At 36.1% G+C, this 288,358-nt stretch overlaps 1 protein-coding gene across 1 annotated transcript; it reads right to left on the bottom strand.

The window, feature by feature from the left end:
* Positions 1-102,790: 102,790 nt before the first annotated feature.
* Positions 102,791-105,207, bottom strand: Pom121l12 (POM121 transmembrane nucleoporin like 12). The gene has a single exon (XM_069997224.1). It carries the CDS (start codon positions 105,097-105,099, stop codon positions 104,251-104,253), a length of 849 nt encoding a protein of 282 aa, XP_069853325.1. The 5' UTR covers positions 105,100-105,207; the 3' UTR covers positions 102,791-104,250.
* Positions 105,208-288,358: the final 183,151 nt, after the last annotated feature.

Genomic DNA, 288,358 nt, shown 5'->3' with positions numbered 1-288,358 from the left:
TGTTTCCTATGAGATAATAAATTACATAGTGATGATTAAGATATATGACCAGGAAGAAACATTTCCTCCCACAAATTTATTATCCGCTGAATTCACATGTGTTCTCTCATTCTATTACAGTCACCTCTAACTTGTGTCATTCCAGCACAATAAATAGCATTCTAAGTACAGTAAGCTCACCTTGTTCACACATTTATTAAACATGGTTTGACAAATAAAATGAATAAAATTTTAAAAAGCAAAGGTATTTCAAAAACCAAAAATTCCCAATTCCTGCACAGCTCAGTGGAGTCAGAGAATCTCTCAGTCAGTTCCACATTATTGTCATTTGTATTTAAATTATTGTGTGATTTTTGTACTTAATTTGGTGAACCTATCCCTTCACCCTCCAAACAAAGAACGTCTCAAAAATAAAGTGAAAATATGAGGTCATGAAAATTAGATTGACAGGGGACATACTTTAATGGAAGTTGAGGAGTGTTTGAGGAAATTGAATCAAGCCTCAAAAGTAAAGTGTTGAACTCTGTGCTTTCTGAATATGTATGTTTTTTTCCTCAACCATGCACCCTTGAATATAAGTGTCTACTATGTGTACATTTCATCACTGGATTTATCATTGCTTCACTACTGAGAGAATATCTTCCCTAAAACATTTCTAGCTTCACAAAGCCTTTAGGATATGATATGGCTGAGTATTATAAGATCATAATCTTCCCTAGCATTGCACATTATTCTTTCATTGTTCTATTCTTATACCTAACAGGATAATTTGTTTCGAAATGAGTATCTTGTCACTTTTCCTTTTATCATCAGTAAATGGTAATAGAACTTAAAATCAGGTTATGTATCTGTTTCTAGACCAAGAATGTATGATGGAAATCATATTCAGAAACAAAGTCAACTAGTCAATTACAAAGATAGTAATTGTAGCTTTTATTTTTAAATGATTTAATTATAAATTTTAAACATAACATATGGCCTACTGAGAAAATTACAATTTCCTTTTAATTTGTATCATCTGTGCATTTCTACGTAGAAATCAGTGGGATCTTATTTTCTATATTTTTGAATCAAATGGAATATTGCACAAAATAATGCAAAAGGATTGACCTTTATGTTAAAGGGCATTGAGAAAATAAATAAATTACATCCATGGGAGAAGACAGAAAACTTAGTATAATCAATTAGTTAAATGTGTTGGTTGAAGCCTGTGGATACTCAACTGCAAACCATATTTAATTATGCAGACAAAGGCACTAGAGAGAAAAAATGTCTCAGAGAAAATCTGTGCTATGTTTCTAATTCAATTATAGCTTATTGGAAAAACAGAAACTTACAGAATCTTTTTTTTGTAGAAAATTCTTTTTATTTTATTTTATTTTATTTTATTTTATTTTATTTGTGAACATACTGTACAGAGGGGTTACAATTACATGGGCAGGATAATGTGTACATTTCTTACCAAGCATTGCAGCCTCCTCCTTTTGTTTACCCTTCACGTCCCTTCCCAGCCTCCCCCCTCTCCCCCAATCCCAATCCTTCTCCTTCCCCCCCATTCCCCCCCCCATAAGATATCAAATAAAAGAGAATGTCAGGTATGAGATGATAATCAGAAATGGTTGTTAACACAATATATCAATTCAGCATCCAAACTGACTTTTGAGTTGTAAGGATAAATAGATCTAGTCTTTAGTCTTTAATGGATTAATCTTATTATGCTGAGATATCTTTTCCCCTGTTTTTCCAAAGATTACAAATTTGCAAACCTCAGCTGCTTTTATTTTATGCCCTTGCTAAGCCAGAAGGTGTTCAGCTCATCAATCAATGTCTCTAAGTGCTTGCTCACTAGTTATATGCAATTTTGTTGTTAAAGCTGTCTTTCCACTTTCCTGCACCTCCATTTACTCTTGCTTTCTTTCTAACTTCCTTATTGGCTATTCAATGAATATTATAGGTAAACCCTTCTCTATTACTAATCACTTTATTCTAATTTCACCAATATTTATCTTTGAATAGCATGTAATGTTTAAAGACTATATAAATCTAAGTATATACAGGTTACTATTTCTACTTACATTATTTTGGCATCAATTTTCATGACTCTCTTAGTCATGGAATGATCTATACTTATATCCTTGTTTCCAAACATCAAAAGAAGAAGAAAGGAAGGTTTTACTGTTTACATACATGCTAAGAGCTGAGGATCTAGCTCAGTGGTAGAGACAGGCTTATCATGCAAAAATTCCTGAGTTCAATGTTAAATATCAAAGCGGAAAATAATGGCAATTAAAAACAGTGGCAAATTATATTAATATTAAATCTTACAGACTGATGTGTAAGAAATTATCACTGACTTGGTACCCTTTTAAGGTGAATGATTTTATTATCTTATAGTTCTGAGAGCACAAAACCTGAAATCGGATTCACAGAACTAAAATCTGGTTGTCAGCAGTGCTTTATTCCATCCTTCAACAGGCCGATAAGAGATAATCTCTGTGATTGATTTCAGCATCTGGTGGTCACTTTCATTTCTTGGATCATGATTCTATCCTTCCACTGTAGAAGTCAGTAATTTTGTCTCTCTGGTTCTCTCTCCTGCTTCACTACACCTACAAGAAACTGAAGATGACATGGACTCTACCTATTAGTGATAAATCTCCCCACATTAAGGTCATTTGATTAGCCAACTTCCCATTGCCCTAGAACCTAACATGTTTAGAAGTTCTGTTCATTAAGATGGAAAGATTTAGAGGATAGCATTATTTTGCCTACCTTAGTTAGACAAGTAAGTGTGTGGTGTGCCAAGTGATATGTAGTGTGTGAAGCCATGAGGTCAAGGAATGTATAGTTAACTAGCAAGAAAGTGCAATTACTTTTTATGTTTAGATGTCTTGTTGGTGAACATTGTTTTTCATGTGTGCTGTATCCTTACAAGTTTATGTCTCCTTCTGCTTAATACTAAGATGAAGATGTTAAATTCTCAAATATACTTTTGCTGTCCTCATCTTACCTCACATATTTAAGTTTGTTTTTGTTAGGTAAACTTTACAAGAAACTTTATGATTATATTATTCATGTTATAACCTTCCTGTATCAAAATAGTTTGATCAACAGCTTTCATTAGGATGTTTATATCTTTTATAGAAATTGACACATTTTTCATATGTAATACCTTTCATTCATGACAATATTCTTCTTGTTTAGCTAAATGTTTATATAACCTTTTCAATTTATTTTTCGTGTGGTATAGCCATATCTTTTACTTTTCACGTATATACACCTTTATATTCAGGGGCGAAGTTACAAGTATAGGGGTAATTAAATTGGAGAGATGTAATGTTTTTTTGCGTGGGCTGCCCACCGCCTAATACATAAAGTCAAGGGTCTATCTAATCATGGATGAAACTTCCCAAACTGTGAGCTAAATTAAGCTTTTCTCCTGATCAGTTGATTACCATAGGTATCTGTTACAGTAATAGAAAGAAACTACTCAATAGTAGTTCCTTCATTGTACTTCCACAGCCCCATTTTCATGAATTTTCAGGATTTCTTTGCTGGTGGCAATGCATACTGTCCTAGACTTCAAATAAAGTTTTTCTTCCTCATAAAATACCTTGTGTATTTTATTTCATTTGAAGCCCATTTACAAGGATGAACCATAAATGCCTCATTTCTCTCATACATTTTTAGTTTTCTTTAGTGGAATATTCATTTGATTTATCTCATCCTCATCAAATGTATAGGAGAGTTTATACAAATGTTATCAAATTTTTATTTGTGAAATAAGGTATTCATTTTTACAAATATGTTAATGCTCAAATTGAGAATATCAGCACAAAACAATAGAAATGACATAAGTATTTCCCCTGCCGCATTTTTTGCAATAAAAATTAAAAATATACAATTAACTAACACATGACAGTGAAGATCAACAATTTTATAGACAATGAAAACATGGTAAGGATTAATCATTCATTATACCTACTATAATTAGATAGGAAATAATAGGAATATTTAAAAGAAGAACTAAAAGAAGCTAACGAACCATATGATGAAAGAGTTTCCTAGTGATGAAGGAGAAACTGAAATGTATATGAGTTAAGGCTTTTTGTAAAAAATGAAAAATTAAGAACATTGCTCAAGGATGTAGCCCAGCAAATAGCAAATCAGATTGAGAGAGAGAAATTGTGGGTGCAAAACTCCATTGAAAAATGTATGCTTAACAGGTGTTTTAGAACTATCCTATTGTCTTGAATAACATAAATAACATAAAGCTACATTAGATAATTTCACCTGAGGGTAAAATGACCATGTTTAAGTTTCAAAGTTATTTTTCTGACTCACTCAGGACAGGCAATTAATTGGGTATCTTCATTCTATTTAGTTTTCTGTACCCTTTGTCTTATATATAAGCTTATCTGATCCCTGAAAGGGAAAAGGAATCACAGAAACAGTAAGACAAAGGATGGACTACTGCAACAAAGATACTCACTAGACACTATGTTGGAAATGAACTTTAGGTAAGTGGGCAAAAATGAGGGAGAGTGTAGCAGTGTTTTTAAAAATGTACTCATTACCTTATTTATATACTGTAACCCTCGTGTTCATCACTTTTACAATAAGTTTTTTTTTTAATTATCATGTGTTCCAAGGGTAGGTAGAACTTCAGGCAATAAATTAGGAGTCTAGGAATCCAGAGTGCAATGTCAATAACTACTGAGAGAGGGTGATGAGAAGTGTGTGGCTGTAGAGTTAGATGTGAGAAGCAGGAGATCAGAGAATGTGAGGATGACCCCTGCCTTGGAAGGGGACCTTTGTCAGCCAGAAGAATGATCATGACTCAGTTATTAAGAGGGAATATGGAGACTTGGCAGGTACATTGTACAGGTAGTGTACAGAGAAGATACAATTACACACTTCTTGGTGAACATTGCTACCCTCTCCCTCATTTTCTCTTGATTTTCCTCCCCCACCTCAGTCCCCTGACTCCCCTACACAGCAAGTTGTAAAGTTCATTTCCGACATAGTGTCTAGTGAGTATCCCTGTTGCATTGGTTTACCCTTTGTCCTTTGTCTCAACATTTCTGATTCCCCTTTCTTTCCCCAAATCAGATAAGCTCATGTACAAGACAAAGGGTATGGCAATCAAGTACAGAGGCCACAGGGGCTAAACCCAGGGGAAAAACAAACAAAAATGAAAGAAGAAAGAAATAACTGCATGGGACACATACACACACACACACACACACACACACACACACACACACACACACACACACACACACACACACACACACACACACACACACACCAAGAAACCAAAAACCTTTTGTCCACATCTTGTAGTTTCAGTTCAATTAGCATCATTTTATAAGGTCCTATGTACATAGCTAGTGAGCTATTGTGATCCTTTGCTAGAACATATACTAATTATTACAAATGAGGGAAACCACGGAGCCTAAGTTTCTTTGGGTCTGGCTTACTTCACTTAATATGATTGTTTTCTTTGTGTTTCCATTTACTTACAAATGTCATTCTTTTTGATGGAAGCATAGAATTCCATTGTGTATACATACCACATTTTCTTGATCCATTCATCCACTGAGGGACATCTGGGTTGATTCCATATCTTGTCTATACTAAGTATAGACTGCGGTGAACATGAAGTGAACGTGGTTCTGCTGGTAGCGTTAGTATGGCATTGATTGTGGTCATTTGGGCAAATACCCAGGAGTGAGATTGCTGAATCATAGAGGAGCTTTATGTTTAGTCTTTTGAGGAACCTCCATACTGCTTTCAGAATGTTTGAACAAGTTTACATTCCCACCAACAGTGTAGTAGTGTTCCCTTTTGGCCACATCCCTGCCCCAGGAATATTAGTTTTGTTGATAGTGGCCATTCTAACTGTGGTGAGATGGAAGTTCAATTTTGTTTTGATTTGCATTTCTTTTATGGCCAGAGATGTTGAACATCTCTTCATGTTCTCAGCCATTCTTATTTCCTTTTCAAAGAAATCTCTCTTTAAGTCTTTAGCCCATTTGTTACTGATGTGGTTCTTTCTTTGAGGTTTAGTTTTAGAGAGGTGTAAGTTTTTGAGCTCCAAGTTAAATTTGAGGCCCTTGTTGGTTGTATAGCTAATGAAGATCTTTTTCCAATCTATGGGCTTTTTATTTATCTTACTAGCTATGTCCTTTGTCTTGCAGAAGCTCAGCAATTTAATGTAATCAGACAGCCTTTTCTATAAGTGTTGCTGGCAGAATTGGCAACACACATGCAGAAAGTTGAACTTGGATCCTTATATGTCACTCTGCACCAAAATCAACTCCAAATGGTTCAAAAAGAATAGATACCCTAAAATATTACAGGAAGGAATATGGGAAACATTAGGGCTCCTTGACACAAATCTTTCTTAATAAGGAGAGAGAAACAAAACAAATCAAAGAAAGGCTGGATAAATGGGATTGCATAATTTGTTTTAAGAAATCAAAACTTATGATGTGAGACCTGAGGGCAAAGTTTCTTTGCAGAATCAGTGATTTGTGGATCAGGAAACTAATGTCCTAGTCTCTGGCATCCTGGATAGACAGCCTCAAACACTAACATATGAGAGCAGAACCAAATCACCATGTGACTAGAAACAACAACAGCATTCCTATTTCACTGGAAAGCTAGGATTAAACCTAAACAACAAGGTGAAGATTCTTTATAATATAAATGATAAAGTCTTAAAGAAATAAGTCCACGATATATGAGAAGATGGGAAGACCTCCCATGTTCTTGCATTGGTTTTATCAATAATCTGAAAATATCTACATTGCCAAAGGAAATCTACTAATGGATTCAGATTCTTATCAAAATCCCACTAGCAAGTGTCACTTAGGTAGAAGACACAATCTTAAAATTCATGTGGAAATACAAGACTCCCCAAAGCTAAGACAATTCTCATCAAAAAACTAAAAACCAATACAATGACAACAAAAATCATGCTCATGGTAGTGGTATCACAGACTGTACTGCAAAGCCAATACAAAGCCAGGTTGGAAGTGGCACACTCCTCAAAACAAATTTTTAAAAAATCTAGAAGAAGTAAGTCCATACAATGATAGCTAACTACTATTCGATGATGAAGCCCAACATATAAGTTGGAGAAAGGATCCTCTTTTCAACAAAAGAACTAGATCTCCACTTGTAGAAGACAGAAATTCAACCTTAATCTCTCATCCTGTGCCAAATTAATTGAAAGTGGATCAAAATTTCTAACATCATCCCAGAATCTCCTAGCTACTCAGGAGGCTGATATTTAAGGATCATGGCACTAAGCCAGTCAGGGTGGAAAGTCTGTGAGATTCCTATCACAAAGTAACCGCAGAATACTGCAAGTGGAGCTGTGTCACGAGTGGTAGAGCACTAGTCTTGAGCACAAAAGCTCAGAGACAGTGCCCAGGCCCACAGTTCAAACCCCAGAACTGGCAACACACACACACACACACACACACACACACACACACACACACACACACACACACACACACACACACACATGCTCACAAAACAAAACAACAAGAAAACCCCATCTAACACTGAAACCTTAAAGTTTATGAATAATACAGGAAGGCATAAGAAAACCCTATAAGTTGATGGCAGAGGCAGGGGTTTTCTGAATAAAATTTTAGGGGCTCAGCAAATAGGAGAGGGAAGTGACAGATGAGATTGCATTAAGCTAAAATTGTCTGCAAAGAGAAGGATATTATCACAAACTAAAAGATAGCTGACAGAATGGAAGAATGTTGTAAGCAACACATTTGACAAGGGTCTAATAAAAATAGACCATGCAAAGAATTTAAATACTTAAAACCTCAAACACTCAATACTTCAGACAACAAATTGGCAAAGCAGTTGAATAAATACTTCTCAGGAAAAGAAGTTCAAATAGCCAATAAATACATGAAGAAATGCTCAACATTCCTGACCTTAAAGGAAACACAAATCAAACCAACACTGAGATTCCATCACACTCTAGTCAGAACAGCCAGTGTCATGAATACAAACAGTAACAAATATTGGAGAGGATGCAGGAAAGGCATGATGCTAATATACTTTTGATGGGAATGTAAATTTGCACAACTATTATAGCAATCAGTATGGATATTCCTCAAAAAATCATTGAAATAGAGCTAAGGTATGATGCAGCATTACCACTCCTGGACATTTATCTTTAAGTTCGTAACAGCATAGTTCATAATTTCCAGGTTATAGAAACAGTCCAGATGCCCTACAGTGGAAGAGTGGATCAAGAAAGTATGATTCAATAGATAGATGAAAGATAGACAGACAAAATTTAATTATTTTATTCAGCCATCAGAAACAAGAAAAAACTAATTTTGTCATCTTCAGGGAAATGAATGGACCTGGAGGAAAATCATACTGAAAAAAGATAGGCTCAGGAAGCCATTAATAATTATTATTGAAACCAAAATAAAATGAAAATTGTTTTCTAACAAAATGACTATCAGGAAGCTAAAACATGTTTGTAATGAAGAAGGCTGAAAGGAGGGGGATGATGAGAGGGAAGGGAAATGGTGGAAAAATACAGTTTTAATATTCAAGGCATATATGCAAAAAAACGAGATAGAAAAGTTGGTTTCCCTAGTTGGGAAAAGAGTTAGCTGGGAGGGGGAGATTGATGGAAGGGATGATTGAAAAAGATCCACTGTACACATAAATGGACATGTTAAAATGTAAGGCCCTTATTCAATCATTCACTGATTACTTTCTTTTTCTCTCTGTAACTGTTTGTTACCAAGATTATTCAAAGTGATTGTAGCTATGAGTCTCTAAAGGATAGAGCTCTAGCATGAGTCATCTGATTAGTTATACTTGAAGACAGGGAGGATCTACATATGATTTAGTAAGCAATAGATCATTTGGATCGGTATGTTTCTAGAAAACACAGGTGTGGGTCCAAGCTGCCCAGCTTGGGCTCTTGTCATTGTACTGTGTGTATGCCTGGAAAAATACAAGAACCATGGGGTATAAACATCTTCAATCTTCCCTGAAGATGATAAAATGAAGAAAAGACAAAATGAACACTCAACGAACCTCTGAGCCTTTGCATTCTTCACTGAGAGAATCATTAGAGAACCAGATTTTCTCTTCCACTCCTAAAAGTACATCTGTTCCTATTATAAGTAGACAAAAACTACATATCAGAGAGGGAGAAAGAGAGAGAGATTGATCTTGATAGATGAATTATAATAGGTATTCTCTTATTCCATGTACATGAAAAATTAGGACTTTTTTCAGAACAAATGACTTTTTGAAACTTTGAAATTATTTGAAACTTTTTGAAACTTTGAGATTATTTAACCCTAAATTGTATAGTCCCTGGATACCATTGTTCCCACAATGGGCACCCTGGGGTAAGATAAGCCTGCTCTGTGGGAGAACTGTATATATCTGTTATAAGTATACAACTATTTTTCTCATGCACTGTCTCTGATCACTGAATAATATTGGTCACTAGCATATTCAACCATGAATTCAAGAGGGTCAATTAAAATCAATTCTGGAACGAAAGGATGTTAGCAAAGTAAGTATACTTTTGTAGTTAATATTAACAAAATCTGGAGAGATCAGGGAATGGAGTTCAAGTATTTTCTACATTGAACTGGGACCATGGTTTTTAAGTCAAAGGCTGGAGCAACAGTTCCCTAGGTAGGGAATAATCTCCAGTGTCACAGCACAGGAGTGTCTACATTAGTATTTTAAAGTGTGCAGGCATGATGGCTCTGTAGCAGTCACAATAAATTCCTTTATTTGTTCTGTCCAGAGAAGAAAGAGAGGCTATCGGGAAATCACAATGAATTCTCAGAATAAAATTGGTAGTACTTCTAATCCGTACCCCAGATTCATTCCTTTGACTGGTACTAATTAACTTTGACTCTAGCAATCCATAATCAGTTTTGATATGATTGTGATTTTTTTAAAATCTGAACCTGCATTGCTCAATGTCATAAATAATGCTGAATTCGATGACTAAAATATCAATTAATGGCAATAAAATATTATTTGATCAGTCACTGATGATCTCATTGTAAAAAACATTTTTTTTGTCAATCATGGGTCTAGAACTCAGGGCTTGGGCATTGTCCTTGTGCTCTTCAGCCCAAGGTGAGCTCTCTACCACTTGAGCCACAGCACCACTTCCTGTTTTCTAGTGGTTTATTGGAGATAAAAGTCTCACAGACTTTCCTGCCTGGGCTGGCTTTGAACCTCGAAGCTCAGATCTCAGCCTCCTGAGTAGGTAGGATTACAGGCATGAGCCACCGGCACCTGGCTTATTGTAAAAAACTTTTAAGGATAGTTTGTATAAGTCAAGGTTTACTCTCTAAAATCACCAGGTAGTAACTTATACCATGAATACTGAAATTGTGGTTAATCTTTGACAACTTGTGTGAAAAAGTACATTTATGACCTCTGGTTGAACTAAATATCCCAGGGATTATTTTGAATTCTTACTGGAAATCTATATGACTTTTTGAAACATTTGATTTCCTGGATTAAAATCCAAACCATCCTGATGTCTTAGGATAAGCTAACAGAAAACTCTAAAACACAACAAAACAAAACAGAAAACAAGCCAAACAAGGGGGTTGGGAATTCAGCTCAGTGGAAGAGCACTTGCCTGGCAAGTACAAGGCCCTGTGTTTGGTCCTCTCAACTCTGCAGGAGAAAAAAAAAACAAAACAACAACAAAAAAAAAAACCACCCACAAAACCAACCAACCAACGAACAAACAACGGAAGTAAAATTATCCTCATCATCTCTTAGAGAAAACCTGGGATTAATATTAAGGATCATCCTTTCCCTCATCCTCTAGCTAATCAGTTTTTAATTCTTTCATTCTATGTCTGTTTTCTTGTCCCTTGTTTTCTATGTTTCAACTTCACATGCACACCTAAGTAAGTATTTCTGGCTCCGGGTTGTCCTCTGGGCACACATGTTGTCTGCACACCTGCACAATGTGCATATACAACAAGTAAATATGAATGCATCAGTCCTTTCAAATAAACCCCATATTAGTCAACACCATTGAGATAAAATGGAGGCTTGACATACCAGCCGACCATCTAACAGTCTATTCATTCATTCCACTGCATCCTGGCCTGTCACACCCACCAGCTCCACCAATACCAAATTGCACATTATCTATTCTATTTTCATTGCTTTTTAAAAAAAAGTTAGTTGGTAGTGGTCCTAGAGGTACCTGGCACATCCATTGCAATGGCTAGCACTAACATGGTTGGAAATCCAGCCTGTGGGTTAGTGACAGATCAGTGTCTTCCTAAATATGACTTATAGCCACGCAGGCTCTCTGAACACCTGTTCTCCAAGGCAAGGTGCCACACAAAGACCCATTGCCATTAAAAATACTTAAACATCAAGCATTGTATCCTCTGTACAGTATTTTTTTGGGGGGGTCCGGTCGTGGGGCCTGAACTCTGGGCCTGGGCGCTGTCCCTCAGCTCTTCAGCTCAAGGCTAGTGCTCTACCACTTGAGCCACAGCGCCACTTCCAACTTTTTTCTTTTTGCTTATGTGGTGCTGAGGAATTGAACCCAGGGCCTCAAGCATTCAAGGCAAGTGCTCTACCACTGAGCCACCTTCCCAGCCCCTCTGTACAGTATTTTTACAATAAGAAGCATATTAAAATTAAAACATACTTAAAAATGTTAGCCACAGTAATAAACAGATTAATGAGAAATAGCCCCTACTAGAATGATTATAGTAGCTTCCAAGCATTTGCAAACTGTCATTTATGCACGGATCTATACACTTGTGATTCAGTCTGGCCAAAATCTCAGAAGCTGCTTCAGGCATGAGGTGGTCTGTTAATTGTTCTCCTCTTGCTACAGGCAGGAATTGTTTGGTCAAATAATAACATACATATATAATTTATGAATTTATGTTTCCTTCATGTAACTTATTTTCCTACATCCACTCTGGCAAAATTATGACTTGTGATTTTTATTTGATTTTCACATCATGTCTATTCTGTTCAAATTGTCAAAATGATAAAAACATATAGGTGGGATAAAGAGTAAACTAATGCAGCAGTGTTACTCACTTCACACTAAGTTGAAAATGAATCCTACAACTTGTAGAGGAGGGTCCTGAGGGAAATATTAGGAGAAAATGAGGGAAGAGGTGACCCCATTCAAAAAGAAATGAACTCATTACCTGACTTTTATATATCTTTAACTGCTCTATACATCACCTTTACAATATTTTTTAAATGAAACCATATAGATGCATTCAGGATGGCTTTCTTCTCTACTCAGGAGGCTGGAACTCAGAAGACTGAAGTTTAAAATCAGCCCCGACAAAAGAGTCTAAGAGACTGTATCTTCAGTTAACCAGCAAAGAGTAGGGCTGGAACATGGCTCAAGTGGTAGAGCCCCAATAACCACACATGAAGCCTTGAGAAAATATACAAAATTTAGAGATGCAATTAAAATTACAAATGTTAAACACAGACATTTTAGTTATTTTTTTCATAATTTGATTGCATGCCATGAAATGTCTACATGTCAAATTGTGTTAGGTTTATGCCAGTTCTATGTCCCTTTGAACATATTGTGGATGGGGCCTCATTTGTCATACTGTCATTATCTCATTTTCCAAAACATTCCCATGTACACCTTTTACAAGGAGCACAGGAATTTCTGAGCATCTCAAGATGAAGAACTGGATAAAGATGGATGGTCCTCCCAAATCAGAAGTAGTCTCCCCATATATATCAATCTGTTTGCTTTTGAAAATAGTTTGACATATTAAATAACAGATCTGTCTTCTTCATAGAAGCATCTGCCACTCAACCCGCGCTAAATTTATCTCATCATCTACTAAAGTAACATGGGCATATACAAAAGTTGTCCAAAATGAGAATTTGTCTCTGTACAGAACTTCAGAAGTTCTGTACATAGTTGGAATCACAGACATGCTTCATCATTCCCACCTTACTATTTGAGATGTGTTTCTCACTAATTATTTCCATGGGCTGCCCTCAAACTATAGCTCTCCTAATCATCGCCTTCCAAGTTTCTGGGATTATAGATGTGAGCTATCAAGGCATATGCTATGCAAGAGTTTTCACGACACTCGGTCATGTAAGAGATATTGAACTTGTGCCTAGGAACTAATAGTGATATCAAGCCACAAGTACCTAGTGGTATAGATTTTGTTCAACAGGCCTAAGCTCCTGAATTTCTGTATTATTTATTTCATGAATTCATCTGCTCCTTGATTAGTCAGGAGAGACCCAAAGCAGAGAATTTTTTGCTTGGTTCGAAGAGTTGTATTGCTAATCTAAAAAATTGTCTGTCTTCCAAAAATAATGATTCTGAAGACTCTCAGCTATTGAGGAGGATGAGATCCAGAGATCACAATTTAAAGGCAGCTTGATCAGAATAGTCTATGAGACTCTTTCTCCAAAATAACTAGGAAAATCAGGGTTGAAGATGTGTCTCAAGTGGTAAAGATCAAGACATGCTATCATGAAATAAAGCCTAATAGAAGTACTCATTTTGTACTAGGAAGATCATGAAGCATTTCAAAAAGATATCTCTTATAGAACAATTATCGTGACCACTCAGAAGCAGTCTGGAAATCACCAGGAGCCAGTTAAATTACAATACTTACAGCTTGTGTTTGGTGATTTCATTGTCATCCAGCTTCTAAGTCCAGAACTCTGATACCCAGGCCACAGGCTCCGAGTCCATCAAGTCCCAGGCCAGTTTTGGGTTCTCTCAGCTTCCTGTAAAGCAGACTCCTCCCTGGCTAGAGACTTCTTGCCCACCATTTCCTCAACCCTGGTGACAGAATAAATGCTTTATTGTCCTTCAAATAGATTCATTGCACTTTTCAAGTATGAGAATGCAATCACCACTTTTTCTCCATATATCAAGAGTTGTGATTGAGATACATGCAGCCATACATATTCTAGTCATGTGAAGGAATGCTCATTTAATTGTTAGAATCGTTTTCTAGAATTACAAAGAAATGATGATCAGTATTGATCATTGCCGTGGGCTCTCTAGTTTAGAAAATGATCCAGTTTTCTCTCCAAATGAGTCCTTTGGAAAGTTATACTCTGGCAAGTAAATGAAAAATATAGAATTTTAACAAAGAATACAAAGTCTCAGACTGTAGATTTGGTTAAACTCTTATTTACAAAAACAAAAGAAAGCAAAACAAAAAAATCGGAATTTCAGCAGTATTTTCTTTGGCTTTATTTTACTGCATTTTTTCCCCTGTTTTCTGAGACAAAGTCTTGCTAAACAGATTAGGCTGGCCATGAACTGGGATTCCTGCCTCCCTCTGGCAGGTAGGATCATCAACATTTACATAGAAACACTTTGCAGAGCTCTCTGTCTCCCAAGGCCTGCTCTCCTCTTTCCAGAGCAGGGAGGGCTATCTTTATCCCCTTCACCTGTGCCCTGCTCTGCCACTGTGAGACTGCTAGGGTATTACCACAGAATCAGAGTCCAGAGGAAATGAATTCTTTCCCTGGTGCTGCTGCATAAGCACTGATAAATATCATTACTCTGAAAATGAATTTATTTACACATAGCAGGATCTGCCAGCCGAATGTTTGTGTAAAGTTTTGAGCCTTTGAGGAGCATAAAGATTTTAGGTTATTTTTACTGATTTGACAGATAATGTCCACCATGAAATTTGAGTTTCAATCAGTCAATCTTCTCTGAGATTCCTGAGATTCATTTATGCAGATCTTTTTTTTTTTTTTGTCTCTTGTTTTCATCCTATAAACCCTTCTGAAGCCTGCTCAGCATCTGGGATTATTTCAGTACACTACATTTTGCACAAAATATTCTGCCTATCATTGCTTTGTTTGGTTTGGGTTCTTGTTTCTAAGACAGAGTACTACTATGTAACTCAAGTTGGCCACCAACTATGGTAGACCTGACTCTGAAGGGTTTAGATTACAGGTGTGTACTATAATACCTGGTAAAGTTTTCCTAGAGAATACACTTGACTTTATCTTGTAAAGTACATATAATTCATTCTTGTGTAAATAGAATGGGAACAAGTTTGTTTGCCTTTAGAAAAAGAGAACTATCCAATTTCAGAAAGCCTACTTTAATTTCCTTTATTTTAAATGTAACATATTATGTTCATTTGTATATATACTAATATACACTTATGTGTATGCACACACAGTTATATTATGAATATATATGTGATAATCATGGGTTAATTTTGGTATTGATAAGTGACAATAATGTGCACATGATTATGTGATATATAGTACTGTAGGTATATGACATATATTAGTTTCATATAGAATATACTACATTATTTATACATACAAAACACATAAATACAGTAGATATATACTATTTACATAAAATATATATACACATATATATCTAATGTTATAGACTATATATATAATGTGTATGTATATAATATGCATATATATACACACATCCAGTATCCAGTGTTATAGTGGATGTATGGTAGTATAAACACACAATTATTGCCAAACACTCAGTAGCCTATAAAAAGATTTAATATTCTAATTTATATAACTTTTTACGTAAATATTTTGCAAGGAAAAAATGACAAATATATGTAAAGCCTGTGCCATTTTAATATCCTATCTCATTTTATTCCTACTCTCAATCTTCCCTGAGTAAGTTAAATTTGAGATCATTAACAATCCCTTATAGAATTTCATAGTACATTATTACGTGGCTATGTAAGAACATAATTGCTATATTTTCAAAAAGTGGAACACCATGCTGTGTGAATGTAAAGAGGTTTTTAGTGATACCACCATATACCTTCTTCAGTAAACATTCAATAAATGATCATTACCATTTCAGAGCATACAGTGCAACCTAGTCTCTAGCTCATTGCTATAATCCTGTGTACATGGGAGTCTGAGATCCAGAGAAATGGAGAAATGAAATCCACCAGACTTATCTCCAATGAACCAGTAACAAAGCTGGAACTAGAGGAATGAATCACTTCTGCTAAGAGCATAAGTAAAAAATGTCTAGCTGCATATAATGAAAAAGATTGGTTTTAATTCATTTGTTACATAGTTCTCCTAATTTTAAAATTATATTTTATTATCTTTAAGTAGTTGTACAAAGGAATTATCACTCAACAAATTATCACTCAACAGTTTGTGAATACAATGTCATTTTATCTTTCTTTATTCTCTCGCATCTCACCCAACCCAACTCCTCCCCTCAAATTTTTAATTTCATAGGATATGCATTGAACATAACTAGCAGTTCGTTTCTTGAAAGTGAGGTCCCTGGCATGCATTGTTGCACTCTTATTTGCCCAAGTTCTGCACATACAAAAGACAAGGGCTTAATTATCATAAATAGTACAGGCTTAGATAGCCTTACTAGGAGAACAGAGCAAATGCTGGACCATTTGCTGTTCTACTTAAAGAACATTGTTTCTTCCTACTTTGTTTGATGTTCCATGTATTGAAGCTCCAGTCCTGGATATCCATCCAGGACTGTGAATCTGTGAAGGTCTGGAAGCAGGCCTCATTATACTTGTGAGTAAAGTAAGTAAGTTGGGAGAAACATAGCATTCAACACTAAGCAAAGAGCCTGCTTCCCTGGTTGAGCAGAATAAGGCTCCCCTAGCAGCACACTGCCTTGGGTTTGATCTCACTGCCTCACCTCCACATATGTATTTATACACGTTGACAACTCACACACACACACACATTTGTATATACATGCATCTGCACATTTACACATATATACCAAATACACAGATATTCACATGCAGAGACATCACAGACATATACACACATATGCATACATTCATATAAACACTCATCCACACACATATGCCACCTATATGCATGCTTGTGTAAATATATACAAACTCGTATACATAGACATATACATACATGTATAAACATGTACACATTCATAGTCATTCATATACACACATTCATGCACAGATGCTTCTACATATACTAATAGGCACGCATTCATATACAGATACACATGCATAACAGGCATACATATATTCACTCATCTTACCCATTGATACACCACACACACACACATACACACTCACATTCATATCTCTCATCCTCACACATATACACAATCACACAAAATTTTCAAACAAAAAGTTTGAATTTCTATTCATACTTAAAAACATTCTTAATTTTGTAATTGGTGCACATCCTACGAATAAAAGTTTGCTTTCCTCAGAGAACAAACTCATCTATACAAAATAACTTTTGCAATTAATTTCATCTTATTTTCATCATCTGGCAATGTTGAAAATATTGATATAGTCATTATCAGTAAAATAATTAAAGAAAAAAGACATACACTGCTGAGTTCAGATGATGGCTTAGAAGAATAAGGTCCACATTTTTAATTAATTAATTAATTTTGTCTGTCATGAGGCTTGAACTCTGGGCCTGGGCACTGTCCCTCAGCTCTTCAGTTCAAGTCTAGTGCTCTACCACTTGATTGACAGTGTCACTTCCAGTTTTCTGAGTGGTTTATTGGAGAAAAGAGTCTCAGGGACTTTCCAACTCTGTCTGGTTTTGAATTGTGATCCTCAGATCTCAGCCTCCTGAGTAGTTAGGATTACAGTCATGAACCATTGGCGCCAGGCAGAGGCCAACATTTCTTTTTTTTTTTTAATAAGTTTTTTATTGTGAAAATACTGTACAAAGGGGTTACAGTTACATGAATAAGGTAATGAATACATTTCTTAACAAGCATTGTGGCCTCCTCCTTTGTTTTTCCCCTACCACACATTCCCTCCCACCTCCACAACTACACTCCCACCCCTCCCCACCTAAATTGTAAAAGTTCATTGTTCAACATTGTCTTGTACATCTCATTGTTGCAATGTGTCCACCTGTATCTCTATTTAGACATTTTGTTTTTTCCTTTCCCCTCCACAAATTATACCGACATCAAATACAATGAAAACAGGGGTTATACCATGGGGGAGGGACATACGAAGCAACAAAAAAATCACATGGTACCTTATTAATACATTAGAAACAGTAGCAAGAAAGAAAAAAAAACACTCGTGTCCCTATCTTGGGGTTCATTTCGCTTAACATCAGGCCCACATTTCTTAACAAATGTTCACACTTCTGTAAATGTTATATTCCTGTACTACTACTGCATATGACTTAGATTTTATCTTCCTACAATGTTGCAAAGTGATAATATTTTCAAAAAGATAAGAATTCACAATTCTCATATAAGCATTTAATAAATCCACATAAGAATTACTTTGGCTTTTAAAAAAATTTTATATATTAAAAGATATTAAAAGAATAAAAGGAATTAAAATACATATATATGAAACTGAAAAGATGAAAAGCTGGGCACCCAGGGCTCACGCCTGTAATCCTAGCTACTCTGGAGACTGAGATCTGAGGATCTCGGTTCAAAGCAAGCCTGGGCAGGAAAGTCAGTAAGACTCTTATCTCCAATAAACCACTAGAAAACCGGAAGTGGCTTTGTGGCTCAAGTGGTAGACCACTGGCGGCAACAATGCTTTATAAGATATATACTCATTCCCTTGCTCATGTAAATGTAACCCCTCTGTACAGTATTTTCACAATAAAAAACTTATTTTAAAAAAAGAGCTGACGGACAGTGCCCAAGCCCAGAGTTCAAGCCCCACGACCAACAACAACAACAAAAAAAGTAAGAATATTAGCAGAGAATTTCAAATTACCAATCAGTTCAAAAGAAAGGAAGAGGCTTCCTAGTATAATCAGAGATTATACTATGAAAGCCATGCTAATAATAATAATCTGGAAATTAATCATATTAAAATATATTTCTCTTGATATATATATCTTCTTTTTAATTAACCTTGTTATTCATTTTAAAGATTACTGTTGAAAATTTGAAACTATCCACCTGTATTGTCTGAAAATTATATCTGAGTCTAAAATACATTCTTGAAAGTTAGCTTAAAATAGCAGCTACACACACTGTCCTCGGGGCACTGTGTTGCTCTTTATTGAATACAGAATATTCTGGTCCATCCCTTATAGCAGAGAGAAACATGGGCAAGTATCAGAAAAACAAACAAAAACTGAGTTTATTCTGCTGGCACCTAAGTACAGGTGTTTAATTCAATACTGAAAGTTAAAACAGTAGAGCAAAAAAAATACATTCTATCAAAGCATCATGATTTTATGACAGTTTTGATCAGTGTGTATCTCAGTGTGTTGCAGATGATGAGAACATTGGAAAACACCTAGGGACAATATACAATTGCCTCTCCTTCCTCTTTCTCCTCCCCCTAGTCCTCCTTATCTTCCTTTCTCCCCCCTTCTTTGGGCTTGTCTTGTGCTCAGAGCCTTGAGCACTATCCCTGAAGATTTTAGCTCCAAGCTGGCACTCTATCTTTTGAGCTACAGCTGAACTTCAGGCTTTTTTGGTAATTTACCAATATAAGAGGCTTATGGACTACCCTGCTTGGGCTGACTCCAAACTATGATCCTCAACTCTCAGCTACCTCAGTAGATATGATTACAGGTGTGAGCTACTGGCACCCAGCTAAAATATACTTTTTCTTAAATGTTTATTTTTTAATTTAGTTTTTTATTGTGAAAATACTGTACAGAGGGGTTACAATTACATGAGCAAGGTAATGAGTACATTTCTTATCCAGCATTGTTGCCTCCTCCTTTGTTTTTCCCCTACCATTCCTTCCCTCCCACCCCCTTAGCTACAGCTATCCCCTACCCCCCCAACCCCCACCCCGCCTAAATCGAAAAGTTTATTTTTTGACATAGCATCTTGTACATCTCATTGTTGCAATGAGTGAATCTGTATCCCTATTTAAACAATTTGTTTTAGAATTCATCCCTTCTTCACAATGTGGCCATTCTAGAGATCTTTTATAGCCATAACATATTAAAAACACCTCTCCCCCTTATTTCTAAGATTTATCTTCTTTTTATTTTCTGTGATTAAAGAAGAAATATTTGTAATTTTTTTCAGGGATCTTCCAGGGAATCTCAAAGTAGTTTTCAGGTAAACTGAACTGTTATTCTTTTGTTATTAGATGATTGATTATTAGCAAATGAACCATCAAAGGCTTCAGTCAGATGTGCTCAGTTGACTAAGCAAAACCAACTGAGGACTGGAGACAGAAATTACTGTGACTAGTGTTTAATCAATGTCACAATCAATATTAAAAACAAGAGAGTATGGGGATGTAGACCACCATACTGGTACTCTGCAGAATTGACAGATATTTTTGTTATTACCTCTATTTCAGATGCTCTCAAAATAAAAAGTAAGATGAGAGATTTACAGTAATTTCTAAATGAAGAATGGGAAATGATGTAGATTTAGGGTCAATATTTTTCAATATCTAAAATAATAATATTTGTAAAATGAGTATTTCTCTTCTTACTAGTGCTATTCAATGAAAATAAAATGTGATATGCCCATGTAATTTTTTTTTGGGGGGGGGGTCCGGTCATGGGGCCTGAACTGTGGGCCTGGGCACTGTCCCTCAGCTCTTCAGCTCAAGACTAGTGCTGTAGCCCTTGAGGCACAGGGCCCCTTCCAGCTTTTTTCTTTTTGCTTATGTGGTGCTGAGGAATTGAACCCAGGGCCTCAAGCATGCAAGACAAGCACTTTACCACTGAGCCACCTTCCCAGCCCTGCCCATGTAATTTTAAAGTCTGCTCTGTTTCTGTGTCTCTATTATCTCTCTCAATCTTACTTTCTCGGTCTCTTTTTTTCTCTCAACATGGGGTCTTGCATGTGCTAGGCAAGTGCTGTACTACTTTTGCCAGCCCTGCTCCCCCTTATTTCTATAGTTTATTTTGAGATCAGGGCACAATCTTTGTTTGGGCTGATTTGGAACTCCTATTCCTCCTTTCTCCACCACCCTTGCAGGCCTGACTATGTTGTCCTATAAGGGCATTCAGAAAAGTAAAATGAAGAAGTTCATATTTAGTCATCTTAAAAAAAATATTCTATTACAGGCAAAACTGCCTCAAGACTTCACAAGATTTAAAGTTAAAAAAGGGAGATTAATGCATTCAATTTCCCCAAAAACATTTAGTAGGTTTTGTAGTAAGTGACTGGAGCATAACTTTATAATTTAAAATAATTAAAAGTTACAGTAACGCAATACCTTGATCACACAAGCCCTACTGCAAATGCTCCATGGCCACCTGTGCTGCAAGCCATGAACTGCACAGTGCAGAGTGCTTAGGTCTCCCCTGTCTTTCCCCCCTCTCTCTTCTTCTCCAGATGAAGTTAGGAAGGAGCCAGGCACCATCAACCAATTAGAAAAATGTTGAGAGTATGGTAGTCCTCTGTGAGGATGAGAAGAAGAGAAAAAGGAGAAGGAGAAAAAGAGAAACAAAAGAAAATTGCTATGTAAGTAATGGTGCAATAAACATAGTTGTTCTCTAGCATTAGTATGGTCTTGTTTGTGATCATTTGGGTAAATGCCCAGAAGTCTGATTGTGGGTCACAGGGGAGCTCTATGTGGAGTCTTTTGAGGAACCTCCATGACCCATTGTAACAATGAGATGTACAAGACACTATGTTGAAAAACGAACTTTACAATTTGGAGGGGGGAGTGGAGTTGTGGAGTTGTAGAGGGAAGGGATGGTAGGAGAAAAACAAAGCAATGCTTGATAGGAAATGTATTCATTACCTTACTTGTGTAACTGTAACCCCTCTGTGCAGTATTTTTACAATAAAAACATATTTAGAAAAGAAAATCGCTTAATACATGTTAGAAAAAAACTAAATCCCAAAGAGTTAAGAACGGTGGGCAGGTTTGCAGTGTGAGTGTAAGAGATTTGCACACAAGTGCCATCATCACTCCTGTCAGTGTCCTTGAAGGTGCCCAGCAGCTGGATGCAGCTTTCTATATGAGAATGGCTACACTTGAACTTGATCCTGACTTGTCTGTCTGACCTTGGGGAAGTTCATTGCATGACCTTCTGTGGTGTCAGCTATAAACAGAGATCAACAGTATTGTATAAATTCGCCTTTTATCCCTAAAATAACATGCAGGCTCCAGTTTTGAAACAAAGAGGTTTACTTAGCTGAAAGCTTTGGAGGCTCAAACACAGCCCAAACATCATTCCACAGGCACAGATGAGGGGCCCAGGGCAGATGACAGAGGGACATGTGTAGAAATGGAAATTACACGTTTACCAGGGGGTGGGAGGAGGAAGGGGGGAGGGGGGAGGTGGGAGGTGGGAGGGGCATCATGTGTCATGTTTGCTCTGCCTTTATAATAACTCTCTGGGCTACACAGAACTTAATAAGAATGTAACTTGAAGAAATATTCGAATTGACAAACACCTCCAGTTATTCTGAGTGTCTTGCACTAGGCCTTCTCTCTTAAAGGTCCCTCATGATGTTAGTACTCCCTGAATATCCAAACCTTTTTAACTTCAATACATGAATTGGGAGGGGAGGGGTGACATTTAAAGCATAATCAATACCCTAGTTCTTTCTGACAATGTAGTTATGAAGTGACATAACTCTGTAAAATGAAAATTCCCAAACACTGTGTTAATATCCTAGTTATTACTTGCTTCTACACTAGCACCCCTTCTTTGTGAGCGGACAGCCTGGAGTCAGAGGTCTCCGTTCTCCACAGCGTTTACATTGATCTCCCGTCTTGCTCAGCTTAGCAAGATTAAAGTCTCCAATTGGCAATTCACCCCTTCAGGAAATATACACAATTTCATCATACTTCAGAGGCACAGAAGCCAGAGGGGAAATTCTACAACTCTTAATTGTTTTTGTTTTCAGTTAACAGCTAATGGGGCTCCCAAAATATCTCTCCAAGCTTTAAGTGCCTCTTAGAAAGCAAGCTCTTAGCTATTTTTACAAAGAGGTAGGGCAGAAAGAACATAGTAAGAATTGGGAAAACCAAGTCCTTGTTGCTTTTGGTCATAATTTACCTTGTCCTTTCACTCAAATCACTTTACCTCTTGGAGTTGAAGTATTTGTTGCTGGTGGCGGTTGTGTTTCATTTTCATATTAAGATCAGTAACAGCAGTTCTCTAGAACTCTTAAATATAGAAGTAAGATCAGGTGGCTGTTCTGAAAATATATTGCCTAGTTTAAAGCCAGTTGTGGGGAATATGTCTTGCTTTCTTTCTTCATATTTTTGCTTCTGATTATGATATCATGTTCCAAAACAGCATTTCTATGGCTCAGTAGAGTAATGAGCAGAAAGTGCATTCTTCAAAATAGATCAGACCTGGGCACTAGTTGGTCATTCCTATAATCTTGGCTACTCAGGTGACTGAGGCAAGAAGAACTTCAAATCACAGAGGCAAGCCAGCAATGACAGTAAAAACTCTTGAGATTGCAATCTCCAATTAACAGCACCAAGCCAGAAGTGGTGATGTGGATCCACTAATAGGGAAAAAACTAAGGGGCCATGCCCAAGCCCTGAGTGCAAGCCTTAGTACTGACACATAAATACACAGACAAAGACACAGATACAGAAACACAGATACAGACACAGACAGACAGACACACAGACAGACGGACGGACAGGCAGACAGACAGACAGACACACACACACACACACACACACACACACACACACACACACACAGACGGACGGACAGACAGACACACACACACACACACACACACACACACACACACACAGTGTCATCAACCATTACAACAACAAAACAACAACTGTTTAAAAGACATAGCCAGCACATTATTCTCTTAATGCTCAAGGCCTGTTCTCACTTGGTAGATCCTAATCCACGTGCTTTCTTGGAAATAGTTTACTGAATGAACGAAAAACAGTTTGCTTCCATCCACAATGCAATGCTTTGATGCATTTTTTTTCAGATGCAAAATGCTACCTACCAAACATCTTTTATGAAAGTTTATCACTGAAGATCATTATGGTCTCCTCCACTGAACTGTTAAATTACACCACAGAGATTATTTTAAATATTTCCTTTGATTACATGGTGAAGGCTGTGACTTGTGGCCCTATTGAAATAGCAGAATTGACATTTACTTCCTTATCTTTTTTAATACATTCAGATAAGGATAATTACATTTGTTCCTGTCTAAATGATGTTTCAGACCTGGGCTCCAGAGTAAAGGAAGTGATTGGTTTGTTTGTTCATTTATAATAAACTACACAATTTAGATATTTACCTAGACAAATTAAATTAAATACAGTATTTAGAAAAAAGATCCGAAATTAGTCATTATGAACAACATAAAACTCCTTATCTTGTTTGAAAAGACCAACATACATGTTTGAAAGAAGAAAAATGAGCTCTTGTCAATCTCTAGCAAGTTAACCACTAAATGTCAATTACATGCTGGCTTTTCTCTTTAGATGTTTGCTTCATTATCTGCATAATCAATTATTTATTCTGTAGCTTAAACTAATTACCCTTTCCATAAGAAAAAACTCTCTTGAAGTTGTAATAGTCTTCTAATATTAATGTGACTATATCAAAACAAATCAAACCCTCAATTCTGGTTTTCATTCAATGATGGACAATTAAAAGTTAGTTATCAAATTGCTGTGACACATTAAAGCAAGAAGTATGGTTTGCCTTTGATGGCTTATAAAATGAAAAGTTGAAAAATTATTCAATGTCTTTTGCTGGGTTTTGAATGGATGAATTTAGCTACTCAATGAGGAGACATACAGAATTCCACTTTGTATCCAAAAGCTTTCAATTGAATATGTTTAGCTATAAAAATTTGTATTTGAAACTAAATGCCATGAAATACTTTATATTTGTAAAATATGAGTATTTTTTTTTTTTTTTTGTCGGTCGTGGGGCTTGAACTCTGGGCCTGGGCACTGTCCCTCAGCTCTTCAGCTCAAGGCGAGCACTCTACCACTTGAGCTACAGCGCCACTTCCGGTTTTCTGGTGGTTTATTGGAGATAGGAGTCTCCCGGTCTCTCCTGCCCAGGCTGGCTTTGAACCGCGATCCTCAGATCTCAGCCTCCTGAGTAGCTAGGATTACAGGCGTGAGCCACCAGCGCCCGGCTATGAGTATTTATTTTTAAATCTGCAAAAGAAGCATGATTCGTACCACCCATCCTAAATAAAAAATGACAGAAACATGTTAAATGGAGGAACTAAAACAGTTAAGAAAATATATAAATGTTTATACAAATCTAAAATAAAATGTTACTTTTATGGTGGGCCAATCTTGGGTCTTGAAAGTAGGCCCTCTGTGCTGTTGCTGAGCATATTTTTCTCTCTCAAGGTTGGCACACTTACCTCTACTCCTACCACAGCTTCCCTTGGGCTTTTTGGTGGTTAATTGGAGAGAAGAGTCTCACAACTATCCTGCCCAGGCTGGCTTTGAACCTTGGTCCTCAGATGTCAGCTCTCTGAGTAGTTAGGATTATAGATGGAAGTCATTGGCATCAGGCTGGAATAGCTCTTTTAAAAATTTCATTTCTGTTTACATTACAAAAAATTAATCGAAAAGAATTATAGGCATATATTTTTCAGTACAACACAAGATCCTCAGAGGCCACACTGGAAAGCATGTTTGCTTGAGTTAGGTTTTCAGGTACTAGTGATTCTTCTATAAGTTTTACTTGTGTGCCAATTGTTTCGCTTTATGTGCTATTTGTTCCACTGTTTCTCACCTTGTAGTTGGAAAGCTTCATCCTGTATTATGGGGAAAGAGCTTGTCATGAACTGCCAAGTGAAGATACACTCTATAAATTTTATCACTGTACACAGAAAATCAGTGAGTCTGGGGGTCTTTACACACAATAAGTTTAGGTAACTTCTTTCTTTCCCCAGTTTCAACAATACCAAAGCTACCACAGTAGGTTCATACTGATAATCAATCCACCCAAAGATGTATTGTTCTGAAGTGCCATTTACATTTAATTTCTCTAAGATGATAAACTTATCTGTGAGATAGAAGATTAAAAGCCATTTAACAGGCTTTATAGCTACAAAACATAAACCTTGAAAGCATCATCAAATAAACCACTTGAAACAGTCTGTGAGACTAAATGCTAAAGTCCATCATTCTGTTTCCTGCCTGAAAACTAAGCCATAAAAGGTCATCATCAAACTGATGATGTGATGCTTATTATATATTTAAATATTATGCTTTTATGTTTTATTACATATTATATTTATGTATTTTTGATTTTACATATATTCATATATTATTATATATGGATATTGTTATTTATTTATTTTTCCTAGATAGCATCCTTACCTACAGTGGTTAGTGAAAGACAGTTCCTCAGAGGAACTGGTACCCATGGCTCAATACAGGGTCCTGAGGACCATCGGTGTGGGGGGCTTTGGCCAAGTCACACTGGCCGAATACCTCCCCATGGACACCGTGGAAGTCCTAGAGAAGAGGAACGAGCTCTTCTTCACTGGTGAAGTGGACATATGGAATTCATGGAGCACTGTTTCAGGTGCGGCCATAGGAGATGGAGAGGCCAGGCAGAGGAGACCTGGTGGACAACTCGATGAGGGAGGCAGAGTGGGGCTGGGGGAGGCCGGCTTCTCTCAAGGCCGATAGTGAGTGCCACATGCCACTGCCACAAGAGTGCCATTGACACGGGGCCTGAGGCCGGAGGCCATCCTGCCACTCCAAGGGCCATGCCCAGCCTGCAACTAGGGCTCAGCGCGAGGTTCACACCCAGGAGGAGCCGGAAGGTGAGTGTTGCGCTTTAGCCTTTGGGGCCCCAGACCTTCTTCAGCACCAAACATACGATGGAGCCCCGGAGGACATTTGGAGGCTGGGCGTGGTGCTGCGCTGTATGATGGTGGGCGAGGGGCTGCATAGAGGGGAGATCCAGCAGGAACCCTTTGACGAGGCAGGTCCTGAACCACAGGCGCAGGATTAGGAAATACTCCGAAGAGATAGGAAGCTTCCCTGCTTACTTCATGATTGCTGCTCCTGAGCAGAGGCCCTCACAGGGGTAAGTGCGTGCCCAGGCACCCCTAGCACGAGTTCCCCCAAAACAACTGGACCCCACCATCCTGGACATAAGATGCCAACCTGGTCTATGACCCAGGGGAGGTGCAGGCAGCCCTGTCAGGCAGGAACTTTAATTCTGCCATGGACACTTGATTACTTACATAGGAAAACCTATCAGAAAAATTACTACCATTATCTCAATAGAAACTATTAAAACAAGGGGGGGGGGTAGAGGGTCTTAGAAAAGTGTATTTCAAGCACGCAGATATCCAACTTCCAACCCAGGATATGATACCCAGCGAAGCTTTTATTCAAAATGGAAGGAAAAGAAATACATTCCATGACAAATTAAAACTAAAATAATATATGATCACTAAAGCAGCATTACTAAAGAATTACAAAAATATCCTGAACATAGAAAGTAGGCATGAACATGAAAATGTGAAGAAAACATATAATTCCTGATGCATACATACATAAACATATGGGAAACTAAATTTAGGCAGGAAACTGAGAATAACTGGAATTACTAGTTAATTCTCAATTCTCACTCACAATTTTAATTGACACAGTTTATTTACATTAAAAGATATAAATAGTGAGTGCGATCAAAAGTCATGACCAACCGTCATTGTTTACAAGAAACACATTTATCTGTCAGAAATAAATACTGGCTTAGAGTACAAGTATGTAAACATCTGAAACTAGTATGTAGACACCCAAAACAGAAAGGTATAGCAATAATTACATCTGTGAAAATAAATTTCAAATGAAAAGTAGTCAGAAAAGAAGAACAATTCATGTTAAAAAGAGAACTTATCATTAGGAAGGAATGAAACTGGCAGGTTTTTCTTTGTTGTTGTTTTCAATGTACTGTGTGAAATTATTATTTTTTCTTTCAATTTTTTCCCCTTTGGGTTATCCCCTTTTGTCACTGTCTTTCACTTTGGTACCCTGTATGTATATGTGTATATATACATATACATATATACACATATACATATATATGTATATATACATATATGTATGTAATATGTATATATACACACACACACACATGTGTGTGTGTGTGTGTGTGTGTGTGTGTGTGTGTGTGTTTATCTGATTTGGGGAAGGGAAGGGGAACAACAAAATGTGAGTCAAAGGACAAAGGTTGAACTCATACAACAGTGAAACAGATACTATGTTGGAAATAAACTTTACAACATGGGGGGATATGAGGAGGAAGAAATGGGAGAAAAATGAGGGGGGGTCACAATGTTTGACAAGAAATGTACTGGTTACCTTACATATGTAGCTGTAACTGGCTCTGTATATCACCTTTCAAATAAAAAATAAAGGGCTGGGCACCAGTGGCTCATGCGCACAATCCTAGAAACTCAGGAGGCTCAGATCTGAGGATCAGGGTTCAAAGCCAGTCCGGGCAGGAAAGTCCTTGAGACTCTTATCTCCAATAAACCACCAGAAAATCAAAAGTGGCGCTGTAACTCAAGTGGTAGAGTGCTAGCCTTGAGCTGAAGAGCTGAAAGACAGCACTCAGGCCCAGAGTTCAAGCCCCATGATAGACCAAAAAATAAAATAAATAAAGGAAGACATAATAAGTCAACATTTATGGATCAATTGTCAGTGCAGCCAACTTTGAAGAGCAAACAATATTGGATTTAAAAACACATAAAGTGTGATGGTTGGAGATTTCAACACCCCATTCTCACCAATGGATCAGGAAAACACAAAGAATGCTCAGACCTAGAGCACTGAAACCCAACAGATATCTATACTGCATTTCCTCTACATGCTGCAAAATACACATTTTTTATCAACAGGAACCCATGGAATGTTTAAAAGAAATCATAGTAGTCTAAGTCACAAAGTGAGTCTCAGCATATATAAGAAAATTGAAGTAGCTCTTATATTCTGTCAGACCATAATGGAAAGCAGTTTGAGGTTAACAGGAAAAGAAACCACAGAAAATATTCAAACACCTGCACATTGAACATTGCTGAATGCTGACTAAGTCACTGAATGGAGCCAAAGGGAAATAAATCCTAGAATTCAGTAAAAATGAGAATAAAACCTGCAAGAACATTTGAGAAGGCAATGAGGACTTACATCAAAATATCTCAAATTAATACCCCAATTATGTTCTTAAATCTCTTATAACATCGAGAAAATTGCAGACCCCAAACTGATAGATATATAGGAAGTAAAAATAAAAATTAGGACAGAAACCACAAAGTAAAAACTTAAAATCATCTCCATGAATCAACAAAACTGAATGTTGGCTCTTCAAAATGATATACAAAGCTTTTACATCCCTTGACAAATCTGACCAAAAGAAGAGAAATCACACAACATAATAGAATACAGAATGATGAAGAGGACATCACAACGCAGGTGTATGTGAGGATATAACTCTGAAAAATTTTCTAGACCTTTACTCAAATAAACTGGAAAATCTAGTAGAAATGCAATAATTACTACATTCACTCTATGAGAATTGAGTCAAAACAACAAAACCAGTTAAAATAGATCTATAACAATTAATGACATTTAATTGGCAATAAAGTATCTCCCCAGTAAAGAAAAGCAGGCCCTGATGAGTTTATAGCTAGTATCTCCAATTCATTGAAAGAAGAACCGGCATGACTACTCCTCAATTTTTTTTCCCATGAAATAGCAATTGAAGGATCACTACCAAACTTCTTCTATGATGCCACCATTACATGCATCCAAAATCCACAGACAGACTCAGAAACAACAACCACGACAACATAAAAACTTCATCCAGAGCAAATGTACAATTGTTTTGATGAACATCCAGATCTATTTGATAAAAAATTTGCAACTAAATTTAACAACTAATTAAAATATTGTCAGTTGGTCACAACTAGTCATCCAGAAGCTTGAAACTTGAGGATTCTAATTCAGAGCCAGTCTGAGCAGAAATGTCTACTAGAAGTGGAGATGGGGGTCAAGTGGTAGAGCACCAGCCTTGAGCACAAAAGCTATGGCAGAGTACTATGGCCTGCATTCAAGCCACACTGTGAGTATACACACACACACACACACACACACACACACACACACACACACACACACACACACACACACACAGTACACAATGGTTAAGTTGCATTTATACTAAGGATGTAAGGCTGATTCATAGGATGTTTATCAATAGACATAATATAGCACATAAATGAAATCCAAGGCAAAAATCATGTGATCATGTCAATAGATGCAGAAGGAGTCTTTGACAAAACTGAACATTCTGTTATAACTTCTTCGGGATACTAGAAATTGATGGATTGTGCCTTAATAAAATAAAGACTTCATGGGAAAACTCCTGTATTTAACATCAACCAAAATAAGAAAAAGCTAAAACCATTTCCACCAAAATTAGGAACGAGACAAGAATGCCCACTTCCTTTAATTAAACAATACAAGAATGTCTAGCCAAAGCAAAATGACAAGGGAAAGATAGTATAGTGATTCAAATGGGGAAGATACAAGTCAGTTGATCTTTATTTTCAGATGATATGATCCTACATCCAAAAGACCCTAAAACTCTTCTTCTAAATTCCTTTGGCAATATAACAAAAGTTAAGAACAGTTCACAATAAGTAGCTTTTCTGTACATCAACAATTAGTAAAGGGAGAGGAAAATTGGAAGACAAACTCCATTTTCAACTGCTTCAAAAAATACTGAATAAAAAGTCCAAACAAGGAGATAGAGGCTGTTGACAATGAAAGCTATAAAATGTTGAAGAGTTGGAAGCCAATGTTCATGCATGTGGTTTTTACTATTCAGGAGATTAAATCTAAGGCTTATGTTCAAAAGCCAGTGCGGGCAAAAAAGTCTACAAGTTCCTTATCTCCAATTAATCACCAAAAGCCTGGAAGTGGAGCAGTAGCTACAGCACTAATGTCACAAAAAAACCCTTAGGAACTGTGCCTGGGCCCTTAGTTCAAATCCCAGGACCAGCATGGAGAGAGAGAGAGACAGAGACAGAGACAGAGACAAACAGAGGCAGACAGAGGCAGACAGAGACAGACAGAGACAGACAGACAGACAGACAGACAGACAGCCAGACAGACAGGTAGACAGAGAGAGAGAGAGAGAGAGAGAGAGAGAGAGAGAGAGAGAGAGAGAGAGAGAGAGAGAGAGAGAGAGAGAGAGAGAGAGAGAGAGAGAGAGAGAGAGAGAGAGAGAGATTTGGAAGAAGGAAATTAGACACCAGAAGGCAAAAACATCTCCAACATTTCTGGCTTGACAGAATTAATTTCTGGAAAATGACCACACAACTGAAAACAATCTGCAAATTCAATACAATATCCACCAAAATACCAATGTCATTCTTCTTACAGACTGAGAGAAAAATCCTTAACACCCTTTGGGCCTGAAGAGGTCGCTGTGTGGTATAATATTTTCCTTTTGTTTGTGCCAGTGGGACTTGAACTCAGGATCTTGTGCTTTCTCTTGGCTTTTGTTGCTCAGTACTGGCACTCATCATTTGAGCCTCATCCTCACTTCCAAGCCTTTTTGCAGAATTGGAGATGTGACTGTCACAAATTGGCCTGGCTTAAAAACTTAGTCCTTGGATCCCAGCTTCTCAAGTACCCAGATTTACAGGAATGAGTCACCAGTGCCTATCTGTAAAAGGTTTTGCTACCTTGCATGAGGTGATGGATTTGAAGACTTCCTTGAGTTGTTGCTTACATAAAATTTGATAATTGAAAGTCTACAGGTCAATAAAGCAAGTGAAACTAGAGTTGTGAGCATATTTAAGTATCTGTTACTATACTGGACTTTACAATGACATTGCAGGCATCCAGAACAGACATGGACCTGGGGGGGCGGTGCTGTCCTCTTTCTCTTCATACCTGCCCTTTATGCCGGTGATACAGAGGATGCAATGGGCAGAGGGAGACTTGGTGTATTTCCTGACCCCATCGAACCCCTTGCCATTCATGCTCAGAGGGCAGTCAGGTGTAAGGATGACAAGCAGGATTGTTTGTCTTTGGTAGAACAGGTAGGGATGCAAGGTGCAGGCACCCAGCAGGTGAAGTTGCATCCTTGGATAACATCAAGCACAGAAGTCAAGGAAATCTGAAAGAGAAATAAATACCAATCCTGTTGCAGCAGAAGGACCACAGATGCAACCTCATCTGCCAGGAGTTTCTGGCAGGGTCTTAAAAAGATTACCGAGGTTAGGCAGGGACTTGCACAAATGGAATTTATATTCAAAATGAAGTTCCTGAGCACCATTTTGTTTTTATAATTTTACACATACAACTCACCAATCCTACTGGTTAAAAAGCTCTGTATTGATAGAAGAAGACAAATATGCATAGGATTTGAGGGCCATGTATAAAATGTGTCAGGATACCACTCAATGGTGCCCAACCCATTTATTTACCCTTTCACTAATTTGGACTGAGGACTGTGGATAGAAGACTAAAAGGACACGTTTTGTCGGGGGGGAGGGGTTCCTTTGAAGGAAAGTCTTAATTATTATTTTTACCTGAATTTAAGATTGATGAAGTTAGAAAGCCTTAGAATAAGGATCTAAAACGCTCAACAACTCCATTTAATGGAAGTCTAGCAAAAGACTTGCATGACTAATTATTAGATCCAACCGTCTTGTTGGAAATGTGAAAGATCATGTCCAGGAAATTTCCAACTTGTCACATAAAAAGGCCAGAATTAGCCAACATTGACTTGCCTTTCTATCTAAGTTCTAAAAGATTTGAACAACCATGAGTCTCATACCTCACCAGAAATAGGACATTTTTAACTTATATACTCCAAGGAACAAGAGACCATTATTTGAGAAGCAGAAAATCCAGTGTACATACGGTATTCTGAGACCTATTAAAGCTGCAGGATTAGCTTAAGAAGTGTCTATTTTTTGCATTCCCATGTACTAAGAATTCAAAAACTTTCAGCACACAAGAGACTATCTTTTCAATAGGGCAATCAAGTGGACTGTCAAATGGATTACCTTAATACCACAATGAAACTGATATCAGTATGAGCCTCAATACATTTAGGATGATGAGAAATAAGCTAAGAATGGGAATTTCATAAATGGCACCCCATTTGAAAGTGGTAACCAAATTCTTATGGACTTGCATTTTAGTTTAGCCTATAATGTAATACCTAACTATAATAACACACTCTTAAAATGTAATACCTAACTAAAATAACACACTCTTTTCAAGACACATTTGCATTATTTCCACATTGCACATTATACTTTCAAGATCCCAAGGATAACAGTGAAAGAAAAAGTCATTCAACTCTATTCCTTATGCACTTTGAAAGAAGAGAGAAAGAAAAAATAAACTAAGACATAAATAAACTTATGGGGAAGAGAACACAATCCATAGAAGAATATGAGTGGCAATGGATTCCTCTCAAAGCAATATACCACTGGTAACTTTACATGCTTGTTATTGTGAGTTTATATGCTTCCAGATGTCTTGAGGTCTGGATCATCCAAACTGAAAAAAGAAAAAAAAAACATCAAGAATGGCAGAGATTTTTGTGGAAAGAACTCATGCCTATTTGCCAGCAGTAAGTTCCCATCTCCAATTCAGAATGAAAACATGAAAGGAGGCATCCAAAATCACATAGTCTTGGCCATTGTATGGCAGCTCCATAGGCCACAGAGATATTATTCTACCCAAAATGGTAGAAATAGTGAAACACATACTCAGACATTTGAGTTGGAGATCCAGTAAGAGGGCAAAGGTTGAATATGATAAGGTATGCATGTATGAAAATAGAATATGAAAGCTACTAAAAATTGTGGAAACAAAGAGAATAGTTAGGGGAGATAAGAAAGTCTAATAGGAGCCGGGCACTTGTGGCTCATGCCTGCAAACCTAGCTACTCAGGAGGGTGAGATTTGAGGATCATGTTTTGAAGTCAGGTTGGGCAATAAAGTTCTTGAGACTCTTGTCTCAAATTTGCTACCAGAAAAACAGAAGTGGTGCTCAGTGTGGCTCAGAGTGCTATCTTTGAACAAAGGAGCCCCAGGGACAGTGTCTAGTCCCTGAATTCAAGTACCATGACTGACAAAGTGAAGGAAAGAAAGAAAGAAAGAAAGAAAGAAAGAAAGAAAGAAAGAAAGAAAGAAAGAAAGAAAGAAAGAAAGAAAGAAAGAAAGAAAGAAAGAGGAAGGAAGGAAGGAAGGAAGGAAGGAAGGAAGGAAGGAAGGAAGAAAGAAAGAAAAAGGAAGAAAGAAAGAAAGAAAGAAACTCAGACAATGAAAGGTTAATAGAGCAGTAAATTTAGTGCATGTTTCATGAATGTATGATGATATTAAAATTAATTCATTCTTTACAATTAATACACACTGATAAATAAAAAGCAAGTGAGACAAAGATATAGAAGATATGTGCTGCTCCAAACCTATGAAATGGGGTATAGGAATGTTACACTGGCATTTCTTGTTGCAGCCAAGAAAGACAGCTGGCCTTTGTCTCTTTAGGGATGTAGATGGAAGTATTTTCTGCTGCCTGTAATCTCTACAACACTCCATTGTGTTGTGTTGTCCCTGAGGATTCCTTCACTCCCTGTCTTGGCAGTTGTTAATGCCAAATTCAAGCATGTGCTTAATTTGTCTTAGGGAACTCTATGCTCTAGCACAGATTCATGCCAAGAGCTGGTTGGCAGAGATCCTTCACCTAGGCAAATCTTTTATATGGTCACAAATAAACACCTACGTGCTAGCTACAGCACCAGAGTTTGGGGTAATAACATGAGCTAATTTCCTCTTCGCATTGAGTTTGGATTGACACATGTACATTTGCATAGCTTTTGTCCATATTGTTTTTTCTCAATGGAAATGTTATCAGGGAGTTTGCCTGCCTTCTCAAATTTACTTCAGATATAAAGTACAATGTGGAGTTCATCAAGTTATAGAACATTTTTTCAGATATTTTTGTTAGCATCTATATTATTAATTAATAAACTAAGTCATTTAAAAGTCAGGACTGATTTATTAACTTTCTCATTTTTTTTTTTTTTTTGGTCCAGTCATGGGGCCTGAACTCTGGGCCTGGGCGCTGTCCCTCAGCTCTTCAGCTCAAGGCTAGCGCTCTACCACTTGAGCCACAGCACCACTTCTGGCTTTTTTCTTTTTGCTTATGTGGTGCTGAGGAATCGAACCCAGGGCCTCAGGCATGCAAGGCAAGCGCTCTACCACTGAGCCAACTTCCCAGCCCCAACTTTCTCATTTTTATGTGAGGAGATTCTCTCAGGGAAAGTTAAGGAAGTAACCAAATATTAGCAATGGGTTTGAACTCAGCAGTATAAAACCATGCATTTAATGGGGGCTCTAGGAGTGACTGAGCCATTGAGCAAATACTTCCTTCATTTCCCTGCTCCTCTTCACAATTTCTTTCTTGCAAGACACTTTTCTATATTCTCTTTCTCACTGTTTTTATTTCTCATATATTTTTATTCCTCTATTTTTTTTTGCAAGTTACCTCACTGTACCTAGGGAAAGCATACAAGACTGGATTAAAAATAGGGCATACTATACTCAATAGAAGTACAGAGAATGTTGCAAGTTGATTTAGGATTAGCACTATGTTCAGGTTTTCTCAGGTCTCTCTTGCTACGAAGGAGTACTTTGACTGGGTAAATGAACCTCAGGAGGAGCCTCTGGGAAGAGTTGGGGATGGGCATTATGAGAAAAATACAATTTTTTTAAAATATCTGGATAAAATGATTTTTATGGACTGGAAGCAGATTAGCTATTGCTATAGGTCACATAAACAAGTAATGTTTTCTCCACTCTCCAGCAGAGAGTCTTAAGGAAATGTGGTCAGACTGTACATAGGTTCTCAGGTCACCATTTAAAGCATTTTCCCTTTAATATGTTCTTTGAGTAATACTGGAGGGAAATAGAGACTATCATTTTTGTGGGGGTGAGTATGGAGCTTGAAATCAGGGCCTGGGCACTGTCCCTGATTATTTTCACTCAAGGCTAGTGCTCTAACACTTGGAGCCACAGCACCATTTCTGATTTCTGGTGGTTAATTGGAGATAAGAATCTCACACACTTTCCTGCCTGGGCTGGCTTTGAACCACAATTCTCAGATCTCAGCCTCCTGAGTAACAAAGATTATAGGTATGAGCTACCAATGCCTAGCTCAGGCCTTCTCAGAGAGACAAAATTATGTAATGTTAATTTTGAACCCTAAACAATGAAATGGAATTTCTAACAGTGCTCTTCTTGCCAGGGGATATATTCAAGGAAACTCACCCATTTAACTTCTTTACTCTATTTGATTTTAGGTTTGTTTATATTTGGGATGAAATGTCATTTTATTGTCAGACTGTCCTGGGCTCAAGTGATTCTCTCACCTGAGTTTCCCTAGTAGCTTGGGACTACAGGCATGAGCTGAACTGAGCATCCCCATTTATTACCAAGTAAAGTAACAATTTGTACTGTAAAATAAGTTAATAATTTTCTCTGATTAAAACATTTCCTATTTTTAACTTTAGTTGTTTGCTAACTCTTAGTCTAACAGGAAGTGAAGTGATATGCATATTTTGTTTTGTTTTACTTATCTGTAATTGAACAAAGGGCTTACAGTTCAACATATGAGTTTATGAGTATAATATTTAATGCATTCTCTCTTTGCTCATATATTCCAACTCATACCCTCATGTGAGCATTTTTTAAAGGGAAAGTATGGCAGTAATGACCTTTTTAAAATTTGTCATGAACTATCTCAACATTCCCCTTTTATTTGACTGTTTTTTTCAATAAAGAATTCATAGTTGGTTGTTTCTTCAGCACTTAAATGTGTGATTTGACAGTTGTCTTGACTGGAATGAGTCTTCTAAGAAATCCTTTGATAACCATATTGAAGCTCCCTGATGTGTTATCAACCATTTTTCTCTTATTGCTTCGAATATTTCCTTCCTGTAATTTTCCTACTTGATTTTGTAGAGCACCTTATACATTTGCTATTTACATGTTATTCCTCAAATACAGTAAAAAAATGCAGCTTCTTTATCTTCAAGCAATCCTTTTCTCTCACATCACCTTTCAGGGTCCAGGTAAATATAAATTGGTGCACTTGATAGTTGATAAATGTCTTAAAATTTTTAGATTTTATCATTTTTGTTTAGATTTCATCATTTTTTATTTTTATCTCTTGCATATCCAAACTGTTCTAGAACATTTTTCCATGGATTTCACACAGCTGTTTCCATTTCTGATCATAAAAGCCTATGCAAAAAGTGATTACCAGAACCTCAGGTAGCTGTACATAGAGAAATTATTGTTTTTGGTCAAACATTGCAGCTGCTACCAGAATGTGACTCCGCAGGAAGAAGATAAATAAATATACAGCCAGAACTCTTTCCCCAGCTGACCTTCCATCAATGGACAGTATGTACCATTGGTGGATCCAAGCTTAAGCCAGAGGCAAAACAGCCTCTTGGTGCAGGCCATCCATACCAACCTCCAGATGGGGGAAAAAGACTGGAGAATAGACAGATTCAAGCTCATAATAGATATCAAAATAACATGAACAATAATTCCGCCCCCAAATATCTGTACTCGTGCATTGTAGAAACTGTGATCTACAGTTTCAATTTGCTATTATGCTATCCATTTTATGAAATAAATAAAATCTGAGCTCACTGTCAGAAGAGGAACAGAGACTATTAGTAGCCATGGATGTGTATCTAGGGTGCAATATCTATGGAATTGTATGCATCAAGAATGCAGATGGTAATTTATTTTAATATGCTCACAGTGTGAATTAATATCCACATTCGATAGGTTATGCTTCAGCTCTCTTTACCTTCCAGATGTATGTTTCTTCCATCAGTAATTATCTCCTTTATATCATATTAAAAGTTTACACTTGGAAAAAATGGCAACAACATTTCTATTCTTCAGAAAAAAAATTTGATAAAAATATATTATTTTGAGGTAACACAATTTAGTTTCTTTTTCACATAAAATTAAAATTTTCGTAATTATGTCATCAAAATAAAGAATGGTTAATTTTGGGGAGACACATCTTTGTGGTTCATTCAGAGCATTGGCTCCCCTTTGTTCTTGAATATCCTTCAAGAATGATTGAAAATCTTGCGAGAGCAGATGGTAGACATGTTTAGTATCTGTGATAATGGAGTAGACATATTCATCCAAACGGGAGGACAGACTTAGTAAGTTCCCAATGGGAAAGTGTTAGTTGGTTCTCTCAGCGAACAAACTACCATACACAAAAGTGTCATCTTGTTTCCAGCAAATTGTTCCTTCCTAATGTGTGTCAGACTAATTTGTTGTCTTGAAATTAAAATGAAACTTTAGAAACTTTATGATTTTTGACAGTCATGAGGATAAAGTAGGGGTATAGACAAAGACAGAGGTTTTTGCAGAAGGAAGATAAGAATTTCATGGATTTATCAAAAAGGTTTAAAGGCAGTCCATGAGGATTTCCTTAAATATTTTCACTGAAGGGAGAAATCAAAGGTCCATCTTATTGAAGTTTTATATATATATATATATATATATATATATATATATATATATATATATATATATATATATATATATTAATGAGGGTACTAGGGCTTCAACTCAAGGTTTCATGCTTGATAGGCTAGCTCTCTACCACTAAACATCCACCAAACCTCCAACCCAGTATTTATTTATTTATTTTTATTTTGTGTTATTCTTGTTTTGCTTTCCTAGTTATTTTTAAGGTGGGTTCTCCTGAACACTACCCGTCTGGTCCTGAATCCAGATTAGGATTAAAGATAGGAGCTTCGTGCTCCCAGGCTGACTGTCTTTCAATAAGGAAAATTTGAGGAAATGGTTGCAGTTAAGTGAAAGAAAATGAGTACAAAGGCTGAACTTTGTCTTAATTATTCAATCATTCCCAGTGGGTAGACTTTATTACCAACCTGCCAGGCAGACTGAAAATGTAGCATTCACCACCACAGCTGTGGAGTTTTGCAATGGGTCCTGCTGCTGCAAAGGAGCTTTGGCTCCTCCAAGCAGAGTCCTGGTACAGACCTACTGCTGTGGTTAACTAAGATAAGGCACACACGCTAGTAGTAATCAGGCCTAAGAGCCCTGGTTTGACACAGCTTTCAAATTTTTGGCAAGCACAGTATGTGGTACATTACATTTAAAAAAATTCAAACTAAGTATCAGAGTAGTAGAAGTGCTGTTGGAAGGAGAATTGGATTTCTTCTGTGGAGGAAATAACTTTGGAATGAGTGTGCAGTTGAATGAATTAAGAGACATATATTTAAATCTTTACCTCTTGTCTTCAACATCCAATTTTCCTATAGAAAGGTTTTTGGTTATAGCTTTTTGACTTCCCATTTCGAATCTGATTCCAGTGTTGTGTGCCACTCACTGACTTCTTTGAAATTGCTTAGTCTCTGATTTTCAGGATTTTTGTTATGTTGTTGTTTTGTTTCTTTGTTTCATTTTTTAGTGGAAATAGTTGTATAAAAATTAAAATTTAGCCAGGTACTGATGGCGCATGCCTGTTATCCTAACTACTCAGGAGGCTGAAGATCACAGTTCAAAGCCAGCCCTGGTAGGAAAGTCCTGGAGACGCTTATCTCCAATTAACCACCAGAAAACCAGAAGTGGCACTGTGGTTCAAGTGGTAAAGCACTAGCCTTGAGCTGAAGAGCTGAGGGACAGCATTCAGACCCAGTGTTCAAGCCCCGCGACCACAAAAGAAAAACAAAAAAAAAAAAAAAAAAAAAGAATTAAAATGTACATGTAACTTAAAGCACAAATTGTTGATTTTAATCTCTAACATCTACAATAGTGATGTAATTGTGAGATTTTAGTTCAAATTTACCTCTCTGCTTCATGAACATGATGAGAAGAAAAATAATAAATTATTTAAAAATTTTCATTAAATTACAGTGCAGACAAATGTGGGGCTTGCTCCCCTCCACATCATTTGACTTCCACACAGAGAAGGAATGGGATTGCTAGACATTTGGATTTTTTGGATTACTTTGAATTTTAGTTCAGACTTCTATGGCAATCTTTATATCAATATGGCTTCAACTATTTATTGGAAAATCACAACAATATTTATTAGAAAATCACAACAAAATAAGCCTAATGAACTGCTGAAATGTTCCCTTAAATAATGGGAGAGTAAAGCTAATGACAGAAGGCTAGAAAGACTTGAATATGTTTCTTGACTAGTTTACCAGGTATGATGCCAAGTACCAATTAAACCTTATGACACCAGCATAAGGCACCTCCTTCCTCTAGATTGTAGTAGTTCTGTTGTAAGGTAAAAAAAAAAAAAACAGAGAAGCTACCTTTTGAGAGGTGGAGTTGGAATCTTTATTTTAAAAAAGGGGAGGGCGAATTTCAATTGCATGGTGGACTCCTGTCTCAAAGACCAGTAGTCAGCAATTACAGTTAACATTGTTAGAAAATTGAATCATGAAGACTAGAGAAGAGAGAAAGTACAAAAACAATGCCAACAAACCAATTCAGTTCCAATGGAGAGCTGAATTGGGACACTATGGTGATCACAGAAGAGCCAGGAGACGGGAGATAGGACATGAATACGGAAATATGGGGCCTGGCCTAATTGTGCTTGAGCTGGTTCGGGCCTAAATAGGGTCAGGTCAAGGACAGGCTCAGTACAAGACACTAGAATAACAGGTTTAATAACCTGTCACCCAGGTCCCATCCTTCCTCAAGGGATTCAGACAGCACATCACCTGGGAAGCAGGGGCTCCACCTTCCCCCACCATGAAGACAAATTGCCAGACTCTGCCATTCACCATGTGGCCAAGATGTCACTGAACTCCTATTTCAGTTCTAGTGACAATGAAGTTACCAGAGAATAATTGTCCTTGCCCAGTGTGGATTTGAGCTCCAGTTCTGCTTACAGTTTGCCACTCTTCTCCTCACATTGGAAGAACATTGTCTTTATCTCCTTTCCGTCATTGGAGATGCTCCAAGGTTTACCTCTGAAATAAATCAGAGCAAGAGAAAGCTCTACACATGCTGCTTTTTCATAAAATTTTACATGCAGAAAAAAATAAAACATTACTCCCAAGTCATAAACATGTCTGGCTTAAAAACGAATTTTCTTAACGCAAGTGTCACTTTTGCTGTTTAATGGCTATATCATGGAGCCAAGAACCAGGTATTTATTTGTCCCAATGAAGTAATATTCTCCATTTGGCCAAAAAGTGTCTGATAGTAATGATTTATTTTATAATTACCTATTAATTCTAAGCAAGATTAATTTCCAAGTTGTAAAGCATTAGGTACTTTGCAACATAAATTGAATTGGAAAATATCCTCTGTGACTTGAAAATATGTTTCTTTTTCTAAGGATATATGTGTACATGTGGAAGTTTGCATGTGATTTCGTCAGTCAAGATGCTCATTTCAAAACATACTAACTGATGACACCATAAGGACATAGAGTAGTGTGTGTTTATTAATAACTTATAAATAACTAGATGTGCCATCATCCATGTAAGTACAGACTTTAAAGCACGCTCATCAAAATTTGACATGTTGACAAACATATGACTTATGTTTTGGCATGTCTCACATCAAGGTATTATGCACAAGATGAGATCACACATAAAAAGATGAAATGATTTTTAATGTCTTGCATTTGGGAAGAGATGAGTAATATGAACAAAGATATTTCAAATATGAATGGGCATAGTAGTTTCAAGAATAAGAACCCAGAGGACACCAGCAACTAGCCCTGCTTCTGTTCTTCAAAGTGCCCAGTTCAGTACCTGCAAGGCAGGCAGGGTCATTTGATGCTGCCTTCTGGACAACATGAAGGTTGCCCGCTACATATACAAGTGCAACTCTCATATAGGCTTCTTGGCAAATAGCCAACATATTCCTAGTTCAGCTCCACACCTAAATACAGAACAGCAGCTCATTTTCACATGACAACTTTCATTCCTTCAGCATCAGCAATTCTTTCAACTGTGGAATTCTAATGAAGGTTCCTTTTCCACCTCTGAGGGCCAGAGAGAAAAAATTTGGAGTAAAGAAGCTGTATCCCGCCTCTTTTCAACTTCCATGTCTATGTCTACACTTATGTCTACATCCATGCATATCTTGATTCTTTAACCAATGGATTTGAAGGTTTACAAATAAAAGAAACAAAACATGAAGGTCTCATACTCTGGCTTGGCTTTCACATTCAAAGCTGGTGCTCTATAACTTGAGTCACAGCTCCACTTCCAGCATTTGGCTTGTTATTTGGCAATAAGTCTCATGAACTTTTCTTCCTGGGCTGGCTTTGAAACCATTCTCCTAGCTAAGCTTCCTGAGTAACTAACCAGTTTAAGGTGAAACATTTAGAGTAAGGAAAACACAGTTGGGAAAGCAAATAGTACTTTGTAATAATTTCTGATTCATATGTTTTTGACAGAGTCTCATCATAGCTCCTATTTCCACAAATGTCACACTGAACCAAAGATGACACAAAGAGGCTTCTCCTTCAGCACTGTTTGCCTGGAAATGTGTAGCTTCTCTATGTTTTGTCCTGAATAATCTAACTTTGGAAAGTTTAATGAAAGATATTGATAGGAAAAAAATAATTTGTCCCTGTACATTCTAGACTTGGAGTATATCCAATGTAACCAAATTAGACAAACACACAAATATTTGTCTGGGTATTCTAAATGAAGAATTAGATTAGATGAAAATTTATGCAGACATATTTCATGGAAAGTTAAGAAATGTAATTTATAAATATTTGTTTTAGAGATATAAATAGTCAAAACTATATACATAAAGCTTACAAACTTGTGAAATCTAGGCATGCATTTGTAATATAGGTAGATATATACCCATATATGTTTATATACATATATACACACATTCACACACAACTGTATTAGAGATTAAAAAGATTGTTAACCCCAGTTTTCACTGTATTTGATGTTGGTATGATTTGGGGAGGGGAAGAGAAAAAACAAATTGTTTAAATAGGGATACAGACTGAACCATTGCAACAATGAAATGTATAAGACACTCTATCAAAAAACGAACTTTACAATTTAGGACGAGGGGTAAAGGGGTTGTGGGGTATAGCTGAGGAGGTGGGAGGGAAGGGATGGGAGGGGAAAAACAAAGGAGGAGGCAACAATGCTGGATAAAAAATATACTCATTACCTTGCTCATGTGACTGTAACCCCTCTGTACAGTATTTTCACAATAAAAAACTTAATTAAAAAAAGATTATTCATCAAAATTTTAACTCTTGATAACAAATCACAAGTGATTACAAATATGTTTATTAATATACTTACAGACGATTAAAATTACAAGAATGTATTAGTTTTATAGTCAATTATTTCAGAGCTGTTTTCATTTATTAGATACATTTTAACAGTTAAAAGCTAGGTATATCACTGAGAATAAACTTTTAATCTTTTTAGTGAAAGGCATCATATTTTTCTTTCAGTAATGATTAAATCACTTGAATATTCGGTAGATGTCTGTGAAATCTAGTTGATCTATACAGTTGTTTTGAAATAACATATGAGATTTTTCAATATCCAGAATTTGTAGAAACAGTGGGCATTGAGACTTACGAAATCTCTTTTAGAATGACCAGTCTCTTCCTCCTTCTTCAATGAATAAGGACATATAAGTTTATCTAGCTTATTCTGTACAAATTATACCTGTAAGAAACTCTTTTAAGTTCCTTAAAGAAAGTATGTCTGAATTTGTTTGTAGTTGACCATATCTTCCCATCTCTATGAACACAGAGGATCATGTAGTTAGAAGCATGCTTCAAGAAATCAAAGGAAAGATCCAGAAAGGATAAGAAACTTTCAGAATGGCAATTGCAATTTGGAATAAGCTACAAAAGACCAACATATTGATATTTGAGGAAACATCAATTTTATTGAGAAATACATTCATTGGATTAGATGTATAACAATGTTTAGAAATTCAATGATGAAAGCTTCTCATAAATATATGATTCTTTCTAGATAAAGATGAGAAGTTAATATTATATCAAAATTACAGAAGGCAGTTATATTTAAAATTTTACCTTTTAATAAAATTCTGTCTTAGATTTTCCTTAACATCTAAAAAATAATTATTTCAGAAGACTAATGAAATATCATTGAAAAACCCTTACCTGTGGTCATGTTTGCAATTCAATATTCACTTTTTAGATGCACAAAGCAGAACAGGTGCAAGTATTGTAGAATAGAATGTCAAATGAGCAAGTGGTGATAGTGTACATGATACATTGTCTTTGCTAATGTTTTCATTAGTTTTGTAAAATAAATCTCTGCAGTATTCACTCTAGAAGAAGAGATCCTCTAACTGTAGTGGATATGAGAAGCAACAAGGGAACATATTCAAGTGCTGTTTTTTTCCCCTAGAGCTTTATAATGTGAGATATTGCAGTTATCAATTTGGAAACGACCCTGGAATCTTCAATTGTTGAGAAGAAAGAATTCTGAAGTAGATACTTGGAAACCAAAGTTTGAGAGACGATGTTTTAGAAATTCATATTGATTTATTTTCTTCACTGTAGCCACAAAATAGTTTATTGAAGAAACAAAGTAGCGTGCTATTTTTTGTTCTCAAGTTTTATTATCATTTTGTTTCATTTCCTTTCTTTCTGCTGTTTGTAGGTACATTTTTATAATAAAGATATAGTGTAAATACTGAGGAAATAGATAGAAAAAAAGATCTGGTCCTCTAGGAACAAATACAACTGCCAGATTGGTGTATACAATAAAAATTTACAGATAAAATGAATTAGGAAATCAATGTGACCAAAACTTAAAGGTTAAGTCCACATGATGAAAAATACTGTTTCCATATTGAAGGAATATCTCTGAAAAATACAGTATAGATAGACTACATTTTATTGAAGATGAAAATAAAATAAAGAATAGGGAGAGAGAAATTTCAGGAGAATGTAACACTAGCTAGTCTATTATATTAAAGTGCATAGGCAACAGAGGTATTCACAGGACCCTATATTAGAAATGAACTTTACAACCTGGGGGGGGAGGTTTTGGAGAAGAGGGAAAGTGGGAGAAAATGAGGGAGGGGGTAAAAATGATTGACAAGAAATGTACTCATTATCATACCTATGTAACTGTAACCCCTATGTACATTACCTTGACAATAATTTTTTAAATGCATTTGGAGAGTGGGCTTTCTGAGTGTGTGATTTCTGACAAGAATCTCAAGAAATGTCAGCGTAAGATCCAAGTATGTAGTAGACTTTGTATTTCAGAAATGTATAAATACCAGATATGACAGGGCAATGTTGTGTTTTAGGAGAAAATGTTCCATGGGCATCTATAGGGTAGGTTAGAAAATGAAAAGTCTAGAGACCTCAGTGCATAGAACTTATGGTGACAATAAGTATAAGAGCCTGACCGTAAAATTAAGAGTGGGCACTTGGTTCTGAGGTGGATTTGAAGGAATCTTGGCATGTAGTGTGAAAATATGAAACGGGAAAGCAGAAATGTACTCTGGAATTCCTATCCTGGATTTTAGCAAAGTTGTGCATTAATTCAAGTAGAGAACAGTAAGAGACATGATGCCCAGTGGGAAAGGCCACACCACACTCTGACCTTCGACACTCTGCATCCTGTGCAATTAAAGAACATTATTCAAGGTTCAAACCAAATATCATCCCATATGGGAATTCGTTTTTCTTACACTCCTGGATCACAAGGCTGGATAGTAGTTGAATCAACATAACAGAAATGAATTTTATGATAAACTTTATTAGAGAGAATACCATTCAAGAATACCATGAAAGAACCATCTTTTGTACAATTTACCTCTTATTTTTTTCAAAATTCTATAACAGACAACAGGTATAATGATTTTCTCTTCAAAATATATTCTCCAAATTAGAAAGGCACAAATTACCCATGTGACATAGTGCTACTGAAGAATACTGTTAAATTCCTATTTTCTGAAATGTATGAAAATGGCTATGAAGATATTTTTGATTTGTAGAACTCTTATATTGCTGGGACTTTGATGATCATATTCAATAAAAATCACCTACTGGTGACTGTGATATGAAAACCTGGTTGTTCTTGAACATTAAACAAGGGATGGTGGTAATTTTATGACAATTTTGTTTTAGTTTTTCATATCAAAACAATGGTAATCAAATCTCATGCTTGAGAAGTTTAGCTGATTGTCGTGGGGAAAAAGATCCTGCCAACAAGGCCATAATTACAGTGGAGCATGTATGGAATTATTCACTTTCTTATGAAGGGTACAACTAAATCATTGTAGCTGATGTAATGCAGCTATGGGCTGAGGATCTGAAGTAGCTGATCAAATTTTGTGCACAGATATATTTGTCATTATGTTCCATTTAAACATTACACATTATAATTCTGCTACAATTCCATGTTTAAAGGAATGAGTTAATACTCCCATCTGCTACAGAGAAGATAACTCTTCTGAGAATAGAAAAGGATGAAATACTCTTGTTTGCCACTTCTGAGTGTCACTCCTTTATGTAAGATTCTAAGTAGGATTTCTGCTTTCATTACTTTTCCTTCTTCTCATCCTGCTTGAGTCTGTATTGCAGGAGAAGAGGGACATTTTCTTGCCTTGAAAACGGATTAAAGCCGAAAGACTCAACAAAGAGGTGTAAAAAAATAATGAAGAACTATATGATTGAGACAGTACCACTGAATTTATCTTTATATGCATCTAAAAATACACTAGACAAGGAAACATTTTCTAATGTTTGGTTCCCATAAATAACAGCAATCATGGTTTCTGTAGAATGAAAAGTGGAACTGCACCTAAGTAAGAATATTTTTTATTGTTTGTTTTCCTGTGGCTTGGCCTCAGGGCCGCACATTTTCCCTTTGCTTACGCATTCAAGGCTGGCACTCTACCACTTGAACCATACTTCCAATACTGGCTTTTTTGCTGGAGAATTGGAGATAAGAGACTTAGATTTATGTGCCGGGATTAATATTGAAACTGTGATCCAAGGAGCTAGGAACATGAGCCACCAGTGCCTGGTTTTCATTGCATGTGTGTGTTTGTGTGTGTGTGTGTGTGTGTGTGTGTGTGTGTGTGTCTGTTCTGGGTCTTGAACCAAGGGTCTGGACATTGTCCCTGAGCTGTTTTTGTTCAAAGATAGTGGTTTACCATTTGAACCACAGCTCCACTTCTGGCTTTTTGAACGGGCTTTGTGTTCTGAGTTGCTAAGAATACAGCCATGAGCCACTGGTGCCCAGCACATAGCATTTTTTGTTCTGGTTCCAGGGTTTGAACTTTGGGCCTGGGCACTATCACTGAGCTTCTTTTGCTCAAAGTGAGCACTCTAACACTAGAGCCACAATGCCATTTCCATTTTTTAGTAGTTTATTGGAGATAAGAGTCTCATGAAGTTTCTTGCCCTGGCTGGCTTTGAACCTTGATCCTCAAATATCATCTCCTCATAGGCATCAGCCAACAATACCCAGCCACATTGTGTTTTAAAAGGATTTTTTTCCAGGCAACTTTTCAATCTTGGAATATAAAGAATGTACAATGAGTACAATATTTAATTTTTTATTTTATAGAGGTAAATTATATTATTTATTTTTATTATAATTAAATATATATACAAAGAAATGACTATCAACACATAACTATGTACACTGTACCTCTAATCTACCATACATTGTGAACTAGAAAAGTTTTAATGGAAAAGTTAAAATGGGAAAGTTTTAAAAAGTGTTTAAAGTGGAAAAATAAAATGAAGCGCAGGCATAGACATGTGTTGAAAAAATCTTTGGACAGGCTTCAATGAGTGAACAAATGCAAAAGCACCTTTGTTTTTCTTTTATTATTATTATTATTATTATTGTGAAAATACCATACAAAGGGGTTACAATTACGTGGGCAAGATAGTGAGTATATTTCTTATCAAGCATTGTTGCCTCCTCCTTTGTCTCCCCTTCCCATCTCTTCCCCTCTCCACCCCCTACTCACATATCCCCCTACCACCACCCTCCCACCCCCACACCCCCCCACCCTGCCAAAGTTGTAAAGTTCGTTTTTCAACATAACGTCTTGTCATATCATTGTTGTAATGGGTCCACCTGTAACCCTATTTAAACAGTTTGTTTTTTCCCTTCCCCTCCACAAATTATATCAACATCAAATACAGTGAAAGCAGGGCTTATACCCTGGGGGAGGTACATACAAAGCAACAAAGAAATAACAACAAATCAAAGAAAGGTTGAACAAATGGGATTGGATGAAATTGCAGAGCTTCTGCATGGCAAAGGATATAGCTAGCAAGATCAATAGAAAGCCCACCGATTGGGAGAAGATCTTCACTCGCCATACACAGGACAAGGGGCTCATATCTTAAATACAGCTGGAACTCAAAAAATTAAATCCCTCAAAAACAAATCTTCAAAGAAACAACTGCCCAATAAATAAGTGGGCTAAAGAATTAAAGAGAAACTTCTCTGAAGAGGAAAGGATGGCCAATAGACATATGAAGAAATGCTCAACCTCCCTAGCCATAAAAGAAATGCAAATCAAAACAACATTGAAATACCACCTCACCCCAGTTAGAATGGCTATAATCTGGAACTCTAATAACAACAGATGCTGGAGGGGATGTGGACAGAAGGGAATCTTACTGCATTGTTGGTGGGAGTGTAAACTTGTTCAACCACTTTGGAAAGTAGTATGGAGGTTCCTCAAAAGACTACACATAGAGCTCCACTATGACCCAGTAGCCCCACTTATGGGCATTTACCCAAATGACCACAAACAAGACCATACTAAAGCTACCAGCATGACTATGTTTATTGAAGCATTATTTACCATAGCTAAGATATGGAACCAACCCAGATGCCCCTCAGTAGATGAATGGATCAAGAAAATGTGGTATATATACACAATGGAATTCTATGCCTCCATCAGAAAGAATGACATTGCCCCATTTGTTAGGAAATGGAAAGACTTGGAAAAATTATATTAAATGAAGTAAGCCAGGCCCAAAGAAACATAGGTCCCATGATTTCCTTTATTTGCAATACCTAATATATGGCTGAGACAAACAGAAACTGTCAGAAAAGTTGATGTTGGGCGAAATGAACCCCAAGATAAGGATTCAAATGTTTTTTTTTCTTTCTTGAGATTGTGTTCTTTGTTTTTCTTTACCTTTCTCCCATAAATTATTTATGAACCAGCATACAAAAGGAGATGAGAATGTTGCTCTTCAGTAGTGTTTAATCACATGCAATCCCCACCTTCCTATTATTTTGGTTCAGGCAGAAAGGGGCAATCATTAGAAAGAAACCCAACCTTCCTGAGTTCTAACTTTAGAGGAAGAATTAAGAAAAATAAATACAAACTATGTTTGTTATACCTGTCCATTTAAAATAGGTAAGCTTTTAAAATAGGTGGGTGTCCTGAACACATACATGCGAGGTGTAATTTCTATTCATTTTCTCATTGAATAAAGCAATTCTGTGTCACAGTTACTCTTTGTCCCATTTATAATGTAGACGCTGAATGTTAAGTGATTTGTTAAAGTTTACTTCATCAGTGTTAGGCTACACATGTGTTAGGGATGGAGTGCATACAAACATTTGTGGATGGAAAACCCACTAACAAACCACTCTCAAATAATATACCTTAATGGGTGTAGGATTTGTCAGTTTTCCTACTGTAAACATTCCCAACGTGATCAATTTTGAAATTACAATGTGACATTACTGAGTACAAAATAAGGTAACACTTCATTAAAGCAGCTTCCAAAAACTAGCGTCAGCCAGCTCCAATAAATGGGTTATTAGGGAATCAGGTTATTATATCAATTATAAACAATAAAAAGGAGAGAAAATAAAATAAAAAGAAGTAGCAAAGGGAAAATGTGATCTTAGGAATATCATGGGGTATTGCTTTCACTAATACTTGTTTCCTGCTCAGACTTTAAGCTGAAAGTACATTGTATAAGACAGAGATTTTTCTAGTAGAATTGAGATGTGTAGTATATATATGTATCTTAAAAGTAATCTTAAAAGTATATAAAACAAATGTGCCCATTAATTAAACATAAAAATTTCCCTGGTTGAGTATCAGCACATTAGTGAGGTCAAATTCATTTTTGCTGTTTACCTTAAAGACAGTATATTCACAAAGTGTCATCTGGGTGATGGGAAATTAAGTATTTAGTGACTAAATATTGAAAAGAATGGTGGAAAACCATAAAAAAATGCAGAGCACTTTGAACAATCAGAGAAAATTCTTTGATGTGGAAAATGGAGAAGGTACCTTTTATTTAGGCTAGGATGATGATGGTGATGATGATGATGATGATGATGATGATGATGATGATGATGATGATGATGATGATGATGATGATGATTGCTGGAATGGAGATTTGAATAGAAGGCCTGGTACTTGCATGGCTTACTTCACTGGAAGTGGTGGCTACTAGAGCCATGCCTCCAGCCCAAAAATGTTTTTCTAAACTCTTTATTGAAAACTGAAGAAAATTAGAGAAGGGGACCTTTTATGCTTGCCATAAATTTATTTTAGGAGTGTTGGTTAGAGGATCAGAAAGTTTAAGCATGAAGATTAGAAAAAACCAAGTATACAAAGTTGAAGGACACATTCTTTTGAAGTCCCATTAACTGTGGAGAAAAAGATGAGGTTCCCATCTAAAATCTGAATTCTGTTGACGTTTATTTGCTTGTCAGACATAGTGAATGTGAATGCTTTATGTGAAAATAATATAGCAAGTATCTGAATGCAATGGATTTTCTTTTTCTTTCCCAAGACTTTCTTTTCTGAAGCCCATGATGAATTACTGTCATTCTCAGAGAAGCTCTGTCTGGGGATCAGGCTGCCCTTTCTGCTTTTGAGATGCAAAACACAGGCCTGAGAAATGAAATCTGCAGTAGTTATTTGGATTGTGACTGACAAAATGAGAGTATGGACATGAACAGCTGATATATAACTGAACACAGTGTCACATTCTTATTTCTCTTTCCATTGTTTCAAATTTGACTCAAGTACTTTAGTTGTGTGTCTGCAGTGGTGGGTAAATAGGAGGTCCCTCAAAACCTTGAATGACACCATCCTCATCCTTTCCCCACTCTTGATGGCCCTGAAAATGTCTGTTGCTGAAGTAAGCTTTCCACAACTTTATATTAGGCCACTGGTGTCTACACTCAGACATTAACCATTGCATATGTTTTCCAGATGATACCACAAATGCTACCAAAACATACTATCTAGGCACAATGATCTCTATGAGAAAACTACTGTCCTGGGTCCTCATTACTCGGGGTGAGAAAACGTTAAATTTCAGGTCACAAACCCATGTGTGCCCTTCTAGGCCTGACACTAGGCACTGGTTAGCAGGGCCAATGAGGAAGTTGATGTCTCCTAGAAAACATGATATGTACATCATTTATAGTTTTAAGGTATGTGGAATCAAGAGCTAAGGCCCAGTCCAGTTCTGTCACCAACAGATCTCACTGCCAGCTCAGACATCTTCATTGCAAGCATTGTGCATGTCTTACCTACCTTTCCTTTTTGATGATCAGATACAAGGCAATTTCCCCTCCTCACTTCTCTTCTTTCTCTTGTTTCCCCAAACATTAAAAAGTAGGGCATAGAATTCCATGCCTCCATCAGAAAGAATGACATTGCCCCATTTGTTAGGAAATGGAAAGACTTGAAAAAATTAAGTGAAGTAAACCAGGCCTAAAGAAACATAGGTCCCATGGTTTCCCTTATTTGCAATAACTAGTATATGTCTGAGTCAAGCAGAAAAGGCCAGATAAGTTGATGTTAGTGAAATGAACCCTAAGATATGTATTCAAATATTTTTTCTTTTATGTGATTGTTTCAAACACATTTATAAGATGATTTCTTTGTTGCTTTGTATGTCCCTCCGGCACAGTAGAACCCCTGCTTTCACTGTATTTGATGTTGTTATAATTTGTGGAGGGGAAAGGAAAAAAATGGGTTAAATAGGGATACAGGTGGACCCATTGTAACAATGAGATGTACAAGTCTTATGTCGAAAATAAACTTTACAACTTTGGTGGTGGGGGGAGGTTTTGTGGGGAAGTGGGGGAAAGATGGGATGGGAAGGGGAAACAAAGGAGGAGGCTACAATGCTTGATAAGAAATGTTCTCATTATCTTGCCTATGTAATTGTAACCCCTCTGTACAGTATTTTCAAAATAAAAAATAAAATAAAATAAATTAAATTAAATTAAAAAGCAGGGGTCTAAACTGGGAGACAGTGGCTCATGACTATTATCCTAGCTACACAGCAGGCTGAGATCAGAGGATTGTAGTTAAAAGCCTGAACAGGAAAGTCCATGAGGCTCTTAACTCCAATTAAGCACAAAAATAACCAAAGTGGAGCTATGGGTCAAGTGGAGTGTTACCCATAAGCAAAAAAATTCTCAGGAACAATGTCTAAACCCTGAATTCAAGGCCCAGGATGAGCACTTAATGAATAAACAAAAAACGAATAAAGCAGGGGTCTGTTTTTTTAAATTTAATTTAATATTATTATAAAGATGCTGTTCAGAGGGGTTACAGCTACATGAGTAAGGAATGAGTACATTTCTTGTCAAGCATTGTTACCCGCTCCCTTGTTGTTCTCCCACTGTCCCTTCCCTCCCCCACCTGCCTTACTTACCCTACCCCACCTGAAGTTGTAAACTTCATTTCCAATATACTATCTGTGAGTATCAAGCTATGTAAATATGACCATATATGATGATGCTGAATGAAATGAACCCAATGATATGGACAATAGAGATCTTTCTTTGTTGTTGTTGTTTTAAATATACTATGTTTTTTTTGTTTCCTTTGTATATTGTTCCCCATATGGTATATCCCCTGTTGTCACTGTACTTGATTTTGGTGCCCTGAATCTTGTATATAGTTATCTAATTTGGGGAGGGGAAGGGGAATAACAAAACACTGAAACAAGAACACAGGATGACCCATTGCAACAATGATAACCACAAGACAGGGGTCTGTTTTTGCGGACACCTTCAACCCTTATTGTAGCCAATGTCATCTGATACTCTGCAGAACTGTTCATGGAAAAACAAAAACTGGATTGTAGTTTCCAGTTTCACTTATGCTAATGAAGCACCTGGCCGCTGAGTTGTTCTACAAGTGATAACACTTTGCCACCAACTGACCTGAATTGAAGTAATACCCTGACATCTCCCATGGGATGTTGGTACCTGTCATCTTCAAAGCATTTGATATGAAGGCTTTTGAAAGGCTTTTTATCTCAGTATCTTAAGAAAGCGAGAAAAAGTACTTTGTACTTTCCTGTCTCCTACTCTCTTCTTTGTTTTTTTTTTTTTTCTTTTATTTTGTCAGTCGTGAGGCCTGAGCTCTGGGCCTGGGCGCTGTCCCTCAGCTGTTCAGCTCAAGGCTAGCCCCTCTACCACTTGAGCCACAGTGTTACTTCTGGCTTTTTCTGCTTATGTGGTGCTGAGGAATCGAACTCAGGGCCTCATGCATGCAAGGCAAGCACTCTACCACGGAACCACCTTCCCAGCCCATCCTACCCTCTTCTTTACCCTTAGACCCAAAGGACTTGAGGCTGGGGTAGATGCGAATTTGCTTGCAGACTCACATGTGTTTTGAGCCAGCCCATCACTTCTGGCTCCTTTTGATTTCTTTTCTTGTATTTTTATATACTGTGTATATTTTATTCCCTTTGGAAAAATTCTCATCAAGAGTTTAATAGAAAATTTGTGCAAGTAAATTTCTGACTCATTTGGATGAACCAGTTGGTTTCAGACATGTCTAAATCCATTGGGAGTCATGGGTGGGGAAAATGTGTGTCTCCATTAATTAAGTACTCAAAAAAAATCATTAAGAATGCTTGAAAAACTTTGTTTCTTATTCCACTTATAAAGCTGTTTTTATGTTTTTAATTGCAAAAATATTATACAGAAGGGTTACAGTTACATGAGTAGGGTAATGAGTACATTTCTTATCAAGAATTGTTGCCTTCTCCTTTGTTTGTCTCCTACCATCCCTTCAATCACCACCATTCCAACTCCTCTCTCCCTCATCCCTGAAATTTTAAAGTTCATTTTCTACATAATGCCTTGTACATCTCATTGTTACAATGGGTCAATCCGTATTTCAGGATATTGTTATTTCCCTTCCCCTCCACAAATTATAAAAATGTATATACAAGATGCAGGACACCAGAATGAAATACAGTGAAAACCAGGGTTATATCGTGGGGAAGAACATGCAAAAGAAACAAACGAATCACATAGTACATTATATGTGCATTAAATCAATAGCAAGAAAAAAACAAAAAACAACAACAACAAAAAACGCTTGTGTCCCTGTCTTGGGGTTCATTTTGCATAACATCATCTTATATGGTCATATGTACATGGCTTTTGACCTTTTCTGCTTGTCCTAGACATGTACTAGTTATTAAAAATAAGGGAAACCATGAGACCTATGTTTCTTTGGGCCTGGTTTTCTTCACTTAATGTAACTTTTTCCAAGTCTTTCCATTTCCTAACAAATAGAGCGATGTCATTCTTCCTGATAGAGGCATAGAATTCCAACACACACACACACACACACACACACACACACACACACACACACACACACACAAATATATATGTACTGAGGGGCATCTGGGTTGCTTCCATAGCTTAGCTATGGTGAATAATGATAAACATGGTATGATTTGTATGTTTGTGATCATTTGGGTAAATGCTTAAAAGTGGGATTGCTGAGTCATAGTGGAGCACCATGTGGAGTCATTTGAAGAACCTCCACACTACTTTCCAAAGTGTTTGAACAAGTTTGCACTCCCACCAACAATGCAGTATGGTTCTAATTTGGCCACATCCCCTCCAGCATCTGTTGTTACTAGATTTCTGGTTTATAGCCATTCTAACTGGGGTGAAGTGAAATTTCAATGATGTGTTGATTTGTATTTCTTTTATGTCTAGACAATCTGAGCATTACTTCATGTGTCTATTGGCCATTCTTATTTCCTCTTCAGAGATGTCTCTCTTAAATCTTTAGCCCACTTATTAATTGAGCAGTTGTTTCTTTGAGGATTTGTTGTGGGGGATTTAATTTTTTTGATTTCTAAGTATATTTTAGATATGAGACCCTTGTTCGTTGTATGGATAGTGAAGATCTTCTCTCAGTTGGTGAGCTTTCTATTGATCTTGCTAGTTATGTCCTTTGCCATGCAGAAGCTCTGCAGTTTCATGCAATCCCATTTGTCCAACCTTTCTTTGATTTGTTGTGTTTTGGGGTCTTTATTAAGAAAATTTCGGAAAAATTTGTAAAGCTGTTTGTAAAGCTGTTTTTCAAATGATTTTCTTTTTAAATTTTGTAATAACTGACAAACTATAGAGAAAAATGCTCTTTTCTAAATTTCAGGTAATAGAAAACAGGCTTTATGGTATTTAACATCTTTCATACACCCTTAGAGTTTGTTAAAATGAACTGTTAATTTGACTTGTCATTAAAAACAACACCCATATTTAGTCAACTAATCTATGTTATGCTGTCTACAAACTATGATATGCTGTCTTCAGAAGTAAATAACTACAAATCCTGACATGAGCAACTGAACTGATTTTATAGGATACACAAATGAGATCTGGTAGAACAGTCTGTGTTAAATAATATATGTACTTTCTAGGTTGAGCCTCTGCACAGAACACTAGGTAGAGCTGTGCATCTAGGAAAAGATAAAATTTCAGGAGTTACTTATGGCTTGCTGGTAGAGAATGCACTTTCTATAAGCAAAGCCTTAGGTTTTGTACCAACCACCACATCAAAAGAAGGAGGAAGAGAAAAAAACAGGAGGAGGGCATAAGGAAAGAAAGGTAGATGTGTGGGGCTGGGAAGGTGGCTCAGTGGTAGAGCACTTGCCTTGCATGCATGAGGCCTTGGGTTCGATTCCTCAGCACCACATAAGCAAAAAAAGAAAAAAGCTGGAAGTGGTGTTGTGGCTCAAGTGGTAGAGTGCTAGCCTTGAGCTGAAGAGCTGAGGGACAGCACCCAGACCCAGAGTTCAGGCCCCACAACCGCCCCCCCAATAAAAAAGGTAGAGATGTGATCATTTTTCATATTGAATGTAACAGAATTTTGAAAGCAAAAATGATTGGAAGTAAAACAATAGGAATTCATCAGTTATAACTGTACCGTTGATCATTCGGTAAAGGTTGATGCAGGTTGTACCTAAGGCCCATTAGATGGGAGGATATATTTTATAACTTACATTCTTTTCCAGTTTATGTAGCCCAAAATATCACTCAATAGATATTGTGAGTACCATACTTGATTACTTCTTCCATGGTAAGTCTTAATGTATTTCTCTGATGTTTCTTAGGTTTCTTAGTCAGTTTAGTTTCCCCATATATTGTTCTCAATAATTTTAATGTTAAATCATCCATTAAATTGACTAATTATTTTGTTACTCATCAAAATGCAAAAGAGATCATATAAAAAGTATTTACACGCAATGCCTATGTTCAAAATGTCTGCATATTTAAAAAATATATCTGTTAAAACACCTTATCAAAAATAGAAAACCACTCTCTTTTTCCAGTTTTTTGACAACTATCTTTTCTTATTGTTATTTTAAAGAAAATGTGTAGAGAGATTACAGTTACATAAATCAAGGAATGAATATATTTCTTTTGAGCAATATCATACTATCCCTGGCTTGCTCCCAGTTTTTCCCTCCCATTCCCTCCAGAAATTGTGTAGCTCATTTTCAACATTGTGTGTAGTATCACTGTTGCATTTGTTCACCCTTTGATCCACCATTTCTGTTCTTCCCCTTATGCTCCCCCAAATAGATAAACTTACAAACAAGAAAATGGGTACAGAAAACAAAAACGAGCAACAAAGGAAAAAATCAAAACAAACATCCCTCTTGTTTCCATTTCTTGGCATTCATTTCCATAAACACCATTTTATATGATCATATGCACATAGCTATTGAGCCTTTGTGATCCTCTCCTAAGAATAGCCTCCTTTGGTCTCACTGTGTAAATGTCTAGAGACCTGTATAATTTATTATGTCCAAGTATTTTTTTGTCAATTACCATCCATTGTGTTCACTTGTAGTGTAAATTTCTAGGAATATTGTAGTTATGACAAATGAGGGAAACCATGCGACGTATGTTTCTTTGAGTCTGGCTTACTTCACTTATTATAATTTTTTTCTAAGATTTTCCATTTCCTCATGCATATCATTCTTTCTGATGGATGCAGAAAGAATCCATTTTCTTGATCCATTCATCCATTTAGAGGCATTGGGGTTGATTCCATATCTTGGCTATGGCAAACAATACTGAAGTGAACATGGTTCGGCTGATTGCTTTAGTGTGGCTTTTTTTTGTGGTCTTTGGATAAATGTCCAGAAGTAGAATTGCTGGATCATAGGGAAGCTCTCTATTTAGTCTTTTGAGGAATCTCCATCCTGCTTTCCAGAATGGCTGAACAAGTTAACATTCCCACCAACAATGTAGTAGAGTTCTCTTTTAACCATGTCCCCTCCAACATTTGTTACTGATATTTTCTTGATAATGGTTTTTCTAACTTGGGTGACGGAATCTCAATGCTGTTTTGATTTGCATTTCTTTTCTGGCCAAAGATGTTGAATATTTCTTCATATCTTTTTGGCCATTCTTACTTCTTCTGAGATGACTCTCTTTAAGTCTTTAGTCCATTTATAAATTGTATTTTTGTTTGTTAAGGATGTATTTTGGGGAGCTTAATTTTTTTGTCCTATATATTTTAGATATAAGGCCCTTGATGGACACATAGATAGTAAAAAAAACTTCTCCCACTCCACAGGCATTCTATTTATCTTGGTAATTATGTCCTTTGCCATACAGAAAGGAAATGGAAAACAAGATTGGAAGAACTAACATCATGAAATTGGCAATATTTCCCTAAACTACTTACAAATTCAATGTATTACCCATCAAAATCCTAATGACATTCTTCAATAATATAAAGAAAGCAACTGCAAAAATTCTTCTGGAATAATAGAAGACCCTGAGTAGCAAAAACAATCCTTAGCAGGAAGAATTGTGCTGGAGGTATATCAATACTAAACTTCAAACTCTATTACAAAGACATAGTATGAAAAACAGCTTGGTACTGGTACAAGACTAGGCTTCAGGACCAATGAAACAGACCCAGAAATGAACCCACAGATGTATAGCTACCTAATTTTTGATAAGGGAGCCAAAAATGCAGGATATTGCTGGCAAAATTGTCTGTACATATGCAGAAATCTGAAGCTAAATCCTTACCTATCACCCTGCACCAGAATCAATTCTAAATGTACCAAAGGCTTCAATGTAAGACCAGATATCCTGAACATATTGCAGGAAAGGATACAGCACTAAATTCCTAGGCAGAGTTCAGAACTTTGTAAGTAAAGATCCAGAATCACAGAAAATCAAAGAAAAAGTAGATAAATGGAACTACATTAATCTGGAAAGCCACTCTTGATGTGCTGCTATACACCTTAATGCCAGCATAATACAAGCTAAGACAGGAAAATAATAGTTTCAGCAGGCCTGGACTACTTTTTAAAATTTTTTTGTCATTAAAGATAGATAATATATAGGTTTCCTTGAAAGCCCTTATTCTTATTTATTTATTTATTTATTTATTTGCTGGTCCTTGGGCTTGAACTTTTTTGGTAACTAATTAGAGACAAAAGTCTCATGGACTTTACTGCTTGAGCTGGCTTTGATAGCAATTCTCAAATCTTAGCCTCCTGAGTAGATAGGATTTACAGGCATGAACCAAGGGTGACTGGTTAAAGCCCTTATTTAAAACATTACATTGTCCTTCCTCTGACAGTTTAAACAATGGTTTAGAATCATTAAAAGTTATCGAAAATTTCTAGCACTACCAATTTGTAAACCTAATTACAATGGATGTCTCTAGCATCTGCTCTTTTTTTCACCTTATTCTTTTTATACAACATTATGAATGTGACCCATTTAAAATCTGTATTACATAACAAAAGCACAAGTTTTGAAGAGGTGGAGGCATCTGGTACTATGTAATTCTGGTGACTACACAGTAGATTTGGCTGAATAATCTTTCTAGTCTTTGGGAAATACAGTTATCCTATAGTTCTAAGTAACATAAAATTGGATTATTTAAACATTATATCACTTCCCACATTATGACAAACTTTCTTTCTCTACCCTTGAGCTTGGTATTGTGCAGGTCTGAAAAAATAAGATGTCAGTCATAAACTTTTATTCTCATTTAATAGAGAATATTATTTAGCATTCATTATTTATTCTTTTATTAGTTCAGACTTTAGTGCATCCTGTAGTTCTACGTAACCATAATAATAAGCTAGTATGTTCTTCTTAAACTCAAGTTCAAATGGAGCAAAAATTAAGATTGGTATAAAATGATGACTTTTGTTTTATCAGTGAAGATGATGTATTCAAAGTGAGTTTTGTATTGTACTTTCTAAATTAGGTCAGAAAGGAATGATAGACAATTATGCTTATGAGAACATTTTGAACTTACAATACCTGAGCTGGTTGTCTACCTAAGGCTTTTTGGATTTTAGCCCCATCCTGTGTTCCTGTTTGGAGTAAGGCTACTTTCTCAATGTTGGTCCTCATAGGACTGATCATATGACTCAAAATTTGGAACTTGTTATCAGATATCCCAGTACAAAGGAAACATAGAAAATACTTTAGCCTTTATGTATGGACCACAGTGTTTCTTGTTACAACCCAGGTTGATATTCATACCAGAAAATCTATAGATAATGCTAAGGACAATGGTTTGGAAAATATTTCAACAAAACCTTATTTACAAAATCAGGCCCCAATCCCCAATTCTGTCTTGAAACACTAGTTTGTAGAATTTTGGTCAGGAGATAGTGGCTATGGCAATATTTATGGTACAGTTATTTTACATACGTCATTTGTAATACCAAATAATGAGGTTTAATCAAGGAAATTATGTAATGGTAATGAGCTTTTAAAAATATCATTTTAATTTATGTGCTAGAGCTATCACAAATATTTACATTTTCTAAATTTTAGTTACTTTTCTGTAAATTATAAAACTCAGCAATTATCAAAATTGGTAAAATCAATACATGCTGCTCTATTACATTCACAAATGACTCTTTGTCTCTCAGACATTGTGGCACATTATTTCTATATGCTTATTATGAGCTTTCTAAGAATAGTGATATCTTCCAGTATAAACATAGTAGATCTACACAGTTCATTTAGTTTTCCCTGAATTGCCCATATAATATTGAACAATACTGATAAAATGTAGTAAAATGTTTACTTCTGGAAGTTGACATTAGTATAATGCTGTTATTGAGATTACAGAGTATACCCACCTTTTAGAAGATTTTACTTTAACTTATTTCTAAATATCTATTTCTGTGTTTGATTTCATGCATATTGGCATGACTTCCTTACTCTATCATTTAAACTATGCCTCAAGCCCATCTCTTTGCTTGTTAATTAGAAATGGAGTTTCATGCACTAATAGAAATAATCTAGACTTACCTTCCTAAATAGCTTCCTAAATACCAAAGGCTGTTCTCAAACTCAAATTTGGTCTTCTTGCCCCCTCAGCCTCTTGAGTTTTGTGATGAAGTACTTGAAGCATAGTAGCTTACTTTTGCTACTTGAAACATCATATGGCAGTTTATAGTTTCAGGGAAATTTTTGTCAAAGATGCATATCTTTTGTTTTGTTTTGTTTTTCTGGAGGCATGGAGCTGCCCTAGTATCACCTTATGATCTTTTTTCTTGCTATAATAATAGCACTGGTAATATCAGCAGTAATGATCATCTTTCTTCCTTAATTTTTATTTGCTATTTTGTATTTTTTTAAGTATGTGAACTTGCTTGGCTTTGAGATAGTGGCCAAGTGCTCAATTTGTGCTCAGAAACATGACCTTCTAGCTTCAGCTTCTAAGGTAGCTGGGATTACGAACATGGGCTATTTCATCTGATACATTTTTGTGGCTCTGTTCAACCCATATCTTTATTTTTAAGTAGCTATACACTTGTGCATAATTTTAATTGTGTAGAATATTACTTTATTATGTTTAATGAAACATTTTAATCTTGATTTTTGAACTACAGATACATTTTAATTTTCCCAAATCTACTTCAGATTTCAAGTATCAAACTGCTCATTTTCTCCTGCTCTGTGCTAATATTCCATGCATTGTCTCCTTATAGTTGATATCTCATCCATCTGATTATATAGATTTTTGATAAAATCATTTTAATTAAGAGAAAGAAAATAAACAAATACATCAATCTTTTATGATCCTTCTGTTTTTCTGTCTATTTTAATGTAGATGAGAGTTAGCATGCGATCTCATGGCCTTGCAGCTCATGTTAGCAAAAGTAGTACTTCGTCTAAGGTAGATCAGCCAACCATTAATGCTGCAGCCAATGCTCCTACAGGCAATGGGTTCTTCACTTGTATTCAAGAATTTTGTTAGTCTTTTTTTTATTGTGAAAATACCGTACAGAGGGGTTACAATTACATGGGCAAGATAACAAGTACATTTCCTATCAAGCATTATTGCTTCTTCCTTTGTTTCTCCCTCACAACCCTTCCAATCTTCCCCCCACTGGACCCTTCCCCCCCACCAAAGTTGTAAAGTTCATTTTTCGACTTAACAACTGTACATCTCATTGTTGCAATGGGTTCACCTGTATCCCTATTTAAACGATTTGTTTTTTCCCTTCCTCTCCACAAATTAGGGGTCAAAGAAATGCAAATATGCATTCTCTCAATCATAATTGAAGGCTTTTTGAGTGTTAACTTGAATTACATTAATATATTAGACACAGTGGAGAAAGTAGACACCTTTGCTTTATTTCTGACTCATAATCTTTGAGGTAATATATTTACATCACTTTTTATTTCCACTGATCTATTGTCAGCCCTCATAATTTAATTCTTTTGCCATTTGAGGTATGCTAGAACACTTTAAATACAGTTATATCATTATACTTTTTAATTAAGTCCAATTTACTTCTTTCTCATTTTCAAATATATTTTTATGTTCTTTAGGAAGTATACAAAGAAATTGCCATTAAACAGAGAAGTTTATGAACACAGTGCCTCTTGATCAACGTCACTCCTTTTAAAATTCTCATTCAGCCCTCCTACCCTAACTATCCCTCACTTTTCTTGATTTTTAGGTTATGTATTGAATGTTTTTCCATTTAACATAGAAATTTATGTATACAATGCATTTTAATCTGGGCCATTCCTTCAATATCTTCCCCCTTTTCTGCAACTTCTTCGCTTATCTTTCTCAGCTCTGTGGCATAAACAATGTGTTCTTGATTGCATTACTCATTTCTCCCATTCATTTTCATCTTGAGCCCTCTGACCTATGCAAGTAGCCATTTCCAAGTATTCATTTTGTTAAGCTTTGACTTAGTCTATTTAAAGAATTACACTATTTCTGTTCTTCACAGATTCTATTATACGTCAGTTAATTCATTTATAACCACTTTGGTGCCACCCAGTGTGCTTACTTACAAATTTATAGGCACATTCTAGTTCCTGCTAATGAGGGAAACCATGCAATCTGTGCTTCTCTGGGTCTGGTTTACTTCACTTAACATAATCTTACATCAGACTTAAATGTTTCTGCATGACAAAGGGCATAGCTAACAAACTAAAGAAAAAGATCACAGAATGAGAGAAGATTATTTTACTAGCTACCATAAGAAAAGACCCTAATATCTTAGATATACTTAGAGCTAAAAGCAATGAACCCTCAAAAAATAAACCATTAAAAGAAATAGCCCAAATAATAAATGGGATAATGATATAAACAGAGACGTCTCATAAAAAAGATATATATATATATATATATATATATATATATATATATATATATATGTCCAAGACACATGCAAAAATGTTCAACATCTCTGGCTATAAAGGAAATGCAATCAAAATAACACTGCAATTCCACCTCACCCAGTTAAAATAGCCATTATCAAATAAACTAACAGTAACAAATGCTGACTTAGAAGTGGCTAAAAGGGAACTCTATTATACCACTAGTGAGAATGTAAACTTGTTCAACTACTCTAGAAAGCAGTGAGGAGGATACTCAAAAATAACTCAACATAGAACTCTCAATGACCCAGCAACTTCATTTCTGGGCATTTATCCAATAGACCACAAACCAAGATACATGAAAGTCACTGCCACAATCATGTTTATTCCAGCATTATTTACCAAAGTCAAGATATGGATTCAATGAAGCTGCTCCTCAATGGATGAAAGGATCAAGAAAATGTATATAATCACAATGGAACTCTATGTATCCATCAGAAAGAATGACATTGAACCCTTCATAAGGAAATGGAAAGTCTCATATTTTTGAATTTCCTTAATGACAGTCTTCATTTAATAACAAAATCTTATCAGATGCTTTGTTATTTATTTAAACATTATGTAGTATTGCTCTGAATTATTTATAATAGCCATTATGGATCCTCTGCTAATTACTATGCCTGGACCTGTCTGGGACAATGGCTTAATTTGGACTAATTTTGTTTCATTTTGTTTTCCTGAATGTAGGGACTTACCTGTGTCATATTTCTATTTGAAATCTGTGCATTTGGAACAAGGTGTTAGAGAATCCTTGATCTGTGCCTAGAATCTTATGTGCAAGTAGGAATGTAGGGCAAGGCTGAGTCTTCTACAGACTCTTGAAATATTTGATTTGATTATTTTTTCTAACGTTACAACTGTATTTTAGAAGATTTATTCAACATTGAAGAAGTGAAATTTTGACTACATCTTTCAGAAAAATATTGAGTACTTCTAAGTACTGTAAAATAACTTAATTTTTATAAACCATTTGAAAATTTGACAAAATAATATATCTTCAGCTCTGCAGTCAGTAAGGTATATATATATTCCTTTGTATGAACTCATGCTTCTATTACAGCAAATAAAGCTTTCCAGATGAAATACACACAACTTGTGCTGCTAGTGCCTGTTCTCTTCTGATTATTATTTATATAATTTGAAACTAAGAATTTAAAAATTAAACCAGCATCTGGTCTCTCATATCTGCAATCCTAGCTATTCAGGCGGCTAAGAACTGAGGATCAAGGTTCAAGACCAGTCTGGATGGAAAAGACTGTGAGAATCTTATTTCCAATTAACCAGCAAAAATAAAATCCAGAAGTGGAGCTATAGCTAAATGGTAGATAACAAACCTTGGGCAAAAAAAAAAATTAAGGAACAGCACCTAGACTCTGAGTTCAACTCCCTGTATTGGAACAAAAACTAAAACAAAATACAAATTTAGCATTTCTTTTCATTTCTGTTTCATTGAATGATTTTGTTCAGAAATAGTCACTGAGTTAGGACCAAGTATTTCTCAATACTTATGATGATTATCATATAAATATTTCCATTATATCAGCTAACAGAGTGTGTCCAATGCATGTGCTACCTTATACTAAACTAACTTGAATGCATGTATAAATAACATCTGATTACCCTGTGTTATTTTTGTAACTAATTCATAATGCTTTTAATTTCTTAGTAATAATTTAACATTTCTGAGTATTTATGTTAAATATACACATAAAATATACTATATAATATTAATCATATTAATATTACTATATTAGTAATTTTTTATTATTTCACTTTTTTCTTATAATATTTTAATATTTCTTAGTAACATGTTTTGGGGAAAGGCAAAAGGTCAGTGCACAGACATGGATGGAGGAATGGTGGGCAAATGCAGACATTATAACCAAGGTGCATTATGTAAAATATGAACTAAGTAACAAGAATAGGAACTAGAGGGGGAAAACATGAGAGAATGAAGGACAAAGTGACAATATAAAAAATTGTACTCATAATCTGACTTATAAAATTGTAACCTCTTTGTGTAAGTACATCATTGTCATGATCATGATCATCATAATCATCATCATGATCATCATCATCATCATCATCATTGAATTATGTGAAATTTTTCTTTCAAATTTTTGTTTTATTTGCCTATAGAATTTTTAGTTTTATATTTCTTTGGATTCAACCAATAGTCTGAATATCAAATTAGTAAGCTTAAATTTATACGAACATCCAAGTATATAAACATTTTGTGTATGTTTTTCTTTGCAGATCCTGTGGCTTAAAATCAGGGTCTGGGCACTGTCCTTGAGCTTTTTGTTTCTCAAGGTTAATGCTTTACCATGTGATCTCCAGGAACACTTCTAACTTTTTGATAGTTTATTGGAGATAAGGGTCTCATGGACTTTCCTGCCCAGGCTGGCTTTGAACTGTGATTCTCAGAATAATATCTTGAATAGCTATGAATACAGCCATAAACCACTAGCACTAGCTCAATTATTATCGATTTAAAAGATATATGTATACACACTGAAGTTTAAGATATAAAAATTATTTCAGATTAAAATACAATTTATTGGTTATTATGATATGGGAAATTTTATAAAGAGATTAAAAGATTTTATACACTGCATAATATATTCTACAATTTTATTTAAATTAAATTTGGAAATAGTTTTTTGAGAAATCTGTTTTCCACTTTATTGATAGAATAATATGATTCTTACAATCCAGGAGAATTTTTTTTCTGGTCCAGGAGATTGAACTCAGGGTCTGTGTGCTGTCCCTGAGCCTCTTTGTACATAAGGCTAGCACTCTACCTCCTGAGCCACAGCTCCACTTTCAACTTTTTCTGAGTAGTTTACTGGAGATAAAAATATGAGTCTTACAGACTTTCCTGCCTGGCCTGGTTTGGAACCACAGTGCTCTCCACCTCCTGAATAGCTAGAATAACAGGAATGAGCTACTGGTGCCTGGCTCAGGAGATTCTTTTTGAAAATGACGTATCAGGATAAATTCATTTCTTCTTTGATAGCTAGACATTGGTGGTGAATGAACAGAAATATACAAATATCATAAATTTTAATATCTAGATTAGTTGTAAGAAATGAAAATTCTAGAAAGTTCTTGTCCATTAATAAATCAATTTCAATTTCTAATTTTTCCATGAAAAATCTAGCTTCTACTGATTCTTCTTTCAAAGGACAAACTGTATTCTACTACACTGGCAAAAATAGTGTGGATTAAGGGAGAAAATTGACTGAAGAAGTTGATCAATCTTCATTATTATATACTCTTCAATCATATTTAAAACATTTAGGATTTAAAAAAATAAAAATTTAGAAAATGAGACAGGACCTGCTAGCTTAGTTACTCAAGAAGGTGAGATATAGGAGGATCATAGTTCAAAGCCATACTATGCAGAAAGGTCCCCTTGAGATTCCATTTCCAACTAACCAGCAAAAAGGCACAACCAGAGGCATGATTTCATGACTGATTTCAAGCCATAGTACTGGCACCAAAAATAATAATAATAAAAGTACTGGATGACAGTGGCTCACACCTGTAATCCTAGCTATTCAGGAGGTTGAGCTCTGAGGATTGCTGTTTGAAGCTAGACCATGCTGGAAAGTTTATGACATTCTTATCTCCAATAAGCCACCATAGGCCAAAAGTAGGGCTGTGGCTAAAGTGGTAGAATGCTTGCTTGCTCAGGGGCAGCACTTAAGTCTTGAAAGTTGAGAAGACCGATTTATTTTCTTTATTTAGGATGTATATTTTTATTTTAAACCTGTTGTTAACACCTGGATTCGTTTTAGGACAATTAATGGACTAGTTAGTTGATTATTTTAAATCTTTACCAGGTTATCTCTATGAATGTTGTTTTCTTCTGGAAACAAATGGAAGTTTTCAAGTATCTGAAAATATATGTAATGTGCACATGGGTACATTGAAATTAAACTACATTAAGAAACAATGAAGATCATTCTATTATAGAGTTCAGGAAATAAAAAAATGACTGAAATGAGATGTAATATTTCCTTTCAAGCTGAATACTCATTCAGAAAAGTCTGAAATCATCTTATCCTGTTTCATAAGATATAATTTGGCTGAGGTCGTAGAAGAACAGGTCCTGTCATTTGTCAAGTGTTTAATATATGCCAGACTTGACAAGTGCTTTGTAACCATCATCTCATTTATGTCCTCACCAGACACCTGTGATATGCATCATTACTGTTAGTAAATTAATTTCCATTGCATGCCTCACTAATTGTACTTTCATTTTCCTTTGGTTTCATTATTCAGACTGTTCACTCTAGCCTGCATTTAATTTTGTTGTATCAATGATAATCAAAGAGACAAAAATGAATTAGATAGCCGTATACCAACTTAAAAGTTGATTGTATTTCATCTGAGGGGTGTGGTGTGTGTGTGTATGTGTGTGTGTGTGTGTGTGTGTGTGTATGTGTGTGTGCATGATGTGTAAATAGAACCTAATTGCCAGAACTGGAAAACACAAATAAATTAAGAATGATCAAGTAAAGTAATGTAAGGTTTTTCTCTAAAAATTATATCAATTAAACTATATCATCTGTATCTAAAATATGGAAATGCTTTCATTTGCTAATATATGTTACCATATATATAATTACCTTTTATAGTAAAATATTAGAAAAATGAAATTATCTATAGGATATATTCATGGCTACATAAATTAGAAGACTCATCTAAACTCTATACTATAAAATTGATGAAAATAGAAAATAATGTCTACCTATGGGGTTGTAGCAAAAATAAAAATCATTAGACTAAAATAAGAGTTAAAAAGCAGATTATGAGCCAGGCACCAGTGTTTAACAGTTGTGATCTAACAACTCAGAAGACTGAGATATGGTAATTGCTATTCAAAGCCAGCCAAGGCAGGAAAGTCCATGAGAATCTTCCTTTTTTTTCCCTTTACTTTTTAAATTTTAACTTGTTTGTAAAGATGTTGTACAAAGGGTTACAGTTACATGAGTAAGGTAATGAATACATTTCTTGTCGGGCATTATTTACTCCCTCCTTTGATTTTTCCTATTATCCTTTCCCCCACCCCACCCCTCTCCCACCAAAGTTGTAAAGATAATTTTCAACATACTGTGTTGTGAGTATCATTACTGAAATGAGTCATCCTATGTCCTTGTTTCAGCATTTTGTTATTCCCCTTCCCCTCCTCAAATTAGATAAATTTATGTGTTTCTGCTCATCTGATAAGCTTATCTTAGACATATATTATTTATGGAAAATAAGGGAAACCATGGGACCTTTATTTCTTCTGGTCTGCCTTACTTCACTTCATATGATTTTTTTCTAAGTCCTATAAACTACTCAGAGAGGGCCAGAAGTGGCACTGTGGCTCAAGTGATTGAGTGCTACTTTGGAGCCAAAAAAAGGTTCGGAAATAGCATCCAGGTCCAGCCAGAGTTCAAGCTCAGGCCAAAAAGAAAAAATAAAGCAGGTTAAAACTTGAATGGATAGGTAAAAATTAGAAAAATCTGATGAAAACTGAATTTGTAATTTGTACATTGGAAAAGAACTCTTTAAATAATTTAAAATTAAGTAAAATAAATTTGTATAAAAGAAGAGAAATGAGTATCCTTGAGACATTTTCTGCCTGGAGACCTAGAAAATAAATGCTCTCAATTTAAGCACTTTAAATAGGAACATTGATCCTCTCACTTCCTTCCGTGGAATCAAATCTAGAGAGTTGATCTATACATGCAGTCAGGTAAGAATGGGATACAATGTAAAAGAATTACTAAGTCATTGAAGTATTTTTCAATCAAAAAATATCTTCTCCTAGTCTATAAAATTATCTTGGACTTCCATATTTGCTAATGTATTAAAGAAAATTCTTCCTACATCTTTATCTTCCCTTTATTAGGATTCGATATAAACTCCACTATAGATTTAGGAATTGGCTTTATTGGAGGAAAGAATCTTCTTTAGCCAATATCAGCTAAGGAAAAGGTAATATATAGTTCCTATTTTCTGAAAGCTCCAAACAAACAAGAGAGGATTATTTGAAGAGATTCAAGTTTTGTTGTTGTGATACATCGCATATAAAGCAGTGATGAAACAATATCTTCTTCTGTGGAAGACTATTTGACTTCTTTTTAAAAATATTATCCTTAATTAGTTGTACAAAGGAGTTGCCATTCAAAGTAGTATAGAAATAAAATAAATTTTGATTAATGTCACCTCTTTAATCATTCTCCCCTGTCCCTCCCTACCCTAGTCCTTCCTTGAATTTTTCTTAAATTTTGAAGAATATACATTTATTTTCATAACTACATCCCCATTTTTCTTTTTATTCATCTATCCTCCTCCCCTTAATCCTACTCCCTAATTTTGTGTATTTGATTTGGGGTATTTATTTTGTTAGACTGTGCGTTAGCATTCCTAAGGAATTATATCATTTGAGCTCTCCCATGAATCTACCATATATCAGCTAATACTATTGCATACTCTTAGAGTCCACCCCAAAGTGTATATTTATGTATTTGCAGATGAATTCTATCTTCTGCCTATGAGAGAAAACATATCTGCTTTGTCTGCCTGGGTTGGACTTTATTTAACATAATTTTAGTACCCACAGAGTAACAGTGGGCTACAGCTATGAATTACAGATATCATAGCCTCACACCTCCACATCATGGGGTCCCTTAGCTTTGCAGCACCCCCTGGAGGAAAGGAGGTCCAGCTGTGGGGCTAAATATGGATTCATTGTCCTAAATTGATATACAGAGAATTGATCTCAGCTGCTTTTAGATAGTTTAGGCATCTTAGGTATCTTGTAGTTCACTTTCCCAGTGTTGATATAAAAAAGCAATCATTGAGAGATAATTCCATGAAAGGAAAACAAGCAAATTCTGTTTGCTAGTGTAGAATTGTATAAATAGAGTTCTTATCTTGAACTGTCAGTCCACATAAAGACTGCCATGGAAACGGCTATAGTGAGATAAATGGGAGCAGGAGGCAGGAGAATGGAGACTATGGATTGGAGCAATACATACTGGAAATGTAATCCAAGCCTGGGATACAAACACAACTGCCATGGTAGCATGGTGTTCATATTCAGGACCTATGTTGCAGCAACACTCATCTAGAGTTTTTCAGATGTCTAGAGAAATATACAATACCTGTCTAGGTCAGATAGGCAGCTCCTTGATTTAAAGAAGAAATAAGAATTTGAAGAGAGCGAAAAGTACTGTCACAACAAAAGGACATGCCATTAAGACAAGGAAATGAAAAAAGAAGGAGGCTGTTGAGTTCTTTGATCCAGAAAAGCAAATGAAATTTTTATAAGCTGAAGAATTTGCCTTGGTAAGTAATAAAATACATTGAAGAAGCCAGTAGTAGTCACATAGGTAGAAAATTTAACCTTTATTTTGTTCTACCCTTCAGTTGCAAAGAACTTTTTCTTTTGGTTGGTTGTGGGACTTGAACTCTGGGCCTGGCACTATCCCTTTGCTCTTCAGCTCAAGGCAAGTGCTCTACCACTGAGCCACAGCACCACTTCCCATTTTCTACTGGTTAACTGGAGATAAGAGTCTCACAGACTTTTGTGCCAAGGCTGGCTTTGAACTGTGATGCTCAGATCTCAACCTCTTGAGTAGCTAGGATTACAGGCCTAAAGCATCATCACCTGGCTAAGAGTTTCTTTTAAGTTTGATGATTCAAAGGCAATGTCAGTAGCAAAATAAAGCCATTGTTGAATGGATACATATAGTCAAGATGCAAGATAATTGTTGATAGGAGTCTTCCAATAATCTTTAGTGGAGGAAATGCAGGATTAACAAAGGTCTTAGAGTTGTTCTTGGTACAACAATAATGATTACTTAGAGAAAGAGAATCAACAATGTTTGGAAAATAAGGTACTTAAGTCATTTTGTTGTATAAGGAAGGGTATTGCAAGTGTCTTGATGCCTTGTTGTCAATAATGACAAAATGTTCATTATTGTTTATCTTTGTCTCAAACCCAAAAGAATAATTTGTGAATTTGGTCCCTCTCTTTCTCTCTCTTATATATACTCTCTCTCATAATACCTCTCTTAAAATATATTGTTGTATATAGACATGGAGTGTTTATTGCTATATTCCCTGATACAAACAAGGCAATTGAAATAGAAAAATTGAAATAGAAAAAAAGCAAAAATCACAGATAGAGATGGATTTCTTTCATGAATATGTGAATACTACCACACACTACCACAACAGAGCTAAAATATAGTTTTTAAGACTAGATAGTGGATCTGGCACCAGTGGCTTATACTTCTCACCCTAGCCATTTCAGTAGGCTGAGACCTGAGGATCATGGTCTAACAGCTTGGGCAGAAAAATTAGGAAACTTTTAATTAAAATTAACTAAAAAATGCTGGAAATGAAGCTGTGACTCAAGTAGAATGTTAGCTTTGAGCACAAAAGCTCATCGACAGCATCAAGACCCTGATGTCAGGCCCAAGACTGGCACAAGAACGAAAGAACAAAAGAACGGAAGGAAGGAAGACAATGATTGTTGGAATTCAAACTAAATTGCAAGTTTTTTCTTCTATCTATGGGACATTAGCAGAGTCATGCACTGTAACTCAGTAAGTGAAAATGCAGTGAGCAATACACAAACGTGCACTTATCTAGTCTTTTTATTGCACATCTGTAAATATAAGCTATGTCAAACACTGCACTTACCCTGCAGAATTTACTTCATTTTTCTTCCTAGGTGGTCCTAAATGGAAAAGTTATTGACCTCCTAAGTAACTGTCATGCTAAAGAAATACATCTCCACATACAAAGCAAAAGAAAGCCAGGTGCTTGATATCTGCATTCTTAATAAATAGGCTGAAGCAGGTAAAAGTCACAGTTTTGGACCATCCCAGAGAGAAGAGACTCCATTTCACCTGAAGAAACTGAGTACCTTTCTTATATCTGTCTTCCTGATTATGGTGGGAAACCTTAAATAAGGGTATTTTAATCTAGCCATGTGCCCAGTTATTAAGAGGCTATTTCAAAACCAGTACAAGTGAGGCACTGGTAGCTTATATTTACAATCGTACCTACTCAGGAGGCTGAAATCTGAAGATGCTGATTTGAAACCAGTCCTGGAGGAAAGTCCATGAGACTCAAGACACAGTACTGGAACAAAAAAAAATGAATAAAATTTCAAAAATGAGTTAAAAAACAAAAACAAAAACAAAACAAAACAAAAAATTTGTGCCAATGAGATTTGTCCTTGACCTGGCCATGCTATGTAGTCACTGATATGCCTCAGGAGTTGCTAAGGCAGGGAACTATGTGTTGAGACCTTGACTCAGCAAGTGGATTTAACACTTAGCTTCATTTTCCACCTTCTGCTTGGTTCCAGGACTTGTGTGCTACATGTGATGAGTGACAGGTGAGAAAAGTCTGGAGAGGCCAGACAAGGACCACCATCATGCTGAGGCCAGAAAACATCACAGCAACACAGTTGGCCAGGCAATTACATTGTTATGGCTAAAGACAGACAACAAAGACTCTGCTGTGATTGCACCTAACTGTTTACTTTCATTGTGCCTAAGTAACTCCAAATACTAGTTCAAATACTGCCAAATACGAATCCTTTACTTGGGCATCTGAGCCCATGCAAAATTTCAGTGAGAGATTCATTCATTCAATGAGAGTTGGAAGAGCATGGTGAGGAGTTACGATTTCATACCTGTGTGTAGTGGTTTTATTTTTGCTTTTGGTTTTTTTGTTTTTGTTTTTGTTTTGCCTTCTCCTCTTTTCTAAAAGGAAAAGCAAAGCTTCAAATAGCAGTTGCTGAATATAGTAGCTACACTGCTTTTTAATCTGCACACATTTGGGAGTTCTACCTGTGGTACTGGCTAACTTTTCCAGTAAGATTGTATGTTGTTAATTTCAAGTAAAATTAAATGTGCTCTACTAAGTAAGGCACAAAAAATAGGGTGGATTGTTGCCACAGTCATTTGAATAAATGGACAAATCAATCATTAAGACAATTATGACTTTTTGATCATTGGCTGGGAGATGAAATCAGTAATTTTACATGGTATTAAAAGTTCCTAAACCATAATAATGTCTTGGAGAGTTAGTCATTAAAAATATGTTCTAAATTACATTTTAACAATGAAAGTTCTTAAGACTCTGTTTGAAAATGCAATCATTTTAATACTCTGTGTTGTCTCAAGATGGTTTGGAAATTTGCAAATGATTAAAATAGAAAAAGAAGAACAAGGACAGAGTTAGACTTTTATAATATATATTTATATACATATTTTGAGAATGGTATTTCTTGATAATAAGTGTCTACATATTTAGAGTAAGGTTTTGAGATGTTAGTTAAGTCATCACTGTTTGTACTCTATTTCTAGGTGTCTAGTAGGCCAACATTAATTAAAACTTTGGGTGTAAACTGCACAATTGTTTTTGTCCCTTTCATCAGCTTAAATAGGCCCTCAATTAAGAATTATGATCACAGTACCGTTTCTATTTTCAACATGAATTTTATCATGGAACAACTGAACTAACTGTTATAATCATTAGTAGTTTTAATTAAGTATGCAAATCTTCTCTTCTAGACTTGATAATGGTCAAGTTGCTTTATCTGGAAAATGAGCACCTTTTTCAAAAAAAGATTCTTTAAAGTGATATAAAAAATCAAGCTTGGAACAGGATCCAAATATTAGAAACTTCAGTTATTTTGTGGTCAATAAACTTGATGGATAGAAAAGTCAACCAATCTCTTATCCTACTTGAACTAAGTGTAAATCTCATAAGGCTGCTAATGAAAGAATTGAGACATTAATGCACATAAAAATAGCTACACATAACATTTTTACATTATATTAAAAAGCTAGGAGAAAGTTTTGAATGCTTCTTCATGGAACTGTAAACGTTTTAGAGAGATATACATACTGAACTTTATGCATTGTACATACAACTTACACATGTATCAAGACATCATCCAACAATATGTGAATTGTTATGTTTTTATGTTTAATTTTATTGTTATTATTAAGGTGCTGTGCAGAGGAGTTAACACTTCATAAGTCAGGTAATGAGTACATCTGTGGACCATGTCACCTATTTCTTCTCTTGCTAATTTCTCCTTCTCATCCCTGCCCACATGTTAAATAGGTGATTTTTCTACTGAAATGGAATGATTGGATTTGTTCACCTCTCCTCTCTCCCTTTGTGTCCCCTTTGCTGCCCCTCCCTAAAAAAATAAAATATACCACTACCACCACCACCAACAACAACAAGAAAAACAACAAATACATCCATTCCAACTTCTGGAATGCTATGTTTTTAACTATGAGTTCAAAATAAGTTTAAATTTAAAAAAGAATTCAGAGCTATTACTTTCCATTGTCTTAAATATCCTATGATGAATACGTGGGTAGGTAATCCCCTATATTTTGCTCTGATACCAATTTTAGAGAGGAGGTGGAAAATCTAGTTAAGTATAGAATTAATTGGCCCAAGAGTTTTGTATTTTAGGAAAATTCTTTAGTGCTTTTGACAACCATTATTTACCTAAAATTACACTAATTATTCAGTGATATTTCTAAAGAGATATTATCTACTATAAGATAAAATAATATTTGCAGGTACATCCTCCTTAACTAATATTCACACGAATAAAATAGAATTAGACTATTGATTTTTTTCATCCACTTCATTTTATCCAGGTTGCTGTGAAAATGATATCAAAAATTAGATTATTTAAATATTATTCATTCTCATAGTTCTAGAGGCAGCATGGTCTGAGTATATGAGTATAGTCTTTCACATCCCAACTTGGAAAACACTTCTACTAAGAAATCTGCAACATTTCAAGAGTTGCTATGGTTCTTCACAATGGAGTTCATCATACATATGACAAGTTGTTACATTACTTTATAAGGTAATTGATTCTTTAATTTTGTGTCCCTCTAGGCTACAAATGTCAGTATAGAGGGTTCTTTCTGTCTCTGTCTCTGTCTCTGTCTCTGTCTCTGTCTCTGTCTCTGTCTCTCTCTCTATCTCTCTCTCCCTCTCTCTGTCAGTCATGGGGTTTGAACTCTGGGCCTGGGCACTGTCCCTAAGCTTTTCAACTCAAGGTGAGGACTTTACCACTTGAGCCACAGCACCACTTCCTCTGTCTCTCTTATCAGTTTCAGTAACTGCAAGAAATAGTATATATAACGTGTGGAATATAAAAAGGAAAATGGATCCCTGGTGAATGTTAAGTGTATTAGGACTTTCGCAATTGGGCTAGATCCATATTCTAGACTTAGTGAGGAGCTAGAACCTTACAGCTGGATAGAATCAGTAGAATATTAAACAATGGGTACAAATACCTTGTTGCTTCCATACCTAAGTAAAGGCAAGGATGATCTAATTCTTTCTGTACACCTAGATTACTCATTATACAACATTGTCGTTTTGGGATGTGATCAAGAAAGTAAAATTTGTACAAGGGACACCATTTGGTACTCCAAATCTGTCCCGTTTGCTTTAAAAATGATAGCTTCAAATATAATGATTTTTGTTTCCAGAAAATATTTGGGGAGGCTTCAGACAAACATACATACACAAAACCATCAGGCACATTTCATGCCCACAAATACATGTTGAAGACAATTTTAATCCATTCACCCGCTGCTTCAGTTGGTGAACCTAAAAGGAAGGATAAGATGTTTATCCAAGCCAGATGTAAAATATAGTATCTGGATAGCATCAACCTGTAATATTTCACAGATGGCTACATTCATTACACCAAAACGCTTTCCAGAAGCTGGGACACACATTCCCTGGGGCTGTGCTGCTTGCCAGGGATCATTACAAGGCAAAGGGGCAGATGTTGTGTTTGTCACCTTCATAGCCATGTGCATTATCTTCACAGCTCACTTCATTAGCTTGCTAAGGAAAAGGCAGAGGGAAGAAGTTTCCTAGTGCATGAGCCTTGGCAACAATGCCTTGCCTCTCTGTTTTTCACTCTTGCAGCTGAAATTTTCTAAATGGAGGGAAATTCAGCAAGATGGTATCAAACACAATTAACAACTTCACTGTGAGTAATGAGGCACAAAGATGGTTATTATGACAAGTCTTTAAAAATTTCCACCTGAGGTCACTTGCTTAGAAAATTGGGAAAAAATAGATTCCTACTGACATAAATTTTAAATAAGGGTCACTAGAAACATATATCTAACTGTGTTTCAATTTTTACCAACTAGTGTTACTGTCTAAAATAACTTATGAAGTACTTTAATAATGAGCTAATTTGTCCTTGTTGCTTTTTGCATTCATGTTTTCCCTACAAGCAATCAAAGTGTAGAAACTGGCTTATGTTAGAAATGGATTTCTTTTCCTATGTATATGTTATATAATGTAAAAATTATTTAAGTTATGTGGTGGTATGATGCTCCTCCCACTTCCAAAGCCTTCTGATTGTTAGAGCATCTTATAATTTTCTTTAGAATTTGTGGCTATTCCTGTATTATTTTTCTGCATTGTGAACAGAAATGTCAAGAGAAGCAGTGTCTGTTTGGCTTAGTTTATTAGTCTGTTGGGCCAGTTACAGAGAGCATGTGCCGGATAATTGTTTGTGAGTCAGTGGATCAGAACATTTTCAAAGGAGTGCTTGTAATTTCCTTTTATTGATATGTTTTGAAGTAGAAAAATGTCCCAAATATCCTAGTGTTTTCATCCAAAGATGCATAGATCAAAAACGGTCTTATTTTAACATCTCATCACAAAGTTTGCCTTTTATGTTATCACTATAGAACAGATCAAGTTAAGATAGCTTCAACTTCTATACAACATAAAGGTGGACTTATTAACAATGAATAGGCATGGAGTTAGCTTTTCATTTACTTCTGCATAATATGAAGAGATATTTGAACTAATCCTATATTCCCTATATCTACAAAGTAGAGAAATGGAAAGAGGAAGAGAGAAACAGAGAGGCAGAGCCAGAGACATACAGAGAGACAAAAGACTGAGACAAACAGCAAGGAAAAAGGAGATTTCATAGCACAGTATTATATCCAGTGTAGAGACTCATGTTAGAAACAGAGGTCATCTGAGAGGAATAAAATGGCAAACACTAGGCATCTCTGCCTCAGGGATGGAGATAGCCATGGAGACAAAGAACCTCCTTGCTGTTTCAGGAGATACTTGCTCTGGGACAGGCTTAGGCCTGGGCAGCTTGTTTTGGCCTTTGCCTTCAGGCTGAAGGATCTAGACTCTGAAAAAAAAAATAAACTCTGCAAATAAAAATGGTTATAAAGAGTGACATTGATCAAGAGTCATTGCATTCATGAGCTACTTTGTTGAATGACGACCCCTTTTAACAAATACATAAAGATAAAGTTGTTATGTCGAAAAAGGAACTTTACCACTTTGGTGGAAGGGGGAGAAGGGGAAGGGGAAACAAAGAAGAAGGCAATGATGCTTGATAAGAAATGTACTCCATCTTGTCCATGTAATTGTAACCCCTCTATACCGATTTTCACAATAAAAAAAAGAGATCAAAAATTTTTTAATTAAAAAAGAAATTTAAAAATGGTCCAAATGTCACTCTCATTTATTTTCAGTCTGATTCAATTTTTACCCAACAAGCATCTCAGTTTGTGTGCCTTTCCTTCAAATTGTCCTTAGTAGCTTTTTTGTACTAGCTTTGGCTTCACGAGCTTTTTGCCACTTTTTGTTACCAGTAACAGAGTGTCTTTAATAATCTATAGCTATAGGAATCATAGCATCAGCCCTTACACCCCACCACATATTTCTCATAACAGATTTCTTTACCTATGGACCTTCCCAAGACCCTCTTTTCCTGTCCATTCATAACATGCTAAGAACTAATGATATTATGGTATTAATGTTACATAAGCTTGACCCTTTTGAGTTCTTCCCAAGTAACTCTGCTTTAGGTAGACCTCTGATTTTTGTGCATACCTTCTTTCAAGAATATGATTTGGTCCCAACTCAATATCCTAAAATACCCATGTTCTATTTAGTCATCATTTTAACTCTAGGATATAATTGTTGAGAATTCTTATCAGAAGCTAAAATGTGTAAGATGTAACCCAGGCATGGTGGTTCATACTTGTAATCTCAATGTTCAGAAATAGGAGGCAGGACATCAAAAGTCAAGATCCACCTGGGATACATAGGAGAGAACTTCTCTGAAAAAATAATGGTGAGAGAGGAGAAAAGATAGCGATGCTCTCACAGGTAGTCAAACTATGTGTCTCTGACCAAATAAAGATCTAGGGTCACAGCCACACTTTTCCTCAAGAGATCCACTCCACCCATGCTTTCACTTATTTGCAATAATTAGTATATGTCTGAGACTAGCAGAAACAGTCAGATAAGTTGATGTTAGGCAAAATGAACCCCAAGATAAGGAGCCAACTCAGTGTCATGTAGATATATAGATCTTAGGGTTTAAGAGTTATGGGTAAGTGTTTCCCTATCTAGCTTTCTTTTTCTTTGCTTGGAGAGGGACGTTGTGTTTCTGGTGTAGAGATTATGTATAGTTGTAACTTGTGAGATGATCTGGGTTTGGCTGATAAGTGAGACCACTTAAGGAATAGCTTAGAGATCTAGGTGAAGATAAGAAAAGAAGTTATATATAAGTGTATTTGGGAGAATTGCTGAGATTACAAAAAATTTTATTCAAAGAGTATTGGAAAATTGCTTAATCTAAGATAACTACTGTAATTATTGTTTACACACATAGAAGGAGGCCTTACTTTGTGAATAGAACTAGACAGGGTAGCTCGGATGGAGTAGTAATATCTTTAAGACTGTTCTATTGGCATACCAGTGTGGTTCTTGTCCCCAAATGGGTAGAACTAACAGCAGAAACACAAGAAACATGGCCAATCAACTAACCCTAACATCATCTCCACATAAACAAGATATAGAGCAGTCCCAGAATGACCTAGAAGATAATGCTCAAGATATTTTAAAAGCATTGTTGATAAATCTGCTGAATGGAAAATTGGACACCCTGCATAGGGCTGTGAGAGAATGTGATGAGGCCAATCATAAGCTAATAGACAACTTCATGGCCTCTACAAATAAAAGGACAAAGGAACTCCAACAGAAGGAGAAAGAGTCCAATGAAAAGATAGAAACCTAGATAAAGGAGTGGAAAGAGAAGTCTGAAAAACAACTCCAGGAGGTAAGGCAATCTATTCAAGACTTAAAAGAAATCCTCAATAAAGAGCTGGTCACCATTAAGAAAAACCATCAAAATGACCTTTGAGATTACTGTCAGCTCGCAACGGCTCCCATCTCCCCTATCTTTGTTTAAAGAAGCGAACTTGCCTGTCTTAGGTGGGTGGATTGCTTTGTCTACCTTACCCGTCATCAGGAAATTCTTCAGAGTGAAGCTGAAGGCCCTGTCTTAAGTTGGTCAGACTGACACCCCCTCTTACCCATCCCTGGCTGCGATTCCTCTCGAGGGAAATTCATTCACTTGGAGCTTGATCTTATGTAACTGGCTGGCTAAGTTCGTAAGAATTTTGCAGTGCATATATAATGCAAGGAAGGCATAGAAAAACCATCAGCAAAAGCATTACCAGGCCAGGAAATGTCATTATCAGTCCTTTAACATTAGTCAGGCAGAGGTGGGGCTTGTTCTAATCCAGCTATTTGCCTGTGGGGTTGGAAAAGATCTAAACTGGAAACATAACAAAAGGTGGTTGTTTAACAATAAGTATGGATTCAATAATACTGCTATACAAGCAATTAGTAAAAGAACAATTAAAGCAGGTAACATTAAAATAATTAGCTTCTACAGAAATATTAAACAGTCCACACATAATGACATAGGGTGGTAATCAAAATGAAGTTCAGGCCACCATGTCGAAGGGACAGCTTCTCTTGTGGTGCTATTGATGATTTCTGTATTGCCAGTACTGATCACTGCCCAGGTCACCCCTTGAGGTTGATGCAGATTTCCTAGGGCCATTGCTGGGACTGGGAGGGTCAGGACAGCCAACAGCTGGAGTATGGCCATCTGCAATTGTTAGAGAACACAAGAGCTCTTAAGGGCTGGTTGCCCTTGAGGATGGTTAGTAGTTATCTTTCTGGCTTTTCTCTTTTAAACACAAGCCTCAGCCACCATGGCTGTTTTTCTTTCCCTGTTGGTTAGTTTATCCTTGGGCATCCTCCTGTATAGAGAAGATGGGTAAAAACTTAAGGTTCCTAGCAGGGCTCCAAATGGGAGCTATCTCCCCTATTTCTGTCTGCAGTTTGTTTTAAATTTTTCTTGTTTTTCTGGACTATAGTAGAATGGCCTGAGTGTGGGGGCCCACGAGGATGCACCATGCCACATATGTGGAACTCCCAATACCCAGGCTGCTCCCATGTTCGGAAGAAGACAACCTTATGAGATACTGACTTTTATATATGCCCAGGAATTAATTGAACTGCTTCGGACATTTCTAACTGTGGTGGGACTGATGTTTATTACTGTGTTGGTGGGGATGTGAGGTAACTGGGACAGGCTCTTGGATCATGCACAAGGCCCTCCCTATCCTTGTCTGGTGAATCTCGCCTCCCCAGACTTGCCTCGAAACCCCTTGTGTGGCCAAAGCTATCCTTACCAATGTAATCCTGTTAAAACAACCTTTACAGAGGAGGGAAAGGGATAACTAACTGGGAGGTGGGTCTGCCATTAAAACAAAAACAAAGGGGGGAATCTGCAGAGCACAGGGGCAGCAAAGATGGCACTGAGGGGGAGTTGAGTGGGCAGAGCCCAATTTACTGTAGAGCACATGGGCAGCAAAGATGGAGCTGAGAGGGAGTGGAGTGGGTAGAGCCCAACTTGCCTTACATTCAGTGTGTAACCAGCCCGTGGAAGCTTATGTGCATGATAGGGTGTGACCTTGAAAGTGATTGGTTCCTCTTCCTCCCCTGCCATGCCACCCCCTCTTTTTGGCTTTAAAAAGGGCTACTGTCTGTTAATAAATGAATTTTCTTCGTGCTTGACTTGAAAAAAAAAACTATCAAGAAGAAAGGGAGATAAAGTAAAAAGTTTTGAAAGCAGAATGGAGGAGGCAGAAGAAAGAATCTCTGAGGCAGAAGACAGTTGAGATTCCATAGAGAAAGAGTACATAGATATTCATAACAAAACCAAGAAATATGACGAATCGCTACAGGAAATACAGGATACATTTAAAAAGCCTAATTTGAGGCTAATAGGTGTACAGGAGGGCCTGGAGAGTGAAGCCAATGGATTAGGAAATATATTCAGCAGAATCCTAGTGGAGAACTTTCCAAATAAATAAAAGGATAGGCCTATTTAGATACAAGAATCTTTTAGAACCCCAAATAGACGAGACTAGAAAAGGTCATCCCACCACCACATTATAGTCCATACAGGATCAATAGCCACCGAGGAAATAATTTTTAAAGCTGCCAGGAAGAAGAGAACAATCACATATAAATGTAAGCCAATCAGAATTACCTCAGACTTCTCAACAGAGATCATAAAAGCAAGTGTGGCATGGAAAGAGGTATGTCATGCCCTAAAGACAAATAACTACTACCAAGAATAATCTACCAAGCTAAGCTCTCATTCATAGCAGGACAAATAAAAACCTTCCACAGCAAGGAAACACTGAAACAATATATCGCTACCAAACCAGCTCCACAAAAATCCTCAAAGATATTGTACACATAGAAAACCAACAAGAACAGAATATTGGCAATTAAATGGTCCACAATCAGAAGACTTTGTAATCACAGCAAGAACAGCCAACAAAAATGGATAAAAAGGCAGGGACAAACACCTCTCAGTCCTAACTCTCAATATTAATGGACTTAACTCTCCAGTTGGATCAAAAAGCAAGAGCCTTCTATCTGCTGTTTTCAAGAGACACACCTTGGCCACAAAATAGCATATTCTGAAAGTGAAAGGCTGGAATAAAATCTACCAAGAAAATAGCCGGAGTTGCAATCCTAATATCAGATAAAATAGACTTCAAATTGAAATTTGTGAGAAGAGATAAAGAATGTCATTACATAATAATTAAGGGATCTCTATTTCAGGAGGATATTACAATTCTAAATATCTATTCACCAAAATATGGAGCAAGCAAATTTATACAAGAAACACTACTGTCCCTAAAATCACACATAGGTATAAAGACATTAATTGTTGGGGACTTAAAAACACTATCCCCACTAGATAGATAAACCCAACAAAAATTCAACAGAAAAACCCCGGATCTTAACAACTGCATGGACCAACAAGACTTAATAGACATTTACCAAATATTTCACACAGCAGCATCAGATTATACCTTCTCAGCAGCACATGGAACATTCTCCAAAATAGGCCACATTCTAGGTCACAGGGAAAATTTGTCCAAATTCAGAAATATTGAAATTATGCCCTTCATTCTCTTAGACCACAAGGGAATAAAATTGTAATTCAACACCAAAAGCCACCAAAGGAAATCCTGTAACACATTGAGGCTGAACAATACACTGTTGAATCACCAGTGAGTCATGGAAGAGATTAGAAAGGAAATTCAAATATTTATGATATTTAGCAAAAATGAACACACAAACTATCACCTCCTCTGGGACACAGCAAAGCCATTACTCAGAGGCAAGTTTATAGCTCTGAGTTCTTACATTAACAAATTGGAGAGATCTGAAACCAACAATTTATTGAGGCACCTAATGCTCCTTGAAAAAGAGCAACAAACTAAACCCCAATCCAGTAGACAGAAACAAATAATTAAAATTAAATCAGAATTAAGTAATTTAGAGTCCAAAAAAAACCTATAAACCAAATCAACAAAACAATGATTTGGTTCCTTGAAAAAAATTAACAAAATTGACAGGCCCTCATCAGAAAAAAAAGAGAACATACTCAAATAAACAAACTCAGAGATTAGAATGGAAACATCAATACAGAAACAACCAAGATTCAGAACATAAGAAGAGGATATTTCCCAAACTTTCATGCTAATAACTCTCAGAATCTGAAAGATATGGATGAATTTTTAGCAAATTCTGACATGCCCAAACTAAACCAATATGATTTAAACCAACTTAATCGACACATATTAGGCATTGAAAGAGAAACAGCAATAAGAGGCCTCCCACCCAAGAAAAGCCCAGGACTGGATGGATTTACAGCTGAATTCTACAAGGCCTTCAAAGCAGAACTCACACCAATACTCCTCCAACTCTTCAATGAAATTGAAAGTGAAAGTTCCCTACCACACTCTTTCTATGAAGCCATCATAACCCTCATCCCAAAACCAAGCTGGGACTCATCAAAGAAAGAGAACTATAGACCTATTTCTTTGATGAACATCAATGCAAAACTTCCCAACAAAATTTTGGCTATCGACTTCAACAATTCATCCAAAAAAATCATACACCACATCAAACAAGATTCATTTCATGGACGCAAAGCTGGTTCAATATACACAAATCAATATAATTAATCACATAACAAGAACAAGGATGATAACCACATGATAACCTCAATAGAAGAAGAAAAAGCATTTGACAAGATCCAATACCCCTTTATGATGAAAGCTCTGGAAAAACTAGGAATCCATGGAACATTCCTCAATATAATAAAGGTTGTGTAGGACAAGCCTACAGCCAGCATTATATTAATGGTGAAATCTTAAAGTCATTTCCTCTAAATTCAGAAATGAGACAAGGTTGTCCACTCTCTCCACTCCTCTTCAACTTAGTATTAGAATGACTAGCTAAAGCAATTAGACAAGATGCAAACATATAGGGGAAACAAATAGGGAAAGAAGAACTAAAAGTCTCCCTCTTTGCAGATGACATGATCTTGTACTTAAAGAACCCCATGGATTCCACTCCCAAGCTACTCAAGCTGATAGGAAACTTTGCAAAGTAGCAGGGTATAAAATTAACCCTCAGAAATCAATGGCTTTCCTGTATGCTAAAATCAGGAAAGCACCCCTTTTATAATAGCCCCACAAAGAAATCAAATACCTAGAAGTTAACTTAACTAAAGAGGTGAAGGACCTCTGACAAAAACTTTAAAAATCTGAAAAAGGAAATTAAAGCAGAAGGAAGTAGAAAAACCTCCCATGCTGCTGGGTTGGGAGAATTAACATCATGAAAATTCAATACTGCCGCAGGCTATATTCAAATTCAATGTGATACCTATCGATATCCCAACCTCATTCTTCAATGAAATAGAAGAAGCAATCCAAAAATTCATAAGGAACAAAAAAGACCGTGAAGAGCAAAAACAACCCTTAGCAGAAAGAACAGTGCTGGAAGAATATCAATTCCAAATTTCAAACTCTACTACAAAACAATAGTACTCAAAACAGCCTGGTACTGTCACAAGAACAGACTTGAGGACCAATGGATTAAGACTAAAGATCCAGAAATGAACTCACAGACCTAAAGGGATCTAAAAAAAGAGCATGGAAGAAAGCCAGTCTTTCCAGTAAATGTTTCTGGCAAAATTGGTTAAACATTTGCAGAAAACTAAAGTTAGATTCTTATACATTACTCTGTACTAGAATCAAATCCAGATGGATCAAAGACATCAAGAAAAGCAGACACCCTGAAAACATTACAGGAAGGGATAGGAGAAACTCTAGGGCTCCTTAGCACAGGCTGAAATTTTTTTAATAGAGATCCAGAAACACAACAAATCAAAGAAAAGTTGGACAAATGGGATTGCATGAGACTGCAGAGCTTCTCATGGCAAAGAAAATAGCAAGCAATCAATTGAAAGTCCATGGACTGGGAGAAGATCTTTACTAGCCATAAAATAGACAAGGGTCTAATATCTAAAATATACTTAGAACTCAAAAAGTAAATCCTCCAATAACAAATCCTCAAAGAAACATTCGCCCCATTGAAAAGTGGGCTAAAGACTTAAAGAGAGACTTCTCTGAAGAGGAAATAAGAATGGCCAATAGACACATGAAGAAATGCTCAGCTTCTCTAGCCATAAAATAAATGCAAATCAAGACAACATTGAGATTGACCTCACCCCAGTTAGAATAGCTATAATCAGAAAATATAGTAACAACAAATGCTGGAGGGGATGTAACCAAAAGGGAACCCTTACCGTATTGCTGGTGGGAGTGTCAACTTGTTCAACCACTTTGGAAAGATGTATGGAAGTTCCTCAAAAGACTGCACATAGAGCTCCCCTATGACCCAGTAATCCCACTTTGGGGAATTTACACAAATGATCACAAACAAGGTCATGTCAAATTTGCCAGCACAACTATGTTTATAGCAGCATTATTCACTATAGCTAAGATATGGAACCAATCCATATATATATATATATGAATTGTATGCCTCCATCAGAAAGAATGACATTACCTCATTTGTTAGGAAATGGAAACACTTGAAAAAATAATATTAAGTGAAGTAAGCCAGACCCAAAGAAACATAGGTCCCATGGTTTCCCTTATTTGCAATAACTAGTACATGCCTAGGACAAACAGAAAAGGTCGAAAGGTATGTACAATATAAGATGATGTTAAGCGAAAAAAACCCAAGATAGGCACAAGTGTTTTTTTTTCTTTCTTACTGTTGTTTTTAATGTAATTATAATATACTAAGTGGGTTTTTTTTTGTTACTTTCATATTCTCTTCCTCCATGATATAACCCTTGTTATATTTGATTCCGGTGTTCTGCATCTTGGATATACATTTTTATAATTTGGGGAGGGGAAGGGATATAACAAGATAATTAAATAATGATACCGGATGACCCATTGTAACAATGAGATGTACAAGACACTATATTGAAAATAAACTTTACAGTTTCGGTGGGGGAGCGAGGAGTTGGGGAGGGAAGGAATGTTAGGGGAAATACAAAGGAGTAGGTAACAATGCTCAATAGAAAATGTACTCATTGCCCGACTCATGTAACTGTAACCCCTCTGTACAGTATACAGTATACATAAAAATATATGAAAAATGGTGAAATTTATCAATGATGCCAAATCTTAGCGCCATAAGGAAGAAATTTTGAAATGTATGCATATTTAGCTGGAAGACTCTGAAGGATCATTGAAATGGGGTTTGTAATGGAATCCTAGACACAGCTTTGCTAATGAAAACACCTTATTTTACAACTAGTTCTTGCTTTATGCTGAGAGCAGATGGTATAGATAATACTGGTAATTAGTCCTTTCTTCAAAAATCAGATTAAATTTTTACCTAACATTTGATCACCTTGAAATTACATGTGATTAAAAAATGAGAATTTTAGAGTTAATGTTCAAAATGAATTTCAAACTGGTAAAATCACAATTCATTCTTTCTTCCCTTCTTTATATTTGCTTCTCTCTTTCTCTCTCACACACACAAATATAATACTACATACAAACATACTAATGAAGGAAAATAATCTTACAGCACATGAAAAATGTCAAATATATAAACATATATTTACATAAAATATATTTATATTATGTGTATGAGTGTGATTCACAAGAGAGAGGAAGACAGAGGGAGGATAGAAAATAAATGTATACTCTGGAAGCTGGATTCTTCTGTGGAGCTGTTGGAAGATTAGGTGGGGTACACTTGGATAAAGAGTAAGTAGAATCTGAAGAACAGAATTAATGTGTGTTTACATATAGACAAAGACTATTTATCAGTATAATCAGTATATAATATAATATGATATATTATGTAATCAGTATAATTGCAATGCCTACAACTGCAAATTTATAAATTGTCTCTGAGTCAATTGTCTCTGAGCCTACTGGAAATATTTGCTCTAACCAACTTACAGCATTTACTAGAGACAGTCAGTTACCCTTGTGACTTATCTCAAGCTTCCTCATAGAAATGCAAGTACTGAACAATGCATGCACTTCAGAGATATAATGATAGTACAGCTCCACTTGGAAAACATTTTTGCTAATTTCATGAAATCTTACTGACTCTGATTATATTGGTTGAGTTCCAGCTTTCTCCAAAATTTAACCAAACACTTCACCAAATGTGTAAATTTCAGAATCCCTTCAAGGACATGCAACAATATTATTATGTAAAAGCAAATTGATACATAAATCTGACTCTATAATTCAACAAGCAAGAAATATGTAAAATGGATGCTTTTGCTTTTCTTTGTATGCAGAAGTAGAATTATAAATTTATACTCTTTTTTAAAAATATCGTAGAGGTGATGTACAGAGGGTTTACCATTATATGTCAGGTATTGAGTACATTTCTTTTTTTAAAATAAGCTCTTTATTGTAGAAACACTGTACAGAGGGGTTACAGTTACATGAGAAAGGTAATGAGTACATTTCCTATCAAGCATTGTTGCCTCCTCCTTTGTTTTTCCCCTACCATTCCTCCCCTCCCACCTCCACAACTAAACTCTCCTTCCCCACTGCCTAAAATGTAAAGTTCAACATAGTATGTTGTGCATCTCATTATTACAATGGATCAAACTGTATCCCTATTTAAACATTTTGTTTATTCCCTTCCTATCCCCAAATCATAGCAACAACAAATACAAGAAAACAGGGGTATACTGTGGGGGAGGAACAGAAAAAGGGACACAAATAATCACGATAAAATATAAATATGTTAGGAACAATAGCAAGAAAAAAAAACCACTTGTGTCCCTATCATGTGGTTCATTTCACTTGATTATCTTATCTGGTCATATGTACATAGCTTTTGAACTTTTCTGCTTGTCCTAGACATATACTAGTTATTGCAAATAAGGAAAACCATGGGACCTATGTTTCTTTGGGTCTGGCTTACTTCACTTAATATTATTTTTTCCAAGTGTTTCCATTTCCTAACAAATGGGGCAATGAATTCCATTGTGTATCTCTCTCTCTCTCTCTCTCTCTCTCTCTCTCTCTCTCTCTCTCTCTCTATATATATATATATATATATATATATATATATATATCACATTTTATTTATCTATTCATCTACTGAGGAGCATCTGGCTTGGTTCCATATCTTAGCTATGGTAAATAATGCTGCAATAAACATAGTTGTTCTGGTAGCTTTAGAATGGTCTTGTTGAGCTGAAGAGCTGAGGGACAAGGTCCAGGCTCAGAATTCAAGGCCATGACAGAAAAAAAGCACTATTGAGTCCATTTCTTTTTGAACAGTGCCCCCTCTTCCCTAATTTGCTCCCATCATCCCTCCTATGTTTATCTCTTGAGTAAGTAGCTTTGAAGGCACAACACCTGTTGTTATTTCTACAGATGCTGACCAGTGATGTAGAACATGGGGAGCATCTCTCTGAATCACCTGGGCACCTAAAGAACACTTTTTTCTCTCTATATTACAAGTACATCAACACGTTGACAATAGTTTACATTGCGCACCAACATTACTGTTGGGAAGCAACTGTTTTCACTGTTGCCACTGCCAATCTCAGTAGAATGACTAAAGATTATGATTTATGGTGCAAGAAAACATTTCATTGAAATCAAAGAGAGAGATCAAAAATCCATTACTACTGTTAATTATACCCTGACATTTGAAAGTATTTATTTATAGTACAGAACTTTTGACATAGTAAAGCAATGCAAGCAATAAGCATAAAATTGCTCAACTTCATTAGCAACAAAAATCATTTTAATAGAAATGTGATAGTATATTTCCCTATCAAGTTAGCACCATTTCTTGTTTGTGTGTATGCATATGTGTTATATTGTTTTCATGATAACACATATTGTGTCTAAAGAGGGTGTCATGTTTCAATACTGGGTACGAAATCTTTTTATCACCCAGTTTATCATTTTAGAGATATCTAAGAAAACAGATAACTTCACAGATAGAATAAAATATCCAAATAAGAGAATATTATTAGTAAAATTATTTATAATAGTGAAACACAACAGAAATTATAATATGTTCAAACATATCACGTTGATAAAAAGCCAGTGGTTTATTAAAAGGCATTATGATAGACTCTCTTCTATTATTTGTATAAAAGTAATGTACTGAGGAGTTAGCATTTCATAAGTCAGGTAATGAGTACATTTCTGTTTGGACAATATCATTCTTTCCTTTTTTTCTTTCCCAGTATATCCTTCCAGTGTGTGCTCACAGTTGTATAGTTCATTTTCAACAGAGTTTCTACTGAGTTCCACTGCTGTATTTATTGACCCTATGTTTCTCCATGTCTAGGTCCTCTTCACCCTCCCAAAGAAAAAGAAAAAAAAACAAAGCCTGTTGTTTCACTTTCCTGAGTTAATTTTATTATTTTGCCTTTTCATATTATATATATAATATATACATGTTTTATATCCATATATATAGAGAGAGAGAAAGAGAGAGAGAGTAAAGATACTGTACAAAGGAGTTACATCAGTAAGGTAATGAGTACATGTCCTATCAAGCCTTGTTCCCCCCTCTTTGGTTTTTCCCCTACCGTCACTTCCCTCCCAACTTCCCCAACTTCTGCCTCCCCTCCCCAGAAGCTGTCAAGTGCATTATCAACATAGTGTCTTATACATCTCATTGTTAAATGGGTCACCTATATCCTTTTTTCAGTGTTTTGTTATTTCCCTTCCCCTCCCAAATTAGAAAAATGTATATACAAGATACAGGGCATCAGAATCAAATACAGTGAAAACAGGTGTTATACCATGAGGGAAGAATATATAAGGAAACAAAAAAAATCACACAGTACATTATAAGTACAATAAAAACAACAGCAACAAAGATAAACCAAGATAGGGACACAAGAGATTTTATGATCTTTTTTTTATATGATCAGAAGCACAGAGGCATTGTGCCTTTGTATTCTTCCCATAGGAGTATCCTCCTTTGGTCTCTCTGTGTGTGTCTGCCCAGAGTTCTGTATATTTTATCATGTACTTTAGATCTACTTTCCATATATGAGAGAAAATATGTGTTGTTTGTCTCTCTGAGCTTGGCATATGTCACAGAGCATGATTTGATCTAGATCCATTCATTTTTCTGCAAATAAATAAGTCTTTCTAATGGCTGGGTAAAATCCCATTGTGTATAGGTGGCATCATATTTGGATCTACACATCTACCATAGGGCATCTGGTCTGTTATTACAACTTGGCTATTTTGAATTGTGCATCTATGAAAACTGATGTGCATGTTCATGCTGACCTACTCTTCAGCCCTTATGATTTCCTAAGTCTGTCTATCTTTTTATTGAACAAGTTTACACTCCCACCAACATTGCAGTAGGGTTCCCTTTTGGCCATATCCCCTTCCCTCCAGCATCTGTTGTTACTAGATTTCTTGATTACAGCCACTCTAACTGGAGTTAGGTAAAATCTCAATGTTGTTTTGATTTGCATTTCTTTTATGGCTAGAAAAGTTCAGTGTTTCTTCATGTATCCATTGACCATTCTCATTTCCTCTTCAGAGAATTCTCTCTTTAAGTCTTTAACCCACTTTTTAATGGGGCGGTTGTTTCTTTTAGGATATGTTTTTGAAGGATTTAATTTTTGAGTGCTAAGTATATTTTAGATATGAAGCTCTTGTTTGTTGTATGGATAGTGAAGATCTTCTCCCAATCCATGAGCTTTCTATTGATCTTGTTAGCTATGTCCTTTGCTATGCAGAAGCTCTGCAGTTTCATGCAATTCCATTAGTCCAAACTTTCTTGGACTTGTTGTGTTTTGGGGTGTTTCTCCTATTTCTTCTTATTATGTTTTCAGAGTGTCTGCTTTTACTCGAGGTCTTTGATCCATTTGGAGTTGATTCTGGTACAGGGTGATATAAAAGGATCTAACTTTAGTTTCCTACACATGTTTAACCCATTTTGGCAGCACCATTTACTGAAGAGGCTGTCTTCCTTCTATTTCATTTTTTGGCTCTCTTATCAAAGTTTAGGTGACCATAGGTCTGTGTTTGAAGTTTAGTATTGATATTCTTCCAGCACTGTTCTTTCTGCTAAGCATTGTTTTTGCTATTCTGGATCTTTTATTGTTCCATATGTATTTTTGGATTTTTTCTTCTATTTCATTGAAGAATGAGGTTGAGGTATTGATAGGTATCACATTGAATTTATAGATAGCCTTTGGCAGTATTGCCAGTTTCATGATGTTAATCCTCCCAATCCAGGAGCATGGGAGATTTTTCAACTTCCTTTTAAGGCAGAAGCCTTAAAACTAGACATTGAGCTTGCCTATGACCCAACAATCATTTACTCCAATGATTACAAACAAGGCCATACTAAAGCTACCAGCACAACTATGCTTATCACAGCATTATTCACCATAGCAAAGGTAAGGAACCAATCCAGATGTCCCTCAGTATATGAATAATCAAGAAATATGATTACACACATACACACACACACACACACACACACACACACACACACACACACACACACATATGAATTCTATGCTTCCATCAGAAAAAATGACACCACTCCATTTGTTAGAAAAGACTTAGAAAAAAATCATATTGAATGACGTAAGCCAGACCCAAAGAAACATAGGTCCCATGGTTTCCCTTATTATTTGCCATAATTAGTATACATCTAGGATAATCTTATCAGATGAGCAGAAAAGCTCAAAAGCTATGTACATATGACCATATAAGAGGATGCTAAGCAACAATGAACCCTAATATAAGGTCACAACAGGTTTTTCTTTGTTGTTGTTTTTAATGTACCATGTTATATTTTGCTTTGTTTCTTTTGTATGTTCTTCTTCCTATTGTATATCCCTGTTGTCACTGTATTTGATTTTGGTACCTTGCATCTTGTATATACATTTATTTAATTTGGAGAGGAGAAGGGGAATAAGAAATGTTGAAACAAGGACACAGGATGACCCATTGCAACAATGATATTCACAAGACACTATGTTGGAAATGAACCTTACAACTTGACTTGGAGAGGTAGGGGAGGGAAGGGATAGTGGGAGATAAACAAAGGAGGGGATAACATTGGTCAATAAAAACATACTCATTACCTTGCTGTTGTAATTGTAACCCCTCTGTATAGCATCTTTACAAGAAAATAATTTTTTTTTAAATCCCATTTTGTTGGGTCTCAGATTGGCTTCATTACAGTTCTCATTAGGATTACATATGTAGCACCCTAACATAGGAGCAATCCACAAATATACCTTTTTCCTCCTTTGTATGGTTCATAATAACTGGGCAGCTTCCCAGCACCTTACTCATTTTCAGGAATCCATTGTGATTTGTACAAATGCTTTTATACTTGTTTTAATTCAAACATTTCAGTGATTCCATTTTCAGTGACCTCCTAAATTAGATTTAAAATTTCTATCCTTGATGATTTTGCCCACTGAATCTAATCTTTATTTCTTCACTTTTCAGTCCCATTTTTTTCACAATAAATAAATGGGTGCAGGAAGGAGGCATGTGTTCTCTTGGCAGCAGAGGCAAAAAGTCTCTCCACAGTTTTCAAGTCAGCTTTGGCTGATGTCCCTGATGAGCTGCTACGTGCCACTGTATGTTGTTTAATGTTCAGGCTGACTTATCCAGAGTTGGTGGAAGCTTCAACTGTAGAAAACTTCTTGCTTGTACTGCGCTAATATCCTTAAATTCTAAATGTACGTATACTTTGTCTAGGTGATTTAACTTTATCCTACAGTTATATTACTACTGAAATGAGAGCAACAATGTCCCATTCATTAATTAGTTAGTTTTTGGTTAAAGAAAAACATTAGGAAAATGTATTCTTATAAACTTTTATTAGTCAGAGACAACTAGACTTCATTACAGAAACATACCAGGTAACTTGATAAGTTTGTTTTCAGATACTTGTGCATATGTGAACATCTATCAGTATGGAATACTCATAAGTAATATCAACTCTGTAATGGCTCTTGGGAAGGTGTTGGGATATTGGGGTAAAAATCAAAGAGCACAACTGTAGTGTAAGACTCAATTCATTGATTTTGTATGTGTGTGCGTGTGTGTGTATGTGTGTGTGTTGTGTGTGTATGTGTGTGTGTGTTTATGTGGGTACATCAGTCTTGGTGCTTGAACTCAGGGCCTGGGAGTTCCCTTAGATTTTTGTGCTCAAGTCTGGTGCTCTACCAGTTGAGCCACAGCTCTGTTTCCAGCTTTTTGGATCTTTAATTGGAAATAAGAGTCTCATAAACATTTTATCTAGGCTGGCTTTGAACTATGATCTTCCAATCTCAATCTTCTGAGTAGCTAGGATTGCAAGTTGTTCAACAGATTTTTAGACCTTTTAAATTTATCTCCTTTCCTAAATAAGTTTAAAAATTGCAAAGTTAATAATTAACTTCGCTCTTGTTTCCTCCGTTCATTTACAACTAAATGCTGCCTTTGCAGATTTTAAGAACAGACAACAAACAAGCATTGAATTTTAGTAAAATATTTTTATAACAAAACCAGACAGCAGGCCCAGTTAGGAATTATAAAACTCTCTCACACTCGTGACCCTTCTTGCTTGTTAATAGGTGAAATTGAGAAAGAGTTTGGAAAAGTCTCCATATCAACAATCTAGCTTTTAATATTATTGTCTTGTATAAATTTGAAATTGTGTGTTAACAGTTGATTATTAAGATGTTATATTTGGATTCACACATTAATAATCATAAACTTCCCTAAAGGAAGACAAAAGCTTCCACTAAAACAAGAAGGGATTTGTAAATGAGTTAAATAAGAACAGAAGAGCTACACTAAGCATTTTTAGCTGCAAGCCCTCTTAATTAACAACCTTATGAAGAGGTAATCCAAATACTATATAATTCTCTATTTATTTATTTACTCATTCATTCATTCATTTATTGTCTGTCATGGAACTTGAACTCTGGGCTTGGGCACTGTCGCTCAGCTCTTCAGCTCAAAGCGAGCACTGTATTGCTGCTTGAGCCACATCACCACTTCCGGTTTTCTAGAGGTTTATTGGAGATGAGTCTCATAGTCTTTCCTGCCCAGGCTGGGTTTGAACCATGATCCTCAGATCTCAGCCTCCTGAGTAGCTAGGATTACAGGCGTCAGCCACCAGCTCCCGGATTTTTTTATTTTTATTTTTTATTATTTTTTTAATGTATTGGTCCTGAGGTTTGAACTCAAGGCTTGGGCTCTGTCTTTGACCTTTTAACACAAGGCTAGCACTCTACCACATAAGCTACAACTCTCCCATTTTTGGATTGTTTTTCCCCCAGTAGTTGAGTGGACATGAGTCTCATGGGCTTCCCTTCCCCAACTGGCTTCAAACTGTGATCCTTTGGTCTAAATCGTCTGAGTAGTTAGGGTTAGGTTTGAGCCGGCACCCATTTCCATATAATTATCCTTTTATAATATACAAATCTATTATGTTTAGTAGATTAAATAATTTAGAAAATTTCCATGATTCCCAATGGCTCCTAATGTGGAGAATAAATTCATAATCTCACTCCTGGCCAACTCTTCAGTCTCTATAACTTTGATTTTATTTTTCCTGATATCATTTTATAGAAATGAGTTATAGATTGTATGGTATTTAGCATCTGGTTTCTTTCTTTTTTGGAGGGGGGTCTGGTCATGGGGCCTGAACTCTGTCCCTCAGCTCTTCAGCTCAAGGCTAGCGCTCTACCACTTGAGCCACAGCGCCACTTCCAGCTTTTTTTCTTTTTGCTTATGTGGTACTGAGGAATCGAACCCAGGGCCTCAGGCATGCAAGGCAAGCACTCTACCACTGAGCCACCTTCCCAGCTTGGTATCTGGTTTTTTTCACTTACAACAATGTTCAAGAGTGTTATGGTTACATAGGTCGGGTCCCTCAGATGGACTCCTTTTTGATGATTGGCTCCCAAGTGATGTTAAAATTTGGGGACATTCTAGAAAATTGAATAAGCAGGAGTCTATCTAGAGAAAATGTCACTTAGTGGTTTGTACTTGACGGTTGTATCTTGTGATGGCTATCCCTGAATCTAACCTTGTATCTCCACCTTTTCTTTATTCCTAACCTTTATGAGGTAAAGTATTTCCTCTACCACATATTCCTTCCACCAAGGTGTGTGGTTCTAAAAGCATGACGTTAAATTATTATGGAATGAAACTTCTGCATCTGTGATTCAAATTAAACTTCTCTTTGGTGGTTTTGTTAGGTATTTTGTTGTAGAGAAGAGTCTGGCTAACACAAGGATGTTTTGCATTTTTGTACATGGGCAAGTAATCTGTTCTTTTTTATTTACTGTATGTATATGCCAGTATTAAATTTCAGCTACCAGTTTGTAAGCATTGAAATTTTCTGCATCCTAGTGTTATTAGGACTTTCACCAACAAGTCTTTGTGCAGAAATACGATTACCTTTTGGTTTTTAAAGCTTATTTTTAACTTACATATAAAACACAAAAGTATATCTATCTGTCTAGATATCTCGACAGATATCTCGACAGATATAGATAAAGATATGCGGGTTTCTGTGTGAATTTTGGATGTATACATATACATGATTATTTTTTTAAATCATAAAATCATGTAATGGACAGGCCATATGTTAAATTTCTATTAAGCCTTCTAGTACCTATGAAACCTTTTTCGGATATAGTTTTGTCACCTTATACCCTTAATAACAAAATTCTCCCAAATCTTGCCAATAGGTGTTATTTTTGACTATTATTTATTTCTGCCATACTGAACATGTGACAAAATATATTAATTTGTCAGTTTCCATTTCCTTTATGAATAATAACATGCAATTTTGGCCTTTTATTATTTACATCTGTAGTTATTTGTATGTGCAAGTGTATTATAAAATGGAGAATATACATCAGAAGTGGTGGTTTCCTCTGGACAGTGAAAGTATTATTGATTTTTATTCATTTTTTATTTTAAAATTAATTCTGAATCCAGTGGCTTAAGGTTATAATACTAGCTACTTGGCAGTTTGCCTTCAGGAGTTCATAGTCCAACCTCACCCTAGATATAAAGGTTCAGCTTGCCCCATCTGGGTCAATGGCTGGGATTGATAACATGAGGCTTTTATCCCAGCTACAGAGGAGAAGCAAAATGAATTAGTGTGGTAGTGTCCAGCAACATGGGAAAGCACAAGTAGGAAGATCACAACCTAGGCTAGAGCAAACATAAAGACCTTATTTCAAAGCCAAAATAAAGCAAAAGCAAAACAAAACCAAAACGTTTGTATTCCAAAGTGTTCAAGACAGTACAACTTTCCTGTCCTAAATAACCCAACAAAGAAAAAGTGGTAAATTATTCCTTAAGCATATTAAGAAGGAATGTATATTCAAACTGTAATTGCATATAAACTTTATAAATACAGTTATATGTTTTTATTTCTCCTATTGTTTGGGGAAACGATTTTCAGCAATGGGTATTGTTACTTACGTTAGAAACCACTGAGGCTTTTATGATGCTTTCATCAGGATGTGCTGAGGTATGGTTTCCTGGGGACAGGGCCTTGCAGATGGCAGCTTCCATTTGCTTTATAATCCTCCTGAGAACACTGAAGACCTTCATGTGTATTCCTTCAGGAACACAAAGGGAAGAACAGAGGTAAGGATTATTGATGAGAACCTAGTTATTTTGGTTATTTGGGGTCCCTTGGTCTCTAGCTTCTCAACCTTTGATTCTGTAACTAGAGGCACTTAAGCCAGAGGGAACTCAAAATGATGTACTAACAAAAATTAGGTTTGATCTCCAAGTGATCCTAACAAATTCCTAGGATTAAATACCATCCAGAAAATTTCTGCTAGAAATTCCTCAACAGTAGCTTAAAACTTGATTAACTTTTGAATTTTCTTTTTCTGTGTGGGTCTCAGTTTGTTTGCTCGGTTGTTTGTGTGTATGGGGGGGTGCGTTGGTACTGGAACTCAAACTCATGGTCTCATGCTCTTGGTTGGCGTTTTTCTCTCAAGGTTGGCACCCTACTACTTGAGCTGCATCTCCACTTTTGGCTTTTTGCAGGATAATTATTGCTTCAAACCATAGTTCTTAGATCTCAGTCTCCTGAGTACTTAGGATTACAGGTGTGAGCCACTGGTAACCAGGTATGTACATGCATTATTATTGGGTATTAGTCCCAGGATTTTATGGATGCTAAGCACGAGCTTTCTCACTGAGCTACACCCCTCATGAAGTTTTAATTAAACTTCTTAGAACATAGGAAGTTTAATTAAAACTTATGAACTTAGAATGCATTTATAACTGAATCTAAACTTGAAAGAGTATACTACTTTGTCACCATCAATTATCAATAAGGACTCCCTTGTTAGATATAAACTAAATTAGATATAGACCCCTGTTAAGCCTTTGTATTCACACATATACCTGCTTAATTTCTCTCACATATAAATTATTCTCTACCTTTAAAAGTGTATTCTGTCTGTTCAACATCAGTACCCTGTGGATCTAGTTTGCCTTAAATAAATTGTTTTTTGGACCCATTGCTTGGAAGAAAAATCCTTTTGCCAGCACAGACTATAACTATTATGTTTGAGGAATTCCTATTGTTTAACCTTATTAAGCATGCTATTACAAGGTTAAGTGGCAATAGGATATAATGACCCTTGGCAATATCTGAAGAGCAAACATGAATGCAGTGTAACCAAAAGCAGAAATCTTAACTACTTATGAATGGAAAGGGAGATTCTGTTTCATGGGTCCATTATTCAAACTTCCTTCCAAATAATGTGTCCTTAACTACCCTGTGGGAATAAATAAAGAGTCCAACCTTTAGTTTAGATTTCCAGTTACTAGATGACATACTGTAGCTCTCAAACAAGGGTTGCCAATCTGAGCAAAAAAATCTGATAAAAAAAATGGTAGCTGCATTAATTTTGCCTGTTTATCAGTAAGTACAGAAATATTATCCACTTCTGTATTTAGAAATATTACATAGATCTCAGGCTGGGTTCAGAGACTTAAGTTCTATTTCATTTTATCCTGTGAAAAAAATCAAATGATATTGACTCTGTGGGAGAAAAATATCTAGAGACAAAATTAACAAGGTCCAAAGTCCCGATATGATTTATGATCAGTGTATGACCATGTATGTTTTCTTTCTTTGAATTTGTGCTTTTTCTCTTTCTTCCTCCCTGTCTACTTTCTCTCCCTCCATCTCTCTCCTTCCCTTTCTCTTTCTCTCTCTCATCTTTCCTTAACCTCTCTCCCTAACCTCCCCTCCCTTTCTCTCCTCTTGCAGTGCTTTGTGTCCACTATGAAGTGAAAAGTTCTTCCACTATAGGCTCCATTACCTGGGTAGTGCCTGGGACCAAACAACCATCCACTGATTTATCTGAAACCAGAATCCAAAGCACTTAATCCTTTATGTCATTTTCTAAGGTATTGTGTCAACATCTATGGGAAAAAACAAAAACTACCACCACCACCAACATCAACACCACCACCAATAAGAAAAAACAGCTAATGTGTTTTGTATTGGTTTCCAATTTATGTCTTTAGGGGTCAACTCCTGGTTTTCTTAGGAAAGTCACTTTTCTTAATCTAAATTACGTATGATAAAAATAACTATTTTTATATGTCCACATAGAAATCTGCCCCTTATAGTCAAGTTTGCCTCATAATCTTTTCCCTTTTTTGTATCTTTCATAACAAGAGTATATAAAAATTGTTTAAGGTGGAAGTGCACTGAACATTGATCTTGTGTGAATTTAGAATGGAGAAAATGCAAAGAGCAGTGAATTCACTGTTGAGTGCTAGGGCTTGGTGATGTCATCTAGCCTCTTCTCTCATCCCCCTCATGCTTGTCAATAGACATTAGTGTGAGCTCCTCCTGGGAGGAAATGTATTGGGAAAGACAGAAATGCAAAGGACAGCAAAGCAGATCCTAGCAAAAGGCTCCAAGATTAAATTCAATTGCATTAACAAAAATACAATCTAAGCAGCATACTATATTTTCTCAAATAATCACTATTTGAAATATTAAAAACACATTAGTATAATGTTAGTTCACAAAATTATGATGTGACCTATTAATTTTTGTTTTCCAAACTCAAATATGTTAGAATTTTACTTGCTTAAAGAATTTTAGTTATATTTGCTTTTCAATAGTTACTTCCATTCTTTAGGAAAATCTTACTTTAAATAAATCATATTTTAGATGTATATGTGATAAATCATTTGAGATTAATCATTTGTGCTTTTTTCATAAAAAACTTTAGAAAATTTTCCTAGAAGATCCTAATAATCGAGTGTAAGAATGCTGCAGAAAAATACAGAGTTTTAAGTGTATATTTAAAATAAGCTACAAAAGTGTGGCTGTTTGGGGACATAAATAATTTTTAGGTTTAGCCATGGCTACAGATAGAATGAATGAGTATGCTGCTAAACAGATAAAAGGCCTAATTCTCTCATTAAAAAAAGAATTATTAAGTAGTTGTAAAAAGAGGTTACAATTCCATAAGTAGTTTATGAGTACAAAGCACCTTCTTCAATGTCACCCCTCCCATCATTTCCTTCATTAATTCCCCTCCTATCTTTACCCTCAACTTAAGTAATTCAAAGTTTACATAAGATACATTTAATATACTACTACATTTCTGTCTTCCTCTTGAGTTAAAAACATACAACAGGTAATCAGCAAAGCTAATTATTAATTCATAACAAAATGAGAGGAAGATTATTTGCTACATTGTTGATTTTAATGCAGGTATCACTTAAAAATTATACATTTGAGAACCTTTTGGTTTTAGAAATATGAAATATTTGAAATAAAATTGTAAGTTTTTCCCACATTTTCATTAGCACCATTAGTTGTACAAGGATCTTTGATTTTGACATGTCCATGCATGCATATGATGTTCCATGATGGGTCCTATTTTTGAACCAGATGCTTGCTGGTGGCTCATGCTTGTAATCCTAGTTATTGCAGAGGTTGAAATCTAAGGATTGTGGCTCTAATCCAACCAAGGCAGGGAATTCTATAAGATTCTTTTCTCAATAACAAAAAAGCCAGAAAGGGAGCTGTGGCTCAAATGGTAGAGTTGTGGCCTTAGGCAATCAATTTAAAGCATAGTACCCAGTTCCTAAGTTCAAGCCCTTATACAGATACAAAAGAAAAAATAGAATATATATTATTATATTATATAATTATATAACATTATATATACATGAAATTTTAAGCAAATGTTAATTTAGTCAACCACAACATATTTTTTCACATACTTTAAACCACATGTAGGTTAGTACAGCATTTAATATGTTGTAAATTGTAGGTGAATGGTTGTCATCCAAAAATGTTTAGGGTATACAAAGAAGAACATATCTCCATGCTCAGAATAGACACAATTTATTTTAATACTGTTTACCTGATGTGACTGAATCTCAAATAAGATCAACATACCAATACATCAATAGACCAATACACCCTTGTTCTTGTAGTTAATTAGCTATCTATTTCCTTTAGCCTGATTTCTTTTGTAGTTAACTGTTTTTACATCAACTCCACAAAGCTCTGTTATCATTTACTACAGCATTACATGTCTGGTTCATATGTGTTTCTTTGGTCCCAGGGATTTTTCTATTCCCATTCCTAGGCTGAATAGAGGCCTCCTTGACTTACAGTGAAATCTTTGTCCTCAAGGAGCTCTGTCCCAGAAGAATCAATGCTCTGTTCTTAGTAAAACCTGTCCACTATTCTAGATAAACACGGTGTATTATAACACAACTGACAAGCCATGAGACACTGCTGTGGATTAGAGTCAAGAATGTCATTACAGCCAGGCGCCCATGGCTCAAGCCTGTAATCCTAGCTACACAGGGGGCTGAGATCCGAGGATCGCGGTTCAAAGCCAGGCAGGAAAGTCTGTGAGATTCTTAGCTCCAATAAACCTCTAGTATTTGGAAGTGGCGCTGTGGCTCAAGTGGTAGAGCACTTGCCTTGAGCTGAAGAAGTCAGGGACAGCGTCCAAGCCCAGAGTTCAAGCCCCACAACCAATACACACGCACACACACACAGAATGTCATTAAAATCTGGCTGGACCCTCTCCAATGGATTCAGTTCTACCTCAGTTCCCATGTTGCTTTCCCAAAGCTGAAATCTTCATTTAGCAACTTAATAGGCTCCTTTCACCTTTTTTTTTTTTTTAAATCTTGGTTAACCACCTTCTTGGATCCAGCAAAGCTAGAATTCTTCCCCCTAAATCCTCATGGTTTGGACAAATAAATGATGCTGTTCTTATGTAGGTGTGCTTTGCTATTCCTCTTTCTTCATTCACCACAAGTCTTCCTTTCTTCTCCCTTCTCATTCCTTCCTTATTTCTGCTCATTGTTATAACTGAATAGTATTCCACAGCACTCCAGTTATTCATCATCTATTCGTGATGTCAATGTCGATTTCATAGCTGGATTTTTGTCATAAATCAGCAAATGATATGGAACTGATATGGTATTTCTTTGATCAATCTGAGTTTCTTTAGCTTTAAAAATGGGAACCCTATTGTTGTTCTATGTTTATTTGTAATTTTTTATTAATCTATTTTTCAAAGATCTTCCTCCACTGCTGATTTCCACAGAGAATGATTCCCACCAATGTGTGAAAAGTGTTCGTTTATCTCCTCATTTTCACCAACAATTATTATTTTTAAAGTAATTGTTCTAATAGGGTACCATGATATTTCAATAAGATTTCTATTTGTTTTTCCCTGATGATTAATAATGCCAATCTTACTGTGTGCTGGAGGCTCACGTCTGTAAACCTAGCTTCTCAAGACGCTAAGATCTGGGATCAAGGTTCAAAGCCAGGCTGGGCAGGAAAGTCCTAAGAGTTTTCTCCAATATATCACAGTAAAAGCAGGAAGCAGCACTGTGGCGCAAGTGGTAGACTACTAGCTTTGAGCAAAAGGAGCTCAGGAACAGCTCTCAGGTCCAGAGTTCAATCCCCAGGACCGGCAAATAAACAAATAATAACAATGATAATAATGTGAAACTTTTTTCATATAATTTTGTAGAAGTTAGTATATACTATTTACAGAAATGTCTATTTAGTTCCTTTGCCCATAAAGTCAAGTTGGTTTATTGTTTGCTGTGTGGAAGTTGTTTGCTATTGTTGCCACATTTTTGAGAGCTCATATTAAAGAAAAAAGAAATCCTCACCACAACCAGTTGTTAAACTCTACTACAGTACAGAATCCATTGACTTACATGCACTTCTTATGTTTCCCATATTCAATTTCCGTGGTTAAACTCTTCTAATCACAAATTTAAATATTTCCATTTCTCCTCTGCCCTTCTATCAGCCTTTAAACTTTGTTCTTCCCATTGCTTTTACTAATTTCCTTGTCATTTAATTTTTTTTCTATTGTTTGCCAGTCCTGGGGCCTGAACTCAGGGCCTGGGCACTGTCCCTCAGCTTCTTTTCCTCAAGGCTAGCACTCTACCACTTGAGCCACAGCATCACTTCAGGCTTTTTCTGTTTATGTGGTAGTGAAGAATTGAACTCAGGGTTTCAGGCATGTTAAGCAAGAACTCTACCACTAAGCCACATTCCCCAGCTTATCAATTTATTTCTTACTAAAGTTTTTTTTCTAAATTTTTACTTATTATTACTAAGTCATTGTACAAAGGGTCAATTCCATAATTTAACTTGTGAGTATAATACTTCATCAGTCACCCCTTCCTTTGTTTTCCCCTATTTTCCCCTTTTTGTTCTTCCCTTAGGTTATGCAGTTCATTTTTTTACATCATGTACATTGACTATAATACCTACATTTACTCATTGATACCATCATTAAAAACTTTATTCCTTTGGACACATTTTGTGATTGCTACTATTAAGGTTAATCCTAATTGAGAGACAGTGTCCAGAATATTTGATAACATTTTATTTGGGGGTATATTTGTAAGAATGGACCTGTATGCAATTAACAGTTGAATCTCTTCAAGGGGAGCAATTGGCCTTCTGCTTCAGTGCCTGGCCTTGGCCCGGACCATGCAACATCAGTTCCCCTGGTCTATAACTTTGACTACAGTTCTTCCACCAAAAAAAGCCATTTGTTGAAAATCTTCTGGTGTCTTCTGCAGTCCCTACCTCCCACCGGCAGCCGCCTTCACATCTTTCCCCTCCAAGAAATTTGTTCCAACTTCACTTCTGAAAATTAAATTCTCAACAGTATCAAACAAGATTGTCAACTCCATCCTCTAGGATACTGTTCAACATCCATGCTGCTCCTGCATTGCCTCCTGTGTCCATGGCTGCTTGTTTTCAGGTTTCTATCTTCTGAACATTGGAGCCCATAGCTTCCATATGTGAATGTTCCTTGTTGTTGTAGTTTATCACCTCATTGGTGATCTCATGCTAACCATGCTTTAAAGACCGTTAGACCATTTCTACTTTATAAAGAAATGTAGATAGTCATGGTTCCCAAATTTCTTTTCAAGGTCCAGGCTGATATATTCAACTGATAATTTACCTGAATGCAGTCAATTTCATTCTTCTAGAAAATGTGACCAATCTTTTGATTCCTCCATATTCTTTCTCCTGTTGGTACTTCCCACCTCAGTCAGTAGCACTACCTCCATCTGGTATCTTCAACAATTTGTTTTCTTTTGCTTCCCTCACAACATTTTCAAAGGCACTCCTCCATAAACATCGTTACCTTCTCAAAGCATGCTTTTGTATCCCTGTGCTTGACATATTGTACTGAACCCTCATGGTTCAATCAGTGGCTGCTCCTGGAAAATCCATTTAGCACACAGAAATCAGGATACTCTTTTTGAAGCAGAATCCACCAGATCATAGACTGTCTGTCCTTCTGCCTAGAGGACATTGTCCCTGGATCACAACCCATGGTTGCACTATGGCAATTACCAGCCTCACAGTCTCCTTCTGTTAACATACTTTAAAAAATTTTTTTTTCTCATACTTTGGCCATACTCAAAGATCTCAAATGTATAGAAATCTTTCCAGGGCAGAAGTTATGCCTGGGCTTTTGCCTTGATGAAACGTTTTTTATGTTTGTGTGTGACGATATAGTTACTGATATATGTTAATATTTATCTAACCAACTGGGCAAATAGAGACATGGAGAAGGAAGCATGCCTTCCTGAAATATCTGTTTCTGAGGGAGAGATCGGGTGAGGGGATAGCAAGAGTTTGAATCTGGAAAATTCTAATTAAGGGCCACGTTGGACAAGGCCTATCAGGTGGCAGAGAGGGTGCTCTGGAACAGGTTATAAATTGGTGTGCCAGAATTCCACGCCGGGATTAGAAGATGAAAACAGATACCTAAGCTGGAGTCTCAGGAAGCAAGTGGCAGAATCCTGACTTTCAGAAGGCAAAAGGCCCAGCAGGCTGGGAATCCTCAGGTGCAAATGAGACTCTGCACCCTCTGTTTTGCTGCACGGGAATGTGGCCCAGGCCACAGACCAGCTTCATCTTCTCCCTTGTCTCCAGGGGAGATGCTGCTTCCTGCTCAGATGCTATCAATGCTTGGGGATGGACACAGGGCACGGTATTATTCTCCTCCTCGTAGGCATTGAGCCTCCAGGAGCAGGGCCTTTGATTCAAAGGCCCAGGCCTGGGCACAAACGAAACCACTGTTCCATTTTTTATGCAGGGCTTGAAGGCAGATGGCCTGGACATAGAAAGCTGCGTCTTGCTCTGGGTCTCTGGGGTCTCAAACCAGAGTGGCCCATCGAACTTCTTGTTTCCCTTCTTGCACTGGCTAAGAGCCCTCAGCACCGCCTCCCTGGAGGAGGGGTCTAGACTCTCCCCAGCAGCCGCTGGATTCCCAGGAAAACGAGCTCCCTGCCTGGGGACAACCAGGGGACTGCCCCTGCGCCCTGGTGGAGCGATCTTGATGGTCACCGGGCTGCAGGTGCGCACAGGGTTCCTGGCACTCCAAAGCCACCGCTTCATGTAGGTCTCCCAGGCGCTGGAGAGATCCCGGCCAAAGGCGACCCCAGGAGACAGCCTGACAGGAGAGCGCCTCCTTGTGGAAGAGACCACTCTGAGCGGTGTGCCCAGTGGCCAGTGGAGCAGCGCCTTGGGGACCGGCCCGGTGGAGACCCTGCCATCATCCTGAGTAGGTTCTTCCACCCAGGCAGGCCGGGGCCTTGGGCGTCCAGGAGCAGGGGGTGTGGGCGCTGGCTGGGGCGAGCCCAGGGAGTTGCCCATGGGAACAGGACTGCGAGGTTGGTCTTGCCAGTTAATAGGGATTCAGCTTTCAGAAGTTCCTGATGCCTGCAGGTGCGAGGGGACCACTGGCGAAGCTCCCCGCCTGGGCTCTAGTGGCCGTTGGCATCTGTACTCTGGAACCTTCCATGCCCTGTCACGTGCCAGTCCAGTACAAAAGGTCCTGCTGGAGTGGACCATGGTGACTATGTGGTACCAGTCACCTGCCCATCCAGAGGAAACTCAGAGCTTCTCTGGGCTACTGTCAATACATGTCCCTGTCCTTTTGTGTGTGTCCATACCTTCGCTGGGAAAGTCACCCTTTCATTCCTGTACCCCACCCATGCACAGTGTACAATTCAATGAGTTCACACGTGTACCCTATCATCAGAGTTAATAATGGGATGTTTCCGTGGCTCAGAAAGAAATCTTTTTAAAAATATGTTTTGTATTGTAAAAATACTCTACAGAGGGGTTACAGTTACATGAGCAAGGTAATGAGTACATTTCCTATCAAGCATTGTTACCTCCTCCTTTGTTTTCCCCTCCCCTGTTTTCCCTCCCCCCTCCCCGCCTGAATTTAAAGTTCGTTTTGCAACAGTGTCTGGTACATCTCATTGTTACAATGGGTCAACCTGTATCCCTATTTAAGCATTTTGTTTTTTCCCTTCCCCTCCCCAAGCTAGAGAAGTGTATATACAAGAGGCAGGGCACTGACATCAAGTAGAGTGAAAACAGGGGCTATACTGTGAGGAAGGAACATACAAAGAAACATTATATTAATACAAAATGTTACTACACAATGTAGTAACAATTCTACCTTTCTCCAGGTAACATCCCAACCAGGAATGTGGCTTTGTTTTCATCCATGACATTTAGGGAGAACATAAAAACTTCTGTAGTTCATAAAATTTGAATCATATAGGCTATTGACAGAAGGATATTTTCTTTCATAATCATAAAATATGAATGCAATTCACTTGGATGCTCTTAAGGAAAAACAACACTTTCCTTTCGTGAGTGTAATAACTTATTTTTGCAGGATGGTTGTTAGTGTCACTTTTTGCAATTTATCTCATATGGAATTTTTAGCACTGACAATTCTGACTTTGTTAATTACCGGAATGTTAAGCTGCAATACATACCTATGTATAAAGTGAAACTGTGCAACTAAATAAAGATAATTTTTTAAATGGAGAGAAAATAAAATTAAATAAAATCAATGTTTGGTTGCATATCCTTTCCTAAACAAATCTCTTTTCAGCCAAGAAGGGAAACATAGCACTGACAGATATGACTTCCCTAGACAATCACTGATTGGCATAAATCACATGGATGATGCTCATGTCATCCCCTGCTTCAGGTACTTTCTAATGAGTCAGGTTAGCAGCTTTAAGAACTCTAATAATCCCTGAGCATCAACAAAAGAGCAAGCTTCAACTTCAAAATTGAGAGCTGTATTTCTCTACATGTCTTTGAGAATGTCACCATTCCCTGTTCTTCTCTTTGTATTCATTTTGAAAACACTGTTTCCCCCTGCCCACTTTTATTTTAAAGAACATCAGCACATACATTGAACAGGTCATCAACCACATTATTTATTACCTAAGGCAGAATTATAGAAAGGTTCATGGTAAAAGTTAACATTTCATAACTTCAGCATAATACATGGTTTTGTTTTTGTTGAATTGAAAACTATGGATCTTATTTCTATCATAGGTGACTGACGAGAAAATTTATCATTGAAATTTAACCCACGGGCAACAAAAATACACCATGAAGATTTGCTTTCAAGAAGGATTGCATAAAAATCAAAAGCAAAGTTAGAAAAAAATACAACATGCAAGGGATAAGAAAGTGAAGATGAAAGGGTAGAGATTTTATGAAGTCAATATACATATGTTTTTGTATATGTAAAAAGTTAAATCATAAACACATACCCCTTCTCTAGTACCCTCCATTTTACTGTCAATTTATCATATAAATTTCACATTGTTTGAGCCTGTCCACCAAATGTACACATGCTGAAAAGTTAGTTTGAAGGGAGACCAAGGTGATTAGGTCATTGGGTCATTGCTTGATTAGTCAGTGGGTGAGCACTTCTGAAAGAAGACAGGTAATTCTCAGTAGGAGGCTGGCCATCCCTCTGTGATCTAGGGTTCCTGAGTAGGAAAGTGAGTTTCTTGGAGTTTCTCCCACCATCCACATGAGGGTTTCACCAGCGCTGACCCACTATGCACCTAGAACTGCAGACATATGAAATAATTAACTACCCCTTTTATGTCTGTAAATGAGCCTGCCTCCTATATTTCATAGTAGTTAAAGAAAATGCACTAATACATTACAGAGAACAGAAAGAGTCATTTTAGCAAAATACTGAATAATCAATGTCTGTGATGAAGTTTGGTGTGATATAAACTGTCTTTGAGAAATTTGTCTCATGAGCATAAGCCCACGAATGTCCTGAGCTTGCCTAATGATAACAATGGCAAAAGAAGACCCAAATCAAAGAGTAGACTAAAGGTTCTTCCAGGGTCAAGAGAAAACAAGTGAATGGGATAGACACAAAAAGGAATTTGCACTAACCTTGGCCAACCTATCAGGGAAGGGGGTGGGGAGGGATGCTGTCCACCAAGTGCTGCTAAATAGTGAACGTTTTTCACTCACTGAGCAATTCATTTTTATTGATCCAGGATTCCTTGATGAATAATCTCCTGAATGATATTTTGAAAACAAAATTATATTCCAAATTACGACTTTCTTCTTGCTTTCCTTTTTCTTTCTTCCCAAGTTACGACTTTCTTCCTTCTTTCCTTCCTCCTTCCTTCCTTCCTTCCTTCCTCCCTTTCTTCCTTCCTTCCTTCCTTCCTCTTTCTTTCTTTCTTTCTTTCTTTCTTTCTTTCTTTCTTTCTTTCTTTCTTTCTTTCTTTCTCTCTTTCTTTTCTTTCTTTCTTTTTTTTTCTTTCTTTCTTTTTGTCACTTGTGGGGCTTGAACTCTGGGTGCTATCCCTCAGCTCTTCAGCTCAAGGCAAGCACTCTGCCACTTGAGCCACAGTGCCACTTCCGGTTTTCTGGTGGTTAATTGGAGATAAGAGTTTCTCAAACTATCCTGCTGGGGCTGGCTTTGAACTATAATCCTCAGATCTCAGCCTCCTAAGCAGTTAGGTTTACAGGCGTGAGCCACGAGCACCTGGCTTGACTTCCTTCTTAATAAGGTAGTTATTGGAAAAAATAGCAATGACTTTTATAGCTATATAGCTATATATATATATATATATACATATATGTGTATGTTATTATATTATATATTATAGCTATATATATTTTTATATATTATAGTTATATAGGTGGTATTGTCTTAGAATGGACAGTTACTGACTTAGATTATAGCATTTCTTTCTTTTGGTTTTGTTTCTTGAGACAGGGTCTATTTGTTGAAACCCACACTAGCCTTGAACTTATGAACCTCTAGCCATATCTTTTAATTTCTAGGGTTATAGGTAAGCATCATTACATCAGGTGATTAGTGTGGATTTCTTGCAATGCAAGTTTTCATCTCAATTTCACAGTTTCAAGAAAATTCAATAGGTCTTGTGTTGGCGTGTGCAAAAATACCTTTCAGAAACTAGTCTTCCTATGGGCAGCCCTTAGTTAATAACCTCTAAATCCACTTTCACTGACAATGATTAGTTGGAAATATTTTTCACAGCTATCAAATCCTTCTGATTCTTTTCCTCACACACTAAGAAGTAACACATTTCATTTGGTTTGCTGATATTATGTTATTGTGGACCAATGCAATTAGAGGAAACTTTTCTGTATCCCTTCCCCACAATCCACCCACTCAGAGACAAGTGGGAAAGGCAGAAATTTGATTTGGGGGTAGGCAGGCTTAATATGTTGTTCCTTTTTAACTGCTGTAGGCCAAAGGAGCATTTCAACATTTGGTAGTACTCAAACTGCATCCCATAATACAGAATCCCTCATTTCAGTACAGTGCAGACTGAGAAAGCCCACTGTACATGCCTCATTCTGTTTAATCAGATGACATCACTGCATTATGTTCATCAAAGATAAGAATTTAACATTCTTTCAGTGCCACCAAAAGAACTGCAGATTCCATTTACACGTGAGACCCAGGATTGGGCTTGAACTCGGGGCATCTTGTTCTTTCTTGGTTTGTCCCTTGAGTGGGAAAAAAAGGAAATGAAATGCAAATAGCAAGCATGCTACCACTTGAGCCAGAGTTGTACTTTTGGCTTTTTAGTAATTGATTGTAGAGGGGAGTCTCCCAGCCGTTTTTACCTGGGCAGGTTTTGAACCACAATCCTTAGACCCCAGCCTGCTAAACAGCTAGAATTACAGATGCAAGCCAGTGCCACCAAGCATTCCAGTAACATTTTATTGTGTTTTTCTCTCTTACAACATTTGTTTTAGGAATTAGTTCTCTTTGGCATCCTGGGTTTCTCAGGGTTTCATTGTTTTCTATGATCTTGGTATAGTTGAGAAATACATGCTGGTATTTTCTAGAAATTCTGTTTCTTACAAATTTATCTTTAGCAGTTCAATTTTTTATGTTAATGTGTAAGTCAAAGTGTATATTCAGACAGCTTAATGTGATAAACTATTTTATAATTCTTAATGAAAAACAACATAAGCATGTATCAAATATTTCTACAGAAAAAATATTTCTGTTTACAATGTGACATTTATTTTGGCTTCCTTTGTGCCTGCATACAGTTACCTACTGCTCACTCTTTGCATTTCTTTGCTTTTTTCATGAGTCCTGAGTCCACTGGGTTATACTTCTCATGTTTATACAGGTGATTTGGGTGGGAGGGGAAGGGTTGTTGTTACTGTTAAAGTCTTGGTGCTAAAATTTGAAAACAATTCTCATTGCTTCTCTTAGAATTTCTTAGTATTCTTAGGTAAACTTTGCTTTTTAAAAAAAATCTTGAGACACAATCATACAATAAATACATTTGCATTCCAGAATCCAATATGTTTAGCATATTCCCACAAGTACAGTAAATTTAAATATATTCATCTCAGCAAAAGAGCTCCTGTATGTTGCACAATAGGATCCAATCCACTTGAAGGCAGCTGTGAGGAGATCACTGTCCAAGACTAGTGCTGGGCAAACGTGAGAGACCCTGAATGTAAATTACATTAAAGCAAAATATCTGTGACCTCATGGCACAAGAGGCAGAGAGCTAGCCTAGACTGTGAGCTTATTCTTCAGTACTGGAAAGAAGAAAAGAAAAAGGAGGAGGAAGAGAAGGAGCACTAAGAGGAGAAATAGGAGAAGAAGGAGGAGTAAAAAAAAGAGATAAGGAGGAGGAAGAGGAATGGAAGAAGTAGGAAAAGGAGGAAAAGGAAGAGAAGAAAGCAGGAAGAAACGGAGAAGGGGAATGAGGAAAGAAGAAGAAGGAAGAAGAAGGAAGAAGACGAGAAGATGAAGATGAAGAAGAAGAAGAGGAGGAGGAGAAGGACAAGGACGAGGAGGAGGACGAGGAGGAGGACGAGGAGGAGGACAAGGAGGAGGAGGAGGACGAGGACAAGGAGGAGGAGGAGGAGGAGGACGAGGACGAGGACGAGGAGGAGGATGAGGAGGAGGACGAGGAGGAGGACGAGGAGGAGGACGAGGAGGAGGACGAGGAGAGAAAGAAAGAGTAAAAGAAAAAAGAAAAAAGGAAAGAAATAAGAGGAAAGTAGAAAGAAGAGAAGAGAAGAAATAAGAACACTGGACCTCACAACTGTTACGTTCTACATTTTGCAACTATCATCCTCAACAGCTACTAATAAACTTTCTATCTTGACAGACTTACTTAAGTTAAGTTATATAGGATTTGCCTTTTGGGACCAGCATATATCCAATATGATCTATATTGAACCATATTTTATTTCTTTGTATGGATGTATTTCATTTTGGTTTATTTTCTTACTTTCATTTGGAGGACATGTAAGTTCCTTGGCCCTAGGGTTATGATGAACAATGCTGCCCTGCTATGAACATTGTTAATCAAATATTTTTGCTCACTTGGTTTCTTTCTAGAGGCAGAATTTCTGGATCATTTGCTGACTCTGTATTGAATCGAAGTGTTTTCTAAACTAGCTTCAGGATAACAGTCTTTCCAGTAGTATTTGAGTGTTCACTGTTTCAACATGACCACTAATAAAAATATTATCTGAATTTTTATTCTGAATAATTTCTTTTATGGCATCTGGAGTTTAACTGTGGCTTTGATTTGCATTTTCCTATTGAATAATAGAGTGAGGGTTTTCATTTGAATGAAAATCTTCTGAAGGAAATATCTATTATGGTCCTTTAATTATTTTCATTTAATTGGCCATGTTTTTTGTATTATTGAGATGTAAGTGTTCATTTTATATTCGCCACACTATCATCTTCTTAGATATGTTTAAGTGTTTTTCTTTTTATTTTATGGATATATGATTTCATTTTGTGATTAGTACATTTTTGTGACCAGAAATCCATAGAATAAAATTTTGACAAAATTCTTCAATTTTAAGGAAATTCTGAAAATTATGAAAATTTTCATATATGGATACAGATATAGGTCTATAATTAGAGAACATAATTTTAATATAATTTTCAAGAATTCACAAGGATTGTGGTAATAATTTAGTCTTACTTCTGGGTTTGGGTACTTTTTATTTTTCATTTTTTTAGATCTTGTAATGGACCTGAGTTTAAAATTCAAGTAATAACTAATTCTTCTTATCTAGGTCACTGGCTTTTTGAACCCACAATTCCTCCCCAGTAACATATTCTCTGTTTAGATGAGAAACTTCAAACCTGTGTGTCTATTCCAATATTGTCCTTCATTTTAAGGAAGGATGAATTTTCAACTCATTCTGCATCTAATTAATATTCTTAATCTTTCCTAAACTTAGCATTAGAAATTTCTATAACTCATTATTTAGTTCCTCTAGCATTTCTGACATTCTATTTTGCCCTTAATGCCCACGGGCATGTATGCAAGTGTGTATTCTATATTATCCACAGTTTGGGGGACTTTCTACAACTGAAGTGCTTCATATCATTTTCTAATATTTCCCTCAATATACTATTTCCATGAATTTCTGTTAACTCATTTTAAGTGAGTTTAGTTAATACCTGAGTTCACTTCAGGCTTATATAGTATCATAATCCTGTAGAGATCTTGCTAAAATGATATCTAGGTCTATCTGAGTCTCAGCAATTTTCCTTTGTAATATCTCTCCAGGCAATACAAGCCAGGTTACTCCACTTTGAGAATCGCTACTGTAGACTTCCATGTATATGTATCTTTTATGATGAAATGGAATTTCTTGGATTTAAATTAGGTCATATAGCAGAAGAAATGCAATCTAAGTTATAAAAGTATCATTTCCCCCAGCTCTCACTGTATTTGATGTCAGTATAATTTGTGGAGGGGAAGGGAAAAAACAAATCGTTTAACTAGGGATACAGGTGGACCCATTGCAACAACGAGATGTACAAGTCGTTATGTCGAAAAACCAACTTTACAACTTTGGTGGGGGGTGGGGGAAGGATAGGGTGGGGGGGAGAGAGGAGTATGGGAAGGGATGGGAAGGGGAAACAAAGAGGAGGCAACAATGCTTAATAAGAAATGTACTCGTTATCTTGCCCATGTAATTGTAACTCTTCTGCACGGTATTCTCACAATAAAAATAAAGAAAGAAAGAAAGAAAGAAAGAAAGAAAGAAAGAAAGAAAGAAAGAAAGAAAGAAAGAAAGAAAGAAAGAAAGAAAGAAAGAAAGAAAGAAAGAAAGAAAGAAAGAAAGAAAGAGAAAAAGAAAATATAATTTGGGTAAGCATCTTATATAGTTTATTGATAACGCAAATCATCTGGAAGTACCAAGTTCTGGACTGGATTTGGACTTGTAGGTCTGTTGTGGTTCCCACCAAATTCTGCATTTCTAACCATTTAATAAGCTGTTGAAGTTTCAGTCATGACTGTATCATGGCTGTTGATTAGAAATGAAGAGCTTCATGCATCAGTGCAGAAAAATTAAATTGGTTTCTCTATGTGACTGAGATTCCTGGTGCTTCAGATGTGTTTCAAAGATTAGGATGTTCAGGTTCATACCTAACAAATATGCACCTAGCTGCACCACAGATGACTTGGGAGAGTCCCTGTCTTGATCTTCTGGTTCACATTTTAAATGCATTTTAGGAATTCTCACAGTGAATGTGGACATCAACCTGGTAGAAGAGTCCTGGTCTCTCTAGTCTCTTTCATCTTCTGTGAACTCTGACACAGCATTAATGAGCCACTATTGATAAGTTGATGTGCCTGAGAAAGCAGCTATGTCCCCACATCCCTGCTCCCTATTTACTGGTGGAATGTCCATGCAGATTCAGAGTTATGTTTATACATTTAAAGTCCTTTGATCAAGAAGGTGACTTTCATTTGCTTGCCAGCTACAAAATGTGATTAAATCTGGAAATCATAAGGCAATTCATGCATTGAATATGTGCCACTAGACTGTAAGGCCAGCAATGAATAGAGTAGGTGGTTGTGTTTACATTTAATAAATCCTTATAGAAAAAAAAATGTTTTCTGCAATTTTAAAAGGTTCAATGTTTACCTTTTGTCCCATGTATGAGCTTTGATAGCCAAGCTTGGAAATTAGGGTCTTGTACTTTCTTTCAGCTTGTTTGTTTATCATGGCAGAAATTTTACCAGTTGAGCCATGTCTCATGCCTCTATCTTGGTTCTTTGCTGGACTTGGATTTTTCTGTCCAGGCTGATTTCATATGAATCCCCCATGGCACAGCCTTTCTCCTAAATTACTAGGATCACAGGCATGAGCTATCAGTACTCGATTATACTTAGTTTTGTAGGAAATTTCCATTTAGACTTCTGGTGTTTTAGGCCTTTGTATTTGTGCTTATGTTCTCTCCCTATTCCCTCTTTTTTCTGCGTGTGTGTGTGTGTGTGTGTGTGTGTGTGTGTGTGTGTGTGTGTGTCTTTCTCTCTCTCCTCAGCCTCTATAATGTTATGGCTCACTGAACTGAGCTGTTAGGAGTTCAATCAATAGTTACCCAATAGTTTGTTATGTAAGGGATAAAAATACCATTGCTAATATACAGTTAATACAAAATACTAGAGTCAAGACTATAGTCCATAAACTGAAAATTAAAGTAGCATTTCCTGGTATACTATTTCCTCCCCCAAAATGAGATTGTTGAAGGCAAACATTATGTCCATTATGTGTTGCTATATAAAGGTTCTTCCCTGCCATGGACTCTCAGCAATTGTTCAATTAAAAATTTTCCCCAGGGTCTTGCAAATCAAATTTGTTGACTTGCTCTCTGAAAGTGAATATAGATATGGAGGGTCTACCCACCCAGGTCTGGAAAGCAATGATCAGCAGGAATGGCTGAAGGATCTGTAGGTAGTTAAGTTCCTACAACTCTCCTAGATCCATAATTCAAAGTCGCACAGCTTGCATGCCATCCAGTAGATAGAAAACTGTAATTACTAAGACATAATGAGAGGATGATTTCCACAAAGCTCCTTGGTGCCTTCGATGGCACAGTAGGAAGTATACTCTCATGGCTTTTAAGCAAGATGAGCACCACAGGTATTGGCATTGGAGTGCATGTTCTTTGACAGCCAGGTCTTCTTGTGTTAAAATCAATGCAGATAGTCATGACTTCCATTGATATCGAAAGCTAACCTGAAATGGATAAGAAAATAACAGAAACCCCAAAACTATGAGTCAGCATAAAGAAGGCATATTTCTTGTTACAAGACCAGTCCATAACCTTGAGTCAGCATGAATTCAGCCTTGATCATGATCATCAGAGTTACACTGGCTGCAAAGGTGGTGAAATTTACTAGCTTAAATTGAGTCAGAAATCTAAAAGTCTGATAATCTGTGGCAGGTGGTGTTTTGTCATCTTCAGATAATGATGATTAGAAAAATGTAACTTGGGGAGTCTGGAGGAAGATGGTGGAGAAGAAGCTGGGGGCTAAACAAACTCTCGAGTAGAAGCCAATTTTAGTGCTCCAGTGGAAAATCTAGGGCTAGAGAGTCATACCAAGTGTGCCATCATAGTACAGAAAGTTTGGCCAGAGAGGAAAAATTCAGGTAGTTTGGTTAAGGAGAAAGTTTTGAACACTCACCAGTGCCTGTGGCAGTGACAGCAGCGGCTGCTGCCACAGCCAACATATCAATAGAGAGAGCCCAGGACAAAATCTCCAGAGTGGATTCTTTTCACCACCAGCAAGAACTGACAGGAGCAGAAATTGCCATCTTGCTGACCACAGAGAGGTGCAGACCATTGATGGCCCAGAAACCAAAGAAAAGGCATGAGTACCCACAGATATCCTCACTCCTTCTCACAGGGTAACAGTGGGAAGGTAGCCCATCCCTCACCACCAGAGAAGAACATCTCTGATACTGAAAAAGACCTGGCCAGAGCAGCTAACACTTAACTCAGGCCTTGGAAGAAGACAATAGGAGCCATTTAACAGGTCAAAGGAAACTGACCTGTAGGGCTCAGCTCCACCTCTAGGGATAGTTGCCCTTCCCAAGCAGAGGCAGCTCCACAAGTTTGAGAGACTGTCCACAGTGGGTAAACAGAGCCAGAGGCTGCCATCCCCCCCTCCCCCGCTTCCCTACCCCCCACCCCACTTCACTGCAACAAGGGCAGCACTTCAGCTGCTGGAAGTTAAAAGAAAAAAACACTGGAAACTCAGTAAACATAAATCCTGAAAATAGCTCCAGGTTGGGCTCTAGGAATGTCTCAGGAGCTAGCCCCTCAGTGAACAGCAACTGATTGCTGACAGGCCTCAATCCTACCCACAACCTATCCCCATCACAGGAACTCCAAGTTAGAGGAAACTGCCATCTCCTTCTATTTTGATACTCAAAGCAGATCACCCTCCCATTGAACTAGCCTGGGAAGAAGGCCATAAAGTCCCTGGGAAGGCAGAACTTCTGCCTGCCTGCTCAAAAAACTGATTTAAGAACCCAATCAAGCCACAGGAAAACCAAATACTACAAGCAAACCAGAGACTCCACCAAGAGATTGGTAATAGACACAGGGGAGATGCAAGATTCCACTCCCCACCCCCCCAAAAAAAATCGAAAAACTTTTCTACCTAATTTTTAAAATTATTTTTAAGGTTATTTTAAAATAAACTTATTTTTTTAATTGTTTTAAATTTTTCATCATTTTTAATTTAGGGTTTTTAAAATTCTTTTTATACTCTTTTCCATTTGGTCCTTTTTTTTTCCTGCTTTACTTAATTGCTGTTCTATCAATCCTCAGATATATACCTGTCTTTGATTATTAGACCTTATCCTTCATTGTGCACATACTTAGTTCAGATATTGATTATTCAATTCACAAATTCTTGGCCTTAACTCCTTTAATGGTAGTACCTTTATACTTATATAATTTTTAAGTGCTTCATTTTTAAATTTAAAAATTTTCCGTTTTCCTTTTTCCTTTTTTTCTCTCTTCTTTCCCTCCATTCCTTTTCTACTTCTGAATTTAGGCCTTGGTTATATTCCCTCTTTCCCTTTCTCTCCCAACACTCTTCTAATCTTATTTTTCTCCTCATAATTCTCCCTAAACCTATTAATTTCTGGTGTGCTGACTCCTTCTTTGATTTTCTTATTCCATTGATCCCTAGTTGTTTGTTGTTGAACGATATTTTATCTATTGAACTAGATTTTACATGTATTCATTTTGACTGAGCCAAACAATCTGTGAAAATACAAGTCTCTGGTTGTTGCTTGCCTTAAAATAATATTCTAGTGTGGAATTGGTTTTGCTTTCATACCCAAATGGGCAGAACAAGTCAGAGAAACACAAGAAAAACGGCAAGTCCCGGTATCTCAACTCCCACTCATGATAATTAGGCAACACAGCAGTTAATGAATAATCCAGAGAGAGTTCCCAAAATGCTCTACAAACACTGCTGGTGAACATGCTGAATGAAAAGATAGAAAGCCTGCAAAGGATGATGTGAGAGCATGATAAAGAAATGCCTGAGCTTGATAGGGAAATGCATGAGCATGATAAGGCTAACCAAAGATTCATACAGGAATTTCACCAGCCTGGGGAGGCTAATCAAGGATTAATAGAGGAATTGCATGAGCGGAATGAGAATAAATGAAGTTTTTAGTAGAGGCCTTCATGGAATCCACAAACAGACAGCTGGAAGAATCCATGGAGGCCACCAAGGGAATGCCGAATGAAGCCCAACAGAAGGAAAAGGAGCCCAATGAAATGATAAACAATCAGCTACAGGATTTAAGAATGAACACTGAGAACAAAATTAAGGAGAGAAAGAAGTCCATACAAGATCTAAAACAATACCAAATATTTTGAAGACATTAAATCTGACCAATTAGAAAGAAAGGAAATAAAAAAGTACAAAGCCTTGACAGTAGGTTAGACCATGCAGAAGATCAAATCTCTGGGATTGAAAACAGCCTAGATATTATAGAGTAAGGACAGACAAGTATTCAAGACAAATCCAAGAAATATCATAGATCTATTCAACATTTAGAAGACAACATCAGAAGGCCTAATTTAAGACTAATGGGTGCAGAGTAGGGCCTAAGACAGATGTTAATGGTTTAGGAAATTTAATATGATACTAGCAGAAAACTTCACAAACATCCAAAATGGCCCATTCAGATATGAGAAGCTTTTAGAACTCCAGATAGACCAGACCAGAATGAACAGGACATTTCACCATCACATTATAATCTGCAGAAGATCTACTGAGACCAAGGAAAGGATCCTTAAAGTTGTCAGGGAGAAAAGATCAATCACCTATAAAGAGAAACCAATCAGAATAATTCAGATTTCTCAGCAGAGACAATAAAAGCAAAAAGAGCTTGGAATCATGTAAGCTACACCCTAAATACAAACAACTGTCAACAAGAATACTGTACACAGCTAAATTCTCCTTCATAATGAAAGGACAAATAAAAATCTTCCACATCAAAGGAAAATTGAAACAATATATCTAAACCAAACCAGCTTTACAAAAGATACTTAATGATGTTCTATACATAGAAAACCAGCAAGAACACAAGAAACAGCCCCAAGAATCCAACAGAGAATCCAAGAATCATAGGAAAATCCCAGTTGACACAGCCCCAAAGAAAGTGGATAACATGGGAGGAACAACCAAACACCTCTCAGTCCTAACTCTCAATATTAATGGACTTAACTCTCCAATTAAGCGACATAGACTGTCTAGTTTGGTAAAAAAGGAAGACCCTTCTGTCTATTGCCTTCAAGAGACACACCTTGCCCATAAAAACAAACATATTCTGAAAGAGAAAAGCTGGAATAAAATCTACCAAGAAAACTGCCTCCATAAAGAGGCAGGAGTTACAATCCTATTATTAGAAAAAATAGACTTCAAATTAAACTTAGTGAGAAGAAGCTGGGCACCAGTGGCTCATGCCTGTATTCCTAGCTACTCAGGAGGCTGAGATCTGAGGATTATGGTTCAATGCCAGCCAGGTCAGGAAAAGCCATGAAACTCTTAAATCCAATAAACCACCAGAAAACTGGAAGTGGTGTTGTGGCTCAAGTGGTAGAGTGCTAGCAGTGAGCTGAAAAGTTGAGGGACAGCACTCAGGCCCAAAGTTGAAGGCCCATGACTGACTAATAAAAATAAAAATAAAAATAAATATTAGTGAGAAGAGATAAAGAAGGTCATTACATACTAATTAAGGGATTTATCCATCAGGAGGTTATTGCAATTCTAAATATCTATTCACCAAAAAGCAGGTCACCCAAATTTATCCAAGAAAGACTACTTTCCCTCAAATATCACATAGATACAAAGACATTAATTGTTGGGGAGTTAACACATCACTATCACCACTGGATAGATCAACAAGGCAAAAACTCAACAGAGAAACCTCAGGTATAAACAACTGCATACATCAAGTAGACATAACAAACATCTACCAAAAATTTCACCCAGCACAATCGGAATACATGTTTGGTTTTTTTTTTCCGTAGCACATGAAACTTGCTCCAAAATAGATCATATTTTAGGTCACAAAGTTAATTTGTCCAAATTCAGAAATGGAAATTATGCCCTGCATCCTCTCATACCACAAGGGAATAAAATTAGAATTCAACATCAAAAGCCACCAAGGAATATCCTGTAGCATGTGGAAGTGGAACAACATACTGTTGACCCCCCCCCCCATGTGTCATGGAAAAGATTAGAAAGGAAATTCAAATGTTCATGGTATTCATCCAAAATGAACACAGAAATTAGCAGCTCCTCTTGAACACAGCAGTACTCCTTATCAACAAATTGGAGAGATATGAAACCAACAATTTAACAAGGCACCTGAAACTCCTGGAAAAAGAGCAACAAGCTAAACCCCATCCAGTAGATGGAAACAAATAATTAAAATTAAATCAGAATTAAAGGAATTTGGGTCCAAAAAAATAGAAAGAATCAACAAAACAAAGAGTTGGTTCTTTGAAAAAATTAACAAAATTGACAGACCCTTAGCAAAACTTACCAGAAAAAGTAGAGAACACACCCAAATAAACAAACTCAGTGTTGATACTGGAAACATCACCACAGAAACAATCAAGATTCAGAACATTATAAGGGAATACTTCTAAAACCTTTTTGCTAATAAGTTTGAGAATGTGGCCAAAATGGATAAATTTCTAGCAAATATTGGCATGCCCAAGCCAACTTAATAGACCCATATCAAGCATTTAATTAGAAATAACAATAATAGAACTCCCACCCAACAAAAGCCCAAGACTGGATGGATATGCAACTAAATTCTACAAGGCCTTCAAAGCAAAACTCACATCAATACTCCTCCAACTCTTCAATGAAAATGAAAGTGAAAATTCACTACCAAACTCTTTCTATGAAGCTACCATAACTCTCATCCCAAAAGCAAGCAAGGACTCATCAAAGAAAGCACTATAGACCCATTTATTTGATGAATATCGAAGCAAAATTTCTCAACAAAATTTTGGTTAATCGACTTCACCAACATCAAAAAATCATACAGCATGATTAAAACAGGATTAATTTTAGGGATACAAACCTGGTTCAATATATGCAAATCAATCAATATAATTCACATCAATAAGAGCAAGAATAAGAACAACATGATTATCTCAATAGATGCAGAAAAAAATTTGACAAGATCCAACAGCCCTTTATGATGAAAGCTCTGGAAAAACTAGGAATCCACTGAACATTGTTCTATATAATAAAGCTTGTGTAGGACAAACTTACAGCCATAATTAATGGTGAAAACTAAGGCCATTTCCCCTAAATTCAGAAATGAGACAAGGATGTCCACTCTCTCTACTTCTCTTCAATTTAGTATTAGAATGCCTACCTACAGGAATAAGACAAGATGCAAATAAAATGGGGATCCAAATAGAGAAAAATCAAGTAAAATTCTCCCTCTGCAGATGATCTGATCTTGTATTAAAGAACCCCATCGATTTCACTCCCAAGTTAATGGAGCTGATCTGAAACCATGGCAAAGTAGCAGGGTATAAAATTAATCCTCAAAAACCAATGGCTTCTCTGTATGCCAAGAATGAGAAGAACACAGCTGAAAACAGGAAAGCAACTCCTTTTGAAATAGCCGCATAAAAGATAAAATACCTAGCAGTTAATTTAAGTAAAGAAGTGAAGGATCTCTATGATGAAAACTTTAAAAACCTGAAAAAGGAAATTAAAGCAGAACTAACTGGAGAAGCCTTCCATGCTCCGGGATTGGGAGGATTAACATCGTGAAAATGGCACTACTGCCAAAGGCTATCTACAAATTCAATGCAATACCCATCAAGTGCCCACCCTCATTCTTCAATGAAATAAAAGAAGCAATCCAAAAATTAATATGTAATAATAAAAGACCCTGAATAGCAAAAACAATCAGCAGAAAGAACAGTGCTAGTAGAATATCAACGCCAAACTTCAAAAATCTACTACAAAGCCATAGTAATCAAAATAGCTTGGTACTGGCACAAGAACAGACCTGAGGAACAATGGAATAGAAATGAAGTCCCAGAAATGAACCCACAGAAATATAGTTACCTAATCTTGGTTAAGGAAGCTAAAAATTACAATGGAAGAAAGACAGCCTTTTCAGTAAATCATGCTGGCAAAATTGGTTACACATCTGTTGAAAATTAAACCTAGATCCTTATCTACCACCCTGTACCAGTATCAACTCTAAACGGATCAAAGACCTTGGAGTCAGACACCCTGAAAACATTACAGGACAGAATAAGAGAAACCATAGAGCTCCTTGTCACAGGCTGAAATTTCTTAATAAAGACCCAGAAACAACAAATCAAAGAAATGTTGGACAACCAGGATTGCATGAAAATGCAGAGCTTCTGCATGGCAAAGGACATAGCTAGCAAGATCAATAGAAAGGCCACGGACTGGGAGATGATCGTCACTAGACTTACCATGACAAGGTTCTCATACCTAAAATATACTCCGAACTAAAAAAAAATAAATACCCCAACAACAAAACCTCAAAGAAACAATTGCCCAATTAATAAGTGGGCTAAAAACTTAAAGAGAGACTCTCTGAAGAGGAAGTCAGAATGGCCCATCGAAACATGAAGAAATGTTCAACTTTATAGCTGTAAATGAAATGCAAATCAAAACAACATTGAGATTCTACTTCACTCCAGTTAGAATGGCTATAATGAAGAAATACATTAAAACATATGTTGGAGGGGATGTGGCCAAAAGGAACTCTACTGCATTGTTGGTGGGAGTGTAAACTTGTTCAACCACTTTGGAAGGCAGTATGGAGGTTCTTCAGAAGACTCCATGCAGCTACCCTATGACCCAGCAATCCTACTTTTAAGCATTTACCCAAACAATCACAAGCAAGGCCAAACTAAATCTACCAACACAATTATGTTTATCGCAGCATTATTCACCATAGCTAAGCTATGGAACCAACCCATAATGCCCCTCAGTAGATGAATGGATCAAGAAAATGTGATATATATACATATATATGTATATATATATATATATATATATATATATGTAATGGATTCTATGCCTCCTTCAGAAAGAATGACACTGTCACATTTGTTAGGACATTGAAGGACTTGGTAAAACTTATATTAAGTGAACTACACCAGGCCCAGAGAAACAAAGGTCCCATGGTTTCCCTTATCTGCAACAAGTAGTGTATGTCTAGGACAAGCAGGAAAGGTCAAAATCTATGTACATATGAACATATAAGATGATGTTATGCAAAATAAACCCCAAGATAGGGACATAAGAGGTTTTATCTTTGTTGCTGTTGTTTTAATGTCCTTATAATATACTGGGTGATATTTTGTTTCCTTTGTATGTTCTTCCTCCATGGTATATCCCCTGTTTTCACTATATTTGCTTCAGGTGTCCTGCATCTTGTATATACATTTTTCTAATTTGGGGAGATGAAGGGAAATAACAAAAGCTGAAATAAGGAGACAGGTTGACCCATTGTAACAATGGGACGTACCAGACACTATGTTGAAAACAAACTTTACAACTTTAGTGGGGAGGGAGGATTTGGGGAGGTGGGAAGGGAAGGGATGTTAGGGGAAAAACAAAGAGGGGGTAACAATGCTTGATAGGAAATGTACTTATTACCAAACTGATCTTTACAATAAAAATATATGTTAAAAACAAATTAATAAATGGGCTAAAAAGAAAAGAAAAAAATGTTATGTGTAGCTATCTGCTAGAGTTTGAATGTGTGCCATATTCTGGACGTAGCTAGTCAAGTTATTGAATGTGGACCTATCTACTACAGGCTATTCTGAATACCAACATTTCATATATGGTGTTTTGTGCTGAAAACTCTGGACCATGTTATATGCCAGGAAGTAGACTGGTCAAGTTTTGTGGACAAAACCAACTCTTGTTTTTGAAAAGAGGGTTTCATCTGTAACAAACTCTACGTGATCATCCATCAAGCATATAATTACTACAACTATCACCATACATTGTTATCTACAGATCAATTACTTACAGCTTGAATGTTAAAAATGTGCTTTTATTTCTGTTTCAATAGAAATAAACATATTTATGCATATGTGTCCAAGAAAGAGACATTTTGGGGAGATTTTTCATGAGAGTGTCTGAATCTTGATCCAAAACAAAAGTGATGAACTTGTATCAATAGCCTAATGTATATAATAGCTATAAAGCCTTTAGAGCTCTAAATTATTTTTGAATATAGTACATAAAATATGTTATACAGTTATAATAATGGAATTTAAACTGAACTCATATTGGTGCTCAATAATGAGGTTACTAAATGCATTTTAAGAAAAATCCAAGAATAGGAAAGGGGTGACATTAATCTATGTACATTGTACTCAAAAAATGCTGTTGAACTGAAACCTATTTGTACAACTATGCTAAGATAATTTAAAATGATTTAAGTGCAAATAATAATAGTAATTAATTATATATATAATTTTATATTCTAATCATATTCATTTATTAAAATTTAAAGGCAAACCAAGAAAGATCTTTCCATCTTCCTTTTTCTTTCCTTCCTCCCTCCCTCCCTCTCTTCCTTCCTTCTTCCCTTCCTTCCTCCTTTTCTTTCTTTCTTTCCTTCTTTTTCTTCTTTCTTTCTTTCTCTCTCTCTTTCTCTTTTTCTGTCTCTCCTTTGTTACTCGTTCCTTTCTTCTTCTTCTTCTTCTTCTTCTTCTTCTTCTTCTTCTTCTTCTTCTTCTTCTTCTTCTTCTTCTTCTTCTTCTTCTTCTTCTTCTTTCTGTCTTTCTGTCTTTCTGTCTTTCTTTCTTCGGGCTTGAACTTAAGGCCTGGGCGCTGTCCTTAAACTTTTTTGTGCTCCAGGCTAGCCCTCTACTATATAAGCCACAGTGCCATTTCTGGCTTTTTCTGAGTAATTTATTGAAGATAAGAGCCTGAACTCTCCTGCCCTAACTGACTTTGAATCACGATCCTGAGATCTCCTGAGTAGCTAGAATTACAAGTGTGAGTCATTGGCACCTGACTTCTAGGAGATTTTTTTTTTTTTGCTTTAGAAATATTATGTAACTGTTCAGATCAATGATCTTTGCAATGGAGTTTCATGGACTTTTCTGCCCAGATTAGTTTCAACTTGAAAACTTGCAATTCTTCTAGAATAACTAAGAATGAGCAATGCCCACCTCAGTTGAACAATATTATGAGTTTTCCACAATCACATGCAATTTGTAAGTTTCTTTGTAGAACTATTGATTTTTGTGTCACTGATTATCTCTATTATAAAGAGTACATACCTGGTACAGAATTTAATATGCTTCTGATCAATTTTATTTTGATTAATTTTTATGACCATTTTTATTACACCAACTTTAGAGACTCATTTCTTCCTGGTCAATATATATTTATTATAAGTATTTTACTATCCTTTACATTCAATGCTCGCTTGTTACATATAAAATGAGAACTGCTGGATTTTGCTCAAGATGAGACTTTCTTTTACAAACCAGATTTAATTTCTTTATAGGGTTCTTTTTAACTATTGGAATTTGTATATTGTTTTAGGAGATACATAGAGTTCCCATATACCCTTTTCCATGTGCAAGTTCCTCTTGTTATTGCTGTCTTGTATAATGGTGGTTCAGTTGTAACGGAGGATGGAGAAACATTGGTAGACTTTTTTTTGCTGACTAAAGTCCACAGTCTACTATGAAGTTCATACACTTGGTTGTAAAAGAGATGAATTTTGTTAAAGGCTTAAAGTTATATAGACAGCATTTCAGTTTTACATAAAAAGGTTCATTGCCTTTGTCTTAATTCTGGTCTCTGTATTCTAACTATTTATCTTTGTTGCTCTAATCCCTGGAGACCGCAGCTATCTCAGCCTTATCTAAAATTTGACCTTTTTTACAATCAAACAGTGCTTATCCTTTTCAGACTACGTTTCTTCACTTAGCAACATGCAAATAGACTCTTCCATGTCTTTGTGTGTCTGTGTGTGTGTTTGTGTGTGTGTGTGTAGACTCTTCCATGTTTGTGTGTGTGTGTGTGTGTGTGTGTGTGTGTGTGTGTGCCTGCTATTCCTGGGGCTTGCATTAATGACCTGGGCATTACCCCTTACCTTTTTGCTCAAGGCTAAATTTCACTCTACTACTTGAACTACAGTTTCACTTTTAGCTTTTTGGCCATTAATTCAAGGTGAGAGTCTCAGGACTTTCCTACCTGGCTGACTTTGAACCACCATCCTCAGATCTCAGCCTCCGGAATACCTAGGATTATCGACTTGAGCCCCATGCACATGGCTCTTCTCCACGTCTTTTCATGCCATAGCTCTTCCTTTCTCTTCAACATTGAATTTTTTTCTTTTGTAACTCAGTATAAAAAGTGTATCTATCCATCTTTCTACCAGAGACATCTTTTTTTTTTCTGTTTGGGGCAGTTATGTATAAGCTGTCAACCACAGTCATTTACAAGATTTTTTTTTCTCTATTTTGATGAAATAGGTTTTCAGTTCACTTATGCAAATACCTAGAAGCATACTTGTTGGGTTATTAAGACTGTGAGCAATGTAGCAGAAGAGTCAGGCAAACTTTCTTCCTGTGTGCCTGTGTTCCCATCAGCAATTAAAGCAGGAGGGTTCTAGATACATCAAAGCCTTGTAAGTATTTAGTGGCAATTTAGTTGTAAAATTTACCTCTTTTTTGTCTTTTGTGTCAGTACTGGGGTTTGAACTTAAGGCTTTCGCTTTTTTGCTCAAGCCTGGCATGCTATTACTTAAGCAATGGCTTTACTTCCAAATTTTGGTGGTTAATTGGGAATAAGAGTTCCATGTACCATACAGCCCATGGTAGCTGTGAACCTCCATCCTCAGATCTCAGCATCCTGAGTAGCTATGATTATAGACAGGAGCCATCAGCATCCAGCTTTTACCCATTCATAATAGGTCTGTAAAAGTATTTCAGTGTTTAGACTCAATTCACTAATGATACATGATGGTGCACAGCTTTGTTCATTGTTCTGTTTATGAACAGAACAACCTGGCCTTCTCTAAGGTATGGTAGGTTGGGAAGATCAGCAGCTTTAAGGCTGAGCCTAGCCTAGAGCCACTCCATTATCTACAAGTAAACAACATCTATTTGTTAGCACACCAGGAAGCATAAGCTAACAATACTTTATTTCTTCCAGTAAACAATGACACCAGCAAAAACACCCAATCGTATCAGAAAGATGAGGCATGAACTAGGGATTTATGCAACCCTTTCACCAAATTATGAAAAAATAAAAATAAAAAGGACTGTTCCTCTAATACAGTCACCCAGCCTATCATCAGACATCCAGATATATGCATTGGGGAATGACAGGAAACAAATTTTCCACTCAACCCTGGGTTGAGCTCCATTTGATCCCCCTCCCCCAACTCCTATTTGCTTTGACCCACTCAGACTGTCTTCCTTACAGATTGAGTAAGCCCAGGATCTGTACTTGGATTCAAATTTGCCTGAAATCACCTCTGTGCCTGGAACCAGCATTGCACCTGTGAGGGACTCTGTACTGTGAGACTCAGAGTCTGGGCTCTGAGTATCTTATTGAACCACTTGCAGTGAATCTTTACATCCATCTTTATTCTTTTCCAAGATAGACTTTGTTCCTAGCTGCCCTGTAACCCTATAATATTGTGGAGTATACAGTGTGATCTGAGAGGTAATGTTAGTAATGTATTAGCCTATGAAAGGATCCTTCACGACCTTCGCAGAGACCACCCGGAGGCAAGCAGGAACAGGAGAAAAATTATCATAAGGTTTATGAGAGGGGTCATATTTCCCAGGGGAGAGAGCACATGACATCTGTCCCTATCCAGGGAGCAGGAGGGTGTTGGGCAGGAAATGAGGTAGATTCCTGCTCAGGTGGGTCTGGGAGGAGAGAGGGAGGGGCCAGGTGTATGGCAGAACTCCAGGCCAGGCAGGAGCTCAGGTTATAGGTGGAGCTGAGGATCAAAGGTGGGGACAATGCTAACAGACTAGAGACTTGTGTTTGCTACGCTATGAAGCCTCAGTAATACTGGAAAAACGAATGCCAGTAGAATGGCTTTGCTTGTAAATTTGTGCTTATTCAACGAGTTCTGACATTATGGAAAGGAAAATGCTCTTTCACCTAAATTTTCAATGGAGTTCATTCATGACAATATATATTTCTTGGTAGAGTATGTAGATCAATTGTTCATTTTAAATTGGGCTATTTGAATTTTAAAAGTCCATTTTTGTATTTTGGAAACGTCATTTATCAGATAAGCACTTGACCATATTTTCTCCAAGTCTATGACTTGCTCATTTAATTTTCTCAGCAGTATTCTACAGAGAAAAAGCTTTTAGTTTTAATAAGCAATACCATTTGGTCAGTAGAAAAGCTGTTCTATAAAGCTTGCAAATGGGGAGATAAACTGATAAAATAAAACCTGCCAGACCATACAACAAAATGCAACAGAGGGCTACCAAAGAAAGAGGAAATAAGAAGAACAAAAAAGAAAATGAAAAAAAAAATAAACAGCTCTGTAATGAAGAAAAGAAACACAACCAAGATGACAGACATGCGTTAAACTGCCTTCTCCCTTGTGGTATATCAATGCCACATGTTTTCTTTCTCTGATGTACTTCTATTCAAATACCCTTTTATGTCAACTTTACTGATGTTCATATATGGCCAGAATTCTCCTTCATTCAGGTGCAGTGACTGAGGATTTAGCTGCCCTTGACTTTCTGGTAACATGTTTGAGCATTGGCTGGGAAGTTAGGAATTAAGTATTTCGTTTTCTAATTGGAACTCATCTATGGTCACAATTTAATTTCATGGATCATAACTCCATCAAAAAACAAAGCTATGTCTAGTTTCCTTAGAGATCTCAGTGGCTTTCATTCACAATCAGTGAATAAAGGCAGCTTCCATTCTTAACAACAACAAAAACCAAAGAATAGTAAATAGAATTATAAATATTGTGACAACCAGAAAGCAGGATAGTAGAAGAAAAACTAATTGGTTAAGTAAGGATACCTGAAGTTACTCATTGTAGAACTCAAGGAAGAAGAGACTACTACACTGGCTCAAGTAAACTGGGATCTCCTATCTGCATAGGAAGGGCTGATCTGGAGCCTATTGGATTCTGTAAAGCTTCAATTGGAGAATATGCAGGAGTAACTCTACTTTGCTGTGATTTCCTCTGTTGAAACTATATGAATGAGCTCAGCACAAACAAATACTATTTGTTTACTTTGTGTTAACCAAAATGTTAATACCATAATCAATGTTAACCTAGATTGTTACCGTCTAGAATTTTTTTGTTGTATCCTAATTGTAGTTTTATAATCAAATTTCAGTTAACATTAGGAAAGAGGTAAGTCATTTGTTGCTTATGCATATCAAGTTGCTCCTGTGCCATTTGTTGAAATTCCTATCTGTTCTAATTGCTTGGTTTGTCAGTGGTGAATTTATTCTATTTGTATTGGGCTATATCAAGGATATGTGTTTTGTTTTATTGATCTATTTGTATATTCCAATACCTTGTTTTAGTGTGTATTTTACATTCATATATGTATATAGGTAAATTATACTTTCTATTTTATCTTTTATTTTATTCAATAAAATTTCCTTTGTTTCTCATTTTTTTTTTTTTTTTGCCAGTCATGGGGCCTAAACTCTGGTCCTGGGCACTGTCCCTCAGCTCTTCAGCTTAAGGGTAGCACTCTACCACTTGAGACACAGTGTCTCTTCCAACTTTTTTGCTTATATGATGCTGAGGAATCAAACCCAGAGCCTCATGCATGCAAGGCAAGCACTCTACCACTGAGCCACCTTCCTAGGTCCCCATCTTATTTTAATTGCTGTATTGCTGTTTTCATTTATAACGAATCATAAATTTTAACCTTGTGAAGAAAAACATAAATTTAATTTTTGAAATTTCTTTCTCATAAAATATGAAAAATAGTATTAAATTTACCACATATGTTACATGTTTGTTTTTTAACATTTTCTTTTATAAATACAAAGGACCAAAGTTATCATTATTATTATTAATGTAGTGTGTGTTTTGTTAATATTCCCTACTAATTTTATAACTTAATAGTTCAGTATATATTAAACTCATCCCTATATTTGCTTTAATTTCTTTTTTAGCAATATCTTTTCATTGTTATTTTATTAAAGATATCTGAGTAACAAATTCATTTAGTGTTTATTTTATGTAAATGTTTTTATTTCTAAACTATACTCTTTTTTTTTTTTTTTTTGCTGGTCATGGGGCCTGAACTCTGGGCCTGGGCACTGTCCTTCAGCTCTTCAGCTTAAGGGTAGCTCTCTACCACTTGAGCCATAGTGCCACTTCCGGCCTTTTATGCTTATGTGGTGCTGAGGAATCAAACCCAGGGCCTCATGCATGAAAGACAAGCACTCTACCACTGAGCCACCTTCCCAGCCCCTAACCTATACTCTTAAGTGATGATTTACTTTATCTCTGTAATACACGATGTTCAGTTTTGTGTTATTTCTGGAATTGTTCTTTTGCTTAAAATTATATTTGCTATTCAGGATGTTTTGTGTTCTCATATGAATTTTTGTCTATGTTTTTCTCTATGAAGAATATTGTTGGAACATGGCTGGCCATTTCATTGAATATGACAGTTACATTTGGTATTGTGGCCATTTTCACAATATTAACTCCATCCATCCATGAGCGTAGGCAATCTTTACCAAAAAGAAACACACACACATACACACACACACACACACACACACACACACACACACACACACACACACACACACACACAAAGAAACAGGGAAAAAACAAATCGTTTAACTAGGGATACAGGTGGACCCATTGCAACAATGAGATGTACAAGTCGTTTTGTCAAAAATGAACTTTTCAACTTCGATGAGGGTTGAGGGAGGGAGAGAAGGTTGGAGGGTGGGGGGAGGATAGGAAAGGATGGAAAGGGGAAACAAAGGAGGAGGCTACAATGCTTGATAAGAAATGTATTCATTATCTTACCCATGTAATTGTAACCCCTCTGTAAACTATTTTCACAATAAAAAAAGAAATGAAAAAATGGAAGACATAAAAATCTCTATAGCTATAGACATCTCATCATTTGGACAGAGACACATTCTATACAAAGACAACCTCTTCCTCTTCAACAAATGGCACTGGCGTAGCTGGTTATCTCCAGGGAGGAGGAAAAAAAAGCTAGATCAATATTATTCACCTTGCACAAAAATTGATCCAAAATCTCAACATAAAATCTAAGCATTTAAGTCTACTTTATGATATCATAGGGAAATTCTGCAAGGTATATGTATGGATAATTATTTTCTGAATAAGATTCTAATCTCTCAAGAAATAAGAGCAAAAATGGATGAACGAAACAATTATGAGAACTCAGAGATAATACACAGAATAGGAGAAAGAATCTCTACCATCTATTCAGTAGAAAAAGGATTATTATGCAGAATATATAAGGGCTCTAAAACTTAAACTAAAAAAGAATTATCAAATTTATAATTGGACAAATGAATTGAAAGGGTTTTCAGAAGAAAAGTAAAATGCTAACATACCTATGAAGAAATATTCAATGTTCTTAGCCACAGAATAAATACAAGTCTAAACCAAAGTAATATTCTATGTCACATATAATGGCAGTCTTCAATAAATCAACAACACAATGCCAGTGTGGCTGAGCAGAAAAGAAACCCTCATACACTGTTCATGATATTTCAACCTCTGGCAATCACTCATGATTAATATGGAGGATTCTCAGAAAACAACTAACCAACAAACCAAAACTAACAGTAGATCTACCTTATGACTTCCCATACCAACTTTGATCATTTCTCTTAAGGATTATAAAACAATATAAAGGAAATATGCCTACATACACATGTGTATTGCTGCTCTGTTCTAAATACTCAACCTGCACAAATTGAGTTGCCCAATAACTGGAGAATGGATGAAAAATATACTGTATGTATACATGCTATATTTCTCTATATATGTTTCTCTAAATAATATATTAATACATATACTGGTATATATAATACACTATGTATACTATATTCTATTCTATGTACATACATAGCATATATATGTGTATATAGTATATATACACACATATATACAGCAAATATATAGAATATCTTCTATATAATTTCTATGTATCTATAGAATATCTTCTATAGATATGTAGCATATGTATACCCACATATAGAGAATAGAATATTACACATCCAGAAAGAAAATATAATTATGTCATTTATAGGAAAAATGCATAGAACTTGAGATTGTATACTTACATGAATTCACACATGCAAACATGTATATATATATATATTTTATATATATGTATGTGTGTGCACATGTATATAATTGTATATAATTATCACATCCCTAAGACTGCTTGGGAGATGAGGATGAGAAGGTGCTGGAAAGAAAATTTTGGGTGGTAAGAAGTGGCACTGTAGCTCAAGCGGTAGAGTGCTCACCTTGAGCTGAAGAGCACAGGGCCAGCGCCCAGGCCCAGAGTTCAAGCCCCACAACCAACCCCCCCCAAAAAAGAAAATTTTGGGTGGTGAATGATATTGAAATATATTGCAACTATATATAAAACATAAGAAATATCAATGAAATGTATTGAACAAAGTCAGGGTAGGTTAGGGATAGAGATAGAATAAATGAAAATATTCTGATTAAAATAAAGTATTGATGTAGCATTGGTACAACCCAATCATACAATGAATACATAATAAAAATAGAATTACAGGAAAATTAAACAATGTTATGAGGGTTTTGCTGGTAACAGTGGGAAGAGCGAAGACAAATGGAAAGGGTTAGAGAGGATGAATATGGTTGAAGTACTTTATATGTATATGCGAAACCAGAGAATAAAGCAGAAAAATAAAACCTGGCAAAATCATTTTAGGAGCAGTGGAGAGTATAGTAGAGTGATGGAGGGGATAAAGTTGATTGGGGCACATTGTACACATGAATGGCAAAGTCACAATGAATCTTTCTATGTACAGTTAATGTATACTAAGGCATTTTTTTCTAAACGATATGAACCAGTTTAATGATACTCAGGCCCTTGGCTTAGAATAATCAAATACATTACACTTCCTTCCTAGATGAAGAGGGAACAGAAAATAAGATGGCAGCAGCAAATATGAAGGAAAAACTAAATTCTGCCTCCAATCCAAGTTGAAGATAGTCATGAGACCAGTTGGATTCAATTTCCCAGGAGGAGAGAATTCTGTGATAAAGTCAGATTTAAGACTTAACTTGCAGCATTATTACATGGCACTCAAGCCATATTCTGATTTTCAGAGTTGAATGATTAAAATTTATATTTGAATATCTTGCATGCCACTTTGATGCTCATTGCATGTATAAACATTATGATGTGAAATTTAACTTCTTTTGTGATAGCCAGCTCTGTGTTAGCCAGCTCATTCAGAAAATCTGGTTCGTGCCAAAGAAGGAAAAACACACACTTAAGAAGTTGCAGCTGTCATTTGCTGCAACTTTCCCTTTAAAAAAATGACCTTTGTCAGGCTGGTAAGGTAGCTCAATGGTAGAGTGCTTGCCTTGCATACATGAGACCCTGGGTTCAATTCCTCAGCACCACATGAGCAGAAAAAGACACAAGTGGTGCTGTGGCTCAAGTGGAAGAGCACTAGCCTTGAGCTGAAGAGCTGAGGGACAGTGCCCAGGCCCAGAGTTCAAGCCCCACTACTGACCAAAAAAAAAAAAAGACCTTGGTCAAGCTTCAGGACATCATTTTATTATACCTCTTGATAATGGCAGGAGGGGGAGAGATGGAAATATTACAATGGTCTTACACGTTAGAAATGGAATATTGAGCTTGCTCTTGGAGAAAGGCTAGGGCCTGCACACTGAAATTCAAGCCTAACCATGCCATGTATTGATTTCTAACAAGCTTTGAAAGCTGCTTAACACAGGTCCATGTAAATGGCAATAGATTTAGTGATCTGCTTATTAGACTTCCAATAAAGACTCATCTATTGAGTGAAATTCCTGGACCATTACATTCAGCACCAGTAGAGATAAAATAAAAACCACTAGTCCATTTGTCTGTTCTTAGGGACATACTGTGTCCTTCCACATTGGTATTTGAAAGTGGAATTGCTGAAGTTAATGCATGATTCAGCAGCAGGGATTGTACCATTGAGGTTTCAGGGCACACAGTTTATTACAATTATTTCATGAAATATTGATACTATGATGTTAATTTAAATTTATTTATGTACGTACGCCTCAATAGGGGACAAGAAATGCAGTCATTACTAAATCATTAAACATCCCTCCACACAGACACTGCCAGGAAGATCTAAGTAAGCATCTTTCAAATCTTCCTAAACATCTTCTTTAATCAACTGTAGTGAGGAGTCAATCAATGACAGATTAATGAAATTCTGAAAAAAAATAATAAATCATGAAACATACTTTGTGGCCAAGGACATGGAGGACAAAATATCTTTAGTAACTAAGATAGAAAACGAGAGCTAGGCATCCCAGAACTGTAGAGACTGAGACAGGAAGATTTCACATTCAAGGCTCGACAACTTATGTAGCAAGAGACTATCTCAAGACAAACTCTCAAATGAATAAAGTTCATGATAAATGAGTTAAATTATAAAAGTTAACTCCAGTAGGTTAATTGAAAAAGGCACAAAGAAAGATATCAAAAGCCGCTGGTTGTCACAAGTCTTATGATCAACTACCAAGAAAAACCATACACTTCTCAATACCAAGATCGTACTGAAGAAGATAGGAATCATATGAAAGCATTCAGCCCTATACAAAGTGGGCCTGACATGTGGGTTTTCCATTGTTGAACCTTGAAGCACACAGTCCTGACAGAGTGTGTTTGCTCTGGGAAATGAACCTTGTACTCAAGATAGTGGAAATCCTTCTCAAAATAAGTACCTTTCTTGAAATAAATAGAACACACATAAAGTGCTCCATGCTTCATTCTATCAGGATGGAAATAGAAATTTGGAAATAAATTCTAACTCACTGGTCCATGTACCCTAGGCACTTGTGAAAGCTGTCTGTAAAAATAGATCCTGTGAAGAAGAGCGTAAGAAACCAGAGCATTTTAGATCAAATACTAACTTTTAATTTCATTTCATTATTATAATACCTCTTTTCCCTTTTAACTCTTGATGCTTCCAAGTTATCTGTTGGTCAAGACATATACCTTTTATTAGAAAATGCATGTCCTTTTCTGTGGTGAATAGGATCCAAAGAGATTACTGTGACAGTTTGCATTCTTAAAATTTGTGATAAAGAAACACAAACTCTTCAGCAGAACCAATATGGCTACTTCCTTTATGTAGAAACAGTCTTAATTCCTAACATATGAATAATATTTCAGGAAGCAGCAATACTTTATTAATTGTGACCTCATGTGCTTCAGTAAAACATCCAGAAAGGAAAATGAACCACATAAAGCAGACCATTCATCACAAAGATATCTATCACATGCCTACTCTAGAATGTCAGCTCGGTTGTCAGTTCTTACCTCATTTACTCTTGTAGGCAGAACCTTACATTTTATACTTTGTTTCACAATATATATAGCAGTAGTTTGATCATTTTAATTATCATGTGCCATTTTGTTATATGGAAATGCCACCAGTTATGGTCACATATTATTACCCATTATTACATATAATATCATTTTTATTTTTCACATAATGTAACCCAATCAGCTATGAATATATTTGCATGTGTCTCTGAAGTTGATTTTTATTGGTTTCAGATTAGTATGTAAATCTATTGTGTAATTATCAACTCTGATGGCAAATGATTTTACAAAATGTGTGTGTATGCGTGTGTGTTTCACCAGTAATATATGGAATTCCCAGTGACTTCCAACCTAAGATCGTGTTTAACACTATCAAATCTTTGTCCTTTTGACATTTTAGTGTGCTTAAAGTGACATTAAATTCTGTTTAGTAATTTAAAGATATGTGGTAAGCTTGAGGAAAGTAGTTATTTGATCATAAGTTTTCCTTTTCATTCTCTAGAACATGCATTTTACTGAACAGATTTACCTAATTTTTTACATCATCTTATTACTTTTTTAAAGTTATTGGTTTGAAAAAGCCAGCCACAGCTTAAAACTAAATTCTGGGGGCTGGGAAGGTGGCTCAGTGGTAGAGTGCTTGCCTTGCATGCATGAGGCCCTGAGTTCCATTCCTCAGAACCACATAAGCAGAAAAAAAAAGGCGGATGTGGTGCTGTGGCTCTGGTGGTATAGAACTAGCCTTGAGCTGAAGAGCTGAGGGACAGTGCCCAGGCCCTGATTTCAGGCCCCATGACCGGAACCCCCCCCGCCAAAAAAAACAACTAATTCTGAGCCAGGTATTGGTGGCCCAGGCCTGTAAACTTAGCTACTAAGGAGGCGTTCAACATTTAAAGCCAGTTTAGCCAGAAGGGTCCAAACACTGTATCTCTAATTAAGCAGCAAAATACCCTACTAAAGATGTGACTCAAGTGGCAGATTATGAGCTGCAAGCTAGAAAACCAAGAGAAAGCACAAAATCTTGGTACTTAATTTCTGAGCAGATAAAAAGAAATAATTATTTCTGTGTATCCTGTATTCAAATGATTGAAAAAAGTTATTAATAGTGAGGACTTCAAACTTCACATTGACTGTTTTATCTACATTTGCTTGTCACTGTATGACATTTAACTAGATTTGGAAAGAATAATCTTAAGGGATACTGTGTACTCTTCATTGAATCATATTATAGCATATTGTATTAGTTCATTTGTCTAAAATTCATATGCATTTCCTTTCATCCATTTCTAAAAATAACTTCTACAAAATAGGACAGAATTTTTTTATTTCTGTCTCTGTTCTTGCCTTTTTTCCCTATGACTTTAAAATCAGAGTAGGCAATATTCTGTGTCCTTGTTTTAGCACTGCAATAAGATACTCACAAGATACTATGTTGGAAATGAAATTTACAACTTTGAGGGGGGGAGGAGTGGGGAAGATGGGGGAGGGAAGAGAAAAAAAAGAGGGGGTAACAATGTTCCACAAGAAATGTATTCATTACCTTACTCATGTAACTGTAAATCCCCCTATACATCATCTTTTCTATAAAACAGTATTTTTAAAAAGATAGAAAATATATTAATTAAATGCACATTTTCATTCTATTATCTTCGACATTTAAAATTTTTGATATCCAATTTGTATCTTTTTTATATTTCATACTACTTAATATGCTGATAGTTATCATTTGATGTTCTGTTTTATGGATCTTAATAATATATGCATGATTAATAAACCACATTACAATCTTTTAAAAGTAGGCAATATTTTGGAGGCCCCAACAGAATGATATAGAACATATTCACATTCCGTTCTTTCTGTTCTTTTGATTTTGACTTTGTACACTAAAGATCTTTCCTTTCAATCCTAGTTTGGTTCATGTATTTTGTACAGATCTACTCAGATACTATTACTTTTTTCCTTTGGCTTTGTTACACTTCTAAGACAATACTAAAGTAACTTTGAGTTTATAAATAAAATGAACTTGGTCATTTGGTCTATTGATATGTTTTATTTTTATGTTCTAATTCAAGTTTGTAAAACCTGGAAATAAGAATGTTCTACCTTGTGTTTTGTGACAAATTTTGCTCTCTTCAGAAAGGAATCAAGAATCAAATGTGCATTATAATTTTAGATGGGGTTCTTAAATTATGTTTTACATTTCAAGTGTATATTTTTCATTTATGTTTTTGTTATTGATAATTTTTTTCTAAAAATGATAAATTTATCCAATAATCTATATGTAGGAATGCTGTTATTTTATATTTCATATTATTATCTCTATGTGTGCTTCTCTCTCTATTTCTCCCTCTCTTCCTCTTTTTTAATCTCAAATGTTATTAATTTTATTATTTTCAATAAACCATATATTTATTTTCAATTTTAATATGACTTATTTTATCATACTTATTAGCTTTCTAATTAGGGTTGGGAGAGTTAGGTGAAATAAACTGGTATTCACAATTTAAATATAAACTTATATTTCCCTGCAATAATAGTCACCTGCTTATACTAAAATGTTACTCTTTGTCTGAAAATTCAAGTAGACTTCAGTGTCATGTATTTTCTTCGACAATCCTAATTAATACTCATTTTTTTTAAATCAATGTTCTTTTGTAGCTTTCTAATTCTTGAAGAAAGATATTGAGCTTTATTTTCAGGCTATGCTTTGTTACATTTTTATTGGAAGACTGTACGTTGATGCAGCATGATTTAGCTGGGTTCTCAATATTTAGTATGTTTTAATTTCATGATCATTGAGTATAAAATATTTTATAACTTATTTCTAAACTTAGTTCAAAAACCAAGAAAGCACTTTTTTCAAGAGCACAATGAGAAATTCCTCCAACATTCATCACCAGTAAGTTGCATGGTGATCTGCTCTTTATGCTGTGCAGTATTAAAGGACAATGCCTGAAGAGTGAAATACCAATCAACTTAACCACTTGGCCAATGGCAAAAGCATTCAAAGTACTTGGAACATTATACTCTTGTGGCTAGACAAGTGCAAAACAAATAGGGAGATGAAAAGTGTTCTGTATCATTTCAGTTATAATTTTAGGGACAAAATCATAATTTTCCAGGGTTGAATTGTTAAAATTTATGTCTTGACTTCTTAAAAAGTGTCCCTTCTTTCAAATAATAGATGATAAAATGACAGATCATGATTAAAAATGGGAAGGTGTTTGCTTTAGCAGTTAGTGGTATGAAAGTAAAAGCTATCAAATAAAAAATAATAAGCTCTGGACAACTTACTTAATGAAAATTGCAAAATAAATGTCTAACTCAAGTAAAGTTAAATATTTTAATTTGAGGGGTTTTATTACTTATATTCTACATTCTTTCCAACTCAATTTATGTTTATTGATCATGTAAACAATATTGTGCATGAAGAGTCAAAATTCAAATAATACTATTTATCAATGATTTTATTTGATGGGAAGAAAAATTTAAAAATTCATAAACCCTTAAGTCCATGAATTCTTGTCATAATTGCAGAACTCATTTCACAAATGTTGAATTGACTGAGTATAATAAATACAATGGTCCATGTCATAAAATTAGCGACCGTTGAAAGGTAAAACCTATTCACATTTTCTATGAGGCTTAGAACCTATTAATAATATCAAAGGTGCATAATATAACACAAAATACACAGATATGAAGGATGGAAAGAGAACTTTCTTGTAGCTCAAATTACTGTTTACAGGGGACCCATGTTTCTTTGGGCCTGGCTTACTTCATTTAGTATAATTTTTTCCAACTCTGGTCAGGGGACGGGGAAGATGGGAAGGGATGGTAAGGGGAAACAAAGGAGGAGGCAACAGTGCTTGATAAGAAAGGAAGAAGTGTGCTCATTACCTTGCACATGTAATTGTACCCCTTTGTGTGGTATTTTCACAATAAAAATAATGTTTACAAATACTATATCCATAGAAAACTACATGGAAGAAGATTATTTTTTACATAAAAATATTTCTAGATTACTAGTATTCAAAGGTCAAAAGCATTTCCAGGTTTTCTCATGCTATCTTTCTTTAAATCCATTAATGATTTAGTCAAGTGGTCTTGCATTAAAAATGAAAAGAGACCCAAGGGAAGTGGTTCATCCCTGAAACCCCTGGTACTCAAGATGGGAAGACTGAGAGGACAGAGGGTTCAGGCTAGCTGGAAAACAGTTAACCAGACCCCATCTCAACAAAAAAAAGCTAGACATAGTGATTCATGCCTATCATCCCAGATTTGCAAGAAGCATAAGTAGGATGATTAGAAGTTAGACCAACCTGGGGGGAGGGGGATTATGATAATCTTCCTAAAGAATAACAATAGCATAAAAGGGCTGGCTCAAGTGGCTGCGTGCCTCCATAGAAATTATGGGTCCCTCAGTTCCAACTCTACCACCAGTAAAAGAAAAGAAAAACATATTGCCACATACTTTGGTAGGCGATATAATTATGGTATTCCAGTCAATGTTTGTGCAGTTTACTTTCCTATCATTCTGAGTTTAAATATATAGCAATCTGGTTCTCAATTCCTTTTTAAAATTTATTTTCTTGTAAAGATGCTGGTAATGAGTACATCAGCAAGGTAATGAGTACACTTCTTGTTGTGTATTGTTATCCCCTCCTTTGTTTTTCTCCACTATCCCTTCCCTCCCCCACCTCCTCCACTTCTCACCGCCCCCCTCAAAGTTGTCAAGTTCATTTCCAATATAGTGTCTTGTGAGTATCATTATTGCAATGGGTCATCCTGTGTCATTGTTTCAGCATTTTGTTATTCCCCTTCCCCTCCCCAAACTAGATAAATGTATATACAAGATGCAGGTTACCAAAATTAAATACAGTGACAACAGGGCTATACCATAGGAGGAAGAATATACAAAAGAAACAAACAATAACAAAGAAAAAAACTCTTGTGTCCATATCTTGGAGTTCATTTTGCTTAGCATCATCATATATGGTCATAGGTACAAAGTTGTTGAGCTTTTCTGCTCACCTGGTAAGATTATCTTAGACATATATTAATTGTTGCAAATATTTCAACCACTCTGGGAAGCAATGTGGAAGTTCCTCAAAAGACTACACATAGAGTTCCCCTATGATGCAGTAATCCTACTTCTGGGCATTTACCCAAATGATCACAAACAAGATCATACTAAAGCTACCAGCACAACTATGTTTATAGCAGCATTATTTACCATAGCTCAGATATGGAACCAACCCAAATGCCCCTCAGTAGATGAATGGATCAAGAAAATTATATATATATATATATATATATATATGTATATATATACATGTATATATATACATGTATATATATGTGTATATATACATATACATATATATATATATATATATAATAGAACTCTATGCTTCTATCAGAAAGAATGACACCGCCCCATTTGTTAGGAAATGGAAAGACTTGGAAAAAATCATATTATGTGAAGTAAGCCAGACCCAAAGAAATAATGGTTCTCAATTGATTTTCAACCTAGACCAATTGTCATTGAGTATCAGAGGCTTTTATGTTAACCCCATTACCCAGACAGAGTCTATCTCTGAGTTCTTTGAAACACTAACTTTAGTGAGGATCAGCCCATGTCTTTCTACTTTCTCCCTTTTATTTCACTGTATGCTTATTGTCAGCCATCTGTCTGCTTTTGTCATTCTCTTGAGCTCTGAACTCATTTCAAGTCTTAGTTTTTCATTCATGCTGATACCCATAGGCTCACCAACTTATCTCTGTCCTAAGTTAATGTTTTTATAATTCTTTGTTATCAAAGTCAACCAGACACATAATAATTCAGTAGTATTTTATCTTTCTTATCTTTTTTTTTTTTTTTAGTTCTGGGACTGGAAATCTGGGCCTAGGTGCTGTCCCTGAACTCCTTTTGCTCAAAGCTAGTACTCTACCACTTGAACCACAGGGTCATTTCTCATCTTATCTTTTTGCTGCTTATCTGAATCTGCTCTGAATCAGTGACTAGTTCCATTACAATTTCATGCTTAGCAACTATGAGATACTTAGGGATACCTGGCAAGGCATTTCCTCTTTTATGATTGATTCATTATGGCTTTTTTTTTCTTAGCAGATATCTCAAAATATTCTCCTTTTTTCATATCTCAAACCTCCTCCACACCACACTCTCATGGTAAAAACTCTAGTTCTTATTTTACTGGAAATCCATAGCATTCTACAATTCTACAACATCCCCATCCATGTGAAGTCTCTCACATAGGAACAAAGCTTTTCATGTGACTCTCGATTGCCAGTATTTGTCTGCAGCTCACCTTCCTAACTCCTGTTACCAGACTCTATTTTCTCAACATCTTGTATTTTGTCATACTTCCTCCACTTCTCCTTGCCTAAAATTTTATTTTCTCTTTATTCCATTTTCAGATGCAGTTCAGATACTATCTTCACTTGGAATCATTTCCCATGTGAATTTAACTTTTTCTTGTCCAGAAACCCTTGAACATAACTCTTTTCTATGTGTTATTTTCATGCTCTAAGCAACTTGAGAGGCTGGACTATTTTCTTAAAATAATTTATTTTCTATAGAATAGACATATTTTCTTTAGAATAGACACAGCACAACATATAACAAATGCCCAGCAGACTTTTTACTCATTGTATTTTTTTAAGTTGCCAGCTTTATGACTAAGTCATCAAAACTGGGTACTTTTAAAAACTAATTCTTTTTCTTTGTTAGATCATTTTTCATCTCCTTTTAAATCGCCTTTTTAGGACTGAGGTTGTAGTTTAGTGTTAGAGCATCTGCTTATAATTTGCAATTTCCTGGGCTCAACCCCAGCATCACAAAAAGTAATTTAAAAAATCAACTTTCATGATGTCTTGTGACATCAGTCTATTTATTGTTCTCTCCAGTTTTGTCATAGTGGTGTAAAAAAATAGAAAAGATATACTTTCTTTAGCATAAAATTCTGATCACCTCCATCAAAAAAGTCTTCTGCCTACTTTTGCAATTAAAAACATTAAATCAGAAATGTCTTTTTTATATAAAATGTATTTTATTTGTGTGGTACAGAGGTATTGAACCTAGAGTCTCATGCATGATAGGCAAGCACTCTACCACTAAGCCATATTTCCAGCCCCCAATAAATGTCTTATACAAGAGTGATAGAATACCTTCTTTTGATTCTGACTTCTGTAACTGATTGTTTTGACTCAAATATGCCATCATGTTTGTCAGTAGTTGGTTCCTTCCTATTATTGGATATGGGTTGTATGGAAGAATACAAATTATCTCATTTAACACTGGCTGAAGAAAGGTTAGGTTGTTGTTCACTTCTCAGAAACAGTAACCAAATCCTTTTTTATCACCACATGCATCATTTATATGAACATAGAATTTCCACGCACTGAGATAAATAACTAGAAGATGTGCTGCTGAGTTGTTTTGGTAACTGCTTGTTTTACTCTATAAGACATCGCCCATCTCTACTTCAGAGTCCCTATCATTGTCCACCAACAACATCTGGAAATATAGTCCTCTCCTCTATGTCTGTGATATAATGGGCACACATTTCAATTTTACATATGCCAACACAAACAATGTGTTACTACTATATTTGCTTCACACTCACAGTGATTTGTTTTTCCCATTTTCTAGCACTTTGATGATGGTCACTAACATGCATACAATTACATCTACAAAAATTATATATTCATTGTTTACCATTTTCCTTTAACACTGGCATTAGTCTTTAGTACATGGTTACATGATTACCTTGAAAAGTCATCTGGGCCTGAGACATTGTTTGTAAGAATATTTCAAAGTCATCAATCACTGCATTCTTTCTTGCCTTCTACTTGTTTAGCTTTCTATTTTCCAATATTAACTTGCTTTGACAAAACAATTTATTTTCTGTAGTTTCTTTTTATCTTTTTAACATTATGAAGAAGCTTTTATGAATTCTCCTGGGATATGGTGTGTGTGTGTGTGTGTGTGTGTGTGTGTGTGTGTGTGTGTGTGTGTGTGTGTGTTTCAACTTATTTTTGTCTGGAGTTTATATTTATTGTCATTGTTTGTGTACTTTATCACACTTTTAAAATTCTCCGGAAGTACAATATTAATCTATGTTCTGCATTATCTTTCACTGTGTATTTAAGAATATACTATGTGATCTTTAATATATCATAGATTTCTAATACTTTTTTTAGTTCACATCAACTTATGTTTCTCTTCCTATATTAATGCAATATCTTCTACTGACTTTCACATACAACAATAAATTTTTCTGTGCATATAAATCATTTACTTTAATTCATCCTTTGTTCTTCTTAATCTCCAACTTTCACCCTGTTAAATAAATGATTCACAGATGTTTTAACTATTGTAGGACAACTCATTTAGATTATAAAATGGTCTCTATCTGTGTATGTTGTTTGAATTTTAGGCTTTCTGGTCTTGATAAGTCACTTTTTTTCCTTGTTTTAAAAAATGTATAGGTAGATCATCTACACAGTGATGATGAATCAATCCTTTCCACCATCGTGGGTGCTTTCATTGTCCTCTGCCTGGCAAAAGGAGCAGAGCAAGACAAAGATCATTAGTCAAGTTTATTTAGAACTTTTGGTACCAATTCTTTTCTCCTCTTTGAGAGTGTGGATGTTTCCTGTCCCTGTCACTAATATTCTTTATAAGCTTGTCATCTGCCTAAGCCATTCATGCTCAAGATTAGGCAAATAAAAATAAAAATTGGAGTAATTTGTCTGTCTTTCCTTTAGGACATGATTTATTTACCTCTGAAACCTTACCAAAGGGTTTAGCTAGCTTCTTTTATTTATAAAACTAATCTTCTGTGTGAACCTTTTGTCTTCTTATCATGTTCTAAAAATTTGAGCACGCACCAAGGAAACATTACTTTAAAATATAGGCTCCACTTTCCCTAACACTCTCAAAGGTCTTTGTCCCCCAAGTCTTTATTGCTTGAGTATTTTTCCATTGTCACCCAACCTGCACATTATTTTATATTTCTTCTCTGGGTAGAAGCATGATTATGTTACTGGTTCATCCAATATGGCAATAAGTAGATGTCTTTATACATTTTCCTTAATAACTAATTTTGTGTCTGAAATTTGCTAGCTTGTCTTTAATTGCTGCTGGATCACTATCACATTTTAATATTCACTTTGGGTAAAACTTAGGCAGATTCCATATTCAAAGTGAATCTTTCTTTCATGTTTTTATATATTGTCCATCAACTGGACCTGGGTGTTCTTAGGAACACCCAATTACAGGTAACACAGAGCCTATTAATGTCTCATTCTTTAGGTTTGCATAGTTATCATTCTTCCTTACTTTTTTGGGGGGGGGAGTGTGGTCATGGGGCCTGAACTCTGGGCTGGGCACTGTCCCTCAGCTCTTCAGCTCAAGGTGAGTGCTCTACCACTTGAGCCACAGTGCCACTTCTGGCCTTTTTTTCCTGCTTATGTGGTGCTGAGGAATCGAACCCAGGGCCTCATGTATGCAAGGCAAGTGCTCTACCACTGAGCCACCTTCCCAGCCCCATTCTTCCTTATTACTAAGGGCTTTTGTTGTTATTTATCCTCCATGACCTTAGCTGATACAGTGATTTATGTAAATCTGAGCATTGAGAAGAAAATATACCTGTGTAGGGTATACATTACTTTACTTACATATGGTAAGTATGATAAGAAAATGGCACAGCCCAATCTTTGTAGATAGGCTCATTGCCTCCTTTCAGTGAGGAAACAATATTGAAATCCTGCTTTGATAATAATTTAAGTAGTTGTAGATATTGTGGAAATGTAAATTTAATTTTGTGGTTCAGTATTCTAAAATCCATCTTTCTATGTTCTTGTTTTGGGTGAATTTATCAGATTTTTGTCTATCATATGGCAATGGGAAATTTTTCGATGGCGTATTATTTAAGCATAAGAATGAAAAAATGATTGTATTTATTTCTATGCTTATCTGAGCATTCCTTTCCATTCCTATCTGAGCTAAATGTTGTTTCTCTGTGATCCAATAGTATTTCACTGCATATAATAAGTGGCTATGATTTAACTTTTCTCAAGAAAGTGAGACTTCTTCAAATTAAGGTGAATATCTTACCCACATAAAATTTCTAGCATGGGACTGTTACACAGTAAGCATGGGCAATATTTCAACACTGGTTTATTGAAGTAACTATATGAGACAATGAGTATATAAATAGTGAGGTTTATAGGCTCTGATTGGTAGACTCTGTTGCTTTGGGGCATGTGTCAAGGCCACATAGCATGGCTGCAAACAACCACATCCTCTTACATAGGTTCAAAGTAGAAAAGAGGAGAAAGGAATCAGAGTTCCACAGCTCTTTTACCGGCAGGACCAATAGCAAATATTTGGTCCTGCTAATCATCTCTTAAGGGTTACACCAGCTTGGAATTGAACCAGATTGGAAGCAAGACTTTAAGTAGAGCAAAGAAAGCCAGATCTAGATTACAGCAATGATACACTGAATCCTTCACAGCTTGACTTTAGTTGGGATAAAAGTATTCTTTTAAATATTGAAATTCTACCTCTTCACACAGTGCTGTCCCACCAGTAGGTTCCTGGGTAACAAATGAAAACCGATCATTTAGTGGCTAATTTTTTTATTTCACCACAGGAGTGAAGAGTGGGGTTAATCAACAGCTTGGTTTTTAAAAAAAGCACACAACAAAACAAAACAAAACAAAACAAAAAAACACGCTGTCTTTCTCCAACCTCTACTTTATAAGTTAAGATTGGCCTGGGGTTCACTGAAGAACGCTATGGGAAAATAAACAAAAGGACATATTCGAAAAGATAGATAACTAGAAGTCTGGAAGTTGATAACTGAGGATCCTGATTCCAAGCCAATCACGGCACAAAAGTCGTGTGAGACCCCTGTCTCCAATTAACCACCAAAATGCTGGAAGTGGAGCTACGGCTCAAGGAATAGCGGGCTGGCTTTGAGCTAAAAGTCTCACAAACACTGCCCAGGCCCTGAGTTCAGACCCCAGGACTGGCACGAAACAAAAACAAAAACAAAACAGTAAACAACAACAAACAAACACTGAAAGAAAAAGAAGATATCAGGAAGTCTTGAGGTAGGCCGTTTGGGGAACAGATCTAGGATGCCAGGAGTCACTGAGACTCCTCCTGTCTTTTAACAAGATGACTAAAGAAGTTCAAACACACACACACACCACACACCACACACACACACACACACACACACACACACACACACACACACACACACACACACACACACACACACACACACACACACACACACACACACACACACACACACACACACACACACACACACACACACACCCCCAAAACCAGGCTTTTTCCTAGTAGTCAAATACCAGTCAAATCTCCTGAATCCATTCACAGTCCCCCAGGGCTCTATGATTTCCATAATTCTCAGTCATTGGTACTTATTCCATTCTTTATCATTTGTGTTTTTCTTCTATTATTGCTAAGAGATCTATAAAGTGTGTTTTATATGTAAATACATATTAAAATGTGTGACATAGTATTTTAAAAGCTAGAACAGATACATAGGTGTATATGGTACACGTTTAATAATTGTCTCATAGCTCTTTCCATCTGGGGATTATTTTTATGTGCTTCATTTTTGGAAGCTCTCATTGTGTGTAATCATACTTGTATACTTTACTCAGCCTCTCACAGTCTAAAAATGAGTAAGTTAATAGGCTGTCCTCACATTTGTTATAGTATCCTTGGTTTCTTTCTTTCTTTTTATTTTTTAACTTTCCTTCTGTCTTTCGTATTTTTAAATTTCTTATTATCTTCAAGTAGTTGTACAATGGAGATGCCATTTAACAAAGCATTTTATGAATACAATTAACCTTTATCAGTGTCAGTGCCTTCAACATTCTCACTCTGTTCCACCCACCCCTTCCTTTACTTTTCTTAATTTTGTGATATATTCAATGAATTATTAACTGTATTTTCCTCCTTCTACCTTTCATTCATCCCCCCTTTGCCCTCACTGCTTTGTGGGTATCCTTTCCTTTTCGTTAGGTTTTGAGCTAGCTTTTCTTTCTTTTCAAATTATTTTTATTATAAAGATACTGTACAGAGAGGTTACAGTTACATGAGTAAGGTAATGGTACATTTCCTATTGAGCATTGTTACCCCCTCTTTGTTTTTCCCCTACTATCCCTTTCTTCTCCACCTCCTCAACTGCTCCCTTTCCCTGGACCCCACGCGAAGTTGTAAAGTTAGTTTTCAACATAGTCTCATTATTACAAAGAATCAACCTATATCCTTATTTCAGCATTTTGTCATTTCCCTCCCCCCGCATTAGAAAAATGTATATACACGATGCAAAGCACAAGTATCAAATATAGTGAAAACAAAATACATACAAAATAAACAAAAACAAATCACATAGTACATTAAAAAACAACACCAACAAAGAAAAAAAACTTCTTGTGTCCCTATCTTGGGGTTCATTTCGCTTAGCATCATCTTATATGGTCATATGTACATAGCTTTTGACCTTTTCTGCTTGTCTGGTAAGATTATCCTAGATGTATAATAGTTATTGCAAATAAGGGAAACCATGGGACCTATGTTTCTTTGGGTCAAGTTTACTTCACTTAATATGATTTTGGTTGTTGTTGGTTTTTTTTTGGTGGGAGTGTAAACTTGTTCAACCACTCTGGAAAGCAATATGGAGGTTCCTCAAAAGACTACACATTAGACCTTCCTTATGATCCAGCAATCCCATTTCTGGGCATTTATCCAAATGATCACAAACATGGCCATACTAAAGTTACCAGCACATCTATGTTTATAACAGCATTATTCACCATAGCTAAGGTATGGAACCCACCCAGAAGCCCCTCAGTAGATGAATGGATCAAGAAAATGTGGCATATATATATATATATATATATATATATATATATATATATATATATGATGGAATTTTGTGCCTCCATCAGAAAGGATGGCACCAACCCATTTGTTAAGAAACGGAAAGGCTTTTCTAAAAGATTATAGTATTTGAACTCTCCATAGAGATTATTATAGTTCAGTTAACGCTCTTGGTTTCTGGCTGTTTCTTTTGCTTATTTCTTAGTTTTTCTGTCTGCCTAGCTACATTGCTCAAATCTTCTTATACACTGCCTAATCTTCCCATTCCATTCTTACTATATTAAACAGTTATTGAAAATTTCTCATGCAGTATTTTCATGCTTTCTGTGTTTTTATTTTTCTGGTCCGGACGTCTGTAGCTCACCTGAATTTTGTGTTGAAACTAAAGGTAATATGTTGGGTAATAGCAACTACAGTTATTAGGCTTTTAGTGTGATTATTTCATGATAACCTACCTAAGAGTAAGCCTGTGCTGAATGTTTGCTGCAACTACAAATGCCAAAGGTTTCATTTGGTTCTATTATTTTTCTCCTCTTAAAGGAGATAATAGAATGAGTTATTGGAGTTGTGTAACTGATATCCCTTCAGGTCATCTGGATTCTGGTAAAATTGTTCTCTTTCTATAGTAGCAATTTGGTATTGAGGCTCCTATGTTGGGGATTAGCAAATGCTAATGCTTTAAGTGTTTCACTTTACTTACTTTTTTTTCCATGTTTTAATGAGATTTTTTTGTACCTTTTTTTCTCTATAATAAAGGGTATGTGATTCAATCTCTAAAGATGGAGCCATCCCTGAATGAGACATGTTTATTGAGTCATTACGAGTGCTAATCATAAAGATAGGACCAGGTCCTACAACCTCAGACTTCATTAAGTAAAGATAGCAGTTAGACAAATATTCACCAAACCTACAAAGCAAGTCATTTTGGCTCTACATAGGAGGAAAGTATTACAAAAACCAGACCAAGCCAATCCATAAAGAAACTTAATCCTTGGCTCTGGATTGACCTTGGCTTCAGACATAGTTCTTAAGGAATTGGTCTGGACAAGATTTGGGTTAAGATCACAATATTTACTTAAGATGGTAGCAAGGTCTTTTGTTCTTGACATATAGCTTGGTGTAAATTAACCTCCAAGCCTCTTTTTTTTCCCATTTTCCACTACTTTTAATTAAATTAAACTTAGAACCTTGTAGAGTTTTCTTTTATTAACTGGTTGGTTACCTTCCCTTGGGCTCTTAAGATTTTCTCTTTATTAATTTTGTTTGTTCCAGATTGAACATTATCTATCTAGTTGAAATTATCTTCTATCTTTGTCATCATTGGTGTTTCTGAGCTGTGGATCTGTGGACTAGTGTCTTATTAATAATGGACAATTCTTCTGCAGGATTCCTTCAAATATGTGTCTTCCTCTTTTCATTATTTTATTTTAATTTTCTTATCCAATGCAAAGTACACCTTTGAAAATTGTTTCACAGTTCTTGGAGGAGAGGATGCCATATTAATTTTTTTCTGTGCATTTCAATTGTAAAGATCTGTTTGTTTTGTAAGTGACAAGGTTTTCTTTTAACAAGTCCAATGCATTTTGTTCTTAAGATGCATTGTTAAGGTGCACAATCTTCTCTGTTATTCTCCTTTCTCCCTACCTTTTCCCAAACTGGTCTCAAGTTTCTTTGCTCCATTTTCACACAAAAATGTTCTGACTGTACTTTATCTCCTTTCCTCTTTTAAATGCTTTAAAAGTTTCACTGTACTTATTTTTGTTTCAATGTTTATTATGGGCTTTCACTGAGAGTTTTATATCCTTTTTTATATTAAAGGATGTGTGATTCAAACTCTAAAGATGGAGCCATCCTTAAATAAGATGTGTTTATTGAATCATTGCAAATGCTAGTCACAAAGAAAGGACCAAGTCATACAATCTTTGTTTTTCTTTTTTATTCCCTTTTATTTATCTAGTAGATTTCGTTCTTTTCTATCTTTTCCACAACACCTCATTAAAGTATTAACTGAAATTAAATTACCTTTTAGATAATTCTAAAACCCTAGTAGATTCTAAAAATCTTAACACAACTTGCTTTTCTTTCCTTTTTTGTCATCAAATTCTTCATCATGTCCTTGTGATTTATAATGTCGAAATGTGTGTTACCAACTTTATATGTATATTGAATGTAAATTTCCTACTATATAATAGAAAGTAAGTTATGCAGTCCCTGACGTAATGAACTTTCATTTATCTCGGTGACTTTTCACAAGACTACGGATGCAACAAGTGCTGCCCAACTGGCCATTTTGTTTTGTGCAAATACTGCACATTTGGACATGTATGAAGCTAGGTATTGGAAGTCATTGCTTGATTAATGAAAAGCTTTGAGCCAACATTTGAAAAATTAAGTGATCTCACTACAGACCAAGCCACAGCCATGGTTTGATAAAAAAAAAAAAAGGGGAGGGGGTAAATAGGTTTGTCACAAAAAAACTGGACCATTTCAGTCATGATCCAAGTAGCTTAAGTATATGCTTCTGCAGTATACACTAAGAAACTCTGTGTGAAAACTTTAAAGCCCAGCAATGTAATATCAACAGTGGTGTCATATGCCAATTTTTTCAGCAGCCATCAACTTAAGGAGTTTCTGAACTGTCTTGGCTTTGGGTGTGATGATTATGTTTATCACTGTGAAATGGATTCATGAGGTTTTTATGAACAGCTAGCTGAAGCCAAGCAACTCATGGAAATGAAGAGAGAACCTGTCTGGGAACTCAATAGTAGTGAGTAGCTGTGGGACATAGTGTTCAGAGTGGACATTATGAGGACCTCTCACAACTGAATAATCGAACTGCAGGGCTCCCACTAGCGTCTCATGGCCTGCTTTCACACCTGAAATCATTTAAAGCTTAATGAAGGTAGCTTAAAAGGAATAACATGGTGAATTTCCTTATTCTAGAAGAAAAACCTTTTCTATGACACTTACATTTGCTGGTAAATGTGAAATGAGTTGAGGGATTTAATGAAAGAAAAGTAAATTTCTTTGCTTCACCATTCAATGTGGAACCAGCCAATGTGCCTGCTAACCTACAACAGGAAATCATTCCGCAGCAAAGGAGTGATGAGCTGAAAGCTAGACACAATGATTTTCTACTGCTTGAGCTCTATCCATGTTAAATCAGCAATGATGAAGTTCCCATTTTGAGGAGAGAAGCATTGAAATATGCATCCGTATTCAGAGTGATTGACTGCTGTCAGAATTTCTTTTCCAAACACACATCTCAAAGAATGAAGTGTGGGCCAGGTTTACCAAACTAAATTTGAAAAAGAGGTTGTGGGCAGTAACATAATCAGTGCAAACTAAACTTATAAGCTTCATCAAATGTCAATTCTAGTTCTCCCATCAGAGATGAGCTCATGAAATGTTTGACCAAATTTATTTGTCTAATTGTCAAGGTAATAATTCTGTGTGGCCCACAAATGTTATTATAAACAAACAAAGGGTTGTTTTCAGACAAAGAACTCCCCACCTCTGTTCTAGAGGAATGTTCTAGAGAAATCCTAAGCCTTTGGAAATGTTGATTTTTTATTTTTGATTATTATTATAAAGGTGATATACACGGTGGTTACAAATACATAATTTTTTTGGCCATTGTCCTCCCTCCCCTCATGCTCTTCCAGGTTTTCCCCTCTGGAACCATTTGTTTTGTTTTTCCATTCCAATAACCCAAGATCATCCTTCAGTACTTCTTCACAATTGTCACTGAGGTATTCCTAGAGCTTGTGTTTCAGCTCCTCTAGTGAAATAGATCTCAGCAATTAGTTTGTGTGTATTTCTGTCGCCGAATTTTGGGGGTAATTGTTTGTTTTATATCTCAGGTCTCTGACAGCCCTAAGGAAAATTTAGGCTACATTTAGGCTAAATTCACCTTTATTTATGGTGATCAATCTAAGCACAGAAATTTTGCAGAAACAAAATCAGGCTATCAGGAGTTACAAGTTTTGAAATCGCAATTTCAGCAAGCTCTGTAGCAGTGTTTTGAGCTTAGGGTCAGTGGAAGCTTTATGTGGGCTGTTGAATGCAGAGATGGAGCAGGGCCTTCTTAAGATAGAGCACAGAATGGAAATGTCAGTAAAACAGGACTAGGATAATTCTTTGCAGTGCATCTTGAGCCTCTGGCCACAAGTAATTGTCTGGTAACTTGGTCCTTCAAGAATCTTTGGGTCAAAGGATGGGGGTCACCTAAGGTCATCTTCCAGACAACTGCTGGAACCCTGAATAAATCTTGTCATGTTGGTGGCCTCCTGGCTGTAAAAGTTGAAAAGTAGCTTTCATTTTCAATGTAGCTTCCATTTTAGTTTTCCTATTATTTTCATGTTATATACTGTTGTCCTCAGGACCTGGATGATACACCTGCTAGTGTCTTTAAATGTCATAGCTCAAACTGAGTTTCTATCATTTTAGCATTAAAAAATATGTCCTAAATATATCTGTATCATTTTACCAGTGGAAGATAAAATTTATTTTTATAAAAATAGTTCCTTTATCATTGCCCTTATTACATCATCTTTTTCTAAAATACCTGTTTACAGGATTCATGTATGTAAAAAAACCAAATCTATATCTCTAAAGGCAGGCCTCTAAATTGTATTTTTCACAGGTTTTGTACTTTACTGCTTACCAAAGTCTTTACCAACTCAACAGATTTTCTCTAGGTTACAAGTTTCACTATTTCATCAAAAATTGATTTGCAGTTTTAATGTGGGTGCACTTTTCCCATAGCAACAACATCCTGTTATGAAGCAAAACTGATAAAAAAATGTTTATGTGCAATTATGTCCTCAGACTTCTAATCTAATTGTTTGTGTGCAAAAACCCATCTTTATGAACTGTTCCTTCTATTTTTTATACTGTAGTTTAGAATGGGGGGCTTGCACAGGGGTTCTTAATTTATGGACTTACATATTCCCTCACCAGCTGCCAAATAATGTGTGGAAATGCATTATCGCTTTGTGCATGTTCCCTAAGAGAGAAACAAAGTAAAAAAGGCTGTTTGTTAAGTGTGTGGCAGAGAAAAGTAAACATTATTCCCAAAAGACAATTTCTAGGAGATCAGCTCTCCTGTGTATGGATTAATTAGCACAGAAATATAAGAACTATTTATAATTAAATTGAAAATTGTTACCAATTAATGGAGAGTTTAAGCATAATCACTTAGCTATAATGTCTTGTTCTTTCCACTCACAAGTGGCAATAATGACTATATAATAACTCCTCAAACCTCTGCATTTTTAATTAAGTATCTCCAGCACAGCACATCGTAGCCAACTTATCCCTAAATTCACAGCTTGCACATGAAGGTGAGAAGTTAAAGACTAGTCTAAACAACAGCAACAACAAAATAAAGGACAAAGGGCCATTTTTGTCTTCTTGCATGTTTTTGTTTTTACTTAACTATTATGTATAATTGCCAGCAAAATTGTAAATTTCATTCTTTTGTAAACATATGTATACCTGTGTGTCTTAACTTGTCACCTAGTGATTGGCTTTGGTTATGTGTGGTGATATGTAACCAGGCCAATGTTAGAAATGAAGAAATTTTAACTTGAGATGTCACAGAAGTGATAATATATGAGATATAAATCAAAGAGGAAGTATAGCATTCACAGGGCAGAGGTCAGAGGTTGGGAACATTCAGCATAAGGCCCATATAAAACCTGCAAAATAATCTCATATATGACAGGACAATTACCTGTGCAGTCGGAGAACATCAGTTTGTGTTGATAATAGTGCATTGCCTCAGAGATGTTATAAACATCCAAATAGTCATTGGCAGAACCAATGAAAAAAGATACCTTATTCTTGACAGATTCTGGCATTTGTGATTCATTGGTTAACTGGAGAAATTGAGAGGGGTTAATGTAATGTTTTAGTTACTCATGTTTTCTCTTAATCACTTAGACTGCTTTTACATCAGGTCAGTTGAGAACACTGAACATGTTCCTCTTTGACCTAAACACACAATTGACTTCTTCCTTGTTTTCCAGTGCAAAGAACATTCAGTGCAGAAACCATCATGGATCCCTCAGTTGTTGCCCTGCTATTGTTCTTTACAGTTTGCATACACAGTTAATGAATATGTGCATGATATCGTGATTTCTTCGAAGTACAGAACCCAAGGTGACTAAGATGAGTTCAGCTTCACATACATTGTTCAAGTCATTCTTCATTCCCCTACGGTAGAGAGGAGTTAGTTCTAATCCTCTATAAACAGAAACCAGTTGGAAGTACCTTGGTCTTTGCCATGGCATCTGGAGCCTCAGGACTGCCCTGGCGAAGTTCCTCTGTGAATCTGAAAGTCTGAGAACCAGGGCAGTTGACAATGTGGATCTTTGTGCATGGGCTGGAAAAGACTGGAACTTCAGCTCAAGTACAGGGAGGGGATAGGTTCCTATTTCCTTCATTTTTGTTGCATCGGTGCCCTTAGTGGTTTGGATGACACCTACCATATTGAAGAAGAGCCTTTAGTTTTTTGCATAAGCCATTGTCAACAAAACAAACCACATTTGAAAGCATTCTTATAGACACACCCAGGAATAATATTTAATCTGCACAATCCATGTCCCAAACATGAGCCACGAGTTCACAAACATAGAAGGTGTAAGTTTTGTTTTTAAAATTGTTAAACAAGGCTGGACCTTCTAAGTCTGGCAGCTTAGATTTCATAATTTTCACTATTCTAAGAGATATAGTTTGGGGATACTCAAGACTAAACTCATGATTTCATAAGGTGTAGAGAGCCATTACATGAATCCATTTACTTTGAGGTATTTTATTTTATTTTTACAGATAGTTTCTTGCATTTTGCCCATCACGGCCTGAAAACTGCGATCCACCTACCTCTACTTCCTATGGACCAGAGTTCTGAACCACCCCACGTGGCTTGTGTTTGAGATAAAGTCCTGTAAACTTTTGTCTGAACTGCTTTTGATTAAGGATCCTCCAACAACTGCTGCTTAAGTGGGAAGAATTACACACATGGACTGCTTGCTACAAACAGTCTTCCTTTCAGGATTGCCAACATTTTGATGTTCTCTGCACAGAAGGTGCCGATGTGAGGAGCCCTTAGTCACAACTGCAGACACCCTGGTCCAGGAGGTTATGAACATTTCACATCACAGGGGCAAGATTTAGGAGTCCACAGCTCACTTCCACCAAGCTTCAGACAATGTGCCTCTTTTAATCTGATTCATATTCTTTTGCTGTCAGAAGTCTTAGTTATAGGTAGGAAAGTTTGCAGCATCCTGCGACACTTCCTCAAACCAGTCAATGTGAATCTGTTCTTGAGTAGCCTCCATGCTCCCAAATCCTAAATTTATATTAATTCAGCTAACAACAGCACTGCTTTTTCAGTACATTCAGGCTCATGTGAAACTTTTTAAAAAAATGTTATCCGAATGTTGCATTTATCTACTCAATCCTGGCATAGATAGTTTTCCTTTAATGCTAGCTTCTGTTTCAGTATTAGATAAGTACAAAATAACTTAATATCTCAACATGCGTGCAAATAAATATATTCATGCGCCATCCTTCAACAGTCTGGGGAATTTGATTTGATGTAACTCTTTTTGGAATACTGTCTTATCTATTTTTCTTCACATTATTGAAAATATTATCACATAACTCTCAGTGATAGTAGAATAAATGGGTATAGTGTTCGCTATTCACAAAACTTAATAGAGTACTAATAAATGCTATTCATATACTTATAGTTTTAGCAATACAGCTGCAAGGACAAAAGAGCTAGTGATAGATGTTTCTAGATAAACTTCTGGAAGCCACGGGTGGAGTTTATTTTACACAGTTTACTATAAAACAATATCAGGTTTTATAGTTTAAAATTAAAGTCCATTTAGGCTGGGTATAGTGGTACATGCCTGCAGTCCCAGCACTCAGGAAGATTGTAAGAAAGATCATGGACTATTTAATGAGAATCTGTTAAACAGCCCTATTCACCATAGCCAAACTATGGAATTAGCCCAGATGACCTCAAGTTGAAAAATGATCAAGAAAATGTGGATATATACATATAGACACTCACACACACACACACACACACACACACACACACACACACACACACACACACACACACACACACAATGGAATTTTACTTATTATTAGAAAGAATGATGTTGCATCATTGGCAAAGAAATGGAAAGAATCATGTTAAATGCAATTAAATCAAGCCTAAAAAGACTGTATGTTCTCTCTCATATATGGAAGCTACAATTAAACCATGGTTATATAAATATACACTTTGAGGTGATATCTAAGCATATACAGTTTATTAACCAAAATGTGGTAGATTCAGAGGGAAAATTCAAGTGATGTAATTCCTTAGAGAGGGCTAACTCACCATCTAACAAAATAAACACCAGGAATTGGGTACTTGAAAGTTGGCAGGTAGAATCAAGAGGAGAGGGGTAGACAGATAAAGAGAGAAATATGGAAAATGCAGCCATCATATTCAATGTATATTGAACAAAATTAAGAAAATTGAGGGAAGGGTTCAGGTTGGGAGAGACAGGGAGAATGATGTAAGTGGTGCATTGATCAAGATTCATTGTAATCATATACTTTGTCTAGTGGCAGCTCCTTTGTAACAACTGTTAAAGATAAAAATAAAATTGATAAAAAGTCAACTTAAATGTAAATATTTCTTTTTAAGTCAGCACAACTATGGATACTAAGTTTTACTGTCTATATTTCCATGATGGTTGTGTTTTATCAGGTGGAACATTTTCTGGCTTCAAATAATACAGCATGAAGGGAAGTCAGTATCTAAAACAATCCATGTCACAGACCTCCAGATACCCAACCTGGAAAACCTGATTCCAAGGGAATTAGTGGGGCCAAATTCAGCACCACAGGAACCCACATGCCCCTGACCTTGGCTATACATCCTCAGCATCTGAAGTGTGTCTACAGCCTTGTCCTGTGAGGACTGAATGACAGTTTCTGTAGCCCAGGCTTTAGGTGACCCTGAACTAAATCTCAATGGGGGCAGCCACTATTTACTGCCAAACACATCAGGGACTAAAGCACTTTTCTCACACTGTGGTCCGCAGATGGTGTATTGGACACAGCACTAATCACGCTGACAAAGCCCGGCCATGACAAAGGGAGTTGTCATAATTAGATTTAAATTAAAGAACAATTGCATATTGGAGCTAGGAAGTGGCCCATTTCCATGAGCACATGAGAAGCTGGACATCAAGAAAAACTTGGCAATGTCTGTTAGGACAGCCTGGGACCAGAAGCTGCAGGGGTCACACCACTACTGAGTTTCAGAACATCAGAGTTCAGGAATTGTAGTTGTGTCAACACAGCAAAAGGCAGCCATGTAGTAATAATAAACCATCTTCATACCTTTCAAAGCTCAAAATTTCACCTTGACTATAACTGCTCTTTAGTGGGAATATTTTAATTTATTTTCATGATATGAACAACCTATGGATTCATATCTATAGAGATATAGATATTAAATATATGTAAAGAATGAAATATATAATGTATATTAGATATTGATATCTAATGTATTAGATATATCATTGAAATTTTTGACATAACTTTTGCTTTCAGAGATTGTTTTCAGATACCTAATATATATATATATATGTATATATACCTATATATAAGATATAGGTATCCATATCTAGATATAGACACAGATAATAGATATTGATACTCTCACTCGGCTTTTTTACTCAAGACTGGCACTCTACCACTTGAGCCACTCTACCACTTCTGGATTTTGGGTAGTTAATTAGAGATGAGTCACGTGGACTTCTCTGACTAAGTTGGCTTTAACCTACATCCTCAGAAATCAACCTCCTGAGTGATTTTACAATACCTGGACATTTTAACACAAATAAGATAAAATTTATTTTTGACTTTACTGAGTGGATTCAAGCCTCAGTTCATAAGAATTATTTTATGTAAATTAGAGAGACAAATATAAACAGAGATAGTCAGATCTTTCCATTTCTATCTATATTTATAGCTATTTTGATTGTGCATAAATGAAACTCTAGGTATACACACATATAGTCATCTCTATATATACATATATCTGTAGATAAGAATATCTATCTATATATCTGCCTATCTATCCATCCATCTATCTACTGAATGATGCTTCTATTCTATTATACTTTGTTATAAGAACTAACAGGAGTCTTTTGAGGAACGTCCATACTACTTTCCAAAGTGGTTGAACAATTTTACACTCCCACAAACAATGAAGTAAGGTTCCCTTCTGTCCACATCCCCTCCAGTATCTGTTGTTATTAGAGTTCTTGATTTTTGCCATTCTAACTGGGGTGAGGTGGTATCTCAATGTTGTTTTGATTTGCATTTCTTTTTTGGCTAGGGATGTTGAGCATTTCTTCATGTGTCTATTGGCCATCCTTCTTTCTTCTTCAGAGAAGCTTCTCTTTAAGTCTTTAGCCCACTTAGTTATTGCGCAGTTGTTTCTTTGGAGATTTGTTGTTGGGGGATTTAATTTTTTGAGTTCCAAGTATTTTTTAGATATGAGACCCTTGTCCGTTGTATGGCTAGTGAAGATCTTCTCCCAATAGGTGAGCTTTCTATTGATCTTGCTAGCTATGTTGTTTGCCATGCAGAAGCTCTGCAACTTCATGCAATCCCATTTGTCCAACCTTTCTTTGATTTGTTGTGTTTCCGGGTCTCTATTGATATGACCCAGCAGTCCCACTTTTGGGCATTTACCCAAATGTTTACAAACAAGACCACACTAAAGCTACCAGCACAACTATGTTTATTGCAGCATTATTTACCACAGCTAAGATATGGAACCAACCCAGATGCCCCTCAGTAGATGAATGGATCAAGAAAATGTGGTATATATACACAATGGAATTCTATGCCTCCATCAGAAAGAATGACATTGCCCCATTTGTTAGGAAATGGAAAAACTTGGAAAAAATTATATTAAGTGTAGTAAGCCAAGCCCAAAGAAACATAGGTCCCATGGTTTCCCTTATTTGCAATATCTAGTATATGTATGAGTCAAGCAGAAAAGGTCAGATAAGGTGATGTTAGGAAAATGAACCCTAAGATATGTATTTTAAATGGTTTTTTTCTTTCATGCATTTGTTTCTAACGCAATTATAAGATTATTTTTTTGTTGCTTTGTATGTCCCTCCCCCACAGTATAACCCCTGCTTTCACTGTATTTGATGTCGGTATAATTTGTGGAGGGGAAGGGGAAAAACAAGTCGTTTAAATAAGGATACAGGTGGACCTGTTGCAACAATGAGAAGTACAAGTTGTCATGTCAAAAACGAAGTTTACAACTTAGGGGGGGAGGATTGGGGAGGGGAGGGAGGATGGGAAGGGATGGGAAGGGTAAACAAAGGAGGAGGCTACAATGCTTGATAAGAAATGTACTCACTATCTTGCCCATGTAATTGTAACCCCTCTGTACAGTATTTTCACAATTAAAAAAAAAAAAGAACTAACACGAGGGTCTGGGAAGGTGGCCTTGCAAGCCAGAGGCCCTGGGTTCGATTCCTCAGCACCACATAAGCAAAAAGAAAAAAGCCAAAAAGCTGGAAGTGGCGCTGTGGCTCAAGTGGTAGAGTGCTAGCCTTGAGCTGAAGAGCTGAGGGACAGCACCAAGGCCCAGAGTTCAGGCCCCACGACTGGACCCCCCCCCTGAAAAAAAACTAACAAGACCTGATATCTGTTGGTGATCTTTTATTTTATATATCTGACTTTTTTGTTTTTATTCACTTTTTCATGTTTCCAGTACATTTTAGTTCATTTTTAAAAAATAGCACATTTTAGACAATTATCATATATTTTCAAATTCAAAGCATTGTGAGCAGAAAGGAAATTGTAATATGATGGCCTTTGAATAAACACTGCAACTGGCTTACTATGGTTTTTGTTTTTCCTAAAATTTCCTTAGGCACTTATTAGCAAAGAATGTCATAGCCCAAACTGTGTTAATTACTAATTGAAATAAAATGAAGAATAGTCAGTTGGCACAAAAACAGACAAAATTTGGACACTGAGTTTGGAAACAAGGCAATTGACAACTTGGACCAGAAATATATTGGAAACTTAATGATCATCATGTTTAATGAGAATGTTGAAAGGGGTGACATTGATCCAAATGGATGGCACTGGCAAGTTGACATGTTGAATTGAAACCTTTTTGTACAGCTGTTAATGATAATACAAAAAACAAACAAACTAAAAATTATAATAAAAGATATAGGTACCTGAAATAATGAACTGAGGTGTTTGAGATAAGGAAACAGGAATTATGAGGAAAACCGTCTTTATCATTTAATTGGTGTGGAATACTCTGGAAAGAACTATGCAAATATTAGATTAGCAAGATTGAGCTCAAATTATCTGCTGTTTCTAGAAGAGGTAAAAAAAAACTATGTAAATATGACCCATATAACCTGATGCTAAATGAAATGAACTCCAAGATAGGGACACAAGAGATTTTTATCTTTCTTGTTGTTTTTATTAATGTACTTATAAAGTACTATGTGATTTTTGTGTGTGTGTTTCTTTGTATGTTATTCCCTCATAGTACAACCCCTTTTGTCACTGTATTTGATTTTGGTGTCCTGCATCTTGTATCTACGTTTTTCTAATTTGGGGAGGGGAAGGGAAATAACAAAATGCTGAAATAAGGATACAGGATGACCCATTGTCACAATGAGACCTACAAGACACTATCCCGAAAAGGAACTTTATAATTTTGCAGGGCGGTGGGAGGGGGGGGCGAAGGGTGTGAGGGAGGCCTTGGGGAGTTGGAGAGGAAAGGGATGATAGGGGAAAAACAAAGGAGGGAGTAACAATGCTCAATAGAAAATGGACTCATTACCTTGCTCATGTAACTGTAACCCCTCTGTACAGCATCTTTACAATAAAAATAGATATTTAATTAGAAAAATCTGCTGTTTATTTCCTTAATTCTACCTAGTGTTGGTTACTTCCTACTCTTTTTATATTTAGCAAAATTGACTTAAGGTAAGTGAATTTGGGGCAGTGAAATTCATTTTAGTTTTCTTGAAAGTGTCTGCCTTCCTATTGTTTGTGAGATAATCAAATTTAAATGTAAATTCATAAACTTCCACTTAATTGATGGACAAGTCAGCACTTTCTTTGGTTCTCAGATCGGTCTTCTCTGGCCTTGAGAAAATTCTCTTTGGGAACTCTTGATTCTCTCACACTTTTTGTATTGTTTTACTCTTTGCTATGTTGTCGCAGCACATGAGCTGTGCTGGGTCAGGGATCATGTTGTTTTCTTTTCTTCTACTTCCCACACTATCTGTTAAATGTACTCAGAACTAAAAATCTGTTGACCAAGCACAAAATTATTTCTTCTGTGTTTCAGTTTCTGAGTTTTTCCCTATCCTATTAGTTTTCTTGTATATAGCATATTTGAACTTAAGTTTTAACTCAATACAACTTGGTATGTGTTTGCGTGTGTACATAAGCATTTGCATATTATATATTATTTAGAAAATAATTTAGAAGTAACTATATGCCATAAATATATATCAACTATACATAATATATGTAACATGTATATACCAATATTAACATGTGATATATTAATATATAGTATATTAATATATTGTATATACTATGTATATTATATGTACCATGTAATACATCTTATAATATATGTAATATATAATATATAGTATATAACACATTAATATGTATATTATATAATACATATGCTTATACTATAAAATCTATAACATGTATATGTATATATTATATATTATATATTATATATATCATACATTTTATAATTAGATATTAAATTTTTTACACATTATAAATCATTTTATAATATAGATAAATAGATATTTTTGTGTATTTGTATGTATTTCTTGAAAGAAGGCTTGATTGTGTAGCCTAGGCTTGTCTGGAACTCAGGATCCTCCAGCCTTTATTTGTAGAATGTTGTGATTACAGGCATGCACCACTACTCCTGGTTGCATGACCTAATCTGAATTTTATCTGCTGTTTACAACTTTCTTTCTTTATTTAATTGAGATATATTAAAGAAACATTTTTGTAGTGATTTACTTACAGAAATAACAAATACTGAAGAGCTGACACCATGTGACACAGTTGAAATGTACCCCGTATACAGTCTAGAGCACTGGGTCTTGTGTACTCACAGCCCTAACAAACAAGGAGCAAGGCACCAAAACTCATGGCCGTCCTCCAAACCCGACACTATTATAAAAAAGAAATAAGTTGTTATTCTGGCATGCTTTTACAGTCCCAGCTAATCTGGAAGGTGAGACATAATGATTATTTAAGGTTAAGAAATAGATACCAGTTTAAAAAAAGTAAAAAATTCATTTTGTAAAAAAGTTTACATGACTAATACCTACATTTTCTAAAGAAAAATGTAAAGCGGAAAAGAAAGAAAAAAGAGGAAAAAGAGGAAAAACTTGGTTATATATTTTCAGCTGTAAATTTGAGTTAAATATGAATGATAGAGGGATAAACTAAATATTTTTATAAAGGACTTAATTTCTCTATCGTAAACTAATAAAATATTTGATCAATGAAATTTATTTTTTTGTCTGTCACATAAAAGGAAAGGGCTATTTTCTTAGTATGGATACCATGTGACCCTTTAATTAAGGAAGAGCTTTGTCTTTATTCTCAGAATTGGTTTGCCTCTGTCATAAACCAGGGGTCCAAACTTGTGGTTTACTCTGTATGGCCCAGAATGTGTTCCTTTATGAGCTTACTATTTTCATGTTAGTATCACATTTTAAAAATTATTATAATAGGAAGTTGAATATTCTTTCCTGAAACAAAGTAGCTGGACCCAAAGTCATTTTGAGCTCATTGTGACTCATCTACATATAACATGCCCGTCAGTGGACAGAGGGGTCAGGAAAATGTGGTTTATATATGCACAATGGAATTTTATTCATCCATTTGGAATAGTGATGTTACATCATTTGCAAAGAAATGGATGAGCCTGGAAAAAATTTGTGAAGTGAAGTAAGTCAGGCCCAGAAGCTAGAACTTATTTGTAAATGTATAAGTAAACTCATCAGGGTGTACAAAACTGTATTAACTGAACTATGGTACTTTCTTTGAAAGACAACGAATACCAAGAAACTGGTATTTAAACAAAATGAGAGTGTTGTCCAGAACAAGGAGGCCGGACATTAGTGACTCATGCCTTTAAATCTAGCTACTCAGAAGACTAAGATTCAAGGATCAAACCTCAAAACCAGCCTGAGCAGGAAATATCCATAAGACTCTTAATTTCAATTAATCACTATAAGTCAGAAATGGGACTGTTGTTCAAGTGGTAGAGTGCTAGCCACAAGAACAAAAGCTCTGGGACAATACTCAGGCCCTGAGTTGAAGCCCTACGAAGGGCACCAACAAAAAGGCAAAGGGAAGGGAAAGAAGGGAAAGGGACAGGAAAGGAAGGGAAGGGAAGAGAAGGGAAAGGAGGGGTAGACAAGGGAGGGGAAAGGAAAGGAGAGGAGGGGAAGGGACAGGAAAGGAAGGGAAGGGAAGAGAAGGGAAAAGAGGGGAAGACAAGGGAGGGGAAGGGAAAAGAGGGGAGGGGAAGGAAAGAGAGGGGAGGGAAGAGGAAAGAAGGAAGGAAATGAAAAAAGTTGTAACAGACACAGAGAAAGTCACAGACACATATATAAAGGTACAAACATAGATATTCTAGACAAGTAAGGAGAAGACGAGGGGACAGAATGTGGTCATAAAAGACTATGTAGATTCTACAAATCAAAGATATGAAAAGGAATGGAGGGTTTGGAGGAATGGGGGAAATTATGAAAGGGGTGACATCCATCAAGATACATTGTATTCATAAACTGTCATTAAAATGGAACCCCTTTATACAGCTTCTTAAAATGTGAAAATGATGATGATGATGATGATGATGATGATGATGATGATGATGATGATGATGATAATAATAATAATAATAAATCTTGGTTTTTAAAAAAGAGCAGCATGCCAGGGCCTTGGAAGCAGAAAGGTTTAAGTGTTGGTTCTGAAGACACCTGTGAACCTCTGTGATCACTGCCCAGGATCATGTCAGTTTTGGGGTTCTGAGCTGTGTTTGGGTGCCAAGCTCTTGGGCTGCCCTACCTGCATGTCATATGCTTTGGGTACATTTTTATGTGGTGCTGAGGAATCGAACCCAGGGCCTCATGCATTCAAGGCAAGCAATCCACCATTGAGCCACCTTCCTAGCCCCATTATTATTATTATTATTATTATTATTATTATTATTGTTATTATTATTATCATTATTATTATTATTGCTCAAGACTGCATACCACTCTCTGACACTTTAGCCATTTCCATTTAGCTCCATTTCCAGCATTTTTAGTACCTAATTGGAGATGAGACTCTGGGACTTTCCTGTCAGGACAGGGTTTGAACCATGATCCTCAAATCTTAGCTTCCTAAATTGCTAGGATGACAGGCATGAGCCACACTGACACCCAGTTAAATCTTTATTTTTACCCTTAATTGCATGATGCATTTTGAGTTCAGTTCTTTCATGTGAGAGATATAATTGGTGTACTGGATTCATTTTTTTTCCAGTTGTTCTACTATTGCTTGTTACAAAGCAATTCTTTATAGACTGAATTAGCACTGCTTCTTTGTCATAGGTCAGTTTAATTCAATTATGTGGGTCTATTTCTAGACTATTCCATTTCATTGATTCATGTTTCTTTTTTTTAACATCTTTTTGAGCAGTTTCACATTGCCTTGATTATTGTAGCTTTATAGTAAAGCTTGAAGTCAAGTCACATCTGCCCTTTAATTTTATTTGGATTCAATAGCATATTGGCTTCTTTGGGTCATTTACCTCTCAATATAAACTTTAGAATCAACTTGTCAATATTCATAAAATAACTTACTTGGATTTTAATTAAGATTTTATTAAACCTATAAATTCAATTCACTAAATATCAGATTTTGACAATATTAAATATTCCTACCCATGTGAACAAAACACCCCTCTATCATTTATTTCTGATTCCTTATTAGAGGTTTGTTTTATTCCTTGTATGGATTTGTACACATTTTATGACACACATTACTGAGTTTTTCATATTTGGACTAATAGGAATAGTACTATGCTTTTCCTTTTCATTTCCACATGATCATTCCTGCTTACAGAGGAAAGCAATAGACTTGAATATTATGCAAAACTTGTTTTCTGTCACCTTGCTTTAATTCCATGAGTTTTTGATGATTCGTAGTTCTTCCATACGTAATCATGCTCTCTGTGAACATAGTTTATATATTCTTCCCTAGCTTGTGTAGCTTTCATTTTTTAATGTTATTGAATACAGTACAAAACTCAGTGTAGCTCAGTGGGATACAGGAAAGTAACCACAAAAGGGTACCACCTTGCCATATTTTTTATCTTACTGAGCAAGCTTCAGGTTCATCAAAATTAAGGAGGATGTTAACTATGGGATTTTGACAGACTTTTTTTTTATTCTGCTTATCTTTTAGACTGCTAAGATAGCAGACCAACTGTTTACAAAGAGCAATAATGATTCTTGTCATTTCTTCTCTTTTACAAAAAGTGTTTCAACTTTTAAATTGAAAATAATGAGCTGGGTGCCGGTGGCTCATGCCTGTAATCCTAGCTACTTAGGAGGCTGAGATCTGAGGATCACAGTTCAAAGCCAGCCCTGGCAGGAAAGTCCATGGACTCTTATCTCCAATAAACCACTCAGAAAACCCGAAGTGGTGCTGTGGCTCAAGCAGTAGAGTGCTCGCCTTGAGCTAAAGAGCACAGGGACAGAGCCCAGGCCCAGAGTTCCAGCCCCACAACCAAACAAAACAAGAAAAACAAATAAATAAATAAATTGAAAATAATGTAAGCTGTAAGTTTTATAAATGTCCTTTGTATGACTTTAAGAATAATAGATTTTTTTAATGGCCCAAATATTTTACTTCCTTTACTGAGATTAACATAAGATTTTCCACCTCTGTTTAATTAACAATTAAATTATATTATTTTTTTCAGAATATTAACCAACTTTTTATTGTTAGAATAAATCTTACTTGGTCTTATACTTTTTATATATTTATTTTGCTATTTTTATAAATTTATTTTGCTAATACCTTACTGAATTATTTAGTATAAAAAAGTACTTAGGAGGCTGAGATCTGAAGATATTTGTTCAAAATCATCTGGAGCAGACAAGTCCATGAGACTCTAGTCTTCATTTAAACACCAAAATGCCAGAAGTGGAGTTGACTAGTCTTGATTGAAAAAGCTAGTGGCTAGCTGGGTGCCAGGGGCTCATATCTGCAATCCTAGGTACTCAGGAGGCTGAAATTTAGAGATCAAAGTTCAAAGCCAGCCCAAACTTGAAAGTCCATGAAACTCTTCTAATTAACTATTACATCAAAAAGCCAGAAGTGGAGCTGTGGCTAAAGTTGCCCAATTCTACCCTTCTGTTAAAAAGCTCGGTGATAACACCAGGCCTTGAGTTCAAGCTCCAGGATCAGCACCAAGAAAAATAAACAAATTACACCAATTTGATATCAAATCTATGCTGGTTGAAAGAAGTGGGAAGGAAGTATTCCTATTATCTAACTGAAAGACCTAGGAAATAATGCTATTATCTTGAAGAGCTTGTTTAAGGTTTCTATAATTCCTTTTAAAAAGTTTTAGAAGACTTTATTAGGTTAAAAAGAGACTATTCTATCAATTTTTAATGTTTTTACAGGCCTTTTACAAGTTCGATTTTTAAACAAATTGTTTAGATTCATATTATTTCTCAACTTATTAAGAAAATACTCTGTGTGTTACTGCATCTGCAGTGAGTTGGCCTTTTTCTTTTCTGATACAGAATTGAGAAAGACTTTCTTTTTTGTCTTAATCCTTTATCTGGTTGGAGTTCACTCAAAGCAAAACAAAGCAAAGCAAAAATATCCCATAGTGAATTTTCTGACATCTTAATAATTAAATTTAGAAGTATTTTAAAGAATTTGGGGTGTACTTAATTCTCTAAATTTTGATTTTTCACTCTTGTGTTATTCCTTAAGTTTAACGTGATAGTTTTCATCTTGTAGAATAACACTTCCTTTCTTCTAAGTATTTATTCATATCTTCAAATTCCAGGATCTTAAATAAGATATGAAGTAGTATTTGGTAAATAAATTCTGTCTTTATTTCAATAAAAATATTCTGCTTTAACTGTTTTGTATGTGCCTGATGTTATAATTAGATGATCCATTTTAAAGATGGAATTTCCTCTGTCCCCAATCCTCCTTCCCTCCCCAATCCCCTTCTTCACTTGACTTTTATTTTTAAAATTCTCTTGTCCATACCAGCAATTCTTCTTACACTGTCATCACTGTCTTTCCTAAATCCTATTACCATTTTTTTCTCTGATGGTGTATTATCTTGTCATTCTCTCTGGCAGAAATTAACTACAATGTGTCTCAGAATTCAATTGAGATGTATACTTGTATACATACTTGCATGGTTTAGATATGAATCCAGGTTTACATTTGAAAATGTCTTATTGGATAAGGTACCTTACAGAGTTTCTATCCAAAAATCCACCAAGATTTTTGTGGGTTTTTTTTGGTCATGGGGCTTGAATTCTGTGCCTGTCCCTCAGCTCTTCAGCTCAATGCTAGCACTCTACCATTTGCAGTCCTCTCTTGGAACAGTTTAAGTGCATTCTGTGCCATTGGATAACTGATTTCTGATGTTAACTGTTTCCTATTAATTTCTTTTGCTTCAGTAGTCCCACCTATGAGTAGAATGGGGCATGGCTGAGTTTTACTGGAAGGTTACCAATGGAGCTATTCCTCCATGTCTGCCTTAACTTGATATTAGTATCTCAAGGATTTGCCTGCCTGGGCTGGATTTGAACCTGCATTTCAGAACTCAGCTTCCCAAGTAGCTAGAATAACAGGTATGAGCAGCCATCACCTGACAATGATTTGATTTTCATTTTGCCAGTACACTTAAGAAATTGGCTTGCCCTGAATCTTGTATATACATTTTTCTAATTTGGGGAGGGGAAGGGGAAAAAAGAACAAAATGCTTACATATGGATACAGGTTGACCCATTGTAGCAATGAGATGTATAAGACACTATGTTGAAAACAAACTTTACAACACCAGGCCTACGGGAGAGGGGAAGGGAGGAGTTGGGGAGGTGGGGAGGGAAGAGATGGTAGGGGAAAAACAAAGGAGGGAGTAACAATAGGCAATGTACTCATTACCTTACTCATGTAACTGTAACCCCTGTATACAGTATCTTTACAATAAAATACATATTATAAAAAAGAAATTGGCTTGAAAACATTTTTACATTTTATTTATGTATTTCCTTTACAACATTTGTAAAGGCTAGGTTATGGTGTTCATAGCGATATACAATAAAGATAGACTATTATTATTAACAAACAGAGATTTTTAAAAATTTGGACATAAAACTATTTAATTCACTTCATGCTAACAGAACTCAAATAAACTCAAATACCTTTTTCTTTGGGCGGGGGGGAGACTTGCACTCAGGTCCTGGGCACTGTTCCTGAGCATCCTTATGCTCAAGGTTCAAACTCTACTACTTGAGCCACAGATCCACTTCCAGTTTTTTGAGTGATTAATTGGAGATAAGAGTCTCACGGTGACTTTTCTGCCTGTACTGGTTTCAAACTGCAAACCTCAGATCTCAGCCTCCTGAGTAGCTAGGATTGCAGGTTTGAGCCACCTGGGCCTAGCCCAAATACTTGGTATGAAAGAGCTAGCTGGGTTTTTTGGAGGAGGGGGTTCATTTGTTTGGGTGTTTTTCTGTTTGTTTTGTTTTTTGAACTTAAGGCTTGAACATTCTCCTTGTGTTTTCTTTCTCAAGGCTAGTACTCTAATTATTTGAGCCACAGCATCATTTCCAGCTATTTTGTGGTTTATTGGAGATAATGATATCACAGACTTTCTTGATCAGGGTGTCATGATCCTCAGATCTCAGCTTCCTGTGGAGCTAGGATTACAAGCATAAGCCCAAGACCCAGCTCAACAGCTAGAATTTTAAACTTAAGTTTACTGGGACAAATATATTAACACCTTTTATTCTAATAATGCTTTTGGTTTTTAATTTAAATCTCACATGTTTAGTTAAAATAAAATAATTACCAAGACAATATTATAAAATCAGGCAACCAAAGAGTCTTTTCATCAGGTGATGTGGATTCATGCCTGTAATATTATCTATTCATGACATTGAGATCTGTCGATTGCATTTTGATGCCAGCCAGGGCAGAAAAGTCCATGAGATTCTATCTACAATGAAGCATCAAAAAGCTTAAAGTGGAGCTGTGGTTTAAATGGTAGAGCACCATCCTTGGATTTAAAAAAAGCTAAGTAATAATACAAGACTGAATTCAAGTCCCAGTACTGTTATAATGCACAAAAAAAGGCCTCCACTATTTTACTTTTTTAGTAGAATTATTTTAAAAATTGCATAAGTTTGTAATGAAGTAGCTACATGAATATGTTTGCACTCTTCTTCTTGAGGGTACAAAAAAAAATAAGGTAGAAGTACCTTGACATTCTTAGAAAAAGAATACTATAGAAATATAAAGTAATACAAATTCGTTATGCACCAAATTTCAACATCATTAATCACTGAAAATGAAATATTCATACTGACAATAAAATCATTTTTGCATCCAAAGGCCTTTTATTACCCAAACTATACTAATTCACAATTATTAATGAGTCTAATATTCACAGAGAACCTAAATATAAAAAGTAGAATATTATAATAAAGAGTAAATTATATAATTAGTATATTAAGATCTGACTATGACAAGTGAATTACACTGTTTACTCACTTAATTAGTATTTGTATTTAAATGTAATTAAACTATTAAAAGGTGAAATGTAATCCTAATACTTTATTATCAACAATTTTTCAGTATACTTTGTGGCTTATTAATAGTGAAGAATAAAAGCCTTTAATCTGATTATTTCTGGTTGAAAGGCTTACATTTTCAAGTGACCTATTGAAAAGGTGTTACACAAATTAAAATTATCAATAGTTTTTTTTAATAGTTATTAGAAATAAAACATTTTCTGCACTTTCATCTCACTTGCATTTGGTAAGTGGGATGGTAAGCAGGAAAGATAGATGATATCCAGTACCAACATCATTTTTGAATACAGCCAATCAGAGTGCTCGAGTACTCGTTCTTCAGTGATGTCATTCTGAAATGAATATCTTACAAAGGACAGCGAGGCTGCTGAACTCAGCAAAAATAACTTCCCATAGTAAGCCAAAAATCACATACGCTCAGAGCTCCCTTAACACAATTCTGGGAACAAAGTTTCCCAGAATTCTCATTCTCATTTTAGCCAATGGGACAGTTCCCATACAACACTGACTGTAGTGTCTTGGGATTATTTTCAGAAAGTCCTTGGCAGTTTGTAGTAGACTTGCAGGTTTCTGCCCCAGTTCAAAGGTGCATCGGAGAGCTTTAAACCTGGAGCACAGACTTGGCATACAGAGGCAAGTGAATTAGGCATTTGAACTATGTAATATTCAAATATGAATTAAATGCCTTTCTCAGCTGATAATACTGTCTTTGCTTTGATTCCTACTAGACTTTCTCATTGTTTATTCCATATGGTTCAGAAGAAATGGTGAATATTGGGGCTGGGAAGGTGGCTCAGTGATAGAGTGCTTGCCTTGCATGCATGAGGCCCTGGGTTCGATTCCTCAGCGCCACGTAAGCAGAAAAAGCTGGAAGTGGCGCTATGGCTCCCGTGGTAGAGCGTTAGTCTTGAGCTGAAGAGCTGAGGGACAGCGTTCAAGCTCAGAGTTCAGGCCCACATCCGACCGAAAAAAAATGATGAAACCAAGTAGATAGAAACAAAAAAAATATGTCGCCAGGCCTTGTTGGTTCTTGACTGTAATCATAGCTACTATAACTAGTATATTTCTAGGACAAGCAGAAAAAATAAAAACTATGTACATATGACCATATAAGATGATGTTAAGTGAAATGAGCACGTGTTTTTTTTCTTTCTTGCTATTGTTTTTAACATACTTATAATGTACTGTGTGATTTTTTTGTTTCTTTGATATGTTCCTCCCCTACCATATAACTCCTGTTTTCACTGTATTTGATTCCGGTGCCCTACATCTTGTATATACATTTTTCTAATTTGAGGAAGGGAAGGGAAAAAAATGCTTAACTAGATATACAGGTTGACCCATTCTAACAATGAGCTATAAAAGACACTATGTTGAAAATGAACTTTACAACTTCAGGTGTGGGGATGGGGAGGGAGGAGTTAGGGAGGTGGGAAGGGAAGGGATGGTAGGGGAAAAACAAGGAGGAGGTAACAATGCTTGATAGGAAATGTACCTTACTCATGTAACTAATCCCTCTGTACAATATCTTTACAATAAAAACATATATTAAAAAAGAGACTGAGATCTGGGGATCACAATTCAAAGTCAGCCAGGTCCATAAGTTTATGAGACTTTAACCTCAAACAAACCACTCAGAAAAAGCCAGAAGTAGTGCCCTGGCTTAAGTGGTAGAGCACTAGCCTTGAGCATAAAGGGGCTCAAGAATAGCACCCAGGTCGTGAGTTCAAGCCCCAGGACCAGTAAAAAAGAAAGAGGAGGAGGAGGAAGAGGAGGAGGAGGAGGAAGGAGGAGGAAGAGGAGGAAGAGAGAGAAGGAGGAGGAAAGGGAGAAGGAGGAGAAGAAGAAAAAAATGCCTTTACCATTTCTAGGGACTCAACTGAAGCATCCACCATAAGACAAGATTGATAAACAAACAAAAAAAAAGGTACATAAATTCACCTAAGTCAGTCTTAGATGATCCAGCAGCCTTCAGAAATAAAGAAGACAATAAGTACTAAATTTGTAGATTGCTATGCCTAAATTAGTTCATGTTGATAATACTCAGCGGTGCATATGACCAGGGGATAGAAATGTGTCAAATGGTGGGTAGGAGGTAGGACTTAGGCAGGTCTGTTTGCTCAGACTCCTTTCTGTTTTATGTCTGCAGAGATAATGAGGTCACAAGTCTCTGTTCTTCTGGGTGTAATGAATGCAAATGGTGAACAGAGGCCTTGTGGCCTGTGAGGAGAAAATGAGAGCAATTCTGCATTTGTAGTTAGCTCATATGTCATAGCAATGTATCTTGTAATTGCTTGTCCTGAATTTGATCCAATGTAATGTCTTATAATATAAATCATACAGTGTCCTGCATTTATTAAACTTTGAAATTATGACAACATATATTATAAGTCTTTTGTTAACTCTGAATGTAAGGAATCTAAAGAAATATGTATAAAGATATTCTCCAACAATACCTCCTTTCCTCTGCCCTCTCATCTCTCCCCTAATCTTTTTTGTTTTGTAGTGCTGAGGACGGAGCCAAGTACTACATGCTCCTTATCTAGGCTGGTGCCTTGCCACCAAGCTAGACCTCAGTCCCCACCAATATATTTGATGTGAGCAAATCGATTTATGGAGAATTGAGCTTCTTCCTCTTGCTGCCATAACATGTAGGGGCTAAAAAAAACCACGTACTTATAATTTTATGTACTTTGAAGTCAGAAGTCTAATATAAATCTCACTGAACTGAAATAAATGCTTTTGATTTGTTTGAGCCTGCCAAGATAATGTAACAGAATGGAATTCTTAAGGTCAGCTAATAAGCTACACTACCTCCCCATTTCCCCAAGGCTCATGAAGAGACTATTCCTGGACCTGGAAGTCAAAACATGGGCAACTTGTGAGATATTGTTCTACCCAGGCCAATAGCCTTACCTTTCCTTACTTGTCATTTTGACCATTCCAAAAATGAGCTTAATTTCTGGAGGACAATTCCATTCATTCTTTCCTTGCTTCTTTCCTTGGTTAAATGGAGACCCCTGAGTTTAAAAGAGAACCAACACAAAAAGAACCAACAGAGAGAGACAACTTCATAAATGTTGGGCTTCATACCACGAAAGGATACATAGCCAGGGATTCTGTGGTACCAAGAAAAAGAAAACACTCATGGTCACTACAATGTCATTATTTCAGGTAACTTGATAATAGACAGGATAAAAATAGTAAAAACAAAGGTGAGACCAACACTGTTGGCACACCCTTTTTAGCTACTCAGGAGGCTGAGATCCAGAGGAATGACATTTGAGGACAGTCAGGAAGCAAAGTTGGTAAGACCTTCATCTCCCAAATAACCAGCAAAATAAAGTGCTGGAGTCACTGCTTCCGTGATATAGTACCAACCTAGCATGTAAAAGATCCTATGTTCAAATACCAATACCTCCACAAAAAATAATAATAGCAAATAAAGTTGAACTCATCTCGTTATACTCAAATCAGCCTTCATAAGACAAAGAATACAAGGTTGGGAATGTGGCTTAGTGGTAGAGGGCTTGCCTAGCATGCATGAGACTCTGGGTTCGATTCCTTGGTACCACATGAACAAAAAGCAAAATAAACAAAATTAAAAACAATTAAGGTACAAACCAATGCCAAAGACATCCCAGAATTTTTTTCCATCCAGGAGAAACCAGAAAGAGAGGCAAACAATAGCTCTCAGAGAAAATTGGCAACACTTTCATCTCCATTGCTACCTCCTGTGTATGCTATTTGTTTTCTTGTTCACATCTGGCACTATACTTCTTTAACTATACCTTAAGCCTGATTTTTTTTTGGTTAATTGGAAGAGTGTGCTGGACGTTTCTTTAACTGATGCTGGATTGGAACCAAGCACCCCTAATGCCATCTTCCTGAGTAACTAGGATTATAGGTATAAGCCACTGGCCATCACTTTGGCATTTAGTTGCCTGGTTTTTTGTTTTTGTTTTTATTTTTTTATTTTTGAGACAAGGCATCTTTATGTAGCCCAGAGATGGAATTCCTAGTCTGACATCAGCTGGGTCCACCTGGGAGACTTCTACCTGAGAGATTCCTTAAGTGTTTTTATGGGCTTCTGTTGGGAATGTCTCCTACAGGATCCCATCCACAATCTCATTGTTAATGGGATTGGAAGAGAAGGAAAAAGAGCTAAGCTTTTAGCTGTGTATTCTCTAGGGGATGCTTAGAGGATGTCCTATTATAGGTTCAACAATCCCTACAGATCAAGACTACAAAATACTACCTTTGAAGAGTGATTTTATTTCTTCTTATTTAAATAATTTCGACTTCTTCCATTTTCACACCACATATCCTCCTTCATAGAAGACGGCTAAAAATATCAACTGCACATGTTCAGAATATCAGACTGTATTTAAAGTTGTTGGAGTAGTTATGAGGACCTTTGGCCCCCATCATGTTGGGAAAGGGAATGGCATGGACAAGCATATACTTCTGCCAACCTGTGCCAAGCACCAGAGTGCTGGTTAATGAATGGAAAGTTTGATTGTTACATGGTCTTGGAATTATCGTAGGTATACAGATAGCTATACAAGGACATATGCTTTGCTGTAATTACAAATTGGTGGTATGATAGCTTCTTAGGTCATTGATGAGAACTTAAAAGGAATTCTCCCTTGTTCAACATTCTGAGTTATTGGCCTCCACTACAGAACTTGAAAAGACAAATATGCCCAAGGCTCAGGTTGTGGCTTTAGAAACTTTGAAAGCCTAACTGCTGTTGTCAGTGGACCCTCTGGTATCATACAGCCTCTAAATCCTCGTGGATCTTTCTAGAAGCCTGCTTTGATCTTAATTGAATAGCTGGGTTAAAAACCATTGGAACTTACTCAGTAGGTAGTTAATATGTCTTGTCCCTAGTGAGTAGTCTTTCTAAAATTTGCTCAAATTATTCTTTCACTCTGTATAATTTTTAACCTAGGGAAAATTATCTTTGTGTTCAAGTAAAACATGTGATTCATGAAATCACACTTTGATACTCTTGTTACTTTAGACAGGAAGCAGTTATCCATGAGCAATGGGATAGCCAAAGGAAACTTCAAATGGAAGAAGAGAACACAAAGTTTCTCAGAGACAAAACACTTCACAATTAAATTTTCCAAATTCCCAGGTGAACTCAGTCCTCAGACCAGACCCAAGGAGGGGAATTTCACACAGGCAACCTCAAAAAGCACCTCATAAGCTAATGCAATCCAATTTTACACTTTTCAAAGTATAAGTTTGTATGTGTGTATGTGTATGTGTGTATGTCTTGAGGTCACTGTTGGCCTTTTTGCTCAAGGCTTGGATTCTACTGCTTGAGCCATACCTCCATTTTTGGTGTTTTGCTGGTTAATTCTTAATTTTCATGGACTTCTATGCCCCAGCTAGCTCTGAACCCTGATTCTTAGATCTCAGCCTCCTGCATATGTAGGATTGCAAGCATTTATCACCAACACCCAGATTTGAAAGTACACTTATCATGGGTAATTAAAATATTGGTTTTGACATAACTAAAAGCAAGAGAAAAATCTACTATCTCTACCTGTATTTTGGGTTTATCATTTTCTGTAAGTTGTTCTCTTTGTAGTTGCTATGCAATCACATTGAATTCTAGGAAAGATACCGCTGATCGTTGATTTTTATGACAATGGCTAAAATTACCCCCAAAGGAGAGCAGAGCCTTCTAACATAGAAGACACCAAATGAAGAAATCTGATAATAATCCATCCAACTGTACCCTAGAACTGGAAGAATCATTTCATGGAAACAAGGTTGCATTTCTGAATTGATATCAAGGATAACTTATCAGATCATGACCTCCTGAGTAACTAGGATTATATGTGTGAGCCAAGAGTGCCTGGCAAGGGAAATGGTTTTACAAATTACTCAGTAGGCTTTTATCTAAAACAGAACTTTACAAGGAAGTAAAGATTATGATTGTAAGGAAGATAAAAGTATGAATACAAATGTACCTAGAAGAAGGTCATGGATCCTCAGGAACATTTGACAAAGTGAAGAAGGTTTGTTGATTATTAAACTTGAATAGGATTTTATATTAAAGTGCTTGTCAGAAAGGTCAAATTCCCATCAGTTTGATCAAAGAAGAGATGCATGGAGCAAAGGATTGTTTGCTATTAGCCTGAAAAAAATCAGAGAAATAAATAAGCTATTTCCTTTAAATTTCCCTAACTACTTAGGCTTAAAAGCCTTTCTGGCCTAATCTTGCAATCACTGAACATCATTCAAATTCTGACTCTAGGAATTACATATTTATAACACTCATAGGTCTTATCTCTAGACAGTACAAGGAAATTAAGGTTTAATCTTCACCTTTCATCTATCTATCTATCCATCTATGAGAGTGTATGCCTGTATGTATATATACATATATATATATATAATATACTTCGCACCTTATATATAAAACCATGCATAACTATATATAACTATATATATACATATGTATATATATATATATATAAACAATTTTCCTTTGGTGCAAGATAGTAGCTGATTTAAATTACATAAGGGGACAAATAAAAAGAAGAGGGCTGGGAAGGTGGCTCAGTGGTAGAGTGCTTGCCTTGCATGCTCGAGGCCCTGGGTTCGATTCCTCAGCACCACATAAGCAAAAAGAAAAAAGCCGGAAGTGGTGCTGTGGCTCAAGTGGTAGAGTGCTAGCCTTGAGCTGAAGAGCTGAGGGACAGTGCCCAGGCCCAGAGTTCAGGCCCCATGACCGGACGCCCCCCCCCAAAAAAAAAGTAGAGAATAAGACATTCCAGGAGGTTTGTGGACAGTAAAAGCTTGATTCAAAGATAACACTATCAAAAATTAGAACATCTAGACAGCAAAATTGAAGGACAGTCCTCAGGTTCTATAAATACCAGAGGAAGTTAATTTAATATCCAATAAAAAAGCTAACTTATGCTATATTAGAGCTGAGGGGAATATTTCCACTTACCAAAATAATTAAGTTCCTCCAAGTAGTTCGATGTCTAAACTCTCCCCACCTCTGAAATCCTGACCTTGTGCACTCTAGGCCCATAGCAAATTCTCTCCCCTATGATTTTGTGTGAATTATCTATTCCAATATAGTACCTTAATGCTCCCAAAATGTAATGAATGATAAAAACAAGGACCATGTGAGCCGTTAATGCAGTTTCTGTGGAACTTAATCCCTGGGAGTCCTACAAGGACTATGAGAAATTCCTGACCTTAGACCTGACTCTAGGGCTGAGGTTACCTGTGAATTGGGAAGTTTTATTTATAATGGTTTTTTTTCTCAGAAACCTTGTATTCTCTTCCTCCACTTGAAGTTTTCTTTGCCTTTCTCCATTTCTCCCTGTGGCTAGTAGGCCCCTGTCACTTTTCACTGATGAAAAGCCCCACATACGTCCCTAAACTCCAGCAGCAGGAATCCTGTGCCTATTGTAAAGCAGGCCACCTCAATCTGAATTTCTTTTCTGGATATTTCCTTTACTACTCTGAACTTGCTGGTTTTTCTCAGTCTATACTTCATTGCACACTCTCAAATGATGACACATTCTCACCTTGTTTTATATTTCCTTACAACTTCTACCAATTACAAACGTGACAAATGGGATGAAGTTCTGATACGGCCACAGGTTGTCCACCAGTTAACATGTCACATGCTCCCATTTTCCATCAAATCTCTCATCCTTAAAGCTGGCTTTCACATCATCTCAAGCATGGCCACCATTTAGCCTATGAGGTGAACCAGCAAAATCTCTTGGCTTCTTGGTGCTTCTCCAAATAAATAAATCTGTACCACTCTATCAACACATTTACAGGACCACAACTCAGAACTACAAAATCAGTACCTGTTACTCAAAAGTGTCTTCTCTCCTAGTTGTCTGAATCTAGTAAATATGGGTAAACATTTATACAAACTTATCTAATTTTCAGTTTACAAAATGGATGGAAGAGAATACAGGAAGTTCCTAGATATACTTGGCCTAGCTTTGCTATCCCCAAATTTTATCAGTTTACTGTGGTAAAATCCAATTGTATGTTATTATTAACTGAACTTTGGTTTTTATTTGGATTTCACCTCTTTTAGCATAAATTTTCACTTACTGTTTTTGGACCCAGGCCAGGTAGTGGATTTGCAAATAGAGTCAAACTTAGACTCTTAGGTCTTGAATTTTTTCTCATGTCTTAGTAGTTTTTTTAAAATACTTTTTTATTGTAAAAATAGTGTACAGAGGGGTTACAGTTATATGAGTAAGGTAATGAGTACATTTCTTATTGAGCATTGTTACCTCCTCCTTTGTTTTTCCCTCCCCACCTACCCAACTGCTCCCTCCCTTCCCCCACAGTTATAAAGTTCATTTTCAATATAGTGTCATGCACATCTCATTGTTACAATGGGTCATCCTGTATCCTTATTTATTTCATTTTTTCTCTTCCCCTTCCAAATTAGAAAAGTGTATATACAAGATGCAGGGCACCAGAATTTGAAATACAGTGAAAATGGGAAGCAGTTTTTTAAGGTGTTCCATAATCATATTTTCATGATTTTACATTTTGTTTATAATTCTGCAAAGACAATCACAGAGATCAAGTGCTTTTATTCACTTCCTATCAGAGGTGAATCCACTTAGGAACAGAGATGACGATAATAATGATTCCCCTGGTAAAGGAGAGTTTGCTGGATACCTGCACAATAAAGTAATTTTCCTCATTTCACTCTAGGTTTGCTGTGAGGCAAGTCAATTCATTTCTCATATAGAAGGACCAGGTGAAGCTCCACTCCTGCAGAGTATGTTGAACACCAAAACGTTAAAAAAAAAAAAATTTTAAAGCCAGGCCCAAAGAAACATAGGTCCCATGGTTTCCCTTATTTGCAATTACTAGTGTATGTCTGAGTCAAGCAGAAACGGTCAGATAAGTTGATGTTAGGCGAAATGAACCCCAAGATAAGGATTCAAATGTTTTTTTTTCTTTCTTGTGATCATTTCTAACATATTTATAAGATGATTTTTATGTTGCTTTGTATGTCCCTCCCCCACGGTATAACTCCTGTTTTCACTGAATTTGATGTCGATATAATTTGTGAAGGGGAAGGGAAAAAACCAAGTGTTTTAATAGGGATACAGGTGCAACAATGAGACGTACAAGACATTATGTCAAAAAATGAACTGAACTTTACAACTTTGGCCGGGGGAGGCGGGGAGGAGGAAAGGGGGAGCAGGGGCAGCGAGAAAGGTGGGGGGCATATGGGAAGGGAAAACAAAGGAGGAGGCAAAAATGCTTGATAAGAAATGTACTCGTTATCTTGCCCGTGTAATTGTAACCCTTCTGTACGGTATTTTCACAATAAAATAAAAAAAGAAATGTACTCATTACCTTGCCCATGTAATTGTAACCCCCTCTGTACAGTATTTTCACAATAATAAACAAACAAACAAAAACAAATAAATAAAATAAAAATAAGAAACCTAATGGACAACAATAAAGAAAGGCTTTTTAATAAATTATGTTCATTTATTAGATTAGACATTCTGTAGCTATTAAAAATAATGTTCCAATTAATGTTTTATGAATCAAAGCACTTGATACACATTTTAATACTGGGTGCAAAAGTGATAATCATTTATTTGAATATACATTTACTAAGCATATTTGTATTTAGTTTGTTTCATGTGTGTGTGTGTGTGTGTGTGTGTGTGTGTGTGTGTGTGTGTGTGTGTGTGTGTGTGTGTGTGAACCCTAGGGCTTAGACTCAGGGCTTGGGTAAAAGAAAGAAAAAAAATTAATGAAGTCTAACATTCCTTTTTCATAGCTTATAGTTTGTTTTGTTGTTATTTCTAAAATATCATCAATCCAACTGCTTGTCACCTGAATTTCTCTTTTGTTACATTCTCAAAGGTATAGTCTTGGGTCTACACTTAGTTCTGTGATCACTGTTTGTAAAAAGTGAAAGATTGTGAATAAATTTGCTACTACTTTCTGCACTTAAAAGTCCATTTCTTCAAGTACTAATTATTAGGAACATCTGTTCTCCATCACAAAACCAGTTCTCATTTATCATTGATTGTTTGCGTAGATTTGCTTCTGTGCTTGCTGTTTGGTTACAGTGACCCATTTTTCCATTGCATATTCCGTACCACACTGCCTTCATCACTATTACTTTAAGATAAATCTTAAAGTACATTGTCCCCAGTTTTCTTCTTTAGTAATACTATATGGACTATTGTGGATCTTTTACCTTTCATATAAACTTCAGGATGATTTTGTTGGTATTCACAATAGAAGCTGTTGTAATTTTAATGGGTATTTCACTGAACCTACTGATAAAGTTGCAATGAATGTACATTTTATTTTTAAGAATTCCTAAAAAGCTATGGACATATGACCATATAACCTGATGCTAAGTGAAATGAACCCCAAGGTAGGGACACAAGAATTTTTTTTCTTTCTTGTTTTTTTTTTAATGTACTAATAATGTATTATGTGATTTTTTTTGTTTCTTTGAATGTTTTTTCCCTCTGTCCCGGTATTAGATTCTGGTGACCATCCTGTATATACATTTTTTTTCTAATTTGGGGAAGGGAAGGGAAATAAATTGTTCAAATAAGGATACAGGATGACCCATTGTAACAATGAGATGTGTAAGATACTATGTTGAAAATGAACTTTACAACTTTGCGGGGGAGGGTGAAGTTGGGGAGGGCAGGAGGAAAGGATAGTAGGGGAAAAACCAAAACAAAGGAGGGGGTAACAATGCTTGATAGGAAATAGACTCATTACCTTGATCATGTAACTGTAACTCCTGTACAGGATCTTTACAATAAAAATATATTTTTAAAAAAGAATTCCTATCTAAGAATACATGAAAAACACTAATTTACCAAAATTTTATTTAATACTTTCCATCAATGTTATCTATCTTTACTAAAATATATCTCATGGATATTATATTTAGTTTATATATGATTATTTTAAGCTAATTAAATGGGTTTATTTCAAATATTAATTGGTTCTTTACTGGTATATAGAAAAGCAATTTAACTTTATATATCAGAACTATATTTTGGACCTTCCTTTAGTTGCTTTTTCATTTTACAAGGACTTTTGTCCCCCAAAGCTAGTCTATGACCAGAAATTTACTTTTTTGTTTTGTAACTCAGATACCATTTATTTCAATTTCTTATTACCTTAAGTTGAACTACCAGTGGGTTTATGAGATTGTTAAGAGAGGAAATAATTCCTTGTTCCTACTTTTATGTGAAAAACTAGATGGTTTAACATAATGATAGCTTGAAGGGTTTTTTTTATTGTAAAGATATGATACAGAGGGGTTACAGTTACATGAGTAAAGTAATGAGTACATTTCCTACCAAGCATTGTTACCTCCTCCTTTGGTTTTCCCCCTAGTATCTCTTTCCTACCGACCTCCAAAGTTGTAAAGTTCGTTTTCAACATAGTGTCTTGTAGGTCTCATTGTTACAATGGGTCAATCTATATCCTTGTTTCAGCATTGTGTTATTTCCTTTCCCCCTCCTCAAATTAGAAAAATGTATATACAAGATGCAGGGCACCAGAAACAAATAAAGTGACAATAGGGGTTATACCATGGAAGGAAAACATACACAAGCAACAAAAATTCACATAGTGCATTAAAAACAATGGCTATAAAGAAAACCCCTAAGATAGGGGGTTCATTTGCTTAGCATCTTCTTATGTGTTCACATGCATGTAGCTTTTGCCCTTTTCTGCTTGAAGTTTTTAAACTTTTTTTTAAAAATCTTCAGATCTCAGCCTCCTGACTAGCTAGGATTACAGGCATGAGTCACTGGCACCCAGCAGAGAAGAGGATTTCATTGCTATATTTCTACATATGTTTACAATATATTCCCATCAATCTCATCCCCCGTATACCTTCTCTACTGTTAACCTCTTTTCTAGTCCCAACTTCTGGGACCATACAGCATGTATGTTTATGGAGCCATGTATACTTATTGTCCATGTGTTTTCATGGATTTCTTTTGGTTCTGAGTATTACCTTGTCTGATGTGCACAGTTTATGATTCAAGTACTAAAAGATCCTTGGGGGCTTCCAAGTTTGGCAGCATTTATTTTGCTTTGCTCTGGCTTTGGTTTACAAAACTACACGCTGTTTTCCCACTTGTAATTTTCCTGCCTCAGCCATCTCTAGTGCTGAGATTACAGGTATAAAGTACTATATCTGGCAAAACTTTGGCAATCAAAAATAAAGTTGCTAAAAAAACAAACAAAAAAATCAGGACAGGAAATTCTTCTCTAATCCTAATTTTCTGAGTATTTTTTAAACCATAACGAATGAGTGTTAGTTTTGTTTCTTTTTTTTGCCACATGACTTTTCTTCATGAAATTGATTGGATTGGATCACATGATTTTCCTCTTTAGTTTTAGAATGAGCTAGATTGTGTTCATTAATCTTCAAATGCCCACCCATGCTAGTATCCAGGTGTGTACATGTGCAAATATTTTTACATTTTTGTGGATCTGATTTGAGAAAATTTTGTTTTTATCTGTATGTTCATAAACTCTACACTTTTATATATAATCTTCCCTCTGAGTAACATCTTCTCTAGTTTTAGTTGTATGATAATCCAGCCTTTTATTTCCAACTAAAAATCCTCGTGGAATGTGGGGTGGAGGGATGGCTCTAGTAGATTTTACAGTGACAGTGGAAGCCTAGATTTCAAGCTCCGTCACTGACACTCACAAAACGAAACTTAAACTAAACTAAACTAAACTAAACTAATAATAAATAAACTAATGTATGCTCAACCTGCAGTTTAAACAATTGTACTATCGACAGCATCGAAGCCCAAGTGGTTGGTTCCCTCAAAGATATCATCATCAACTGGGCACTGATAACTGTAATCCTAGCTATTCAGGAAGCTGAGATCTGAGGAAAGTGGATCAAAGCCAGCCTGAGCAGCAGAATTCATGAGACTCTTATATCCAATTAATCACTCAAAAACTGAAGTGGAACTTTGGCTCAAAATGGTAGAGCTCAGGGACAGTGCTCAGGCCCTGAGTTCAAGCCCCATGACTCATAGAAAAAAAAGTTATAAAATATTTATAACACACTTGTCGCACATTCTCTTCTCTTAAACATTGTGTGTGTGTGTGTGTGTGTGTGTGTGTGTGTGTGCCAGTACTGGAGCATAAATTCAGGATATCACACACTTACTTTGCCTTTTTGCTTAAGGCTAATGCTCTAATACTTGAGCCACAACTCCACCTCCAGAACTTTGGCAATTAATAATATAAAAATCCCAAGGTCTTTTCTGTCCAGACTGGCTTTGAACCAGGATACATAGGCCTCATTCACTCTTGTAGCTGGAATTTCAGGTCTAGCATCAGTGTCCATCTCTTCTCTGAAACATATGTGTGATATCTATGCATTTTTTACTAGGTTGCTAATATGTATAATACACATTAATGTCTTTGCCACTATCTTTAACCTCAAGCACCTATAATGTGTGTGTGTATGTGTGTGTGTCTGCATGTGTGTGTCTGTGTCTGTGTGTGTATCTAAGTCTGGGTTAAAGTATGTGGGTAGACAAAGTCCACTTCTAAGAATCACCTGTAGAATTCTTTCCTAATTTGACAAATGATATCTTTTCTATTGTCCCCCAACAGCACCCTGAAGACCAAGTGAAGATTTCTGATGCCACATTATGGTGAACCACTTCCAATGGAACTAATTTTCTGAATCATCATTTGAAAGGAAACACATGAAATAAGGAGTTGGACTAAAAAAGTGTCAAATAAAGCTTGACTGGGTTAAATCATTGAGATTTCTAAGGGAGCTGTTATAGTAGTTGACATTAATATCCAGTGTTTTAATTTTTAACTTTTTTCAAGTATTTTATAAGTTAGTTATTTTTAATTTTAAGCAGGGGAAATAATTATCTTCTTATTAGGCTTTCTTTCACATTATTTGTAGTAACATTTTACAACCAAAGTTTTTAATTTAAAGTATTTCATTGTTTTTGCCTTGATTTTTGTTATAGTTGCATTTTGTTATAAACAGACAGATTTTGACATTCCTTTTTCTAAATAGTTTTATACTTTATTTTTATACTTAAGCCTCCACTTAACCAGAAATTGAACTTTATGTTTTGCTTTAGAATGTACTTACATTTATTATTTCACACTTTAAAAAATTATCCTACTTTTATTAATTAAGAGCTATCTACTCTTCAGCATTGATTATTACAATCCATCTGCAAAAATAACATTTCCTTCTCATTTTCTGTCCCATTTACCCATATTCTTACATCCTTTTAAAACATTTACTCTGGTTTTACATAAAAATCAAATTATATAGAATATATATCTTTTAATTTTGCTTTAGAAATAACTCAAGTACTTTTTTGAGTCTTGTGTTCCTATAAATGTGGCTGAAATGCATTGTATACATATTTGAACATAACGTTAATGAAAGTATTAAAGTGTAGAAAGTAAAGAGCATATGAATTTCACCAAGATCCATTATAAGTTATGTTCAGAAATGATACAATGAAACCCCTTACTTTGCACAATTAATATGCATTACTAAGAATAATCACTATAAATGATTACAATGGAAATATATGTTAGACTATAAAACAGAATAGAGCTAGTAATACTGAGTTTGAATTTTTCTATCATCAAACTTGTTAAGTAGCTTATTGTATTATACAAATAGATGTAAAAGAAAATTTATAATTTTACTATACAGAGGCACTTAATTTTCCTTAGGTAGTTTACAGCTTGATATTATAATTTCTATATTTTTCTTAATTATACTGTCCTTGCTCGTTATAGGTAAACATACAATTATTTTTTTTAAGATTATCTTATTTTCAGCAAAATGACCATTTTCTTCCTAGTTAAAACAGTTAGTAATTTATTTGGGTTTTGCTTGTAAAAAAACAACTAAATCAGCTTGAGATGACAAATATGTTATAGTAAATTTCTTTCTACAGAACCAATAAAGAGAAGGAAAATGCCAGGTATTCACATTTACTCCATATTATGTTTAATGGTTGTTGTCTATTTTGGAGAGTACTATAAAACTTTATAAATTTTTATTCCCTTCCAAAACATATATTGGTACTTTCTCAACTTTTTCTCTACATATTATATGGCTGTGTTGTGTATGTGTCCCCAGATGTACATGATGTATCGACTTTTAACTGGCTAAAGTGATACTTTTTCTAATAATAAACTAAATGTGCTTTTCTATTGTTGATCTGCTATTAATATAATTGATATAATTATTTGTAAAGTGTAATTATGGCAGAGATTGGCTCATAATTGACCAATTTCATTTGTAACATGCTCAACATATGTATTATCACTTTAGGGACTGTCATTAGCAGATTTTTCAATACTGCTAATTTTTCATTAGCAGTATTATCAATAAATATTTTAAAATATACATTTTTAATTCCATTAGTCTTTTGAATTTAAGTTCTTCATTTCATACTATTTTTGTCACTTTATTCTTTGTTATGTTCACTTTTGTGTCATAAATTCTTAGCTCTTTTTTTATTTTCCCATACGTTTTTGTGATTATTCATTTCTAACATTTCTTTTTTTAAATAAGTTTTTTATTGTGAAAATACTGTACAGAGGTGTTACAGTTACATGAGCAAGGTAATGAGTACATTTCTTAACAAGCATTGTTGCCTTCTCCTTTGTTTTTCTCCTATCATCCCTTCCCATATAGTTTAAAAATGTATTACTGTTACCATTTAAATCTAGCTGTGTATTTACTATTTCTTGTCATTTGTTTGTATTTTCAAACTCCTTTAAAACATATTTTATTAACTTATGAAGCTTTGTTTTGACTTCAGATGTCTCTTCTAATTTCATTTTGATGAATGGATATAGTATGTTTCTGAAAATTTTGCAATATGCTGAGTATACTTCAAAGGAAACACACATTCTACATTTGAAAATAGTTTGTAGTTACTCAAGGAACATCTAGATAAGCGTTGCTGTGGGGATAATATTAATTTTATTTAACTTTCATGTTTTGTCATTCAAAAATTCTATCTCTCATAGAGTTTTACACTATCTTTTTTAGAAAACCTTAATAACTAGGGCTGGGAAGGTGGCTTAGTGGTAGAGTGCTTGCCTCGCATGAATGAGGCCCTGGGTTCGATTCCTCAGCACCACATAGCAGAAAAGGCCAGAAGTGGTCCTGTCGCTTAAGTGGTAGAGCACTTGCCTTGAGCTGAAGAGCTTAGGGACAGCACCCAGGCCCAGAGTTCAGGCCCCATTACTGACAAAACAAAAACGAACAACAATAACAACAACAAAAACCTTAATAATCAAGCTGACTTCATGACTATACTAGTAAACATTTTTGTCCTACCATAAGATCAACTTAATTTGTAAATAATTATAAAGTCTCTGTCAAGAGTAAAAAGACATGCTACGAAAAAGTCATCAAGAGATAAGTTTTTTAAAAAAATGATGGAAAATCCTGCTCCTTAGAGTTCATTCCCTAGGAATGCTATGGGCTCCTCAGCAACCAAGCTAGGATCCTCTTTCCATTTTTCTATGATAGGCCAATTTAAGTGAGAGCTTCCAAAATTATAAAGTCCTTAAATATCCTGTGCTTTGTTTCATGAAACTTCAGAGATCTTATGTAAGTAACCTCTTTGAATGAGGTTCCATTTCTCTTGCCTCTCATGGCTCTTAGGTAGGCTATGTATGATATCAGCAAAGCACTTAGAGGAATGCCCAAACCATAATGATGGCAATGGTTCTTGGTTGTTGTAGTTATCAATTTCCACTCCTGTCCTCCATGAAGGGTATCTGTTTCCCTTGCTTTCTGCAAGTAGCTGGTGCCTACAGGTATCGTGTGTTTATGATAAATGATTTTTGCAGACAGAAAGAATCTATGGAACATTTTTTGTCTGTCTTGGGGCTTGAACTCCAGGACTGGAAGCTGGCCCTTAGCTGGGAGCTAAGCTCCTCTGCTTTGCCACTTTAAGCCACAGCTCCACTTCAGGTTTTCTGGAAGTTAATCGGAGTTAAGAATCTCAAGGACTTTCTTGCTCAGGCTGGCTTTAAACCACAACCCTCAGATGTCAGCCTCCTGAGTAGCTAGGGTTATAAGTGTGAGCCACCAGCACAGGGTTTCTATGCACATTTCCTTGGTAAATTAGCTAGATTTTTTAACATGGTGAAACAATGTAGAAATCATAGTGTCTTGGATGCAGAGGTAGGAAGATCTGAAGTTGATGACCATAGTGAGACTAGGTCTTTAAAAACTAAACATGTGTTGAGAATGTTGCATGGTGTTAGAAAGCTTGCTTGTGATATAATGGGCCCTGGGTTCAAACCCTCACTTTGCAGTGACATGTAAATTAATAATTCAAGAACGGATACGTAAATGAATGAATAAGCAAGATTAACTTGGCTTGGTGAGTCATTCCCATCTAATGTAGGGTCTATAGTGTGATTTTTACCAAATTCTGAATTACAAAAAGCAAGCCTGCTGTTTTCATGAATTTATTACACTTAGTTTTGAACAAGCATGACTAAAGAATAAATTAGGGAAAAAATCAAGGGCAAAAATGTTAAATTTCTGCATGTATATTATGCTCAGTTGATGTGAGAAATACTCAGTGAGTCCATAATATTGCCACAAAAGTGTTTCAATTATTTTCTAATCTACCAAGGGTTTCTTTCTCCTTTCTTTTGTGAAAAATATGTCTCCCCAAAACAATTAGTGTCCCCAAAAATAAAATAAAAAATTAGAATGATTCATTTAAGTGAATAAGGGAAAATTTCAGTGTTGATGGGACGCACATGTCTTTAGCACATGTTAGGTAGTATTAAGGGGAAATGGAGGAACAGCCTTTGTGAGCACTGCTTCCTGAGCTTTCAGAGTTTTTATAAATTGTGTCTTCTTAGAACTCTGCAAGGTCTATTCTATGTCCAACATGGAGATGCAAATTTCTTTTCTAGTGGGACCATGTGTCTAGCCATTATATTCTATCCTAATGGGCCTCATTGGAATTTCACTTCCTCCCGCAGCTCTATGGAATCTTTTTGTAAAGCCAATATCCTGGAGTGTTTTCCTGCAATCCTGTCTTGCTTCCCAGACTCACTATTGTAAAAGAGAGGTAACTTTGATTTGGTTATTTCAGTTATATGTTCTATATGGACCTGTGCTGGGTTCTTTTTGGTCAGGGACCAGTAATATAGAGCTATTAGTCTTTACTCTAAAAAATAATCAGGCAGGGGGGGAAGGAGAAGGATTGGGATTGGGGGGTATGGGGGAGGCTGGGAAGGGATGTGAAGGGTAAACCAAAGGAGGAGGCTGCAATGCTTGGTAAGAAATGTATGCATTATCCTGCCCATGTAATTGTAACCCCTCTGTACAGTATGTTCACAAATTAAATTAAATTAAATTAAAAAAAAATCAGGCCGGGCGCTGGTGGCTCACGCCTGTAATCCTAGCTACTCAGGAGGCTGAGATCTGAGGATCACGGTTCAAAGCCAGCCCGGGCAGGAAAGACCGTGAGACTCCTATATCCACTAAACCACCAGAAAACCGGAAGTGGCACTGTAGCTCAAATGGTAGAGTGCTCGCCTTGAGCTGAAGAGCTGAGGGACAGCGCCCAGGCCCAGAGTTTAAGCTCCATGACCAACAACAACAACAACAAAAATCAGTTCTCAGCTGGGTGCCGGTGGCTCACCCCTGTAATCCTTGCTACTCAGGGGTCTGAGGATCACAGTTCAAAGCCAGCCAGGGTGTGAAAAGTCCATGAGACTCTTATCTCCAATAAACCACCAGAAAACTGGAAGTGGCACAGTGGCTCAAGTGGTAGAGCTTTCACCTTGAGCTGAATAGCTCAGGGACAGTACTCAGGCCATGAATTCAAGCCCCATGATTGGAAAAAAAATTAAAAATAAAATAAAATAAATCATCTCTCCGCATTGGCAGTAACAGACAAGTTAGCTCTGAGGAAAGTAGAAAATTAAAAGCAGCTCTTGTGATCCTCTGCTAGGACTATCCTAATTATTACAAATACTAATTATTACAAAAATACTAATTATTACAAATGAGGGAAACCGTGCAGCCTATGTTTCTTTGGGTTTGGTTTACTTCACTTAATATGACCATATAAGACTATGCTAATTGAAATAAACTCCACGATATGGAAACAAGAGGTTTTTCTTTGTTGTTGTTATTTTTAATGTACCATGTGAAGTTATTTCTTTTATCTTTCGTTTTCCCCTCCTTGGTTTATCCCTTGCTGTCACCATTGTGATTTTTGTACCCTATGTCTTGTATATACACTTATGTGATTTGGGGAAGGGAGTGGGGAATAAGAAAATGGCTAGACAAAGACGAAGGGTGAACCAATGCAACAGTGATACTCACAAGAAAATATGTTGGAAATGAATTTTACCATTTGAGGGGGGAGAAGGAAAAAGAAAACATGAAAATTAAAAGCAGAGTTCAAAGGATGTTACCATTCATTCATTCTGAGAAGTTAGGCAGTAGAAACATCCAGAAGACATGATTCATGAGAAACCATAAGAACTCTCAATATTGAGCTGTGTGTCTACCATAGAATGGCTGTCTGCTTCCAGCCACCAGGGGACTCCATGATGCTTACTTCCCACTCTGGATCCTCCGAACAACTATGGCTGTGCCTGCCTGCTCCTTACCTCCTCTGAGCATTCGCTAGCAGCATAGTTACCACACATCTATTTTCATGTTCCAAGATATTACCCAATTACTCTAGGAAAGGGACGGAATCAATTTATTGCATTGTTAGTTGTGAGGGCCAAGGATGTACGTGAAGTTTTCTCTCGGGCTTTGGGAGCATTGCAGATGCATGATGTAATGTAAGCATCCCACCAGTCACCTTCTGAGGGCCAAGACTGGACACTCTCCTCCGTCTATTTAACACTGTGATAAATGGTCTTGTTTTCTAAGTAGGATAATCATGTTTTCTGTTTGAACACTGGAAGATCTATTTTTCAAAAGTCTTTACATAAGAATGAATTAGCTACTTTTTTTTAAGAGGGAGAACATCTGGGAAGTAAGTTTTGTAGGTTAACCAGATGGTGTTCCTCTAATGGAGAAAATTTATGTGAGCAAACAAAAACAACAGAGAGGTTATAAGGTATGTAGTATTAGTAAAAAATAAAATAAAAACATTTGATACCAAATTTAAGTTAACATAGAAACCTTTACTTTTTAGAGCACTAACAAAAACACAGATTTTACATTTCTAAGAATGATGTAACAGAAGAGGACGAATACAAAATCAAAGCTCAGGAAAGGGTTGCTATCACACTTTGAAAGATGTAAAGAAGCTATGAGCTTGAGCCTTTCTATGTGCACTTAAGGAAAACAATAAACCCTTTAGCTTAGCCATAGATATTCAGACAGACTGGGGAAAGCATAACCTGATCATAAAGTTATTAGAGAGCTACAGAGTATGTTAGTATAAAGCAATGACATCTGTACAACCATCTTCTTCACTGTAGCACGGTACATAATAGTAAAGTTACTTGATGCCCACAACTGATGAATGTCAAAAAACTATTATATAGATAGATAGATGATAGACATATAGATTGATAGATAGATATTATACACACAAATATGTGCATACATATATGGACATGAATTCTATGTAGCCATTAGAAAAAATGGAATTATGTCATTTTCAAGAAAGTATATGGATCCTGAAAATCCCATACTAAACAAATTAAACCACATCCAGAATGTTTTCTATTATATGTTTTTTTATTATGTGTTTTCTATTATATGTGGATACGAGGCTCAAAATACATCCTTTCAGGTAAACACACTGAGAGATATGTGTATGTACATCATTTAGTTAACCAAAGCATGGTATATATAGGATTACATCGCCTTGGAATAAATCTTATAAATAATGAATAGACAATTAAGAAAATGACAGAAAAGTGAGGGTGGTAGTAAGAGAGGTGGACACTTAAAACACACACACACACACACACACACACACACACACACAAAATGAACAGCCTATATAGCAGAATACTCACATGTACATATGCAGTAAAAGAAAGGGAATTCCATTGTGTATATATACCACATTTTCTTGATCCATTCATCTACTGAAGGGCATCTGGGTTGGTTCCATATCTTAGCAATGGTAAATAATGCTGCAATAAACATAGTTGTGCTGGTAACTTTAGTATGGTCTTGTTTGTGATCATTCAGATAAATGCCCAAAAGTGGGATTGTTGGGTCATAGGGGAGCTCTTTGTGGAGTCTTTTGAGGAACTTCCATACTAGTTTCCAAAGTGATTGAACAAGTTTACACTCCAACTAACAATGCAGTAGGGTTCCCTTCTATCCACATCCCCTCCAGCATCTGTTGTTATTGGATTTCTTGATTATAGTCATTCTAACTGGGGTGAGGTGGTATCTCAATGTTGTTTTGATTTGCATTTCTTTTATGGCAAGACAGGTTGAGCATTTCTTCATGTGTCTATTGGCCATCCTTCTTTGTATGACCCTTCCCCATGGTATAACCCCTGTTTTCACTGTATTTAATATTGGTATAATTTGGGGAGGGGAAGGGATAAAATCAGATTGTTTAAATAGGGATACAGGTGGACCCATTGTAACATGAAATGTACAAGAAGCTATGTTGAAAACCGAACTTTACAAGTTGGTGGGGGGGGGCAGTAGTAGTGTAAATGGGAGGGCAGGGATGGTAAGGGAAAAACAAAGGAGAAAATGCTTGGTAAGAAATGTACTCATTACCTTGCTCATGTAATTGTAACCCCTCTGTACCGTATTTTCACAATAAAAATTATTAATAAAAAAGGAAGGGGAATAGAAAATGAGTCTGAGGGAGGGAACAGATGGAATAGAGAAAAATGATTGAAGGATGACTCTGAACAGCAAGTACTATACTCAGATGGATACATTAAATTGTTACCACCTTGTACAACCTCTTGAAAATTAGAAAACTAACAATAAATTAAATTTTAAAATAAGTGAAAACCCAAAGTAAATGATCCTCAGGAAAATAATAATAATAATAATAATAATAATAATAATAATAATAATAATAATAATAAATAGACCAATGTGGGCCAGGTCTTTTGGAGTACATGGCCTCATGACTCTGAGAAGACAGTTCTAGCAGATGATCTGACCAGTGGGAGAGCCAGCATTTTCCTTCTTTCTTGGCAGTTCTCAAAGCTTTAACCCATCTGGTAAGTAGTGGATAGAGTCATGCAATTGTCTCATATTAGAAGAGAAGTAAGATTACACAATGCAAGTTCACACATAAAGCTGAACTTACTGGTCCATGGTCAGGGGTTTGCTAACTTTGGAAATCTCATCTCAACTGCCATTAGGTCATGTTCTCCCATCCATCTGTTTTGTGTGTGGTTTGTTGAACTTCCATGTTTACAGACCAGGGTCCCTTATATCCACACCATTATTAAAAAGAACAGGGTAAGTTCCATCTTCCTACAGTTAAGTCATAGATTCTGTATCCAGATACAGGTAAATGAACACAATCAATGGAGTTACCAATAAAAAAATAAGATAAAGGAATTGGATGATGGGATGATGGAAATCAGAAAGATCAACTGGTAAAGGAGAACAACACTATGAACATCCCACAGCCACCTCAGTCACCTGGACATCTGATTAAAAAGGAGGATCATCCTTTCCATCCCAAATTCCAATGACAGATTTCCACTCAATGTGAGAAAAATAATTTGTCACCTGGACATCTGATTAAAAAGGAGGATCATCCTTTCCATCCCAAATTCCAATGACAGATTTCCACTCAATGTGAGAAAAATAATTTATCATAACTCAAGCTGTTTAAAATGTGGAATGAATTTTCCTATGATTACAGAAATGCTTAAGGTCTAGCATTCAAACATAAGGTGGAAATCAGTGTGAATTTTCTCAAGAATTTAGTCACTCTCAGAAGTTTTATATGGGTTGATTAAAAAATAAATAAAAACCAAGAATATTTTCCAGAGAGCTGACATGACAAACTTTATGTTGTCCCAGAAATGATGTTCTTTACCAGACACTATAGGAGAGAGAACTCCTACCATTTCAGATTCCCAGGGATTTGTCCAGTGAGTACTGAATTTGCAGAGCAATGTAAGGTTCTTATGCTAGTGAAGCTGAATTACCTCAGTTGCCTGGGAGGCAGTTTTGCCTGCATAGCCTTATTCTGTCCCTGCATCTGTAGCTCTATTCCTGAAACCAGTTTCATGAGAAGATGAGCCAGCAGAAGCAAATAGTGTCAGCACAGAGAAAGGGAATACAAGTTTTCCTCCAGTTGCCAGTGGAAATGAATCATATTCATAAGCTATTCCTTTTTATCTTAAACATCTTTCTTTAGAAATAAAAATGATCAGAAAAATATCAGTGACATACTAAAGCTGGAACTGGTGGCACAGACTTGTAACCCTAGCTACTCAGGAGGCTGAAATCTGAAGAACAAGGTTGAAAGACACTCCACGCAGTAAAGTCTGTGAGACTAATCTCCAACTGACCAGCAAAAAGCTAGAAATGGGACCTTGGCTCAAGTGATAGAGTGCTAGCCTTGAAATAAACACCTCAGGCCCAAAGTTCAAACCCCTGTACCAGAACAACAAAAATATACTTAGGATAAAATTTTCAATCTACCCATTCTCATGTATTTGAACTTCTATAGTAATCATTTCAATTCCTTAATGTGTGTGTATCTCTAAGGTGGTTCTCTTCCTCCTCTTTCTTCTTCTTCCTTCTAGTTACTAAAAAACAAACAAATCATTTCTTCATTCTTGATTACCCTATCATTGCTCCTGTCTAACCTACCATCAGATCCTCTTGGTTCAGTCAAATGCTGGTGGGTGACTGATGCCTGTAATCCTAGCTACTCAGGAGGCTGAGATCTGAAGATCATGGTGCAAAGACAGACACCAGGGTAGGAAAGTCTGTGAGAGTATTTTCTCCAATTAACCACCAGCAAACTGGAAGTGGAACTGTGGTTCAAAGTGGTAGAGCACTAGCCTTGAGCAAAAAAACTCAGGGACAGCACCCAGACCCTGAGTTCAAGCCCCATGACCAACAAAGCAAAGAAAGGAAAGAAAGGAAAGGAAGGAAGGAAGGAAGGAAGGAAGGAAGGAAGGAAGGAAGGAAGGAAGGAAGGAAGGAGACAAAAAGAAAGAAAGAAAGAAAGAAAGAAAGAAAGAAAGAAAGAAAGAAAGAAAGAAAGAAAGAAAGGAAGGAAGGAAGAAGGAAGGAAGGAAGGAAAGAAAGAAGGAAAGAAGGAAGGAAAGAAAGAAGGAAAGAAGGAAAGAAAACGCTCTTTGTTGTACTTCCTATGTACACCTGTATCACTCTCCTCCAGTGCATCCCTACCCTCAACCCCTCAGTTGAGGGAGTTCTGATCCATACTTTTCCATCACTTTACTTACCTTAGAGTAACCAGAATAAAGGTCTTTATAAAGGTGAGCTCAGCGGATGGACATAGTAGCATATGCGTACACTTCTAGCCATGTGGGAGGGAAAGATCACAATGATCAATGTTACAGTCTAACCTGGAGATAAAGCTATGGAGATTCCATCAGAACAATTTAAGCTCAATGTAGAACAGGTGAGATCTCAGTTATTTGAGAGGCATAGTTAGAAGAATTATGGTCTGAGGTTAGCCTAGACAAAACCAAAACACTATGAAAAATAACAAAAAGCAATCATGGCTGTTGAAGTAGCTCAAGTGGCAGAGGGCCTGCCTGAGAAACAAAAAGCCCTGAGTTTTATCGATACGTACGCCCCCAAATAATAATAATGATAATAATAGCCATCTAACAACATTTCTCTGTCAAAACTTCATCAGATTGCATTAAACACATACAGACCACTTCTTCCCTTCTATTGGGCTTCCATGTATATCTAATTTTCTTGGGTTCTTCTGACAACTTTTTAATAGGAAGCAACTTATATACTACTCACAGCTTATGCACACATTGACACATTTTATCTTTCTAGTTATCATACATTTTTTTTTCTCTCTAAGGTCCTTATCAAGAACTGGCAGCTTCTGTGTTTTACTTATTTCCTTGCTTATTACCTGTCAACTCTAACTAGATAATAAGTTCTATAAGCAGAAATTCTTAAAGGAAATGTATTTCTATATAAACAACCTCCCAATCACTATGCCAAGGCCATGTTTCCTATTGCCAATGCCTGGAGATGAAGTGTAATTTTTGTAACAAAAAAAGATAAAAAGTATAGGAATGAGGACTCATTAAATGAAATATGTACACTTCAGGGTCTAGTTTGGCTCACTTAGAATTATTTTATAACACTCATCCATGCAGTGTTATATAGCTATAGTTTATTTTCAATACTATAGCTTATTCCATTGCAAATACACCATATTTTACTTACTGTTTGGTTGATAGCTACTTGGTGGCTTCTACTTTTGTGTTATGTCACAAAATGCTTCTTGGATTGTTACTATTTATGTTATTTTGTAGTATATGTATCTCCTTCCTGTAGGGTATATGCAGAGAAATATAATTCCAGGAATAAACTCAATGTGATTGCAGTGTGTTCCAGTTTTATGGGTTTTGTTTATGATATCTGCTTCTGTGCCTGTGAAAAATCTGCACAATAATTTTCTTTCCCTCAAACATTCTTGTCAAGTATGATTATCACATGCATATTGGCTTTCAAAAATGTATTTAAAAGTATTTCTCCTTTCTTCTTCATTACCTGAAAAAGTTAAAAATTGGTGTAAATGTCTCCTATGTATTTATTAGATTTATAGAGGTCATTGAAATAATATAGGCAAAACAATAATAAAGCATAAATAATATGTTTAGTAGATAAGTTAATAATTGATACACATTCAAAAACTTAAGTGTCAATCATTGCTTCTACAATCTGGGTTTGTGGGTGACACTGGGATGGATAAGTGCATGTAGCATATACATGATTGTACTTTTGGACAGCAGACATAGAAAGGGGTGAAGAGAACATTTTTTTATGAAGGTTGAGTACTAACAAAGTTGATATAAGGATAGACAACTGGCAGTGATGGGCCATGGAGAGGGAGGGTCAAAAGAAGGGGCTGAGTTTCTCTACTCTGGAATTAGATATAATACCAGATAAACACTGTTCTTGAGACAAATTCTTTATATTTATCAATGTGGCTAATTTTCACAGAGCAATTCTTAGAAAGACATAAGGTCCTCATAGGGGAGCAACTGGTCAAGTAAGCACCTGTCTTGACAGAATGACATCAATTGCCATTCATCACAAACATTTCCCCACTCAGAAAGAAGCGAAGGCTGTGACTATAGGTAATATCACATTAAGAGGGAAAGAGCATTTGTCTCTTTGATTTCTATTAAAATCAAAAGAACGAAGTAAAATTCCCACAAATTGTTCATAGACACAAACTTGTTTTCATTCATTTCCTTCCATTGATGAGGAAAGTAGGATTATACTTGGTATTGATCATGGTTACATGATTATGGTTTGAGAAAATAAAGTGGAAATAAGGATAATCCAGGCAAGCTAAATTCTAATTCTTTGTGTTAGGTACAAGGATTGAAGAGAAGAAAAAAATGAAGCCAAAAGAGGAAAAAGTCTATCTCCTAATTCTGATAATTCCTTCACTTCAATATTCTCTACATTCTGAGATGTAATAATACACACAAATAAGAAATGGACATTATTTTAAGACTCTGCTTGAGGGGAAGGGGAAAACAAATCGTTTAAATAGGGATACAGGTGGACCCATTGCAACAATGAGATGTACAAGTCGTTATGTCGAAAACGAACTTTACAAATTTGGTGCGGGGTGGGGGGTAAGGATTGGGTGAGGGGCAGGGGGAGGATGGAATGGGATGGGAAGGGGAAACAAAGGAGGAGGCTACAATGCTTGATAAGAAATGTACTCATTATCTTGCCCATGTAATTGTAACCCCTCTGTACAGTATTTTCACAATAAAAATAATTAAATAAATAAAATAATTTCAACAACAACAAAAAAAGATTCTGCTTGTTTATAGAATCATTTACTCCTGATAACTTAGGTCTATTATGGGGGGGTGGGGGGCGGTGGAGAGGTGAACCAAGAAAGAAACCATCATAATTTTAACAGAAAAAAATCTAATGGATATTAGCAAGGAAAGAATTGGACAGATGAATTGGATATTTTGTTAAATGGGTAAGTTACAGCAGATACTTGATTTTCTTTTTTCCTTTTTGGCAATAGACAGTACTCTTTGAAAACGTAAAATCATATGTAACTCAGTAGTAGAAGAGTGTAATTTTCCATTTTTAGATGAAAAAGAATAATTTACCTTAATGCATAGCACCTAGAAAGAGTACCAGCACCGGGGAGAACTAGAAATGCACTCATTACATTGCCCATGTAATTGTAACCCCTCTGAATGGTATTTTCACAATTTAAAAAAATGGAAAAAAGATTCCCAAGTTAGAAAGAGGAAGAACAGGGTAGAGTACTGAAAATCACTGCCTCCTGCCCAGACTGATGCTCCACCAAGGCCAAGTGTTCTGAATTCCTGACCATCTTCTAAGTCCAGTGCTACGACTATCCCAATAACCACTTTATCTCAGCTATAGCCTCCTGAAATTTTTCTAGTTTTCAGAATGAAATCAGGGTTCAAATACTGAGGCTGTAAAACCAATTGCTCTGGGGAAGGAAGACAACAATTCAAAATAGGGTTTTAGAACAAAGATTTAACAACACAATGCCACCAGCTGAATTGGTGTTAAGAAGGCAGGGAGTTAAGGACCCACAGTTGTCAACCTACAGACTCTTTGTCCTACTATCACATAAAACAATGAGACAAATTCTAAGTCTTAGTAGTATTTTCAAACAAAGAATCAAGTAAAACAGGTGTGAACTTGGTCAAACTCAGAAACTTAAATTAGAAGTGTTGACAATATCTTTAATTTGTTAGATTTAAGTTTCAGCCACAACTTCTTCTCGTATACATATTATGTGCTATCATTTCAGATCATTTATAAAAGATATCTTCAGCTGTGAAATATTGAAATATGACAAGTAGGTCCCAAGAACATTGTATTGTATTGCAGGCTTGTTGAAGGACTGATGAGGCGATCCAATATTGATTTTTACAAATAACTCATAATGTATTTATATATGTGAGACATAATTTTTAGAAAATCATCCCAATCATTCAAGAAACTAATTATATTTATGAAATGAAAGTAGAAATGGAAATAAGGGAAATAAAATATATACAATGTTTGAGGTGAGACAAATATTGAAACTGGGCTTAGATGAGAGTTTGAGTCATACTGTCTTAAGAAAAGTATGGAATTAACCAGTAAATCCTGGTCATCCACAGGGCTATTATTATCATTATCAAGATACTGTAGGCAAAAATACTACTAAAGAATTTCCTATGTGCTGAAATTCAGATGAGACCAAGATACAGAAAGGTAGAATTAGTGTAAATATATATGTATATTTTCTTAGCTTTCAGCAAAGTGTTCTTCCAAGTTTTGCACAAAGATAAATGCACAGATTATATTTGGCTTACTCAAAGGCAAGGAAAGATATTACAGATTATCAAGCATTTGAGGTCAGGGAATACGAAGATATAACTTAGTTGACAAACTTCTGTTTGAACTCATAAAAATAATTAGGGAATAGATTATCTTGCCATTTTAACAATAATGAGACGCTAATCAGTGCCACTTAAGTATATGACCCTGCTAAAACAGCAAGTTTTACTATTATTTTATTTTTATATTGCATTATTATTGTATATATTTTGCAATATTATACAATTTATGTAAAACTAATAGTAGATAAACAAAACTGGGACCAAATGAGATTTGTAGAAATTCTTTAAGTTCTTATCTTTCTGGAACTTATGCATGAGCCATATTTATCTTCTGGCATTCCCTGTAGCTTGTCCTCTTCCCTGTTTCAAACTTTTTTCCTGTCCTGGCCTGTGTCCATAAGGAAACAATATCCTGAAGCCCTCCCAGATTTTCTAAGAAAAAATAATATTTTTCCAGGAAAAATATATTTGTGCATTATATATATGCATTGTATATATATATGTATATATGCATTGTGTGTATATATATATATATATATGTATATATATATATATATATAGCATTTTCTTTAGGCTAAGTTAATCCATAAGAAGAAATTGTGTAACATCAATTTAGGTACTTCATGTGACCTCTCAAAATATATGTATGACCTTCCTAGTACTTCACTCTCAGTAAAGGTTAGATCTGTGTCTGCTCCAAGGCCAACTGAAGATATTCCAATGTATAAATTGGCCCTCTCTGTATGAAAACAGGACTCACAAAGCAAAAGCTTCTTCATACTAATTAACAGCAAACATGTTAGGAAACATGTCTAGTGAGAAAACTGTTGTGAATCATCAGGAATTACCTTAGTATCCAATATGGAACAATGCTGCTACCGATTTTTTAAAATGTCTTTTGGAAATACCTCATACAAGGATGCACTGTTACAGTTTTCTATATAGTGTTTTCAATGAGAATTTACATTTCTGCTCATTATGAGAAAATCAGTGAGTCTAGACCCCATCAATAACAATATCAAGCAAATTTAAAACAATGATAAATGTGTGAAAATGCAGTGATAAAATCCCCCCTGAATAACTATATAAGCCAATTTAAAAGACAATGATAGAATAATTCTTAAAAGCCTTATTCCCCATGTAGCCTTCAAAAACTTTTGTTTTGTTTTTCAAGAAAATACCTGGAAAAAAACCTCACATATTTTGGGTCACAGATGTTATTTAAATGGAAATCAGTCTAAATAATATTAATATTTGCCACTTAGGGAAAATAAAGTTAAAGCAATAGAATCACAAATAATGACTCTTCTTAGAATGAGATAAAGAAACTCATTCCATCTCCAAATCAGAAAGTAGTGTGACTTGACTAGCAATCGATGATGTTCAATCCATGTAAAATGACAGCCAAGAAGCAGATTAACTTCTATGACAGAATGGAGGCACAGACTAAACTCCAAATAATGAGAACTAAGCCATTGGATAAGTAGAATAACATATACATCCTTCAAACATCCTTAATTTATTCTAAGTGAGACTAGGAAAGCCAAGCATTTCTCTTGAATTCTTCCATACCAAACAACTAATACTCAACTTCACTAATAATACAGGAGTGGTACCAATATTTTTTTTCCCGTCCTGGGACTTAAACTCCAAGCCTGGGCACTGTCTCTGAGCTTTTGTACTAAAAGCTAGTGCTCTACCACTTGAGCCACATCTTCACCTGTGGCATTTTAGTAGTTCATTGGAGATGAGTCCCACTTACTTTCCTGCCTAGACTGGCTTCTAACCCTGATCTTCAGACCTCAGTGTCCTAGTAGTTAGGATTACATTCATGAGCCACCTGCACCCAGATTCTACCAATAGTTGTGAATTTTCATAGCATTATTCTAGGAGGGGTTTTACTTCTTATTACCTTATTTTATTATCATTTTTATTTATTTCTTATTATTTGGAGATATTGGGGTTTGAACTGAGGGCCTTGTGCTTGGCCACTTTTACATGCTTTGTGGGTATTCTACCACTTGAGCAACCACTCCAGCTCTGCTTTTTGCAAGTTATTTTGGAGATGGAGTCTCATAGTCTTTTTTCTAGATCTTAGCTTCTAGAGTAGCTCAGATTACAGATATAAGCCACTAACCAGTGCCCAGCTAACAATATATTTATATAGGAGAATATGTAATATATAGGGGGAAATGGAAATATTTGGAGATATTAAATAATGTATTTTGCCTCAATGGTCATACATTGCAAATCACACAACACAAATATTTGGAGATATTAAGTAATGTATTTTGCCTCAATAGTCATACATTGCAAATCACACAACACAAATACACACACACACACACACACACACACACACACACACACACACACACACTCAGAGTTAGTAAATTAGGATTAAATGAGTCCAAAGTACTCAGAATCAGGCAAATGTAATGACAGGGCAACTTTTAATTGCCTATCTTTAAGCCAGCTAATATATCCATGTCTGTGCATGAATATCTTTTCCATATAAGAGAATAAATATTGCCAGGTTTTTGCTTGCACCATATCACTTATAAGCCCAGGTGCAACCCCATAGACTGAGGAAATATTGGATCCATAAGTTATTAATAATGTGTGTCCATTATGAAGTATTAGATGAAATTGGGTATGGGAAATTCCACTTTAGTATCCAGGAGCTGGTAGCTCAACTCTAATGCAGTATGTGCTGTTCATGAGGCTGAGATCTGAGGAATATGCTTCAGAGCTAGCTTGGCATTAAAGTTTATAAGATTTTTTAATTAGCCACCAAGAAAAGCTAGAAGTGGAACAGTGGCTCAGGTGGTAGAACAAAAATGTTCAGGGGCAGCACCCAAGATCTGAATTCAAGCCTCAGGATCAGAAAAGAAAGAGAAAGAAAGAAAGAAAGAAGGAGAGAGAGAAGGAAAGTAGGAAAGAAGAAAGAGAGAGAGAAGGAAAGAAGGAAAGAAAGAGAAAGGAAGGAAAGAAGGAAGGAAGGTGAGAAACCGAAAAGGAAGAGAGAAAGGAAAAGAGAGAAAGTCAGAAAGAGAGAAAGCTAGAGAGAAAGACGAGAAAGAAGGAGGAGGAGGAGGAGGGAGGGAGGAGAGAAGGAGAGAAGGAAGGAAGGAAAGAAAAGCAAAACAAGAAAAAAAGACAAACCAAAAAAATCCACTTTGGGTGTCATAAGGGCTCCCAGGAAACATCAGAATTTACAGAATTTTGGATTTCAGATTTTAGTATCGGGGTGCTCATAAATTTCATACTCTACCTAAGGTTCTATTCACATCAGTAGTAATAAACAAAGAAATTTTGTATATTTTCATACTTTAAACAAGTGATTGATTTTACAATATCATATCATCATATCATTCAGGTGAATTTTTCTTTCTATTGCTGTTGGATGGCTTCAGGAATATATTGCAAATGTTCTCCCTATTTTGTATTGTTTAACTGCACTATGTCTCTACTCATCATGTTTTTCACACAAAATGGCTTGAAGGATGCCTTTCCTGTCCCTTCTTCTGAACCCCTCCAAACCTCAGCTGTATCCTAGACCTTTTTGCAGTATGTGCTGTCCTTCTCCTTTTCCTCCAAAGTCCATATGATTTCCAAAGTACTTCCTTTTGGTAGCATGCAAGCTAAAAATTCATCAATAAATAACTTAAAGTTATCAACCAGGAAGTTGTTGCTGATTATATCTGTGGAAAACAGATGGCCTCCAGAAAATAGCACAGCTGGTTCTCTGCAAAAGCCCCACTTAGCAAAAAGGGGGATTTTCTCACTGCACCCTGTATTGTGACCTCTACAAAGGTCAATCCACAAATAACAGTGGGCCACAAGACATGGCTCTGTTCAAAAGCACAACTCCAGTGAAATGCTTATTTGCAGAAAATACCATAACTCCCAGAGACCTTAGATTTTTCTCCTGAAAGAAAGAAAAGAGAAAAGAAAAGAAAGCTAAAGAAAATATTTATTCTTGGGGTAGTTTAGATTCACAAAAACTGTGCATGAAAATCACCAAGTTCCTGAAGACCTTCTGTCCCTCCCACCCTCCATTTCTCTTATTATTAATAAAATGCATCTGTGAGGTAAATTTGTTGTAATTCATGCTTTGCTTTTTTCTTATTACAGGGTTGTGACTGAGTGTTCTTTTGAGCAGTGTGTGAGAAGAGCTATCTATGTATATGTGTGTGTCTGAGGAGTTAAGGGTTCATAGTGGACAGAGATTATTTTGGAAATTGAGTTTGCATAGAAGTTGAGGCTATCAGTGGATCAATAATCATCTCTAATCCTAATCATCTAACCTCCTCACCCACTCTTTCTCTCCTTCTGGAATCTTCTCCATTTCCACTGTCCTTTTACTCCAGGTGGATCAGTGAGTGCCAGGATTTCAGATTCCACATGTTAGGTCTGCATTAATAGTTGAAACCTAGGAGTTACTACCTAAACACTAAGATTCTTTCAACTGACAAAAGTTAACTCAATCAAAATCTGAAAGTTTGTTTTATATATATATATATATATATATATATATATGGAAGGAATTCTTCTTAGTGGTGAATTTCCTCCTCCAACTCCCACCAATCAGCACTTAGATCTGCTGGCTGATTTAGAGTGCCTGCCAACTGCAAGCACTGCAGTTGACATAAGCATTGCATTGCACAAGAAGGCCTCATAGGAGACAGCCACATGTCTTGCTTATTGTCTTCCTGGCTTTGTTCATAAAATCTTCTGGCTTTTTAGTCCCCCAAAACACTGGAGTAGTGGCTTAAATTTGAGGTAATACTTTCAACATAGATCTTCAAACTCTTACTCAAAGCAAGCATAAGTTGTCGCTGCAACTGATATCTTTTAAGCAAGAAAATACAGGCTTAAGTGGACAGAAATATATTTACTAGAACAGAAAGTTATGCCTGAGAACCATGCAAAAACCAGACCTGAGATTCAGGATGAGCACAATCAAGGTTCAGAAATCCAAGACAAATTAGATGGCAGTTTGAATTAGCTAAAATTCAGAATTATGCTAGAGTGAAAAGAAATCTAATTTTAGAGTCCTAAAATTTGAAATGAAGGCAAACTCAAAAATCATGCCATTTGTAAATGCATATGTGATATTTTTTCTTGTAAAGGTATTTAGGAAACCTGAGTTAACTAGCAAGTACAAATCATATAAATAATAAATGGTTCCTTTTCTGAGGAATACATAGTAATTTATCTATTTCAAGTTACTGATGCTTGGAGAGCTTGACACAGTGATTACTGTATTAGAAAAATCACTGTTGTACTTCACAAATATGTCCAGATTGCACTGAAAACAAAAGATAAAATGTAAGACAGGTGCCAGTGGTTCCTGTCTATAATTCCAGCTACACAGAAGGCTGAAATAGCAACATCCACTTTGAAACCAGCCTAGGAAGTAAAGTCCATGAGATTCTTATCTCCAAATAACCAACACAAAGCTGTAAGTGAAACTTTAACCAACACAAAGCTGTAAGTGAAACTGTGACTCAAGTGGTAGACTGCCAGTCTTGAGCACCGAAAGACATCACCCAAGCCCTAACTTCAGACCCTAGTACCATCTCTCTCTCTCTCTCTCTCTCTCTCTCTCTCTCTCTCTCTCTCTCTCTCTCTCTCTCACACACACACACACACACACATACACACACACACACACCTTAATGTCAAGTATAAAAAATTATTGTATTTCATCAATTTCATCAGTACTTCCAGTGGAAAAAATCATGCTTTATATTATGTATATACATATATAATAAACTAAAAAACATAGTATATCTGTCCATCTACTTGTATACAAATATATGAAATGTGTGCATGTAAATTTATCTATATGTAGCTATGCTATATACACACATACACAGATGTTTACACACATTGTATTCATACACTATCTCCATACGTCAAGCATATACATAGTCACATAAAACTGAAGTTGTAAAAAAAATGTTGTCATATAATGGAATCATTAATCATCAGCATTTGGAATTAGAAATCAGATGCTTTAATAGCTCCATGACAAAGTTCCATGTGTATCTTTGGATTATTTGAAAGCTCTTTCAATTGCTTAGTGGTGTGCCTCCCCTTTCAGGAGTGAATGATGCTTGATGGTTGAAGATAATGAGATTCTCCTGAGTGGAAGGGGCTCCCACACACTCTGTGTGTCAGCTCATATAATCGATGCCATCATTGTTTCAGCCTCATGACACAGATTGGGTGACTGCAGCTCAGCATCTACTCACTGGGATTCAGGTTCACTGTTCCATTTATAACTCAGTGGATGTTGTCAATGGGGCAACTACAGTGTGTGTTTTGTAGAAAATAAAAACAACGACAACAAAAGCAAATCTGAAAAGCTTTTTGTGATAAAAATGTTTATTCCCTATTTTGTCTTTTTGGATGAATGTTGCTATAAAATCTTGGCAACAGTTATGAAGAATATTGGAGGACTCTGAAATGTTAATGATTAGTAGACAGACTTTAGTAAAAAGAGGAATACATTTAAAACATAATAATTTAAATATCCTTTCTTTCTTAAACAACTGATTTTTCAATTTTCATCATGTCAGTTTTTTTTAAGATTATATTTTAAATGTTCGAACATCAGGTTTTGGGTCTGTATGCCTTTTTAAATTTATGTGATTAACAATGCTACTAAATTTTTTGAGATATACTGATTTACACATAAGCTGATGTAACATTAAAGATGAGTGAGAATATAGAGGCCTCAATAATTGTAAATTTTCTATGTTCACATTAAGCAGTAAACTTTGTATTCTGAGAAGACCATATGCTAATTACTATGCTTTAATAATTAAAGGGACAACTTAAAACTGTACAGAAATTTGAAAGTTTCCTAAATGAATTATAATACAGTACTAAAATGTTATGTTTATATATGAAAAAGATTTAGCAATGTGCAATGTATCAATTCTTCTAAATTGGTATACTATGCAACCCCAATCAAAATTCCAAGTTATTTGGTGGGCTTTGATACCTATGGAGTGACAATGGATGTAGAATAAATTTATTTTAATGGTGATGTTGTCAGACAATGTGTTATTGAAGGAAGAAAAGACAAATAGATTAGTGGGATACAAAAGAGAGCCCCCAAATAGAGCACAAATGTATTGTCAGCTGATATTTGACAAGGAAGCACAAATGATAATATTGAGTACTGAACAATTCTATATACATATGCAAAAAATCTAGTAACACACTTAAAATCATGCACAAAAATATTTAAAAATGAAGAAAGATCAAAAGGCAAAAGTACAAACATAAATTTCTTGGAAGATAACTTAAGAGAACTTCTACGGTGTAGCAGGAATTTTTCAAAGATGGCACCAAAGCATGACCATAAGAGAAATAATCAGTAAACTTGATTTGACTAAAATTGAACTCTGTTGTATGTAATAATAACAATATTAATCTGTAATAATATGTAATAAGACAATACACCATAGAATGAAAGAAACTATTTCAATATTTTTTAAATCAATGTCTGTTGTCTAAAATTTATAAAGAACTATTAAAATTCAACAAGGTAAGATCCAACACAAATAAAAATGGACGAAATCCTGAAAAAGATATCTTGCCAAAGGAGATATACAGAAAAAAATAAAGACAGTAATCATTGTACAACATATTTCTTTCTTGAACTGAAAATTTAAGCAATGAGATGTAAGCACAAATGTGAAAAATCAAACCACTGCCAAAATAGCCTGCTGGTGAATATATGGAACAACTGGAGCATTAGTGGTTGGTGAGAATCTAAAATAGCCCAGGCATTGTTGCTGTCTTTGCCCTTTGTCAACTCTTGGTAACAAAGCAAGAATATCCACATCTAAACACCAACTGTCTTTTGTCTTGAGATCTAGCCATTGGATAAAACATGACAACTTCTGATTCAAAGTGCTGTAGTTTCCAAAAAGAAGAAACAAAATGGTTGTTCTTCACATATCATGTGAACTGTCTGCTTGCAAAATCCTAAGATGAAACTAATAAATTAGCAAATGAAGGGTTTAGATATATAAGTAAAACATTCAAATTAAATTCAACTAGCACTGGTGGTTCACACACACACACAAACACACACAGGTATATGGGAGGATGAAATCTGGAAAATCTCAATTTTCAGGTCAGTCTGGTAGGAAAAGTTAAAAAGAAGAAGGAAGGAAGAAAGAGAGGAAGGGAGGAAGCAGAGGATAAGAGAGAAGAGGAGAGGAGAAGAGAGGAGACAAGAGGAGAGGAGAGAAGGGAAGGAGAGGGGAGGGAGAAGAAGAGAAGTGAGGGGAAAAATGGGGAAGGAAGGGGAGAGGAAGGGAGTGGAAGGGAGAGGAGAGGAAAGGAAAGTAAATAAGAGAAGAGGAGAGCAGAGCAGAACAGAGAAGAGAAGAGAAAAGAGAGCAAAGAGAAGAGAAGAGGAGAGAAGAGAAGAGCTCCCTCTCTAACTAACAAAAAAGATTAGCTGAGAGATTTGGCTCATTTAGGAGTGTCAGCTAATGTCCTGAGTTAAAACCCTGGCACTACTAGGTAGATATGGTTAATAGCTAGAGATGACAAATAGATAAATATCTAGATAGCTAGACATACAGACAGACAGATAGATGAATTAAAATTAAAAGGAAAACAAACATCATGAAAAAAGTTGAAAATATCTCAACTGGAATAAAAATAATGAGATGAAGGCCATGATGAAGCCAGGTATACAGTCAACCTAATCTCAGATATTTATCATGGAAATATGAAAAGTTGTGTTCACATGAAACTCTTCAGATGTATATTAATATAATCCTATTCATGATTGCTTCAAACTAGAATTATAGTATTGTCCTTTAACAAGGGAGCCGAGAACAAAGCATAGCAATAAAATGGAATGGCTTAGTGATGTACAGATCAATCTGAAACAGTTATTTTTAAGTGACAGAAGATGTAATCTAAATATTAACACAGTAATCATTGTGGTAGTTCACACCTATTGTCCCAGCTATTTGAGAGGCAGAGATAAGAGGCCAGCATGGCCAGAAAGGTTTTTGGGACCTTATGTCAAGGAATAAGCTGGACATGATGGCACATTCTAAAGCTCTCAGCTACTCAGGAGGTATAGATAGAAGGACATGATCCAAAGGTGGTCTGAGCAAAATCACAAGACTCAACAGAATTCATTCACGCAGCAACTACTGAGGTGTAGCTCAAGCAACAGAAACAAGTATGAGGGCCAACGTTTAAAACACTACTACTACCCTTGAATAAATACATGAAATCAAATACTAAAAATAAGTTGAAATGATAAAAGATAATACAGACCCTGTCTTTTCATAGAGAACAAAGTGGTGGTGGTAAGAGACCTAGGTTTGGATCTTTTTCCTGAAAAGGATTGCAGGAGAAAGGGAATCAGCAGCTTACTTCTCTATTTCCTACTTGAGTGGTGGATAAACGAGTCTGCACGTGTTTTACCATTCCTACAGCTGTGCCCACATTAAATAAATACACACAATCAGCCTTGCCGTAGGCTGATTTCTAAAAATTAAATTTAAACACTTCTCTTATAAAACACATGCTTTCCTACATTCCCTGGATAATAACTAACTACCCATTGCCCCCTGATTATTATTATTATTTTTTTTTTTTTTTTTTTTTTTTTTTTTTTTTTTTTGTCGGTCGTGGGGCTTGAACTCTGGGCCTGGGCGCTGTCCCTCAGCTCTTCAGCTCAAGGCGAGCGCTCTACCACTTGAGCTACAGCGCCACTTCCGGTTTTCTGGTGGTTTATTGGAGATAGGAGTCTCATGGTCTTTCTTGCCCGGGCTGGCTTTGAACCGCGATCCTCAGATCTCAGCCTCCTGAGTAGCTAGGATTACAGGCGTGAGCCACCAGCGCCCGGCTTCTGATTATTATTTTTAAGCAAATACCTGCTACCCTTCTTATGTCTGCTCATGAAATGATATAGCCAGAATTCACATGAAATATTGCTAAAAGGTTAAAAACCAAGGGTCCCTCAATGAGGTCATTTGTTCTAAGTGAGTCGGGGCTAAAATAATGAGATTTTTGTTCTGCATAATGAAACACCTTCTGTAGGCTGGATTTCTTTTAAAATTACTTTTATTTTTCCCTCATACTCCAATGCCAGTGTGGAATTCTGACACAGACACTAGCCTTCTTATCTTTCTATCAAATGATTGCTAATTGGTTAGGTTCTGTCCACAACCATCTGTTTCTCCCTATTACCGCCAACATTTTATTAGAGAGCTTCCAGTTGACTTTCTTGTAAACCAGTTCATCTAAAGCAGAGAAGAGGATTGTAGGAAGTTTCAGTACAAGAGACTCATTGAGGTGAGGCGGGATGGGTGAGTTGGTGTTTAGGTGAAGTCTCTTCTTGGGCTCTGTCCAGGTGAGCATCATTCTGTCCTTGCCATGTGGGCTCCTAGATGCATTCTTCGCATTTTCTCAGCTTGCCTCCTCCTTCTTATCTGCTTTCTTCCTATCCTGGCTGCAATAGTACCAGGGTTCCTTGGCAATGCTTGTCCTTTTCCTGCAAAACCACACCACAGGCTATGTCCTCTTCTAGTGACTACCTTGGTCATTGGAACTAACTAGGTGACTTTCCAACTGTGCATTCTGTGTGGAGAGTTGTGGGCAGTAAAAGAAGCTGACGGGAAGCTAAGAGCAGAAAGAATGAATGTCTTGTGAGTATTGCTGTTCCACTGGTTTCCCCTTTGTCCTTTGTCTCACCATTTTTTTGTTCCTTTTCCCTTTCCAAATTCAGATCAATATCTATCTATCTACTATCTATCTATCTATCTACACACATTACCCAGGGTACCAAAATCACTCACAAGACACTATGTTGGAAAATACCTGTACAACTTGGTGTGGGACTGGGGGGGAGGGGAAAAAGGGAGAAAAATAAGGGAGGAGGTAACAACTTCTACAAGAAAAGTACTTACTATCTTACTTGTGTAACTGTAACCCCTCTGTACATCACCTTGACAATAATTTTTTTAAGTAAGGTAGCAAGATCAATAGAAAGCCCACAGACAGGAGAAGATCTTCACTAGCCATACAACGAACAAGGGTCTCATATCTAGAGCTCAAAAAGTCAAATCCCCCAACAACAAATCCTCAAAGAAACAACTGCCTGATTATGTTTTTTTTTGTTTTTTTGTTTTTTTGTTTTTGTCAGTCATGGGGCTTGAACTTTGGGCCTGAGAGTTGCCCCTCAGCTCTTCAGCTCAAGGCTAGTGCGCTACCACTTGAACTACAGTGCCACTTCTGGTTTTCTGGTGTTTTATTGGAGATAATAGTTTCATGGACTTTTCTGCCCTGGCTGGCTTTAAACTGCAATCCTCAGATCTCAGCCTCCTGAATAGCTAGGATTACAGGCATGAGCCACCTGCGCCCGCCTAACTGCCTGATTAATAAGTGGGCTAAAGATTTAAAGACAGACTTCTCTGAAGAGGAAATAAGAATGGCCAATAGACACATGAAGAAATGCTCAGCTTCTCTAGCCATAAAAGAAATGCAAATCAAAACAACATTGAGATACCACCTCACCCCAATTAGAATGATTATAATCAAGAACTCTTCTAACAACAGATGTTGGGGGGTTGTGGACAGAAGGGAACCTTACTGCATTGTTGGTGGGAGTGTAAACTTGTTCAACCACTTTGAAAAGTAGTATAGAGGTTCCTCAAAAGACTCTACGTAGAGCTCCCCTATGACCCAGCAATGCCACTTTGGGGCATTTACCCAAATGATCGCAAACAAAACCATACTAAAACTAACAGCACAAGTATGTTTATTGAAGAATTATTCACATAGATAAGATATGGAATCAACCCAGATGCCCCTCAGTAGATGAATGGATCAAGAAAATATATACAATGGAATATGTCTACTTTGGAATTCTATGTCCTCATTAGAAAGAATGACATTGCCCCATTTGATAGGAAATGGAAAGACTTTGAAAAAATTATATTAAGTGAAGCAAACCAGACTCAAAGAAATATAGGTCCCATAATTACCCTCATCTATAATAACTAGTATATGTCTAGGAAAAACAGAAGAGGTCAAAAGCTATTTATAGACCATACAACTTGATGCTAAACCAAATGAACCCCAAGATAGGGACACAAGAGGTTTTATCTTTGTTGCTCTTCTTTTTAATGTATTTATAATGTACTGTGTGATTTTTTTTTCTTTGTATGTTCTTCCCCCATGGTACAGCCCCTGTTGTCACTGTATTTGATTCCGGTGTCCTGCATACCTTGTATATACATTTTTCTAAATTTGGGAGGGGAAAAGAAATAACAAAATGCTGAAATAAGGATTCAGCATGATCCATGGTAATAATGAGATGTACAAAACACTATGTTGAAAATGAACTTTACCACTTTGGCGGGGAGGGAGGAGTTGGGGAAGTTGCCAGGGAAGGTATGGTAGGGGAAAAACAAAGGAGGGTGTAACAATGCTCCATAGGGAATGGGCTCATTACCTTGCTCCTGTAACTGTAACCCCTCTGTACAGCATCTTTACAATAAAAAATATATTTTAAGAAAAAATAAAAAAGTAAATAAAAATTAAAAATAAATAAAAGAAAGGAATGAATGTCACAGAGCTATAGAGATGAAGAAGTAGACAGCAAGCCCTGTATTCCACCAACTTGGGGCAGTTTTAACAGATAAATTGAACTTTCACACTTAGTTTATAGCTGTACTGGGGTCTGAATTCAGAGCCTCTTGCTCTCTGCCTTTCCGATCATGGCTGAACCACTATCATTTGAGACATGCTTCCACTTTAGCTTTACGCTGGTTAATTGGGGCTAAGAGTCTTGTGGATTTGTCTTCCTGGCCTGCCTTCAAACATTGACGCTTCAGATCTCAGCTTCTTGAGTAACTATGATTATAACATGAGCCATTTGGCACCTGAATAGTTCATATTTCTTTTAACTAACATTACTATCACATTAGTATCTTCCTGCCTTCTTTTCTTTCTCTTCCTTTCTTTCCTTTCATTTCAGGCAGGTTACTAACAACTCTCTAGGGCTTTTGAAAACTTGAGGAGCTGTTTTTTCTTTGCCACAGTAAAAGACACGGAGTAATATTACTCAAGTTTATCAAGCAGGACCCAGGATTCCAGATACTTGTCATAAAGAGACATCGCCACTGTCTTATAAAGTATTTCAAGATGGTTACATAGTGTGGGTGTGTTTACAGCTACCCTATAATTTTACTGAGCTGTTCATTCCATGAATAAAAGTATCATACAACAGATTGAAAGATGCCCCTTCTTTGTTTCATTGTCACTATTCACAATTATTTACCTCACACCCCTAATAGCTATACTTCTGGAAAGTGAATTGACTGTAAGTCTGTCTGCCTTGGTAGGTGTTGGCAGCAACTACCATGCTTGATTTAAGGTGCGATATAGACATAGATTTTGTGCTGACTGCATATTGCTTCATTTTCTGCTTCCTTAAGAGACAGAGAGAGAACGTTTCCCAATTTCTTTGGGTCAAGTTGGCCAGGGGTCATTTCCCATGATGTCCATAGAGATTTGTAAATTACATATGTCTGAAATTTCTTTCACATTCATATGATCTTGGCATGTCTTACAGTATTTGCCATAAAAGCATAGAGTTGGGTTAACCAGGATATAAAATGAAGTTTGAATATCTGACTACACTTGTCCCCTGTAGTCACTTCTTAGATTATATAAATGGCTCATAAATACCTTATTTAGACTTGAACAGATTAGCAAATAAGCTACTAAAGACCTATCTTCAAAAAAATATTTTAATAACAATTTACCCTCATGACAGAGGGGAATAGTACTCTTACAGAACAGAATGTACATAAGGCCTTTCTTCCAAAATTATAGTATGAAAATGAAATCATGTAACTAGAGGTCATGGGTGGGGTTGATAAAGTCGAGGGAAAATCATTCATCAAAATACATTCAGCTTATTAGTTAATTTGTTGAATTAAAACCCCTTTTATATTTACTACTACTACTAATTATTATTATCATTATTAAAAGACAAAGAAAATTGGAAGATCTGTAGCTCAAGTGGTAAAACATTAGCCCTGGGTGAAAATGTTATGGAACATCATATAGGTCCTGATTTCAAGCCCTGGTATAGCACACACACGTGTGTGTGATCATGCGTGCCCGTATGTCCACACACATGCACATGCACACATACACACACACACACACAAAAACAATATCAAAACTAAAACAAACAAAAATGTTTTCAGGGTTAATTGGTATCTGCAAAATCGGTAATTATTACTGTTACTGAGTTATAGTTATACAAAATACTGATGATGATGGATTAGACATAGTATACCAGAAGATAATTCTTATCTCTCTAACAGACCTGTTTAACTTATAATGAATGATAAATGCATAATTGCATGTATCAGATTTTCAATTTCTTTTATAAGTAAGAATTCACTAAACTTTGGAAAAGTGGGCTCTAATGACATAGACACTCACATATGTAGAACTGTATCCTTTCAGATTTAAAATGACTTGGTTGTCATACATCAGAATGACAATGTAAACCTTGTCTTTTTCCCAATTAAAGCAAAAATTTCTATTGGGCCTAGAGTTTTGTATTTAGTTCATATCTGGTCTGCTTTCTCCTATACAATATTAAAATGTTGATCAATCATTAGGCCTAATATTGATCATAATACTGGTATTGTTTAAGATTAATAAAATTCCAAATAGAAGCTGAGTGTGATGATTTATACCTGTAGTTCTAACTACTCAGAGGCGAGAGATGAGATAATCATAATTTGAAGCCTATTCAGGCAGAAAAATCTAAAAGACTTTATCCTGTTTAACTAGAAAAAAATTTGAGTTAGAGATCTGACTTAAGTGGTAGAGCACTTGCTTGATCAAACTAGCTGAGCAAAAGCACAAGTCATTGATTTCAGGCTCTGTTTTTCAAAAAAGATTTTAGTTCTAACAATATACTCTTAAAAGACTTGCATTTGACCTCTACATCTATGTGAACTTCAGCAAGATGTGATATGTGAAATATCCTCTGACATTTGTTGTACCAAATGAAAATAAATTATTTTGCTTCTTTTTGTTTAGTTATTTATTCATTTCTCTGTGCATTATGGCATGTAACCATTAGGTTTTAGCCTGCACATAGTCTATAAATGTATTTGTTTGGGGACTTACTATTCTACAGGAATCCCAAAATTACCTTAATCAAAGGGTGGGAGGTAATTATTGAGCAAATTTACTTTGCCTAAAGAAAAACTATGAAAATAAGAGATTATATTTCCATTATATCAAAAAAGTCAGGTGCATAACCAAAAAGGAATTACATTCTATTGATTTTATTCCATCTTTTCATATGTGAGGACTCAATAATTTCAACATATAGACCTTTCTCCCAACATCCAGAAGATAGGCACATTCTAATGACAGCTGGGGGAGACAACACAATTTCTGTTTCAGTGAACTGATTGCTATCCCTGCGCTCCCTTAATGCAATAAACCTCATCTGGAAATCACAGTGATTCCACTCAGAATTTATGTCATTAGAGGAACTTGATAGCTCACATACTCTTCCTTTTTAAACAAATCACATCTCCTACCAAAAGAAAAATTGGGAAATTTTCAGAGTAAGGGATCACGTATTGAATAAAACAATATTGGATGAAATAATATGAATCCCGCAGCTGTAAAAATATTGCTATGATTTCTTTCGCTAAATGCTCAGAAAGGGAATTCTACTTGTGTTCCCTTTACAACATTGAAGAGCAGTTTGGTTACTTTTTTGCCTCTGATAGCATATGTCTGGCGAGAGATGGGAGATTACAAAGAACAATATTATCATTTATATCTGTCTATCTATCTGCCTATATAGATAGATAGATATACATTAAATGTCTTTCAATGGCGCAGATATTAATGGTGTGATTCTCATCCTGTGGTGCTGTTAGGGGGTAGTAGAATTTTAATATATATATGCAATATCTAATTATATGTAATATAATATATAAAATTATATATAATTATAATAATTTAATTAAATATAATAATATATACATATGAGAGAGCAGAAATAATTGGGTGGGTATGGGATAGATGACAGTGAATGTCAAAAGGGTGATAATGACCAAGATGCATTGTACTCTGAGACTGGCATGTTGAATTGTAACCCTTTTGTATCAATACTTAAAAATAAAATAAATCATAATTATTTACAAAGATTCAAACACTCCTGCCATGATGCACTGTGACTCTGCAATCAACAGGCCAAACATCCTTGCAGTAAAATCTATAAAGCCATGTCAAAAGAAACCTTTTCTCCATATTGGTGGGGGTTATTATTATTTTTAATCAGGGATTTTGTCACAGTAACAAATAGCTGACCAACACAAAGGATCTCAGTATGTCAATCTTAGAAGATTCTGGGGAAGACACTGTGGGCCAGGTATTGATTCATTGTATCTTAATTGGGGGGAGGGGGTTGTTGAGAGATAGGGATTATTTCCAGTCTTCAACATGAAGATATACAATATTCCAAGTACCGCTTGTTAAACACTGTTATTTTTCCCAATGATTGCTTTAGATATCTATGGCAAGAATCAGATGACAGGGGCTAGAAACACAGTTCGAGTATGAAACTCTAAGATAATAGGCATGAGACACCAAGGCCCAGCTGACTTTTGTACTTCTTATACATGGTAAAGGGTAGTAGAACATGGTTGCTATGCTTTTTCTTGCAAACGGTGTTGACAATGATCCAGCAAGGATCCTTATCTGTAGTGTCAAATAAATAATGAAAGTTCTTTTATGGAAGATGATTTATATTTTATTCTTTAGAAATCATCCTCTTATTTCTATTCTGGAACATAATATTGATACTTGCTGTGATATATAGATCATAAAGACACAGTGAAATGATGAGGACAGGACCAGAGAAATCATATTCTAAATAAAAACACTGAAATTTCTATAGAGTAGCATGCCTTCATCTATGCTTGTACCTCTCCTGGTCCAATTACCCATAGTCACCAGTGGCCAGAAAATACAAAATGGAGATTGAAAAAATGCATAATTGATAAGTTTCCAGCTGTCTTTTGTTCTGTGTTGTGTGATGCAATCTCACACCATTCTTCACTGTTCTACAAGGATGTCAGTCTTCCCTTGTCCGCCTATCCATACTGTGCACAACCACCACAGTTAATCAGATCTGCTTGCTTGGTACTACCAAGTGCTTCCTTCAAAGTGACAAGGTGAAAGTTATATAATAAGGAAAGCAAAAGGTAAAATGTGAAGATGGTAAAAGAGGACAGTTTGAATGACACAGAAAACTCATTTAAATAAATGTTATTATACTAAGTCATTATAATTGTTCTGTGTTGTTATTTTTTTTATTATTAATGCCTCAATTATCCTATTTTTAGATTAAACTTTATCACACATATTGATGAAGGATACCACATGTACAGAATTCAGTGTTACATGTAATTTGAGGTATTTGCACAACATGCTTACTGCCAATGGGCAGAGTGCTTCTAAGAGCTAAGGAGGAGCCATAACTAGAGGGCCAGCTCTGAATAAAAAAATTACCTTGAAAACAAGCTTCCTTACCCAGGGGAGAACCTACTTGTGACCTTGTTAAATTAAGTATTTTAACAGCTAATTCTTTGTTTAATTCATTAGTATATTTTATTTTTGCCAGGGTTTGAACTCAGCATCTCACACTTGCTTGACTTATTTGTTGGCTGGCAGTCTGCCACTTTAGCCATGCCTCCAGTCCAGTTTCTTCTAGTATTTTGGGGATGAATATCTCAGACTATTCTGCCCTGGCTCGCTTCCCACTGCAGTCCTCTGGATATGAGCTAAGGTTAGAAGTATGAACAACCAATGCCTAAATCTCTTTACTACTCTTTAAAATGAATGTGGGAACTGTTCATTAAATACAGAAAATTCATTAAATACGTACACATAAAGCCTAGCTATCACAGTCTTTCTGTGTGTATATGTGTGCATATATTCATATGCATGTATTCAATATGTATATGCACACATACACATGTATGTATGTATATATGTATGTGTGTATGTATGTATGTATGTGTATGTTTATAATGATGAGACAGTCCTATAGATGATAAGAACAAAGAAGGTGACTTTGCCAGGAGTCTGTGTCAGGCAGTTGGTTGCAGGTGTCAAGAAACCAAAATTGATTCCAGAGTAATCAGCATGCAAGGAGGAGGCCTGTGTTTGCATTCTTCCCCAGAAGTCCCTGTTGCCTACAAGTGTCATAGAGACAGTTTTCCATTTAATTCCTCTGTTGCCAAGGCCAGGCCCAAGAGGACCCGACAAGGGCTCCCGCTCACCCTCTAGACCTGCCAAGATGGTCCTCGATCGCATGACTGAAGTTGGAATCCAGTCTATAGCCTCTGGGTCCTTCAGACTCTGTGCCTGAAAGACATCTACCCAGATGCCCTGGTCCTGAGGGACTTTGGGCTTCAGATGCTCTCAGGTGGCTCATGCCATTCATCAGGTTGTATCTGGCCGACCCATTGCTGGGCCTGGAAGGACACCATGCTGCCCCCACAGCACAGGACCCAGGACAGTGCCCCCTAAAGATGCACACACTCGTTTTCCCTGCTTGTTCTCTTAAAGGCATAAGGTTCATAACTAGGTCTGTAACAGTGGAATATTCTACCATATTCTCACAGTTATCCCCACTGCCAGTATTTTGGATTCACAGCAAATCAGGGCCCCTTCCTTCTTAGCCATGCTTTTGGCTTGGCAGGAGGCAGCTAGAAGCCTTCCTGTATCCTTTCACCATAGTAGGTGTGCTCCTTAGAGCCAAGGCCTAGGGCTTTCTCCTTACACACTTACTCTGAAGGCCATGTCTCGGTTACTATCCACTCTATGGTCAGTTCAGTGGTACAAACACTGTCCCTGTCTTTCCATTTATTATTCATGATTTTTGGATACTGAGGTAAGTTGGGTCAGCAATGCAAAGGCAGGTTTACTTGCTTATGCAGACATTTCCACTGTTTATGGGAATTAGGTCTTATAACAGTGGCTGTGAGCAATGAATGAGCAAAGATGGAGCCACTGCCTGCATGGGAAGGCAGGCTCCTAACCCCTTCCAGTCACCATGTGTTCATCAAGTGGTCAGTTCTTAGCCTCATCTTATGTGTATCCTTGTTTGAAGAAATTTGCTTCATATGTCTCGGTGAATCAACATGGAGCCCACGGGCCAACTGTTCTTTGACACACATTAAACCACATTAACACACACCTCATCTTAGTAAAACACATTACACTCTTGTCACACCTGGAAACACAAGACAGACCTTTAGAAAAGTGTGCAAGATGGAAAAACATGGCCCTCAATTGACCATATCACAGAACAATGTTCACAGTCTGAGCTGCAGCAAGGGCAAAAGGTCACTTGCTTCCATCTCAGTATGGAATGTCTCTATTTGACAGACTTAAAACTTCCACTGCCCTGCAAATGTCAGAAAATGATAATGGAACCGCCACAAGATTCGACCTGAGAATTACAAATATATTTTAGCTAGTAGGCAAATTTACAAATACAGAGACCATATCCGTGACTAATAAGAATCAATTGTGTATCAATAATTCTTTTCCACACACACTTTTCTACCTACCTTGATTAGTATCATTACTCCAAAAGGAAATAAAAGAGATTTTATTGTCCTATATTGCTCTATATTTTGTAAATGTAGAAATCTCAGGAAGAGTTCAACACATGGATTTCATTAAGGCATACCAGCTGCTGACATTTTGTCACATTTGTTAATTCTGTCTCTTGTTTTCCCACATTTCACACCTCAGCAATCATCATGCATGGCTTACCAAAATGGATTTTCTCCTAGAGATCATTGTACCTACCATGACAAAGTTTATCTTTTCAATCTAAATTTTAAAATTTCATATAAATTAGCATTTAAACTATGTTCAAATAGCTCAATAGCTATGTATAAAAGATGATGCTAAGCAAAATGAACTCCAAGATATAGAAAAAAGAGGGTTTTTTTTCTTTCTTTCATTGTTTTCTTCCCCCCTATGTTTTATTCCTTGCTATCATTGTATTTGACTTTAGTACCATGGGTATTGTATATACGTTTATCTGAATTAGGGAAGGGAAAGGGACCAATAAAATGGTGAGACACAAGTAAAAGGGTGAACCAATGCAACTTATACACTATGTTGGAAGTGAACTTTACAATGTCAGGGGATGGGAGAGGGGAGGAAAAGACAAAGAAAATGAGGGAAGAGATAACATTGCTTGACAAGAAATGTACTCATTACCTTACATATGTAACTGTAACCACTCTATCATCTTGACAATAAAATTAAAATTAAAAAATCAAATTGTTTGTTACTGATAAGAGTTTATCATCTTGTAAATACTACATATATTCCATCAAAATTTAACACTACATATCATGGTTATGATTCTTTAGTTTCTACTGCTGAAGAGCTATCTTTTCCTAGGTGTCTATGTGTTCACTTTGTAAGTTAGTTACATTGTTTGCCTGGCTTCAACTCTAATGGTGGTTTCAAACTGACTAGCAGAATGTCCCACCTTCTATCATTTGAATGGTTAATTCAGAATACAGCCATTGCAGAAGAATACTGAACAGTACTGTTATATAATATGCAGATTTCCTGTCATACATGCTGTTGCATGTGATGATCAGCCAGGTAAGAGAGAGGTTTTGAAAACTTGACATTTCCTAGCTAGCTCCCCACAGCCTCTGAAATCTTTCTCTGATGAAGTTTTCTGCTCTCCAGTAGCTTTCATTCATCCCTCTTATTATATTTACCTATATTTAGCATATACATAGATATCCATGTGTTTTCAAGGTTTAAAAAAATAAAAGCAGTAAGATTCTATGTCCCTGGAAGTATAGGAGGCAATGTTCTTTCTGCCCTTCTTTTGAAAAGCATATTCCCTGGTGAACTAATTCAGCAATGTTACTCACTAGACACAATGGGAATGAAATGAACTATACAACTTGTCCAAGAGTGGGGTCGGGAAGAAAAAGACTAGGAGATAAACAAAGGAAGAAGTGACACTGTTCAAAAAGAAATGTACTCAATAACTGACTTATGTAACTGTAACCCCTCTTTACATCACCTTCATAATAAAATAAAAAGCATATTTCCTGTTTCCTGGTGGACCAGTCTACATGCTATCATTGCCAGCTAACTGCTCGTTGATTCGACAAGTTGTTATGAGATCATGGTTTGAAGCCAGCCCAGGTAGGAAAGTCCTTTTTTTTGTTTGTTTCAGTCGTGGGGCTTGAACTCTGGGGTTAGGTTCTGTCCCTCAGCTCTTCAGCTCAAGATGAGCACTCTACCACTTGAGCCACAGCGCCACTTCCAGTTTTCGAGTGGTTTATTGGAGATAAGAGTCTCACCGACTTTCCTGCCCAGGCTGGCTTTGAACCACGATCCTCAGATCTCAGCCTCCTGAGTAGCTAGGATTACAGGTGTAAGCCACTGGCTCCTGGAGTCCATGAGACTCTTACCTCCAATTAACTGCCCAAAATGTCAGAAGTAGAACTGTAGTTCAAGTGGTAGATGCTACCCTTGAACAAATGAAGTTCAGGACAGCGTCCAGGCCCTGACTTCAAGTCCTGGGACAAGAAGCAAAATAAAAGTTGTCATGTTTTCTCTGGAGTGATGAATCAAGTGAAAATTTCTCCATATTTAGGCAATTTATTCTGTGTGCCATGCTTCTATGCGAAAGCTACTATGCTTCCCTCACTCTGAGCACGCTTAGTATTCTTAACTTCCTTTCTAATAATTCCCCTCTTTGCATAATTATCTTTCATTTATTTATCCAATAGCAACTTTGACTTCTTATGTCTGTTGTTGGAATCTTTCTCTGTTCCTAAATATTTGCTATCCCACAGTTAATCACTAATGCAAATTTAGACTCTATACATTGTCAGTAATGCTCACAGCTTCCATGTCATAGCTTCTTCTTTTTTTATCTTCCTCTTTTTTTCCTTTAAAACTTGGTATGTAAACTAGAACTTCCTGATGGAGAAGCACCTGCTTTATCACCAAGTTAATTCTAATGAGTTTAAAACTTAATAACACTGACAATTTTCTGGAAGACAAGAATCACTTATTAAAGCTTGATTAAAAGTCAATCTTCTTGTAGATATCTTTGACCATATATATGTACATATATGATTATAATGCATATGTATATATACATATATACATACACATATATGTATATATGTATGTGTACACATATTCTCTAATTCCATTAGGTTGTGAGAATTGTCTCATATGATTTTCTTTTCAATATACTTATTTATGTAACAAATACTAAGACTCAGGTGACATTTCCTCTCTTCATAAAGCAATAACTTAACACAGTTCTTAAGAGTTCTTACCCTTGGCTATCGTGAATAATGCATCAATAAACATAATTGTACTTATAGCTTTAGTATGGCCCTGTTTGTTATCATTGGGGTAAATGTCCAAAAGTAGGATTGCAGGGTTATAGGAGACACCACCCCATTTGTTAGGAAATGGAAAGGTTTGGAAAAAAATCATATTAAGTGAAGTAAGCCAGGCCCAAAGAAATACAGGTCGGTTCCATGGTTTCCTTTATTTGCAATAATTAGTATATGTCTAGGATAAACTTATCAGATGAGCAGAAAAGCTTGAAAGCGTTGTACATATGACCATATAAGATAATGATAAGCAAAATGAACCCCAATATATGGACACAGAGGTTTATCTTTGTTGTTGTTGTTTTTAATGTACTATGTGATATTTTCTTTGTTTCTTTTGTATTTTCTTCTGCCTATGATATATCTCCGTTGTCACTGTATTTGGTTTTGGTACCTTGCATCTTCTATATACATTTATCTAACTTGGGGAGGGGAAAGGGAATAACAAAATGCTGAAACAAGGACACAGGATGACCCATTGCAACAATGATAATCACAAGACACTGTTGGAAATGAACATTACAACTTTGAGAGGAGGTAGAGGAGGGAAGGGATAGTGGGAGAAAAACAAAGGAGAGGGTGTCAATGTCCTAAAAGAATTGTACTCATTACCTTGCTGATGTAACTGTAACTTCTCTGTACAGCATCTTTACAAGAAAATAAAATTTAAAAAACAAAAAAGAGTTCTTACCCTTGGCAGCTAATAATGTGATGTATGACACGTGATCACTAAAGCGGAGTTCATTCAAAACAGCAGAACTCTTACAGATTTTAGGGTATGTATAAGCGTGTACACACACACACATATAGGTTCTACTTCTCTAACAAATTAATATTATGTATTTCTGTATGTATATGTATGTACAAGTGTTTGCAGGGTGAATATACCTTACTTTAAATGGTTAATATAGGAATGATTAAAGATTCTAGATTTCTTGAATGATAGAATATTTGTATTTACATAAAATATTTTGAGGATAAGATCCAAATTTAATCATCAGATGTATTATGAATTACATATAACATGTATACATAATGCTGAGGTAATTTTATTAAATAGTGTTAAAGTGTGTATATTTTGATTGCAAACTGTCACATGATATTTTTGAGGTCAGATGTGAAATTTTCTATGTATTATTTCATGTCAGAGCTCAAACTATTTTGAATTTTATGAATCTTGAATTTCAGATTTTCAAATTAAATATGTTTAATCTGAGTTTATATATATATATATACATATTATATACATATCTATAATTCATATATAGTTATATATCTATGGATACCTCTTTATAGATATAAAAATATACATGTATCTGTCTCTTACATATGTAGATAAATGTATATATGAGATGTGTATAAGATATATATGAGACATGTATGTATTTCTATGATATATGTATATATGAAAGAGATGGAGAGGAAGAGAAAGACCCCATGCATGAGAAGTCTTTTTACAATTATTTAGCCTTATATGAATTTTGCATTGTGAGGCTGGTGAAACAGAGACTCTATGGGGATCATATTAAGGTTTGATGCTGGAACTCAAAGTCTACAAAGCAGAAAATTCTGGAAAAAGAAGAAGGTGTGAATATTAAAAGTAGGGAAGACAAAGAGCTATTACCTAGGACTTACAAAGATGAACTGAAGCTCAATAGCAAGAACTCAAACTTGTATACATTCTTATTTCTGCTGATTTTGGTTGTGTGGCTATCTTCGAAACCTGAGGCCATTTTCCATATGACTAAACACAGAAAGGTCCCTGCAGCTGCACCTTGAAGAGAAACCAGCAGTGATGGCACTGCCACAAGACTGGCCAGGGGCTCATGTCAGTGAGGTGAGCCAGAAGATCAGCAATAGTGTGTATGGGCAATGAAAGCCTATCTTTTCTCACTCCCCTAAAATTTAGCTTAAAGAGCTTTCAAAATTCCTATTCTAACCAGAAATATACAAGCAAAATTTACTGAAAAATTAAATTGTCCCTACCCCAAACCATGACTCTAACAAATCAAGCAAAATTAGATTTGATGCTTTTATCAATAAAAATAGAAGGCAAATAAACTAGATTTAAGAAGTTAGTTACTGCTTCCAGAAAGAAGAAACAAATATTATATAATTTTTGTGAAAATCATGAGAACTATATTTCAAATGTAGGCATTTGTAAGCTGCTTTTTCATCATTTTGAAATTAAGTGAATTTTGGTAAGAAAATTAATAACTCTACTGGTGAAAATGTTTTATTATACTGAAAAAAAAGGAACATTCATCATGAAGTAGTGTCTCACACCTCTAACAGGTACTATTTAGTAAACTGAGATCCAGAGATCATCACCTGGCACCAGCCTAGGAAGACAAATCTTTGAAAGATTTAGTTTCAATTAACCAAGCAAAAAGCTGGAAAATAGAGGTATGGCTCAAGTAGTAGAGTGACAGCCATGAAAAAGCTGAAAGTGACATGTCCTGAGTTCAAGCTCCAGTACTCAAGCAGAAAAGAAATGAAACATTAAATATAACCTATTCTTTTTTAATATATATTTTATTGTAAAGATACTGTACAGAGGGGTTACAGTTAAATGAATAAGGTAATGCGTACATTTCCTGTCGAGCATTGTTACCACCTCCTTTGTTTTTCCTCTACTATCCCTTCTCTCCCCTTCCCTAAATTCTCCCTCCCTGTACCCCTCCCCCGAAGTTGTAAAGTTCATTTTCAACATAGTGTCTTGTACATCTCATTGTTACAATGGAGGGGGAGGGTTCAACCTGTATCCTCGATTCAGCATTTTGTTATTTCCCTTCCCTTCCCCAAATTAGAAAAATGTATATACAAGATACAGGACACCAGAATCAAATACAGTGAAAATAGGGGTTATACCATGGGGGGAAGAACATACAAAAGAAACAAAAAAAAAAATAACATAGTACATACTTTGCAGAAAGAACAATGCTGGAGGAATATCAGTACCAAATTTCAAACTCTACTACAAAGCTATTAATCAAAAGTAATCAAAACAAGTTGGTACTAGTACAAGAACAGACCAATGAAATAGAACTGAAGATCTAGAAACAAATCAACAAAACTATAACCACATAAACTATGATAAGGAAGCTAAAAAATAAGGAGGAGGCAACAATGCTTGATAAGAAATGTACTCACGGGGCTGGGAAGGTGGCTCAGTGGTAGAGTGCTTGCCTTGCATGCCTGAGACCCTGGGTTCGATTCCTCAGCACCACATAAGCAAAAAGAAAAAAGCCAGAAGTGGCGCTGTGGCTCAAGTGGTAGAGAGCTAGCCTTGAGCTGAAGAGCTGAGGGACAGCGCCCAGACCCAGAGTTCAGGCCCCACAACTGGATCCCCCCCCCCAAAAAAAAGAAAAGAAATGTACTCACTATCTTGTCCATGTAATGTAATCCCTCTGTATGGTATTTTCACACACACACACACACACACACACACACACACACACACACACACACACACACACACACACATACATAGAATTGAAGAAAGATAGCCTCTTCAGCAAATGGTGCTGGCAAAATTGGTTAAACATCAGTAGAAAATTAAAATTAGATCCTTATATATCACCCTGCACCAGAATCAACTCCAAATGGTTCAAACACCTCGAAGTCAAAGCAGACACCCTGAAAACATTACAGGAAGGAATGGGAGAGACAGTAGGGCTCCTTGGCACAGGACAAAATTTTCTTACTAAAGCCCCAGAAACACAACAAATCAAAGAAAGCTCTGCATGAAGCTGCAAAGTTTCTGCATGGCAAAGGACAATAGCTAACAAAATTAAGAGAAAGCCCACAGACTGGGAGAAGATCTTCACTACCTTTAAAACAGATAAGGGCCTCATATCTAAAATATACTTAGACCTCAAAAAATTAAAGCCCCCAACAACAAATCCTCAAAGAAACAACTTCCTGATTAATAAGTGGGCTAAAGACTTAAAGAGAAACTTCTCTGAAGAGGAAATAAGAATGGCCAATAGACATATGAAGAAATGCTCAACCTCTCTAGCCACAAAAGAAATGCAAATCTGTAGGGAGTCAAAAGTTAAGTCTCTCAACATGATAGGTTTGACTATCTCACTGGAACATCTTGAGGCTGAGTTTACAGAATCTGACCCTCATCCTGCCCTAAGCAAACATCCTGCAACTGCTAAGGACTACCCTTTCCCCCTACCCTAAACAAACATCCTGCAACTGCTAACGACCACCCTTTCCCCCTACACTAAGCAAACATCCTGCACTGCTATGGCCAATGAAAAAGCTTCTTTAACGGCCAATGAAAAAGTTTCCTTATTCCAAGCATATAAATACCCCTGTATGAAAAATAAAAATTTGCAGCTTGTCTTGCTGTCATTCTTCGTGTCTCTTGTCCCTTCATTCCTTCTCGCTTAGGTTCACTGCCCTCGTTGACGTCCTGCGGGTCAGGACACAAATCAAGACAATATTGAGATTCTGTCTCACCCCAGTTAGAATGGCTATAATCAAGAAATCTAATAACAACAGATGCTGGAGGGGGTGTGGCCAAAAAGGAACACTACTGCATTGTTGGTGGGAATGAAAACTTGTTCAACCACTTTGGAAAGCAGTATGGAGGTTCCTCAAAAGACTCCACATAGAGCTCCTCTACGACCCAGCAATCCCACTTTTGGGCATTTACGCATATGATCACAAACAAGACCATACTGAAGCTACCAGCACAACTACGTTTATTGTAGCACTATTTACTATAGCTAAGATATGGAGCCAACCCAGATGCCCCTCAGTAAATGAATAGATCAAGAAAACGTGGTACATATATACATATATAATATATATATATACATATATATGTGTATATATGTGTGTGCGTGTGTATGTGTGTGTGTGTGTGTGTGTATGTGTGTGTGTGTTCTTCCCCCATGGTATAACACGTTTTCTCTGTATTGGATTCTGGTGCCTGTACCTTGTATATACATTTTTCTAATTTGGAGAGGGGAAGGGAAATAACAAAATGATGAAATAAGGATATAGATTGACCTATTGTAACAATGAGATGTACAAGATACTATGTTGAAAATGAACTATACAACTTTGGGCAAATGGGATTGGATGAAATTGCAGAGCTTCTGTATGGCAAAGGATATAACTAGCAAGATCAATAGAAAGCCCAAGAATTGGGAGAAGATCTTCACTAGCCAAACAATGGACAAGGGTTTCATGTCTAAAATATACTTAGAACTCATCTATTCTTTCACCTGCCTTATCAGCCAATAATCTTTTTCTCTATTGTCTTAAATGGAGCTTAACCTGTCCTTTACTTGAAAAAATGTCATTTTCACACTTTCCTTGAAATAACTTTCATTGAATTCAGTGAAGGAAAATGTGGTTCGTGGAAGTAAGATTTAGAAAAGATAAGAACATAAAAAGTTAAAAAAATGATTCCGACATTTAATACAAAAGATGCTACTGCCTTTGACTTTTGAGAAATGCATGCCAAATATTTAAAGGTACACATTAAAATTACATCTAAGTTCAAATAATTACAATTGGGAGACAGTGTTTTAATTTCTCTTGAGACTCATTAATTCTTTCCTCTTCATATTGACTAAATTTTACTTGCTTTTATAAAGTCCTATTTAATTACTCATTAGTTCCTTCTGATAACAGTTATTGCCAGCTGAATATATGCCAAGCCCTCTGGTTTGCTAATAAAAAAAAATATTCCCATGAAATGCGTTGACAGTACTTGAAATATATAATCTCAATTAAACTGTATGTAATCATGTTAAGTTGTTATCCTCTTCAGCATACTTGGAGAGTTCAGCTTAGAGAGACAATTGGTGGTAGTGTTTTGGTTTGAAGATAGGTCTGTTCAAATCTAAGCTCATTACGAGAAACAAAGTTTTTACAGGACAATGAAAGGAGAATTCTAACCATTGTTCTTTTCTTTTATTTGCAAATATCCCTTCTCTGAATGGTCTTTTTATTTTTAATTTTTGTTTTATTGTAAAGTTGATGTACAGAGAGGTTACAGTTACATAAGTGAGTACATGTTTTTGAGCAATGTTACCCCCTCCCTCACTTTCTCCAGCTTTCCCACCATTGTAAAGTCCATTTCAAACATAGTGTGCAGTGAGTACCACTGTTGCATTGGTTCACTATGGTGAACACAGGCAGCAAACATGGCCCAGAGAGGAAGTTGAATGGGCAGAGCCAGAATTGTTTCCTTTCAGTGCTTCCTTTCAGTGGGTTTAAACAGCTCATGGAAGCTTAGGTGCATGATAAGGTGTGGCCTTTACAGTGATTGGTTGGCTCCATTTCCTCCCCTCCCACTCAGTCTCTTGCTTTAAAAAGGGCATGTTCCATGTTAATGAAAGAGTTCCTGCTTGACTTGACTCCCTGTTTTGTCTGATTGTCTCCTGAGCTAAGTGAGGTTGGGGAATGGGCAAGCAGCTGCACTTACCTTTCCTGGGACCCCGTCTTTCAGGAGAAGGATGAAGACCCTATAGTTCATCCTTTGTCCCACCATTTCTGTGTTTATCCTTCCCTTCCCCAAGTCAGATAAACTTATATACAAGACAAAGTGTACTGAAATAAGAAACACGGGGGATAAACTAGAGGAGAAAACCAAACAAAATAAAATACAAAAGAAATAACTCCAAACAGTATACAAAAAAAAAGAAAGAAAAGAAAAAAGAAAAACAAAATAGCCACACACAAAAAAATCCCATAACCTGTATTGAGTATTGTAATTCTCTGCTAGGACTATCCTAGGTGTATACTAATTATTGCAAATGAGGGAAACTATGGAGCCTATGATTTTTTCGGTCCAATTATTCAGTATTATATGTGGACATACTTAATGTATTTATTGTTAAAAGAGTGACCAAATAACTTGCAATTAAGAAAAAAATTCTACCTATGTCTTAAAGTATTAACAATTACATTTGAGGTCAAACAAATAGTAGCAATTCCATAAGAAAATTATGAGTTTAGAAGCACAAAATTATGTAGAAACAGACTTATCTGCAGATCTGTGAGCAATTTAGTATAGCTTAATTCAGTAAAGAAGAGATAGAGAGAGGGATTGAGGAAATAAATGTCTTTCAAAATTTCTTTTAGTTATTTCCAGATGATATAAAAACAACAACATAACCAAGCAGCAAACGCCACAGCGTGGATGCTTAAACAAAAAATATTTCCTAGTATCTTTGAAAGCTAAATATCTCTGATCACAGTCCATCAGAACTGCATTTCCCTCTAGGCCTTTTCTCTGGAAGACAGCCACAGTCTAAATTTTTGTCCACTTGAAATCTTGGTATTTGTTGCCTTTAGAGAGAGAGAAATAGAAAGAAAGAGAAGAAAGGAGAGACTAGAGAGGGAAGAAAAAGGAAAGAGGAAAGGAGAGAGAGGAAAAACTTTTCTTCTAATAACTAGCACACTAATTCTATGAGATAAAGGTCTCACCATTATAACCACATATAAACTTAATTGGCTTTTTAGGGTACCTATTTCCAAATAGAGTGACATTGTGGGTTACAGCATCAATACATGAATTTTTTTAATAAATGGAATTAAGACCTTAGAATTCCATGTACTCCAAAATCTATACCTTCATACTATGAAAAACAAATTCCTTCTATTCTAACAGTCTCATATCTATTAAGCTATTCCAGGCTCAACTCAGAGCCCAAAGTCACATTTTATATATATACATAATATTTATATTATATTTATATAACTCAGATATGGGTGAGAACCAATATTCCTGAGTGTCCACTATGATCCACCAGTGTCAGCCCAAGTCAAATGTTCAACAATAGCAATAATGAAAAATGAATAGAAAGTTGGGCAGAATGACAGACAACTCGAATTCTAGGTACTAGGGCATTGAAGCAGGAAAATTTCCTTTTCTGTCAGAAAGAAAAGAGAGAGTGAAGAGAGAGTGAGAGAGAGAGAAATTAACTTTCAAATTAAGTTAAAAATTTTATTTGGCATTTTTGTCTATTACTGTTTTTCCTTTTTCCTTTGCTGTAAACATGAATGGGGTGTTATAGTTACATAAATAAGGTAATGAGTACATTTCTTCTTAAACTGTTACCCCCTCCCTCATTTTCTCCTGCTTAGCACTACTCACTTGCCTTCACCCCAAGTTGTAAAGTTCATTTCCAACATAGTGTCTAGTAAGTATCTTTTTGCATTAGTTCATCCTTTGTTATGCTATTTCTGTGATTCCCTTTCCCTTCCACAGATCAGATAAAGGGTACAGAAAACTAAAACATAAAGAAAAAGACTAGAAATAACCTCTATTGTAATTTTTTAAGTTGTCCTTAAGTAATTGTACAAAAAGTTGTCATTTAACAAAGCAGTTTATGAATATAATGCATCTAACTTCAAAAAGAAGGAGATGAAATATTAAACCCCAGGACAGACAAAAAGGATAAAAAGATCTAAAGTGAAGAGCACTGACAGGACTTAGAAACCAGTTGGTTTGGAACAATGAAGAGAAATGGCCATTCCCAGATCCTACAGGTCTCTAACTGATGAAATAGAGCTTAGCGCTGCTATCGATCATCATAAGAAGAGGAAAATTGTAGACAAGTCCCGGGTTTGGTGAAGAAGCGCAACACAACTGATGGCTCACTTATTCCGGTAATCTCAACTCTAACGAATATATAACAGGGTACATCAATTTTCTTTTGCCTTTAATCTGTCCTTTCTGACCTCAGTCTTTCTAACTGTATGAGAGTCTAAATGTACATGGGCTCATGACAAACTGTAATCTGAGTCACTGAGAAAATAAATGCCACTATAATAAAGGACCTTGCCAAGAAGTTGAAATTCTGGAGTGACTTTATTTCCGACATCCGAACTTTGTGAGTTCTAAAACTCCTCCCACAAAGCAGTCTACAACCTCTGTGATATTGGGACTAGGGAGACTTCCTGCCGGTTCCTAATGGATGTTTCAATTCAGCTTGCCATAAAGAATGACCTCCCATGGCTGATGGATAGTTTGACCTGTCCTCATTATTTTGAGAAAGTCACATCTTTCTCTTTCTTTTGGACTACAAGCTGGGATTCTGTTTCAACTCAGACAGCAACCTTCATTGATCTGTTCATAGGTCTCTGTGTATATGCAAATGTGTGTATATGCCATGCAAGCACACACACACATATACACACACAACATCACTATCAAGATGTTGCTGAGCTGGACACAGCATCACTCTGCCCTCCGCTCAGTCCCTCCCTATGCACAAGCCCTGTCCTGAGGAGACAATCACATAGCCACATAGGATTTGCTTTCCCAACATCATCTTAGGACCTATGCGGTCTTGGAGCACACAAGAAATGGGTCAGTCAGTGCTGACATGTGAAGTCCTTTTCACTGCCTGAGTTCAAACCAAGCAAGCAAAGGGTACATTGACAGATGCTCACACAATTTATATTCCATAAAAAGAAATTCTTGTTTCTAAATTATGAGGATTCTAAAGTGTGGCCTAAGCTGGACTATCACAATTCTCTGTTCTCAGTGATGAGAACAATAAAATATGACAAGATAATATTTACAAAATAATAATATTTGCAAAATAATATTTGCAAAAATGTCATTTAGATAATTTTGAATGTTATTTTGCAACATAGCTCATTTTTCCTCATTTTCTTTTGCATAGGCTAAGATTTTATTTTTTTAATTAGATTGTAATAAATAAAATAACTCCTTTGTGCATGCTTGTGTGTGTCAGTACTTGGACTTGAACTCAGGGCCTGGGTATTGCACATTAGCATTTTTGCTAACACAGAAACTCTACTACTTGAGCCACAGTTCCACTTCCAGCTGTTTGGAGATAAGAGTCTCATGGACTTTCCTGCCTGGCTGTCTTCAAACTGCAATCCTTAAATCTCAGCCTGCTGAGTAGCATGGATTACAGGCATGAGCCACTGGCACTTGGCAATCTGTTTAAATAATCTAAAAGTCAATTTCTGGTAGCTCATGTCTGTCTTAGATCGTAAGATTGTGATTCAAAGCCAGCCAATGCAGGAAAGTCCATGAGACTCCTATCTCCAATTAATCACCAAAAATCTGGAAACAGAGCTCTAGCTCAAATGGTAGAGGACTAACCTTGAGTGAAAAGCAAAGATACAGTATCTAGGCCAAGTTCTACCCCTAGGACTGGTATACACATGCACACACACACACACACACACACACACACACACACACACACACACACACACACACACACACACACACACACACAAATTCCAACCAAAACAAATCTCCTAAATTTACTAGTTAGACATAAATACAAATGGATGTGCCGAGGCCACTTTTGTTGGTTCATTGGTATAACCCTATCTTGGCACTGGGTTCTCCGTATCCTTAGGGACATGAGGAAAAGTCCGAGTAATGCTATTTAATATGTCATGTCATTTGCAGATGGCTTTGCATCAATTAAAATCCAAACCATTCTCCAGCTCTTTAGAACTTTAGGATATATACAATGAGACTATTAATAAGCAACAGTTTATTCACTAGAAATAATTTCCTAGAGACTCTAAAAATAAGAACTGTATTAATAGTGATAGGCACTGCAAAACAGATTTGTCAATGGGGTTATAATAAATAGGTATAGCTCTGTTATATATTTTGTTGTGATTTGGTTAAATATTTTCCCAAACAGTGTGTATGTGTGTAATTATATTGTCTAGTAAGATTGAATAGACTCAATTATTTGTCATAAAATATTCCTTCAAAACAAAATAACATTAATTTTACTAGTGGCAAAGTAGCAAAGAAGCTAAAAGGACAGGCTAAGCTAATCAAGGTTCTTTTAAATACTGTGTAAGTTCTATTAACTAGGAAATTATGCATTTTTCCTTCTGAAGAAATTCAGGGTTTTAAAATATTTTTCCTGGCCCTAATACTTACTAAAATCTCCCATATGAAAATTGCTAAATATACTCCTTGCCAAACATACATGTTCTAGAGAAAATACACTTCTGAGATGATCATCAGTATTTTCATGGGTGTGTCAGTACTGGGGTTGGAAAAAGTCACACCCTTGGTGGAGCCATACTGTAAATTTTCAAATATTTCCATCTTGGCCCTGTGACTACTGCCCCTAGTTTAAGCTATATAGGATATACTGGGAGGAGGATCAGAGTCTGTTATGTTTAGTCTGAACTGTGAAACTATATTTGAAAATAACTACAATTAAAAGGATGGGAGCATGTTCTAGGTACTTTTGAGGATGTTCTGGATGAGGTCAATGTTTAAATAATTTGAGGGCATGAAACAGATTCCTTTCTAAAGTTCTCTTAAGGCTCATAAAACTAAACGGAATGAGATTTCCTTCCCTAATGACCTTATAGTCAAAATGAGATATATATAGAGAGAGGGGTTGAGAGAAAGACAGACAGAGAGACAGACACACAGAGAGAAATTAATAAACCCAAAGCATCCCTCACTGTCTTTGTACATGTTTTACAAATCATTTACCAGCCAGATTTGTGAAAAATCATTTACCCACATTGAAGGGTGTGGTCATTAACAAAGGTAATAATGCATATTATCTGTGATATTCTATGAATGTATATAATATGCTTTGATCATATTCCCCCATTTATTAGCATTTCCCATTCATACCTGATTTTTTTCTGAGAATTCATTTGGCCAAGGACATGTGCATGGATTTCTACATTATAGGCATAAGTGCTTTTGAGTGCCCTAACTTCTCAAAGAAATTCCCAGTTCAACATTTTTTCTGACTGTACCTGGTTATCTTATGTCTAGACTAATCCATTCCCTTCAGGTATTGGTGAGTGATATTTCTGCCTTAAAATGGCTTTGAGTGGTGACTACTAATTTTCCTTCTACATGACTTCTAGCTTAGACAAACACAAACACTGTGTGTCAGTTTGTCCATGGAAAAGTTAGAACTAACCTTTACAGTAATTTTCAAATAAACATTTTTGTGTGTTTTCTCTCTTAGATGATGGATTACAATCTTACAATTTCATGATGAGCACACATATTTCTGTCTTAACAATGGCTGGTTACTATATTAATGATGGCTTCCAAATCAGGGAGAAGTTGGGGCAAGTAAAAACATTCATGGTTAGGATATTCATCAGCTTCCCTTTCTAGCATAACACCTGCAGATGGAAACCTCTAGATACTAGCTATAAAATAGGCATACACGAAAATGATAGCAAACATTTGAATCCTTTCTAAGTTCCTCATTCATTGGTTGCTATAAACTTTTAGGCAGTTTCTACAGCTCTAAATTCATGTTTCTGTTCATTTCTTCTTTTTATTCCTGTTTTTCTTTTTTATGTTTCTGTCAGCATATTGACCTTGTGCTGGCTACTTGCATTTTGTTGAAACTTTTGTTGGTTATTTGTTAGTTTATTGTCATAGTTTGTTCTCTTGAATGAAAGTTTCTTAAGGATAGAATCTTTTCTAAAGTTGCATGTTTTCCAAGCAGCTTGATTTAAATGCCTTACAGTGCCAGATTTGTGAAAAATCATCTGTAAAAATATGTGATAAATCAAACGAATTAATACAAGGTACTACAAGAACAATTCATTACCTTTGAACTAGATGAGCAGAGAGGAAAACAAAAACAAAAACTCAAAGAGTGTCTTTCATCTTTTCTCTCTTACCTAATCCCCAAACTGACATTCAAGAAGCAGTTCACTAAAGCTCAGGATGACAAATGTCACTCGGCTGCACAATTGAAGGGCAGGGATTTCTTTCCCTTGGATTATCGTTTTCATTCCTGGGCTTCTTTGTATAGCCTAGTGACAACTTACATGACTATGATTCAAAAGGATTTTCTTTGAAAAACTTACAATTTATATATGTTTGATTACAAACTTAAAAGCTATACACGGAATCCATTGGTTAATAATGGAAGTCAAATCACAATGAACTCAGACTTGAAATGACAGCAAAGCCAGGCTTAAAGATGCTCAGGGTTTAGTCCTGTTCTTTGAGTTGTAATCATTCATAAATTGTGAACTGGCTTTTCTTCCTGTTGTCATTATTTCATATACTGTAAAAGGAAATTCTCTTAGCCTTGTATTTCATGGAAATAATTAACTTTGACTGCAAATACAAACACCCAAGTATAGTTGGGTAAAGACAAAGAAAGCAATATGTTTAAATGAATTCAAAGCAGAGGTAGAAAAAGAGTGGCTCATCAATAAGAAAAAAAATGAATGGAATTTGAAATTCTAGCCACAGGGGAAAAACACACACTGACCATTGTAAAAATGAACCAAAAAATGCTAGTGTATCAAGTGAAACCAATGTGGCCTTGCAAAAGTGCAGCAATGAAATTAGAAAAATCTGAAAGAGCTAAAGAAAGATAATTACTTAAGGAGGTATTTCGAAATCAAAAGATGTTTCTAGAATGCGTGTGTTTGAGATATTGTTTATGTGTGTGTGGGGGGGGGGAGGTGTGTGCCAGTAGAACTTGATGTCATGGTCTTAGACTTTCTTCTCAAGCCTGGTGCTCTAAAACTTGAGGCATTTCCACTTCTTGCTGTTGGCTGGTTAATTGGTTATATGTGTCTATAGGATTTATCTGCCTGAGTTGGCATTGAAATATGATCCTTAGATCTCAGTCTCCTAAGCAGTTAGGACTACAGCTGTGAGGAACCAATTACCATATTCCAACATCAGAGATTTTTAAACTAGAAAATGAAATCAGAAATCATCGCCAGCAAGGACCATTCACAATAAAATAAAACAGAAAGGGAATGCTTCTTCACCAAGGTGAGGTGGAATGGTGGGTATGTTATACCCATAGCACCAGCCCTGTGAAGACTTCAGGGTTTTCCAAGAATATTTTCATTGCAATGGAGAGATATATTATATTCAGCCTTGTAATTTCACAGTTTAAGTTGAATGGCAAATATGATCATGGTTACAAAATGCCAGGCATGATTATGATCTACAAGGCTGAGTCGTAGTCTTCAATTTTCTCATATTCAACTGAAGGTTGAAGATACATTAGCCATTCTTTGTACCAAAATGCAAAATAAACCTTCATTAGCCAGCTGCAAAGGGACCAATGTATATGATGTTTGTTGTTTGTTGTTTAAATATACCCCTGCCATACTGATGGGAACAATTAAACAAAAAAATAATGAGGACAAATTAGGTGACCGAGGTCTCCCCTTGTGGTGGTGACATGGAGCAGAAACTTGTTTACACTGCTCACCAGAAAAAAAATCTATACTCCCCCAGAATTCTAATGTATGAAAAAGTTCTATATCTTTAAGCCCAAATTTACTTAAAGAGGGAATTATGTTTGTAAATGTAGAGAGTAATAGGAATTTTTTTGCAGTCACATTTCTTTTGAGACAAGATAGAACTCCATGAGAAAGCATACCCTTATAAATGAGATGAGTAGCCTCACTAAAAAGATTTGCTTTAAAGGTCAATGTTCAACTAATTGCTAAGAATCTGAGAGGGGGCTTGATTTATGGATATTTGTAGAAATAAAATATCCTGTTTTTAGACACAGGAGCAGTTTGTTATAGTTTATGTCATAAACCACAATTTCATAATCCAATCTGATTAGGATAGAAATGGCCTACTTGCTTTTAAAAGTCTAAACTCTTATGCACAATGGATAATGGATTGTGCCTAATTCTATGGAATGCTTCTAGTTAAACACAACAAGTAATTTGTAATATGCTTGGTAGTAAGAAGTACCATGTCAATGATATATGCACATGTTTCATGCTACTTCAGAGAGAGATGAGAAGTTGCCAATTTAAGATTACAAAAGTAAATATAATTGGCATGTCAGAAGATCTCTCATCAAAAGACATGGAAAACTTATAATAAGTGAAGTAAACCAGACCCATAGTTTTCCTCATTTGTAATAATTAGAATGTGTCTATAAATCTACAAGTAAATCCAGTGTGTAGTAAAAGACCAAAATTGGCACTTTGGCATGGTACATTTTACATGACACTAAATATTTGCACAGTAAGACCAAAGGAGGATATTCTTAGGAGAGAGAATCATAGGGGCTCTCTACTATGTGCATATGATCATAAAAATTATGCTTATCAAAATGAAGTCCTCGAAATAGAAACAAGGAATTTTTTATTTTACTTTTTGTGTTTCTTTTTTTTCTGTTTTTCCCCTTTTGTCACTGTTTCTGATTTCTATACACTTGGTCTTATATGTAAAGTTTTCTGATTTGGGGAGGGGAAACAGAAGCACAGAAATAGTGGGACAAAGGGTGAACTAATTTAGTACTAATTTAGCAATGAATGTCATTAGACACTGTGTAGAAAGTAAACTATATAATTTGTGGGGAACGGTGATCAGAAAAGAAAAGAAACTGGGAGAAAATGAGGGAAGAGTTGACACTGTTCAAAAAGAAATGTACTCATTACTTAACTAATATAACTAACCCCTCTGTACATCATTAAAAAAAAACAAGAAGATATGTCTTCAACTGGATAAAACACCTGCTTTGTTTCTATTGAACAGCCAGTAAATCTTTAAAGCAATAATAAAACTTTTTTTTTGTTGTTCTTTCTATTTTTGTATATTTTTATTGTAAAATGCTGTACAGAGGGGTTACAGTTACATGAGCAAGGCAATGAGTACATTTCCTATTGACCATTGTTGCCTCCTCCTTTGTTTTCCCCCTTCCATCCCTAAAACTTATTTTTCTTAAAATGCAACTTAGTAGCTACAACTTCCAACCTCCTAAGGATTTTCAAAATATAAGGATAACTCTGAATGACACCCCATTTTTAGGAAACTGAAAGACTTGGAAAAAATCATTAAGTGAAGTAAGTTAGACCCAAAGAAATATAGGTCCCATGGTTTACCTTATTTGCTATAACTGTCATACATCTAAGATAATATTATCAGATGAGCAGAAAAGTTAGAAAGCTGTGTACATATGACCATATAAGATGATGCTAAGCAAAATGAACCCTAAGATATGGACAAAAAAGTTTTTCTTTGTTGTTGTTTTTAGTGTACTACATGACTTTTTTTTTGCTTCTTTTGTATGTTCTTCACCCAATGATATATACCCTGTTGTCACTGTATTTTGATTTTGGTCCCCTGAATCTTGTACATACATTTAATCTAATTTGGGGAGGGGAAGGATAATAAAATGCTGAAACAAGAACACAGTCTGACCCATTCAAAAATGATACTCACAAGACACTATGTTGGAAATGAACTTTACAACTTTGGGTGGGGGAAGAGTGAGAGAGATGGGGGAGGGAAGGAATAGTAGGAAAAAACAAAGGAAGGGGTAACAATATTTGACTAGAAATGTACTCATTACCTTACTCATTACCTTCCTGATGTAACTGTAGCCTTCTGTACAACATCTTCCCAATAAAATATTTTTAAAAGCATAACTATGACATTATGGAATTGTCAGGAACACATTTGAGCCACAGAACAAGGAATGATCCTCTAAAAGAGGTATAAATAAAAATTCTCAGAAGTAATAATGGCAAATATAAGGAAATGCTCATCATCTCTGGCCATTAAGGATATGTAAATCAAAATAACACTGAGATTCCATCTTACCCCCAGAAGATTGGCCAGTATTAAGAATTTGAACAACAAATGTCAGAGGGAATGTAAGGGAAAAGTAAACCTATTACACTGTTGGTAGAGATGTAAACTAGTACAAGCATTGCAAAAGGTAGTTTGGAGATTCCTCAGAAAACTAAACCAGGGAATTACCATATTATATGATCCAGCTATAACAATCTTGGACCTCTACTTAGCATTTCAAGTCAGAATATGGTAAAAACACTTGCACATCCATGTTCATTCATGAATCATTCACAGTAATCAAGTTATAGCAAGAGCCCAAATGCCTTACAACAGATGAGTGGATCCATTAGAAAGAATAATATTATGTGATTTGCAAGGAAATGAATGGACCTAGGACAAATAATGCTAAGTGAAGTAAGCCAGACACAGAGAGAAATGTAACTTTTTTTTTTCTCTCATATGAGAAAGCTAGATCTAAAATATAACTAGGGACGATAATGTACACAACACTCAATGCATTTACACACAAACCGTTTGAAGGAGGGTATACTTAGGGGAGGAATCCAAAGGTTTAACTCCTCTAAACAACCAATGTACTGTTTATAAAAACAAATGCTAGAAAATGGAAACATATTTTTGCATGGGGGGCAAATAGGGGGCACAGGAATGGAAGGAATATGAGTGAGTGAATGCATTCATTGTATTCAATGATCATTATATAAATAATGATGGTGAGGAATGAATGAAGAAGTGACATGGTCCAAGAAACATTGAACTTATGATTTGACTTAAGAACTTGTAACTTAATAGTTGTACAAATAGTTAATAATAACAATTAAAAGATTTATAGAAGGAATAGTGGGAAAACAGGGAGTAACAATGCTCAACAAGAAATGTACTCATTACCTTACTGATGTAACTATAACCCCTCTATACAGCATCTTTACCATAAAATAAATGTCCCTCCCCCACGGTATAAACCCTGTTTTCACTGTATTTGATGTTGGTATAATTTGGAGAGGGGAAGGGAAAAAACAAATATTTTTTAATAAGGATACAGTTGGACCCATTGCACAATGAGATGTACAAAATGATATGTCGAAAAACGAACTTTAGGGCTGGGAAGGTGGCTCATTGGTAGAGTGCTTGCCTTGCATGCATGAATCCCTGGGTGGTGAAGAGCTGAGGGACAGCGCCCAGGCCCAGAGTTCAGGCCCCAGTACTGGCAAAAAAAAAAAAAAAAAAAAAAAAAAAAAAAGAAAAGAAAAGAAAAGAAAAACGTACTTTACAACTTTGGAGGAGGGGGCGGCGGGAGTGTAGTTGTAAAGATGGGAGGGCAGGGATGGTAGGGGAAAAACAAAGAAGGAGGCAACAATGCTTGATAAGAAATGTGTTCATTACCTTGCTCATGTAAATTGTAACCCCTCTGTGCGGTATTTTCACAATAAAAAAGCTTATTTTAAAATAAATAAATAAAAAATAAAAAAGATTAATTGTATTATAGGACGCCAGCTTTATTTATTTTGACTCTAAGTAAACATATATGTAGTACATCATTTATTATATAAAATATCTAAAGCCAGGTGCCGGTGGCTCATGCCTGCAATCCTAGCTCCTCAGGAGGCTGAGATCTGAGGATGGCCATTCAAAGCCAGCCCAGGCAGGAAAATCCATGAAACTCTTATCTCCAATAAACCACCAAGAAACTGGAAGTGGCGTTGTAGCTCAAGCGGTAGAGCATTAGCCTTGAGCTGAAGAGCTGAGGGACAGCGCTCAGGCCCAGAGTTCAAGCCCCACGACAGACAAAAATAAAATAAAATAAAATATCTGAAATTCCTTGGCATCAGTGGTTCATGCACGTAATCCTTGCTACTCAGGAGACTGAGATCTGAGAATCTGTTTGAAGCCAGCCCAGTCCATGATACTATTATCTCCAATAAGCCACCAAAAAAGATGAAAATAGAGCTGTGACTCAAGAGGCAGAACCCTAGCATTGGGCAAAAATAATTCCAGGACAGCACACAGGCCCTGAGTTCAAGCCTCAGGACTTGCACTTAATAAAAACAAGAAGTGGTGCTGTGGCTTAATTGATAGGGCACTCACATTGAGCTGAAGAGCTCAGGGACAGAACTCAGGCCCAGTGTTTAAGCCCCATTACAAGAAAGAAAGAAAGAAAGAAAGAAGGAAAGAAAGGAAGGAAGGAAAAAAGAAAGAAAGAAGTAAAGAAAGAAGGAAGGAAAGGAAGGAAGGAAGAAAGAAAGAAAGAAAGAAAGAAAGAAAGAAAGAAAGAAAGAAAGAAAGAAAGAAAGAAAGAAAGAAAGAAAGAAAGAAATTGATTATCATAACCAAGTTGTAGGTGCCAGAAAAGAGCTGGGAAACCTAATGCTGGATTTTAGACAAATTAAAATATAAATATATCATTGCTTATGACATCATTCAAAGACAAGATTCTCCTCAGGAATTCTGAACCTAATTTCAATAATAGTAATTTCATTTATTCATATTCATTCATTTTGACATTACTAGAGTTTGGACTGAGAGTATTGTTCTTTCTAGGCAAGTGTTTTTTCTTAAAGTCACATCAACAGCCTATTGTGTTTTAGTTTATTTTTCAGATCAGATTTTTCATATTTTACATGAGCTAGCCTCAGACCCTGGTCCTTTTAATTCTGCTGTCCATTGCACTGGGTTTACGGGCCTCAGTCATTGTCTCCAGCCCTCAATGAGAAAGTTTTTGAAACATAATTACTGTGAAACAATTTCCTCAGGAAGTTTGACAACAGAATATCTAGAACATATAAAATAAGAGATTTTTTTTTCCATTAATGCATAGCTGTGTGCCCATATGCCAATGGTCCATCTTCATTTTGTCCATTAGATTTTCTTGGCAATTTCTGGTGTACCATTGGTCAAAAAGCTATCTTTAATCTTTGTTTTAAAATGTGAAAGAGATGAAGTACTAGTCACAAGATAATCTCTAAATTTATTTGCTTCATTCTATTTTATTGGAGATAAATTGGATCTAGCCCATTTAGTCAAAGTTGCCATATTTTTTGTTTTCAATCAAGGGAGTCTTATAGACCGCTTATGACATATGGTTATTTTGCTCATTTTCTTATTATTATGAGTAAGGATACTCATGTTCAAATCATCTTGCTATTATTGGAGTGATAAGAATTTTTTCAAATGGTATTAGTACAAAGACCATCCCTATTTTTCATCCCTAAGGGGCTTGCAAAATAAAATGATTATACAAACAATTCACAATCTAAGCAAAAGGAATCTACAGTGCATTGGTACACATAAATCCTTGGACTATATCAGAAAATAATTAATGCAATAGTTCATATCATTGGTCTGGGGTCCATGGAAATGTTAAAGCTGAGCATCATAAACATAAACCTTCCTAAACTTACTTCCTTGGTGAAATTGCCTAGTAATTCCTCACTCATGTGACTGCTAAAACAACAATAACATAAAGAAAAGAAAACACTAAACAGTTATCCTGCTCATTGCTTAACTCCCTCTTTCCACAAGAAGTGTAATTCTATGCAGAAGTAGCAGTGAAGTTAACTACAGTTTGGGGTTATTGACTGTGAGTTATAACAGAAAATCTATCTCCGAATATTTAGAAGGCATGTTTGCACATGTTTAAGATCAGTCATTTTCTAAAATTGTAATGGTCCTTTATTTTCTACTCTGATTCCAGTTCCCATACCTACTTCCTTTTTCCACTCCTGCTTGACAGGGAGGACCAAGCCAGGAGGGTAAGCAAATCAACTGTCTTTCCACACAACAAATCCAATTAAAATTCCTTTCCTTCTCTAGTCCACCATGTTCTTATCTGAGTCTTGTTTGCTCTTCCTTGCTCATGCATATGTAATTAACACTCTCTTCCTGCCAAATTCATCTTATCTCTCTCCCCAGACTTGGTTTTCTTGGTCTGTTAGCCTATCTTTTGCATATACAAATTTACACAATATTACCACTTTAATTTAGCAAATATTTATTGAATGATATCTTTATACTAGGCATTGTGACCAAAGAAGATATAGCTTTTGATATCAGTAACTCTACCAAGCTCACTTTGGATTCTTTTAAGCTATCACTTCCCTTTTTATATATTAGGCCCCAAAAATTTATTACTAAGATTTTTTTTCATTCCCTATAAATGGACACCAATGTATCTTAATATACATTGTTTAGACAGTCTTTACTTTGGCTGTGTTACTGGGAAACCAGAACATCAGTGACGATATGTCAAGGTTTGAAGAAATGTCAAGGACTAGAGGGGACAACTCTATCAGGAAATTCAATTGCTCATAGAGATGCTATTTCAGAAATAGCCAGGAAACACAATGATAAGATTGAACTAGTCATTGTGATGCTAGGTTTATATAACTTGGCAGTGCTTAGCAAAATGCACTGCTGTTAGAAGATACCAGGACCTCCAGACACCCTGACCCCAAAGTGCAGAAGGGCAGCAGGCAGTATTTAATTAATAAAGTATGCAGTTCGCTTATTAACATCTTTGCAGAGATATCCCACTGGAAACGAGTGACCAGTCAGTCTCTCTCTGACTCATAAACACAAAGGTAGCATCCCTTCTCCATTTAATACAAGTACAGAAGTATTTGTGAATGACATATCATCCATGTCAACATAGATTTGCTTAGGACCCTGGAGGCTCTTAGATTATAACTCTGAGGGCACTACAGTCAAGGAAAGAGACCAAAGGAACAGGGGAAAACACATTTTAAGGGCATAATGCCATCCCCCCATTACCAGAGCATCGTGGCTGCTATGCTTTCAAACAGGAAAACATGGATTCAAAAGAGCTCAGGCCCAGTACGTACACCCAGAGACATACACTTGAAAGACAGACCAGCTCCACATTGGAAAGAGCCCCATCTTCCCACCAAGCAAAATGAATCAAATTCATCATTCCAGCTGACACCTGCCCGGCCCATTTCCTTTACAAACCTGGAATTCCATCCTCGTTCTGTAAAAGATATCTGCTTCATATCTAAATCATTTTTGGAAATGTGAGTATCTTAGAAGCTACTTCTAAATATTTCAGACTGAGGTTAGCACACTAAAGGAGTTTTAAATCCAAGTATCAAATTAATTGCTCCTTGAAAATTGAGGCACTGTTTTTAGGAACATCTAATTCAGGAGTAAGTACTGATGAGAATTCTTTTAATCATGGCAGAGGCATAAATAATAGAGTACATGATTCACCCAAAGCTTTGAGTGATTAAGCTGTGGGAAATGAGTGTGCTTACATATCACCCATCAATTACAGCACAGATATAAATGTGTCCTGACATCTGATTCCTACTTTAAGGCCCAGAAGTCTTCTCTCTCTGCAGTTACCTCAAATCCCTTCAGCCAGGCAAGATGATTTCTTCTTCCTACAGGCGTAGACCTGTGTGTTTCACTGATTGTGTTACTCAGGATAGAGGTTTTGAGAGTGCAGACTTTGTGAACAGACCATGAATTATTGAAATTCCAGCAGCAGCACTCCTATTTCTGTGACCAGGGTGCGCAAACTGTCAGAGTTCTTGCCCAAACATGAGCAGGAAATGGGGTGGTGTATTAGCTTTAACATATTGACTAAAGATCCTTGCTGCTTTGGAGATGTGGAATCTAGTTTAAGTAAGCCAAGGAATAGAAAAACTGTCTTCTTTAGTAGGTTTACAGGTGTCCAGAGTTTAACTGTCTTCCTGTGCTAATTATCACATGCTATTGGGTATTTTAATCTATTATCTATGCACGAACTATGATTGCACATTGTTTAACACAGTGTTTAATGTTTAGGGAAGTAGTTCATAATTATAACAAAATATGGCTTGTTATTTATAATACTTTCTATATCTGCTTACTTCTTGTGTTTTAATGTGACTTCATTTATATCATGCAAATATATTCCCTTAACCAAATGATGAACATAGGATTTTGCCCAGAATAGCCACTCAACCCAAGAATGAAAATTAAACTTATAAAAAAAGGCAAAGATTTCAACCACCCTTTTATCTTCATGTTGCTCTTCTAAGAGTACATAATCCTTTATTTATCAATTAGCCTCTGCAGATTGTTTTCAATAAAGGCTTGGAAAAATTATATTAAGTGAAGTAAGCCAGGGCCAAAGAAACATAGGTCCATGATTTCCCTTATTCGAAACAACTAGTATATGTCTGGGACAAGTAGAAAAGGTAAAAAACTATGTACATATGACCAGATAAGATGAGATTAAGCGAAATGAACCCCAAGATAGGGACACAAGGGCCTTTTTCTTTCTTGCTATTGTTTCTAACGTATTTATAAGGTACCATGTGATTTTTTTTATTGCTTTGTATGTTCCTCCTCCACTGAATAACCCCTGTTTTTAATGTATTTGATGTCGGAATAATTTAGGGAGGGGAAGGAAAAAACAAAATGTTTAAGTAGGGATACAGGTTAACCCATTGCAACAATGAGATGTACAAGACACTATGTTGAAAAACGAACTTTACAATTTAGGCTGGCAGGGGGAGTGTCGTTGTGGAGATGGGAGGGAAGGGATGGTAAGGTAAAACAAAGGAGGAGACAACAATCCATGATAAGAAATGTACTCATTGCCTTGATCATGTAACTTTAACCCTTCTGTCCAGTATTTTCACAATAAAAAACTTATTAAAAATAAAAATAAAAAAATAAAAATAAAGGCTTTAGTATTATTAACTGGAGAATATAAGGAGCTATACATGGTATACTGTTTATTAACAACTGTTTATAAAATAACAATAATCTCCAATCTACTTTGGAAGGAAGCCTAAGATTGCTTATTTTAGTCTGTCATCTGTATAGGTCTTCTCATATCTGCACTTGGCTAGCAAAAATAAAAATAAGATGTGATGTGAACTTTCCATAAATATATTAGGTCCTTACCATCTAAACCATAACCTATAGATAGAAACACAGATTTCAGCCTCATCATATTATTCCATAGATGTCATTGTCAGCATTTAAAGTCATATGTATATATACATATGTATATGTATATATTCTCTAGAAATTCTGTGATAGATGCCAACAGTTTGGAAGTTTTTGAGAAAACATAGAAACACAATGAAAGATACATGGATTCACTATTATCATCCTCAACAAATATGAAGTCCACTATTCAAAGGTCAAATACATCAATATCAATCTTCATTCCAATGATTCCTGATGCCTTAAATCTTCTTCATTCTTGTAGCTGCATTCCAGAAGACATTATGGAAAGGAAAGACTGCTGCTCCTTTGTGGAAGTAATCTTTGCACATTTGAAATAGACATCATTTTAATTTCAGTGCTCCATTGATACCTCCAGTGCCTCCTCTTTGCTCTTACCACTGTCTGCCAGCCACCCCTGGTGCTGATGTGATCTTGTCATAATTCACTCAATACCTGGTGGTCCTTAATAATGAACACCTTATCTGTATTTTCCATATTTTATTCCTTGGACAGAACACAAAATTATTATTTTATACCCATTTCTGAGAGAAGAACTCTCACTCCATAGTTCGCATTCCATTATTGAAATTTTCACCAAGTATATAAGAACCATAAATCTTCATTAGTCTCTGCAAGTTTTCCTACCAGAATTGATATTTTTGCAAAAAGAAAATTATTGTGAATAATGAATATATATTTCAAGAATCATACCTGTCCAAATATCCATTTGTCCATTTGGGTTTTGGTTTGTTTTGTTTCATTTTTGGGTTGGTTATTTTTTAAATAATTATTTATTGTGAAAATACTGTACAGAGGGGTTACAGCTACATGAGCAAGGTCATGAGTACATTTCTAATCAAGCATTGTTGCGTCCTCCTTTGTTTTTCCCCTACCATCCCTTCCCTCCCACTTCCCCAACTCCACTCCCCTTTGTTTCAAGCTTTAATCTACTATACAAAAGCTTGTTCTTTTATAAACATGCTACTCTCTACCACTTGGTTATTTTTTTTATCTTTAAAAATACCCCTAAGTAGTTTCAGTTAAGGGGTTTCAGTTAAGCATGTCAGTTTATGAGTACAGTGCATCCTGATGAGCATCTGTCCTCCAATCACCATCCTGCATCTGTCCAACACCACTTGTCCCCTCAAGTTACTGGCTTTATTTTAAAATGTACATTGAATATTAGGACTGTATGCACCCAGCCGTTCTTTTCTCCCTTTGTTTGCCCTCCATCTTCTTGGCTTCCCTCCTGAAAACACATGTTCAGCTTCCTTGGATTCACTTTGTTGAACTATATTTAGTTGTTCAAATGAACTACACCATTAGAATCTAGCTGTGCATATACCATACTTTTATCAATATGTTTGTGTGTATATAAATATGGTCTGTATATGTTTTTATGAACTTTCATAATTTAGGACTAACTTCCACATATGAAATAAATACATTGACTATACTAAAACTGCTTTACTTCAAAAAATAAAAAAGTTATCTTTGACATAGAAGGTACTATTGATGTCTCTAAAACTTTGCAGTAAATTAGTATATTATATATTTAACAAGGCAATTAGAACTAGTTTAAAAAATATATAAATATGATTATCATTCTCATATAAAATTCATGCCACATTAAGTTGTTTAAATATTTCTTGTTTTCTAATTAATTTCTATCAATTGATTTTTTTTTCATGGGGCTTAAACTCTGGGCCTGGACACTGTGCATGAGCTCTTCTGCTCAAGGTTAGTGCTCTACCACTTGAGCTAGAGTGCCACTTCCAGTTTTCTGGGGGTTAATTGGAGATAAGGGTCTCATGGACTTTCCTGCCTGGGCTGGGTTTGAACAACGATCCCCATCCTGAGTAGCTAGGATTACAGGGGTGAGCCACCAGCACCTGGCATTTCAGTTGATTTTTTAATTGAACAATACAGGTTTGTAGATAGATATTATAATATTATTATTTATGATTAACCCAACTTCTTTTAAATTGTTACTTGGCTGTGTCATCAGATGACAAGCATATACAACTTTAAGGACTTCCTGTTCTAATACCATGTGTGTATATATGCTTATTAAAGATGCTATAACAAGAATGTGTCATATGTCCAGGGTAGTTAAACTTACTACAGCTGGCAATTCTGAAACTCACTTGTGCTGCTCAAATCTTTCTTGGTACATGAAACCTACTTTTGAAATAGCTGATTGCTTTAATTTGCTAAAATATTCAATCATCTACCTGTATCTATTTCCTATTTTCTAACCAAAGTTTGTGATTTTTTTTTGGTTTTGATTAGGCATCTGTGCTGCTTCTGGCTTAATGAAAAAAATAGACCCTAAAGCAAATATTCTTAATACTCATACAAAAATGGGGCAATGACATCTCCCTGGATACTTAAATTGATATAAAATCTTCTCTTACAGAATCTGCAGTATGCTTTTAGGATCAGACCATGTAATTGAGATAAAACTACTTAATGTGTCATCCATTCATGCATGTTTTGTTGAGATCTCCCAAGCCAAATCAGCTTGTTAGCAAATTATCCTAGAAATAGTTGTCCCCACCCAAAGTTGGCACATAAATGCATTGAATGGGAAGTCAGCTGTTTATGTGTAAAGGAAGTATCAGAATTGACATTTAAAATCTCATGGATAGATTAGTGTCAAAAAATTCTTAATTAAAAGAAGTATTTATATTAAGTATATTAAGAAATCAGTTCGCTATTTTTTTCTTAAAGAAAACAAGTATTCAATTAAGAACTCTTCTCACAGCAGTAAGTGAAAAATTATACTCTCTTTGTATTACTATTTCTTTCTCCTGATTTTCAATTACAGATATTAAACACAGACATAGAGTGATATTTGGATACTCTGATTTAAATACCAATACTCAGTTACCGTCGAACTCACCTTAACAATTTCCAGTGCAACAAAATCATGTGCAAAAGATTAAAAAGAAAAAGTGTGCCACTTCAGATGAACCTAAAAATTATCTTTGTACCTGGTCATCAAAAGTGAGCATGTACCGGGTAGTGGCATTTCTGGAATTGCCAGCATTTTCTAGACAGATCTTATTTCTATAAACTTCAGCCCTGTCACATTTACTGCTGCTTCATCTCAAAAGCTTGTTTTCTGTATTGTGTGTTATTATTTTAATTTTAAATGCTTGTTGATGCAAAACAATGGCAGACTTTAAAACAATTGGCAACTTGGCTCATGGTGGTTTCATCTTAACTATGACCATTTTCAAAATGGAATAAGAGCACAGACTTGAAGTGGGTAAAAATATTTTAATGCTGCTTCTCTGAAAAATCTACTTCTAATTTCTTTAACAATATAGGTTTCTGCTTCTTGCTGAAACTTCCTAAAGAACGTTGTAATCAAATATGTATATATAACTGAACACAATGTAAATGACCCAGTGTCCACCATCTTCATTGCTCCTTTTCAGACCAATAAACAAGCATACAACCTCAAATCTATTGAGCTCAAGGAACTTCAATCACTACCTAAACAAATTCAGTTTACATTCTTTGAATGGTAGTCTATTATGTATGCAAATTACTGATTTCCCTGATTAATGTTTGCACTCTATCTAAAATTTCTCTATATTTTGTCCTTGACATTAATGTTAGGAAAATGGAGGGGAACAGAAGAGGAATAGGCCAGACTCACTCATCTACACGCAAGGATGGTTTATTGAGAGACAGCGAGGGTCACAAAGACCTTCCTGCAGGTTTGGAGGTTGTGCCCGAGAGTTTGAACAGGAGCTGGGTTTTTGTATGGGGTCTGAGCAAGAAGGCAGAGGTTAGTGAAAAAGCCACAGGTCAAGGAAGGTGGGGGCCTTTCAGTTGGACCCACAATGGGATGTTTACAGCTGGGCATAGGTGGATTGCCCTGCCTGCACTTCAAACAAGTTCACACATACCTGGGATTGTGCCTGGAGTCTGTATGGGCCTGGGACAATAAGGTGGGGCTCAATCCTTCATATTCCATCTTTATATATATATATATATAATATTAATATATAATATGCAATATATTATATATAATATTACATATATAATATATATAATGATCGGGCCAAGAGGGGAGAGGAGAGGCAAGTCCTACAATTAATACAATTGAATGCTGAGTGTAACTTAATTTCTTATCACTGAGCAGGTTCTTCAGTAGCAAGTCAACATTTTATAGGTTGGTAGACACACCCATTGAAGAGTTTCACTGGTGCTTTGTTTTTCAAAATTCATGCCTTATGGTTACTTTATTTTTAAAAATATTATAACTATGTAACCATAATTTATTATGTTCTATTTCTCTCTCTCTCTCTCTCTCTCTCTCTCTCTCTCTCTCTCTCTCTCTCTCTCTCTCTCTCTCTCTCTCTCTCTCTCTCTCTCTCTCTCTCTCTCTCTCTCTGGACAGTCCAGTTATTAGTAGTTATTTTCTTTCTCTCTTTCCTTTCATTGTTGGAACACTGTTCTGAGTTTTAAGATGTATCACATCTCAGGTGCCAGTGGCTCATGCCTGTAATCCTAACTATTCAAGAGGCTAAGATCTAAGGATCACACCTTGAAGCCAGCCAGGGCAGGAAAATTCTGAGATTCTTATCTCCAATTAACCACCAAAAAACCAGAAGTGGCTCTGTGGTTCAAATTGGTAGAGCACTATCCTTGAGCAAAAGGTGATCAGAGACAGAGCCCAAACCCAGAGTTCAAGCTCCAAGACAGGCAAAAAAAAAATAATATATAACTCTCTCACATTACAACTGTCTTCCAAATGATTGAAAATATTTTCAACAAACTTTTGTTTCCCTAGTGTTGGAAACCATGTTTAGCTATTGTGTTTCAGCCAACTTCCTTTTCATGTTCAAAAGATAACTTTGTATCACATTTTTAATTTCATTTTACTGAAATGAAATATCTTTTCAATAACATGTAAGCAGTGTTTAAAATTATACTTTTCTGTAAATCACAAACAACTGCCCCATAAATATGCTTTCCCTCATTACTGCATGTGAAGTATTCCACTCTTGATTTATTAGAGTATGTTTTACGAATCCAAATAATTGCCCTTGATTGTTTTGGGGAAAAGGGAAGCTCATTTGAGAGGCAGTTCTTGAATAAACTCAGAACAGCTGGATTCTTCATGGTCCTCTTCATAATTCTAAGTATGTCAAAAATGAAAAATCATTACTGAGAAAATGATACATATTGGAGATAACTAAAAACAATTAATCGAAAATTTATTTCAAATATAATTTTTGAAGAGAAAAACTGTTGAATAATGTTAAATAAATAAATTTGAATAACACCTCTAAATGTTATAATTAAAATGTGGATGAAAAGGAAAAGTACTGTTCATTTTAAATATCTTTAACTTTAGAGGTCTAAAGAGCATTCTTTTAGCTGGGTGCTGGCTATCTCAAGCCTTTAATCCTAGCTATTCATGAAGCTGAGCTTTGAGGATCATGGTTCAAAGCCAGTCCAGGGCAGGAAAGTCCAATTAATCACAAGTAAATCAGAAGTGGTGCTGTGGCTCACGTGGTAGAGTGTCAGAGGCCTGACTCGCATGATCCCATCTGAGCTCCTATGTGCACTGAGGGTGCATGCAGGCATGCATTCTCTCTGGGGGAAAAGGAGGACCCCCCTTTCCTCTATGCAGGGCAAAGGTACTGCACCTGATGCCAGACTCAGGTGATCCTTTGTGGAAAGTTCCATTATTGCTCCTCCTAGTTAACCCCGTAGATCAATGCCTCCAGACTCCCTTTGTGCACTCACCTGTGCTTTACCTGCTTACTCACCTGTGCTTTACCTACTTTTACAACCCTTGGTTACTGGAACTGCTCCACATTTGCTGACAAGGATTAATTTTTCCTGCTTAGTGACTTAAAGTTAAACTCTCATTGTCTGTGCTCACTTAAAACTGTTTAAGATTAACTACCCCCTGACTGAAGATTTACTTCTCCTGCCTGTGTACAGTATATAAGCCTGTGATGTTTCAATAAGCTTTGTTTATACCTGCACGGTATAGTCCCTTTCTGCCTACCGGACACTGCGTTCTCCTAATCCCACTGTGTACACAGCAACAGTAGAATGTGCCTCTTGAGTTGAAGATCTCAGGGACAGCATCCAGGTCCAGAATTCAAGCCCCCAACTGACAAAAGAAAGAATGAAAGAGAGAAAGAGAGAAAAAAGAGAAATAAAGAGAGAAAGAGAGAGAAAGAAAGAAAGAAGAAAAGAAAGCTAAAGGAAGGAAGGAAGGAAGGAAAGCAAAAAGCAAGTAAGCAAGAAAAGATAGAAAGAAAGAAAGAAAGAAAGAAAGAAAGAAAGAAAGAAAGAAAGAAAGAAAGAAAGAAAGAAAGAAAGCGAGCATACTTAATGAGAATATGTGTTCACTATTACTTGGATAATACAAATTAAGTATGCCCATAACGTTGAATGATATAAAATCCACCTGAATTATCAAATGCAGAACTTTTAATGAATTTTCTTACCTGTTTTTCTATTTCAATATAAAGACATAGTACCATGGTATCATATATATGATAGATGATATATATGATATATGATATCTATGTATAAATTTATTTTAATATAAAGCTATATAAGATTATGAAATACTTTTGAGGGCTTGCAAAGTATAACAAAACAGATATAGATAAGTCTCCTCAGCAATGATTGTATTTTATGGAAAAATAATTTACAGTATTTCCATTTATATCATGATTTATTGAATATATTCATATGTGCATGATTTGAAAATCCATTCGAAGAAGTGAATTTCTGGAGCAAATATGTCCTAGATAATTTTATGAGATTTGTACCCCTTTCCACTGGACATCTTAAGCCATGTTTTGCTCTCATTAGTGATATTAAAGAGTGTTTTTTAAAGTTGGGCATAGTGGGTCATGCCTATAATCCCTGATACATAGAAGGTGGAGCTTATAGAATTCCAATTCAAGACCAGACCAAGCCCAAAGACATCAGCTATTAATAGTCTCAATAAAATAAAGCATGTTTGCAATTTCAGTTAAATGAGAGACATAGGTAGGATTATGGTGTAAAGCTGATCCAGGCAAGAAACATAAGACCCTAATGTGAAAAACAACCAAAGAAGAAAAGTATTGGTGGTATGGCTCAAGAAATACAGTGTTTACTTTGCAGTGTTTACAAGGCCCTGAGTTCAAACCTAAGTACTAGAAAATAGAAAGAGGGCTTTTATCCACATGATCTTGCAAAACAGAGTATTATATATTATTTAGTCTTTATGTAGAAAAAATTTTATAGATGGAAAATGTGTTTATTTTTAAGGTGTTACTAATTATCTGGGCATGCTATCATATGAGGATACTGTGGGTTATTTTTAATGAATGGACAATTATCTTCTGCCTATTCTTACTTAAGACAAATAGTTGGATGATATTGACTGTTATGAAACTCTTAAGTATATCTATACTTTTAAATAATGCTAAAATCATGGGCTGGGAAGCTGGCTCAGTGGTAGAGTGCTTGCCTTGCATGCATGAGCTGGGTTCGATTCCTCAGCACCACATAAGCAGAAAAAGTCTGAAGTGGCACTGTGGCTCAAGTGGTAAAGTGTTAGCCTTGAGCTGAAGAGCTGAGGAACAGCGTCCAGGCCCAGAGTCTAGGCCTCACAACCTACAAAAATAAATAAATAAATAAAAATTTTAAAAAATAAAATATTGCTAAAATCAGTATTGTTCCTGCATTTGTGATAGAGTAAAAGTTATACAAAATTCTTGAGTTAGATTAAAAATATGCAATAGAAGATTAAACATTGTATGTTATAGCTATATATGCATTTAAATGGAAATAGCCTAAAAGTTGCAGAGACACATAAAAAATGAAAATTTTATTCAATGAATGTGTGATTAAAATTGAATTGATAATGAATTTACATAGACTTTAATTTTTTTCCATGTAAATACTATCATTTTAAATTCTACATTTCAATTTTTGGTTGTTCAGCTTTAAAAAGAAGCATATTAGCTTCATTATGTGATTTACTAATGCCCTTGCTTGGTTGCAGGAAATTTTTATATTTTATTCTTTGGGAACTGTTTTACCTAGGCTAGTCATATTATTTAAAAGTAAAGGCTACTTCATAAATTTCTTTACAGTACATTTATTTTACTTCCTTGCCTTATTCCAATATATGACAATTGGAGTTTAGGACATGAAATTGTGATAGAAGTTATTTCCACAGATTCTGAGTCTTAAGGGAAATATTACTTTCCTATCACCAACTATGGTATTGTGTTTTGGCATATTACATTTAGTATATAAGGACATTTTCTGTTTTTGATTTTTGAGAAATTTTGTCATGAAAGTGTGTTTTATTTTATCTGATGATTTTCCTTTCATTTGTTGATAAGATCATATTATCTTCCTCACCTAACCTATTAATAGAAATGACATTGACTTAGGAAGGTATATGAGCTATACATGGAAGACTATGTAATGATGATTAAAAAAACAAATCCCCAAATGCTCTATACAAATGGTCAGGTATTCATGCTCATCATTTTAAAACTCCACATTTTCCTGACAGTGTTATAGTTGGAATCTGAAAAGTCTGCCAAAGCCCATGTGTTGACATGGGCTCTGCTGACAGCACTATTGGGGAGTGGTGCAAACTTCTGCAATTGTGAGGGAATAAAAAAGTCCTTTTTTATTTAAGTTCATTATCTCAGGCACTTTGTCTCAGGGACAGGAAAGTGACAAACACATTTCCTTGCAAGCTGATCTGAAGATCTGATTTAGTCTCAATAAAAAATGTCAGTATTTTGAATTCTACCATTTCTCCTGAAAGACCCCAAACTCTATATGTAATAAGCAAAACAATACCAAACAAAGCAAGTTTGAAGTATTGACACTGCTATCCTGTATTTGTGGAAAGTGATAAAACATCAAAAGCATGATGTATGAAAGAAACCTAAGAATAGTGGACTTATTAGCATAATAACTGGGGGAGAAATGGGAGAAAATAAAGGAGGGCTTAACACTGTTCAAAACAACATGTATTCATCACCTTACTTATAAACTGTAACACCTTTGTACATCACCTTTACAACAAAAATTTTAAAAAGAAGGGCAGGGCAGAATGAAAAAAATAATAATTCTAACTAAAATATTTTTTAAGGAATAAAAAGATAATCTGCCAATTAACAGCATAGAACTGAAAAGGTATGTATCCAAGTGGACACAAGATTATTCAAATTAAATAAAAGTATTCAGAGTAAAAGATTCATTTAAAAATAGTCGAGCTCCTTCCAGAAAATGTATCTCAGTGGCTGACTAACACAAAGTCCTGTGTTTAATTCTCAGAACCAGAAAACAGAAGGTTAAAGCTCCATATATTTGGTATAAATGTTTGTCAGGGAATAAATATTTTGAGCAGAATTAAAAATGCAATGTCATTTTCTACTATTTACAATAGCAGAGAGTTGTAGTGTAATAAGTATATTTCTCTTTGAACAATGTCACCTCTTCCCTCATTTTCTCCCATTTTTTCCTCTCCCTAAAGGGTTAAAAGAAAAAAAAATCAGCGCAGTCTGTCTATTAGTTCTGAGATCCAAATACCAAGCATTGAGAACAACTGACACCCCACAAGATAATATAGAGACACCCTAAATTTTAAGATTAAAATTAGCCCAGAGAAGAAGTGGGGAATGAAGGGTTAAAAATTAAAAACCTCACTTTACCATTACCATTACTAACTTGCTAACTGCTGATTTTGCTTCTATAAATATGCTTGCATTCAGACCCCCTTCCCTGGGAGATAAAACTGGGCAGTGACTCAAGGATATTGGCCGGCCCAGATGTCCGGATATCAGCCTACCCAGGACAAGGACAGCGGTTATAGATAGTACATGTTCTTCAGTTCCAGATTAATTAAGCCATCCCTGGGACAAACCTTGACAATGACCACCTGGCAAGACCACAAGCCGAGCCAAGTGTCAACCAATCATGGGCCTGTACCCATGTAAACCCCCCCTTAAACCAACCATGGGCCAGTCATTTTACAAAGAGTGTTACAAAATTTCCTGCGTGGCAAAGTGATTGTTGGTGTATATGGTGACCTTTAATGGACCAATCATGGGATGCTTTGTGTTATGCGTTAATCTTGTGGTTTTTGCCTTTAAAAAGGCTTGTAGCCGCTGCTTGGGGCTCCCTGTCTGCTCGGGACAGAGAGTCCGTTTGCGCAAACGTCAAATAAACTCCTCTTGCTTATTGCATCTCCCGGCCTGGAGTCTGAGTTTTCTGGGGCGCCCTCCCGTTGGCGAAAGTATCCTAGAGGACTAGGGTCTTTCACTCCCAACACTCCTTCCCCACAAGTTGTATAGTTCATTTTCAACATAGTGTCTAGTGATTATCACTGCTGAATTAGTTCACCCTTTGGCTCACCATTTCTGCAAAGGCTCAATAGCTATGTGCATATGATCAGATAAAATGATTCTTAGAGAAATGAACTCCAAGAAATGAAACAATACTTTGTTTTCAATTTTATTTTATGTGGGGTTTTTTGTTTTGTTTTTGTTTCCCTCCTTGTTACCACTGTTTTTGATTGCTGTACTTTTTGTTTTGTGTGTAATTTTTTCTATTTTGGGGGCAAGCAAGTGGAAGAACAGCAATGGTTGAAGGGTGTAGAGAGGCCCTAATTCCTTCATACTTCTGTGTTTGCTATGAAATATTGAAATTGGGGCTATGTCCATTTTACAATATGGGCCATGTCCATTTTACAATATGTTAACTGCTAATTCTGCTTCTGTAAACCTGCTTGCGCTAACACTGACTCTTCCCCTCCCAGAAATAAGTTAAAAAGTTACAAAGTCCAGATGCAGGCCCAGGGACAAGGTCTGCAAACATAGATATGTTCTTCTAAATCCCTGTTTAGAAACTCTCAGCAAGGGGCTAAAGACAAGGACCATCTGGCGAGCCCAGCAAACTAGGTCAAATGGCAACCAATCCCGAGCCTGTAACTAAGTGGACTCCCCCAGGGAAGCCGCCCCCTAGAGAGCCAACCAGTTTTCAACAAGTGTTACAAAACTTCCGGCACAGAGCTGAGCCAATCCTGGGGAGCCTGGGGTCTTATGCTAATCCTGTGGTTTTTGTCTTTAAAAGTGCCTGTAACCACTGCTTGGGGCTTTCAGTCTGCCTTGGACAGGGAGCCCGTTTGCCCAAACGCCTCATAAACTCCTCTTGCTTATTGCATCTGCTGGTTTGGAGTCTTGGTTCTTGGGGTGCCCTCCCGTTGAAGAAAGCATCCCAGTGAGTCTGGGGTCTTTCAGCTTCCTGGCCAAAATGAGAAGGGACTTCATCAGGAACTACTGACACAGCACAGACTCAAAAATACAAGAACTGAGGATGGGCTGCAACTTCTGAAACTATAAAACTACATTTCAGTAACTGATGATTGCAGTTGATAATGAAGTTAAAGAGCAAAAGGCATCTTTAGTTGATGCTGATGAGCACAGAAAATGCATTTTTATAAAACTAAACATACTCTTATAATGAGACCAGACAGCTATTCTTCTTTGCATTTTACCAACTGAGTTGGTCACTTTCATCCACAGAAGAGCCTGTGCACAAATGCTTACTGCTGTGCTATTTATAATTGCATAAAGTGGATGCAACTAAAGTGCCTTTCAATAGGTGAACTGATAAATGAACTGTGGAGCATGGATAAAGGGAGGAGCAATTGGAGGAGTAGAATGAAAGAACTACGAAGCTGCTAGGGTTTGAAAATTCCTTGGAAAGTTCTGGTTGACATTTAATTGCCTTTGTAATAATGTTGAGAGCTATAACTTCTAAAAGGTGACTGGGTCATGGGTCTCTGCCATCATAAATAGATGAATGCTGTGTTCGAGGAGTGAGTTTTCAATCAAGGGAGTGGCTTTGTTATCAAGCTCCTGTGCACCTCTACACCCTTGCTGTGTGATACCTTCTACCATGCAGTGAGCAAGCAGGATATCCTGGGACAGTTGCTGAGTGCATGTTGTTCTACTTACCAACATCCAGAAGAACATCAGCAAACAAGTTTATTATCTCTGTAAATTACAAGACTGTAATTGCCATTCTGTTATAGTAACAAAAAAGGAAAATACAGTCAGGTACCACTGGCTTATGCCTGTAATCCTAGCTACATAGGAGACAGCAATCTAAGGACTGCTGTTCGAAGTCAGCCAGGGCAGAAAATTACATGAACCTTTTATCTCTAATTACTGAAAAAGCTGGAAATGGGACTGTGGCCCAAGTGGTAGAGTACTACTCTGAAGTAAGAAGAGCCCAGGGACAGTGCCTAGGCCCAGAGTTCAAGCCTCACAACCAGAAAAAAGAAAAGAAAAAGGAAAAGAAAACAGAAAACAGATCATGTCTTAATTAAATAAATAAAATAAACCTCATGGGTGAATCTTAAGTGAATATTGCGCATACTGTATGTTTCACTGTACATAACAATAAACATGTGTAGCATTTGCCAGTGGTTAGTAGATAAATCACAGGTTATTTTTCAGGATGTTGCATTGTTCTGTGTGATATTAAAATAATGAGTCATGATTTATTGTGTTTGATTAAAAAATCCCACCTACTATACCACACAATGAGTGTATATAAATGTATACTTCTCTACAAGCAAATAATTAAGTTAGGCAAGCTTGTGATAAAATATAGAATATAGAATCTAAAGCTGTGGCAACAGAATGTAACTATTATATGTACATGAAATAACTTCACTGCAAGAAGTACAAGGGAAAAAAATCTGACCTAAATAATTCCAGAAATGAACTGAGATAGTAAGACTAATGTGAGGAGGCTGCAATGCTTGATAAGAAATGTGCGCATTATCCTGCCCATGTAATTGTAACCCCTCTGTACAGTATGTTCACAAAAATATAAAATAAAATTTAAAAAAAGACTAATGGGAAATAGGTTAAATAAGCACACTAACATTCTGAAATTGAAAACAATCAAGTAAGTGATTGGCAGTTGGAGTCAGTCTTTTCACTGTTACAGTAAGAGCTCAAAGTAAACCAAAGGAAGAAGTCTGGATTGGCCAGTTACGTACAAAATTAAGGTTAAAGATAGCACATGCTTTGCTTAATAGGAATAGAGAGAAATAAACATAAAATTAAAGATAGTAATAACATCTCACTGATCCATTGTACCAATTTTTGTTTGTTTGTTTCTTCAGTAAGATGAGTCCATGCCTCTTGAAGAAATAGCACTTTCAAAGCTTGAGAAATGAAATAGATAAAATAATCATGGAACATTTAAACAATGAAATATAAAACTAGACTATCATGTAAGCACAGATGAAACTCTTATGTTTAAACTAATAAAATGAGAGCTAAGGTAAATTAATACCTGGGAGATAAAAGATACAGCATTCTTCAGAAGAAGTCAAAGAAACTTGCATACATACTGTTGTTCTCATGGAGATGAAACTTAACTTTTGTCCATTAATTTTATGAAGGAATAGTTACTTCCTTCCTAACAGTGTAAACCAACACATCTCCCTTGTGAAGAAATTTGGAAAACACTGCTCTTGGGGTGCTCATTTAATATGAAGTAGGATAAGTCACCTTAGCAGTACACATTATCTCCATAGGATTTCCTGCCCTTTATCTCTGCAACCATCCTACCTAACACTCATAACCTCAGGGAAATCAAGAGAAAATATTGGAAAACTATTAATTCAGGGATCAAAAATATACCTGGTTATTACACTTCAAATACATCCAAGTTATGAGAAACAAGAACCTGGAAGTCAGTTCAGAGCAGATTGATATGCAAGAATATGCAAATATACTTTCTATGGAAAAGGTGCAATTCCCCTGAAAATATTATGTCTAATGATATACATGTATGTATATACATGTAGTGATATATGATATATTTATATGTGTATGAATCCATAACCAATCTTGACTTTTATAAAGTAGAAATAATTACTGGTAAACTTTGGAAAGCAAAAGAATATACGGTTGAAAATTTCATCACCAGATGCAACAGGATGAAATTTCATTCCAACAAATAAAACATTAGAATAAATTTATGTCATGACAAAGAAAAAAGTAGAACATATTTTTTCATTCACTTTGTGCATACAAATAGCTAATTTTGAAAGTCATTGCTCATAGCATTTTTAACAACACTAATTAAATAAAAAGTTATGAAGGAAGTAAGCAGCAATCACCATATTAAATGTTTCTCCACACTTCATCAATGAATACTCCACAAATGAAATACTTAGGTTTTTAATGTAATGAATAATCTTGCTTCTTGCCAGTTCACTTAATTACTACAGGAACATTGATGACAGAGCTCTCTTGAAAAGTAATTTATACATAAATGGTTTGTTCTATTTTATTTTAATGAAATGAATAGTCCAGAGAACTCTCTTACATAGGTGGCATATTATAGCAAGAGAAATCTCAAAGTAATTCTGGAAATCAAAAAGTATTCATTTATTAACTTGGTCACCTCTGAGGTAAAGATATTGAGGATTTTCAAACTTCAGATTTAATTTATTAGTAGACAGATTCAACAAATCTAGTATGCTCTAATTATCTTTAAAATATTTTCAATAAAAGGGATAATTTGCAGACCATATATTTCTTTGATGAAAAACAATCAAATTTTGTTAGTTACTCCATATTTACCTTTCTTGGAGCATGTTTTCACCGATGGTGAAGTGTCAATCTGTAGAAACACTAATAATACTATTTTTCTGAGATTATTATTTCTTGATGACAATAGAATAAAATGATACATATAACATGGCCCCCACCGAGAATGTCCAGTTTATGGATCACTAGGTGGATGCATAGTGTACCTGTTCCATTGAACTAGTCCTTAGGTATTATGATAATGACAAATTACTTCCAAAGTTGCTAAATGTTTGCATTTGTTTATATATCTTAGCATGGAACAGTGATATTCCCAGAGGGCACTGTTCAAGAGGAGACATTATGACAAACACTGCTAGTTAAGGAACATGACATTCACCAGCTCTACTGAACATCAGGCTGTACTTCAAGAATTCTTTTGACTTCTTCCCTGGCTAGGAGAGGACTATCTTTCTCCTGGGATAGCAATAAACTCCTAAACAACCATCTAATTGATGTCCTTTGCCTTTTAGTTGATATCTCATACCCTCCATACCTCCCAGAGTCAGGGAGTCTGAAAACCTACCTACTAACATTTTCTATACCCTTGATTAAGCTCATATCATTTGGACACTCCAAAAACACAAAAATGATCTTCAGCGGTTACTCTGGCATTAAAATAGAGTATGCATCTCTGTAGCCATGTCTACAAAAGGAGACCAGAGGAAATAATTGCCTTTACCAGCCACTTAATTGATTTTCTCCTAGGTTGGCCTCAATAAATATGTCTACCATTAATCAAAACAGACTGATAGCTAATTGTTTTAATTTCAATAGTGCCAGAAAAGATCTCTGTGCAAATTTTCTCTGATTTGTAAGATTGCCTTTGTTAAAGGGACAAAGTCTTGTAATTTATAGACAGTAGTGGTTACTTTTTTAAAAATGTAAAAATTACTGATCTATATAGAGATTTTTCATTTAATCAAAAAGGCATAGATAATGGAAGTAATTTTCTAAATGAAAAAAGGAAATTTTGCCTACAGCCACAGGTAGTACCCAGATGCTCTTTGTACTCAATTGCCTATAGAGCAAAACCTATATTTTTCCTACAGAAGGGAGCTAAGGAATGCTTTTTTTTTTTTTACGTAGGTTGTTTTGTCATTCCCCTAAAAGGAACATTAGAGAAAACCTAATACTATATTTAATTCTAGGATGATTTAGCTACCTGCTTTCTCTGAATTATTTTCTAGCTTTGATTTGTTGTTGTTTTTCCTTAGAGGTAAGGGAGAGCAACATGTTTCTATTCTTACCAGTCCTTCAAAGCAAACTCTCAAAATAACCTCACCTTCATTAAATTGCAAATGTAATCATTGGGGTCTGATCCAATAAAAATGACATGTGTTGGCATTATGTAAAATCCATTTAAATCTGACTGTGGTATGTTGTGAGGTAAACTACCCTTGCAAACAGCCTTAGTTAAGGTTGTAGAACAAAGACAGGTGGACATGGGCAAGTAAAACATGCAGAATACTCTCTGAGTTTTAAACGTTTCTCTCTAAAAGTGGGGAGAAAAATTATGTCCATCCTAGCCCTGTGTCTAATTATTCCCAATACTTCTCAAAAAACTTGGTAAGCATACACAAAAATATGTGAAACTTCCAAAGAAAACTTCAAGAGCATACGTGATTTTCAGAGAGCCCGTACTTGCTCCAACACTGTCTTTCAAGACTTGGAGCCAAATAAGTTTGGCTGGAGGAAGAGTTTGCAGTCAGGAATGGTTCCATTCACAGCTCTGGAAACAGAGGTGCAATTTGAGAGCCACATAATGTGGAATGAAACAGGTTGTTGATTGAAGTAAGTAATAAAAACACCAGCAAGAGTATTGCCTTCAGCTACCAGCAAATAAAATTCCCAAAAGAGGCAATAAGAGATCAGTCGTGCTGAATGTTCATTTTGCATCCTCTGCAAGAGGAGATGGTTGGTCTGTCTCATGCTTTTATGTGGTCAGACATATTTTGTTCTCCAATATTCTAAAAGTAAAAAAAAAAAAAAAAACATTTTCTTGTAAAGGTCTCTTGACTTGTGTCCAGGACAGGGACAATTGATGGGAGAATTGTCAAGATTCCTGAAATGATAAACACAGATACATGGGGAATTAAGATGACAGCCTGTCATTTGAAATAGGAATCAAGAAGGTGTACTATTCTACTGGACACAAAAGATGTCGACTGAGGGCCATGCTACCTCTTTTCTGAATAGTAAACTCTAAGCAGAGGCTATGAAGTTTGTACAAGTAAGTCATGAAGATGAAAATAAGAGCTGAAAGCCAACTAAGAGACCTAATAGACCTTCATTTTGTATCTGAACTCCATTTCTACAGGTTTCCAGCGAACCTTGCTTGTCTTTTTCAGGCACAGCTAGTATTTCCTCTGCCCTTTGCTTAGAAACCATAATACCCAGAAACTTTGAAGACAGGTCTCTCCAGTCAAACTCTCATCAGGGGTAGTGAGCTGTTTTAATTAAGACACAACCCCATCAGCGGTCAAAGGTATTAACAACTCCCCTTCCATCGGTTTTATTTCCATTTGTTTTTAAATATATATTTGTATTATAAAGATACCGTACATGAAGTTGTCATGTCGAAAACGAACTTTACAACTTTGGTGGTGGGGGAGAAGATTGGGTGGGAGGGAGGGGGGAGGCTGGGAAGGGATGTGAAGGGTAAACAAAGGAGGAGGCTACAATGCTTGATGAGAAATGTACTCATTATCTTGCCCATGTAATTGTAACCCTTCTGTACAGTATGTTCACAATAAAAATAAATAAATAAATAAATAAATTTTAAAAAATAAAAAAGATACCGTACATGAGAAAGGTAATTGGTCCATTTCTTATCGAGCATTGTTACCCCCTCCTTTGTTTTTCCACTATTATCACTTCCCTCCCCACTTACAAACTTCTCCCCCAACATTCCTCGCCCCCTCCTCTCCCTTCCCCCCCCCCCGCCAGCAAAATTGTAAAGTTCATTTTCAACATAGTTTTGTATGTCTCATTGTTACAATGGGTCAACCTGTATCCTTATTTCAGTATTTTGTTATTTCCCTTCCCCACCCCAAATTAGAAAAATGTATATACAAGATGCAGGACACTGGAATCAAATACAGTGACAACAGGGATTATACCATGGGGGAAGAACATACAAGGAAAGAACAAAATAATCACATAGTACATTATAAGTACATTAAGAAGAACAAGAAAGATAAAATCTCATGTCCCTATTTCCATTTGTATCTTAGTTTTGTGCTCCTTTCCTATTATGTTGTGGCATACCTTCTGACAAAGGAACATGTGAAAGAAGTGCATATGTGTACACATGTACAGAACACGTGTTGGAATTTTAAGAAAAGGAATGCACAGTCACCTCATAATTAGAATTACAATGAACATCATCTTTATCATCAGTCCTGACAAAGACAAGACGGCAACATCCTCATTGTCTCAGTGTTGACCAATCCCCTTGGTGCTAAGTTTTTCATTTTGCCTGTGTATTCTGAAATTTTAGACACTTTATAAGTACTAAACTTAAATATTTTTCATAGTTTAATAGATATCATCTAATAGAAATAGCCTGTAATTCCCGCTACTGAGGAGGCTGATAATCACTATTTAAAACCCCGCTGAGCAGAAAAGTCTTTCAATTGACCAGAAAAATACCAAGTAAAAGGCATACCTCAAGTGGTAGGGCATCAACTGTGCCCAAGCAAGCTCAGCTAGAATGTGAGGTCCTGGGTTCAATCCCCAGCACACATATAAAACGATACAATTTTGTAAATTCCTATGTACTTACTAAGAATAATTCGGTCTCCTTTCAGCTTCCTAGAGTAACAGGATATGGAAGAAGCTTATGCAGTACTGTTTGAAGAAAATACACAGGAAATGAATCCGTAGGCTAGTGGAAATGTTTATTGTTACTACTTTAATTTTACTCGGACATACTGAAGCCAGTGCCATCTAAATACTTTTATTTAATACATTTAGAATTTTTTACTTACAATCTCTTGATCACCATATTGCATTTGTTTTTGCATTGATTCTTGTCCGTGTGATCATCTTCATCAGAAGAGGTCATTTGCCATGGATCTTCAGGAAAAAAAATTTCCTCCATTTCCTCCCTGCTTTACTCCATTCCCCACTCAGTGGTGATCTACTGTTCTAACTTTCCATGGACCATTCCTCCTCCAGGCAACCTTAAGGAAGAATAAATGATGTGGCTAGTTCCAGCAGGATATCTCTTTCTCCATGAAATTCTTATCTGTGGAAAAAAATAGTTTCTTTAGAGGTGAAAGTTTTTGTTTTGTTTAACTCAGATTTTGCTTTGCTCAGCAACCATGAACACTGTGTAGTGGGGATGCATCTATTTTTCATTGATGGTTTGCTGTAGGTTGTAAGAAAAAAAAACCATGTGCTTTGCCAAGGAGCAGCAAATCACATCTGAGTTAGAATGTCTTCTACTTGTGTATTACTGGCTATTTCTTCTTAGGCAGGGGAGATTCAGAATACAGAGGAATATACCTTTGTTTTCTTTTGTCCATGGCCTTTCAATTTTTTCTGAGCCTCTCAAATTATAGTGTCTTGCATGTTATATTAGACAATGTCTTTGCCACACACCAGAGGACCAGGAAATACTAGATGCTTTCTGAAGTTTTAATAATACTCTTAATCCTAAAATGAGCAATACTTCAGAGCCATTTCTATTATTTTTCTTCCATATGCCTTTATAAATGCCACTGTCAAAAATCTTCTGTATTATTTACCCATCAATACTACTGTTCCAAAGCTTGGGAGATAAAATAGCCAGTAGCACCAAGGATTGATAGGGAAGGAAGACTTGATGGCTAGAACACACTAGGACACAGGGGCATGAACACTTGAAAATGACAGTGGTTGATCTAAAAAGCTAGTCTTGGTTAACAAGATCTACAAAGAAAATCCCAGTCAAAATGGAAACAAAGTACAAGAAGATTAGCAGAATATAATAATTCTGTTATTGGTTATGTTGATTTAGGGCAAAAAAATTATCAATTTACTCACAGACAACTGTAATAGAGGTATGTGAGCTGAAAAATCATATGGCAAATTCCATGCTTAATAGCAACAAAAATAGAGAAGTGTATAAGAAAAAGGCTTTAAGCAAGGTGCCAGTGGTTCATCCCTGTAATCCTAGCTTCTCTGGATGTGGAAATCTAAGGATAGAAGTTTGAAGCCAGCCCAGGCAAAAACGTCTCTTATCTCCAAAAAAACTACTCAGTTGGAAGTGGCTCTGTGGCTCAAGTGGTAGAATGCTAGATTTGAGCACAAAAAGGCTCAAAAACAGTGCTCAGGCCCGGAGTTCAAGCCCCAGGACTGGCAAAATTTTAAAATAATAAGGCACTTTCTTTTGATTATAATATGGAGAGGTATTTGTTTCCACTGGCACTGGGGAAAAACTGCAAAAAAAATCTCAGAAGTTGAGTATGATCTGGCTATTACAGACAAGGTAGGATTTTTAAACAAATCATTTGTAATAACATAAATTCAATATTTGACATTGGAGGGAAATAATAAACACTAAGTGAAAAAATACAATGTGTTGCAAGCAAATTGTTAAGAGATATTCAATCTATACTACACTAGTATGTGTTCTCTCCCATTGCAACAATTAAGCCCAACTCATACTAAATGTACGTTTTTAGTGACCCTTAGTGATAGGAAGTTGACACAGTCAAGGAAATCCATCCAGTTCAAAGTAGATGGCAATGATCTCTTTACCTATTTTGAATATTTCTGTCTGATTATATTAAGCAATGGTGAGCACAGAATTTATTTTCTTACCATTTTGTTCCAAAGCCTTGGGACACTATCATGAGTTTATAATTTCTCTTTATACTTCTTGATGAATTTTTTCACCTTTTTATTGTTACACCAATTTTTATAAATATTAAATTTGCAGGCTTGTTTTAACCACTGTAGATACCACTTATTCCTTCACAATAATATATGGCACTTCTTGTGGGATCTATCTCATTGTGTCCCTATGCTATAATTTGTATCTGAAATGGTTATTAAAACCTTAATGCTGGCCTTTAGTCTAATCGTTATGTCCTTAAAATTTAATAAAAGTGTTAAATTACACAAAAGGAAAGGAACAAGGCTTATAGCATACTTCTAGGGCAGCAGTATTTTTATTCTATAGATGTCTAATTTATTCAAGACAATATAAAAGAACCTTGGTCATACAATCTGCCAATGGCCTTTAAGCTTGTTGCTCAATATAATTTTTACAAGTCTTAAGTGAAGTATGCCAGGCCCAAAGAAACATAGGTCCCATGGTTTCCCTTATTTGCAATAACTAGTACATGTGTACAGCAAGTAGAAAAGGTCAAAAGCTATGTACATATGACCATATAAGATGATTTTAAGTGAAATGAACCCCAAGATAGGCACACAATTGTTTTTTTCTTGCCTTTTTATCTAATATATTTATAATGTACCCTGTGATTTTTTTTGTTTCTTTGTTTCTTCCTCCCCCATGGGTATAACCCCTGTTTTCACTGTATTTGATTCTGGTGCCCTGCATCTTATATATACAGTTCTCTAATTTGGGGAGGGTAAGGGAAAAAACAAAATGCTTAAATAGGGATACAGGTTGACCCATTGTAACAATGAGATGTACAAGACACTATGTCGAAAATGAACTTTACAACTTTGGCAGGGGCGGGGGTAGTTGTGGAGGTGGAGGGAAAGGATGGTAGGGAAAAAACAAAGGTGGATTCAACAATGCTCCATAGGAAATATACTAACTACTTTGCTCATGTAACTGTAACCCCTCTGTACAGTATTTTATAAGAAAGGATGGATTTTATAATAATTTGGATGGTTTCAATTTATTGCATATTTTAAATTTGGTAGGAGAGTAAGAAAAATATATATCAGAATAATTAGAAGCACATGGATGGAAAATATGAGCAAGGATAATGTCAAAATTGTTCTTAATATACTTGGAAATAGAGATAGAAAATGAAGAGAATACAAATTCTCAGGAGTCAATGTTCAGTCCTAGTTCATCCATTGCTAAACAAGTAGGAAATAGTTAAGATAAAGACAAGGCCAAGAAATACATTTAAGATGAATCCTTTGCTCAATTATGACAGTTTAAGTGGAAAAATGCCTTCCTTCCACCTAGCATATACAGAACTACGACTTCCTTTTTGCACTCAAGCACTCAGTCGGTAAGAATAAGGCAGGACAAGGAAAGCAGAAAGGAAACCATCAAAAAGTCTTTTGGAGAATGACATTTCCCCATTTGTTAGGAAATGGAAAGGCTTGGAAAAAATTATATTAAGTGAAGTAAGCCAGGCCCAAAGAAACATAGGACCCATGGTTTCCCTTATTTGCAATATCTAGTATAGGTATGAGTCAAGCGGAAAAGATCAGATAATGTGATGTTGGGAAAACGAACCCTTAAATATGTATTTTAATGTTTTCGTTTCTTTCATGCATGTGTTTCTAACGCATTTATAAGATTATTTCTTTGTTGCTTTGTATGTCCCTCCCCCACAGTGTAACCCCCGCTTTCACTTTATTTGATGTCAGTATAACATGTGGAGGAGAGGGGGACAAACAAGTCGTTTAAGGATTCAGGTGAACCTGTTGTAACAAGGAGAATCACAAAATGTCATGTCAAAGCAAGCTTTACAATGTCGGAGTGGGGGGGAGGGGGGTATGATTGGGTGGGGGGGAGGGGGGAGGCTGGGAAGGGAGGTGAAGGGTAAACAAAGGAGGAGGCTGCAATGCTTGGTAAGAAATGTATGCATTATCCTGCCAATGTAATTGTAACCCCTCTGTACAGTATGTTCTCAAATAAAATAAAATTAAAAAAAAAAAGTCTTTTGGACCAGCTGAATGGCCAGTTTTACAGTCCAGTGGGTGGTGAAGAGACACCAACTCCAAACAGTCTTGTCAGGTAGTACTTTATTGTGGTTATAAGCTAAGGTAAATTCAATTCCATTTTGATCTTAGGGAATATATTAGCAATGGTGCTATATGATATAATCAAACCTCAATTCTCAATAAGAAAATGACATTCTATTCGTTATTAGAGATTTTTTTTGTTTTGTTTAAGAGATTGAAGTTCACAGGTTTATTCAGATCCCGAGGTTTTGTTACTTTTATTTAGCCCAGATCCCTATATCCATCAGCAGGGAAAGAAGAACAGTAACACTGAGGAAGTGCTCCTTCTCCTACTAACCACCTAACTGTGAACTGACATCACTACCCACACACTCTCAATTTGTAAGTCCTGATCATATGACCTCAGCTAGCCATTCTTAGTGTGTATTAGAGGAGATGATACAATCCGGCTTTGGCCATATTCCCAGGTCTTCAGTGCCTCTCACCAGTGCTTCCTGTAGGGCATGGCCACAGAATCCTTACATAATCTACATCATGTTGTGTGGACACAGCTGCATTTACACCTGCCCTTGACACGAAAGTATTTCTTAATTCCCTATCTATACACTGATTTAAAAGAAGTTTTGTTTTCATTGGGGTTAGAGTGTATAGAATCTGTTTAAACTTATGTTAGGGGAAGAGAAATAACAAAATGCTGAAATAAGGATTCAGGTTGACCCATTGTAACAATGACATGTACAAGACACTACGTTGAAAATGAAATTTACAACTTGGGGCGGGGGGAGGAGTTGGGGAGGTGGTGAGGGAAGGGATGGTAGGGGAAAGACAAAGGAGGAGGTAACAATGCTCCATAGGAAATGTACTCCTTACCTTACTCATGTAACTGTAACCCCTCTGTATAGTATTTCTACAATAAACAACATAGAAAAAAAAAAGAATTTGAAAATTCTTATTGATGTTGACTAACAAAAGAGAAAGGGAGAGAAGGAGAGAGGAAAAAAAGGAGAGAAAGAGGTAGAAAATTTTTACTCTTAATTTACAACATATTAATCTCTTGATTGAAACAGACAGCATAATTATATCTTATTAAAGTACTCTGGTGTTTATTTTTCATTCCTTTTAGATATGTCTATATGGCCTATAAGTTTTGGGCATGAAAAGTAAATAGAATACAAATATTTTATATATATTTAGTAACATGTATGGTTGACTATCTTTCTAAAATTTATTTCTTTATAATCCTTTAGAAATGTGTAGAATTTTAAGATGGTGAGTATATTGGTACATTTTTAATTAGAGATGGCAATTTTCAGTTACAGACAACTATGATTATGTAGGGGGAGATGGAGATAAGAGTTTTAAGGAAATAGAATTTTATTGTTATACAAACAATAGTGTTGTACTTATTTGTGTATTTATTACCTAGCATATTTAAGAAGAATATAGATATACAGGAAATGGCACATCATTGTATTAATTTAATTAACATTTATTAACAGAGTAAATGTATGAGGCTTTGTCCCAGTCTAGAAAGATACAGCATTGAAAAAAGTAGAAGAGAATTTTTGGCTTCATGGAATTTACATTCTCATGTTGATTAATAGTGTTTCCATGTTGAATTTTAATTGTCACTTAGCTAAGGCATGGTAAGAAAGCGAATAAAGCATTATTTCTAGGGTGTGAATGGTAGCACACACCAGCACTCAAGACATCTGGAGCACAAGTTTCAGGACACCTTGGGTTACATAGTAACCCAAACAAACACAAGAATGATCAAAAGTAATTATTTTGTTTTCTGTCTGTGAGGTTGTTTTCGAAATAAATTGAATCTGACTCTATAGACTGAACAAATAATATCCTCACAATCGGAGTCAGTACCATCTAGTCCTTTGAAAGCAAAAACAAAAATTCAAATCAGAACAGAGACAGATCGTCCTTTGCTTAAGTTGAGGACATTGTACATATTTTCCTTCCTTGGACATTGATGTTCCTGGTTCTTAAACCACTCACTTCTTTTGTTCTGAGATCACTGGGTTTGGAGCCTTCCAGTTGCTCTTGTGGTCTTTTGGCTTACAGGTGACAGTTTGTCCCATCATTCAGCCTTTGCAATAGTGTAATCCAATCTCTATACTAAATATGCTATCCACATGTATATATACATGCATATACAGACATATCTACAGCAGAATATGTATACATACATATGTAGCATATATACATAAAGTATATATGTATATATAAAAATTCCATATACAATATGTATGAATATGCATACTATATACATATATAAGCATATATTTATACAGTGCCATTATACATATATGCTCTAGGTATATATGCTACATATGTATGCATGTATATATATTCTGCTATAGACATTCATGTAAATGCATATGTGTATAATCTATTCATGCGTGTACACATATGTACATGTGTACATATATTCACATATACATGTCTATAGCAGAGTTATTATAGATATACACATATATTGTATATAGAGGTTATATATATACATGTATTCATATATATCATTTTAAGAGAACATGAATAAGAAAATATATAGATAAGAGGCTGCTCTGTTGATAAGTAAATATATGGGGAAGAGTGTAGCAAATTAAGATCCATACAAAAAATGTGTAACTATAATTTGATACATAAAATTTAGTTTAAAATTTTTATTAAAAGGAGAAAGAGACTGGGGATATGACTGAGTATTCTGGGAAAAGCCCCAGAAACCATCCTCAACACTACCAATAATAATAATTACCATTATTATAGTAATAATAATAATAATAAATAATTTAGAGTAATAACAATAAAGAAGTAGGTAATTCTCTACTTGAGCAGGTATCAGCATTTGATAGCTCATCTTAAATGGACACCCTGCTGAAATGACGAGAAGGCTTCCTGTCATCTATAGGAAACATCACCTATGTTCATCATTCACGTGGTGAATTTTGTCACAATGTGAGTGCGGATTTGCTAGAAACTTGTATTTTATAATTAATAGTTAATAAAAAAAGAAAAAATGTGATCAATTCCACTATTTCTTGCAAAATTAAATATAAATAAACTAGTTTGTTGAATGACATTTGTACAACTACTTAAAGATAATACAAATATATTTTTAGAAAATATACAGAAGATAAACTATCTAACAAAATGTATTGTATTCTTTAATGTCATATTAGAAATGATATTGTTATGGGTTTTTTTGGTTTTGTTTTGTGTTTGTTTTTAAATTTTAGTTTATTAATAAGATGCTGTGCAGAAAGGTTACAGTTACATGAGTAAAGTAATGAGTACCTTTCTTGTGCAGCATTGTTACCCTCGCCTTTGTTTTTCTCCTACTATCCGTTCCCTCCCTACCGCCCCCAATCCCCCCCAAAGTTGTAAAGTTCATTTCCAACATAGTGTCTTGTGAGTATGGTTGTTGCAATGGGTCATCCTGTGTCCTTGTTTCAGCATTTTGCTATTCCCCTTTCCCTCCCCAAATTAGATAAATGTATATACAAGATGCAGTGTACCAAAATCACATACAGTGACATCAGAGACACAGGGGGAAGATCATAAAAAGAAACAAAAAAATACATAGTATATTAAAAAGAACAACAACAAAGGAGGACCTTTTGTGTCTATATCTTGGGATTCATGGATTCATTTCACTTAGCATCATCTTATATGGTCACATGTACATAGCTTTGGGCTTTACTGTCCTTTTTTTGGGGGGGGGCAGTCATGGGGCTTGAACTCTAGGCTTGGTCGCTGTCACTGTGCTTTTCAGCCCAAAGCAATCACTCTACCACTTGAGCCACAGCTCCACTTCCGGTTTTCTGGTGGTTTATTGGAGATAAGAGTCTCGTGGACTTTCCTGCCCAGCCTGGCTTTGAACCATGATCCTCAGATCTCAGCCTCCTGAGTAGCTAGGATTACAGGCGTGAGCCACGGGTGCACAGACTTTTTCTGTTCATCTGATAAGATTATCCTAGATGTATACTAACTATTGCAAATAAGGGAAAACATAGGACCTATACTTCTTTGTGTATGGCTTACTTCACCTAATATGATTTTTTCCAAGTCTTTCCATTTCCTAACAAATGGGGCAGTGTTATTCTTTCTCATTGAGGCATAGAATTCCATATATATATATATATATATATATATATATATATATATATATATATATATATATATATATATATATATATACATACATGTATATACATAAATATGTGTGTATATATATATTCATATATTCCACATTTTCTTGATCCATTCATCTACTGAGGGGCATCTGGGTTGGTTCCATATTTTAGCTATAGTGAATAATGCTGCTATAAACATAGCTGTGCTGGCCACTTTAGTATGGTCTTGTTTGTGACCATTTGAGTAAATGCCCAGAAGAGGAATTGCTGGGTTATAGGGGAGCTCTATGTAGAGTCTTTTGAGGAACCTCCATACTGCTTTCCAAAGTAGTCAGACAAGTTTACACTATCAAAACAGTACAGTAGGTTTCCCTTTTGGCCACATCCCTTCTAGCATCTGTTGTTATTAGATTTCTTGATTATAGCCATTTTAGCTGGGGTGAGGTGGTATCTTAATGTTGTCTTGATTTGCATTTCTTTTATGTCTGAGAAGTTGAGCATTTCTTCATGTGTCTATTAGCCATTCTTATTTCCTTTTCAGAGAAGTCTCTCTTTAAGTCTTTAGCCCACTTGATCAGGCAGTTATTTCTTTGAGGATTTGTTGTTGAGGATTTATTTTTTTGAGTTCTACGTATATTGTTTTTGGGGGTCCGGTCGTGGGGCCTGTACTCTGGGCCTGGGCACTGTCCCTCAGTTCTTCAGCTCAAGGCTAGCGCTCTACCACTTGAACCACAGTGCCACTTCTGGCTTTTTACTTTTTGCTTATGTGGTGCTGAGGAATGGAACCCAGGGCCTCAGGCATGCAAGGCAAGCGCTCCACCACTGAGCCCCTCTACGTATATTTTATATAAGAGGCCATTGTCTGTTGTTTGTATGGCTAGTGAAGATCTTCTCCCAATTTGTGGGCTATTGATCTTATTAGTTATGTCCTGTGCCATGTAGAAGCTCTGCAGTTTAATGCAATCCCATTTGTCCAACTTTTTTTGCTTTGTTGTGTTTCTGGGTCTTTTTAAAGAAAATTTTAGCCTATCTAAGGAGCCCTAGAGATTTTCCTGTATCTTTTTTTAGTGCTTTCAGGTGTCTGCTTTTAATTTGATATCTTAGAGTGCCTACTTATAGCAATAAGACAAGGTGCAAACATAAAAGGGATCCAAATAGGGAAAGATGAAGTAAAACTCTACCTTTTGGCAGATGACATGATTTTGTATGTAAAGAACTCCCAATTTACTTGAGCTGATCTGAAACATTGGCAAAGTAGCAGGGTATAAAATTAACCCTAAAAAAACAATGCTTTTCTGCTTGTCAATAATGAGAAGAGCATGGCTGAAATCAGGAAACACCTCCTTTAGTAATAGGCCCACAGAAATAATCTACCTAGGACTTAACCAAAGAAGTTAAGGACCTCTATGATGAAAACCTTAAAAACCTGAAAAAGGAAATTGAAGAAGAACTAAGGAAGTGGAAAAGTCTTCTGATCTCCTCCAGGTTTGGGAGGATTAACATTTTTATTGTTGTTGTTGCTGTTGTTGTTTATTCAGCCATGGGGCTTGAACTAAGAGCTTGGGCACTGCCCATGAACTCTTTTGCTTAAGTCTAGTGCTCTACCACTTGGACCCACAGAGCTACTTCTTGTTTTCTGGTGGTTAATTGGAGATAAAAGTCTCACAGACTTTCTTACCCCGGCTGGCCTTGATCCACAGTTCTGAGAACTCAGCCTCCTGCGTAGCTAGGATTACAGATGTGAGCTACTGGTGCCCATTTTATCATGAGATTCTTAAAAACTAAAATCTCAAATGCTTCTGTAACAACTATATACCCACATCCTAAAAACCTTTCATCCAATACTCCATTTAATATTCACATAATCCTATGAAGTAAATAGGAAAATTATATCAAATTTACACATAAAGGTGCATGGAGAAAGTTAAGCAAAATGATGATGAATACCTATAATCCCAGATATCAGAAGGCTGAGATAGGATAATCTTGGGTTTGAGGCCAGCCTGGCCTATACAGTGAGACCTTGGTTTAAAAAGTAAGAAATGAGTAAAGAAGCATGAAACCTAAAGGAGATTAAATAATTTAGCAAAAACCTGCGAGTTGTAGATATCAAGGTAGTATTTACTTCCAGCCACAGCTGAAGCACTATGCTTAGCTACTTCTCTATACATTTAATCAAAGACATTCCAGAATAGAAAAGTGAATGTTAAATAAATCTAAATATTTTCTGACCCCTCTCCAGATTCATGTTTCTTGGTATTGTGCATGAGCATGTCTGTCTGTGTATATATGTATTTGTGTGTTGGTGTGTGTGTGTGTGTGCGTGCGTGCGTGTGTGTGTGTGTGTGTGTGTGTGTGTGTATTCTGGTCCTGGGGCTTGAACTCAGGGCCTACGTGCTGATCTTTAATATTTCTCTTTCAAGCTTTACTACTTGAGCCACAGATCCATTTTTAGCTTTTTGGTGGCTAATGGGAGGTAAGAATCTCACAGATTTCCTTGCCTAGGTTGGCTTCAAATAGCTATCTTCACATTTGCATATCTAGACTTACTATCATGAGACACTTGGTTCCCAGCTAATATTGTTTAATCCCTGAAATACTTTAGTCATTTTCATTCCTATTTCTCATTCCATAAATGTTTGCTGTCTCTTTGGTGTCCTTCATCCTGCTTCTGTGTAGTAAATAGCTCACAGGTGGCTGGAGGGTGACATTAAGTCATATTTTACATTGTTTATGAACATGGATATTGGAATTAGAAAGACTTATGTTCTAACCCCAGTGCATCCTGTAATAGTGGCTTTCATATTTTGACATTAGTCAACTTATCTATACCTCAGTCTCCACTTGATTTGTACGGTTCTTTGATTCAAGGAAGCAATGAGAAACAAAGTCTTTGAATAATGTTTATACCATATCAAAATGTGATATTCAGGGTTTTGTTGATTTGATTATTTACCACCTATTCCCAGTCAAAATGCAGCATCCATAATCTGTGTTTCTCCACTTACTTGTGATCTTATCCTAAGTTTACAACATTTGTTAGCTTGCTGAAATGCCTGGGCCATACACTCATAGGTCATATGAAGAGTCTACTAAGACATCTACAAGGCAAGTAAACACATTCCTTGAAGATGTAATTAGATAAATGCTATAATTTCATAGGCACAAGCTTCTGTAGGTTCCTCTCATGCTCCAGCTCTACCAAGCCCAGAGGGAGCTTATCTCAAACCAATTGCTATTCCAGGCTCAGGTCAAACCCTCAGCAGCAATCGCAGCCTTCACACCATAATTAATATGTACTACAACAAAAGAGCCCCTTGTTTACAGTCATATTTTATTCAATTTATCTTCACCATGTAAGAAAGCATTTAATTTGCTTTAATGATATTGGCTACCCCAGCCTTTATTACAACCTAGGACATAATTACCCTGCTTTCTCTTAATTTATAGACCTCATTAGCACCCTTGCCTTTCCACTGCGATTAAAGATCTCCACAGAATTGAGAAGTCACTGCAAAGCAGGAGAATTCTTGTGATATGTTGTTCATCCTGGCAGTCTTGAACACAGAGATTTATTATGGTGGATCCCCACTGAGGTGGGGAGAAAGGTAGGAATATGGGGAGGTGCACTTACTCCTCTCAGATTGAGGGTCACAGTTTAATATGGAGCCTGTCACTTGCTGCACAATAGGTGGAAGGAAACTCAGGAGGACAAAACTTCCAGTAATAACTAGTTTAGAGAATGTCATTTCTGCTGAAGGGTAAGTAATTGTATCTATTTATTGGAAATGAAAAGCTAGGATAGGTCTTAACTATGCTAGCTGGTGTTCAGTTTCCTCCTTCCCAGGGAGACAGAGTCCATCCTGTTCTCAACAGCCAGCCCATTACATGGAACCCAAGTTACTTGGCCATTCCCTTTTTCTGACTAAAAATAACATGTTCTCGTTTTCCTAGCAATGGTGCTTATTTACTGTAATGATTCTTAGCTAGTAGACCAAACAAACTGGCCATAAATTATTACTTTCCTTATGGTCCAGGATAAAGAACTGGAGCTTTTGCAGTTCATGTTATCTTTAATGATGACTGTTTATATCTCTCTCATGACCGAGGGTATTAAATGAAGTCTTGCACATTGGTTTTACAATAGGTTTAGAGGAGGAACTCTACTAATGATGTCGAGATATTATTTCTTTTAAGTGTAAATTAGAAGTTAAGAACTTTCATTCTTATGTCTGTTTTTTTTCTTCCTTACTTTAGAGCCAAAGTGACTTGTCAGAGTTCTCATTCATTGAAATTAACTGAGTTGTTCACTTTTGTAGAACTCTTGAAACCAAGTTGTATTATTGCCCAGCTCCAAGGAATGGAAGGAAAATATTTCCAGGGGAAAAAAATAGATGGATCCAAAGGTTTAGGACAAGAACATGAAGTAAGAATGCTGGGTTACTTACTTCCTTGAGCTCCTTGTGATCTGGTTGAAGAGAGGAAAGAGAGAGAGAGAGAGAGAGAGAGAGAGAGAGAGAGAGAGAGAGAGAGAGAGAGAGAGAGAGAGAGAGAGAGAGAGAGAGAGAGAGAGAGAGAGAGAGAGAGAGAGAGAGAGAGAGAGAGAGAGAGAGAGAGAGAGAGAGAGAGAGAGAGAGAGAGAATAAGAATATGTACTTGTTATTGGTCCAGTTCCATAGCAAAGAAAACAGTGGCTCCTAATGATTCTTGAGAATTAAAGGACTGTGTGCTCACTGAGGAGTCTTGTCCCCACCAGCACTCCAGTTCTGCTCCCAACACTCCTACAAGTTAGCACCATGTCTCTAAATCCCTTTACAAAACAGCATAAAAGAGAAATGATCTCAGAAGCACTTAAAGCCTTTTCTATACCCACTTTTCCAATAAATCTCAGACACATCTTTCATTTTGATCACAGAAATGCAAATTTTCTGACAAGCACACTATAGCATGACTAAGTCCAAATTGAGTAGAGTACATTTACTCGATTGGAAAGGATAATGCAATGAAACATAATGCAATGAGACATAATGGAATTCACTCAACTTCATCTTCCAAACCCTATATGCCTTCTATCATTGCTTTATTGTTTGGCATTGTTTTTTTCCACATGTTATTTTAAAACTATTAAACCACTTAGGAAGAAAAATAATGTTTACACACTGCAAGCAATTTAATGCACTTGCTTGTCCTGAAACACATTTTTTAAAAATTTCTTCTGTAACTGTGATTTATAATAAAGTTAGGTCTGACTGTGGTAAAAATGGCTTCAAACTAACCAGAGACTAGTTTTTATTTGGTGTGGACTAAATTTCACAATTGATACATACATGGAAATGTGTGGACTATTCTCTTCTCCTAATACAGGATAACTGCAGCCTACTGTTTGAAAAGAAAAGATTGAATTTCTTTATGTACAGACATTTGCAACCACTGCCCTCCCTGTGTGTCCTCTGAGTTGGAATGATGGGTAGTGTGAGTCTCACTGACCTTCAGTAACTGCCTGTGCACTCCTGCTCCATTGGTGCAAGCCTGCTTCATTGTTGCACTCCAAGGAAAAACAGGCAGGCCAGGAGTAAAGCAGATGGCTCTTACTCAGAGATCTTACCCTGGTGCTCTCACGAAGGCTTAGCATCTACATCATGAATGTTTAGATTCCATTCTATTTTATCAACACAATGCATGCAACATTAGCTTAAAAAGATAAATTGTAAATTAGAATTAAAACCAAATAACTGAGCTGCTCCACTCCCTTCCCAGCTAATCTTTCTCTCCAAAAGCAAGCACTCTTACCTCTAAAAGAGGTGTATATTACTTTTTTTGGGTCCGGTCATGGGGCCTGAACTCTGGGCCTGGGTGCTGTCCCTCAGCTCTTCAGTTCAAGGCTAGCACTCTACCACTTGAGCCACAGTACCACTTCCGGCTTTTTTCTTTTTGCTTATGTGGTGCTGAGGAATTGAACCCAAGGCCTCATGCATGCAAGGCAAGCGCCCTACCACTGAGCCACCTTCCCAGCCCCAAGGTGTTTATTTTTGAAAAATCCTAAATGATAGGAATACGATTCTGCTACTGCATGAATTGACTTTTAGTTGTTATTTACTTGGGGTGATGGCAAAAGAAGTTTTGGATCTCTTATGTTGACACTGTTTTGTTTCGTTTTCATGTCCTTCATTCTCCTGTTGTAATCCTGTTAAAATTTGGGCTTCAAACAACAATGAGGAAGCAACAGCCAGGGAGTTTGCTGCTAAAAGTTAATCATACTTTTCTTTTTCCAATTGTTTCTGGTCTCATAAAAAGGTATGCTTGTCTTTATGTGCTTATGTTTTTTTTCCTACATACTATTAAATTTTGATTTAATTAATAATTGAACTTTGATTTCTGTCTAGTACCGTTTTTTGAAAAGAACACAAAATTCAATACACTGTTTCTTCTATGTTTTCCTTGCAGGTCTCACTACAGGAAACCTTTATTCTCCTACATGGCCTAGATCTTCAGTCAAGCTATACCTTTGAGTTCCTAGGAGGACTGTTTTATTTCTAGTAAGCCAAGTGTTTCTTGGTTTATTCTATCATTTGTGTGGAGCATAACCTTTCTTATTTTTATAAAGTTAAAGTGGTAGAAGGAAGCCAAGCACTGGTGGCTCATGCCTGTAATCTTAGCTATTCAGGAGGCTGAGATCTGAGGGTTGCAACTGGAATCCATCCTGGACAGAAAAGTCTATGAAACTTAACCTCCAATTAACCATCCAAAAACCAGCAGGGACGCTGTGTTCCAAAGTGATAGCGCACTAGTCTGGAGCACAGAAGCTCAGGGTTGGTGCTCATGCCCTCAGTTCAAGCTCCATGACTTACAAAAATAAATAAATAAAAGATATAGGGATGAAGGGATTGTGTCCATGATCTCAGACCCCTGCATTGATCTTTCCACATAGACTGATTGTCCCTTAGGCCTGGTGGACTTTATTTTCCTCTTTCAAATTCTTCTGAATATTTTTATTCTTATTCCCTCTACGGAATTGCCCATTATCTGCATGATATATCTTCTTTCTTGAAGGTTTAGTATCAGAGTTTAAAAAAAAACAAAACTGACGGCAGTTAGGTTGACAAAAAGGCAAACAGCTTGATTACCTGACCAGAGACATCACAAGAAAGAAAAGTGAATACTGAACAATTCTTGGGGTTGTCATAGATGTTCAAATGCCTGCTTTAATAAGAGAGAAGGAAAGGAGATGTATGTGAGCAAGGAGAGGGCAAATGATTTAGGGAAATATAAATGAGCTCTCAGGATAGGCTGTGACCTAGTCTGTCTAGTGTTGTTCTAGTTGACAGGCTTTCAGTGAGGGCGTTCAGGACACTTAGATCCACTTAGACGGTCTAGCTGGAGGCAGATAAAGACAGTTCACAGAAAGCTCCTTCTTGCATTTTCCATCACTGTGTCCTTTATTTAAAGTAACTATGTAACAAATTGGCACTTTGGGGAATCACATTTTCTGTGCCTCTCTTCATTATATATTCCCTCATTTGAAGGACAGATATCTCAAGTAACTTTCTTGGTAAGGCAGCAAGAGAGAAAAATGTTTAGAGAATGCACACATTTGAAAAAGCCCCCATGTGTCTATCTTTAGCTATGTATATAAACTAGAAATTATCTGCTGTGTTTGAAAGGCACTGCTTCACTGATTTCTTCAAGGTTGTATTTAACAGGATCAATGGATTCTCGTTTCTGTGCCTTTGATTTTTATTCTTCTCTAGAAATGTTTACATCATCTCCATTTTGATATCCTGAAATATTGTCATGCAATATAAATATTTTAAAATCAGTTTTTACCAAGTTGTACTAAACCCTCATCAACTCAAGCTGCTGGTCCAGTGGTTTAATTTGGGGTATAAATTATTTCTTTTTTATTTGACATCTAGCAAAATGGGAAAGGCAGACTGTAGAATCACTTAGTGACTGACAAATGGTTAGAAAGGTCTCAGTCTGTAGACTGTCCCATGTGCTTTATGATACCGATGCTTTCTCTCTCTTCTTTACCTTTTGATCAGATTCCTAGAATTATACCCTCCCTTTTTCATATGTTCACATATAAAGCTGTGATTTGGTGGAATGATTTTATTCCCTAATAGCTTTTAACATTTCAATGTTCTTTATTTTAACAAGAACTGATAACAACATTGATAACATACATAACATAATGAAGGCTTTGTCTGTTTGCTATGATGTTAGGTCATTTTGCAATGGTAGAAGGGCAGGTCAAAGAAATCAAGCACCATTCTACTTCACTCAGTCAATAAAGGAAAAGGCAAAATTCATATTCAATTATGTCAGATTTTTTTTTACCAGTCCTGGGGCTTGAACTCAGGGCCTGAGCTTCTTTCGCTCAGGCTATCCATCTACCACTTGCATCACTGTGCCATTTCCAGCTTTTTCTGTTTATATTTCATGCATGCTAGGCAAACACTCTACAACTAAGCCACATTCCCAGCCCCGAGTTATGTCAGATTTTAGTGTCAATCTTCTTTTTATCATATTTACTTTCTTCTTAATCTCTAGAGGATTGTCAACTTGTATAGTATTGTGCTCAAGTGGTAGAATAAACTATATATAATAAAATATATATACATATACACATAAGTGAGGTATATTTATATTGTATTAGCCATTTATCATTACTGTGACAAAATACATAAGAATATCATCTTAAAGGGAAAGAATTTCCTTGTCTCATTATGTTCAAATGATTATAACCTTTGGCTATATTGACTCTGGATCACAAGTGCAACAGAACAGGATAGGCAAAAGGAATGGGAGAGGAAAAGCAGATTACTTCTGTTATAACTATGTTCTCCAAGGACCATCAGAGTCACAACTAACTACACAAAAACAAAGAATTGTTTGAGCAAGCCAACACTTATTTCTTAGCAAAAGGTTGTCCATTGACAAGCAAGCACACAGAGAGGCAGGCTGTCCCCTCTTCATCCCTAATAGAGAAGGTTCTGCAACTTCTGCTCAAATGCCCAGGTGCACACTCTGCTTATTATTGGCTAGTCTAAAGAGGGTAGGATGTCTTCATTACTCACACCTTTTGGTAAATTCTTGAACAAGCTGAGGTTTCTCTTAATTACTCACACAGTCTGCTTTCTTTATTTGCTGATATTACCTGAATAATGGACAAAAGCCAAGCCACTTTGATGTTGGTATAATTTGTGGAGGGGAAGGGAAAAAACAAATTGTTTAAATAGGGATACAGGTGGACCCAGTGCAACAATGAGATGTACAAGGGGTTATGTCGAAAAAAGGAACTTTACAACTTTGGTGGGAGGGGGGAGGACTGAGTGGGTAGGTAGGGGGGTTATGGGAAGGGATGGGAAGGGGAAACAAAGGAGGAGGCAACAATGCTTGATAAGAAATGTACTCATTATCTTGCCCATGTAATTGTGACCCCTCTGTATGGGGTCACAATTTTCACTTTATTTTCACAATAAAGTAAAAGGGCCAAGCCACTAGGTCAAAACAGAAACTTTTAAGCATCCTACTTTGATTTAAGAAAGAGACAGGGTGATGGAAGCAGGGGGTGGGTGGGTATGTCTGTGATTTTCTCATATTTCATGGAATCCAGGAAACAGAAAGAGCAAGAGGAAGTCTGAAGGAATAAAATATGCCCTTTCATGGCAAGACATCAATGACATACTTCCTCCAAATAGATCTTATTTTCTAAAAATTACTCAGCTCTAAACTCATCAGTGGGTTTATTCACTGATGAAATTAAAGGTCTGGTGGTACAATCACTTCTCAGTAATGCCATCAGGTGGGAACCAAGTCTTCAACACAGGAAACTGTTAGACACAATATTTAAACCATAGTGAAATTTAGGAACAATGTTTAAATTTAAGTTTATATATCTACTAAGAAGAAAAATTATATAACCCTTAAATTTTTCCCAGGCAAATGAAATTTGGTTTAACATGTTTCATCCTGTATTGACTCAGTCTTTATCTAATAACCACTTTGCCAAGTGGTTCTTCACAGTCATGACAAATACCTAGGCATTTACCCAAATGATTACAAACAAGACCATACTAAAGCTACCAGCACAACTATGTTTATTGCAGCATTATTTTCCACAGCTAAGATATGGAACCAACCCAGATGCCCCTCAGTAAATGAATGGATCAAAAAACTGTGGTATATATATACAGAATGGAATTCTATGCCTCCATCAGAAAAAATGATATTATCCCATTTGTTAGGAAATGGAAAGACTTGGAAAAAATTACATTAAGTGAAGTAAGCCAGGCCCAAAGAAACATAGGTCCCATGGTTTCCCTTATTTGTAATACCTAGTATATGTCTGAGTCAAGCAGAAAAGGTCAGATAAGGGGATGTTAGGAAAATGAACCCCAAGATAAGGACTTAAATTGTTTTTCTTTTTTGTTATTGTTTCTAACATATTTATAAGATGATTTCTTTATTGCTTTGTATGTCCCTCTCCCATGGTATAACCCGTTTTCACTGTATTTGATATTGGTATAATTTGTGGAGGGGAAGGAAAATACAAATGTTTAAATAGGGATACAGTTGGACCCATTGCAACAAAGAGATGTACAAAACGTTATGTCAAAAAATGAACTTTTCAACTTTGGCTGGGGTGGGAGATGGGAGGGCAGGGATGGGAAGGGGAAACAAAGGTGGAAGCAACAATGCTTGATAAGAAATGTACTCATTTCCTTGCTCATGTAATTTTAACCCGTCTGTACGGTATTTTCACAATAAAAAACTTATTAATAAAAAGAAATAGTTCAATGGAATATTGGTGTAAGCTCTGGTTTGAACGCCTTGTAGAATTCAGCTGTAAATCCATCCAGATCCAGTCCTGGGCTTTTCTTGGGTTGGAGGTCTCTTTATTTTTTTTTTTTTGTTAGTTCAGCTATTTATTATCCTTCATAAGGAATGTGATTTTAAGTTAATACACAGAAAATCTAAGACAGATGATACATTTGGCATTTAGATCAATTTGTGTAATTACTTTTTTATTTAAATACTGAATACTTGTTTCTGAATTTTCAATTTATTACCTGAGTCACAGGTATATCATTACACTTGCACAATCTAATCCACTTTACAAAGACTAAGTAACATATTAGTTTGAATTTTATTTTTTAGTTCAACAATAATATTCAACATGTATCATTTCAGTATGTTTCACTGAAAAATTATTAAGATATGCAATATCTATAGATATTTCATAATTCTATATTCTTATTTTTGGATTACATTTCTGTAATCCATGTGTCTGTACTCCAATTGTGTTAGATTTCCAATTGTTCATCTCACATCTTTTTCCAGGATTTCAGTATTAATGTTTTCTTGTTTTCCATGGTTTTTATTATTTTTTCATCTCACTATCGCCGTTGTAACTTTTTAACATACAAAAAGAAAATTCACTATTGCCCAGCTCAGCATTCTTTACATTTTCAAAAAGCCAAGTGACGCTAGTGACATACAACATACATCATGAAATGATTGATATAATGTATACAATACAGTACTATCAAAATATTGCATACAAATGTAAAAATGTAATATTATGAAATTAAAATACACTATTATTCAACTGTGACATCAAACATTTTCTATTATTATCATAATATAATAATACAAAACCATGCCATCACTCTCCAACTTCCTTTGTAAAGAATTTACACTTTGTGGAAACCTACACCTGAGCCCCTTTCCTGGTAATGAATGGATTGTTAAATGTCTCTAGAATTTGGGCCAGCTCCCAGAAGCCTCTGGTATGTTTGGCTCCTCCCCTCTCTCACCCATTATAATTAGGCCTGAGAGTATGCCACCTAGTCCTCTTGCAACAAAGTAAGTTAGAGGACAAGAGCCCCGTTCCCCAGCTGGAAGCCTCCAGGTCTTCATGCAAAAATGATCTCCAAGTTGGCATTTGTCTCATTCCTGCAGCCATTATTGCTCAAGCCTGTAAGTTCAGGTAGGTGCTTGAATAACAAGCTGTTGTAGCACAATCTGCTCTGTAGTAGGGGTCCTTGAGATGCCAAGGTACCCCAGTCTCTCCTTGGGCAGGCTCCACATAGTCTTCAAGCTTTAAATCTTCAAAATCTTATTGCTTCTTCATAACTTCCCTCTTCCTGAAGCCTGAGAGGTCTGAGGGGCCCTCATCCGCAGGTGTCTGGATGGCTGCCAGGATCTTGTCCTGAAACTCAGGTGCCTTCATCTGCAAGAAGCAGTAGCAGCTCCTGCAGCATCTTCTTCTTCTCCCTCTCCTCCTGGGAGAGCTGGTTGACACACTCATCTTTCTTCTAATATAACTCATCCAGTACTTCCATCTGTTCTTTATAGAAATCTAGGGACTCTTCAATGGTGCTGATAGGTTTTGACAGCTGGCTGCATCCATGTTGGAGTTTATCCACTTGCCTCTGGTAGCCCAATTTTTCCAGGCAGCTTGTGGATGAAGCAGAATTTCAGGGTCTTCTTAGGCACTTGTGTGTTCTGCTTCCTATCCCATGATTTCAACTCTTAGAGAAGAAACCCTACTGCTTCAGCTTTCTCTGGCTCTTGACTACCATATTGGCCAGGCACCCATAGTAGGTCTGTTGCTCCTGCAGCTGCTGGCTAAGCTTCACCTTCTTTAATTCATCAATGGATAAAGATAAAAATCCCACCTAGTCTTTGGGTTGTCTGTCCTCTAGGACAATCACAACAAGTAGAATCACCTCCTTTCCTTTTTGCTCACTCCTCCTTCTCTAGTGAAAGCCAGAAAGTTCAGCTGGGGCCCATAGCTGCTCCTGCTTCTGTCTGGTGGTATTAAGGCACATCGAAAGTGTTGTGTAATTTTTGATGGACCTTCTTGGTCCTCCAATTTTGTCCAGCAGCTGTGTCTGCTTCTGCAGGAGCTGTGGCAAGGCCTCATTGTTTAAGGCCAGCTGCAGATTGTAGGCCCTGTGCTGTTCACAGGTAGCTCTGAGCTCCTGCAGCTGTTTCTATTTTGATGCTTGATATGGGTCTATTAAGTTGGTTTAACTCATCTTGATTTAGTTTGGGCATGTCAATATTTGCTAGAAATTTGTCCATTTCTTCCAGATTCTCAAGCTTATTAGCATAAAGGTTTGAGAAGTATTCCATTATAATGTCTGAATCTTGATTGCTTTTGTGGTTCTGTTACCATTCTCATCTCTGAGTTTGTTTATATGGGTGTGGTCTTTTCTTTTTTAATAAGATTTACTAAGTATCTGTAAATTTTGTTAATTTTTTTGAAGAACCAACTCTGTTTGTTGATTCTTTCTATTTTTTTTTACTCTAATTGTTTTAATTCTGATTTAATTTTAATTGTTTCTTTCCATCTATTCGATTGGGGTTTAGCTGGTTACTCATTTTCAAGGAACTTGAGGTGCCCTGTTAAATTGTTAGTTTCACATCTTTCCTACTTGTAGGAACTCAGAGCTATAAACTTACCTCTGAGTACTGCATTTGCTGTGTCCTAGAGGAGCTGGTGGTTTGTGTGTTCATTGTTGTTAAATATCATGAACACTTGAATTTCCTTTCTAATCTCTTCTATGACCTACTGGTAGTTCAACAGTGTGTTATTCAACCTCCATGTGTTACAGGATAGAGCTCCCCTATGACCCAGCAATCCCACAAACAAGGCCAAAACTAAAGCTACTAGCACAAATATGTTTATTGAAGCATTATTCATCATAGCTAAGATATGGAACCAACCCAGATGCCCCTCAGTAGATGAATGGATCAAGAAAATGTGATATAGATATACAATAGAATTCTATGCCTCCATGAGAAAGAATGATATCACCCCATTTGTTAGGAAATGGAAAGACTTGGAAAAAAAATTATAAAAAGTGAAATAATCCAGACTCAAAGAAACATAGGTCCCATGGTTTCCCTTATCTGCAACTAATATATGTCTAGAACAAGCAGAAGAGATCAAAAGCTATGCACATATGACCATATAACCTGATGCTAAGTGAAATGAACCCCAAGATAGGAACAAAAGAAGTTTTATCTTTGTTGCTGTTCTTTTTAATGTATTTATAATGTACTATGTGATTTATTTTGTTTCTTTGTATGTTCATCCCCCATGGTACAAGCCCTGTTGTTACTATATTTGATTTCAGTGTCCTGTATCTTCTATATATATTTTTCTAATTTGAGGATGGGAAGGGAAATAACAAAATGCTGAAATAAGGATACAGAATGACCCATTGCAACAATGAGATGTACAAGACAGTATGTTGAAAAGGAACTTTACAATTTTGCAGGGGGGGCAAGGGGTAGCAGAGAGGAAGGTGGAGTTGGGAAGACTGGGAGGAAAGGGATGATAGGGGAAAAACAAAGGAGGGTATAACAATGCTTGATAGAAATGGACTCATTAACTTGTTCATGTAACTGTAACACCTCTATACAGTGTCTTTACAATAAAAAAAGATATTAAGAAAAAAGAAATAGTTGAATGAAATAGTATTTATTGTTTTCTCAATTGTTCTGCAGTAGGAAAGATATTACACATCTATTATGACATCTATCAACTATGGCCACCTACTAGAATGATATTTATTGTTTGTGTTTCCTATAGTGCAGGAATCTCATGTGGAGAGAGATGTTAATTTCTTAATCACTCTTTCAAAAAATATCCAAGAATCCTCATCTGAGACTCTCCTGAAATAGAATCAAGCTCAATCAAGGAATTATCACTATATAAAATAAAACCAGGACTAATCATATCAGCTGAGTTCATAAGTAAAGTTTGATTTAAGGGAATGAAGGCATCTTCACCTTGGCAGAACTCCATTTCTCAATACTAAAGGGGAAAACAGAAAACAAATCTATTTGGTGTTCTCCTTTAAAATATAAATTGACATAACAAAGTTCCATTCGAAATATAATGTTATGAATGGGAAAACATAGTCCCTAATAGTTTAGTTTTGACTGCACTTACAAGGAGTTAAAAACATAGCAAATGCTTTGTGAGTTTTAGATGTGAATGACCCATCTTCTCTCTGGAACAATACAAATTGCTTCCTCTTGGAATGTTTCAGTGCCATTATGCGTATTTGGGGAATGTCTTCTACTTTTAGTTTTCACTTACATGATTTTACATAAATTGTTTTGTTTCTGTCAAGCCTGTTTTCCTTCTTTTTTTCTTTCAATCAGTCAGTTTTACTGGAAAATAGATTGGTTGTTCTTGATTTCTGGTTGTGAATATAATAACAGTGAATGCTTAGGATACTCATTAGTTATTTCATTTCTTTCCCAAAAAATTGAAGAATGCTTTTATCTCAGGATTTCATTAGCTCATTACCCTCATCTGGAAAGCTTTTTTTCCACCTTCAACACCACTACATCAGGGGCTTTAGTGGAAATAGAAATATGTATTGTCACTAAGTTGTCAAATATAAAGTTGTCACCAATCTCTTGAAGAAACTTTATTAACACACAAAACCCCATTAGTTTGGGAAATAACCTGTGTTTTCTGCATTTCTAACAAGTTCCCCAAGGAAAATGATAATGGTACACCTCTTGGAGAGTACAATGAAGAAAGGGAAAGATGGAGACAGACAAACGGACAGAGACAGAGAGACAGAGACAAAGACAGACAGACTACATTCTAGACCCAGTCCACAGAAGCCACACTCTAATTCCTGCATTTCAAAGTAACCTTTAAACTCCATCATTATTAGTGATTTACATTTATTTGGTTATAAATAACATAAATTATATGACAGACTTTTTTTCTTCCTCTAATTATGAGTAGTAGAAAGATGTTACATTTGAGTTGATATTTCTTTCTTACAACTAATTAGCATATATGCTATAGAAGATAGGAAACAATATGTAATTCAGAAAAAAAAACCCTTTTGATTGTTAAGTAAGTTCTCAGGCTTGAGACATATTTCACATGCGTTGCTATGGGAAATTTTCAAATGTAGTTTCTCCTTTCCTGCTCTATTGGCCATGCATGTTAAGGAAATTGGTCTAAACTTATTGACTTCTTTTTTTTTTCTACATATTTGTTTCTACTGACAAGGAGATTTGGAACACATAAATCACTAGGGTGAGTTTTTAATCTGTCCTATGGTCCACAATGAGAGTTCTTAAATTAACATAAATCCATTTCTTGATATTCATGAGATTTTTAGGACACACAGACCTCTGGACAAGAACATGGACTAGGGCTGAATATCATGAAGCAGAATTTTATTTTTTCATAGTCTGCTTTTAGTCTTAAGAACATTATAGAGAGCTATAACTTTCTGTTCTTCTCTTTCAAGAGTTATTTTTCCAACTAGAGAACAAGTAAAAAATGTTCTGTCTCCTGAACACGGATGTCCAGTACAGAATCAAGTATTACAGAGACAGTAGAAAGTAAAACTATAATCTCATCTATAAAAATACAGTTTAGAAAAAACTGATATCTATGTAGACATATCTATATAGGTAACAATGGCAGATAGAAAGCTTCCTACATAACTTGACATAATAGCATAATTATTTTTCAGATCCACTAAAACAAATAATATGAAGATAGCTCTGCTTTAGCTGAAACAATTGGTAGTTTGCTCAAAAACTAGAAAAGAAAGTATTTTACATAAAAGTAGTTAGACCTTTCATTTTATAAAATATGCATAATCAGACCTTACAACATTTGAATTCTTTCCTAAAATATCACTTCAGTTAATACTTTGTGTACACTTGCATACAATTTACATAAATCAGTTCTTTTGTCTCTCTTTTTGGGCCTTAACATATTTTTTCAGATCCATCAATTTTATTTGCAAATGATGTGATATCATTATTCCTAATGGATGAGTAAAATTCCATTGTGTACATGTACTACATTTTTTATGATATTCGTCCATTGAGAGGCATCTGGATGGTTTCCATGATGTGGTTATGGTAAACAGTGTGGCAATAAAGTTGTGCAGGTATCTTTACTCTATCCCGTTTTGTTCTTTGTATTCTTGGTGATGCTCATTCTCATTAGAATGAGATTTATTTGTATTTCCATTTTGTTTATGTTTTAACTATTTGTATTTCTTCTGACAGGTATATCTTTTAACTTTTCCAATTTTCTAATTGGATTATTGATTCTCTGAAAATTTAGTGTTTTGAACTCCATGTATATTCTGGTTATTAGATTCTTGTCAGACCTAGCTGTCAAGTATTTCCCATTCTGCAGGTTGTTTAGTCAGCTTAATAATGACTGCATCCTTCATTGTGCAGAA

This window comes from Dipodomys merriami, unplaced genomic scaffold (genome assembly GCF_024711535.1).
Source record: "Dipodomys merriami isolate MVZ:Mamm:240054 unplaced genomic scaffold, mDipMer1.0.p SCAF_5, whole genome shotgun sequence".
NCBI classification, from domain to species: domain Eukaryota; kingdom Metazoa; phylum Chordata; class Mammalia; order Rodentia; family Heteromyidae; genus Dipodomys; species Dipodomys merriami.
The sequence above is the reverse complement of the archived record's forward strand: the minus strand, read 5'-3'. Positions and strand labels throughout refer to the sequence as shown.

Coding starts and splice junctions, on each gene's coding strand:
- Pom121l12 (XM_069997224.1), bottom strand. CDS start 105,099: ATGGGCAACTCCCTGGGCTCGCCCCAGCCAGCGCCCACACCCCCTGCT.